Genomic DNA, 284,105 nt, shown 5'->3' with positions numbered 1-284,105 from the left:
TGTGGGAGGAAACCGGAGCACCTGGGGGAAACCCATGCACACTTGGAGAACGGGCAGACTCCGCACAGACAGTGACCCAAGCTAGGAATCAAACCTGGGTCCCTGGCACAGTGATGCAACAGTGTTAACCACTGTACTACCGTGCCACCCATTTACAGTTGTACATTTTTTTTTACATAGGAACCAGGAGTAGGAGTAGGCCATCTGGTCCTTCGAGCCTGCTCCGCCATTCACTAAGATCATAGCTGATGTTTTGGTGGACTCAGCTCCACTTACCTGCCCACTCACCATAACCCTTAATTCCTTTATTGTTCAAAAATCTATCTATCTTTGCCTGAAAAACAAGGTAGCCTCAACTGCTTCACTGGGCAGGGAAGTCCACTGATTCACGACCGTTTGGGTGAAGAAGTTCCTCCTCAACTCAGTCCTACATCTGCTCCCCCTTATTTTGAGGCTATGCCCCCTAGTTCTAGTTTCACCCACCATTGGAAACAACCTCCCTGCTTCTATCCTATCTATTCCCTTCATAATTTTATATGATTCTACAAGATCCCCTCTCATTCTTCCAAATTCCAATGAGTATAGTCCCAGTCTACTTAGTCTCTCATGAACTAATCCTCTCAACTCTGGAATAAACCCAGTGAATCTCCTCTGTACACACTCCAGTGCATGTAAGGAGACCAAATCTGTACACAGTGCTCCAGGTGTGGCCTCACTAGCACCCTATACAGCTGCAACATAACCTCCATGCTTTTAAACTCCACCCCTCTAGCCATGAAGGACAAAATTCCATTTGCCTTCTTAATTACTTATTGCACGTGCAAACCAACTTTTTGCAATTCATGCACATAGACACCCAGGTCCCTCTGCACACCAGCATGCTGCAATGTTTTACCATTTAAGTAATAGTCCAGTTTACTGTTATCCCTACCAAAATGAATGACCTCACATTCATCAACATTGAACCCCATCTGCTAGAACTTTGCCCACTCACTTAAACTCTCTATATCCCTCTGCAGACTTTCAGTGTCCTCTGCACACTTGGCTCTACCATTCATCTTAATATCATCTGCGAACTTTGACATATTACACTTGGTCCCCAACTCCAGATCATCTATGTAAATTGTAAACAATTGCAGACCCAACACTGAGCTCTGAGGCACACCACTGGCCACTGATCGCCAAACAGAAAACACCGATTTATCCCCACTCTTTGCTTTCTGTCAGTTAACCAATCCTCTATCCATGCTAATACATTACCCGTAATGCCGTGCGCCTTTATCTTATGCAGCATCTTGTAGAATGCTTTCTGGAAATCCCGATACACCGGTTCCCCGTTGTCCACCATGTTGTCTCTCTGTTATAACCTGCCTACGTACCATTGGCTGGGGACTAATGACAATCCCACAATCCTGTGGGAGTATGAGCTTCCCCAATGAGGGGGGCGGAGAAACCATTAGTAAACTCCTAGTATAAATAAAGCTGGCCAGTTCAGGAACCAGCAGGAAGGAGTATGCAGCAAGGGAAGTTACTGCTACTGTTATATATATATATATATATATATATATATTATTGTAAATAAATGTTATTACTTTGTATCCTTAAAGCTCGTGCTGGATTCTTCGTGGCCCTCACAAAACTCTCCATTTTCTTCCTATATATCCTGGGCTAAGGCGCGGTCAATTCTAGCACACCCTTGACCCGGAATCACAGCACAATTGAATTGACTAATAATTCTTAGAAAAATACTCAGTCTTTGGCTCTTGGCTGCCCAATAATTACAGTCACCAGGTTTGTAAATGTAAACACAAATGCTTTTTATTTAGAACAAGAAATATAATGAAATATGCAGCAAATACAACTGGTTAACTATTATCTAATTCCTAATCTCCCACTAGCTTGCCCCACCCTCTATACACACACACATAAGGCAGACAAACACATAGGAGAGAGGTGAAAATAATAAGTAAAACAAAAAAGATGCTTTGTTTCAGATGGTTATCTTTAAATAGACCTTCCTTCAAAGTAAGCTTTCAGACCTAGGTCTCTGATGAAGCCAGGAATGGTTTTCACTGGAGACTCATTCAGGTCTCTGCAGAAACTCACTGCCTTTCTGGAGAGAGAGGGAGAAAAAAAAGGCCCTCTCCCCTGATTCAGTATTCAAACTGAGCTCCTTGGGGCTCTGAAAATTATTCCACTCAAGTAGGATCCAATCACCATCTGTTATCGGGCGGAATATGGTCTTTTGCCAATTAATTGGCCACCAGCCAACCAATCAAACTGAGTCCCACCCCATCTCTCGGGTACTGAACAGTCTAAGTTTTCCTGTCCAAAGTCAGTGATGTTGCTGACTTATTGCAGGCAGTTGAAGAAAATGGTTGGTGCAACTTCAGTTATGAAATAGAGTAAGAGTCACTGCAACATAGAGGATTCACTCCCTAATGATTCTGTAGCTACTTAGAAAGGCTTGGAGTAATTGAGGGCAATCAGCATGGAAATGTTGAGGGATGATTTTGTCTGACTGACTAAATTGAATTTTTTGAGTAGGTAACAAGGAGGATTGATGAGGGTAGTGCAGTTGATGTGATTTTAACAAAGCTTTTCACAAAGTTCCACATGGCAGACTAGTTAAAAAAAATAAAAACCCATGGAATCCAGGGGAAAGTAGCGAGTTGGATACAAAAGTGGCTCAGTGGTTGGAAACAAAAGGTTATGGTTAATGGATGTCTTTGCAACTTAAAAGCTGTTTCCAGTGAGGGGTCTGCAGGACTCAGTACTAGGTCTCTGGCATTTTGTGACATAGATGTATGACTTGACTTAAATGTAGGGGGCATGATGAAGACGTTTTCAGATGACACAAAAATTGGCCATATGGTTGACGGTGAGGAGGGAAGCTGTAGACTCCAGGAAGTTATCAATGGGCTGGTCAGGTGGGCAAAAAAGTGGCAAATGGAATTCAACCCAGAGAAGTGTGAGGTGATGCATTTGGGCTGTCAAACAAAGCAAAGTATTACACAATAAATGGGATGATACTGAGAGGTGTAGAGGAAGTGAGGGTGCTTCGAGTGTAAGTCTATAGATCCCTGAAGGTAGTAGCACAGGTCAATAAGGTGGTTAAGAAAGCAAATGGAATATTTTCTTTTATTAGGCAAGACATCAAATATAAGAGCAGGGATGTTATGCTGGAGCTATATAAAACACCAGTTAGTCTACAACTTGAGTATTGCGTGCAATTCCATTTACCTCATGTCAGAAAGGATTCAATTGAACTAGAGAGGCTACAGGAGAGTTTACGAGTATGTTGCTAGGACTGGAAAATGGCAGCTGTGAGGAAAGATTGAATATGCTGAAGTTGTTTCCCTTGGAACAAGGTAAGCTGAGAGAAGAATTTATTGAGATGTACAAGGTTATGAGATGGGAAGGACCTCTTTCCGTTAGTAGAGAAGTCTGTGACTTGGGGCATGGATTTAAAATGATTGGTAGAAGGATAGGAGGGGAGGTGAGAAAAAGCTTTTTCACTCAGAGTGTGTTGGGCTCTGGAACTCACTGCTTGAAAGAATAGTAGAGGCAGAAACCTTCATCTCATTTAAAAGCTGTCTGGATATACACCTGGGGCGGGATTCTCCGACCCTCCCCCCGCCGGAGTGGAGAATCGCCGGGGGCTGGCGTGAATCCTGCCCCGCCGGTTGCCGAATTCTCTGGCATCGGATATTTGGCGGGTGCGGGAATCGCGCCGTGCCGGTTGGCGGGCCCCCCCCCGGCGATTCTCCGGCCCGGATGGGCCGAAGTCCCGCTGCTGGAATGCCTGTCCCGCCGGCGTGGATTAAACCACCTCTCTTACCAGCGGGACAAGGCGGCGCGAGTGGGCTCCGGGGTCCTGGGGGGGGCGTGGGGCGATCTGGCCCCGGGGGGTGCCCCCACGGTGGCCTGGCCCGCGATCGGGGCCCACCGATCCGTGGGCGGGCCTATGCCGTGGGGGCACTCTTTTCCTTCCGCCTTCGCCACGGTCTCCACCATGGCAGAGGCGGAAGAGACCCCCTCCACTGCGCATGCGTGGGGATGCCGTGACCAGCCGCTGACGCTCCCGCGCATGCGCCGCTCGGCAAAGTCATTTCCGCGCCAGCTGGCGGGACACCAAAGGCCTTTCCCGCCAGCTGGCGGGGCGGAAATCAGTCCGGTGCGGGCCTAGCCCCTCAAGGATAGGGCTCGGCCGCGCAAGATGCAGAGGATTCCGCACCTTTGGGGCGGCGTGATGCCGGACTGATTCGCGCCGTTTTGGCGCCGGTTGGCGGACATCGCGCCGATTGCGGAGAATTCCGCTCCTGAAGTCCCGTAGCCTCTGTAGCTACAGACCAAGTGCTAGAAAATGGGATTAGACCGACTGCTCTTTTTTTCACCTGGTTCAGACACAATGGGCAGAGTTGGCCACCCTTCTGCACTGGAAAGCTGTCTACATTTTCAAAATTTTTAAAATATCCAAAAATAAGGAATGCGCAGAGTTGTGGGGGGAGGGTGGGGAGTGGCAGTACATGAATTGCTCCTTGGGAGAGCCATCACAGATGCGGTGGGCTGAATGGCCTTCTCCTGTGCTGTAATGATTCTATGACTTATAGGCAACTGAGGTGCAACTTAATTGTTGTGAAATAGAGTCAAAGTCATCACAGCATAGAGGCACTCAACCCGCTGAATCCATGCTGGCCCTCCGTAAAACAATCCAATCAGTCCTGTTCCCTTGCTCTATCCCTGTAGTGCTGCAAGTTTATTTCCCTTAGGTGCTCATCTAGTTTCCTTTTGAAATCATTGATTTTCTTCATGTTTATCATCCTCATAGGCAGTGGGTTCCAGGTCATTACCATTTGCTGCATTAAAAAAGCTCTTCCTGTATCTCTTTCCCAAAACCCTAAATCTGTGGCTCCTAGTTGTTTTTATATGATGTATAGGTACCTTTAAGAACATATGTAAAACTGCTGTTAATCACTACCACCTCAACACAGGATGCGATTTAGTAGTTCCATGACTGTCAATCTACAGCAACAATTTGTAGAAGTCAGACATGTACACACATTCTCCCAGTTACCATTGTATGTATATCATCTTATCTTCATATAATAGAACCCACATTATTGTTCACCAATCCTTGTCATGTAATTGGTGCATTTATGTTGCAAAAAGTCCGAATCAGTAGTCACCCCTTTTCTTCCTTCTCTATCTTTCCTAATTACATCGTATCCAGGAATATAAAGTCCTTGGGTGGGATTCTCCCAGCCCTGTGCCGGGCCGGAGAATCCTCGCAACTGGGCCACACCACCCCGACGCCAGCACGCGATTCTCCACTCTGCGGAGAATCGGTGCCATTGGCGCCGGTGTATTTGGTGCGGCGCCGGTCGTGGGCTGCTGTACGCGGCCGGTCCGCCGATTCTGGGCCCGGGATGGGCCGAGCGGCCGCTCTAAAAAGGCAGAGTCCCACCGGCGTCGTCCACATCTGGTCGCAGCCGGTGGGAACTCTGCGCGCAAGGTCGGGGGGCGGCCTGTAAAGGGGGGGGGGGGCTCTGACCCCGGTGGGGGGGCTCCGATGAGGCCTGGCCTGCGATCGGGGCCCCACCGATTGGTGGGCCGGCCTCTCGCTCTCCGGGCCTATTTTTTTCCGCGCCGGCCCCTGAACTCCTGCACCATGTTGCGTCAGGGCCGGCGCGTTGAGGGAGGCCACCGGGCATGCGTGGGTGGGTGCCGGCGCCACTGCGCTTGCGTGGATCCCAAGGCGCACAGTTCACACCAGGATGGGAGGCTGGAGAGGCGTGGACCGCTCCAGTGTCCTGCTGGCCCCCTGTAGGGGCCAGAATCGGTACTCCCAGCGGCCCGTTTAGGCCGTCGTGAAACGCGACGGGTTTCCGACGGCGTGGACACTCTGCCGCCGAATGGGAGAATCACGCCCCAAATGTTCGCCTTGTTTAAGCGAGAGCACCATGTGACACTGGCAATAATCAAGACATTGCACTGTAAATTCCTCCCTAGCTTCTGAAACTCATTAACCCTTTTGCTATTTTATCTATATCAATGGTTTAAAGGTGGTGGGGGTTTAAAATGTTTAAAATGGAGACAGATTCTGTGGCGCACAAAGACTCCGTGAGACGAATAGAGTGAAGTCGATGAGGCTTTATTAAGCGTGTCTGTTCCCCAGCAGCCCGATAGTAAACTGGCCTGCGGGGGAAGGCACCGGCTTCTTATACTTCGCCTTCAGGGCGGAGCATGAGGTCAACGGCCAACCAGGACCCGGGATCTGTCAGCCAATGACATTAGGGCTTCCAGTCCCACATGACCCCCAATACATACTACCACAGATTCAATCGCAGGTTTTAAAAGGGAACTGCTCAATTATATGAAGAGAAAATATTTTACTGGGCTGTAGGAAAAGGCGGAGGACTAGCTGAGTGACTGTTGCAGAGAACTGACACCAAGAAAATGTGCTGAATGTCCTCCTTCAGTGTTGTAACCATTCTAGTACAGATACATCCAAGGAACGTTGGAAACACAAAAGGAAGAAAGAAGCTGAAGGTTACCCTGATGATGTGATCAAGGAGGGTAGGAGGAGACTTGTGTGGAACATAAACACCGACATAGAGGAAGTGGGTCAATGGCCTGTCTCTGTGCTGTAAGTCCTATGTAAAGCTTCCAGCAGGGAATACAAACACTGCTGTGTTTCACATCCTCAGGCCATCACAACCAAGGAATTAATGTTTAGTAGGCAAACTCAACGGGTGTTTGGGGATATTGAAGCTGCTTTAGATCCTGGGAACCTTGAGCTTCGAAGACCTTGAAATGCCTGTTTATGAGAAAGCTGTGTGCAGGGATGAGTGCGGTCTGTATTTGTTTACAGTCCGAGAGCTGTACCGGAGGGTTACTGCTTTTGCTGCTGCTGCACATTGACTCAGAGACATTCTCAGAGTCAGAGGCAGCAGCAGTATGAGGTCCTTGGCCCTGAGGCTGGCCTTTCCTCCGCCAGCCCTTAACCTCCTCAGGCTCCAGATTCACAACCACCTAGTGAGCTCCAGACATTCTGGTCAACTCTCACCGCCGGGCCTGAAACCAAATCCCAGGAGCTCATGGCCAAACTTGCCTTCTGTCCCACATAATAACGCAAGTGGGATTCACTCAACATGGTCCCTGCGCTGACTGCCTCGGCATCACAAGTCACATGCTCCAAGTGGTTGTGAGAGAATTTTCCTCCAGTTTTCATTGTTGCCATCAATAAGCCAAATCACCCAGCATGCTTTACCCCTGCAAATATGTAGCTTCAATATTGGAGGCAGTGAGGATTAAAATATTAAAATCAACACCGATTTCACGGATTGAAACCCAGTCGGACAATTAATGGAGTGGATTCCGATGGTTAGCACTGTTGCTTCACAGCGTCAAGGACCAGTGTTCGCTTCACTGTCTGTGCGGAGTCTGCATGTTCTCCTCATATCTGCGTGGGTTTCCTCCGGATGCTCCGGTTTCCTCCCACAAGTCCCGAAAGACGTGCTTGTTAGGTGAATTGAAATTCTCCCTCTGTGTACCCGAACAGGCGCCGGAGTGTGGCGACTTGGGGAATTTTACAGTAACTTCATTGCAGTGTTAATGTAACCCTACTTCTGACACTAATAAACATTATTATTATTTTTAAAATGGGGTGTATGATGGATGACCAATTCCCAGCAGCACTACACAACTTCCCTCCTCAACCTCGCTCTCTACCCAAACCCTCTACCCCAATCTCCTCCCTGCTGCCCTTCCCCCAACACCACCCCGGCTTCTCACTCCCCAACCCACTCAATCTCCGCAGCAGCAGCGCAGCAATGAGTGAAATTCACCTGACAGACCCGGTTCAAAAAAAATCACAAATCTTGGACTCAAAGTTCCATTTTGTTTTGGGTGCTCAGTGTGGAGGACGAGAACTCTTTGAAACACTAAGCATTGGCCCCCAGTCCTCCTGCCCTAGTGTTAGCAACCGTATGCACCCCACTCTCCTGGGACCTGGTTGGAGGTGCTGGAACGGTGCTGGAACGTTTGCTCTGACAGCACTACACCCCTGCTTGTGGGTCATCCTAAAACTCAGCTACCCGTATCTTAACTCGGTCATTTTCAAAGTCGGAGACGCGACCTGTAGGTGGGTCGCGGGCGAGTATCTCGAGGGTAGCGGGGCCAGGCGCCGCACCATTCCCGATTGCAGGAAGCAGTGCCCAACGGCCGCAGCCAGCTTTCAGAATGCCGGCCATGCCACACATGCGTGCCCGCTCATTAGTGCGCAGGCCCGGAGCTCAGTGGGAAACAGCGCCTCCTCCTGTCGTCAGCATTGCTGACAAAGGAGAAGATTTAAAAAAAAATTTGATGCAGACTTCCTGTCTGAAGCGAGGCAGAGAGCAGATCAGGCACCCGAACACTGATGTCACGTGCTCTGGGCACAATTGCGATTCTTCCATTTTGTTAGCAGCAAACAAGGAACAGGACTGAAAATTTTTTAATGGATTTTTTTGTAATAAGGAAGAGAGGGTCAGAGACACAAACAGGCCAGGATCTCACAACCAATCCTGCTGGAGAGAGTGGCTCAGGAGAATCCACAGCAGGACAAAGCAGTGCTGGGGTGATCTCCAGGATCTCTGATGAACAACCCATACAGAAATGTAACATTGATTGACAAAACAAGTGAGATAGTGAGTGTCATAATATACATCAGTATATCATGGTGCAGACACACACACACACACTGATGGACATGCAGTGGGACCAATCAGCATACACAACACCGCAGCCAATCACCAGTGAGAGCACACGCACTATAAAGACAGGGGACAGGAGAGTTCCTGCTCTTCTAGTAGCAGCCAGCTCGGAGCACAGAGCTCACATCCTGCAACACAGACATTCACCATGTGCTGAGTGCATCACCTGGTTAGGACTAGGCAAGGGTCAACAGTTAAAGCTGGTATTGCATATACCCACAGTTCAAGTATGTTAATATAGTTAACCTTATAATAAAATAGAGTTGCACCACTTCCAGCGTTGGTGACCTGTTTGTGATCCAGAACACCCAACACATCATGGTACAAGGAGTCGTTGCATACTAGCACTTCTGAGACCCACCTGCAACTAATCAGCATTCCGGCATCCTGAAGTATGGAGAACATCAACCCGCCGCCGCCGCTCCGCATCGCCGGCAATCTCGGGGTCAATTGGAAGATTTTTAAACAGCGCTTCCAGCTCTTCCTCGAAGCCACGGACAGGGAGAACGCCTCGGACACCAGGAAGATTGCTCTGCTCCTCTCCACGGCCCGGCAACACGTCATCCACATCTTCAACTCCCTCACATTCGCAGACGACGAGGACAAGACAAAGTACAAGACGGTTTTCCTCAAATTCGATACCCACTTCAGCATAGAGGTCAATGAAAGCTTTGAAAGATACCTGTTCCAGCAGCGCTTGCAGGGTAAGGACGAGCCTTTCCAATCCTCTTTAACACACCTCCGCATCCTTGCTCAGTCCTGCGGCTACGGGCCCACCTCCGACTCCATAATACGCGACCAGATCGTATTTGGTGTTCTGTCGGACCCCCTGCGTCAGCAGCTCCTCAAAATTACTCACCCTAGCGACTGCCATCGAGACCTGTGTCCTGCATGAAAATGCCACCAGCCGGTACTCCCACATACAGGCGGCTGAAACGGCACGGCAAGGTCCCCACGAGGCGGAACGGGTCCAAACAATTGAACACCTCCAAGGCTGCATCCTGGATGAGGGCGGCCATTTTGCGCACTTTTTGCGGCCTCCTGCGCCAAACGAGGGGATGGTGACGTGGAGGAACGTGATGCGCAGGCGCGCACCACGCAGGACTGCACCACACATGCGCGGTGGTGCAACGAGCGTACTGACATCACGACGTGCGGCAACTGTGGCTCCGCCCATTTAAAGCAGCAATGTCCTGCAAAATCGCGAAAATGCCTACGATGTGCCAGACGTGGCCACTATGCTGCCTTCTGCCGAGCAGCTCAGCCTGCCAATTCACATCGCTTCAGCCAGCATCGCAGGAACGGTCGGGCAATTCAACCCACGTTCACCGAGTCCGATTCCGACTTCCCGCAGATCAGTGACACTGAGGACCCGAGGGAGCCTTTTCGAGTCGCTGTTATAACAAAGAACAGGCTGTCCCTGAATCAAAACCACCAGCCGCTGTCGGTGCACAGCATTGATCCAGACGACGTGTGGTGTGCCACCCTGACAGTCAACCGATCCCAGATACGATTCCGCCTGGACACTGATGCTTCCGCTAATCTCCTAGCGTGGTCAGACTTTCAGACCCTTGGGGTTAAACCAACCATTCTTCCTTCGACCTGCCACTTAGTGAACTACAATGGCAACGTCATTCCTGCTACCGGTTCATGCCAACTCGAAGTGGCGCACAACTCGCGAAAAGCCATCCTTCCCTTCGAGATCGTGGGCTCCTCGAAGGACTCTCTGCGAGGCGCACAGGCGTGCAAACTCCTAGACCTCGTTCAATGAGTACACTCTCTCTCTCCAGAGGACACGTCTGCCTTCCAGGATGCGGACTTCAGGGCGCAACTCAATGCCATCATCGACCAGCACCGCGATGTTTTCGAAGGCATGGGCACGCTTTCATACACTTACAAAATCCTGCTCAAACAAGATGCTACGCCTGTGGCTCATGCACCTCGCAGAGTCCCAGCACCCCTCAAGGACCGCCTCAAGCAGCAGCTGCAGGACCTCCAGGACCAAGGAGTGCTCTCCAGAGTGACGGAACCAACCGACTGGGTCAGTTCCATGGTGTGCGTAAAGAAGCCTTCCGGCGAGCTCCGGATCTGCATTGACCCAAAGGATCTGAATCGCAACATAATGAGGGGGCATTACCCTATCCCCAAGCATGAGGAGATCACGTGCGAGATGGCTCGGGCCAACATCTTCACCAAACTTGGCGCCTCTAAAGGATTCTGGCAAATTCAACTAGACAGGTCCAGCACAAAGCTGTGTACCTTTAATACCCCGTTTGGCAGATACTGCTACAACAGGATGCCGTTTGGGATTGTATCGGCATCAAAAGTATTCCACCGGATCATGGAGCAAATGATGGAGGGCATTGAGGGTGTGCGCGTCTATGTTGACGACATCATCATTTGGTCCACGCGCTGGAGGTGACTGATATGCAGGAGCATATCAGTCGCCTCCAGCGCGTTTTCAAACGAATACGGGACCATGGCCTTCGCCTCAACAGAGCCAAATGTTCCTTCGGCCAGACAGAATTTAAGTTCCTGGGGGACCACATCTCCCGGTTGGGTGTACGGCTGGATGCGGACAAGGTGGCAGCCATCACGGCCATGCAGAAGCCAGCGGATAAGAAGGCGGTTCTTCGATTTTTGGGCATGGTCAACTTCTTGAGGAAGTTCATCCCCAACCTCGCCTTCGATACCACAGCTCTCCAGAACCTGGTCAGGAAGACGACAGACTTCCAATGGCTTCCCGCCCACGAGCGGGAATGGGAGGATTTAATACCAAGGTTACCACGGCCCCGGTATTGGCATTTTTTGATCCCACGAAGGAAACAAAAATTTCAACGGGTGCCAGCCAATCCGGCATTGGGGCGGTGCTCCTGCAACGCGATGAGGCCTCATCATGGGCCCCCGTTGCATATGCGTCACATGCCATGACCCCCACGGAACAGCGCTACACGCAGATCGAAAAGGAGTGCCTGGGCCTGTTGACTGGGGTCGACAAATTTCATGATTACATGTACGGCCTCCCCCAATTCACTGTTGAGACCGACCATTGCCCGCTGGTCAACATTATACAAAAAGACCTGAATGATATGACCCCTTGCCTCCAGCGCATTCTGCTTAAACTCCGGCAGTACGATTTCCAGCTCCTATACACCCCGGGCAAGGACCTGATCATAGCCGACGCTCTGTCCAGGGCAGTCAATACCCCGTGTGACCCAGAGGGGTTTGTCTGCCAGGTTGACGCCCATGTGGCCTTCACGGCCTCCAATCTGCCGGCCACGGATGAACGCCTTATCCACATTCGCCATGAGACTGCGGCTGACCCCCTACTACCGCGTGTCATGCGCCACATGACGGAGGGGTGGCTCAAGGGCCAATGCCCGCAGTACTACAATATCAGACACAATCTGGCAGTAGTCGATGGTGTCCTCCTGAAGCTGGACCGCATTGTGATCCTGCATAGCATGCGCCAGCTCGTTTTGGAACAGCTACACGAGGGCCATCTTGGCGTGGAGTAGTGCCAACGGTGGGCCTGAGAGACTGTGTACTGGCCCGGCATCAATGAGGACATCGCCAACACAGTGCTCAACTGCCCCACCTGTCAGCGGTTCCAGCCGGCCCAAGCACATGAGACCCTACAGCCCCATGAGTTGGTCACGTCCCCTTGGTCTAAGGTAGGCGTTGACCTGTTCCATGCGCTCGGCAGGGACTATGTTCAGCTTGTAGACTATTTTTCTAACTACCCGGAGGTCGTACGCCTGCACGACATCACATCATCGGCGGTCATCCGTGCCTGGAAGGAGACCTTTGCTCGTCACGGTATCCCACTCACTGTGATGTCAGACAATGGCCCCTGCTTCACGAGCCAGGAACGGTCCAACTTTGCCAGCAGGTACAACTTTGTGCATGTGACATCCAGTCCCCTGCACCCCCAATCCAATGGCAAAGCGGAAAAGGGCGTCCACATCGTCAAACGGCTCCTCTGCAAGGCTGCCGATGCGAAATCCGACTTCTACCTCGCCTTGCTGGCCTATCGTTCGGCCCCACTCTCCACGGTCCTGTCGCCAGCCCAGCTGCTCATGGGTCGCACCCTCAGGACCACGGTGCCGTCCATTCACGTCCCAGACCTCGACCATGTTCCGGTCCTTCAGCGGATGCAACAGTCTCGTGCACAACACAAGGCGGCGCATGACACTCAGGTGACTGATCTCCCTGCTCTGGTGCCGGATGACAACCTCCACATCCATCTTCCGGAGGGTGGCTGGTCTGCAACTGCTGTGGTTCTTCGGCAGGTGTCTCCACGCTCGTTCCTGGTTCGTCAGCCAGATGGTTCCATTTACCGCCGCAATCGGCATGCCCTTCGTCTCGTTCCACGCTTGCTACGTGATCCTCCACCGGTGCCACGCCCTCCTGTTGTCCCCAACCTGGACTATGTGGAGATTCCGAATACTCTGCATCCTCCTCACTCTGCCGTGGCCCAGCCCGTTCCTCAGCCGGTGGCTCCTGAGACGGTCAACCAGAATTCGTCGCCCACCTCAGAGACTTGACTTATGAGTTTTACAATGTTGGACTCTTTGATCTGTTCTGTTATCTTGTTTCATCGTTCCAGTAGTTTGTAAATAATGTTCATTTCATTGTTGGTGTGACACCCTATTTCTCGGCACCAGGCACCTTCCCGTGTATATAGATTAGCCTCATGTACATAGTCATGTAAATAACACGCACACACATAGTCAGGTACATTTACTACACGATATTTATTGTCACGCATGCACATGTTCTTTATATAAAAGGGGGGATGTCATAATATACACCAGTATATGATGGTGCAGACACACACACACACACTGATGGACATGCAGTGGGACCAATCAGCATACACAACACCATAGCCAATCACCAGTGAGAGCACACACACTATAAAGTCAGGGGGCATCAGAGTTCCCGCTCATTCTAGTAGCAGCCAGCTCGGAGCACAGAGCTCACAGCCTGCAACACAGACATTCACCATGTACTGAGTTCATCACCTGGTTAGGACTAGGCAAGGGTCAACAGTTAAAGCTGGTCTTGCATTTACCCACAGTTCAAGTATGTTAATATAGTGAACCTTATAATAAAATAGAGTTGCACCACTTCCAGTGTTGGTGACCTGTTTGTGATCCAGAACACCCAACACATCAGTGAAGACCAAGCAGGCTCACCTGTCGCATTAAAGGTAAGCGAAAATGGTGGGTCATGAAGTTCGGCCGGAGTGGGTCGTGACGGTCGGCTGGCATAGGTCATGAAGGTTGGCCAGTTGGTAAAAATAGGTCCCCGGATCAAACGTTTGAAAAACACTGTCTTAACTCACACCAAGTCGTGTTCACCTATCACTGACCTACACTGCTTCCTGGTTAAGTGACATCTTGATTTTAAAATTCTCATCCTTGGGTGGAACTTAGTGCCTGTCTCCCAACAGGATGGGGATTTTAATCTACATGTCGATTGTTTTAACCAGGTCGGTCAAGGCAGCCTTGAGGAGGGGTTTATAGAATGTATCCACGATAGTTTCCTAGAACAGTATGTAATGGAACCTATGAGGGAACAAGCGGTCCTAGATCTGGTCCTGTGTAATGAGACAGGATTGATTCAGGATCTCATAGTTAGGGATCCTCTCGGAAGGAGCGATCACAATATGGTGGAATTTAAAATACAGATGAAGGGTGAGAAGGTAAAATCAAGCACTAGTGTTTTGTGCTTAAACAAAGGAGATTACAATGGGATGAGAGAAGAACTAGCTAAGTGAGATTGGGAGCAAAGACTTTATGGTGAAACAGTTGAGGAACAGTGGAGAACCTTCCAAGTGATTTTTCACAGTGCTCAGCAAAGGTTTATACCAACAAAAAGGAAGAATGGTAGAAAGAGGGAAAATTGACCATGGATATCTAAGGAAATAAGGGAGAGTATCAAATTGAAGGAAAAAGCATACAAAGTAGCAAAGATTAGTGGGAGACTAGAGGACTGGGAAATCTTTAGCGGGCAACAGAAAGCTACTAAAAAGCTATATAGAAGAGTAGGATAGATTATGAGAGTAAACTTGCTCAGAATATAAAAACAGACAGTAAAAGTTTCTACAAATATATAAAACAAAAAAGAGTGGCTACGGTAAATATTGGTCCTTTAGAGGATGAGAAGGGAGATTTAATAATGGGAGATGAGGAAATGGTTGAGGAACTGAACAGGTTTTTTGCGTCGGTCTTCACAGTGGAAGACACAAATAACATGCCAGTGACTGATGGAAATGAGGACCTTGAGAGGATTGTTATCACCAAGGAGGTAGTGATGGGCAATCTAATGGGGCTAAAGGTAGACAAGTCTCCTGGCCCTGATGGAATGCATCCCAGAGTGCTAAAAGAGATGGCTAGGGAAATTACAAATGCACTAGTGATAATTTACCAAAATTCACTAGACTCTGGGGTGGTCCCGGCGGATTGGAAATTAGCAAACGTGACACCACTGTTTAAAAAAGGAGGTAATTATAGGCCAGTGAGCTTAACTTCGGTAGTAGGGGAAATGCTGGAATCTATCATCAAGGAAGAAATAGCGAGGCATCTGGATGGAAATTGTCCCATTGGGCAGACGCAGCATGGGTTCATAAAGGGCAGGTCGTGCCTAACTAATTTAGTGGAATATTTTGAGGACATTACTAGTGTGGTAGATAACGGGGAGCCAATGGATGTGGTATATCTGGATTTCCAGGAAGCCTTTGACAAGGTGCCACACAAAAGGTTGCTGCATAAGATAAAGATGCATGGCATTAAGGGGAAAGTAGTAACATGGAAAGAGGATTGGTTAATTAATAGAAAGCAAAGAGTGGGGATTAATGGGTGTTTCTCTGGTTGGCAATCAGTAGCTAGTGGTGTCCCTCAGGGATCAGTGTTGGGCCCACAATTTACATAGTTGATTTGGAGTTGGGGGCCAAGGGCAGTGTGTCCAAGTTTGCAGACGACACTAAGATGAGTGGTAAAGCAAAAAGTGCAGAGGATACTGGAAGTCTGCAGAGGGATTTGGATAGGTTAAGTGAATGGGCTAGGATCTGGCAGATGGAATACAATGTTGACAAATGTGAGGTTATGCATTTTGGTAGGAATAACAGCAAAAGGGATTATTATTTAAATGATAAAATATTAAAACATGCTGCTGTGCAGAGAGACCTGGGTGTGCTAGTGCATGAGTCGCAAAAAGTTGGTTTACAGGTGCTCAGGTAATTAAGAAGGCAAATGGAATTTTATCCTTCATTGCTAGAGGGATGGAGTTTAAGACTAGGGAGGTTATGCTGCAATTGTATAAGGTGTTAGTGAGGCTACACCTGGAGTATTGCGTTCAGTTTTGGTCTCCTTACTTGAGAAAGGACGTACTGGCACTGGAGGGTGTGCAGAGGAGATTCACTAGGTTAATCCCAGACCTGAAGGGGATGGATTACGAGGAGAGGTTGAGCAGACTGGGACTGTACTCGTTGGAATTTAGAAGGATGAGGGGGGATCTTATAGAAACATATAAAATTATGAAGGGAATAGCTAGGATAGATGCGGGCAGGTTGTTTCCACTGGCGGGTGAAAGCAGAACTAGGGGGCATAGCCTCAAAATAAGGGGAAGTAGATTTAGGACTGAGTTTAGGAGGAACTTCTTCACCCAAAGGGTTGTGAATCGATGGAATTCCTTGCCCAGTGAAGCAGTAGAGGCTCCTTCAGTAAATGTTTTTAAGATAAAGATAGATAGTCTTTGAAGAATAAAGGGATTAAGGGTTATGGTGTTCGGGCCGGAAAGTGGAGCTGAGTCCACAAAAGATCAGCCATGATCTCATTGAATGGTGGAGCAGGCTCGAGGGGCCAGATGGCCTACTCCTGCTTCTAGTTCTTATGTTCTTATGTTAACAACCCCCCCTCACCACCCCCTCTGAGAGGTGAGTTAAGAGGCAGGGGAGGGGAGGCACTTTATCATTGGCTATTAGGGTGTGGGGTAGCAATTCCATTGCCTTCCCATGTCCCTCCAATTAACTCGGAGGTGGAAGGGTTGCTGGCGACCTTACTGCCTGGATGCCAATTGAGGCCCTTAAGTGGGCAACTGATGTCCACCTAAGGTCTCATCCCACGGCTGCTGGTATTCACCCAGTGGCCGGTGGGGGACTCACCATGCAGAGCCATGTCGGTTTGCTTGCACCTAGTTGGGAGGTATTCATTCAAAGGTACTTCTTACCTGATTGAGAGACCCAGCATTGGGAAGATAGGGGTGCTGCTAAGAGCCATCCACTGCACTTTCCTCTGATCCCACTCCTCCCACCTCAATGACAAAGACATCCCCCAAACCCCAACCCTGACCTCACTTACCTTTCTCTTGGGAAACTTTTGAAGGCTGAAGTGAATCACCAGTGGCAGACCGTGTTCCCAATAATGCTGCTGGCCTCAATTTGGCTGGGAGTTCGCAGGGATATGATTTTTGCCCTACTTGGAGGCGTATTCAATATGCATTGCGCTTGTATTGTCCCAATGGAAATTCGCTGCAGTACACTTGTGAATGTATAACCAAAGGGAAAAAAAAGTATTAATTACAAATCAGCAATACCACAACCCATGTTGCTAAAGTGTAGAAAGAACATCACAGCCAAAATAGAATAAAGAGAGACGGTAAAATAGAGAAGAGACTCCATGGCAAAAATATAACCAATGGATATGAAAGGTGTTATTTCCCTATAGTTTTTCAAAGTGTTGGTCCCAGTGAGAATTTGCCGGCGTCGACAGTGGGGAAACTCCCCATATATTCAGCCTCTTTAACAATTTCTTTCCCCGTGTGATTCACGCTGCTCTCGTGGCTGCTTTCCTCTGATTCGCTCGCCCCGGAAAAACTTCATCTCTGCAATCAGTCAGGTGCTTCTTTTAAATACCTCCTTAGGACTCCCCTGCACTTGTTCCAAGTCCAGTCACGGGGAGGTGGTGGTGGTATTGTCACTAGACTACTTAACCAGAGACCCAGAGTAATGCTCTGGGGACCCGGGTTCAAATCCCACCACTGCAAATGGTGAAATTTGAATTCAATAAAAATCTGGAATTAAAAGTCCAATGATGACCATGAAACCATTGTCGATTGTCATAAAAACCCATCTATTCACTAATTTGCCATCCTTACCCGGTGTTGCCTACAAGTGACTCCAGACCCACAGCAATGTGGTAGACTCTGAACTGCCCCCTAACCAAACTTCTGGATGGTGTCGAGCAGAGGTGTGACATCCTCTACCTACGATCAGGCAGATGTCCAGCAAGCAAGGTCACCAGCCCCGCCTGGGAGGCTGTGGCTACGATAGTGAGTGCCAGTGCCGCTACAGTGCCGAAAGAAGATGAATAACCTTCTTCGTGCAGCCAGGGTTAATCCGCCTCCTCGTGTCTCCTGCTGCACCCCTTAACACACCCTTCACACTTGTACAGTGATCTCTATCCCAGCAACTTCATGGGCTCCCAACAATTATCATGGCATCCTCCCTCACCCCCCCCCCCCCCCTCCCCTCCACTCCCCATGGTCCCCCCAGTAGATATCTGCTCCTCACATTGCTGGTGCCACTCATCTCCATGAATGCCAGACATCATCACCATCTGACCTGGCAGCACTCCCCACTTTACTCTCCCTCTCTATCTCATTACAGGACAAACTCGAGCACACCAGTGTGAGTGGGCACCGCCTGCCAGAGTCATGCCTTGTAGTGATCTCTATGTGTGCATGTGCATGTGTAATCAGTAGCAACACATGATCACTAGAGGGGCAGATCAACAGGGGTATAAAAGGCAGCCACATTGGGTCTCTCCCTCTCTCTTGGGTGCACTGTGATCAAAGCAACAGCAGACTAGTTTAGATGGCCAGTGGAGTTACGTATAGTTACCATAGTTTGATCTTGTTAACCTTATCACTAGTATCAAAGTTAAAGTAAAGAACTCATGTAAATATTGTTGTAGTTACTCAATAAACCTTTTGTTACTACTGGAAGAGTTCGAATCTTCTTCATCAGGATTCAGAATACCTCATCACTAATCAAGGATTGAGTTGCACATGTTACCTACCACACAGGTAACAAAACATGCCTGAGCTGAGAATCCTAACGCCCTTTGATCCTTGTGCCGACTGGTGTCTGTGCTGAGGGTGAAGTGAGGGCACCAGGCAAAAGTGAAAACCCTCAATACACGCAGCCAAGGAGCAAGCCTCACGTGAGTTAACTTTCCCCATTGGTCTGCGCCTGTGATGCACTAATGACATCTCACTTCCCTTGCAGGTCAATTAGTCACCCAGCCGGACCACCCTCCCGCCCTCTGGAGACCACAGACACGAGCAGCCCTGAGGGAGACATCTCAGACAAGTATCAAGTGTCACAGCTGCCAACTGCATTCTCCACCAGCGCTGCTACTCACACCTCGGTTGGACTAACTAGTAGGTAGGCTTCTGGGTCACTCACTGGTGAACATCTCATAGCTGAGCCCCAGGTCGATGATGTGGCTAGTCATCTCAGAGCTGCTGGATTTGGAAAGGCAGAGCCACAAGCACTGCAGCACCTGTGCAGCCCAACAATAGGCCAAGACCCTCAAGGTCCAGGGCCAAGGTCATTTTTGGAAAATGGGTCAACAGACCGCTTGACCTCAGCTGTGTATCCTGGGGATACACCTAAACATAATGGGATGGTGAGGAAGAGTAAGAAATGACAGGCACCTAATGGGCATGGGTAAACCTAGGCACTGGTAGAGATACCGCAAACCGCTTGCAAACTATTTGCCTCATCCCTGTGCAGTGTGAGAATGGCAGCTTTGTCTCTCCTACCTTCCACACTGACAACGCAGTAAAGCCACGTCACCGCCAACCCGGGCACCCCAGTTCCACCCCCCCTCCCACAACATCAATGCTCAGGCCTCTCATGTCTGCTAATATTCTCTGGTTAAGAGGATGCCAGGGGCTGAAAACATGTGGAGAGTCTATCCACGTTGTCAGAAAGTAGAGAAAAACACCGGGACCCCTGACCTCGGAGGATGCAGTAGCAATCCCTCTGGGCCCCTAGATCACCTCATTCATTGACAGCTCTCTGTCAAGCAGGAGCCAGACATTTCACAGAGGATAAGAGGAGCGTCGCTCTGTCCTCACTGCAAGTTATCATCATTCTCCTGCAGCGTCCGGCCAATCGCTTTGGATCCCTGCCCATGATTCTAGCCACCATCACGATGACCTCTCATAGGCACCACTTTAGTGAACAAATGTCAAGCCCCATGGTAGGAGAAGTCTTCACACCCTAGTCCTGCTCGTCACCAAACCGAGAGGCATTGAGGGCAATCCTAAACTTGCGCCTCAAATGAGCCCTGACCATCGCCTGAGGTCCTTCCTGCTCCGTGGGTTGCCCCTTGCTTCGCTCCTTGACATCCTCTTCACCTGGGGAGATGTGGCACTTCTCCATTTCCTGCTGGTCCAAACTAGCAGACTAATATGATGCAGGACACCCTGTGGGGGCTGTATTGGAGGCCTCACCCAACCGGTCCAGGCAACTGAACCTCATCTTGAGTAGTCCAATTGGCTGCTCGACAACCAAGCGGGTCGACGCATGAGCCTCGTTGTAGCGAGTCTCAGTGCACTGGCATCTACAGCCAGCTCCTGAGGGGGCACCCTTTGTCCCCGAGGAGCCATCCCTCCTGCCGCTGGAAACGGGCACACACCCGCATGATGCTCATCGCGTGGTCACGGATGATCTGGACATCGAGGGAGTGTGTATCCTTTGCGGTTCACAAATGGGCCTCATGCCGCCATGGGGAACGCAAAGCCATGTGGGTGAAATCGATAACACCCTGCACCTAGGGCATACCTGCTATGTTGGTGAAACCCATGGCCCTGGCATACTGGCTTGTATGGCGTGCCAGTCCAAGTTGATTTTCATGTGGGCCCTTGCAAATAGCACATCCATGACTTCCCTTATGTACATGTGTGCTGCTGACTGGGATATGCTACATAGATCACCTGCGCAGCCCTGAAACGAACCACTGGTATAGAAGTTCAAAGTGGCAGTAACTTTCAGGGTCACAGGCCAGTGCATGTGGTGCCAACATCTGGCACAGGTTGTCCACCAGCCCCCAGACAGATGCAGTCGTCTCCGGCACTGGACCTCTGGCACCTGGAGATAAGAAGTTCCAAGTTGGAGTGACCAGTAATGTCTCCTCTCAGACTCCACCATCTGTGGCTCCAGGAAGATCAGTGGGCCCTGCACCCGCCATCCTTGCTGGGTTCTGTTCCTGGCCACGTGCAGCAGCGCATTGATGTCGCTGCTGCTGCTCAATTGCAATCAAGATAATTACCAGCTCAACTGACTACATGATTTTCCCGAATCACAAACTTGAAGGAAGGGAGCAGCAAAGTGGGCGATGAGGAGTCCTGATAATGTCCTGACCCACAGCCCACTCAGGATCTGGGACATCTATCCATGCACATCTACCTCTGTGAGCACCTTTCCAATGAGCCTCACTCCCTCTCCTGTCTCACAATTGCTTCTTCACAGTTGCCCCTCTCAAATTCACCTGAATGAAGCGCCTTGCCTCTTCGGACCCCATGACTCTGGCAAGGTTGAGCAGTTAGGGCAATCGTGTGCATTCAATGGACCTGCGTTCTAACCACATGGGGGAAAGAGATGCTGTCACCCATTAACTCCTGAATGGGTGACTGATAAGCAACTTCACCATAGCACTTTGCATTGGGGGCCACGTCTGTGTCACCTCTTTGTTATGGCAACTGGGCTTCCAATATTTTGTATAAAACCAATTAAACGAAACCAGATGAATTGAGGGACAAAGTAAAAGTGGCAGCCCCTTGAAGGGAAACTGCCTTAAACAAAAACAAATCACAAAGGGCAGCATGGTAGCACAGTGGCTAGCACAGTTGCTTCACAGCTCCAGGGTCCCAGGTTCCTAGGTTCAATTCCCAGCTTGGGTCACTGTCTTCGTGAATTTCCTCCGGGTGCTCCGGTTTCCTCCCACAGTCCAAAGATGTGCAGGTTAGGTGGATTGGTCATGCTAAATTGCCCTTAGTGTCCAAAAAGGTTAGGTGGGGTTACTGGGTTATGGGGATAAGTTGGAAATGTGGGCTTAAATTGGGTGCTCTTTCCAAGGGCTGGTGCAGACTCGATGGGCCAAATGGCCTCCTTCTGCACTGTAAATTCTATGAATCTATGAAATGAAACCTAAAATATCAAACTAAAATGTAATTAAGGGGGTTGATAAGGCACCCCAGTCCCTGCATGCTCACCTGGCACAGGTGGCCACGACGGAGCTGGTGGACGCTGCATGCTCGCTCTCCAGGGACACCTGTCCATGAATGTAGCCGCAGTAGAGGGGCAGACAGTCGGTTTGGATGACCTCATTGGTCACCCACTGTTTGCATCTGGTGATGGTGATTTTGGCCAGGCCCAGGAGCAGGTTCACAGGGAGGTTCTCTTCCTTCCCTGCTCCTCCCTGCACCGAGTGCTTTTAGATCAGGAGCGTGGGGCTGAAGTGCAAAGAAAACTGCAACAAAAGGTTTTTAAAATAGCTGAAAAGGGGGTGCAGTCTAAAACAGTCTATATAGGCATGGTTCACGGATTCCACCAGGTTGCAAAAAAGGATAAACAATTGGACGTCAATCAATGCCACACTCATGTATTGCAATGCTGACTAAATTGGTATAATAGACTCATCAATGACGGGTCAGGGAGGTGATTAGGCAACTTGCTACCTCATGTGGCAGGTGATGCACACCTAATGCAAATAAATACTGCACTTTGCAGTCAACTTCATCCTTAGTGGGCATCCTCATTCCCTCAGTTCTCATCATCTCTGGATTAAATTAGCCTTCCAAGTTGAACAGCCACCCATACACTAATTACTGACAGCCTCACCTCCATAACCGGTGACCTTGAACTTACAGACCTGTCATGCTCTCTGGCTTCAAACTGTAGCCTGAATGTGGGAGCTCATTCTCACTGCAGTCATCCTCGCCTGTACGAGGGTCTTAAGGCCTGATGAGGATGGAAACCATCCCTTGTCAGAGTCGTCCACTCTGCCCATGCACCCTGCCTTCTCATGGGACCCCACCCAGGAACCTCCTATACTGACCCTGTGGATTCACCTGCCCCTATCCATTTTCCAGCTGCCACTCAGGAATGGCAATTCCTCAGCGGCGATATGAAATGAAAATCGCTTATTGTCACAAGTAGGCTTCAAATGAAGTTACTGTGAAAAGCCCCTAGTCGCCACATTCCGGCGCCTGTTCGGGGAGGCTGGTACTGGAATTGAACCGTGCTGCTGGCCTGCCTTGGTCTGCTTTCAAAGCCAGCGATTTAGCCCTGTGCTAAACAGCCCAGCCCAGTAAGCCCAGCAAAGAGGACACAGGAAGCGATGTCTGAAGGGTCGCTAAGGCCTGTGAGCAACCCCACCCCTCAAGATGCTGATACTGGGTCCCACCCCTCCTGGCCCCAAGTTGAACTTATCTGGTTCCCCCCCCCCCCCCCCTCTACCCGTCCTCTCTGCTGCCCACTTTGCAGCTGGCACCATGGAGGGTGATGGTGATCCAAGGACTCCCCATCGATATCCCCTTCAGAGGTGAGGTCGCTAGGTTCTCGTTTTTACACAGCTGTTGTAAGTTGTGACACCATGACGTCACGCTGGCACCCGATGAATATTCAGTGAGGGGGGGGAATGCTGGTGGGAGGGCTTGGTAATGATATTGTAATGTAATTAAATGAGGTTCCCAAACTTTCGTGGTGGGATTCTTGTCACTCCACTGGCGAGGGACGTGGAAAATCAGAAAATGCAATCTCGCCAGCAAGAATCGCCTTTCCCGAATTTCATCGTATTTTGAACCTGCGTCGCCGTCCTCGCCAATGTCCAACGCAGGCTGAAAACCGCTCCCGTAATGTCACTGGGGCCCCCAAAATGTCTCCTCTATAAGGTGTGGTGGTGTATTGAAGAGAATGGAGATAGACAAAATATAGAATTTTGACAAACTTTCCTATCCTGGGTAGATACAGTCCACCAGCAAATACTTGGCCATCTTTGAAATTTTGCTGTTCCTCTACTACAGAGAGCTCCAGGCCAGGGAGGCCGCTCTTGCTGACCTAGCCTGAGGTATTCTATCCCAAAAGCCGCCTGCTAACCAACAGCGGCTCCAATACAGTCTCTTGGGCCACACGGTCGCAGGAACAATGCTGAAAAGCTTTGGAGTGGGGGTTAGGGAGATGACCGATGCACTTGGCATGATCAACTCTCAGTTGGTGTAGAAAAGCTGAAGCCAAGCTGCTACCACAGATCTAATAGCTGCTCCGGAACCTTCATCTCCCTGTCTACGTGAAGCATTCTTTCAAACCACCACCTTATGAAAACGTCCTAATATTAAATTACCCCGTGAAGACAGTAGTCCCGGATGCAGGGTTCCCGCTGCCAATTAGGGACTTAATACTCCCGGAGTTCCCAGAGATGAGTTCAGCGGGGGTGCAGCCAGTTTTGGTGGTGGATGTTAGGCCTCCCATGACCCTCATTAAATTCCACCTCTAGTTTTTAAATCCCTCCATGGCCCTCCCCATGTGTGTAATCTACTCCTACAACACAAGGATGCTACTAGGCCATGGTCTGAGCTATAAGTAGAGGCTGGATAGGCTGGGACTTTCCCCCTGGAGTGTAGGAGGCTTCGGGCTGATCTTATAGAGGTCTATAAAATAATGAGGAGCATAGATAAGGTAGATAGTCAACATCTTTTCCCAAAGGTAGAGGAGAGCATAGGTTTAAGGTGAGAGGGGAGAGATACAAAAGAGACCAGGCGGGACAGGTATATCCCACTGGCGGCCTGCCTCCACCGCCAAAAAGCACCTGGGTGGCTGGTGGGAAAATCCTCCTCAATGTTCCTGTGATGCAGCTTGGGATGTTTCATTACATTAACGCTGCTTTATAAAAATAGGATGCGATTTAACGGGACCAAAACAGATTCCCGTTTGGCGCTGACAAAGACCCTGCTATTTATGGCAATTTGTCATTTATTTTGGCCTCGGTGGGGAAGGTCCCATCGTGGGCTACTTGCATCATTTCCTGTACTGACTGAGCTCAGCTTGTCAGTGCAGGAAGAGTATTCGCGGATCAGGGCACTAGGTCTAAATACCGCCTCGATCATTCAATCCGCCTCATGCACCCCACCGCGGCCTCCAGACACGCCCCGCTCCCCCCACTCCACTGCACTCAAACTACCTCTGATTGGATCCTTGCAAACCCCCTCGCCCCACTTTTTAATGGTAAGATACCCCTCCAGGCCCGATCACCGGTAACTTGGCACCCAGGCACTACCAGCCTGCCACCCTGACAGTGCCCTTGCTAGCATAGCATGGCCACCCAGGCACCCTGGCAATGCTAGGCTGCCCAGGTGGCAATGCCACTGTGTCCAGGTGCCAGTGGGAGCGCTAGGGTACTACCCTGTCCATAGCCCGACCACTCGTAGTTTCTAATGGCCTGAGAGCCCCCCCCCCTCCACCAGGTGCCATTATGCCTGGTCCACGTTTGTGGAAACCAGTGCTAAACGGTGCCCTGGTGAGGTCTCTCAGGCATGGCTGTTAGCTGCCGGGCAGCAGGAGTGCTGGCGAGATCCTGATCGCGACATTTTGTGAGATTCCGTTGAATCTCACTAGATGGTTGGAGCATCGTGAATCTCGCAAGGGGCCCCATTGCGTCACCAAGTCGGGGGCGACGAGGATATTAAATTGCACCCATAAGTTTTTGTAGTAGGAGCCCAATTCTGCTGGAAATCTATCCCGTTTGCACTTTAAATTCCAGTGGAAAGGACATGGGAGAATCTTGTCAGCCAATCCCATGTCAAGAGGGTGGGCACGATTCTCTGCTCTGTTTCAGAGAATCGCCTGGGTCGCCAAATTTTCCCGCGACGCCGGTCCGATGCCCTCCCGCGATTCACGGAAGCGGCCAGATTGGCACAATCGCGTTTTGTGCGACGCGGTCCAGTGAATCGCCCGAGACAGCCAAAATGCGATTCACCGGTACCCCCGCAATTCTCAGTGCCAGATGGGCCAAGCGGCCTGCCCAAAATGGCGGGTTACCCCGGCGCCGTCCACACCTGGTCGCTGCCGGCGGGAACAGCGCGGGAACGCTGGGGGCGGGCGGCCTGTGGGGGGGGGGGAATCCTGCACCGGGGGGGGGCCTCAAATGGGGTCTGGCCCGCGATCGGTGCCCACCGATCGTCGGGCCGACCTCTCTGAAGGAGGACCTCCTTTCTTCTGCAGCCCCGCAAGATCCGTCGGACATCTTCTTGCGGGGCGGACTCGGGGAGGACGGCAACCACGCATGCGCGGGTGACGCCAGTTATGCGGCGCCGGCCGCGTCATGTATGCGGTGCCGCCTTTACGCGGCGCCAAGGCCTGGCGCACGTAAATGACGCGGCGCCTCTCCTAGCCCATTATCGGGCCCTGAATAGGTGGGGATAGCTGCCGTTTTGCGCCATCGTGAACCTCGACGGTGTTCACAACGGCGCAAACACTCTGTCTCCATTTCAGAGAATCGCGCGCGGTGTGTTTGGGGAATCCCTGTCCTCAGGAATTTCAAGTCTTAAGACTTTTCCCAGAAACTAAACTATCATAGAATATCCAGTGCAGAAGGAGGCCATTCGGCCCATCGAGTCTGCATCGTCCCTGGAAAGAGTACCCCACCTAAGCCCACACCTCCACCCATCCTATAAAGAGGAGTGGTGTTAAAACTACATGCTGAGTCCCAAGCCATTAATGTACCTGAGTGGATCCTGTGATATGGTTAATGATCTCCGCTTTATTGATGACAATGTCTCCAAACCAAACCCTTGCATAGGGCCTCTACAAAGAAATTATCACTTGTGTGTTGTAAGAGGCCTGCTTGGGTCAGGCCCATATGTGGGCAAGGTGCATGTTATGAGTTGAACTTTACTCAATGTCAGATTGTTCAGTCTAAGGCCTGTTTTGAATTATTTAAACAAGATTTCCCAGAAGGAAAAAACAGTAAAATGGAAAAATAGGAGCACCGGTCCAAACTTTTTCCACCTGGGTTATGCATTTCAACAACATGGCCTCATTTTTTGATCCTAAATTGTCCACCTGGAAATAGTCTGCAACACATTTGTGGGACATGAGATTGGGCCTGGATTTTCTAATTTCTGTCTGCTACCAGTGAGGTGCACAGAGACAGAGAATTGGAACAATAGAACCTTAATTTTTGCAATTAATGATTAACAGGAAAGTTTTGAAATTGCAGCAGTTGACCTGGCCCCTGGCCAGATGATTGTAATCAGAGATTAGTTGACATTATGTCAATTTACTATTTTTATATACTACGTGCTATATCTGCTGCAGCTGCTCATAGAGATGGTACGGATACAGACTGATTGCTATTAAGTTCTTGTTGCTTTTCAGCTCCCAGATGTTGTTAATAATCACAATTTCAGTTTGTAAAGATCATTTAATTTGCCATGCTGTCTGGATCAAAATTGAAACCAAATTTAAATGCCTCTTTTTTAAAATAATCTTTATTGTCACAAGTAGGCTTCCATTAACACTGCAATGAAGTTACTGTGCAAAGCCCCTAGTTGCCACATTCCGGCCCCTGTTCGGGTACACAAAGGGAGAATTCAGAATGTCCAAATTACCTAACAGCATGTCTTTCGGGACTTGTGGAGAGTATTCCATTACACTCTTGACTTGTTTGTGCCTTGTAGATGGTGGACATGCTTTGGGTGGGATCAGGAGGTGAGTTACTCAGTGTAGGATTCCTAGCTTTTGACCTGCCCTGGTAGCCACAGTATTAATGTGGCTAGTCCAGTTCAGTTTCTGGTAACCCCCAGGATGTTGATTGTGGGGAGATTCAGCAATGGTAATGCCAGTGAATGTCAAGGGACGGTGGTTAGATCCTCTGTTGTAGGAGATGGTCATTGCCTGGCACTTGTGTGGTGTGAATGTAACTTGCCACTTGTCAGCCGAAGCCTGGATATTGTCCAGGTCTTTCTGCATTTGGACACGGACTGCTTCGTTATCAGAGGAGTCACGAATGGTGCTGAACATTGTGTAGTCATCCACAAACATCCTCATTTCTGACCTTATGATGGAAGGGAGGTCATTGATGAAGCAGCTGAAGATGGTTGGGACCAGGACACTTCCCTGAGGAACTCCAACAATAATGTCCTGGAGTTGAGATGATTGACCTCCAACCACCACAACCATCTTCCTTTGTGCCAGGTATGACTCCAACCAGCGGAGAGTTTTCGCCCTGATTCCCATTGACTCCAGTTTAGTTCGGGCTCCTTGATGCCATACTCGGTCAAATGCTGCCTTGATGTCAAGGGCAGTCACTCTCACCTCACCTCTGGCATTCAGCTCTTTGGTCCATGTTTCAACCAAAGCTGCAATGAGGTCAGGAGCTGAGTGATCCTGGCGGAATCCAAACTGAGCGTCCGTGAGCAGGTTATTGCTGAATAAGTGACACTTGAAAGCACTGTTGATGACTCTTTCCATCACTTTGCTGATGATGGAGAGTAGACTGATAGGGCGGTAATTGGCTGGGCTGGATTTGTCCTGTTTCTTATGAACAGGATGTCATAATATCCACTCATGTATATAATGAGATGCAGACAGGCAGTGATTGACACACAGGACGACCAATGAACACACACGACACATAACAACCAATTACCAGACAGGACACCACCACTATAAAGCACACAGGGCATTAAGACTCTCCCTCTCTTTCCAGGACACAGCTACTGAGATAGTAAGAGTGCACAAGCCAGTGAGCACTATCACCATGAGGTAGAGAGTTATTCTGGTCAAGCCAGTAGGAGTTATCAATTAGATTGATAGAGTGTGAACTCACAGCAGACTATGTACAGCAATAAGGAAGTTCAATAAAACAATGTTGGACCATTTCCTGTGTCAGAAGCCTGTTTCTAGTTTCACCGCATCCAGTTGCAGTCAACATTGAACCAACTTCAACTGGGTTGCTGCTGCGGAAATCCAAAAGGAAATGACTAAAGAGTGGGTGGGCGGGGATGGTGTGCGACGCTGGGGGAGCGAGCGGGAGCGCGGAGGCGGGATATGGGACTGGCCTAGAGAAGGTAATGGCTAGTCAACACGGGAGGGGGGCAGTTAGCCCCCTAGTGAGGCTGATCACGTGGAACGTGAGAGGCCTGAACGGACCGATAAAAAGGGCCCGAGTGCTCGCGCATTTGAAAGGACTAAGGGCAGACGTGGTTATGCTCCAAGAGACGCACCTAAAGGTGGCGGACCAAGTTAGGCTAAGGAAAGGATGGGTGGGACAGGTGTTCCACTCAGGACTGGACGCAAAGAACAGAGGGGTGGCCATTTTGGTGGGGAAACGGGTAACATTTGAAGCAAAGAACATCGTAGCAGATAGCGGAGGTAGAGATGTAATGGTGAGTGGTAGGCTGGAGGGAATGGAGGTCGTGTTGGTTAATGTGTATGCCCCAAATTGGGACGATGCGGGATTCATGAGACGGATGCTGGGGCATATACCGGACCTGGAGGCAGGAAACTTGATTTTAGGAGGGAACTTTAATACGGTGCTGGACCCGGGACTAGATAGATCCAGCTCAAGGACCGGAAGAAGGCCGGCAGCGGCCAAGGCACTTAAGAGGTTTATGGACCAAATGGGGGGAGTGGATCCATGGCGATTTCTTAGACCTAGGGCTAGGGAGTTTTCCTTCTTCTCCCATGTCCATAAAGTGTACTCCCGGATAGATTTTTTTGTGTTGGGAAGGTCGTTGATCTCTAGGGTGGAAGAAGCTGAGTACTCAGCCATAGCGGTTTCGGATCACGCCCCACATTGGGTGGACCTGGAAGTAGGAGAGGACAGGGAGCAGAGAACACTCTGGCGATTAGATGTGGGACTGATGGCGGATGAGGGAGTGTGTGCAAGAGTGCGGGGGTGTATTGAGAGATACCTGGAGGTCAATGACGACGGCGAGGTCCCTGTGGGAGTGGTCTGGGAAGCATTAAAAGCGGTGGTCAGAGGAGAGCTGATCTCTATTGGGGCCCACAAAAGGAAAACAGAGGCCAAGGAAAGGAAAAGATTACTGGGGGAGATTTTAAGGGTGGACAGGGAATTTGCAGAGACCCCGGAGGAGGAATTGTACAGGGAGAGGAGACGACTCCAGACGGAGTTTGACCTTCTGACCACCAGAAAGGCGGAGGTACTGTGGAGGAAGGCACAGGGGAGGAGGTATGAATATGGGGAAAAGGCTAGTCGCCTGTTGGCACATCAATTGCGAAAGAGGGCAGCAGCGAGGGAGATAGGAGGAATTAGAGATGAAAGTGGAGACACGGTGCGAAGGGCAAGAAAGATAAATGAGGTGTTCAAGAACTTCTATGAGGAACTGTCTAGGTCTCAACCCCCAGAGGGAGAGGAGGGGATGCGGCAGTTCCTGGACCAATTGAGGTTCCCGAAAGTGGAGGAGCAGGAGGTGGCAGGCCTGGGGGCGCCGATTGAGGTGGACTAGGTTATTAAGGGACTGGGAAGCAGGGAAGGCCCCGGGGCCAGACGGGTTCCCGGTGGAATATTACAGAAAATATGTGGACTTGTTGGCCCCGTTGATGGCGAGGACGTTCAATGAGGCCAGGGAAGGGGGGACTCTACCCCCGACGATGTCGGAGGCGACGATATCGCTAATTTTGAAGAGAGACAAAGATCCGTTGCAGTGCGGGTCCTATAGACCTATTTCACTATTGAACGTGGACGCCAAATTGCTGGCAAAGGTACTGGCATCGAGGATAGAGGACTGTGTCCCGGGGGTGGTGCACGAAGACCAGACAGGGTTCGTAAAAGGGAGACAACTGAATGTTAACGTGCGACGACTATTAGGGGTGATAATGATGCCCCCAGTGGAGGGGGAGGCAGAGATAGTGGCGGCAATGGACGCAGAGAAGGCATTTGATAGGGTGGAGTGGGAGTATTTATGGGAAGTGTTAAGGAGGTTTGGGTTTGGGAACGGGTTTATTAGCTGGGTTAGACTTCTTTATGGGGCTCCAACGGCAAGCGTAGTTACAGGTCGACATAGATCGGAGTGTTTCCGATTATATAGGGGAACAAGACAGGGATGCCTGCTGTCTCCATTGTTGTTCGCGTTGTCAATTGAACTTCTGGCCATGGCGTTGAGAGACTCCAGGAAATGGAGAGGGGTGATTAGAGGGGGAGAAGAATATCGAGTCTCGTTATACGCAGATGACCTATTGTTATACGTGTCGGACCCAGCGGGGGGGATGATAGAGGTTAGGCGAATGATACGTAGATGGATGATGGAGGGTGAGGGAGCGGCGTGGAAAAGACTGGAGAGAAAGTCCTGTAAAGGGACGAGTTTAGAGGCGCTGGTGACGGCGCCGCTACCATTCTCACCTAAAAAGTTTACCACGAACCCGGTGGTGGCGGCAACATTGAACATATGGGGACAGTGGAGGCGACAGATAGGGGTGCGGGGAGCCCTGGTGGGGTCCCCTATCAGGAACAACCATAGGTTCGCCCCAGGAAGAATGGATGGAGGATTTCAGAGCTGGTACCAGTTGGGAATTAGGAAGGTGGGAGATTTATTTATAGATGGGACTTGTGCGAGCTTGGGAGCATTGGAGGAAAAGTATAAGTTGCCCCGGGGAAATTTCTTGCGATATATGCAGGTGAGGGCGTTTACTAGACAACAGGTGAGGGAAATTCCGTTGCTCCCGACACAGGGGATACAGGACAGGGTGCTTTCAGGGTTGTGGGTCGGAGAGGGCAAGGTGTCAGAGATTTATAGAGAGATGAGGGAAGAGGGGGAGGAGTCGGTGGGCGAACTAAAAGGAAAGTGGGAAGAAGAATTAGGGGAGGAGATAGAGGAGGGTATGTGGGCTGATGCCCTAAGCAGGGTAAATTCCTCTTCCTCATGCGCCAGGCTTAGCTTGATTCAATTTAAGGTGCTACATAGAGCACACATAACGGGAGCAAGATTGAGCAGGTTCTTTGGAGTGGAGGACAAATGTGGGAGGTGTGGCGGGAGCCCGGCAAACCACGCACATATGTTTTGGGCGTGTCCGGCACTGGAAGGGTATTGGAAGGGAGTGACGGGAGTGATTTTGAAGGTGGTGAAGGCCCGGGTCAAACCAGGCTGGGGGTTAGCTCTATTTGGAGTTGCGGATGAGCCGGGAGTGCAGGAGGCGAAAGAGGCCGATGTTGTGGCCTTTGCGTCCCTAGTAGACCGGCGCAGGATCCTACTCATGTGGAAGGAGGCGAAACCCCCCGGACTGAAGGCCTGGGTAAATGATATGGCGGGGTTCATTAAACTGGAGCAGATAAAGTTTGCCCTGAGAGATCGGCTCAAGGGTTCACCAGGCGGTGGCAGCCATTTCTCGACTACCTAGGGGAACGTTAGAGGGAAGACAGATGACCAGCAGCAGCAACCCAGGGGGAGGGGGGCGGGGGGTTTAGTTTAGTTTAGGTCAATAGACAATGGGATTTTGTTACCTGTGTATTGTTAAAAATTTCTGTTTTGTTATTGTTTCATTTGCTTTGTAAGAGGGAAAAATTGTCGCTTGGAAAAAATTTTCAATAAAATATATTAAAAAAAAAAAAAATTGAACCAACTTACTAAACACATCATGGTTCCAGGGTGCTATTAATCCTAACGAACCTACCTCAAGTGCATCTGTAACGACCAGCAAGCAGCCATCCAGCGGCATGGAAAACATCTAGCCTCCTTCGCAACTCCGGATCTCCGGCAACCTCGGCGCCAACTGGAAAGTCTTCAAACAAAAGTTCCTCCTGTACATCGAGGCCTCCGACCTCGAGGCAGCATCGGATGCCAGAAAGATCGCGCTGTTCCTGTCGACTGCGGGGGATCATGCCATCTACATCTATAACTCGCTTATGTTTGCCGATGGTGACGACAAGACAAAGTTCAAGACAGTTCTGCTGAAATTCGACAGCCACTGCGACATTGAGGTGAATGAGAGCTTTGAACGGTACATCTTCTAACAGAGGCTTCAGGTTAAGGATGAACCTTTTCAGTCCTTTTTGACTCATCTCCGCATCCTAGCACAGTCATGTAATTATGACTTGACGACTGATTCCATGATCCGGTATCAGATCGTTTTCGGGGTCCAGTCTGACGCCCTGAGGGAGCAGCTCCTCAAAATCAAACAGTTGACCCTCTCCGTTACCATCGAAACGTGCGTTGTCCATGAGCATGTCAGAAATCGTTACTCCCACATCAGGGCGGCAGAAACTGCAAAACTGGCCTCCACGAGGCAGAAAGGGTGCAGGCCATAGCGAAAATACAAGGCCTGAGCATTGAGGAGAGTGGCCGCTTCGCACGCTTTTCTCAGGTCCCCACGCATGCGCGCCACGATCGGGTGGACGATGAGGCCGAAGACCCTGAGGTGCATGCACGAACGTCGGTCGACCGTGATGGCGCACAGAACGTGCTGACGTCAGCGTCATGACATGTCCAAATTGTGGCTCCGCCCATTTAAAGCGGCAATGTCCAGCCAAAGGCAGGTGATGTCTACAGGGTGGAAAGCTTGGCCACTACGCGGCCTTCTGCACGTCGGCTCCACCAAACAACAGCCAGCGATCCCAGCTGCAGTGCAGATTGTCCACTGCGTACAACAAGGCATGCAGGATTCTGATCCAGACAGCCCAACGGACCCCGATGCTGACTGCCTCGAGTCTCCATATCGGGTGGGCATCATCACCACACGCGAGTTGGTCTCAACCGTGCCTGCCAACCGCCTTTCGATCCTCAGTGTGGATCCTGACGATGAGTGGTGTGCTGTCATCACGGTCAACCAGTCTCTCATCCGATTTAAATTGGACACTGGCGTGTCTGCGAACCTCACATCACAGTCGGACCTCGACAGCATCCGACACCAACCTAGCATTCTTCCACCAGCTTGCCAGCTCCTTGACTACAATGGTAATGCCACAGCTGCTGGGGGGCGAGTCAGATAGGTGTCTCTCACAAGGAAATCAAGGCGACGTTGAGATTCAAGATCATCCAGCCTGACAAGGCATCCCTGCTCGATGCTCGCACATGCAAACTCCTAAATCTGGTATAGCGAGTTCATGCCATGTCCTCGACACCGGCGACGGCCTCGCCCAATGCGAATCTCCAGGCTGAGATGGACGATATTCTCACACAATACCACGGTGTGTTTGATGGGATGGGCACGCTCCCATATCGCTACAAGGTATTGCTCAAGCCGAATGCCACCCCAGTCATCCATGCACCACGCCAGGTGCCGGCTCCTCTCAAGGATCGTCTGAAAACGCAGCTACGAGAGCTCCAAGATCAGGGCATCATCCCAAAGGTCACGGAACCCACAGACTGGGTCAGCTCCATGGTCTGCATCAAGAAACCCTCTGGCGGGACTTCCGGGTGCGGCGATGACCAGCTAAGTCGCACGTTTCGGCAGCTCCCGGTGGAATGGACTTTTGGGCTCTTAATAGGAGCCCCATCGGCAATTTTAACGGCAAATAACACTGTGCGGTAATCCAGAAGGGAATCCCCCCCGGACACGGATGGAAAAAGGAGAGGAAAGTAGCCGGATTGTGGTGGATCCTCAAGAGCAGCGGCCAGGAAGGCAGGCACAAAGCAAGATGGCGTCGGAAGAAGGCAGTTTAATATGGGGCCCTGACCAACAAGAGTTCCTGCGGCGTTGCATAGATGAACTCAAAAAGGAGATGAAGAAGGAGCTGTTGGCCCCGATATTACAAGCGATTGAGGGGCTAAAGGAGGAGCAAAAGACCCAGGAACAGGAGCTTCGGGTCGTGAAGGCAAAGGCTGCTGAGAATGAGGATGACATACAGGGCCTGGTGGTGAAAACGGAGATCCACGAGGCACAACACAAAAGATGTGTGGAAAGGCTGGAGGTGCTGGAGAACAATGCGAGGAGGAAGAACTTAAGGATGCTTGGTCTTCCCGAAGGTGCAGAGGGGGCGGACGTCGGGGCATATGTGAGCACGATGCTGCATTCGTTAATGGGATCGGAGGCCCCGACGGGTCCGCTGGAGGTGGAGGGAGCCTATCGAGTTATGGCGTGAAGACCGAGGGCTGGAGAAACTCCTCTAGCAATAGTTGTGAGATTTCTCCGATACAAGGACAGAGAGATGGTCCTCAGATGGGTCAAGAAAACTCGGAACAGTAGGTGGGAGAATGCGGTGATCCGCGTGTATCAAAATTGGAGTGCGGAGGTGGCGAGAAGGAGGGAAAGCTTTAGTCGGGCCAAGGCGGTGTTGCATAAAAGGAAGGTCAAATTCGGAATGTTGCAGCCGGCGAGACTGTGGGTCACACATCTAGGGAAACACCACTATTTCGAAACGGCAGACGAAGCGTGGACATTTATTGTCGAGGAAAAGCTGGAGTGAGCGGGCCAGAAGAAAAAGAACATTTGGGACAAAAGGGGGGGGGGGTGGATTTGTGGGATGAAGGGGGAAAAGGGGGGGAAGAGAAGACTTCCCAGATTGTTAAACCTGCGACCCTGTAACTTCTCTCTCTTCCCCATGTCGTTGGGGAGGGGGTGAGGGAGGATGAGGAGCTGTGGGCGCCGGCCATTGGGGGCGGGGCCAAAAGTGGAAGCGCGGGCTTTGTTCCCGCGCTATGGTAATCATGGCGGGAACAGGGAAGCAGGAAGGAGGGGGCCTCGCACAGTGTGAGCCGAAGTCACGGGGGGAAGCCGAGGTCGGCCAGAGTTTGCTGACTTCTGGGAGCAACATGGGGGGTGCAATTACGCTAGCTTGGGATCTAGCGGGGGGGGGGGTTAACTGGGTTGCTGCTGCTGGGGAGAAGGGGGAGCTGGTATGGGAGGGGGGGGTTGGGGCGGGGGGGCGCCGCCTGGGGGGGATACAGCTACGTGGGAACCGGGTGAGGAGCTGGATTGAAAAAGGAAAAAGCCCCCCAACCCGGTTGATCACGTGGAATGTGAGAGGGCTGAACGGGCCGATAAAGAGGGCACGCACGGGTACTCGCACACCTAAAGAAACTTAAGGCAGATGTGGTTATGCTTCAGGAGGCGCATCTGAAGCTGACAGACCAGGTTAGACTTCGCAAAGGATGGGTGGGGCAGGTGTTTCATTCGGGGCTGGATGCAAAAAACAAGGGGGTGGCCATACTAGTGGAGAAGCGGGTAATGTTTGAGGCAAAGACTATAGTGGCGGATAGTGGGGGCAGATACGTGATGGTGAGTGGCAAACTGCAAGGGGAGGCGGTGGTATTGGTGAAAGTGTATGCCCCGAACTGGGATGATGCCAATTTAATGAGGCGTATGTTAGGACGCATCCCGGACCTAGAGGCGGGAAAGTTGGGAATGGGTGGAGACTTTAATACGGTGCTGGACCCAGGGCTGGACAGATCGAGGTCCAGGACCGGAAGGAGGCCGGCTGCAGCTAGGGTGCTTCAGGATTTTATGGTGCAGATGGGAGGAGTAGATCCTTGGAGATTTAGTAGACCTAGGAGGAAGGAGTTTTCGTTTTTCTCCTATGTACATGTGGTAGTATGTATTGGGGGTCATGTGGGACTGGAAGCCCTAATGTCATTGGCTGACAGATCCCGGGTCCTGGTTGGCCGTTGACCTCAAGCTCCGCCCTGAAGGCGGAGTATAAGAAGCCGGTGTCTTCCCCCGCAGGCCAGTTTACTATTGAGCTGCTGGGGAACAGACACGCTTAATAAAGCCTCATCGACTTCACTATATTCGTCTCATGGAGTCTTTGTGCGCTACAGTACATAAAGTATTTTCACGAATAGATTTTTTTGTTTTGGGAAGGGCACTGATCCCAAAGGTGACGGGGACGGAGTACACAGCTATAGCCATCTCGGATCATGCTCCACACTGGGTGGACCTGGAGATAGGGGAAGAAAAACAACAGCTTTCACCCTGGAGAATGGACATGGGATTATTGGCAGATGAGGGGGTGTGTTTAAGGGTGAGGGGGTGTATTGAAAGGTACTTGGAAATTAATGATAATGGGGAGGTACAGGTGGGAGTGGTCTGGGAGGCACTGAAGGCAGTGGTTAGAGGGGAGCTGATATCTATTAGGGCACATAAAGGAAAGCAGGAGGGTAGGGAAAGGGAGCGGTTGCTGAAAGAACTGCTGAGGGTGGACAGACAATACGCGGAGGCACTGGAGGAGGGACTATACAGGGAAAGGCAAAGGCTACATATAGAGTTTGACTTGTTGACTACGAGTAAGGCAGAGGCACAATGGAGGAAGGCACAGGGTGTACAGTACGAATATGGGGAGCAGGCGAGTAGGTTGTTGGCCCACCAACTGAGGAAAAGGGGAGCAGCGAGGGAGATAGGGGGGGGTGAGAGATGAGGAGGGGGAGATGGAGCGGGGAGCGGAGAGAGTGAATGGAGTGTTGAAGGCATTTTATGAAAGATTATATGAAGCGCAGCCTCCGGATGGGAAGGAGAGAATGATGTGCTTTCTGGATCAGCTGGAATTTCCTAAGGTGGAGGAACGGGAGAGAGTGGGGCTGGGAGCACAGATTGAGACGGAGGAAGTAGTGAGAGGGATTGGAAGCATGCAGGCGGGGAAGGCCCCGGGACCAGACGGCTTCCCAGTTGAATTCTATAAGAAATATTTGGACTTGCTGGCTCCGCTACTGATGAGAACCTTTAATGAGGCGAGGGAAAGGGGGCAGCTGCCCCCGACTATGTCAGAGGCAACGATATCGCTCCTCCTAAAGAAGGAAAAAGACCCGCTGCAATGCGGGTCATACAGGCCCATTTCCCTCCTGAATGTGGATGCTAAGATCCTGGCCAAGGTAATGGCAATGAGGATAGAGGATTGTGTCCCGGGGGTGGTCCATGAGGACCAAATTGGGTTTGTGAAGGGGAGACAGCTAAATACAAATATACGGAGGCTGCTAGGGGTAATGATGATGCCCCCACCAGAGGGGGAAGCGGAGATAGTGGTGGCGATGGATGCCGAGAAAGCATTTGATAGAGTGAGTGGGAGTATTTGTGGGAGGTGTTGAGGAGATTTGGCTTTGGGGACGGGTATATCAGGTGGGTACAGTTGCTGTATAGGGCCCCGATGGCGAGCATGGTCACGAATGGACGGGGGTCTGACTATTTTCGGCTCCATAGAGGGACGAGGCAGGGATGTCCTCTGTCCCCATTATTGTTTGCACTGGCGATTGAACCCCTGGCCATGGCACTGAGGGGTTCCAGGAAGTGGAGGGGAGTACTTAGGGGGGGAGAAGAACACCGGGTATCTCTATATGTGGATGATTTGTTGCTATATGTGGCGGACCCGGCGGAGGGGATGCCAGAGATAATGTGGATACTTGGGGAGTTTGGGGATTTTTCAGGGTATAAACTGAACATGGGGAAAAGTGAGTTATTTGTGGTGCATCTGGGGGAGCAGAGCAGAGAGATAGAGGATTTACCATTGAGGAAGGTAACAAGGGACATCCGGTACCTGGGGATCCAGATAGCCAAGAATTGGGGTACATTACATAGGCTTAATTTAACACGGTTGGTGGAACAGATGGAGGAGGATTTCAAGAGATGGGACATGGTGTCCTTGTCATTGGCAGGTAGGGTGCAGGCGGTTAAAATGGTGGTCCTCCCGAGATTCCTTTTTGTGTTCCAATGCCTCCCGGTGGTGATCACGAAGGCTTTTTTCAAAAGAATTGAGAAGAGCATTATGAGTTTTGTGTGGGCTGGGAAGACCCCGAGAGTGAGGCGGGGATTCTTGCAGCGTAGTAGGGACAGGGGGGGGCTGGCACTACCGAGCCTAAGTGAGTACTACTGGGCCGCCAATGTTTCAATGGTGTGTAAGTGGATGGGAGAAGGGGAGGGAGCGGCGTGGAAGAGAATGGAGAGGGCGTCCTGCAAGGGGACTAGCCTGCAAGCAATGGTGACGGCGCCGTTGCCGTTCTCACCAAAGAAATACACCACAAGCCCGGTGGTGGTGGCTACATTGAGAATTTGGAGGCAGTGGAGACGGCATAGGGGAGGGACGGGAGCTTCGGTACGGTTCCCGATAAGAAACAATCATAGGTTCGTTCCGGGGAGAATGGATGGGGGATTTGGAGCATGGCAAAGAGCTGGGGTAGTACAATTAAGAGATCTATTTGTAGATGAGACGTTTGCGAGTTTGGGAGCGCTGACGGAGAAATATGGATTGCCCCAAGGGAATGCATTTCGGTATATGCAATTGAGGGCTTTTGTGAGGCAACAGGTGAGGGAATTCCCGCAGCTCCCGACGCAGGAAGTGCAGGATAGAGTGATCTCAGGGACATGGGTGGGGGACGGTAAGGTAGCGGACATATACAGGGAGATGAGGGGCGAGGGGGAGATCATGGTAGATGAGCTGAAAGGGAAATGGGAAGAAGAACTGGGGGAGGAGATTGAGGAGGGGCTGTGGGCGGATGCCCTACGTAGGGTAAACTCACCGTCCTCGTGTGCCAGGCTAAGCCTGATACAATTTAAGGTGCTACACAGGGTGCATATGACTGGAGCACGGCTTAGTAAATTTTTTTGGGTAGAGGATAGGTGTGCGAGATGCTCGAGAGGCCCAGCGAATCACACCCACATGTTCTGGTCATGCCCGGTACTACAGGGGTTCTGGGTGGGGGTGGCAAAGGTGCTTTCGAAGGTGGTGGGGGTCCGGGTCGAACCAAGCTGGGGGTTGGCTATATTTGGGGTTGCAGAAGAGCCGGGAGTGCAGGAGGCGAGAGAGGCTGACGTGTTGACCTTTGCGTCCCTTGTAGCCCGGCGCAGGATATTGTTAATGTGGAAGGAAGCTAAGCCCCCGGGGGTGGAAACCTGGATAAACGATATGGCAGGGTTCATAAAGTTAGAACGGATTAAGTTCGTGTTAAGGGGTTCGGCTCAGGGGTTCACCAGGCGGTGGCAACCGTTCGTCGACTTCCTCACAGAAAGATAGAGGGAATGGAAAAGAAGTAGATAACAGCAGCAACCCAGGAGGGTAGAGGGGAGGGTTGGGGGGGACTAATCGGACGGTCTCTCAGGGATGTTATTGTACATGTATAGGTATTTGGTATATGTAATTGTATATTGGACTGTTGGACTGTAATTTTGGAGAGTATTTATTTTGGATAAGGCAGTTGCCATTTAGTTTTGTTTTTCTTTTGTTTTTGTTTATATATATTATTTATTTATTTGTTTAAAACTGGCCACGGCTATTTATATTGCTTTATTGTTGTGTAAAAGAAACACTACGTACTGTTATGTTTGGCCAAAAAACTCGAATAAAATATATTTTTAAAAAAAGAAACCCTCTGGCGAACTCCGCATTTGCATTGACCCCAAAGACCTGAATTGCAACATCATGCGAGAGCATTACCCGATCCCGAAGCGTGAAGAATTAACCTGTGATATGGCTCACGGCAAATTCTTTACCAAGCTGGACGCCTCCCGTGGCTTCTGGCAAATTCAGCTGGACGGGTCCAGTCGGAAGCTGTGCACGTTTACCACTCCGTTCGGCCGGTATTGCGGTATCATATCAGCTTCCGTAGTATTTCATCGTATAATGGAGCAAATGATGGAGGGCATCGAGGGGCTGCGAGTCTATGTGGACAACGTGATCATCTGGTCGGCTGGCGTGTCACATTAAATCTAGGCCACCGCCATCCTTTAAACCTATTCATATCGTATCCAGCTAATCTCCAATCGAACATATTCTGTGTATCTTCTCCACGTCCTGTACTATTTTGTCTTAGAGCCCATTCTGCTATCTCTTTACTGGCGAATGGGATAGGTCGCACAGGGAAGCCATCCTCCAAGCATCTGGGAATTTGTGTACAAACCCAACAACTGAATTTATTTACCCTCTCTGCGTATGAGTGAGACATGTATATTAAGGTGTCAGTATGCAATTTACCCTCTACGATGTTGGATTAATATGATAATATAAAAACATCAACGCCATCATTCTCTTCAGGTTAGCGTTTCGCTAGTACTCTCAAAGTTCCGTATGATGTAGTTTACACGAGTTGCGTGGATCCCATCTGGCTTTTCGTTTACTTTAACGGCTGTTCGGGTTGTGAGCAGCACTTGGTAGGGTCCATTCCACCTAGGAGAAAAATAATCTTTGTTTAGTGCTTTCACATATACTTGATCTCCAGGTTTAAAGGGTGTGTATTTCCCTCTTTTGGATGCATCTGAGCCTTTTGCACCTTTTCATGTTTTTGTTTTTTTCCATTTTTTTTTCCAGCGGTTTCACACATGGCCTGGGCATAGTTTAGTGATGCCTCATCTGCCCATATTATGGCTACTGCCGCTGGAGTCATTGGGGGTTTAGTTCCAGTTGTCATCGGACGTTCCAATTATTTTCTCATACGGGGTTAAACCCGTATTACGATTTCTCTGATTTCTCAGGGCATACATTACTATGGGTATGGCATCTGGCCACAGCAGCCCATTTTGTTGACACACTTTTGTAACTGCAGTTTTAATTATTCCATCCGCCCCTTCCACCATTCCTGAGGATTGTGGCTGATATGGGATATGAAACTTCCAATCAAATCCCGTGGCTTCTGTTCGGGCTTTGGTCAATTTGCTAGTGAAATCAGTACCCCTGTCACTGTTAATACCCATTGGTATCACAATCCCAGGATATTCGTCCTTCAACACTTCAGTTGTCTGATTTTCCACTGGCTTATCAACCACAGTAGGCATCACTCCCACCTGCGATCCAGCTATATAATTTCCCCAAGATAAACTGTATTCCTCGACAAGATAGTTTCTCTATTACTCCTACTACCACTTCACCACTCTTCACTGGACTTTCCAAACTTACCTTATATAATGGAACACTACTCCTCTCACTCTGAATTCCACATATTACCACCTTTTCTGGCAACATTCTTCCCAGACTACATAACTCCTCATCTCCAACCATCAAGGATTGACTAGCTCCCGTATCTCTTAAAATTGTGACTTCTTTACCTGCTCCTCCTGATTCACATGAGTAAACTTTACCCACACAAGTAAATTCTTTAAAGACATCTGGTATCTTCTTATCAATCACCTCTTGATCAGGCTGTACAATCTTTTGCACCTCCTTCGCTTCATCTGGGTTTTCCTTTACCACTTTAATAAACCCCACAGTCTTATCCTGTTTTACCACATCAGCCTTCCCAGTGCTTTTCTTCAACCACCAACACTGTGACTTTACATGGCCTAGTTTATTACACTGAAAACATTTGAAACTTTTGACACTCTCCTTATTATCTCCCATCAGATCACCTTTACCTTTGCCACTTGAGTATTTCTCATGTCCCCAGTTTCTATCCCTCACAAGCTGAAACTGATGTCGGAAACCAAGCTTTGATTTATGAACTAATTCATAATCATCTGCCATTTCTGCTGCTAATCTCGCAGTTTTAACCCTGGCTGTTCCCATATGAGTTCTCAATACATCAGAGAGCTTCATACGTTTGGTCTATTTTCAAAGCCCTTATCCATCTATCAAAATTGCCTTGATAACAACCTGCTTTTAGCCAAGAGCCATGCTCCTGTAGAGAGGCTTGCTCCTGTGCCTGTTTTAACTTTGGTTCTGTTATGGTGGACGGAAGTTCAACTGCAGCCGCTTGCAGTTTTGGCTGCTGTTTGAGAGCCCCTTCCTTTGCTATTTTATCAGCAAATCTATTGTCGCATGAGACTTCATCGTCTGCGGTAGTATGCACTTATCACTTTAAAACGGCTATCTTGCTGGGCTGAACAGCATCTAGTAAATTTAAAACCAATTTAGCATGCTTAATAGGTTGGCCTGAGGAAGTTATGAACCCCCTGTTTTTCCATAATTGGCCAAAATCGTGTACTACCCCAAAAGCGTATCGAGAATCAGTGTAAATATTGACTCTTTTATTTTCAGCTAGAAAGGGCAAACTATTCGGCCGCTTGAGCAGAAGTTCCCGAAGGCAGAGCAAAAGCTTCCACTATCTTGAACGGAGTTACTATTGCATCACCGGCCAGGAGGGTCATATCATTTTGTCGGTTTGCTGACCCATTGGTGAGAAAGATGTCTGGATTTTCAAGTGGGTGACTCAATAAATCAGGGCAAGGGGTTGTGGGGGCTTCAACCAATTGTACACAGTCATGATGAAACAAATGTTCTTCATCCGAGGGCGCGGGTAAGAGTGTAGCAGGGTTGACAGCTGGTGCTCGCTTGTCGACAAAGTTAGTCTTAGAGAGAAGGATTACCTCGTACCCAGTGCGTCGAGACACAGAAAAATGCTGCATTGCAGATGAATTAAGCAGGAGCAAAACTGATTTTTTTTTCTACTATGGCCGCTGTGGCTGCTACTGCTCTAAAGCAATTTGGCATACCCTTTACCACAGCACATAGGGCCACCGAGTAATAGGCAAGGGGTCTTTTCCCTCCTCAATGCTCTTGCACCAGGACCCCTGTTGCAAATCCCCCTGCTTCATTCACATAAAGAGTAAAGGGCTTGGTGTAATTAGGAAGTCCCAAGGCAGGGGCGCTAATCATGGCTTGTTTCAAATTCCGAAATGCTTGCTCCCTCTCTGGGGTCCAGGTAAAAACTGAAGGAGCATCCTGTAGGGTAGCCGTGCGCAGTACCGCGTCCATCTCCCTAAAGTCTGGTATCCACTGCCTGCAATAGCCCACCATACCGAGGAAGGTGAGGGTCTCCTTTTTTGTACGCGGAGTTGGAACCCTTGCTATAGTCTGTATTCTTTCAGACCCAAGCCTCCACTGTCCTTGCTGAAATCCCAAATACTGAACTGTCTCCTGACAGAATTGCAGCTTGTCCATTGAGACCCTATGCCCTCTTTCTGCCAGATGTGATAATAACAAAAGGGTATTCTGTTGACAAACTAGCCCTCCCTCTGAGGCTATCAATAAATTGTCATCATATTGAGGGAATGTTGAGCCTGCAGACAACTGGCACTCGTCCAAGTCTTTTTTAATACTGTTAATTCCGATATGTAAAGCAAATAGATGTTGACTTTCCGGGTGCAATGGTATGGAGAAAAAGGCTGAGAAAGTATCCGTTGTTGGTGGTATAGAAGACAAAATGACATTTGTGTCCGGCACCAATAGAGCAATAGTGATAACAGTTTTATTGATGGCTCTAAGATCTTGCACAAACCACCACTCGTTGGGTCTTCCTACTTTTGGAATGGGGAGTATAGGGGTGTTACAGGGGCTTTGTGTTCTCTTCAGCACCCCTTGCTGTAATAGTGCACTGATCACTCCCTCTATTCCTTTCTCTGCGTCTGACGCCAACCGGTATTGTTTCAAGCATGGCAGGGCAACGTTCTTCTGTAACTGTACCCTGTGCGCTGGGGCAGAATGTACCTTTCCAACATGATTTTTATGCTGCGCCCATAGATCTGCCGGTACCTGAGCCAGGATTGAAGGGAGTAAATGATGGTTCTCTCGGGGAGGTTGTTGTATTTCAAATGTAGCGGGCCATTGCTCCTCTTTCCAGGCCACTTTGCCCTCCTGTTTGCCATAAATTTCTATCAGGCAATTTCGTCCATCCATTTCAGTATACATCCCTTGTATTACTTTTTTCCTTTGGCCTCTTTGATCACTTCTCCTATTTGCTTTGCCTTAGTGGGATGTCTTACGGCCAATGTTAAATGGGGTTCTGAAGGTAAACCCATCCTAAAAAGGTCCCTCTGACTATAGGTCAACTGTACTAACATTCCTAATCCCACAACACCGAAAAATAAAAAGGAGTGACATGCAATGATGTCTGCTGTTCTAAGTGACTTTGTGTTTATAAATTGTATGCGTGCCTATCCTCACGAGCATACCAAGCCGTGCAGTGGGTCACGATGCTCTCTCGGCTGATCTCTATCAGGTGTTTTAATAACTGCGCCAAAGGGTCAGTAATCCTTTGCAATGCTTCCTGCAGTTGTTTAAGAATTGTGCTGTAAGGGTTAAAGTCAAGCTGCCAGCAATATAACACAGACACAGAGCGATCTGGCTCTTGGTCAAAAGCTATTAAATTCAACAACTGATGAGCGCGTATCTGAGGCAGTTCCATAAACATGCCTTTGTTAGTGTAATGAATTATTGCCCCTAATTTGCAGCGGGTCTGCCTGCCAAGAAGAGGGAGGGGCGTAGTTTTTGAAAGAATCATAGTATCGACCAAGGGGATATCGTCAATTTCCAGGTTAGTCGGGCGTGATAATGGCTCAGTCATGGGAATGCCGGCTACTCCCACAGTGACAATAGAGGACTCACCGGGGGTTAATTCCACGGAGGGGGGCACAGACGGCATAGTAGCGCCGGTATCAACCAGAAGGTCCACATGATGATCTCCTATTTTAACCGTTGTCATGGGTTCGTCTCTTACTGAGTTGGACCGTCTGATCATAGCCACCTGTATCACCTTTTCTCTGTGGCACCCCTATTGGTTTTGGCTAGGGTTCGGGTCAGTGTACGTAAATGGAGGCGGGGGAAGGGGCATGTCTCCGAGTGGGGCGCATCCTTCCTGGAGATTAAAGTTACAATCACGAGCCCAATGTCCCTTTGCCCCACATCTCCTACATTGATCCTGGGATCTATCTCTTCCTTGCCACCGTCCTCTGCTTCTACCCCTACCTCTCTGCCCCCTGCTGGCCTGCTGACCACGACCGTGCCCACCCTTTCCTTGGTAGAATTGCCCTGTGATTCTAGGCTTTTGATCTTTGGGGGCTATAAACAGTCCTTCCCGGTCCATGTTCACCAAGGAGGTAACCACTGCTGTCCATGGCTGTGTTTGCCAGGTGAGATTAATCAATTTGTAACTTTGTGCATGCTCTGGTAGCATGCAATTCAACAATGTCTGCACTGCTAAAGGACCATTGTTTTCCAATGCAACACCGGCATTTTCCTCCCAGCAGTTCTTAAATCTGGCCACAAATTCAGGCAGCCTCTCACCCTTTTTCTGCAAACACCATGCCACCTCACCTATGTCACTATGCTTCTTGGCCCCTTGCATGATAGCCTCTCTCCCCCTATTTGCTAACCAGTGTTCAAGGGACTCATTTCCTTCATTCAAATGATTATCATTATTGGGAACCCATCCCCCATTTATGCCGGGTGGGACTGCAATTCAAAGCTTCAAAGCTGACAAAGATGCATCATAAGAGTATTTTGGAAGCAGCAAAACATCTCCTGGGAGGAGGCTATACATAGCACACATTTAAGTCAATTTTCAATGATTGATTTTATAGGCATTAGCTATTCTTAGAGACGTATATTTTTTCTTTGTCAATTCAGAAAAGATCAACTGTCTGCTGAAATGGTTAATGTTTCCTGCAGAATCTAAGGGGCGGAGAACTTGGCATGATGCCATTTACGTTTTTTCACGTAATCTAAAAACTTATTCATATTCAATTACTTTTATTCGTAAAGGTACTTTCTTTCTTTTAAACTGATCGCAATTTCCAATGTTTCAGTGCATTAGAGATATCTCAACAAAAATCACTTAAGTTATAATCTCTGACTCACAAAGACAGACGATAAAAAATACAACCCACTTCATGCTTTGACTAAAATTAATCGGTTAAACAAAACACACAGATTCTCACAGCTCACAAATATCACATTTAACCGTTAGCCTTATCTCACGGCTACAGAAAATCTGAATTCCCTTTCTCTACAGGAACCCTACTGTTACGCTTTTACCTTAACCTTCCATTTACTTTTACTCCCCTGTTTTTTTTTTCCGAAAGGGGGTCAGCTTCATTCGATTACTATGCGGGACATATAGGTTTTCCTACCTCATTCCGTTGCTTTACGATTGTTTCTTTTCATTTTCTTACTCATTTTGACTCCCTTATCTGTCCTCTTTAAGGAGTTCACCTTCTTTCTCGCTCCGGATATCTTTACCGAGGCTTCGGGACGACCTGTGAGGGGGCGGCGAGTTTAGTGCTCATCGTTCCTTCTGCAAAATACTTTAGAACAAATATATAACAATAACAACAACCGCGGAAATCGGAAATCTACACACACACACACTCACTCACTCTCCCCAACACACACACTCACTCACTCTCCCCAACACACACACTCACTCACTCTCCCCAACACACACACTCACTCACTCTCCCCAACACACACACTCACTCACTCTCCCCAACACACACACTCACTCACTCTCCCCAACACACACACACTCACTCACTCTCCCCAACACACACACACTCACTCACTCTCCCCAACACACACACACTCACTCACTCTCCCCAACACACACACGCTCACTCACTCTCCCCAACACACACACTCACTCACTCTCCCCAACACACACACTCACTCACTCTCCCCAACACACACACTCACTCACTCTCCCCAACACACACACTCACTCACTCTCCCCAACACACACACACTCACTCACTCTCCCCAACACACACACACTCACTCACTCTCCCCAACACACACACGCTCACTCACTCTCCCCAACACACACACTCACTCACTCTCCCCAACACACTCACTCACTCACTCTCCCCAACACACACACACTCACTCACTCTCCCCAACACACACACTCACTCACTCTCCCCAACACACACACTCACTCACTCTCCCCAACACACACACTCACTCACTCTCCCCAACACACACACTCACTCACTCTCCCCAACACACACACTCACTCACTCTCCCCAACACACACACTCACTCACTCTCCCCAACACACACACTCACTCACTCTCCCCAACACACACACACTCACTCACTCTCCCCAACACACACACTCACTCACTCTCCCCAACACACACACTCACTCACTCTCCCCAACACACACACACTCACTCACTCTCCCCAACACACACACTCACTCACTCTCCCCAACACACACACTCACTCACTCTCCCCAACACACACTCACTCACTCTCCCCAACACACACACTCACTCACTCTCCCCAACACACACACGCTCACTCACTCTCCCCAACACACACACACTCACTCACTCTCCCCAACACACACACTCACTCACTCTCCCCAACACACACAGACAATCACTCACTCTCCCAAACACACACACTCACTCACTCTCCCCAACACACACACTCACTCACTCTCCCCAACACACACACTCACTCACTCTCCCCAACACACACACTCACTCACTCTCCCCAACACACACACTCACTCACTCTCCCCAACACACACACTCACTCACTCTCCCCAACACACGCTCACTCACTCACTCTCCCCAACACACACACTCACTCACTCTCCCCAACACACACACGCTCACTCACTCTCCCCAACACACACACACTCACTCACTCTCCCCAACACACACACTCACACACTCTCCCCAACACACACAGACAATCACTCACTCTCCCAAACACACACACTCACTCACTCTCCCCAACACACACACTCACTCACTCTCCCCAACACACACACTCACTCACTCTCCCCAACACACACACTCACTCACTCTCCCCAACACACACACTCACTCACTCTCCCCAACACACACACTCACTCACTCTCCCCAACACACGCTCACTCACTCACTCTCCCCAACACACACACTCACTCACTCTCCCCAACACACACACTCACTCACTCTCCCCAACACACACACTCACTCACTCTCCCCAACACACACTCACTCACTCACTCTCCCCAACACACACTCACTCACTCTCCCCAACACACAAACACTCACTCACTCTCCCCAACACACACACACTCACTCACTCTCCCCAACACACACACGCTCACTCACTCTCCCCAACACACACACTCACTCACTCTCCCCAACACACACACTCACTCACTCTCCCCAACACACACACACTCACTCACTCTCCCCAACACACACACTCACTCACTCTCCCCAACACACACACTCACTCACTCTCCCCAACACACACACTCACTCACTCTCCCCAACACACACACTCACTCACTCTCCCCAACACACACACTCACTCACTCTCCCCAACACACACACTCACTCACTCTCCCCAACACACACACTCACTCACTCTCCCCAACACACACACACTCACTCACTCTCCCCAACACACACACTCACTCACTCTCCCCAACACACACACTCACTCACTCTCCCCAACACACACACACTCAGTCACTCTCCCCAACACACACACTCACTCACTCTCCCCAACACACACACTCACTCACTCTCCCCAACACACACTCACTCACTCTCCCCAACACACACACTCACTCACTCTCCCCAACACACACACGCTCACTCACTCTCCCCAACACACACACACTCACTCACTCTCCCCAACACACACACTCACTCACTCTCCCCAACACACACAGACAATCACTCACTCTCCCAAACACACACACTCACTCACTCTCCCCAACACACACACTCACTCACTCTCCCCAACACACACACTCTCTCACTCTCCCCAACACACACACTCACTCACTCTCCCCAACACACACACTCACTCACTCTCCCCAACACACACACTCACTCACTCTCCCCAACACACGCTCCCTCACTCACTCTCCCCAACACACACACTCACTCACTCTCCCCAACACACACACGCTCACTCACTCTCCCCAACACACACACACTCACTCACTCTCCCCAACACACACACTCACTCACTCTCCCCAACACACACAGACAATCACTCACTCTCCCAAACACACACACTCACTCACTCTCCCCAACACACACACTCACTCACTCTCCCCAACACACACACTCACTCACTCTCCCCAACACACACACTCACTCACTCTCCCCAACACACGCTCACTCACTCACTCTCCCCAACACACACACTCACTCACTCTCCCCAACACACACACTCACTCACTCTCCCCAACACACACACTCACTCACTCTCCCCAACACACACTCACTCACTCACTCTCCCCAACACACACTCACTCACTCTCCCCAACACACACACTCACTCACTCTCCCCAACACACACACGCTCACTCACTCTCCCCAACACCCATGCTCACTCACTCTCCCCAACACTCACTCACTCTCCCCAACTCATACGCACACACTCACTCTCCCCAACACACACACTCACTCACTCTCCCCAACACACGCTCACTCACTCACTCTCCCCAACACACACACTCACTCACTCTCCCCAACACACACACTCACTCACTCTCCCCAACACACACACTCACTCACTCTCCCCAACACACACTCACTCACTCACTCTCCCCAACACACACTCACTCACTCTCCCCAACACACACACTCACTCACTCTCCCCAACACACACACGCTCACTCACTCTCCCCAACACCCATGCTCACTCACTCTCCCCAACACTCACTCACTCTCCCCAACTCATACGCACACACTCACTCTCCCCAACACACACACGCTCACTCTCCCCAACACACACACACTCACTCACTCTCCCCAACACACACTCACTCACTCTCCCCAACACACACACTCACTCACTCTCCCCAACACACACACACTCACTCACTCTCCCCAACATACACACACTCACTCACTCTCCCCAACACACACACGCTCACTCTCCCCAACACACACACACTCACTCTCCCGAACACGCACACACTCACTCTCCCCATCTCACACACACTCTCCCGAACTCTCACACACGCACTCGCTCACTCACTCTCCCCAACTCACACACATACTCACTCACTCTCCCCAACACACACACTCACTCATTCTCCCCAACTCACACACACTCACTCACACTCCCCAACACACACACACTCACTCACTCTCCCCAACTCACACACACACTCACTCGCTCTCCCCAACACACACACGCTCACTCACTCTCCCCAACACACACACTCTCTCACTCTCCCCAACACACACACGAGCACTCACTCTCCCCAACTCACACACACTCACTCACTCTCCCCAACACACACAGACACTCACACACTCTCTCCAACTCACACACACTCACTCACTCTCCCCAACACACACACTCACTCATTCTCGCAACTCACACACACTCACTCACACTCCCCAACACACACACACTCACTCACTCTCCCCAACTCACACACACACTCACTCACTCTTCCCAACACACACACTCACTCACTCTCCCCAACACTCAAGCTCACTCACTCTCCCCAACACACACACACACTCACTCTCCCCAACTCACACACGCTCACTCACTCTCCCCAACTCACACACTCTCACTCACTCTCCCCAACCCACACACACTCACTCACTCTCCCCAACACACACACACTCACTCACTCTTCCCAACACTCACAGACACTCACTCACTCTCCCCAACACACACACACTCACTCACTCTCCACAACACACACACTCACTCACTCTCCCCAACACACACACACTCACTCACTCTCCCCAACACACACACTCACTCACTCTCCCCAACACACACACTCACTCACTCTCCCCAACACACACACTCACTCACTCTCCCCAACACACACACTCACTCACTCTCCCCAACACACACACTCACTCACTCTCCCCAACACACACACTCACTCACTCTCCCCAACACACACACTCACTCACTCTCCCCAACACACACACTCACTCACTCTCCCCAACACACACACTCACTCACTCTCCCCAACACACACACACTCACTCACTCTCCCCAACACACACACACTCACTCACTCTCCCCAACACACACACGCTCACTCACTCTCCCCAACACACACACTCACTCACTCTCCCCAACACACACACTCACTCACTCTCCCCAACACACACACTCACTCACTCTCCCCAACACACACACTCACTCACTCTCCCCAACACACACACACTCACTCACTCTCCCCAACACACACACACTCACTCACTCTCCCCAACACACACACGCTCACTCACTCTCCCCAACACACACACTCACTCACTCTCCCCAACACACACACTCACTCACTCTCCCCAACACACACACACTCACTCACTCTCCCCAACACACACACTCACTCACTCTCCCCAACACACACACTCACTCACTCTCCCCAACACACACACTCACTCACTCTCCCCAACACACACACTCACTCACTCTCCCCAACACACACACTCACTCACTCTCCCCAACACACACACTCACTCACTCTCCCCAACACACACACTCACTCACTCTCCCCAACACACACACTCACTCACTCTCCCCAACACACACACTCACTCACTCTCCCCAACACACACACACTCACTCACTCTCCCCAACACACACACACTCACTCACTCTCCCCAACACACACACGCTCACTCACTCTCCCCAACACACACACTCACTCACTCTCCCCAACACACACACTCACTCACTCTCCCCAACACACACACTCACTCACTCTCCCCAACACACACACTCACTCACTCTCCCCAACACACACACACTCACTCACTCTCCCCAACACACACACACTCACTCACTCTCCCCAACACACACACGATCACTCACTCTCCCCAACACACACACTCACTCACTCTCCCCAACACACACACTCACTCACTCTCCCCAACACACACACACTCACTCACTCTCCCCAACACACACACTCACTCACTCTCCCCAACACACACACTCACTCACTCTCCCCAACACACACACTCACTCACTCTCCCCAACACACGCTCACTCACTCACTCTCCCCAACACACACACTCACTCACTCTCCCCAACACACACACGCTCACTCACTCTCCCCAACACACACACACTCACTCACTCTCCCCAACACACACACTCACTCACTCTCCCCAACACACACAGACAATCACTCACTCTCCCAAACACACACACTCACTCACTCTCCCCAACACACACACTCACTCACTCTCCCCAACACACACTCACTCACTCACTCTCCCCAACACACACTCACTCACTCTCCCCAACACACACACTCACTCACTCTCCCCAACACACACACGCTCACTCACTCTCCCCAACACCCATGCTCACTCACTCTCCCCAACACTCACTCACTCTCCCCAACTCATACGCACACACTCACTCTCCCCAACACACACACTCACTCACTCTCCCCAACACACGCTCACTCACTCACTCTCCCCAACACACACACTCACTCACTCTCCCCAACACACACACTCACTCACTCTCCCCAACACACACACTCACTCACTCTCCCCAACACACACTCACTCACTCACTCTCCCCAACACACACTCACTCACTCTCCCCAACACACACACTCACTCACTCTCCCCAACACACACACGCTCACTCACTCTCCCCAACACCCATGCTCACTCACTCTCCCCAACACTCACTCACTCTCCCCAACTCATTGCACACACTCACTCTCCCCAACACACACACGCTCACTCTCCCCAACACACACACACTCACTCACTCTCCCCAACACACACACTCACTCACTCTCCCCAACACACACACTCACTCACTCTCCCCAACACACACACACTCACTCACTCTCCCCAACATACACACACTCACTCACTCTCCCCAACACACACACGCTCACTCTCCCCAACACACACACACTCACTCTCCCGAACACGCACACACTCACTCTCCCCATCTCACACACACTCTCCCGAACTCTCACACACGCACTCGCTCACTCACTCTCCCCAACTCACACACATACTCACTCACTCTCCCCAACACACACACTCACTCATTCTCCCCAACTCACACACACTCACTCACACTCCCCAACACACACACACTCACTCACTCTCCCCAACTCACACACACACTCACTCGCTCTCCCCAACACACACACGCTCAGTCACTCTCCCCAACACACACACTCTCTCACTCTCCCCAACACACACACGCGCACTCACTCTCCCCAACTCACACACACTCACTCACTCTCCCCAACACACACAGACACTCACACACTCTCTCCAACTCACACACACTCACTCACTCTCCCCAACACACACACTCACTCATTCTCGCAACTCACACACACTCACTCACACTCCCCAACACACACACACTCACTCACTCTCCCCAACTCACACACACACTCACTCACTCTTCCCAACACACACACTCACTCACTCTCCCCAACACTCAAGCTCACTCACTCTCCCCAACACACACACACACTCACTCTCCCCAACTCACACACGCTCACTCACTCTCCCCAACTCACACACTCTCACTCACTCTCCCCAACCCACACACACTCACTCACTCTCCCCAACACACACACACTCACTCACTCTTCCCAACACTCACAGACACTCACTCACTCTCCCCAACACACACACACTCACTCACTCTCCACAACACACACACTCACTCACTCTCCCCAACACACACACACTCACTCACTCTCCCCAACACACACACTCACTCACTCTCCCCAACACACACACTCACTCACTCTCCCCAACACACACACTCACTCACTCTCCCCAACACACACACTCACTCACTCTCCCCAACACACACACTCACTCACTCTCCCCAACACACACACTCACTCACTCTCCCCAACACACACACTCACTCACTCTCCCCAACACACACACTCACTCACTCTCCCCAACACACACACTCACTCACTCTCCCCAACACACACACACTCACTCACTCTCCCCAACACACACACACTCACTCACTCTCCCCAACACACACACGCTCACTCACTCTCCCCAACACCCATGCTCACTCACTCTCCCCAACACTCACTCACTCTCCCCAACTCATACGCACACACTCACTCTCCCCAACACACACACTCACTCACTCTCCCCAACACACGCTCACTCACTCACTCTCCCCAACACACACACTCACTCACTCTCCCCAACACACACACTCACTCACTCTCCCCAACACACACACTCACTCACTCTCCCCAACACACACTCACTCACTCACTCTCCCCAACACACACTCACTCACTCTCCCCAACACACACACTCACTCACTCTCCCCAACACACACACGCTCACTCACTCTCCCCAACACCCATGCTCACTCACTCTCCCCAACACTCACTCACTCTCCCCAACTCATTGCACACACTCACTCTCCCCAACACACACACGCTCACTCTCCCCAACACACACACACTCACTCACTCTCCCCAACACACACACTCACTCACTCTCCCCAACACACACACTCACTCACTCTCCCCAACACACACACACTCACTCACTCTCCCCAACATACACACACTCACTCACTCTCCCCAACACACACACGCTCACTCTCCCCAACACACACACACTCACTCTCCCGAACACGCACACACTCACTCTCCCCATCTCACACACACTCTCCCGAACTCTCACACACGCACTCGCTCACTCACTCTCCCCAACTCACACACATACTCACTCACTCTCCCCAACACACACACTCACTCATTCTCCCCAACTCACACACACTCACTCACACTCCCCAACACACACACACTCACTCACTCTCCCCAACTCACACACACACTCACTCGCTCTCCCCAACACACACACGCTCAGTCACTCTCCCCAACACACACACTCTCTCACTCTCCCCAACACACACACGCGCACTCACTCTCCCCAACTCACACACACTCACTCACTCTCCCCAACACACACAGACACTCACACACTCTCTCCAACTCACACACACTCACTCACTCTCCCCAACACACACACTCACTCATTCTCGCAACTCACACACACTCACTCACACTCCCCAACACACACACACTCACTCACTCTCCCCAACTCACACACACACTCACTCACTCTTCCCAACACACACACTCACTCACTCTCCCCAACACTCAAGCTCACTCACTCTCCCCAACACACACACACACTCACTCTCCCCAACTCACACACGCTCACTCACTCTCCCCAACTCACACACTCTCACTCACTCTCCCCAACCCACACACACTCACTCACTCTCCCCAACACACACACACTCACTCACTCTTCCCAACACTCACAGACACTCACTCACTCTCCCCAACACACACACACTCACTCACTCTCCACAACACACACACTCACTCACTCTCCCCAACACACACACACTCACTCACTCTCCCCAACACACACACTCACTCACTCTCCCCAACACACACACTCACTCACTCTCCCCAACACACACACTCACTCACTCTCCCCAACACACACACTCACTCACTCTCCCCAACACACACACTCACTCACTCTCCCCAACACACACACTCACTCACTCTCCCCAACACACACACTCACTCACTCTCCCCAACACACACACTCACTCACTCTCCCCAACACACACACACTCACTCACTCTCCCCAACACACACACACTCACTCACTCTCCCCAACACACACACGCTCACTCACTCTCCCCAACACACACACTCACTCACTCTCCCCAACACACACACTCACTCACTCTCCCCAACACACACACTCACTCACTCTCCCCAACACACACACTCACTCACTCTCCCCAACACACACACACTCACTCACTCTCCCCAACACACACACACTCACTCACTCTCCCCAACACACACACGCTCACTCACTCTCCCCAACACACACACTCACTCACTCTCCCCAACACACACACTCACTCACTCTCCCCAACACACACACACTCACTCACTCTCCCCAACACACACACTCACTCACTCTCCCCAACACACACACTCACTCACTCTCCCCAACACACACACTCACTCACTCTCCCCAACACACACACTCACTCACTCTCCCCAACACACACACTCACTCACTCTCCCCAACACACACACTCACTCACTCTCCCCAACACACACACTCACTCACTCTCCCCAACACACACACTCACTCACTCTCCCCAACACACACACACTCACTCACTCTCCCCAACACACACACACTCACTCACTCTCCCCAACACACACACTCTCACTCACTCTCCCCAACACACACACTCACTCACTCTCCCCAACACACACACTCACTCACTCTCCCCAACACACACACTCACTCACTCTCCCCAACACACACACTCACTCACTCTCCCCAACACACACACACTCACTCACTCTCCCCAACACACACACACTCACTCACTCTCCCCAACACACACACGCTCACTCACTCTCCCCAACACACACACTCACTCACTCTCCCCAACACACACACTCACTCACTCTCCCCAACACACACACACTCACTCACTCTCCCCAACACACACACTCACTCACTCTCCCCAACACACACACTCACTCACTCTCCCCAACACACACACTCACTCACTCTCCCCAACACACACACTCACTCACTCTCCCCAACACACACACTCACTCACTCTCCCCAACACACACACTCACTCACTCTCCCCAACACACACACACTCACTCACTCTCCCCAACACACACACTCACTCACTCTCCCCAACACACACACTCACTCACTCTCCCCAACACACACACACTCACTCACTCTCCCCAACACACACACTCACTCACTCTCCCCAACACACACACTCACTCACTCTCCCCAACACACACTCACTCACTCTCCCCAACACACACACTCACTCACTCTCCCCAACACACACACGCTCACTCACTCTCCCCAACACACACACACTCACTCACTCTCCCCAACACACACACTCACTCACTCTCCCCAACACACACAGACAATCACTCACTCTCCCAAACACACACACTCACTCACTCTCCCCAACACACACACTCACTCACTCTCCCCAACACACACACTCACTCACTCTCCCCAACACACACACTCACTCACTCTCCCCAACACACACACTCACTCACTCTCCCCAACACACACACTCACTCACTCTCCCCAACACACGCTCACTCACTCACTCTCCCCAACACACACACTCACTCACTCTCCCCAACACACACACGCTCACTCACTCTCCCCAACACACACACACTCACTCACTCTCCCCAACACACACACTCACTCACTCTCCCCAACACACACAGACAATCACTCACTCTCCCAAAAACACACACTCACTCACTCTCCCCAACACACACACTCACTCACTCTCCCCAACACACACACTCACTCACTCTCCCCAACACACACACTCACTCACTCTCCCCAACACACACTCACTCACTCTCCCCAACACACACACTCACTCACTCTCCCCAACACACGCTCACTCACTCACTCTCCCCAACACACACACTCACTCACTCTCCCCAACACACACACTCACTCACTCTCCCCAACACACACACTCACTCACTCTCCCCAACACACACTCACTCACTCACTCTCCCCAACACACACTCACTCACTCTCCCCAACACACACACTCACTCACTCTCCCCAACACACACGCTCACTCACTCTCCCCAACACCCATGCTCACTCACTCTCCCCAACACTCACTCACTCTCCCCAACTCATACGCACACACTCACTCTCCCCAACACACACACGCTCACTCTCCCCAACACACACACACTCACTCACTCTCCCCAACACACACACTCACTCACTCTCCCCAACACACACACTCACTCACTCTCCCCAACACACACACACTCACTCACTCTCCCCAACATACACACACTCACTCACTCTCCCCAACACACACACGCTCACTCTCCCCAACACACACACACTCACTCTCCCGAACACGCACACACTCACTCTCCCCATCTCACACACACTCTCCCGAACTCTCACACACGCACTCGCTCACTCACTCTCCCCAACTCACACACATACTCACTCACTCTCCCCAACACACACACTCACTCATTCTCCCCAACTCACACACACTCACTCACACTCCCCAACACACACACACTCACTCACTCTCCCCAACTCACACACACACTCACTCACTCTCCCCAACACACACACGCTCACTCACTCTCCCCAACACACACACTCTCTCACTCTCCCCAACACACACACGCGCACTCACTCTCCCCAACTCACACACACTCACTCACTCTCCCCAACACACACAGACACTCACACACTCTCCCCAACTCACACACACTCACTCACTCTCCCCAACACACACACTCACTCATTCTCGCAACTCACACACACTCACTCACACTCCCCAACACACACACACTCACTCACTCTCCCCAACTCACACACACACTCACTCACTCTTCCCAACACACACACTCACTCACTCTCCCCAACACTCAAGCTCACTCACTCTCCCCAACACACACACACACTCACTCTCCCCAACTCACACACGCTCACTCACTCTCCCCAACTCACACACTCTCACTCACTCTCCCCAACCCACACACACTCACTCACTCTCCCCAACACACACACACTCACTCACTCTTCCCAACACTCACAGACACTCACTCACTCTCCCCAACACACACACACTCACTCACTCTCCACAACACACACACTCACTCACTCTCCCCAACACACACACACTCACTCACTCTCCCCAACACACACACTCACTCACTCTCCCCAACACACACACTCACTCACTCTCCCCAACACACACACTCACTCACTCTCCCCAACACACACACTCACTCACTCTCCCCAACACACACACTCACTCACTCTCCCCAACACTCAAGCTCACTCACTCTCCCCAACACACACACACACTCACTCTCCCCAACTCACACACGCTCACTCACTCTCCCCAACTCACACACTCTCACTCACTCTCCCCAACCCACACACACTCACTCACTCTCCCCAACACACACACACTCACTCACTACACACACTCACTCACTCTTCCCTACACTCACAGACACTCACTCCACTCTCCCCACAACACACACACACTCACTCACTCTCCACAACACACACACTCACTCACTCTCCCCAACAACACACACTCACTCACTCTCCGCAACACACACACTCACTCACTCTCCCCAACACACACACACTCACTCACTCTCCCCAACACACACACTCACTCACTCTCCCCAACACACACACACTCACTCACTCCCCAACACACACACTCACTCACTCCCAACACACACTCACTCACTCTCCCCAACACACACACTCACTCACTCTCCCCAACACACACACTCACTCACTCTCCCCAACACACACACTCACTCACTCTCCCCAACACACACACTCACTCACTCTCCCCAACACACACACTCTCACTCACTCTCCCCAACACACACACACTCACTCACTCTCCCAACACACACACTCACTCACTCTCCCCAACACACACACTCACTCACTCTCCCCAACACACACACTCACTCACTCTCCCCAACACACACACTCACTCACTCTCCCCAACACACACACTCACTCACTCTCCCCAACACACACACACTCACTCACTCTCCCCAACACACACACTCACTCACTCTCCCCAACACACACACTCACTCACTCTCCCAACACACACACTCACTCACTCTCCCCAACACACACACTCACTCACTCTCCCCAACACACACACTCACTCACTCTCCCCAACCTCACACTCACTCACTCTCCCCAACACACACACTCACTCACTCTCCCCAACACACACTCACTCACTCCTCCCCAACACACACACCTCACTCACTCTCCCCAACACACACTCACTCACTCTCCCCAACACACACACTCACTCACTCTCCCAACACACACTCACTCACTCTCCCAACACACACACACTCACTCACTCTCCCCAACACACACACACTCACTCACTCTCCCCAACACACACACGCTCACTCACTCTCCCCAACACACACACTCACTCACTCTCCCCAACACACACACTCACTCACTCTCCCCAACACACACACTCACTCACTCTCCCCAACACACACACTCACTCACTCTCCCCAACACACACACACTCACTCACTCTCCCCAACACACACACACTCACTCACTCTCCCCAACACACACACGCTCACTCACTCTCCCCAACACACACACTCACTCACTCTCCCCAACACACACACTCACTCACTCTCCCCAACACACACACACTCACTCACTCTCCCCAACACACACACTCACTCACTCTCCCCAACACACACACTCACTCACTCTCCCCAACACACACACTCACTCACTCTCCCCAACACACACACTCACTCACTCTCCCCAACACACACACTCACTCACTCTCCCCAACACACACACTCACTCACTCTCCCCAACACACACACACTCACTCACTCTCCCCAACACACACACTCACTCACTCTCCCCAACACACACACTCACTCACTCTCCCCAACACACACACACTCACTCACTCTCCCCAACACACACACTCACTCACTCTCCCCAACACACACACTCACTCACTCTCCCCAACACACACTCACTCACTCTCCCCAACACACACACTCACTCACTCTCCCCAACACACACACGCTCACTCACTCTCCCCAACACACACACACTCACTCACTCTCCCCAACACACACACTCACTCACTCTCCCCAACACACACAGACAATCACTCACTCTCCCAAACACACACACTCACTCACTCTCCCCAACACACACACTCACTCACTCTCCCCAACACACATACTCACTCACTCTCCCCAACACACACACTCACTCACTCTCCCCAACACACACACTCACTCACTCTCCCCAACACACACACTCACTCACTCTCCCCAACACACGCTCACTCACTCACTCTCCCCAACACACACACTCACTCACTCTCCCCAACACACACACGCTCACTCACTCTCCCCAACACACACACACTCACTCACTCTCCCCAACACACACACTCACTCACTCTCCCCAACACACACAGACAATCACTCACTCTCCCAAACACACACACTCACTCACTCTCCCCAACACACACACTCACTCACTCTCCCCAACACACACACTCACTCACTCTCCCCAACACACACACTCACTCACTCTCCCCAACACACACACTCACTCACTCTCCCCAACACACACACTCACTCACTCCCCCCAACACACGCTCACTCACTCACTCTCCCCAACACACACACTCACTCACTCTCCCCAACACACACACTCACTCACTCTCCCCAACACACACACTCACTCACTCTCCCCAACACACACTCACTCACTCACTCTCCCCAACACACACTCACTCACTCTCCCCAACACACACACTCACTCACTCTCCCCAACACACACGCTCACTCACTCTCCCCAACACCCATGCTCACTCACTCTCCCCAACACTCACTCACTCTCCCCAACTCATACGCACACACTCACTCTCCCCAACACACACACGCTCACTCTCCCCAACACACACACACTCACTCACTCTCCCCAACACACACACTCACTCACTCTCCCCAACACACACACTCACTCACTCTCCCCAACACACACACACTCACTCACTCTCCCCAACATACACACACTCACTCACTCTCCCCAACACACACACGCTCACTCTCCCCAACACACACACACTCACTCTCCCGAACACGCACACACTCACTCTCCCCATCTCACACACACTCTCCCGAACTCTCACACACGCACTCGCTCACTCACTCTCCCCAACTCACACACATACTCACTCACTCTCCCCAACACACACACTCACTCATTCTCCCCAACTCACACACACTCACTCACACTCCCCAACACACACACACTCACTCACTCTCCCCAACTCACACACACACTCACTCACTCTCCCCAACACACACACGCTCACTCACTCTCCCCAACACACACACTCTCTCACTCTCCCCAACACACACACGCGCACTCACTCTCCCCAACTCACACACACTCACTCACTCTCCCCAACACACACAGACACTCACACACTCTCCCCAACTCACACACACTCACTCACTCTCCCCAACACACACACTCACTCATTCTCGCAACTCACACACACTCACTCACACTCCCCAACACACACACACTCACTCACTCTCCCCAACTCACACACACACTCACTCACTCTTCCCAACACACACACTCACTCACTCTCCCCAACACTCAAGCTCACTCACTCTCCCCAACACACACACACACTCACTCTCCCCAACTCACACACGCTCACTCACTCTCCCCAACTCACACACTCTCACTCACTCTCCCCAACCCACACACACTCACTCACTCTCCCCAACACACACACACTCACTCACTCTTCCCAACACTCACAGACACTCACTCACTCTCCCCAACACACACACACTCACTCACTCTCCACAACACACACACTCACTCACTCTCCCCAACACACACACACTCACTCACTCTCCCCAACACACACACTCACTCACTCTCCCCAACACACACACTCACTCACTCTCCCCAACACACACACTCACTCACTCTCCCCAACACACACACTCACTCACTCTCCCCAACACACACACTCACTCACTCTCCCCAACACACACACTCACTCACTCTCCCCAACACACACACTCACTCACTCTCCCCAACACACACACTCACTCACTCTCCCCAACACACATACACTCACTCACTCTCCCCAACACACACACACTCACTCACTCTCCCCAACACACACACGCTCACTCACTCTCCCCAACACACACACTCACTCACTCTCCCCAACACACACACTCACTCACTCTCCCCAACACACACACTCACTCACTCTCCCCAACACACACACTCACTCACTCTCCCCAACACACACACACTCACTCACTCTCCCCAACACACACACACTCACTCACTCTCCCCAACACACACACGCTCACTCACTCTCCCCAACACACACACTCACTCACTCTCCCCAACACACACACTCACTCACTCTCCCCAACACACACACACTCACTCACTCTCCCCAACACACACACTCACTCACTCTCCCCAACACACACACTCACTCACTCTCCCCAACACACACACTCACTCACTCTCCCCAACACACACACTCACTCACTCTCCCCAACACACACACTCACTCACTCTCCCCAACACACACACTCACTCACTCTCCCCAACACACACACACTCACTCACTCTCCCCAACACACACACTCACTCACTCTCCCCAACACACACACTCACTCACTCTCCCCAACACACACACACTCACTCACTCTCCCCAACACACACACTCACTCACTCTCCCCAACACACACACTCACTCACTCTCCCCAACACACACACTCACTCACTCTCCCCAACACACACACTCACTCACTCTCCCCAACACACACACGCTCACTCACTCTCCCCAACACACACACACTCACTCACTCTCCCCAACACACACACTCACTCACTCTCCCCAACACACACAGACAATCACTCACTCTCCCAAACACACACACTCACTCACTCTCCCCAACACACACACTCACTCACTCTCCCCAACACACACACTCACTCACTCTCCCCAACACACACACTCACTCACTCTCCCCAACACACACACTCACTCACTCTCCCCAACACACACACACTCACTCACTCTCCCCAACACACACACACTCACTCACTCTCCCCAACACACACACGCTCACTCACTCTCCCCAACACACACACTCACTCACTCTCCCCAACACACACACTCACTCACTCTCCCCAACACACACACTCACTCACTCTCCCCAACACACACACTCACTCACTCTCCCCAACACACACACACTCACTCACTCTCCCCAACACACACACACTCACTCACTCTCCCCAACACACACACGCTCACTCACTCTCCCCAACACACACACTCACTCACTCTCCCCAACACACACACTCACTCACTCTCCCCAACACACACACACTCACTCACTCTCCCCAACACACACACTCACTCACTCTCCCCAACACACACACTCACTCACTCTCCCCAACACACACACTCACTCTCCCCAACACACGCTCACTCACTCACTCTCCCCAACACACACACTCACTCACTCTCCCCAACACACACACGCTCACTCACTCTCCCCAACACACACACACTCACTCACTCTCCCCAACACACACACTCACTCACTCTCCCCAACACACACAGACAATCACTCACTCTCCCAAACACACACACTCACTCACTCTCCCCAACACACACACTCACTCACTCTCCCCAACACACACACTCACTCACTCTCCCCAACACACACACTCACTCACTCTCCCCAACACACACTCACTCACTCACTCTCCCCAACACACACTCACTCACTCTCCCCAACACACACACTCACTCACTCTCCCCAACACACACACGCTCACTCACTCTCCCCAACACCCATGCTCACTCACTCTCCCCAACACTCACTCACTCTCCCCAACTCATACGCACACACTCACTCTCCCCAACACACACACTCACTCACTCTCCCCAACACACGCTCACTCACTCACTCTCCCCAACACACACACTCACTCACTCTCCCCAACACACACACTCACTCACTCTCCCCAACACACACACTCACTCACTCTCCCCAACACACACTCACTCACTCACTCTCCCCAACACACACTCACTCACTCTCCCCAACACACACACTCACTCACTCTCCCCAACACACACACGCTCACTCACTCTCCCCAACACCCATGCTCACTCACTCTCCCCAACACTCACTCACTCTCCCCAACTCATACGCACACACTCACTCTCCCCAACACACACACGCTCACTCTCCCCAACACACACACACTCACTCACTCTCCCCAACACACACACTCACTCACTCTCCCCAACACACACACTCACTCACTCTCCCCAACACACACACACTCACTCACTCTCCCCAACATACACACACTCACTCACTCTCCCCAACACACACACGCTCACTCTCCCCAACACACACACACTCACTCTCCCGAACACGCACACACTCACTCTCCCCATCTCACACACACTCTCCCGAACTCTCACACACGCACTCGCTCACTCACTCTCCCCAACTCACACACATACTCACTCACTCTCCCCAACACACACACTCACTCATTCTCCCCAACTCACACACACTCACTCACACTCCCCAACACACACACACTCACTCACTCTCCCCAACTCACACACACACTCACTCGCTCTCCCCAACACACACACGCTCAGTCACTCTCCCCAACACACACACTCTCTCACTCTCCCCAACACACACACGCGCACTCACTCTCCCCAACTCACACACACTCACTCACTCTCCCCAACACACACAGACACTCACACACTCTCTCCAACTCACACACACTCACTCACTCTCCCCAACACACACACTCACTCATTCTCGCAACTCACACACACTCACTCACACTCCCCAACACACACACACTCACTCACTCTCCCCAACTCACACACACACTCACTCACTCTTCCCAACACACACACTCACTCACTCTCCCCAACACTCAAGCTCACTCACTCTCCCCAACACACACACACACTCACTCTCCCCAACTCACACACGCTCACTCACTCTCCCCAACTCACACACTCTCACTCACTCTCCCCAACCCACACACACTCACTCACTCTCCCCAACACACACACACTCACTCACTCTTCCCAACACTCACAGACACTCACTCACTCTCCCCAACACACACACACTCACTCACTCTCCACAACACACACACTCACTCACTCTCCCCAACACACACACACTCACTCACTCTCCCCAACACACACACTCACTCACTCTCCCCAACACACACACTCACTCACTCTCCCCAACACACACACTCACTCACTCTCCCCAACACACACACTCACTCACTCTCCCCAACACACACACTCACTCACTCTCCCCAACACACACACTCACTCACTCTCCCCAACACACACACTCACTCACTCTCCCCAACACACACACTCACTCACTCTCACACTCACTCTCCCCAACACACACACTCACTCACTCTCCCCAACACACACACACTCACTCACTCTCCCCAACACACACACACTCACTCACTCTCCCAACACACACACCTCACTCACTCACACACACACACTCTCCCTCAACACACACACTCACTCACTCTCCCCAACACACACACTCACTCACTCTCCCCAACACACACACTCACTCACTCTCCCCAACACACACACACTCACTCACTCTCCCCAACACACACACACTCACTCACTCTCCCCAACACACACACACTCACTCACTCTCCCCAACACACACACTCACTCACTCTCCCCAACACACACACTCACTCACTCCCTCTCCCAACACACACACTCACTCACTCTCCCCAACACACACACTCACTCACTCTCCCCAACACACACACACTCACTCACTCTCCCCAACACACACACTCACTCACTCTCCCCAACACACACACTCACTCACTCTCCCCAACACACACACTCACTCACTCTCCCCAACACACACACTCACTCACTCTCCCCAACACACACACTCACTCACTCTCCCCAACACACACACTCACTCACTCTCCCCAACACACACACTCACTCACTCTCCCCAACACACACACACTCACTCACTCTCCCCAACACACACACGCTCACTCACTCTCCCCAACACACACACTCACTCACTCTCCCCAACACACACACTCACTCACTCTCCCCAACACACACACTCACTCACTCTCCCCAACACACACACTCACTCACTCTCCCCAACACACACACACTCACTCACTCTCCCCAACACACACACACTCACTCACTCTCCCCAACACACACACGCTCACTCACTCTCCCCAACACACACACTCACTCACTCTCCCCAACACACACACTCACTCACTCTCCCCAACACACACACACTCACTCACTCTCCCCAACACACACACTCACTCACTCTCCCCAACACACACACTCACTCACTCTCCCCAACACACACTCTCACTCACTCTCCCCAACACACACACTCACTCACTCTCCCCAACACACACACTCACTCACTCTCCCCAACACACACACTCACTCACTCTCCCCAACACACACACTCACTCACTCTCCCCAACACACACACACTCACTCACTCTCCCCAACACACACACTCACTCACTCTCCCCAACACACACACTCACTCACTCTCCCCAACACACACACACTCACTCACTCTCCCCAACACACACACTCACTCACTCTCCCCAACACACACACTCACTCACTCTCCCCAACACACACACTCACTCACTCTCCCCAACACACACACTCACTCACTCTCCCCAACACACACACGCTCACTCACTCTCCCCAACACACACACACTCACTCACTCTCCCCAACACACACACTCACTCACTCTCCCCAACACACACAGACAATCACTCACTCTCCCAAACACACACACTCACTCACTCTCCCCAACACACACACTCACTCACTCTCCCCAACACACACACTCACTCACTCTCCCCAACACACACACTCACTCACTCTCCCCAACACACACACTCACTCACTCTCCCCAACACACACACTCACTCACTCTCCCCAACACACGCTCACTCACTCACTCTCCCCAACACACACACTCACTCACTCTCCCCAACACACACACGCTCACTCACTCTCCCCAACACACACACACTCACTCACTCTCCCCAACACACACACTCACTCACTCTCCCCAACACACACAGACAATCACTCACTCTCCCAAACACACACACTCACTCACTCTCCCCAACACACACACTCACTCACTCTCCCCAACACACACACTCACTCACTCTCCCCAACACACACACTCACTCACTCTCCCCAACACACACACTCACTCACTCTCCCCAACACACACACTCACTCACTCTCCCCAACACACGCTCACTCACTCACTCTCCCCAACACACACACTCACTCACTCTCCCCAACACACACACTCACTCACTCTCCCCAACACACACACTCACTCACTCTCCCCAACACACACTCACTCACTCACTCTCCCCAACACACACTCACTCACTCTCCCCAACACACACACTCACTCACTCTCCCCAACACACACGCTCACTCACTCTCCCCAACACCCATGCTCACTCACTCTCCCCAACACTCACTCACTCTCCCCAACTCATACGCACACACTCACTCTCCCCAACACACACACGCTCACTCTCCCCAACACACACACACTCACTCACTCTCCCCAACACACACACTCACTCACTCTCCCCAACACACACACTCACTCACTCTCCCCAACACACACACACTCACTCACTCTCCCCAACATACACACACTCACTCACTCTCCCCAACACACACACGCTCACTCTCCCCAACACACACACACTCACTCTCCCGAACACGCACACACTCACTCTCCCAATCTCACACACACTCTCCCGAACTCTCACACACGCACTCGCTCACTCACTCTCCCCAACTCACACACATACTCACTCACTCTCCCCAACACACACACTCACTCATTCTCCCCAACTCACACACACTCACTCACACTCCCCAACACACACACACTCACTCACTCTCCCCAACTCACACACACACTCACTCACTCTCCCCAACACACACACGCTCACTCACTCTCCCCAACACACACACTCTCTCACTCTCCCCAACACACACACGCGCACTCACTCTCCCCAACTCACACACACTCACTCACTCTCCCCAACACACACAGACACTCACACACTCTCCCCAACTCACACACACTCACTCACTCTCCCCAACACACACACTCACTCATTCTCGCAACTCACACACACTCACTCACACTCCCCAACACACACACACTCACTCACTCTCCCCAACTCACACACACACTCACTCACTCTTCCCAACACACACACTCACTCACTCTCCCCAACACTCAAGCTCACTCACTCTCCCCAACACACACACACACACTCACTCTCCCCAACTCACACACGCTCACTCACTCTCCCCAACTCACACACTCTCACTCACTCTCCCCAACCCACACACACTCACTCACTCTCCCCAACACACACACACTCACTCACTCTTCCCAACACTCACAGACACTCACTCACTCTCCCCAACACACACACACTCACTCACTCTCCACAACACACACACTCACTCACTCTCCCCAACACACACTCACTCACTCACTCTCCCCAACACACACACTCACTCACTCTCCCCAACACACACACTCACTCACTCTCCCCAACACACACACTCACTCACTCTCCCCAACACACACACTCACTCACTCTCCCCAACACACACACTCACTCACTCTCCCCAACACACACACTCACTCACTCTCCCCAACACACACACTCACTCACTCTCCCCAACACACACACTCACTCACTCTCCCCAACACACATACACTCACTCACTCTCCCCAACACACACACTCTCACTCACTCTCCCCAACACACACACGCTCACTCACTCTCCCCAACACACACACTCACTCACTCTCCCCAACACACACACTCACTCACTCTCCCCAACACACACACTCACTCACTCTCCCCAACACACACACTCACTCACTCTCCCCAACACACACACACTCACTCACTCTCCCCAACACACACACACTCACTCACTCTCCCCAACACACACACGCTCACTCACTCTCCCCAACACACACACTCACTCACTCTCCCCAACACACACACTCACTCACTCTCCCCAACACACACACACTCACTCACTCTCCCCAACACACACACTCACTCACTCTCCCCAACACACACACTCACTCACTCTCCCCAACACACACACTCACTCACTCTCCCCAACACACACACTCACTCACTCTCCCCAACACACACACTCACTCACTCTCCCCAACACACACACTCACTCACTCTCCCCAACACACACCCTCACTCACTCTCCCCAACACACACACACTCACTCACTCTCCCCAACACACACACTCACTCACTCTCCCCAAAACACACACTCACTCACTCTCCCCAACACACACACACTCACTCACTCTCCCCAACACACACACTCACTCACTCTCCCCAACACACACACTCACTCACTCTCCCCAACACACACACTCACTCACTCTCCCCAACACACACACTCACTCACTCTCCCCAACACACACACGCTCACTCACTCTCCCCAACACACACACACTCACTCACTCTCCCCAACACACACACTCACTCACTCTCCCCAACACACACAGACAATCACTCACTCTCCCAAACACACACACTCACTCACTCTCCCCAACACACACACTCACTCACTCTCCCCAACACACACACTCACTCACTCTCCCCAACACACACACTCACTCACTCTCCCCAACACACACACTCACTCACTCTCCCCAACACACACACTCACTCACTCTCCCCAACACACGCTCACTCACTCACTCTCCCCAACACACACACTCACTCACTCTCCCCAACACACACACGCTCACTCACTCTCCCCAACACACACACACTCACTCACTCTCCCCAACACACACACTCACTCACTCTCCCCAACACACACAGACAATCACTCACTCTCCCAAACACACACACTCACTCCCTCTCCCCAACACACACACTCACTCACTCTCCCCAACACACACACTCACTCACTCTCCCCAACACACACACTCACTCACTCTCCCCAACACACACACTCACTCACTCTCCCCAACACACACACTCACTCACTCTCCCCAACACACGCTCACTCACTCACTCTCCCCAACACACACACTCACTCACTCTCCCCAACACACACACTCACTCACTCTCCCCAACACACACACTCACTCACTCTCCCCAACACACACTCACTCACTCACTCTCCCCAACACACACTCACTCACTCTCCCCAACACACACACTCACTCACTCTCCCCAACACACACACACTCACTCACTCTCCCCAACACCCATGCTCACTCACTCTCCCCAACACTCACTCACTCTCCCCAACTCATACGCACACACTCACTCTCCCCAACACACACACGCTCACTCTCCCCAACACACACACACTCACTCACTCTCCCCAACACACACACTCACTCACTCTCCCCAACACACACACTCACTCACTCTCCCCAACACACACACACTCACTCACTCTCCCCAACATACACACACTCACTCACTCTCCCCAACACACACACGCTCACTCTCCCCAACACACACATACTCACTCTCCCGAACACGCACACACTCACTCTCCCCATCTCACACACACTCTCCCGAACTCTCACACACGCACTCGCTCACTCACTCTCCCCAACTCACACACATACTCACTCACTCTCCCCAACACACACACTCACTCATTCTCCCCAACTCACACACACTCACTCACACTCCCCAACACACACACACTCACTCACTCTCCCCAACTCACACACACACTCACTCACTCTCCCCAACACACACACGCTCACTCACTCTCCCCAACACACACACTCTCTCACTCTACCCAACACACACACGCGCACTCACTCTCCCCAACTCACACACACTCACTCACTCTCCCCAACACACACAGACACTCACTCACTCTCCCCAACTCACACACACTCACTCACTCTCCCCAACACACACACTCACTCATTCTCGCAACTCACACACACTCACTCACACTCCCCAACACACACACACTCACTCACTCTCCCCAACTCACACACACACTCACTCACTCTTCCCAACACACACACTCACTCACTCTCCCCAACACTCAAGCTCACTCACTCTCCCCAACTCACACACACACTCACTCACTCTTCCCAACACACACACTCACTCACTCTCCCCAACACACAGAGACACACACTCACTCTCCCCAACACACACACACACTCACTCTCCCCAACTCACACACGCTCACTCACTCTCCCCAACTCACACACTCTCACTCACTCTCCCCAACCCACACACACTCACTCACTCTCCCCAACACACACACACTCACTCACTCTTCCCAACACTCACAGACACTCACTCACTCTCCCCAACACACACACACTCACTCACTCTCCACATCACACACACTCACTCACTCTCCCCAACACACACACACTCACTCACTCTCCCCAACACACACACTCACTCACTCTCCCCAACACACACACATTCACTCACTCTCCCCAACACACACACACTCACTCACTCTCCCCAACACACACACACTCACTCACTCTCCCTAGCTCACAGAGACACTCACTCACTCTCCCCAACTGACACACACACTCACTCACTCTCCCCAACACACACACACTCACTCACTCTCCCCAACACACACACACTCACTCACTCACCCCAACTCAGAGACACTCACTCACTGTCCCCAACACACACACACTCACTCACTCTCCCCAACACACACACACTCACTCACTCTCCCAAACACACACACACTCACTCACTCTCCCCAACTCACACAGACACTCACTCACTCTCCCCAACACACACACTCACTCACTCTCCCCAACACACACACGCTCACTCACTCTCCCCAACTCACACAGACACTCACTCACTCACCCCAATACACACACACTCCCTCACTCTCCCCAACTCACAGAGACACTCACTCACTCTCCCCAACACACACACACACACACTCACTCTCCCCAACACACACACACTCACTCACTCTCCCCAACACACACACACTCACTTACTCTCCCCAACACACACCGACACTCACTCACTCTGCCCAACACACACACACTCACTCACTCTCCCCAACACACACACGCTCACTGACTCTCCCCAACTCACACAGACACTCACTCTCCCCAACACACACACACTCACTCACTCTCCCCAACACACACACTCACTCACTCTCCCCAACACACACACGCTCACTCACTCTCCCCAACTCACTCACGCTCACTCACTCTCCCTAACACACACGCTCACTCACTCTCCCCATCACACACACACTCACTCACTCTCCCCAACACACACACACTCACTCACTCTCCCCAACACACACACACTCACTCACTCTCCCCAACTCACACACGTTCACTCACTCTCCCCAACACACACACTCACTCACTCTCCCCAACACACACACATTCACTCACTCTCCCCAACACACACACTCACTCATTCTCCCCAACACACACACACTCATTCACTCTCCCCAACACACACACTCACTCACTCTCCCCAACACACACACACTCACTCACTATCCCCAACACACACACACTCACTCACTCTCCCCAACTCACACACGCTCACTCACTCTCCCCAACACACACACGCTCACTCACTCTCCCCAACTCACACACGCTCACTCACTCTCCCCAACTCACACACGCTCACTCACACACCCCAACACACACACTCACTCACTCTCCCCAACACAGACACACTCACTCACTCTCCCCAACACACACACACTCACTCACTCTCCCCAACTCACACACACTCACTCACTCTCCCCAACACACACACACTCACTCACTCTCCCCAACACACAGACACTGACTCACTCTCCCCAACTCACACACACTCACTCACTCTCCCCAACACACACACACTCACTCACTCTCCCCAACACACACACAGACACTCACTCTCCCCAACACACACACACTCACTAACTCTCCCCAACACACACACACTCACTGACTCTCCCCAACACACACACACTCACTAACTCTCCCCATCACATACACACTCACTCACTCTCCCCAACACACAGACACTCACTCACTCTTCCCAACTCACACACACTCACTCACTCTCCCCAACACAGACACACTCACTCACTCTCCCCAACACACACACACTCACTCACTCTCCCCAACTCACACACACTCACTCACTCTCCCCAACACACACACACTCACTCACTCTCCCCAACACACAGACACTGACTCACTCTCCCCAACTCACACACACTCACTCACTATCCCCAACACACACACACTCACTCACTCTCCCCAACACACACACAGGCACTCACTCTCCCCAACACGCAGACACTCACTCACTCTCCCCAACTCACACACACTCACTCACTCTCCCCAACACACAGACACTCACTCACTCTCCCCAACACACACACAGACACTCACTCTCCCCAACACACACACACTCACTAACTCTCCCCAACACACACACACTCACTCACTCTCCCCAACAGACACACACTCACTCACTCTCCCCAACACACACACAGACACTCACTCTCCCCAACTCACACACACTCACTCACTCTCCCCAACACACACACACTCACTCACTCTCCCCAACACACAGACACTCACTCACTCTCCCCAACTCACACAGACACTCACTCACTCTCCCCAACACACAGACGCTCACTCACTCTCCCCAACACACACACGCTCACTCACTCTCCCCAACTCACTCAGACACTCATTCTCCCCAACACACACACACTCACTCACTCTCCCCAACACACACACACTCACTCACTCTCCCCAACACACACACTCACTCACTCTCCCCAACACACACACACTCATTCACTCTCCCCAACACACACACACTCACTCACTCTCCGCAACTCACACCGAAACTCACTCACTCTCCCCAACACACACACTCACTCAGTCTCCCCAACACACACATGCTCACTCACTCTCCCCAACTCACAGACACTCACTCTCCCCAACACACACACTCACTCACTCTCCCCAACACACACACTCATCCAATCTCCCCAACACACACACGCTCACTCACTCTCCCCAACTCACTCACGCTCACTCACTCTCCCAAACACACACTCACTCACTCTCCCCATCACACACACACTCACTCACTCTCCCCAACACACACACGCTCACTCACTCTCCCCAACACACACACTCACTCACTCTCCCCAACTCACACACGTTCACTCACTCTCCCCAACACACACACACTCACTCACTCTCCCCAACACACACACACTCACTCACTCTCCCCAACACACACACACTCACTCACTCTCCCCAACACACACACACTCACTCACTCTCCCCAACACACACACTCACTCACTCTCCCCAACACACACACACTCACTCACTCTCCCCAACACACACACTCACTCACTCTCCCCAACACACACACACTCACTCACTCTCCCCAACACACACACACTCACTCACTCTCCCCAGCTCACAGAGACACTCACTCACTATCCCCAACTGACACACACACTCACTCACTGTCCCCAACACACACACACTCACTCACTCTCCCCAACACACACACACTCACTCACTCTCCCAAACACACACACACTCACTCACTCTCCCCAACTCACACAGACACTCACTCACTCTCCCCAACACACACACTCACTCACTCTCCCCAACACACACACGCTCACTCAGTCTCCCCAACTCACACAGGCACTCACTCACTCTCCCCAATACACACACACTCACTCACTCTCCCCAACACACACACACTCATTCACTCTCCCCAACACACACACACTCACTCACTCTCCGCAACTCACACCGACACACACTCACTCTCCCCAACACACACACACTCACTCACTCTCCCCAACACACACACGCTCACTCACTCTCCCCAACTCACACAGACACTCACTCTCCCCAACACACACACATTCATTCACTCTCCCCAACACACTCACTCACTCACTCTCCCCAACACACACACGCTCACTCACTCTCCCCAACTCACACACACACTCACTCACTCTCCCCTACTCACACACGCTCACTCACTCTCCCCAACACACACACACTCACTCACTCTCCCCAACTCACACACGTTCACTCGCTCTCCCCAACACACACACTCACTCACTCTCCCGAACACACACACACTCACTCATTCTCCCCAACACACACACTCACTCACTCTCCCCGACACACACACACTCACTCACTCTCCCCAACACACACACTCACTCACTCTCCCCAACACACACACACTCACTCACTCTCCCCAACACACACACACTCACTCACTCTCCCCAACTCACACACGCTCACTCACTCTCCCCAACACACACACGCTCACTCACTCTCCCCAACACACACACGCTCACTCACTCTCCCCAACTCACACACGCTCACTCACTCTCCCCAACTCACACACGCTCACTCACTCACCCCAACACACACACTCACTCACTCTCCCCAACACAGTCACACTCACTCACTCTCCCCAACACACACACACTCACTCACTCTCCCCAAATCACATACACTCACTCACTCTCCCCAACACACACACACTCACTCACTCTCCCCAACACACAGACACTCACTCACTCTCCCCAACTCACACACACTCACTCACTCTCCCCAACACACACACACTCACTCACTCTCCCCAACACACACACAGACACTCACTCTCCCCAACACACACACACTCACTAACTCTCCCCAACACACACACACTCACTGACTCTCCCCAACACACACACACTCACTAACTCTCCCCATCACATACACACTCACTCACTCTCCCCAACACACAGACACTCACTCACTCTCCCGAACTCACACACACTCACTCACTCTCCCCAACACACACACACTCACTCACTCTCCCCAACACACACACATACACTCACTCTCCCCAACACACACACACTCACTAACTCTCCCCAACACACACACACTCACTCACTCTCCCCAACAGACACACACTCACTCACACTCCCCAACACACACACAGACACTCACTCTCCCCAACTCACACACACTCACTCACTCTCCCCAACACACACACACTCACTCAATCTCCCCAACACACAGACACTCACTCACTCTCCCCAACTCACACAGACACTCACTCACTCTCCCCAACACACACACGCTCACTCAATCTCCCCAACTCACACACGCTCACTCACTCTCCCCGACTCACACAGACACTCACTCTCCCCAACACACACACATTCACTCACTCTCCCCAACACACACACACTCACTCACTCTCCCCAACATACACACACTCACTCACTCTCCCCAACACACACACACTCATTCACTCTCCCCAACACACACACACTCACTCACTCTCCGCAACTCACACCGACACTCACTCACTCTCCCCAACACACACACACTCACTCACTCTCCCCAACACACACACGCTCACTCACTCTCCCCAACTCACACAGACACTCACTCTCCCCAACACACACACACTCACTCACTCTCCCCAACACACACACTCACTCACTCTCCGCAACACACACACGCTCACTCACTCTCCCCAACTCACACACACACTCACTCACTCTCCCAACACACACACGCTCACTCACTCTCCCCAACACACACACACTCACTCACTCTCCCCAACTCACACACGTTCACTCACTCTCCCCAACACACACACTCACTCACTCTCCCCAACACACACACACTCACTCACTCTCCCCAACACACACACTCACTCACTCTCCCCAACACACACACACTCACTCACTCTCCCCAACACACACACTCACTCACTCTCCCCAACACACACACACTCACTGACTCTCCCCAACACACACACACTCACTAACTCTCCCCATCACATACACACTCACTCACTCTCCCCAACATACAGACACTCACTCACTCTCCCCAACTCACACACACTCACTCACTCTCCCCAACACACACACACTCACTAACTCTCCCCAACACACACACACTCACTCACTCTCCCCAACAGACACACACTCACTCACTCTCCCCAACACACACACAGACACTCACTCTCCCCAACTCACACACACTCACTCACTCTCCCCAACACACACACACTCACTCACTCTCCCCAACACACAGACACTCACTCACTCTCCACAACTCACACAGACACTCACTCACTCTCCCCAACACACACACGCTCACTCACTCTCCCCAACACACACACGCTCACTCACTCTCCCCGACTCACACAGACACTCACTCTCCCCAACACACACACACTCACTCACTCTCCCCAACACACACACACTCACTCACTCTCCCCAACACACACACACTCACTCACTCTCCCCAACACACACACACTCATTCACTCTCCCCAACACACACACACTCACTCACTCTCCGCAACTCACACCGACACTCACTCACTCTCCCCAACACACACACACTCACTCACTCTCCCCAACACACACACGCTCACTCACTCTCCCCAACTCACACAGACACTCACTCTCCCCAACACACACACACTCACTCACTCTCCCCAACACACACACTCACTCACTCTCCCCAACACACACACGCTCACTCACTCTCCCCAACTCACTCACGCTCACTCACTCTCCCTAACACACACGCTCACTCACTCTCCCCATCACACACACACTCACTCACTCTCCCCAACACACACACGCTCACTCACTCTCGCCAACATACACACACTCACTCACTCTCCCCAACTCACACACGTTCACTCACTCTCCCCAACACACACACTCACTCACTCTCCCCAACACACACACACTCACTCACTCTCCCCAACACACACACTCACTCACTCTCCCCAACACACACACACTCACTCACTCTCCCCAACACACACACTCACTCTCCCCAACACACACACACTCACTCACTCTCCCCAACACACACACACTCACTCACTCTCCCCAACTCACACACGCTCACTCACTCTCCCCAACACACACACGCTCACTCACTCTCCCCAACACATACACGCTCACTCACTCTCCCCAACTCACACACGCTCACTCACTATCCCCAACTCACACACGCTCACTCACTCACCCCAACACACACACTCACTCACTCTCCCCAACACACACACACTCACTCACTCTCCCCAACTCACACACACTCACTCACTCTCCCCAACTCACACACACTCACTCACTCTCTCCAACACACAGACACTCACTCACTCTCCCCAACTCACACACACTCACTCACTCTCCCCAACACACACACACTCACTCACTCTCCCCAACACACACACAGACACTCACTCTCCCCAACACACACACACTCACTAACTCTCCCCAAAACACACACACTCACTGGCTCTCCCCAACACACACACACTCACTAACTCTCCCCATCACATACACACTCACTCACTCTCCCCAACACACAGACACTCACTCACTCTCCCCAACTCAAACACACTCACTCACTCTCCCCAACACACACACACACACTCACTCTCCCCAACACACACACAGACACTCACTCTCCCCAACACACCCACACTCACTAACTCTCCCCAACACACACACACTCACTCACTCTCCCCAACACACACACACTCACTCACTCTCCCCAACACACACACAGACACTCACTCTCCCCAACTCACACACACTCACTCACTCTCCCCAACACACACACACTCACTCACTCTCCCCAACACACAGACACTCACTCACTCTCCCCAACTCACACACACTCACTCACTCTCCCCAACACACACACACTCACTCACTCTCCCCAACACACACACGCTCACTATCTCTCCCCAACACACACACACTCACTCACTCTCCCCAACACACACACACTCACTCACTCTCCCCAACACACACACAGACACTCACTCTCCCCAACACACACACACTCACTAACTCTCCCCAACACACACACACTCACTCACTCTCCCCAACACACACACACTCACTCACTCTCCCCAACACACACACAGACACTCACTCTCCCCAACTCACACACACTCACTCACTCTCCCCAACACACACACACTCACTCACTCTCCCCAACACACAGACACTCACTCACTCTCCCCAACTCACACACACTCACACACTCTCCCCAACACACACACACTCACTCACTCTCCCCAACACACACACAGACACTCACTCTCCCCAACACACACACACTCACTCACTCTCCCCAACACACTCACACTCACTCACTCTCCCCAACACACACACACACTCACTCACTCTCCCCAACACACACACTCACTCACTCTCCCCCACACACACACACTCACTCACTCGCCCCAACTCACACACACACACTCACTCTCCCCAACACACAGACACACACACTCACTCACTCTCCTGAAAGTCACATGCACACACTCACTCACTCTCCTGAAACACACACACACTCACTCACTCTCCCCAACACACTCACACTCACTCACTCTCCCCAACACACACACACTCACTCACTCTCCCCAACACACACACACACTCACTCACTCTCCCCAACACACACACTCACTCACTCTCCCCAACACACACACACTCACTCACTCGCCCCAACTCACACACTCACTCACTCTCCCCAACACACACACACTCACTCACTCTCCCCAACACACAGACACTCACTCACTCTCCCCAACTCACACACACTCACACTCTCTCCCCAACACACACACACTCACTCACTCTCCCCAACACACACACAGACACTCACTCTCCCCAACACACACACACTCACTAACTCTCCCCAACACACACACACTCACTAACTCACCCCAACACACACACACTCACTCACTCTCCCCAACACACTCACACTCACTCACTCTCCCCAACACACACACACACTCACTCACTCTCCCCAACACACACACTCACTCACTCTCCCCCACACACACACACTCACTCACTCGCCCCAACTCACACACACACACTCACTCTCCCCAACACACAGACACACACACTCACTCACTCTCCTGAAAGTCACATACACACACTCACTCACTCTCCTGAAACACACACACACTCACTCACTCTCCCCAACACACTCACACTCACTCACTCTCCCCAACACACACACACTCACTCACTCTCCCCAACACACACACACACTCACTCACTCTCCCCAACACACACACTCACTCACTCTCCCCAACACACACACACTCACTCACTCTCCCCAACTCACACACACTCACTCACTCTCCCCAACTCACACACACTCACTCACTCTCCCCAACACACACACTCACTCACTCTCCCCAACACACACGCTCACTCACTCTCCCCAACTCACACACACACACTCACTCTCCCCAACACACAGACACACACACTCACTCACTCTCCTGAAAGTCACATACACGCACTCACGCACTCTCGTGAAACTCACACACACTCACTCACTCTCCCCAATTCACACACACACACTCACTCTCCCCAACACACAGACACACACACTCACTCACTCTCCTGAAACTCACATCCACACACTCATTCTCCTGAAACTCACATTCACTCACTCTCCTGAAAGTCACATACACGCACTCACTCACTCTCCTGAAACTCACATCCACACACTCACTCTCCTGAAACTCACACTCACTCACTCTCCTGAAACTCACATACACTCACTCACTCTCCTGAAACTCACATGCACTCACTCACTTTCCCTCCTTCAACTCACACACACACTCACTCTCCGCAACACACACACTCACTCTCCCCAATACACAGACACGCACACTCACCCACTCTCCTGAAACACACACACTCACTCACTCACTCTCCTGAAACTCACATAGACACACTCACTCACTCTCCTGAAACTCACATACCACACACTCACTCACTCCCCTGAAACTCACACACTCACTCACTCTCCCAGCACACACACTCACTCTCCCCAATACACAGACACACACACTCACTCTCTCTCCTGAAACTCACACACACTCACTCATTCTCCTGAAACTCACTCACTCACTCTCCTGAAACTCACATACACACACTCACTCTCCTGAAACTCACACTCACTCACTCTCCTGAAACTCACACTCACTCACTCTCCTGAAACTCACACACACTCACTCACTCTCCTGAAACTCACATTCACACACTCACTCACTCTCCTGAAACTCACATACCACACACTCACTCACTCCCCTGAAACTCACACATTCACTCACTCTCCCCAGCACACACACTCACTCTCCCCAACACACAGACAGACACACACACTCACTCACTCTCCTGAAACTCACACTCACTAACCTGAAACTCACACACACTCACTCACTCTCCTGAAACTCACTCACTCTCCTGAAATTCACATACATTCACACACTCTCCTGAAACTCACACTCACCCACTCTCCTGAAACTCACATTCACACACTCACTCACTCTCCTGAAACTCACACTCACTCACTCTCCTGAAACTCACACTCACTCACTCTCCTGAAACTCACACTCACTCACTCTCCTGAAACTCACACTCACTCACTCTCCTGAAACTCTCACACTTACTCTCCTGAAACTCACTGACTCACTCTCCTGAAACTCACATACACACACTCACTCACTCTCCTGAAACTCACACACAATCACTCACTCTCCTGAAACTCACACACACTCACTCACTTACTCCCCTTCAACTCACACACACACTCACTCACTCTCCCCAACACACACACTCACTCACTCTCCCCAACTCACAGACACACACTCACTCTCTCCAACACACAGACACACACTCACTCACTCTCCTGAAAGTCACATACACACACTCACTCACTCTCCTGAAACTCACATCCACACACTCACCCTCCTGAAACTCACACTCACTCACTCTCCTGAAACTCACATACACTCACTCACTCTCCTGAAACTCACATGCACTCACTCACTTACTCTCCTTCAACTCACACACACACTCACTCTCCGCAACACACATACTCACTCTCCCCAATACACAGACACGCACACTCACTCACTCTCCTGAAACTCACACACACTCACTCACTCACTCTCCTGAAACTCACATACCACACACTCACTCAGTCCCCTGAAACTCACATACCACACACTCACTCTCCCCAGCACACGCACTCACTCTTTCCAGCACACACACTCACTCTCCCCAACACACAGACACACACACTCACTCACTCTCCTGAAACTCACACACACTCACTCACTCTCCTGAAACTCACTCACTCACTCTCCTGAAACTCACATACACACACTCACTCACTCTCCTGAAACTCACACTCACTCACTCTCCTGAAACTCACATACACACACTCACTCTCCTGAAACTCACACTCACTCACTCTCCTGAAACTCACACTCACTCACTCTCCTGAAACTCACACACACTCACTCACTCTCCTGAAACTCACATACCACACACTCACTCACTCCTCTGAAACTCACATATTCACTCACTCTCCCCAGCACACACACTCACTCTCCCCAACACACAGACAGACACACACACTCACTCACTCTCCTGAAACTCACACTCACTAACCTGAAACTCACACACACTCACTCACTCTCCTGAAACTCACTCACTCTCCTGAAACTCACATACATTCACACACTCTCCTGAAACTCACACTCACTCACTCTCCTGAAACTCACATACACTCACTCACTCTCCTGAAACTCACATGCACTCACTCACTTACTCTCCTTCAACTCACACACACACTCACTCTCCGCAACACACACACTCACTCTCCCCAATACACAGACACGCACACTCACTCACTCTCCTGAAACTCACACACACTCACTCACTCACTCTCCTGAAACTCACATTCACACACTCACTCACTCTCCTGAAACTCACATACCACACACTCACTCACTCCCCTGAAACTCACACATTCACTCACTCTCCCCAGCACACACACTCACTCTCCCCAACACACAGACACACACACTCATTCACTCTCCTGAAACTCACACTCACTCACTCTCCTGAAACTCACACACACTCACTCACTCTCCTGAAACTCACTCACTCTCCTGAAACTCACATACAATCACACACTCTCCTGAAACTCACACTCACTCACTCTCCTGAAACTCACATACACACACTCACTCACTCTCCTGAAACTCACACTCACTCACTCTCCTGAAACTCACACTCACTCACTCTCCTGAAACTCACACTCACTCACTCTCCTGAAACTCACACTCACTCACTCTCCTGAAACTCACACTCACTCACTCTCCTGAAACTCACTCACTCACACTCCTGAAACTCACTCACTCACTCTCCTGAAACACACTCACTCACTCTCCTGAAACTCTCACACTCACTCTCCTGAAACTCACTCACTCTCCTGAAACTCACACTCACTCACTCTCCTGAAACTCACTCACTCACTCTCCTGAAACTCACACTCACTCACTCTCCTGAAAATCACTCACTCTCCTGAAACTCACATACATTCACACACTCTCCTGAAACTCACACGCACTCACTCTCCTGAAACTCACTTACACTCACTCACTCTCCTGAAACTCACACTCACTCACTCTCCTGAAACTCACACTCACTCACTCCCCTGAAACTCACACATTCACTCACTCTCCCCAGCACACACACTCACTCTCCCCAACACACAGACACACACACTCATTCACTCTCCTGAAACTCACACTCACTCACTCTCCTGAAACTCACACACACTCACTCACTCTCCTGAAACTCACTCACTCTCCTGAAACTCACATACATTCACACACTCTCCTGAAACTCACACTCACTCACTCTCCTGAAACTCACATACACACACTCACTCACTCTCCTGAAACTCACACTCACTCACTCTCCTGAAACTCACACTCACTCACTCTCCTGAAACTCACACTCACTCACTCTCCTGAAACTCACACTCACTCACTCTCCTGAAACTCACTCACTCACTCTCCTGAAACTCACACTCACTCACTCTCCTGAAACTCACTCACTCTCCTGAAACTCACATACATTCACACACTCTCCTGAAACTCACACTCACTCACTCTCCTGAAACTCACTTACACTCACTCATTCTCCTGAAACTCACACTCACTCACTCTCCTGAAACTCACACTCACTCACCCTCCTGAAACTCACACTCACTCACTCTCCTGAAACTCACACTCACTCACTCTCCTGAAACTCACTCACTCACACTCCTGAAACTCACTCACTCACTCTCCTGAAACACACTCACTCACTCTCCTGAAACTCTCACACTCACTCTCCTGAAACTCACTCACTCTCCTGATACTCACACTCACTCACTCTCCTGAAACTCACTCACTCACTCTCCTGAAACTCACACTCACTCACTCTCCTGAAACTCACTCACTCTCCTGAAACTCACATACATTCACACACTCTCCTGAAACTCACACTCACTCACTCTCCTGAAACTCACTTACACTCACTCACTCTCCTGAAACTCACACTCACTCACTCTCCTGAAACTCACTCACTCTCTCCTGAAACTCACTCACTCTCTCTCCTGAAACCCACATAGACACACTCTCTCTGCTGAAACTCACATACACTCACTCACTCTCCTGAAACTCACACAGACTCACTCACTCTCCTGAAACTCACACACACTCACTCCTTCTCCCCGAACACACACTCACATTCACACACTCTCACACCCACCCACACACTAACAGGGCGTGATTCTCCAGCCTCATTCCGCTCTCGCTCAAGTGAGACGAGACTGGTGAGTAGTGAGAGAAACCGAATACGAGAACTGCGCCAGGCACCAAACAGTTTGCAATCCAAGCAGCCCTCTCCCGTAGGCAAAATCTGGATCTTGCCGTAGTGTGGCCCAGTTCCAGGGGGAGATGGCCCAGTCACTGGCTGATGTGACACAGTCGCAGAAGGTTGTAGCACAGTCAATGTGTGATATGGCGCAGTCCCAGATGGCGATGGTCCACTCCTGTGCTCGCACCCCCATCCCATGGAGTAGCCCGGGGTCATCGTGCACCCAGAGGGAGGAGGTGGCGATGGGACCTGTGCCGTTGACACCCGCAGGGGAGGTGCTGGAACACTGCAGCACCTCAGACTCCTCCCCCCCCTCATGTCCCTGGTGCATCTAGTGGGCAGCGGCAGCACAGGTTGGCACCACGCTACCTGGGACACCCGAGCAGCAGCCGGGCCCTTCAGGCCCGGTCGCTGCAGAAGACACCCACCAACGGGGACCCAGGTCACAGGGCAGGAATCACAGCAGGCCCCTCCACTCCTGTTGTACCGTCAGGGGGTCCACAAAGACGTAGAGTTAGGGCCCATAAGGCCAGAAAGTTAGACACCAGGTAGGTTGGCACCTTTGCAGGGCACAGTTTAGTTAAAGGGGCTAGGGCACAAATCTGTAAATATTTGTTCATATTAAACACCTGTTCACACTGTCACAACCTGTCTCGGTGCTCTGTCAGATGGATGTAAGGGGTGGGCTGGTCTGGGCTGCCCGGGGTAGTGGTGGGGGGGAATGGGCAGGCGCAGAAATGGAAAATCCAGCCGATAGTTGTTTGGTGGTACAGAATATTGCTGAAAAAGAAGGGACATTTTAGATCAAACCTTTGCATCTTGTCCTCATCAGGACAATTCACAAGAATAGCAGTGCCGCCGAAAACAACAACATTCTAGTGTTTGAGAAGAGAATGTTGATTGGTTGGCAAGTGGACTTTGATTGGTGGAGGCATTGCCATGGAGAATGCATCAATTTATGGTGTCTGACAGTTAACTGTCAAATATTGTTTCAAATTTAAACCAGGCAGCTTGACTTTGATTAGTCAAGGTCCTTGAGGAATGAACCAACAAATGGCTGTCACTAATTTTGTTTAGCTAAATTTGTGATTTAAAAAAAATAGTTCCATGCATTATAAGACTGGCCTGATCAACAACCTCATAAATAGGACCCGAACCATTTACTCATCAGTAGAAATAGGGTGCATCTAAGGAATCCTATGGGAAAATGTCTACCCTGATCAGATCATTCCTTGCAGTATATTGCGCAAACTCTTGAACAGGCCTAAGGTTGTCACTTTCAGCCCTGAAAAGTGCCCAATTTACCTCAGATTAATCTGGAAGGACAAGGTATCTAACAACTTGAGCAACAGGTGAAGCTAGGTGTTACACACTGATACTATGCAGTACCAACATGAGTGGCATTCACCACTAACAGGATGCTTCCATCAAGCCAAAAAGACATGGGCCGGGATTCTTCGCCGGCATGATTCTCCGTTATGCCAGCGCCTGGGGGTTTCCCGAAGGCGTGGGGGTTTCCCGATGGCATGGGGCTGCCCGACGGCGTGGGGCTGCCCCACAATGGGAAACCCCATTGACCGGCTGGTGTAATGGAGAACCCCGCTGGCTGGTCGGAGCAGAAATGTGGCGCAGTGGGGTGGAGAATCCCGGCCATTCCGTCTGTCATACAAATGAGTAATCCTGGTATCTGAATTTAAGTGCGATGCTAGGTGTGTTGGCCAGTCATCCTAAAGACTGGCAGATTGCAACAAACAGCATGTCCCTTCTGCTGTTTGCAACGGGCAAGGTACAGACCATACCCAACCTTGCTTGCAAAACTCAAAAGCAGTGCCCAATATTAGATGTGATTCCACAATTGGACAACATTTGCTGAATAATCCTCAGTGTGCTAAGAATTACGTTGACAACCAATTTAAGGGTGGCAATTGGGCTCTTATTGTGGTGCATTTCTGTGTGCTGGAAGCTACATATTAATACATAGGTCCATGTTCTTTGCAAACAGAAAGAGCATGGACCTTGTGCTGTTTCAGCAAAACAAAGTGAATGACTGCCATTCATTGGTTCATTCCTCAGGGCAATGCCTTGACGAATCTGAATCAAACTGCCTGATTAAATTGCGAACAGTGCTTAGACCATAAGACATAGGAGCAGAATTAGGCCACTTGGCCCATCGAGTCTGCTCCGCCATTCAATCATGGCTGATATTTTCTCATCCCCATTCTCCTGCCTTCTCCCCATAACCCCTGATCCCCTCATGAATCAAGAACCTATCTATCTCTGTCTTAAAGACACTCAATGATTTGGCCTCCACAGCCTTCTGCGGCAAAGAGTTCCACAGATTCACCACCCTCTGGCTGAAGGAATTCCTCCTCTTTTCTTTTTTAAAGGATCGTCCCTTTAGTCTGAGATGGTGTTCTCTGGTTCTAGTTTTTCCTACAAGTGGAAACATCCTCTCCACGTCCACTTTATCCACGCCTCACAGTATCCTGTAAGTTTCAATAAGATACCCTCTCATCCTTCTGAACTCCAACGAGTACAGACCCAGAGTCCTCAACCGTTCCTCATATGACAAGTTCTTCATTCCAGGGATCATTCTTGTGAACCTCCTTTGGACTCTTTCCAAGGCCAGCATGTCCTTCCTTAGATACGGAGCCCAAAACTGCTCACCATATCCAAATAGGGTCTGACCAGAGCCTTATACAGCCTCAGAAGTACATCCCTGGTCTTGTATTCCAGCCCTCTTGATATGAATGCTAACATTGCATTTGCCTTCTTAACTGCCGACTGAACCTGCACGTTAACCTTAAGAGAATCGTGAACAAGGACTCCTAAGTCCCTTTGTGCTTCTGATTTCCTAAACATTTCCCCATTGGAAAATAGTCTATGTCTAAATTCCTCCTTCTAAAGTGCATAACCTCACACTTTTCCACATTGTATTTAATTTGCCACTTCATTGCCCACTCTCCTAGCTTGCCCAAATCCTTCTGCAGCCCCCTTGCTTCCTCAATACTACTTCACCCTCTCCAGATCTTTGTATCATCTGCAAACTTAGCAACAGTGCCTTCAGTTCCTTCTTCCAGATCATTAATGTATATGTGAAAAGTTGTGGTCCCAGCACAGACCCCTGAGGCACACCACTAGTCATCGGCTGCCATCCTGAAAAAGACCCCTTTATCCCCACTCTCTGCCTTCTGCCAGTCAGCCAATCCTCTATCCATGCCAGGATCTTACCCTTAACACCATGGGCTCTTAACTTATTTAACAGTCTCTTATACAGCATCTTGTCATCGGCCCTTTGGAAATCTAAATTAATCACGTCCACTGGTTCTCCTTTGTCTAACTTCTTGGATGTTAATTGTCAGTCACCGTCAACTGGTGCATTCTCCATGGCAACATATCCTACCACTCAAAGTCCACCTACCAATCAATCAACACTCTTTTCTTTAATAATGTAAATTTGTGTTTCCCCTGACACTGGTATTCTTGAAAAATGTCCTGATGAACGTAGATCAAAAAGCTTTGACAAAAGAAGTCTATTTTTTCAGCAAAAGGATGATATTCAGCTGTTTGAAGAAAACAAGTGGTGTGCTATTGCAGTTATTTTCTAAGAGAGAAGCCATCATTTCCCGAATCACATTAGTTAGGTAAATGTATTGTTCTGTGAAACAATCACCTAGTTCAATAAAAAATCAGTGAAATAATTGTTACACATATCTTAAGAAGAAAGTGAATTTGCAGCACTCCAGTACATAGTCTGTACACAGAAAATCAATTGTAAATATTTCAGAGTAGCACTTCACATGCATAATTACTATGCACCTTTTATTGTGTTTGCAACCGCCAGGCACCATTCATAGTCCTTCAGTGCCGATCATATGGGGACAAGAGAAGGGAACTGAATAATAATAATAATAATAATAATAGCTTATTGTCACAAGTAGGCTTTAATGAAGTTACTGTGAAAAGCCCCTAGTCGCCACATTCCGGCGCCTGTTCCTCTCAACTGTCCCAAGATGCTACCAGCAAATGTTAAATCCTGAACAGTTTCCCAGGCCTCCTGCTGCATTCTTGATTTTTCTGGCTCATTGTGCCTAAACATTCATACTGCCTATCTCAGTCTCCAAAACAAGGATGTGTTCCCTTAGCTCTGTTGTATCCATTCATATATATCCCACAAGACTGTTTTGAGGAAGAAATAAAATCAATTCAGTTCATGCAGAAATTGTTAAGAAAAAGCAATGAAAATCTTTAGAAAATGGGTTTGTGGGGCATCATTCTCCGCCGGCGGGAGTCTCTGTTTTGCCGGCGCCCGGGGGTTTCCCGACGGCGTGGGGCTGCCCCACAATGGGAAACCCCATTGACAGGCCGGTGTTACGGAGACTCCCGCCGGCGGGTCGGGGCAGAAATGTGGCGGGGCGGGTAGGAGAATTTCGCTCGTGATTTTAAACAAACAAAACTGATACTGTGAGCTTCAGGTGAACAGCTTCAAAAGGGTTTTGCAATGCAACTGTTCCACAAAGAAAGTGTGCAGTACACTCTCAAAAGCTGATGACAGTCTGTTAAATAGGGCTGGTTTAGCACAGTGGCTAAATAGCTGGCTTGTAATGCAGAACAATGCCAGCAGCGCGGGTTCAGTTCCCGTACCGGCCTCCCCGAACAGGCGCCGGAATGTGGCGACCAGGGGCTTTTTACAGCAATTCATTGAAGCCTACTTGTGACAATAAGCAATTATTATATTACTTAAGTGCTCCGTTTCGCCCGTGTGTGGCCAGTTTATTTATAAAATCATCTCTGCAAGAGTAGCTATCTCTATTTTATTTGAGTTGATAGATTAGAGACTTGGGAGGGAAAATAATTGACAATCTACATATTGCTTTCTGTGCTCTGTCGCCAGCTTTACTTCCTTATTTTGCCTGCTATTTCTGGACACAGGGTCCAGACATTTAATAGACGTTTGGCTCATGCCCAACCTCTTGTAATGTCTCCTTTAATGCCCATACCATTCTCAGGACTGATATTATCATGCATGCCGCCTTATTTTAGTGGGGTCTACCTGGCAGAGGCTCAACACAATATTGTCCCATTGTTATTTGAACGATCATGCCGTATGCTTATTGGCTCCGGCATTTCCTAGAATAGTTAATACATTTCAAAAATGCTTCATGGCTGTAAAACACTTTAGGAAGGCCGGAGGTCAGTCGTGAAAGACACCACATCAATGCAAGTTCTTTCTTTAAATCTAGCAAACAGTGGAGTGCAACCTGATTTTAAAAAAACTCTCATGGGATGTGGGCTTCGCTGGCAAGGCTAGATTTGTTGCCCACCCCTAATTGCCCTAGAAAGGTTGGTGGTGAGGTACCTTCTTGCACTGCCTTGGTCCATTTGACTTTTCTTTAGCGAAAAGGCTAAAGGGCAGTGAAGAGGCAAACCACATTGCTGTGGGTCTGGAGCCACCTGTAGGCCAGATCAGGTATAACAACAGATTTCCTTCCCTCAAGTCCTATAGGGCAGGAGAGTGGGCCTAAGTAGGGTGCTCATTTGGAGCTTTGTGCAGACTCGATGGGATGAATGGCTTCCTTTTGCACTGTAGGAATTCAATTCTAAGTACATTAGTGAATCAGATGGATTTTGATGACAATCAATGTTACTTCATGGTTACCGTGACAGAGGTTAACTTTCAGTGGGAAATTTCCTGTGTGTTATATGTAACAAAATAGGAAACTGTTTAAAAACTTGGTGTATGTAAAGCACATAGAAATCTATCCCGGTGTGTTCTTCAAGGTACATAAGACTGCAAGCATAACATTGAGTCAAATTCTAACCTTACCTGCTTTCAAAATATATAGTTACCTGCTCTGAATCAATAACAATCTGAAGCAGTATTGTTCTTGATAAATGTTCCCACTGAATTCAGAACACAGAATCATAGAGTTGTAACAGCATGGACGTTGGCCGTTCATTCCATTGTATCCATGCTGGCGCTCTGTAAGACCGATTCAGCTAGTTCCACTCCCCTGCCTTTTCCCTGTAGTCCTGGAATTTAAATTCCAGGTAGCTATCCAGTTCTTTTTGGAAGCCATTATCCGAACAATTCGCAGCATGAAATTTTTTTTCCATTTGCCATTCACCTTAAATCCGAGTCTTCTGGTTTTCGACCCTTCGGCCAATGGGAACAGTTTCTTTCTCCAGCGAAAACATAGCGGGAGCAGAGAGAGCCGGGACAGCGAAAACAGCGCTGGAGGAGAGAGCCGGGAGATTTAAAAAGCGCACAAGAGGTGTGGCAGGAGTGCCTTTAGTCACGGAGTGCTGATTGGAACAGAGTGCATCTGAGTTTAGGTGAGTGACTGCGTGCTGATTGGAACAGAGTGCACCTGAGTTTAGGTGAGTGACTGAGTTCGGGTGAGTGGCGAGAGAGGGCTGTGTTTTTGTTGGTGTTCGGGTTTATCCTTGAGGTTCAATAAAGAAAATATAAAAAAATATTTAAATTAATTAACTAGTTGAATATGGCTGGACAGGTGATGTGCTGTTGCTGTATGATGATGGAACTGGTGGATCCCATTGAGACCGTCAGTGACCACATCTGCAGCAAGTGTTGGCTGCTCGAGGAACTTCGGCTCAGAATTGATGAGCTGAAGACCGAGCTGCACACACTGCGGCACATCAGGGAGGGGGAACATTACCTGGACGCTTTGTTTCAGGAGGCAGTCACACCCGGTAGAATAAGTTCTATTAATTCGGACAGTGGTCAGGGACAGAGTGGTGTGACTGCAAGGGAGGCAGATAGGGGGATCCTGAGTTGAGGAGCCTCAGCCCTTGACCTTGTCCAACAGGTATGAGGTACTTGCTCCCTGTGTGGATGAGGAAGAGGACTGTAGGGAGGATGCGTTGACTGACTACTGCATCGTGGTACAGGAAGCCATTCAAGAGGGGGGAGCAAAAAGACAAGTGGTAGTTGTAGGGGATTCTATAATTAGGGGGATTGATGGCCTCCTTTGTAAGCCAGATCGAGAGTCTCGCATGGTATGTTGCCTGCCTGGTACCAGGGTGAGGGACATCTCTGATCGGCTTGAAAGGATTTTGGAGAGGGAGGGGGAGGATCCAGTTGTTGTGGTCCACGTTGGGACTAACAACATAGGTAAGATTAGGAAAGAGGACCTGTTTGGGGATTATCAAACACTAGGGACTAAATTAAAGAGCAGGTCCTCCAGGGTTATAATCTCTGGATTACTACCTGAGCCACGTGCCAATTGGCATAGGGTTGAGAAAATTAGAGAAGTTAACACGTGGCTAAAGGAGTGGTGCGGGAAAGAGGGATTCCATTTCATGGGGCACTGGCATCAGTACTGGGGCAGGACGGACCTGTACCGTTGGGACGGTCTTCACCTGAACCATTCTGGGACCAGCGTTCTAGCGAATAGGATAAATAGGTTGGTCACAAGGACTTTAAACTAGCAAGTTGGGGGGAAGGGAAGTGTAAAGCTATGGACAGTATAATGGTTAATGGAGATCAAGGCAGCAGGTTACGTGACAGGTTATGATGTAGAGATATGGGTTCAAAGACAAGGAAAATTAGGAGAAAGGGTAAGAGGAAAAATAAATTGCGAAAAGTTACTGATCAAGGTGTTAGGATTCATAACAAAGACATAAAAAACAGCATAAGTGTACTTTACCTGAATGCTCGTAGTATACGAAATAAGGTAAATGAGTTGATGGTGCAAATCATCGTGAATGACTATGATTTAGTGGCCATTATTGAAACATGGTTAAAAGATGGTCACGACTGGGAGTTAAATATCCAAGGGTATCAGACTGTACGAAAGGATAGAATGGACGGTAAGGGCGGTGGTGTAGCTTTGTTGTTTAAGGATGGCATCCGGGCAATAGTAAGGGATGATATTGGTGCTATGGAAGCAAGGTTGAATCAATTTGGGTGGAAATCAGGAATAGTAAGGCGAAAAGGTCACTGATAGGAGTAGTCTATAGGCCACCAAATAGTAACAGGATGGTAGGGCAGGCAATAAGCAAAGAAATAACGGATGCATGTAGAAATGGTACAGCGGTTATCATGGGAGATTTTAATCTGCATATCGATTGGTTTAACCAGGTTGGTAAAGGCAGCCTCGAGGAGGAGTTTATAGAATGTGCCCGGGATAATTTCCTGGAACAGTATGTAATGGAACCTACAAGGTAACAAGCGGTCCTAGATCTGGTCCTGTGTAATGAGGCAGGATTGATTAATGATCTCAAAGTTCGGGATCCTCTTGGAAGGAGCAACCACAATATGGTGGAATTTAAAATACAGTTGGAGGATGACAATTAAAATCAAACACTAGTGTTTTGTGCTTAAACAAAGGCGATTACAATGGGATGAGAGAAGAACTAGCTAAGGTAGACTGGGAGCAAAGACTTCATGGTGAAGCAGTTGAGGAACAGTGGAGAACCTTCCGAGCGATCTTACACAGTGTTCAGAAAAGGTTCATACCGACAAAAAAGAAAGACGGTAGAAAGGGGAAAAATCGACCGTGGATATCTAAGGAGGTGAGGGAGAGAATCAAATTGAAGGAAAAAACATACAAAGTGGCAAAAATTAGTGGGAGACTAGAGGACTGGGAAGTCTTTAGAGGACAATAGAAAGCTACTAAAAAAGCCATAAAGAAGAGTAAGGTAGACTATGAAAGTAAACTGGCTCAGACCATAAAAGCAGATAGTAAAAGCTTCTACAAATATATAAGACAAAAAAGAGGGGCTAAGGTAAATATTGGTCCTTTGGAAGATGAGAAGGGAGATTTAATAATAGGAGACGGGGAAATGGCTGAGGAGCTGAACAGGTTTTTTGGGTCAGTCTTCACAGTGGAGGACACAAATAACATGCCAGTGACTCATGGAAATAAGGATATGATAGGTGAGGACCTTGAGATGATTGTAATCACTAAGGAGGCAGTATTGGGCAAGCTAATGGGGCTAAAGGTAGACAAGTCTCCTGGCCCTGATGGGATGCATCCCAGAGTGTTAAAAGAGATGGCTAGGGAAATTGTAAACGCACTAGTGATAATTTATCAAAATTCACTAGACTCTGGGGTGGTCCCAGAGGATTGGAAAGTAGCAAACGTGACACCACTGTTTAAAAAAGGTCGGCAGAAAGCGGGTAATTATAGGCCGTTAAGCTTAACTTCGGTTGTAGGGAAAATGCTGGAATCTATCATTAAGGAGGAAATAGCGGGGCACCTGGAGGGAAATTGTCCCATTGGGCAGACGCAGCATGGGTTCACAAAGGGTAGGTCGTGTCTGACTAATTTGGTAGAATTTTCTGAGGCCATTACCAGTGCAGTAGATAACGGGGAGCCAATGGATGTATCTGGATATATCTGGATTTCCAGAAAGCTTTTGACAAGGTGCCACACAAAAGGTTGCTGCATAAAGCAATTAGCTCGGAACCTTAAAGGCACAAGCAATGTCAGGAAGCCCTTTTGCTTGCATTAGCAGGACTTTCATGCTTATTAAAAGACCAGTTCGCCAAAATGAAGTGCTCGCTCCAAATTAAGTTCTTTGCTAGCGCAAAATTTGTACGTTTTGACTTACAACTGCATATCGGGCAGCACGGTAGCACAGTGGTTAGCACAGTTGCTTCACAGCTCCAGGGTCCCAGGTTCAATTCCTGGCTTGGGTCACTCTCTGTGCGGAGTCTGCACGTTCTCCTTGTGTCTGCGTGGGTTTCCTCCATGTGCTCCGGTTTCCTCCCACAGTCCAAAGATGTGCAGGTCAGGTGCATTGGCCATGATAAATTGTCCTTCGCGTCCAAAAAGGTTAAGTGAGGTAACTGGGTTACGGGGATAGGGTGGAGGCGTGGCTTAGGTGCTCTTTCCAAGAGCCGGTGCAGACTCGATGGGCCGAATGGTCTCCTTCTGCACTGTAAATTCTATGATGATAAACTAAAGATGCATGGCATTGAGAGTAAAGTGGTAGCATGGGTCGAGGATTGGTTAACTAACAGAAAGCAGAGAGTGGGGATAAATGGGTGTTTCTCTGGTTGGCAACCTGTAACTAGTGGGGTCCCTCAAGGATCAGTGTTGGGCCTGCAGTTGTTCACAATTTACATGGACGATTTGGAGTTGGGGACCAAGTGCAATGTGTCAAAGTTTGCAGACGACACTAAGATGAGTGGTAAAGCAAAAAGGGCAGAGGATACCGGAAGTCTGCAGAAGGATTTGGATAGGTTAGGTGAATGGGCTAGGGTCTGGCAGATGGAATTCAATGTTGCCAAGTGTGAGGCAATCCATTTTGGGAGGAATAACAGCAGAATGGATTATTATTTAAACGGTAAGATGTTAAAACATGCTGCTGTGCAGAGGGACCTGGGTGTGCTGGTGCACGAGTCGCAAAAAGTTGGTGTGCAGGTGCAACAGGTGATTAAGAAGGCTAATCGAGTTTTGTCTTTCATTGCTAGAGGGATGAAGTTCAAGACTAGTGAGGTTAAAAGCACTTGTCTTTGCAGAGGCAGGCCAGTCGATTTCGGCGGGAGAACAGCTGGTGAGTCAGTTTCAGCGGGAGCAGTGCGGAAGTGGCTGCTGGGAGGTAAGTCTGTCCTTTAAAAGCACTTGTCTTTGCAGGGGCAGGCCAGTCGATTTCGGTGGGAGTGGAGCTGGCTGGTTAGTCAATTTCAGCAGGAGCTGAGAATTTTTAAAAAAAATTAGTGTTTTAGTCGGGAACAGGAAGTCAACCCGCGGACGTCTGGGAAGACCCTCACCAATAAATTCTGGTGGAGAGGAAACCCGAGACACTACACGTGTAGTGTCTCCCACCCGCCCTCCTCCTCTAACCTAATAATAAAACCCATTGGTCTGAGGTAAGTACCATATTTTATTATATTATTATTATTTTTTATAAAAAATTTAATTTAGTTTTTAGCCAGATCTTGGTAGAAAGTTAGAGGAATGGCAGGGAAGGGAGTGCAATGTTCCTCCTGCAGGATGTTTGAGGTGAGGGATGCAGTTAGTGTCCCTGCTGATTTTACCTGCAGGAAGTGCTGCCATCTCCAGCTCCTCCAAGACCGAGTTAGGGAACTGGAGCTGGAGTTGGAAGAACTTCGGATCATTCGGGAGGCAGAAGGGGTCATAGATAGCAGCTTCAGGGAATTAGTTGCACCAAAGATTGGAGATAGGTGGGTAACTGTAAGAGGGACTGGGAAAAAGCAGTCAGTGCAGGGATCCCCTGCGGTCGTTCCCCTGAGAAACAAGTATACCACTTTGGATACTTGTGGGGGGGGGGGACTTACCAGAGGTAAGCCATGGGGTACGGGCCTCTGGCACGGAGTCTGTCCCTGTTGCTCAGAAGGTAAGGGGGGAGAGGAGCAGAGCATTAGTAATTGGGGACTCTATAGTCAGGGGCACAGATAGGAGATTTTGTGGGAGCGTGAGAGACTCACGTTTGGTATGTTGCCTCCCAGGTGCAAGGGTAGGTGATGTCTCGGATCGTGTTTTCCGGGTCCTTAGGGGGGAGGGGGAGCAGCCCCAAGTCGTGGTCCACATTGGCACTAACGACATAGGTAGGAAAGGGGACAAGGATGTCAGGCAGGCTTTCAGGGAGCTAGGATGGAAGCTCAGAACTAGAACAAACAGAGTTGTTATCTCTGGGTTGTTGCCCATGCCACGTGATAGTGAGATGAGGAATAGGGAGAGAGAGCATTTAAACACGTGGCTACAGGGATGGTGCAGGCGGGAGGGATTCAGATTTCTGGATAACTGGGGCTCTTTCTGGGGAAGGTGGGACCTCTACAGACAGGATGGTCTACATCTGAACCTGAGGGGCACAAATATCCTGGGGGGGAGATTTGTTAGTGCTCTTTGGCGGGGTTTAAACTAATGCAGCAGGGGCATGGGAACCTGGATTGTAGTTTTACGGTAAGGGAGAATGAGAGTATAGAGGTCAGGAGCACAGATTTGACGTCGCAGGAGGGGGCCAGTGTTCAGGTAGGTGGTTTGAAGTGTGTCTACTTCAATGCCAGGAGTATACAAAACAAGGTAGGGGAACTGGCAGCATGGGTTGGTACCTGGGACTTCGATGTTGTGGCCATTTCGGAGACATGGATAGAGCAGGGACAGGAATGGATGTTGCAGGTTCCGGGGTTTAGGTGTTTTAGTAAGCTCAGAGAAGGAGGCAAAAGAGGGGGAGGTGTGGCGCTGCTAGTCAAGAGCAGTATTACGGTGGCGGAGAGGATGCTAGATGGGGACTCTTCTTCCGAGGTAGTATGGGCTGAAGTTAGAAACAGGAAAGGAGAGGTCACCCTGTTGGGAGTTTTTTATAGGCCTCCTAATAGTTCTAGGGATGTAGAGGAAAGGATGGCGAAGATGATTCTGGATAAGAGCGAAAGTAACAGGGTAGTTATTATGGGAGACTTTAACTTTCCAAATATTGACTGGAAAAGATATAGTTCGAGTACAGTGTGTGCAGGAGGGTTTCCTGAAACAATATGTTGACAGGCCAACAAGAGGCGAGGCCACGTTGGATTTGGTTTTGGGTAATGAAACAGGCCAGGTGTTGGATTTGGAGGTAGGAGAGCACTTTGGGGACAGTGACCACAATTCGGTGACGTTTACGTTAATGATGGAAAGGGATAAGTATACACCGCAGGGCAAGAGTTATAGCTGGGGGAAGGGAAATTATGATGCCATTAGACGTGACTTGGGGGGGATAAGGTGGAGAAGTAGGCTGCAAGTGTTGGGCACACTGGATAAGTGGGGCTTGTTCAAGGATCAGCTACTGCGTGTTCTTGATAAGTATGTACCGGTCAGGCATGGAGAAAGGCGTCGAGCGAGGGAACCGTGGTTTACCAAGGAAGTGGAATCTCTTGTTAAGAGGAAGAAGGAGGCCTATGTGAAGATGAGGTGTGAAGTTTCGGTTGGGGCGATGGATAGTTACAAGGTAGCGAGGAAGGATCTAAAGAGAGAGCTAAGACGAGCAAGGAGGGGACATGAGAAGTATTTGGCAGGAAGGATCATGGAAAACCCAAAAGCTTTCTATAGGTATGTCAGGAATAAGCGAATGACTAGGGAAAGAGTAGGACCAGTCAAGGACAGGGATGGGAAATTGTGTGTCGAGTCTGAAGAGATAGGCGAGATACTAAATGAATATTTTTCGTCAGTATTCACTCAGGAAAAAGATAATGTTGTGGAGGAGAATGCTGAGCCCCAGGCTAATAGAATAGATGGCATTGAGGTACGTAGGGAAGAGGTGTTGGCAATTCTGGACAGGCTGAAAATAGATAAGTCCCCGGGACCTGATGGGATTTATCCTAGGATTCTCTGGGAGGCCAGGGAAGAGATTGCTGGACCTTTGGCTTTGATTTTTATGTCATCATTGGCTACAGGAATAGTGCCAGAGGACTGGAGGACAGCAAATGTGGTCCCTTTGTTCAAAAAGGGGAGCAGAGACAACCCCGGCAACTATAGACCGGTGAGCCTCACGTCTGTAGTGGGTAAAGTCTTGGAGGGGATTATAAGAGACTTATAATCATCTAGATAGGAATAATATGATCAGGGATAGTCAGCATGGCTTTGTGAAGGGTAGGTCATGCCTCACAAACCTTATTGAGTTCTTTGAGAAGGTGACTGAACAGGTAGATGAGGGTAGAGCAGTTGATGTGGTGTATATGGATTTCAGCAAAGCGGTTGATAAGGTTCCCCACGGTAGGCTATTGCAGAAAATACGGAGGCTGGGGATTGAGGGTGATTTAGAGATGTGGATCAGAAATTGGCTAGCTGAAAGAAGACAGAGGGTGGTGGTTGATGGGAAATGTTCAGAATGAAGTACAGTCACAAGTGGAGTGCCACAAGGATCTGTTCTGGGGCCGTTGCTGGTTTGTCATTTTTATCAATGACCTAGAGGAAGGCGCAGAAGGGTGGGTGAGTAAATTTGCAGATGATACTAAAGTCGGTGGTGTTGTCGATAGTGTAGAAGGATGTAGCAGGTTACAGAGGGATATAGATAAGCTGCAGAGCTGGGCTGAAAGGTGGCAAATGGAGTTTAATGTAGAGAAGTGTGAGGTGATTCACTTTGGAAGGAATAACAGGAATGCGGAATATTTGGCTAATGGTAAAGTTCTTGAAAGTGTGGATGAGCAGAGGGATCTAGGTGTCCATGTACATAGATCGCTGAAAGTTGCCACCCAGGTTGATAGGGTTGTGAAGAAGGCCTATGGAGTGTTGGCCTTTATTGGTAGAGGGATTGAGTTCTGGAGTCGGGAGGTCATGTTGCAGCTGTACAGAACTCTGGTACGGCCGCATTTGGAGTATTGCGTACAGTTCTGGTCACCGCATTATAGGAAGGACGTGGAGGTTTTGGAGCGGGTGCAGAGGAGATTTACCAGGATGTTGCCTGGTATGGAGGGGAAATCTTATGAGGAAAGGCTGATGGACTTGAGGTTGTTTTCGTTGGAGAGAAGAAGGTTAAGAGGAGACTTAATAGAGGCATACAAAATGATCAGGGGGTTAGATAGGGTGGACAGTGAGAGCCTTCTCCCGTGGATGGAAATGGCTGGCACGAGGGGACATAACTTTAAAATGAGGGGTAATAGATATAGGACAGAGGTCAGAGGTAGGTTCTTTACGCAAAGAGTAGTGAGGCCGTGGAATGCCCTACCAGCTACAGTAGTGAACTCGCCAACATTGAGGGCATTTAAAAGTTTATTGGATAAACATATGGATGATAATGGCATAGTGTAGGTTAGATGGCTTTTGTTTCGGTGCAACATCGTGGGCCGAAGGGCCTGTACTGCGCTGTATTGTTCTATGTTCTATGTTCTATGTTATGCTGCAATTGTATAGGGTGTTGGTGAGGCCGCATCTGGAGTATTGTGTTCAGTTTTGGTCTCCTTACCTGAGAAAGGACATATTGGCACTGGAGGGAGTGCAGAGGAGATTCACTAGGTTGATCCCAGAGTTGAGGGGATTAGATTATGACGAGAGGTTGAGTAGACTGGGACTGTACTCATTGGAGTTTAGAAGGATGCGGGGGGATCTTATTGAGACACATAACATTATGAAGGGAATAGATAGGATAGATGCGGGCAGGTTGTTTCCACTGGTCGGGGAAAGCAGAACTAGGGGGCATAGCCTCAAAATAAGAGGAGGTAGATTTAGGACGGAGTGTAGGAGGAACTTCTTCACCCAAAGGGTTTTGAATCTCTGGAATTCCTTGCCCAGTGAAGTAGTTGAGGCTCCTTCTTTAAACGTTTTTAAGAAAAAGATAGATGCCTTTCTAAAGAATAAAGGGATTCGGGGATATGGTGTACGGGCCGGAGAGTGGAGCTGAGTCCACAAAGATCAGCCATGATCTCATTAAATGGCGGAGCAGGCTCGAGGGGCCAGATGGCCTACTCCTGTTCCTAGTTCTTATGTTCTTATGTTCCTCTGTATAGCCTGCTCATGATTTTGAACACCTTTATCAAATCTCCATTCAACCTTCTCTTCTCGGAGAACAACCCCAGCTCCACCAATCCAGCCATGTAAATGAAGCCTCTCAGTCCCAGAAACATTCCAGTATACCTGTACTCCATCCTCTCTAATGTCTTATCATCCCTTCCTAAAATGTATGCCCAGAATTGGACATAATACTCCAGATGAGGTCAAAGCAGTATGTTATAAAGATTCACCATAACTTCCTTGCTTTTATACTCCATACCTTTACATATAAAGCCAAGAATCCCCTAAACCTTATTAACTGCTTTCTCAACCTGCAATGTCACCTTCAGTGATTTGTGCATAAATACTCTTGGGACCTTCTGCTCTTACACACCCTTTAGATTTGTATCTTTTACTTTGTATTAAAATGTATCACTTCATATTTCTCTGTATTAAGTTTCATCTGCCACAAGTCCAACCATTCCACCAGCCTCTAAGCCTACCATTATCCTACTAGTTCACAATACTTGAAAGTTTTGTATCATCTGCAAATTTTGAAATTAATAATAATTATCTTTATTATTGTCACAAGTAGGCTAACATTAACACTGCAATGAAGTTACTGTGAAAAGCCCCTAGTCACCACATTCCGGCTCCTGTTCGGGTTCACAGAGAGAGAGTTCAGAATGTCCAATTCACCGAACAAGCATGTCTTTCGGGGCTTGTGGAAGGAAACTGGAGCAACAGGAGGAAACCCACGCAGACACGGGGAGAACGTGCTGACTCCTCACAGACAGTGACCCAAGCCGCATAGGAGACTGTTAAATAAGTTAAGAGCCCATGGTGTTAAGGGTATGATCCTGGCATGGATAGAGGATTGGCTGACTGGCAGAAGGCAGAGAGTGGGGATAAAGGGATCTTTTTCAGGATGCCAGCCGGTGACTAGTGGTGTGCCTCAGGGGTCTGTGCTGGGACCACAACTTTTCACAATATACATTAATGATCTGGAAGAAGGAACTGAAGGCACTTTTTGCTAAGTTTGCAAAGATCTGTAGAGGGACAGGTAGTATTGAGGAAGCAAGGCAGCTGCAGAAGGACTTCGACAAGCTGGGAGAGTGGGCAATGAAGTGGAAAATAAAATACAATGTGGAAAAGTGTGAGGTTATGCACTTTGGAAGGAGGAATTTAGGCATAGACTATTTTCTAAATGGGGAAATGCTCAGGAAATCAGAAGCACAAAGAGACTTGGGAGTCTTTGTTCACGATTCTCTTAAGGTTAATGTGCAGGTTCAGTCGGCAGTTAGGAAGGCAAATACAATGTTAGCATTCATGTTAAGAGGGCAAGACCAGGGATGTACTTCTGAGGCTGTATAAGGCTCTGGTCAGACCCCATTTGGAGTATTGTGAGCAGTTTTGGGCTCTGTATCTATGGAAGGATGTGCTAGCCTTGGAAAGGGTCCAGAGGAGGTTCACAAGAATGATCCCTGGAATGAAGAATTTGTCGTATGAGGAATTGTTGAGGACTCTGTGTCTGTACTCATTGGAGTTTAGAAGAATGAGGGGGGGATCTTATTGAAACTTACAGGATACTGCGAGGCCTGGATAGAGTGGACGTGGAGAGGATGTTTCCACTTGTAAGAAAACTAGAACCAGAGGACACCATCTCAGACTAAAGGCATGATCCTTTAGATGAGGAGGAATTTCTTCAGCCAGAGGGTGGTGAATCTGTGGAACTCTTTACCGCTCAAGGCTTTGGAGGCCAAATCATTGAGTGTCTTTAAGACAGAGTTAGGTAGCTTCTTGATTATTAAGGGGATTAGGGGTTATGGGGAGAAGGCAGGAGAATGGAGATGAGAAACTATCAGCCATGATTGAATGGCGGAGCAGACTCAATGGGCCGAGTGGCCTAATTCTGCTCCTATGTCTTATGGTCTAAGCCGGGAATCGAACCCGGGTCCCTGGCGCTTTGAAGCAACACTGCTTATCACTATGCTACCGTGCCAGCCTAAGTTAAGAATATAGGTCCAGAAATGCAGTGGTCCTAATACTGACATCTGGGGAACATCATCTGGAGAACCTTCCTCCAGTCCAAAAATCAACCATTCACCATTGCAGTTTTTTGTCACTCAGTCAACTTCGTATCCCTGCTGCCACTGCCCCTTTTATTTCATTGGTTTCAACATTGCCAAAAAGCTTGTTATGTGGCACGTTATCAAATTCATTTTGGAAGTCCATGTACACCACATCAACCACATTACCCTCATCAACTCGCTCTGTTACTTTATCGAAAAGCTCAATCAAATGAGTTAAACTTGATTTGCTCTTAACAAATCTATGCTGGCTTTCCTTCATTAATCCACATTTATCCAAATAACTGTTAATTTATGGTTTTCCCATCACCAAGGGTAATCTATCCTGTAGTTGCTGGGCTCATCCTTACGCCCATTTTTGAACAGCTGTGTAATATTTGCAATTCTTCCGTCATCTTGGTGACTTTAAGTGTAGCCATTTTGTAATTAATTTTAAGTGTTTCTATTTCTCTCTGCAGTTATCGCAGTAAATTCAAGTTGTTTCTTTGAATCCACGAAACATAGAAAGAGGCCTTTCAAAACAGTTCCACTTCTCTTCTCTTTCCCCATTGCTCAGCAATTTCTTTCCCTTCAAGTCTACACCCAATTCCCTTTTGAAAGTTATTATTGAATCTGCTTAGGCCCAATGTTCTCTCCATGCCAAGCAACAACCCAGAGGAATCCACATATGCTGAGCACAACTCCGCCGCTTTAAATGACCACTCGTGCACAGCCATGCAAAAAGCATTACAGGACCTATTTAAAAAATGTAAAGTACCCAATTCTTTTTTTCTAATTAAGGTGGCCAATCCACCCACCCTGCACATCTTTAGGTTGTGGGGGTGAGACCCACACAGATATTGGGAGAATGTGCAAATTCCACATGGAAAGTGACCCAGGACCAGGATCAAACCCGGGTCCTCGGCGCCGTGAGTCAGCAATGCTAACCACTGTGCCACCGTGCCGCCCTGGCATTACAGGACCTGCATATCTAAACAAATAGACCATGCACAACTAAAGAAAATTCAGATCATAACAACTCGTGCTTTAACTCGTTTCACTAACTATATAACTTTTTAATAGCAAAAGTCGCAAAAAGACTTTATCATCAGATTTCTGTGAGCATAGGAGTGAAATTAATTCATCTGTGATATTACTATAACTAAGTATTCTTATCGAGTATTAAACAAATCTAGACTAAACGTAAGCTTTATTGGTTTCTCAATAATGTAAATAATGCACAATTTAAACCACTAGACCAGTTTTAAAAAAGTAAACCTTTTTATTTATATATATATATAAAAGAAATACAAAATTTCAACAATTAAAATGAAATTATGGCATTTCAGTTTTTTCTGAACCTTCGCCCTGTGCCACTGCTTCAGGTACATTGGAAGTTAGTAATGTCCTTCTGTTGTAGTGTCCTTTGATTATGCCAGAGTTGTTGTTTTCATTTAGAATTTGTTTTTGTTTTTGTCTGTTTAAACTCTGTACAAGTCCGAGAACAACAGCAGCCAATGAGTATTGACCGGTTAGCTTTCTTGGCTGCATTATAAGTGGATTTGGCTGAACTCTTCCCAGAAGAAAATATGTTTTGATCTTCCCTTCTTGCTCACTTATCCCTTTGACATATATTTCACCTCTGTACTCAAAGGCAAATCCTTTGTCCTTCAGGATTAGGTATGTGTCTTCAGGCACTTGAATTTTGCCACTAATGCCTGTGCTATCCATGCGGCTTGCTAAGTTTACAGTTTTACCCCAGATATCGTATTGAGGTTTTTTAGCGCCAATAACTCCTGCAACGACTGAGCCATGGCTAATACCTGGAAACAAATGTGCATTATTGAGTCAATCATTTATATACTTAAATGCATTAATTCCTGGAGAGGTGCTGTTTCCGGTCATGGCAACATAATTACATTCATCACTCACCCACCACCCAATCGTCACACCTTTTCTCCTGATGGAATAAAACTTCACAGAAACTAGTAGTCCTTCAATAGCTTTCTCCAAATGTCTACTCTTCATGATGAAAGATAATGAACATTGGAAGGTTGATGACCATGGAACATATTAGATAGAGCTGAGCTCTGCATAGTCCTGGCCTGATGCCGAAGCACACCTACTTTCCAGCAGAGGTCAATGAACAGCAATCGTGAGTCAGAAACTTGGATGATTGTTAAACCCCTTGTAAAGTCAGAGACTGCGTCCCCTGAGATCAGTAAATTCAGTACAGACCAGGGATTGAACAGGGAACGTTCTTGGTCTGTATTGCTCAATATCCGAGTATGATACTGGGGTAATACCTGCACTTAGCCATCAGGGAAACTTATGAATTACTACTTAAAGAGAAAAGGGAAAATGGAAAAAAAACATCATCTACACATTTCTAACTCCGTAACATTCACAAGGCACTAACATGTTTAAACTTAGTGTGAAAACAAATAGGTGCTTGACAAAATAGAACCATTTCACCAAGAAACAACGGTTAAATCTTTGCTCTAAATCATATCATAAACGTGTATATCAATGTAAATGCCAACAGAGCATAGAAATAAATTAATTAAAATTTATAATACAGTATATCCATTCATTTGAATTGATATTGTATTGGAAACTAGTCCAGTAATTAAAGGAAAAACCTTCTTTATTCTGACAAAAAAATCAAAAGGACAATTTGCTTTGGAGGAATATGTTATTACTAGCAGTCAATCTCAAAATATTTGCAGTCAAATTAGTATCTTTACTGCAATCGTATTTTTTTTAAATACAGGATTTCTAGTTATTCTTTCAGCAGACGTCAGTGGAATCTCACTCTGGAAAAAGCGACATAGTGTTGATGTGTAAAAGCAGGCCAAAGAATAATAAAAACCCAAACGTTGTCAAGAGTCCAGCCTTGCGTGACTTGTTTATATCATTGAATATGAAAGTCTAATTAGGAACCCTTACTCCTGAGTTGAAAAAGGCAGGTTTATATCTGATGGGCTCAATATAAATCTTGGAATAAACACCCCATTTCCTTGAAATCTGCCTGCTATAATTTCAGCAATTATCATTGAAGAAACCAGCTTCCTAACTACCAACCTTGTTCCATTTCAATCTTCTTGCTTAGTATTCAAGTTCTGTTATAAGCAACATTATAACTGCTTCTTTCTTGAGTCTAAGTTTGTACAGTTGTACAATGGCATGCCCACTGGCATTAGACAGTGCAGGAATTCTGGAGGATATACAAAGCAATCATGGGCTGTGTCCATGAATCAACACTGATATATATTTTTAAAATTCACCTGACAGCTTTAGAACTTTTTCATTCAAATCTAGTGAATCTTCAAAGAAAAGCTTTCAAATAATAAATTGTGTTAAATAATTCAATCCTCCCATGTGGCCCCTCCCATTCCAGTCCTTCCTCATTCCATACCACTCTATCCTTCCCATGCTATCCCTTTCAGGCAATCCTCATCCCAATCCCTCCCGTCAATCCCATCCCATCCCTCATGGAGGCAATCTTTGTTGTTGGGCTCCTGTCACCTTCCCATCTTTTAGTTCAGGGGCAGCACGGTAGCCTTGTGGATAGCACAATTGCTTCACAGCGCCAGGGTCCCAGGTTCGATTCTGGCTTGGGTCACTGTCTGTGCGGAGTCTGCACATCCTCCCCGTGTGTGCGTGGGTTTCCTCCGGGTGCTCCGGTTTCCTCCCACAGTCCAAAGATGTGCAGGTTAGGTGGATTGGCCATGATAAATTGCCCTTAGTGGTGGGTGGGGTTACTGGGTTATGGGGATAGGGTGGCGGTGTTGACCTTGGGTAGGGTGCTCTTTCCGAGAGCCGGTGCAGACTCGATGGGCCGAATGGCCTCCTTCTGCACTGTAAATTATGTTCTATGTTCTCAACCAAACCCACGCCATTGCCACCAACCTTTGGCAGCTGCACATGCATCACAAACTCCGCCCCTCCACATAACCCATGTGCCTCCACATGAACCAGGCACTGCCAATCAAATAAACCCATTGACAGACATGCCCTTAAAACTGACCAATCAAAACAGTTCAGATTGTAATCACCCCTGAGGAAGTAGTGGAGTGTGTACCATCCGGTTCACATTAACTCACAACGAGTATGAACTTCCCTGGTAATTGGGGGCGGAGCTTCCCCCTTAACAGGGAAGGCTCCACAGTATACAAACCTCGGCCTGGGTGTAGGTCGGGGAGGGTGACCTTTCAGGGTGTGGGAGTTTAGTAGTGTATCTTAATTAATCTCTTCCCTTGTATCCTACTATGCATCCTACGAGTGTTCCTCGCCAGTCAGATTCTACACTGGCAACGAGGCTGAAGTGGAGTTACCACTGTTACTGCATGTTCCACACCCGGACCATTTCGTCGAGACCACAAGAGGCATGACCTAAACTGACCGAGATGCCTCATTTACGCTCCAACTCGATTTTCAAATTTGCTGATGGGTAATGAGTCGGATTTCAAGCAATGACGAGACAGAGTACAGGAATGAGATGGAGAATCTGGTGAACTGGTGCGACGACAATAATCTCTCCCTCAATGTCAACAAAACAAAGGAGATTGTCATCGACTTCAGGAAGCATAGAGGCGAACATGCCCCAATCTACATCAATGGGAACGAAGTAGAAAGGGTCGAGAGTTTCAAGTTTTTAGGTGTCCAGATTACCAACAATCTGTCGTGGTCTCCCCATGCCGACATTATAGTTAAGAAAGCCCACTAATGACTCTACTTTCTCAGAAGACTAAGGAAATTTGGTATGTCAGCTACGACTCTCACCAACTTCTACAGATGCACCATAGAAAGCATTCTTTCTGGTTGTATCACAGCCTGGTATGGATCCTGCTCTGCCCAAGACCGCAGGAAATTACAAAAGGTTGTGAATGTAGCCCAGTCCATCACACAAACCAGCCTCCCATCCATTGACTCTGAATACGATTCCCGCTGCCTCGGAAAGGCAACCAGCAAAATTAAGGACCCCACACACCCCAGACATACTCTCTTCCATCTTCTTGGGTCAAGAAAAAGATACAAAAGTTTGAGGTTACGTACCAACTGAATCAAGAACAGCTTCTTCCCTACTGCCATCAGACTTTTGAATGGACCTACCCTTAGTTGATCTTTTCTCTACATCCTAGTTATGACTGTATCATTACATTCTGTAGTCTCTCCTTCCTTTCCTATGTACTGTATGCATTGTCTGTACAGCCTGCAAGAAACAACACTTTTCACTGTATACTGATACATGTGACAATAATAAATCAAATCAAATAAATCAAATCAAATAATTTCAAAAGCTGGAGGCCGTTGATGTGAATAACGTTGGTTGGGCTCAATATGTAGAGTGTATGCAATTTTTTTCAGACCAATGCCATGATTGGAGATGAACTGCAGACCGTAACTCTACTAATGGTGGTTGGCGGGCCAATATATGCACTCATCAAAAGCTTGGCACATCCGGATGTGCCCGAGTCCTGATCTTTTGCAGCTTTGGAAGCCTTGGTAGAAAACTACTTTAAATCCAAAACGGCCATTCATCATTCCACTTCCACACAGCCACCCAAGCCCAAGATGAATCAAACAGCGATTTTTCGGCGTGTTTAAGGAAGCTGGCTGGGACTTGCCGGCAAGCAGAGAACGTTGCTGACTGGAACCCAGCTGACTGCAGCGGGCAATTGAGATTGCCGTCTCCCATGAGAGTGCGGAGCTGGGAGTCCCTGGGCTGCAAGGGATGGCGGCATTGAATCTAGGGCACTCCGGAAAAGCCGCCAAGATCCATCCCAGCCGGAGGACAGGGAGACCTGGCAGTGGGGTGCCTGCCCAAAAGATGGCAGCAAGGGAGGCAGAGCCACTGTAGAGCATAGGGATGAATTCGTGGAGCTGGGGTAGAATTTCATAGAATTTACAGTGCAGAAGGAGGCCATTCGGCCCATTGAGTCTGCACCAGCCCTTGGAAAGAGCACCCTACCTAAGCCCACACTCCCACCCTCCCCGTAACCTGGTAACCCCACCCAACCTTTTTGAACACCAAGGACAATTTATCATGGCCAATCCACCTAACCTGCACATCTTTGGACTGTGGGAGGAAACCGGAGCACCCGGAGGAAACCCACGCAGACAGTGAGAGAATGTGCAGGCTCCGCACAGACAGTCACCCAAGCCGGGAACCTGGGACCCTGGAGCTGTGAAGCAACTGTGCTAACCACTATGCTACCGTGCTGCCCAGACAGACATCCACGTCCAAGGCCCAGTGGCCCACGCGATGACCAGCCTGCTTGCTGCCTCTCCAGGTGGTCCGCCCCTCTTGTGACAGGGCGTATTATGTCAATGACCGCAAGGAGGACCCTTACCAACTACTCCACAGCTTTAGGCACCCCAAGTCACCCCAATTCGAGTCAATAGCCCATCGACATGGAGCTGGATACCGGAGCTGCTATATCCGTGATCAGCCGCTGTACATTTGACGGCAACTTCATCGGCCTCCACACATTGACTCTCCACCACACCAAGGCCAGGTTGGTCACCTACACTGGAGAACCGGTTTGAGGGCACCGCCCAGGTACCGGTGACCTATAGACACAAATCCGTTAATCTAACATTTCTGGTCGTCCTTGGTGGGAGACTGCTGAGTCAGGCCTGGCTACACCATTTGAAACCCGACTGGTGGAGTATGCCGTTTGAACCCGCACAGTCACGAGGTGGTCCTGACCAGATTCCCCAAGGTCTTTGCTGGGGATAACCAAAGGGGCTGTGGCCCGAATCAGTGTAGACCCGCAGGCACAGCCTCGTTATTTCTGAATTCTGCTGGTCCCCTATACATTGCTGCCAAAAGTCGATGTCGAATTGGACCGACTCAAAACATTTAGGCATCATCTGCCCCATACAATTCAGCAATTGGGCTGCCCCGGCTGTGCCAGTACTCAAACCAGATAGTTCCGTGAGTCACTGCGGGGACTATAAGATGACGGTGAACCACGTTACCCATTTGGACCGAAAGCCGGTGCCCCGCATCGGGGACCTCTATGCAAAGCTGAGGAGGACAAACATTCACAAAACTGGACATGAGTCATGCATATCCACTGTTAATACTGGACCCAGATTCCCACCGGTCCGTCACCGTTAACACCCACAGGGATTTATACAAAAATATACCTGGTTGCCGTTTGGGGCCTCGTCCGCATGCGCTATTTTTCAGCATGTGATGGAGACCATCCTGTGGGGATTACCCTGGGTGGCTGTCTACTAGGACGATGTCCTCATCACCGAGGTGCCCGACCAGGAACCCTTAACAGGGATGGCTCCACAGTATAAAATCCCTGGCCTGGGTGCAGGTAGGGGAGGGTGACCCTTTGAAGTGTGGGAGTTTAGTAGTGTATCTTAATAAATCTCTTTCATTGTATTCTACGGTGCGTCCAATGAGTGTCTCTCGCCCATCGGATTCTACACAGACAGCCAAAAACTGATTGTTATTACTATAGATTGTCAAAAAGATATTTCAGGGAGTACATATTATCTGCCACTATGTGTCCCTGTAATGCTTTATAAATGGCAGTGTAGATTAGTATGGGCATGAATGATTTAAGAAAACATTGTAATAATAAAATTAATGCTGCTAACATATTTATATCAATTACTAGTTTATTTACGTGGAAGATCTACAATCTGTGCAACCATTAATCCACTGAATAATGTGAAAAGGGAATTAAATGTTTATTTTAAATTATGGTGAATTGAGATTGCATTCTTAAAAACAATCAATGACAGTGGAAAGGATGGATACCAGTTCAAGTGGGCATTTAAGTGTATGAAGATGACTTTTCAAGTGGAATAATTAATTTGATCGTAATTGGTCAGGTCCTAGATGCTCTGTAAAGGTAATGTGGTTTTAGATGGCTAGATGAATGGAACTTCTGGTGCAAAAAATCATAATGAGCGCTTAATGGGCCAGAGTTTGCAGTCAGTGGTGAACAAATGCGCCAGAGCCATGTGTTAAACTTGCACTTGCCCAAAGACCTTTTATGAACTTTTATGAACTGGAGGTTCCTGCCATTGCACCAATTAAAATGCACAGTGCCTTCTACATCTACAGAGCATCTGGGACCTGTGCAAACAGGCCAAACAATGAAGTATCTCCTTAACCAATCAGATTGAAGAATGGTTCATGAGCAGCACAAGACTGTGAACCAGGAAGTGTCATTTAGAATATTTAACCAATTGGGAAATCAGGTACAGAAAGCAAAATAAAGAGAGGGAAGGAAATATAGCATTGAGAGAAAAATAGAAGAGAAAGAAAAAGTAATTAAAATAATTTTTGTTAACATTTTTTACTTTAAAAAAATATCCAACAATGAAATCTGAAGACTGCACATATTTTGAGATTTAGTTTTGGCAGCAGAGAGGTTTTCTCAGCACTAATTAAGACTTATGGTACCATAAAAAAATTATACTCGAATGGACAAGCACTACGTTTTCTGGTGAGTTTGGTGTATACGATGGGGGGGGGGGGGGATTTAACATCTAAGCATAAATGGGTTTTCAGTGGGTAAAGTAGTGGTGGGCAATTTGCAGCTCACCTGGGTTCTGAGTGCAGCTGACGAGAGATTTTGTTGATGTGACAAGCCTCACAAGGACCACGTGGGGCTCGTCGAGTACGAGTTCCCTTGGTAGTGGATGGAGGCCCGCCCAGCGGGGACTCATTAGCGAGCCCTTTAAATGCTGCTCCCAGACCCTTCCCAGGAGTCCCGGTCGTCCCGGGTTGGGACATTCGTATTGTATGCTGCAACAATGGCTCTATCTTTTGAGTTAAAATAGCCGCCTTCTTCGTGTCTCCTGGATTACTACATTGGTGATGAAAATAAAGCACAAGATTCTGGACAGCCTTTCTTGAAACTCCAGCAAGGAACAAAGTGCGAGGATAACCTGGAAATTCTTTTATTTGGAAAACTGGAGCTATATGATGTGGGCTTAGAGGACCGGCCCCAGTACTGCGTTTATTTCATGCTAACAGCATAGAAAGTGATGACCGACACAAGGTAATCCTTCTGAGTATTTGTGGAGCCTTGACGTTCGGCATCATCAAGAGTTTGACGTACTTGGAAGCCCCAGACTCAAAAACATCTAACGAGCTATATACTAATCTGTATTGTCACAAGTAGGCTTACATTAACACTGCAATGAAGATACTGTGAAAAGTCCCTAGTCGCCACATTCCGGCGCCTGTTCGGGTACATGGAGGGAGAATTCAGAATGTCCAATTCAATTAACAAGTACGTCTTTCGGGACTTGTGGGAGGAAACCAGAGCACCCGGAGTAAACCCACGCAGACACAAGGAGTCTGTGCAGACTCCGCACAGACAGTGACCCGAGCTGGGAATCAAACTCGTGTCCCTGGCGCTGTGAAGCAAAAGTGCTAAACACTATGCTAGTAGGGTTAGTGGAAACCACTGTGACCCAAGATCATTGATAATTCTCCAACATCACAACCACTCATCCACACATTGCACATCTGCACAGTAAGTTCCATTGTGTATTGATACTGATATTGCAGCAAGAGAAATGATGAGTTGGCACTTGGGGTGCAATAATATGCAAGATACAGAAATGGTGCTAATTAATACATATTATGTGGCAACTTAACAACATACTATTTGGTCAAACAGCTATGAGTCTACCTCTGGTGAATTAAAATTTCTTCAATTTACACTACCTTCTCCTTCTATGTGGTATATCCTTGTGTGACTTCAGCAGAAAGGCAGGCTGCTTAGATCCCTGCTCTAACTGCTGAGATACTTGTGGCCTATGCCCTCTGGGATTTGGAGCCTTTGTAGGCCATGGCAAAAATAGGAGAAGAGGTATCATGTCAGGTGCTGACTGGAGGATGAGAATTGGCAGCATTCCCATTTCCATGTCCCCTTTTCACTATCATCCCTTCCGTGGACTAGCACCACATCAGCCCTTCCACTCTGCTGCACACCAGCTTGGCAGAGATTAGCGACACATTATTAGATCAAGATATGTGTCATTTTGTTTAAGGCAGCAAACATATGCAAAGCCATGGTCATGCCATGCTCGAACTCATTTGAGAGCTGTCTATGAAGATCTGTGGCGATGGGCTGTCTCTGTGGCAGACATTTTCGCACTTCCCTGCACTAACAATCGAGTTGTACTCTCAGAATCACAGAATTGTTACAGCACATTTGGCCCATTGTGTCTGCACTGGCTCGCTAATGAACAATTCACCTAATGCCATTCCACTCCCTTATCCCCATGACCCTGCACATTCTTCTTTTTCAGATAACAGTCTAATTCCCTTTAGAATGCCTTGATTGAACCTGCCTTACCACACATTCAAGCAGTGATTGAGTTTACATTTCAAGCTGCACTTTGGTTTCAGGGTTTTTCCCAATCTGTTGTTTGAAAAATCTTCCAGTATTCATGTCAAACCACACGGTGGCTGCTGTAATACTTACCTTGCCGCTCCACTGTCCATTCATGGGAGGAGATCAGCTGTGCCTGTGTCTGGTTCCCACAGATCCAATAGCTGCAAGCCAATCATAGCTTTCCAGTAGAGGTCTGTGATTGACAGCTTCTACAAACCATCTGCTGCTTTGATTCATTCATCTCCCTTCACGGTTCAGTGGCCGAAGTGGTGAAACCCCAATGTTTGTAAACATCAACCACATCAAAGAGAGGTAAGTGCATTCCAATCTCTCAAGGTGTGATTTCACTGCACTTACTGTGAAAAAATATGAATGGATCAAAGCTGCAGATGGTTTTTACCAGCTGTCAATCACAGACCACTACTGGCTGGCTTTAAATGATTTGGGAACCAGAGGCAGGTGCAGCTGCTCTATTTCCAGGAATGGATAGGTCGAGAGGCAAGGTAAAATGTACAGCTATAATGCTTCCCACGCTCACTGTTTGGACTGCTGTCTTGCTTCCAGACAGGGGTCCCTTTGTGAGAGGGGGGGGGGGGTTGGATCTGATTCTGATGGGGAGGGCGGGATTTGCATAGAGGGGGATCCTTTAGGCAGGGGGTCCCTGAGGGTGTCCTGCTATTACAGGGGTCCTTGGAGATGTCCTTGTATCACAGGGCCCCTGGGGGTGTCCCCTTATTACAGGGGTTCCTGAGAGGGGCCCCCCCAATTACATGGGGTCCCGGAAGGGGGGGGTTGGGTCATCTCTGTACTTGGGGGTGGAGGGGGCACCCAGGCAATCTGAGAGTGGGGGTGGGCTGCTGTGTAGTGGGCGGGGGGGGGGGGGGCGTCAGGACTGATTTGTGGTGGGGGGGTGGGTGGCCGACTGCGGGACCTCACTATCGGGCCGCCCGCTCAAAACAACAGCCCAAAAGCAGGATTTCCTGGGAATATATTTGCATGGCGTGGAACACTGCATTGCATCTCGCTTTACTACCCCAAGGGAATCATAAAAACTGGTGCAATTCAGCTCCGGTGGGAGGACATGTCTCCCAAATGGAGAATCTAGCCCTTCATCTTAAACTTTACCTTCAGGATAACTGTTCTGGAGCTGACGATTCACATACTGTGAAATCTGCTATTTCATTAAAAACGGTTAAATCGAGGCATACAGAAGGGCATTAGATGATTATGTGAATAGAAACAATGTAGAGAAGTATGGGGAAAAAGTAGGGGAATGACACTAAGTCATGGTGCTCGTTTGGAGAGTTGGTGGAGACACGATGGGCCGAATGGGCTCCTTCTGCACCATTCTGTTAAATGTGGCTGGATTTAACAGGGAGCCTGATTCATGACCCTGCAGCTAAACTGTCAGGAGCGAGTTCTCCCCCATCCGGCACCTTGCCCTGTAGGCATTTGATGTTGAGGTGGCAATAATTGGTTTCAGGGACTTCTGGCCTGTGATAGCTGCAAGACATTCAAATGGCTAGCAGCCGTCTGATCCGATCAGTACAACGCGAGTGCCGGCCACTACTGGGGCTAAAGCAGTCTCAAACACGAAGGAGCTGGCGTTGGAGTGTAAAGTAAATGGAGTGGGGTTATCATCAGGACGAGACTAGAAGGGCAGGGAGTGGAGGGGGGGCGGGGGGGGGGGGGCGTTACAAAAACCAGGGTATGGAGTCGGGTGGAAAACGGTCGTGGGGGGGGAGTCACCTTTCCCAAGAGGGCAGTTTGCTCGCCACCAGCCAGCTCAATGAGAGCTGCCATTCTGCAAGTTTGGCGTCGGCCTTTCCTGCTGCTGGTTCAATTCCAGTGGCAGCAGGATGTAGTTCTCAAGTAGTTTATTAATTGGCCATTTAAGGGCCTCTATTGACCCATGGATGGGCAGACTACCTGAAACCACCCATCGCTGGTAAAACTGTACATGGGCAGGGGTGGTTGGGTAGGTAACGGGCACGGCACCCATGGCATTTTATGGGCCCCCTGCCTGCAAACTTGCTGGTGGAGATTTGTAAAATGCAGTCCATAAATTTAGCATGTACAGTTCAATCTCCCATGCCAAAGCTTAGAAAGGCAGGAGGATCATTACATCATGTAACGCACAATACATTACTGCTAAAGTGGAACTGCGTGCAATTTGAAGTTTCTTTTAAGGCCACAGTATTTAACTGCTGGTTTTATGAAGTAAATTAGACTAATTTGTCTCAGAACATCAGGTCAATTAAAAATCAGAAGGAATCAGCATGAAACAAGTAGTTTTTTCTGAACTTTCATTCAAGTGTGACACAAGATGTTCAGTTGACAGTGTGGTATCTTAAGCATGATTGATGTGTCTCAAAATATTTATATAATTAGATGTTATGATCTGAATATTAGATATCGGACAAGATCAAATTTTATTTATTGCTACTCAAACTTCCAAATTCCCCTGACTTGAATTCTAGTTTAACGTGTGCATAAGTAACATTCACCCTCTGTTAATACAGAGCATCAGAGCAGGACCCAGCCATACTCGCCATTCAGAGGCTCGGGTTTATAGCTCTATCATCTAGCAAGAGAGAATGAAACGTATTCGGCACTCTTGAAGCATCGATCCTCAGGGACCTCGGTTTTATGACTGGGTGAACTGGGAGATGTTGCAAATATTGCTTGTCCCTGCCTAATGGAGTCCGGTGGATAAAGGTTCACGGCCATGGTGACCTTCACAGCTGTTGGTTTGCTCTGAGAGTGCAGTTGTAGTTGCAGCAGCCGGAAGATTTCAGTGAGGACATGACATCAGAATGAAGTGGAGATATCTGACCCAATAGGCCGGCTTTTCATGTTAGAGGTGGGAGTCAGGATATTTCTTGATCAGCACATCCACCTTAGTAAAAGGTGCCTCGAAGGATGCAATATCATTCCGGGAGGGATGGGGGCGGGGTGCAGGAGGGATGGGGGCGGGGTTGCGGGGGGAGCGCAGGTGACACGAGGAGTGTCAGGTGCCTGCTTCAGTTGGGTCTGCTAACTGCGGAAGCAGTTTGGAGGTGGCCACAGGAGTACCAAGTGTCGAGTTGGGCTGGTTAAAGAGTCCGTCTGGTTCTCTGAAACTTCAAATTAGATGTTTTAGTCAAATGTAAGACCCCTAAGCTCTCATGTTCCCTCACTCCACACTTCATGCCCCATCCATGCCAACCTATGCCCCTTCAGTCACCCCCAATACACCTCATATCCTCCATGCCAACCCATGCCCCCTACCTACCTCCAATGGGCTTCTCATACTTCCAATGCCACCTCCCAGCACTTCCATGCCTATTCACCCAGTATATACTCTGTACAGAGCTAAGTAATCTTACAGTACCAAAGACATGCGTGGAAAAGCTTATAAAAGTCATTTGTAACTCACTTAAAAATCTGCTGTTATTTCAACCCGATCAAAATGTCAATCAACCAGATACTTAAGTATCAATAGAAAAAGCTACAAACACTTGGCATTTTTCATCTTATGTAAATTAATGGATGTCTGGGTTCTCAGTCAAGCCTCATTCTGGACTGAGAGCCCACACTTCCATTAATCTGTTGAAAAAGATCTCATTTGGCGATAGCTCAATGTTCTTTGCATAAGATGAAGCGGTGTCAAAGGCTTGTAGTTTCTGCCATTGGTACTTTTAAAGGTCTGGCTGATTGACAGCAGTTTTTTAAGGAAGTTCTGAATGCATTTTGTAAAACCACCCCATGCTCTTGCTGCTGGCCCACTCCCCAACACCCCCAGTGATCCCATCGCTTGCCTGTTCTTGAGCCCCTACTTGATCCAAGGCCTCAGGTGGGTGCAGTACCAGCAGCAGCCACTATCTCCTCAGTGGCCCTGCTGAGAACATAAAGACTTGCTGGGCTTTGTCTGGCTGTCACCTCTTTGGGGGGGGGGGGGGGGGAGACTGCCTTCCCCAGGGCCCTTGATTCCAGGGAAAGGCCCAATGCTGACTTGTTAAGTGCCTAATTGGGAAAAGATGCAGTGGGCTTTCTCAAAAATAGACAGTTTGGGGCTCTTCAGCCAGCAGCTGAGACCCCAGATTGCCTCCTCAAGATTCTGCCCTGTAATTTAACATTGAAATTGTTGTGAAATATGTAGAATTTCCCAGAACAAATTCAAGTGAGAATTAACATCAATATTCAAGCTATACTTACCAACACGAAGTTCAAAGTTATTGAAAGAATGTTTGTTTATTTCCTGTATACTTTCATTCAAAGCAATTGTAAAGTCTGCCAGAGCACACAGATGGACCCATTTTTCTTCACATTGCTATATAAATAGGTGATAAAAGCAAAGTTTGTTTTCTTAATATTCATATTCATATACTGTATTTAAAATTCAATAAATTGTGCACATAGTTTAAACTGATTCTTTTTTACCTGCTTCTCAGGAGACAATCCAGAGACAGCCATGTAAGTACTCCCAATCGTCTTAATCTTTTCAATGTCCTGAAATCGCTCTTCAACCAGCAACTGAAAGAATTATCAAGAAAGAAAAACAATTAAAAATGGGCAGGTGTATCATCCCAAGAATTATATTTACACTGTTCTCAATAACTTCCTATCCGTGTAGCCTCCTCCAGCCCTACCATCTTCTGAGATCTTTGCATTCCTCTAACTTGGGCCTCTTGTTCTTCTGCACCACTTGCAACCATCCATCAGCTGAAGCAGATACTGGAGTAAATTGCCCGAAGAGTGGTGGATGCAGGTTCAATAATAATTTTCAAAAGGGAATTAGATACTTGAAAAGAAAAAACTTGCTGGGATCTGGGGAAGAGCTCTTTAAAAAAAACAGCACAGGTACCATAGGCCAAATGGCCTCTTTCTTTGCTGTATCGTTCTCTGATTCTGTGTGAAACACCCTGGGCTGTAAGGTACTACATAAATGCAAGTTGTTATTTATTTTGTATTATATTAGTTCATGTATATCCAAACTGCAGCCAAAAGGTCACTCGTAGCTCCCAACCGTTCCTGGATTGCCACCTTGCCGTGGTGGAGAGGCTTGAACATTCATTCCATTGATTCCCCAGAGCAATGCTGTTGGGAGTCTTCAACTCCTGGCAGGGTCACCCACGCTGGTAAGGTCGGAGGGGAGGAACCAGACAAAGCGCAATCCAAAACAAGTCCTCAACGCCAGATCAGGTGGAAGATACTCGGATGGTATCAATGGCTGTGATGGCGGATGAAGGCTGCTGCAGTAGGGAGATTACCAGTTGTCGAGGTTCCCTTGTCACTGCAACTGGACCTACCCTCTGTCAAGAAACATGTGGTTGCTGATGTGCAATGGCATATCCATGTTAAAAGATGTCCCGCATCAGGCATCTACCTAAAGGAAATCAGAACACCCCAGCAGAGACAGGCTCTGTGGCGATCAACAGTGACTGGACAGAACCATGAGATTTTGGCCAGCACATAGGCGGTGGGAGTTTGATTTGGTCATCTCACTCTTGGAATAGCAACAGGAGAGCGTATCGGCAGCTTTCTTCAGGGCTGAGATGGTGAAAAGGGCCTAAAACTCAGGACTCTGGCGGGAGCAACCCAACATGCAATCTCCTTCTACTGGAAGTCCGAACAGACTATTGTTAGGGCACCTATTCTAGCCCCTTTCCCATCCAAGGTGAGCAGAGTGGATGGGGCGGAGTGGGAGGAGGGGCTGCGGATTGCTGAACCCGTACAGGCAGGTTTCAATGAGCTTAGAAGGTGTGAATAGTAGGGGGATGGGTAGAGTGGGGAATTAGGTGGTTTCGAGAGGGGGGAGAAGGTATGGGCGGCGTTTCTGACAGAGATGGGGGGTGGCAGACCCTTGGCGATTTTTGCATCCAGGGGAGAGGGAATTTTCCTTCTCACTGGTGCATAAGGTCTACTCGCGGATCAACGTTTTTATAATGGGGACGGCTCTGCTGCCGGGGGTAAGGGAAGTGGAGGGTAATTGTAATTTCTGACCATGCCCCGCACTCAGTGGATGTGGTTTTGGGGAGGGGGCCAGCTCAAAAGCCAGCATGGAGTTTGGATGTGGGGCTGTTAGTGAACCTGGGTTTTGTAAAGATGACCAAGGTGTTGGCTGATTATGTAGAGTTCAACAGGAATGATGTTGTGGGAAGCTCTAAAGACAATGTTGAGAGGGGAGGCGATTGCATATAAGGCGTAGGTGGATAGAGAAGCAAGGGAGGAACGGTAGCGGCTGGTGGATAAGATATTGGAGGTGGATGGGAAGTATTTGGAGAGCCTACCCCAGAGCCTTTAGCAAACAGGAAGCTGTTGCAGGCAGAGTTTGACCTGCTGTCCACAGATAAGATGGCGCGGCAGCTGAGATGGACAAGGGGGGAAGTCTGAGTATGGGGAGAAGGCCAGCAGACCGCTGGTGTACCAGTTGAGGAGGTAGGCGGTGTCCCGGGAAATCATTCAGATACGGGAGAGAGGAGGTGGGGTGGGCGGGGTGGGGGGGTGGGTGGGTGGGGGGGTTGGTTTTGGCCCCGGAGAAGGCAAATACAATGTTTGAGGAGTTTTACGAAAGGTCGGAACTTCCGGTACAGCTCGGAACTTCCGGAGAACGTTTCGGACATGGTTGAATTTCTGGAGGGATTGGAGTGTCCAAGGGTGGAGGAGGAGGACCAAGAGGTAATGGAGGAGCCGCTGGGGGCAGAGGAAGTCAGGAAGGCAATTGAGAATATGCAGAGGGGGAAAGCACCGGGGCAGGATGAGTTCCCGGTGGTGTTTTCTAAACAGTTTTCGATAGGTCAGTCCCGCTGCTGTTGGAAGCATTTGAGGATGCAGTTGCTCAGGGAGTGCTACCAGAAACAATGTGTCAGGTCTCCATTTCACCCCTTTTGAAGAAGGATAGGGACCTGGTGGAAGATGGGTCATACCAACCAATCTCGTTGAATGTGGACACAAAAGATTTTAGCGAAGGTGTTGGCGCTCAGGTTGGAGGGGTGTCTCCTGCAGGTCATTGGGGAGGATCAAACGGGATTTGTGAAGAGTAGGCGATTGCCTTCCAATGTGCGGCGCCTGTTGAAAGTGGTGTTGTTTCAGGCAGAAGGAGATGAGCAGGAAGTGATTGTGACGCTGAATGCAGAGTAGGCCTTTGATAGGATGGAGTGGAGGTGTCTGTTTGCAGTGCTGGAGTGATTCGGGATAGGATTGAAGTTTGTGTTGTGGGTTAAGTTGTTGTACAAGTAGCCAAAGGCTAGTGTTCGAACAAATAATGTAAGTTCGGGCTACTTCCGATTGCATAGGGGAACGAGGCCTATGTCCCCTCCCCTATTCGAATCGGTGATTGAGCCTTTGGCCATCATGTCGAGGAGCTCGGATAATTGGAAGGGGATAATTGGGCAGGGTAGGAGCATAAGGTGTCTCTGTATGCCGACTACCTGTTGGGTGTACGACACAGATATAGTCCCGACGATGGGGGGACATAATGGTGATACTAAAGTGGTTTGGTGTTTTTTTCAGATATAAACTGAATTGGGAGAAAAGTGAGTGTTTTCCAGTCACCCCGCCAGGGAGGGGAACTAATTTGGGGGTGTTGCCATTCAGGCTGACAAACTCGCATTTCAGGTACCTGGGGTTCAGGTGGCAAGGGATTGGATGCAGCTTCGGAAGCTTGGTTAGCAATTACGGCAGCACTTTAAAGTGGGGAGGGGGTCGAAGATGATATCAATCCGGGGCAACCATATGGTTGAGCCGGCTAGAGTTTAGGGAGGATAAGGGGGTGGCCTTAATGGTGGGTCGGTTTGCGAGTTTTGGGGGAGTTAGTGGAGAAGTATGGACTTGTGCAGTCAGAGGCGTTCAGGTACTTGCAAGTCCGGAATTTTGCGAGGAAGGTTTATTCGAGTTTTCCGGTTGCGCCACCCAAGTCTTAGGTGGAGAGGGTGCTGTCGTTGGCCGGGTTGGAGGAGGGTAAAACTTCAGGTATTCCTGGGAGGCTGCTGGCGAAGGATGGTGCCTTGCTTGAAGGGATTACGGTGAAATGCGAGGAGGAGCTAGGGGGTGAAGTGGAGGAGGGGTGTGGTGTGAGGTCTTACGGAGGGTGAATGCCACATCATCGTGTGCGAGGCTTGGGCTCATAGAACAGAAGGTGGTGCACTGGGCACACTTAACGAGGGCAAGGATGAGTCGGGTGTTTGATGGGGTAGAAGATGGTGCGAGCAGTGTGGGAGGGGTCCATTGAATCACATACATATGTTCTGGGCATGTCCTAAGCTAGTAAACCTTTGGGGCTCTTTCTTCAGCACCACGTCGGCAATCTTAGGCAGGGAGCTGGAGCCGGGTCCCCGAGAGGCCATATTCGGGGTGTTAGAGCTGCCGGAGCTCCAGTCGGCTGCGGGGGCAGATGTTTTGCCTTCGCCTCGCTGATTGTTTATAGGCAGGATCTATTGGAGTGAAGGTCACCTTCTCCACCCAGTGCCTCAGTGTGGCTGGGGGGCCTCCTGGAATTTTTGTACTTGGAGAAAGTTAAATACACACTGAGGGGGTCGATTAGGAGATTTTATATAAGATGGCAACTGTTTGTTATGTATTTTAAAGAGCTGGTCACTGTCAGCTATTGGGGGAGGGCAGGGGGTTTCGGGGGCTATTCTTGTTTTTGTGTTATGTTTTTGTATCTGTATATAAATTTTTTAAGTGTTCAATAAAAATATCTACAAAAGAAAAAACAATAATCTGTTCCATCCCCAAGCTGGCTGGAAACTGCATCCAGCAGGCTCATCTACCAGTCATCAGAAAATCAAAGTTAAACTCAATTTCAGAACCTGGGATGTACGAACCCTCTGCATAATGAGCTAAACAATTGGTCGGAACAGAGAACTGCCCTTATTGTCTGTGAACCCAGGCACTTCAACATTGACGTCTCTGCCCTGCAAGACACCCGAAGGGCAGGCAAGGCCAGCTGAGGGAAGGCGGTGGTTACACATTCTTCTGGAGAGGAAAATCTGAGGATCAGCCCAGGATGCATGGAATTGGTTTTGCCACTAAGAACAAATTCGTCAACAGTCTCGGAGCTCCCTGTCTGCATCAATGAACGCCTCATGACCCTCCATCTACAATTCGTCAAGAACCAGCAAGCAACGGTTCGTGAATGCCTCCGCCCCAACCCTTGATGCCAATGATGAGTCCAAAGAAGGCTTCTACTCCACCCTGGACACCATCCTCTCCAACGTTCCTAAGAAAGATAAGATCATCCTCCTTGGGGTCTTCAATGCCAGGGTTGGAAATGACTCCCAAATTTGAATAGGAACCAATGGAAAGGAAGGAGTTGGGATTTGCAACTCCAATAGGGTTCTCCTGCTCACCAAATGCGTGGAATACCAGCTTGCCATCACTAACACATTGTTCTGCTAAAAAGACAAGTTCACAACTTCTTGGAGACACTCACGATCAAAGCACTGGCACATGATCGACTTAGTCATCGTCCGACCCCGAAACCAAAAGGATGCCCTCATCACCAAAATGATCACCGTGCAGACTGCTGGATAGACTACTGGCTCATCCCCCCCTCTTCTATGTCTACAAACTCCACCAGAAGCAGCGGAAGATGAAGAAACTGCTCAGAAAAAAGATCAATGTTGAGCGGTTTCAAGAGTCAAGCATGCTAGTGAATTTCCAACAATGTCTTGTCCAAAATCTTAAAAGTGTCCATTCTAATGGAGTGGTTGAAAACTGGAAAGAGCTGAAGACAGCCATGAACTCAAGCTGTGAAGAAACAATTGGTTACAAGACCAGAAAACACCAAGACTGGTTCGCCAAGGATGACAACACCATCCGAGACCTCATTGACAAGAAGAGAAAATCTCTCTGCACCTGGCAAGATAACATAACCAGCAAAGCAAAGAGCTAAAGCGGAGGTACAAAGAAGAACTGGGGAAATCAAGAACCAATGGTGGACTGAGAAAGTGAAGGAGCTGTAACTCCTCGCTGACGAGCACGACACCCGGGGCTTCTCCAGTGCCAGCAGGGCAATATATGGACGCAATACCCTAGGCCTCAAACCTCTGTGGAGTCAGGACAGAACCCTTTTGAGAGTCAGAAAAAACATCAGTCTTCGATGGACGGAACACTTCCACAAACTCCTAAAGCGTGATATAACCATAGACGCTGACAGGTTGAGGAAATTCCCTAACTCCCCATCATAAATGATCTTGGATTCCCACCAAGCATGGATTAAGACAAGGCCACCATTAAACAGTGAAGAATGGAAAACTGCAGGAGTGGACGAGATTCCAGTGGAGATTTTCAAATAATAAGGAACAATCAGAATAATAAACCCCTTTTGCTACTACTAGAAGCATCCTGAGTGTTTCTTGACCTACCACTGTGGGGTTACATTTGTCACTCTCCCATCTGTAGGAACTGCTCCAGAGTCTATCGAGGTTTGGAAGATGATGACCACTGTATCCAATATTTCCAGGGCCACTTCCTTTAATACTCTGGGATGCATTGTGCATCTAGATTTAAACGTTCTGGTGGCTACTGAGATTTTAATTTAGGTGATTTGTGTGCCTCACAAAAGCAAAAAGGCTGGGCACTCTGAACTAACTTTATTTTGAGCACCTGGAGTACTATAGTAGAATCCCAGTACTAAAAGAAAATTGGACTGGATTTTACTAACGCTCAGGAGATGGGCTGGGAGGTGGAAGGCCTGGTATAATGGAGGCGGAAGGCTTCAGGGAGTAAACCTGATGCTTTCCAATCAGCAGGGGATATTACCAGTGGTGGAGACTCAGTGCCCTATTAATACAGTAAGTGCCCAGTTAGGAACCACTTCCTGTCCTCGCCAGCATATTACCCGTATTGGGTGGTACCTCTGACAGATGGAGAAACTGCAACGCAAATCCTGATGGCCTCCTAGTAGGTTCCCGGGGTGCAGGACAGCTCTCCTTCATGGTCTCTTAATGGCCCACTCAAGAGTCCCCAGGTTTCAATGGCCACCCTCCAGAGCAAAGAAATACTGCTGGAGGTATTACCCCATTAATTGCCAGGCCCTGCCACCTGGCCCCAGAACAGTGCATAAATTATCTTACCTTGTCTTTGATGATACCTCAACACCTCAACATGCAGGTACCCTCTACTTCTTCCTACATCCTCAGCCATGGCTATAGGGACTACTGCTGAGGCTGCTGATCATCTGACTGGGCCGGCAGAGGTTGGTGGCCCTGGCGGAGGCCAAATGTCACCCAGGGCTCCACCATCGACCAATCTACCTACTTAGGAGTGCATCCTGCTTTTGGTTCCAACAGCAGGACTATTTAACTGTTGAGAAAGCTCCGGCAAATGACTTGGACCTACGCAGCAGATGGACAATCTTCTCCCATTGTTTCACCAGTTCCACTCTGGGCAGTAATTAAAGAGAGATATCCTGCATTTCTATAGTGCCTTTCTCAACCTCAGGACATCATAAAATGCTGACAGCATTTGAAGCCCTTTTGTATTTAGTCACTTGCAACACAGGAAATTCAGTTGGAACAGCAAATTAGGGGCAAACTCCCTCTGACCTTTCCTCCATTGGGCTGTGATGTTGCGTCATTCAAAAAGTATAGTGCCGATGTAAAACTGGGACAACCCTCAACATGAACATGACAAAAATGATGCTAGCCATTATTGTCCTTTGTCAGAGCAACGAAAGCTTTGCCAAATGCTTTGTTAAGAAGACAATGAAACCTTTTACTTCAAAAACCCAACAGACGAAACAAAAGCACATGTCTTTAAATTGTATCGCTATGACTTTAAAGTTACCTCATCAAAATCTGCAATAATTTCATTCAGCAAGCGTAAACATTCTACTCCCTGGTTATTCATCTCAGTTTGAGAATAGAAATCCGCAAATCCTGGAATTGAGGCGAACATCACAGCAACTGAATCGTAAGACTGTGAATAAAGTTCCTGATGACAACAGAACAGTAACAGTAATAAAGTGCCAATCAATCAGCAACAGGTCAGAGTTAACAGTTTGCTTCTGGTAAGTCAAAGTCGTTTTGCGTTAAATTATCCAATAATTTAATATCGGGAAGTTAGTGCAAAAAATGTAATTATCAAAAAATTTGAATCGATCAGTTTTGAATGAAGAAAAGTATATTAATTATTACATTTTCAAAAAGCATTTCCAGACTTGCTTATTATTTGTCAAATCAATGTGAAGGAAAACAAAATCGAGCCACAGCAGATTCCATAATGATTATCTCACAGCATTGACCAGCTTCGATTTTCTCACCAAGCCAAGGCATCAGTCTACTCAGTGGAGATAGTATTGGCTACAATAGCACAGCTTCCAGTTTTGACCTATTGTCTTACATCATGGTTGATATTTAATTGCCCTTGGCCAATCTGTGGCAGGCGGGAGGAGTGAGGTGGTGACCACAGATCTCCTGCAGAGCGCCCACGCGGAACCTTTTCCTTACATTTACAAACATTGCAAATATTTATATATTGTTCCAGGCAATCCTTAACAAATATCCTTCCATGCTGTGACAGTGTGGAAGTATTCAATTGCATGCTCAAACCAGTTTCAATCTCCTTCAGTATATCATCCACTGTAAGGAGAGACCATTACATAACCATGGAATCAGTGATGACAAGCTCTTCTGGAAACAAACAATTTTCAATTGGCAAAGATAGTTTCCAGAATCTTCATCGCTAATCTTAATTAATCCCATTCTCTTTCCGTATCAAGAATCCACAAGAGGTGGAAGACCGGGGAGGGGGAGTGGAGATGGATTAACTTCTGGGCAGTCACCCAAAAGCTGCACCGGGAAACCCAGTCCCTTTTAATGTCTTCAGCATCCATGTGGCGAGCCCCCAACCCTGAAGAGAGATCTCTATGCAGCAAGCTGACTCTGAACCAGCCCAGAGCTGATCCAGCAGCTAGATTATAGATCCAAGGCAGCAATGGGAGTTGGAGGGAATGTCGGCAGGAGACTGGGATGGAAACTGCCCATATCATTCTTGTGGGGCATTCTTGCCACGTGGAGATCATTCGATCTCTTTGCACTTCTTTGTCTTTCCTCCAGGTTTTACTGAGATGCTCCATCCTGCAGTTTCTATTTATGAGATTAGACCCCAGTTTGTGTTAATTCATGGAGCTCCCACCTGATTTGCCTTGAAAACATCACAAGGAATGTAACTGCAGAAGATGAGAAGTGAGATGGTGGGCAGAATCTTGTGCCCTCTCCCATGGTGAGTTTGGTGGTGGGGGAGCATCTAATTGGAAGGGTGGGTGATGGGTGAGGACACTGTGGCCTTCTCACTTCCACCTCAAGTCTGCAGCAGGGAGGCCCATGGAAGATTATCCCTCTCCGCCACCAATGGAGGCCCTTAAGCGGCCAATTAATGCCCACTTACGGGCCTCATATCCACCACTGGTATTAACCCGGCTATGGGAAGGGGGCTCGATATGCGAGGCATATGACAAACAAACCCTTTCCGGGGGTTGGGGAGGTGTCCCTTATTCAAAGGCATTCACCTGATCAAAAAACCCATGCATTAGTAATGGGGTGGCCTGCTAAGAGCCAATCCTTCCCTTGCTCCTATCCCAAACCCTCTCTCCCCCCCCGACCTCCAACCCATGAACCTCCTCCCGCCATCACTCACCTATGCCTCGGTTCCTCCCTACCCTGAGGCCTTTGGTGGGTGTAGTACTGGGAACAGCCACTGCCTCCCCAGTGGCGGTGGGGGCAGGAGAGCGGACTGCCCTCGATTGGCTGGCAGCTCTTGGCGGGCATGACTTTCGCCTTTGGATCCTTGTTCACAGGGAAGGCCAGCCACTGACTTGTCAAGTGCCTGAGTGGCACAAGGTGTGGCGGGTCTTTTGAAACGAGGTAACACTGGCGTTCCACCCACTCAGCCAGAAGTCAAGATGCCCGTCAACTTCATGAGATTCTATCTTTTAAGTCCAATGCTACAATTTTAATTCTATTGCGTGAATTCCATCGAGTGGAGGGAATTAAAATTCCTCCAACAAAATTCACCCTCGATGGTTAATGATGTGGATACTTTTGGAATTGTAAAGGATTCTGATTTTTATTGTAAGGAAGGGTTTGTCACTGACATGTGTGGTGGCTCTGTAGATATTTATAACAAGTGAGAAGCAGGACATCATGGACTTGTGAATACAAAAGTGGAAAACGTTGACTATAGATTCAATTTGTTTTAAATTTAATGTAATTTAGTGAACTTACATCATTGTCTCTATCCTTTTCCAGGAAATGGCGAGCAACATGGCTTGGTAGAATATTTCGAAGCATATTTTCATTATGCTCTCGTAACTCCCTCATTTCATTAACTTCCTCTTTTGCCTGCACACGCCACAGAAAATCCAGTCTTGCAGTATATTCCAGCTGAACGGTTTGATTAAACAGAAATACCGCATTTTCATGTAAAAATAATTTCTTGAGAAATCAAATTTCCCTCATGCTTTGTCCAATTCAATTTATACATTTTTGTTTGACAGAATCAGCCCTTCAGCCACATTGCAGCATCCAGGAGAGCTCAATGCCATCATAGGCAAAATATTGCAGATGCTGGAAGCTGAAATTAGAACGGAGGACACTTAGCAGGCCTGCCAGCAACAATCAGGAGAGAAACAAGTTTAACGTTTCAACCCCATAGAGTCCTCGTCAGAACTGAAGGGAGGGAGACGTTTGAACAAAGAGTGTAAGGACCCAAAATGTTAACTCTGGTCGCGATTCTCTGGCTGCGTTGCACTCAAGCAGAGCCTCCGGGAGGTTGGGGGGTGGGGGGGGGGGGTGGGGGGGGGGGGGGGTGACGGGGGAGGGTCCTGGAAGAGAGGGTGGATGCTGTAATGGGGCTCGAGGGGTCCTGAAGATGGGAGGCCCCCAGAGACCCCATAACGGGGTGTCGTCACTCAGGGGTGTGAAGCACTGCCCATGTATGTGGGAGTGACATATCCCATGGGTGGGGGGATCCACAAGCTCACTTAATAGCGGCCTGATTTCGGAGTTCAGCACCTCTGTGCTGAAAATAATTCTGGACGTGATTTTCTGGAAAGGTTTCCATAAGTGATAGCGAGCGGGAACTGCCGCGAGCTTCCCATTACTCGGCCTGGTGAGGCCGGCAACGCTATTCAACGTTAATTGGTCCACTTGGTGATACTCCACAGGCTTCTCGCCGCATATGAAAGCTCACCAGCCAGTTCGCTGGGGCCGCACTCACCAGCCCCCCCTGCTAAAAAGATCGAGCAGCAGTTAAACATAAAAGCAGTTGCACTGCCAACCCCACTCAGCTTGCAACTATGGCGCCGAGACAACCGGCCCCAAGATTCGGGGATACAGACCTGGGGAGGCTCCTCGATGCGGTGGAGGCCAAGAGGGATGTCCTGTCCCCCGAGGTCCCGGAGGGTGAGCCACCGGGCTCAACGCCCCCTCCCCCCCACCGCTCGTTGAGACCTTTCCACACCATGTGAGCATCCACCTCCCTCCGAACGTCCATGCAGCCCCCAACCCTTCCTTCGCACAATCCCCTCCCACCACTGTGAACCAGCTGTCCCTCTGCCATGAGGTGAATCTGGGGACCTATGGCCACCGACCGGAAGGAGAGGACGCTGGGTGCCAACCGGGACCCGTCCCACGGAGTGAGGATGGTGGCTACCAGCTCCCTCGAGTTCCACCCCTCTGATTAGGCCACGTTTCAAAGTCAGCACAGAAACAGGGCAGCACGGCTGTGCAGGTGCTGTCGACTAGTACCCCGGCGCCCTCTGGCCCCAGAGGAACCCGCTGGCGGGTTCAAAGGCCATGGGACGTGGTACGCAGCTGGCTGCCTCAACCTCAGGTGTGCATCGTAGAGACACACCTAGATGTAGCGGTAGAGCAAGCAAGGCGAAGCACGTTGAGGATCACTGAGGGCACCAGGGAAGAGGGGGGCAGAGGGCAGTTAAGAGGTGAGGGGGCATGAGGGATGGTAGGGAGAGTGGGGTGGGGCAGCACCATCGTGAGAGTGGGACATTGTTGGACACTTGTAACACATAAAAAACCCTTGACCACAAGCAGTATGACACCTCTGTTCACTTTGATCCACAATGCGGGCCGACCTTGGCGCATCTCTCCAGGCATCTCCCCTCTCCGTAACACTCACCCACCCTCTGGCCCTGGACATGTCCCCGGAGCTGTGCCCCATCCCCTGGTGTTTAGATGTTGGCTGCTGCGAGTGTGGTGTTGCCTCCCGCAGTGTTCTAGCACAGTGTCCATGTATCAAGGTGTGATTGGGATGCTAGGCAATGACTCCCACATGATACACGGCCCGCCCACCCTCGGGAATTCACTTGGGTTGTGTGAAGTGCTCATTTAACCACGATTGCCAATTCCCTACTAGCAATAGCCTTCAGTCGCACGACCAGAGGCCTCAGCAGTCGGTGGGAGTTATGGGTGGTCAGTGGGGCGGACAGGCAGGGGCTAGGGTTACCCCCGGAATGGGTACACACGATAAAGGGGTTGGAATGCTGGTGCCATGAGAGTGTCCCCTACCCTCTGCCGTGCACTGGGGCAGGTGCGCCCCGGGCTCTTTACCTGTGAGCAAAGATGGCTACTCGCCTCCTCAGTTCGCCACAGAAGCCCTTCCGCCAGGTTCACGTTTTTCAAAAGGAGTATTAATCAGCACCAGCACGACCACTTGCTAGGCAGGCTGCTGAGTTACTGGAGGCCATTGGACATGGGGTCGCTCCCATTAATTGTATGGAAATAGGGCTTAAGGTTTTGTGCCGTGCTCTGGCGGGATCCCGATTTTGCCGACGGTTGCATCGCAAACTGTTTGCCGCCTGGCGAGGTTCTCGTTTTCAGCCTCTCCCGCTATTCACCGGCTTCGTTTTGATCGCGCTCGAGCGCAACGAGGCCTGAGAATCATGCGCAATAAGCGTGGGCTAAACCAGTGAGAAAATTCCCAGGGCCCAAAAAAGTGACTGGAAGGGCTGGATTCTTCGGTTGCGCCCTCTGCAAGATCGCCACGGCCGGGACACGGACCATGTAAAGGTTCATTGACATTGAGCGGGAATTTCCGATCACCTGGCGGGTGCGGTCGGAGAATCCTGCCGTAAGTGTCATTGAATAGCAGGGGGGATCCCGCCGGCAGGGCAGGCGGGAGCTCCCTGAAAAACCCACCTCAAATGAACTGAGAAATGTTTCTGGAGAATCGCACCCCCAGTTTCTCTGCTAAAAGATGCTGGCAGACCTGCTCAGTTCTTCAAGTGTCCTCTGTTCAGTGTCATCATGTTTGTTTTCTGTCTTTTTATACTGTTCAACACAATAGAATTGTAGAAATGTACATCACAAAAGAAATCTAAAGACAGCGGGGGCAACTGAGCGACCGTGTTGCGCCCAGCATGGATCCGGACACAACGGGTGAATCGCGTGACAGCTCCAAATCAGGCTTCACGCTGGACACGAGTCACCCGACTCACTCTGCCTGCCGTGATTTGGATCTCACCCTCACTGGGCGTCATCCTGATCACCATATTTAAATAAGTCATTAGACTTATTTAAATACCCGGACACCACTTTCACCTGGCGCCCAGGAGTCAACGGCTGCGTCTGAGAGACGGCACCAGGATGCCATTCGGTACTGGTTTCCAAAAACATGGGCCAGGTGTGCCGGCACCTTGGAGGGGGAGGTCTTGCAGGCCATTGGAGACCCCCAGTGGTCAGGGACAGGGCTAAGGTAGTACCCTGGCACTCCCCTGGCTCCCTGGCACCTTAGCACAGCCAGGGTGCCTAGGTGCCAGGTTGGCCTTGCCAGCAGTTACGCCTGAGGGTACCTTGCCCATTGTGTGGTGAGGGGGATTCCCAGGGGCCTCAACAAGGTTGTGCGGGTGAAGGGGGGCGGGGTTCTGGGGGGGGGGGGCCTGAAACGGGGAAGGGGCGTGTAGACATCAGGGCTGCCATTAAAAATTGACTAAAATGTGGACTCAACAGGGAGAAACTCCCAAAGGCCCCAAAAAACGGCAGTGAAAAGCGGGGTGAATCTTTTCGCTGCAGCCTCTGAGAAACACCCCGTCAAAGCGCCCAAAAGCGGACTTCAACCTTTTTTCCACTGAATCGTGCCCATCATCTCTTGAAAATAACAAACTGAACACAAATATTTCCCTTACAGGTAGCCCAGTCCTTTATTATATGGGACATTAGTTTTATTTGTTCGCAAAGCCAGCATTTATTGTTAAACTCTACATGCAGACTTTGGGAAGATGTTGGGGAACTACTTGAACAGAACTGAGTGGCTTGTTGGGCCATTGCAGAGGGCAGTTAACCCCATTTCTGTGGGTCTGGTCACAGAGCCATAAAGGTCAACAGCATAGAAAAGGCACTTCGGCCCTCGCCTCTATGCCAGTCAAAAACAACCACCAGTACTCTAATCCCATCCATCATTTCGTCCATAACCTTGTATGCCTTGGTATTGCAAGTGCCCATCTAAATACTCCTTCAATGTTATGCGGGTCTCTGCTCCAACCATCCTTTCAGGCAGTGGGTTCCAGACTCCCTCTGGGTGAAAATGTTTTTCCTCCTATCCCCTCTGAACCTCCTTACCTTAAATCTATGTCCTGGTCATTGACCCCTCCACCAAGAGGAAAGGTTTGTTCCTGTCTACTGTATCTATGCCCCTCATAATTTTATACATCTCAATAATGTCCCCCCCTTAGTCTCCACTGCTCCAAGGAAAACAACCCCAGTCTAGTCAATCTCTCCTCATTACTAAAACTCTCCAGCCCAGCAACATCCTGGTAAATCTCCTCTGCATCCTTTCCAGTGCTATCATATGCCTCCTGTAATGTGGATTCCAGAACGGCACACAATACTCTTGCTGTGGCCTAACCACCATTTTATACAGCTCCAGCATAGCCTCCCTGCCTCAGCTAATTAAGGCAAGTATACCATATGCCTTCTTAACCACTGTATCCAGCTTTCCTGCTACCTTAAGGGACCGGTGTACATGCACACTGAGGTCCCTCTGATCCTTGGTGCTTCCCAGGGTCCTGCCATTTCCCACGTATTCCTTTGTCTTGTTTGTCCTACCCAAGTGCATCACCTCACACTTATCCGGATTGAATTTGATTTGCTATTGACCAGCCCATCGATACCTTCCTGTTTTCGAAAGCTATCCTCTTCACTATTTACCACCCCACCAATTTTTGTATCATCCACCAACTTACTGATCAACCCTCTTACATTCATGTCTAAATCATTTTTTAAACCACAAACAGCAAGGGGCCCAACACTGATCCCTGTGGGGCCCCACTGGACGCAGGCTTCCAGTCAGAGAAACACCCCTCGACCATCACTCTCTACTTTCTGCCACTCAGCCAATTCTGGATCCAATTTGCCAAATTTCCTTGGATCCCTTCTCTATCAGTCTCCCATGTGGGACCTTATCAAAAGTCTTGCTGAGGTCCAAGTAGGCTACGTCAAATGTATTGTCCTTATCTATGCACCTGGTCACCTCTTCCAAAAATTCAATCAAGCTGGTCAGACATGACCTCCCCGTAACAAAACCACAGAATGAGGACACTCAGCCCATACGTCTGTGTTGTCTCTCAGCCAGAGCAATTTAACTAGTGCCACTAACCTGTCCATTCCCCGTAACCCTAAAAGTGTTCTCTCTTCAGGGGTTTATCCAATTCCCTTTAGAAAGCCACAATTGAATCTGCCTCCACAGCCCTTGCAGGTAGGTCAGGCCAGATCTTAACTCGCTGTGTAATAGGTTTTTCCTCATGTCGCCTTTGGTTCTCTTGCCAATCATCTTAAATTGCTCTCCTCTGCTTCCAGATCCTTGCACCAATGAAAACAGTTTCACTCTATCTTACAATGCCTAGGCCCCAAGCTGCCAGATGGTTCCCTTGCCCAGAGGCTAACTGAGTAATTTAAGTGGCCAATTATGGGCCTCTTCTCACCACTATTGGTAATTTAATAATGATGTAGGGCACCTTTTGCCATATGGGGAAATCACCAGGTAAACCGTAGAGACCACCCAGTGGATTCATGTGGGGGGGGGGGGGGGGGGCGGGAGGGGGGGGATCTGATTTAGACACTCTTTTTCCTTTGGAGGATCCACTGGTAGGAATGGCCTCCTATCATGCCAAAGGCGCTGCCTACCCTGACCAAACCCTCACCCCTTCTTGGGAACTGCCTGACTCACACCGGCACCTCCACACCCCACTTGGCAGGATACCATTCTTTAATGCCGTCCTCTTCTTCCAGGGGCAGTCAAAGCAATGGCCATTGCTCCTGGTGGTGCTGATGAGCTGCCTGTTGATTGGCTGGCAGCTCCTGGCGCATGCGCCTGTCCCTACCAATTAGTTGCCTGCCACCCATGAAATGTGTCCGGGATACCACAGAAGTTGGGTTGACCTTGCTTGCTTCTGGCCTGTCTGGACCCCAGGTGAGAGAATACATTTGTGGCCTCTGTTTCCAATGGCCCTAATGTATCCTTTTACAAGTAACATAAACCCTCTATAGTTTAATTAGCCAGCGTAGAAAACCAAGAATAGACATGACATATACGCCAACTATACACACAGAAACACAAACAGCTGTCACACACATACATACACAAGCGATATACAAATGGTAGAGCAGACACAGAACATTGTGTTGGATAATTCCACTTTCATGCTTGCTAAATTGTCCTTTTCTCATACTTAGCAATAAATTTAAGGCAGTCCTACTAGCACATTTTTCTCCCTGTCTCACCAACATTTAAAATACCTGATAAATATCCTCAATGCATCTCAGTGAAATTAGCAGTGTCCCTAAGCAATGCAACAAATCTCCTGAAGAATGGCAGTAACTTATACGTTTTATTTAATAGCATAAACTGCACAAACCATTAAATAAGGTTGACTTATTTTTCTGCCTTGTATGTCTGATTTGTACACTGCATTCTGTGTCTTGTCGTTCTACCTGCAAGGTGACGATTGCAAATTCCATGAAGCATATTTCTTCTACAAACTCAACATGTCCCCAAGCATATTCTAAATATGGTAATTGCTAAGTATCAGGGTGAAAAGGTGAAACAGACAAACACACACACTCACTCTTTCAGTGGCAACTGGAAACTCCCAGAACTAAGGTAAAGGAGAAATTTCGAACTCACGTCACAGCTATGAGTCAGAGGGGTATAATTAAGAGAAAGAAACGCCTTGAATGAAATTTTAATATCACATAACCAATTGGTTGTCTGCTGATGGTTAGGCCTTTGTTACCAGATTGGAGATTGGACAGCTGTCAGGTGGAGCTCAGAGGCATTGGGAATGGGCAGGGAGGGGGGGGGGGGGGGGGAGGGCAGGGAGGGGGGGGGGGGGGGGGAGGGCAGGGAGGGGGGGGGGGGGAGGGCGGGGATGTAAATCAAAACGGCTAAGGGAGAGTCATCCAAACGCAGGGCAGGATGTTGGATGAAGCAGATAAACTGGTTCCAGCAGGTGTGGAAAGACGTTTAACTTCTAGGATCCCAATGGCCATTGTGGCTGGCCAGGGTTAAATTTAAAATGGTGGTGAATTCTGTGGCATGCTGCAACATTATAATATCTGAATGGCCAGTTCACCTGCTTTGAGTAGGTTGGTTGCCCATGGATGTCTACGGCATGGAAACAGGCCCTTTGGCCCATCTACTATCCCACCTCCATTACTGGAAGCTTGTCGGAGGGTCAAGATTTCAGATTTATTTCAACTTTCAATGCCAAAGAATCATAGAATTTACAGTGCAGAAGGAGGCCATTCCGGCCCATCGAGTCTGCTCTGGCCCTTGGAAAGAGCACCCCACCCAAGCCCACACCTCCACCCCATCCCCTTAACCCAGTAACCCCACCTACCTTTGTTGGACACCAAGGGCAATTTATCATGGCCAATCCAACTAACCTGCACATCTTTGGACTGTGGGAGGAAACCGGAGTACCCGGAGGAAACCCACGCACACACGGGGAGAACGTGCAGACTCCGCACAGACAGTGACCCAAGCCGGAATCGAACCTGGGAACTGGGAATCTGGAGCTGTGCAGCAACTGTGCTAACCACTGTGCTACCGTGCTGCCATCCTCCCCAAACCCACTCATATTTGTGATTTAAAATTTGCCCCATTGTATATGTGACAGCACACTGGACTGTTCCACTCGGATACTGGAGGTAGGATACCTTCCTGCTATCCACAGTCACCCCTGGTCTGATCACAAAGAAGCATTGACATGGTCGAAAGTACAGTGTGCTTCTATCATTGTCAGGTAAATTATAAAGAAGAAAATATAGATAAGGAATAATTGCACAATTCTTTTGATGATTATTTATTTATAAATTAATTCACTGTGATCTCAACAGTTAATGAACCTTTAGAGCTAGTCATTCATTACCTGTTGTCCATGATAAAAAACAGCTAAAAGAAACATTGCCATTAGCAACAAGGAGGTCTCCTTCGTGCTTAGGAAGTCTCTCCTACAAAAGAACAAATTGGAGCACTCATTAACATTACAGACAACACACTGCAGCGATCTTAGTGTTACAGCTATTGACTCTGAGAGCCATGTAAATTCAGACTGCAGCAAATGAAGGCAACAAAAACAACCTTTTAAGAATCAAGCCTGAGGAAATTCTTTCCTTCTCTTGCCGTAACTCCATGGGAGGCTGAGAGGGAAGCGGTGAAGACCCATTTACTTGCCACGTGAAGGTCTGAACGCCAACTGCCCCCGACATGGAAGGAGCTAGGAGACGTGGCTCACAATGCTGAGTTTAAGCTCCACTGGCTCAATCAAGGCCTCCCATATCCGAGTAGGCCGGTACCTTCATTAAGATGAATTATATGTGGGAAACATGAGTACCAGGATTGTGAGAAAAGGAATTTTGGTCTTTATTTCTTTAGAACCAAGTGGCCAATCCATTACTACACCACCATTTTTGGATTTTAAAAAATCTCTTCTTTTATGGGATTTTGGCATCACAGGCACGGTCAGCATTAATATTCCTTGACCTGAGTCAACAACATTGCTGTCGTTCTGGAGTCACATGTCGGCCAAACCAGGTAAGGGTGGCATATCTCCTTCCCTAAAGGGCATTAGCAAACCAAATGGGTGTTTACAACAATTGTTCAGTGGTCACCATGAATGAGTTTACATATTAATTGAATTTAAATTATTTTAACTGCGGTAGTGGGATTTGAACCCTTGCCCCCAGAGGATTAGATTGGGATCTCTGGAGTACAGATACATTGACACCACCATTTCCCCCTTGACACAGTGTACCCATTTGTACTGAAAATAGAAAACAAGGTCCCACAATTGGTGACACACCCAGTTTCCCAGGAAGTCTGCTTGCCTATTTACATGCCGGCCTGACAACTAGCTCAGGCATGCCTCAAGTGTTAACATCCATTAACACCCCCTATATCTTCCAACAACCCAACACCTGTTTTCAGGTGTGAAGCGGAGAGTAAGCTGTTGAAAATAAACCCTTTTACAGATATTCCGGAATATCTGCATTCAATCATTATTACTTAGATGCACATAGAATTAGAAAACAGTTGATTCCTCTTAATATTTTAAACTATGGGTGGGGTTCTCCGGTGCTCCAGCTGCGTGTTTCTCGGTGGCCCACCATTCCCAGGTGGCGAGATTCTCTACTCCCACTGCTTGTCAATGCGATTTCCCATTGAAGCCACCCTAAGCCGCCGGCAAATCTGTGGGCGGGAGTACGGTGCCCACGGGAAAAGTGAATCCCAACGTCCGGTGACTGTTGCTTTATATATTGTAGGGCCCCTGAAAGGTCTGATTCTGTAACCACAGAACTTGTTTCCTGTAGAAACTTTGCACCAGATAAGGTAAATTCTAGACTTTAGGACCTGAGAACAAAGGTAGCTGGGCAACAGTTAGAGGTGGGAAGAGGAGGAAGCAGTCAGTGCAGGGATCCCCTGTGGTCGTTCCTCTCAACAATAAGTATACCGCTTTGGATACTGTTGGGGGGGTTTACCTAGCAGGGGTAGGCTGCAGTGACCAGGTCTCTGGAACGAGGTCAGGCTCTGGGGCTCAGAAGGGAAGGGGGGAGATTAAGAGAGCACTAGTTATAGGGGACTCAATAGTTAGAGGTACAGACAGACAGTTCTGTGGGCACGGGCGAGACTCTCGGATGGTTTGTTGCCTCCCGGGTGCCAGGGTCCATGACGTCTCGGATCGTGTCTTCAGGATCCTTAAGGGGGAGCAGCCAGAAGTCGTGGTGCACATTGGTCCCAACGATGTAGGTGGAAAAGGGGGGTGGATGTAATAAACAAGTTTAAGGAGTTAGGCTGGAAGTTAAAAGCCAGGACAGACAGAGTTGTCATTTCTAGCTTGTTGCCGGTGCCACGTGATAGCGAGGCGAGGAATAGGGAGAGAGTGCAGCTGAATACGTGGCTGCAGGAATGGTGTAGGAGGGAGGGCTTCAGGTATTTGGATAATTGGAGCGCATTCTGGGGAAGGTGGGACCTATACAAGCAGGACGGGTTGCATCTGAACCAGAGGGGCACCAATATCTTGGGAGGGAGGTTTTCTAGTACTCTTCGGGAGGGTTTAAACTAATTTGGCAGGGGAATGGGAACCGGATTTGTAGTCCAGCAACTAAGGTAGCCGATGTTCAGGATGTCAAAGCGTGTAGTGAGGCAGTGGGGAAGGTAACACTGACAAAGGAGAGTACTTGCAGGCACGGAGATGGGTTGAAGTGTGTACATCAACGCAAGAAGCATCAGGAATAAGGTGGGTGAACTTAAGGCATGGATTGGTACTTGGGACTGCGATGTGGTGGCCATCACGGAAACCTGGATAGAAATGGGGCAGAAATGGTTGTTGGAGGTTCCTGGTTATAGGTGTTTCAATAAGATTAGGGAGGGTGGTAACAGAGGTGGGAGGGTGGTAACAGAGGTGAAGGGGGGGGGGGTGGCATTGTTAATTAGAGATAGTATAACAGCTGCAGAAAGGCAGTTCGAGGAGGATCTGCCTACTGAGGTAGTATGGGTTAAAGTTAGAAATAGGAAAGGAGCAGTCACCTTGTTAGGAGTTTTCTATAGGCACCCCAATAGTAGCAGCGATGTGGAGGAACAGATTGGGAAACAGATTTTGGAAAGGTGCAGAAGTCACAGGGTAGTAGTCATGGGTGACTTCAACTTCCCAAATATTGAGTGGAAACTTTTTAGATCAAATAGTTTGGATGGGGTGGTGTTTGTGCAGTGTGTCCAGGAAGCTTTTCTAACACAGTATGTAGATTATCTGACCAGAGGGGAGGCCATATTGGATTCGGTACTTGGTAATGAACCAGGGCAAGTGATAGATTTGTTAGTGGGGGAGCATTTTGGAGATAGTGACCACAATTCTGTGACTTTCACTTTAGTAATGGACAGGGGTAGGTGCGTACAACAGGGCAAGGTTTACAATTGGGGGAAGGGTAAATACGATGCTGTCAGACAAGAACTGAAGTGCATAAGTTGGGAACATAGGCTGTCAGGGAAGGACACAATTGAAATGTGGAACTTGGAAGGAACAGATACTACGTGTCCTTGACATGTATGTCCCGGTCAGGCAGGGAAGAGATGGTCGGGTGAGGGAACCATGATTGACAAGAGAGGTTGAATGTCTTGTTAAGAGGACGAAGGAGACTTATGTAAGGCTGAGGGAACAGACAGGGCGCTGGAGGGATACAAGATAGCCAGGAGGGAACTGAAGAAAGGGATTAGGAGAGCGAAGAGAGGGCATGAAAAATCTTTGGCGGGTAGGATCAAGGAAAACCCAAGGCCTTTTACACATATGTGAGAAATATGAGAATGACTAGAGTGAGGGTAGGTCCGATCAAGGACAGTAGCGGGAGATTGTGTACTGAGTCTGAAGAGATAGGAGAGGTCTTGACCGAGTACTTTACTTCAGTATTTACAAATGAGAGGGGCCATATTGTTGGAGAGGACAGTGTGAAACAGACTGGTAAGCTCGAGGAGATACTTGTTAGGAAGGAAGATGTGTTGGGCATTTTGAAAAACTTGAGGATAGACAAGTCCCCTGGGCCTGACGGGATATATCCAAGGATTCTATGGGAAGCAAGAGATGAAATTGCAGAGACGCTGGCAATGATTCTTTCGTCCTCACTGTCAACAGGGGTGGTACCAGGGGATTGGAGAGTGGTGAATGTCGTGCCCCTGTTCAAAAAAGGGAATAGGGATAACCCTGGGAATTACAGGCCAGTTAGTCTTACTTCGGTGGTAGGCAAAGTAATGGAAAGGGTGCTGAGGGATAAGATTTCTGAGCATCTGGAAAGACACTGCTTGATTAGGGATAGTCAGTACGGATTTGTGAGGGGTAGGTCTTGCCTTACAAGTCTTATTGAATTCTTTGAGGAGGTGACCAAGCATGTGGATGAAGGTAAAGCAGTGGGTGTAGTGTACATGGATTTTAGTAAGGCATTTGATAATGTTCCCCATGGTCGGCTTATGCAGAAAGTAAGGAGGCATGGGATAGCGGGAAATTTGGCCAGTTGGATAACGAACTGGCTAACCGATAGAAGTCAGAGAGTGGTGGTGGATGGCAAATATTCAGCCTGGAGCCCAGTTACCAGTGGCGTACCGTAGGGATCAGTTCTGGGTCCTCTGCTGTTTGTGATTTTCATTAATGACTTGGATGAGGGAGTTGAAGGGTGGGTCAGTAAATTTGCAGACGATACGAAGATTGGTGGAGTTGTGGATAGTGAGGAGGGCTGTTGTCGGCTGCAAAGAGACATAGATAGGATGCAGAGCTGGGCTGAGAAGTGGCAGATGGAGTTTAACCCTGAAAAGTGTGAGGTTGTCCATTTTGGAAGGACAAATATGAATACGGAATACAGGGTTAACGGTAGAGTTCTTGGCAATGTGGAGGAGCAGAGAGATCTTGGGGTCTATGTTCATACATCTTTGAAAGTTGCCACTCAAGTGGATAGAGCTGTGAAGAAGGCCTATGGTGTGCTAGCGTTCATTAACAGAGGGGTTGAATTTAAGAGCCGTGAGGTGATGATGCAGTTGTACAAAATCTTGGTAAGGCCACATTTGGAGTACTGTGTACAGTTTTGGTTGCCTCATTTTAGGGAGGATGTGGAAGCTTTGGAAAAGGTGCAAAGGAGATTTACCAGGATGTTGCCTGGAATGGAGAGTCGGTCTTACGAGGAAAGGTTGAGGGTGCTAGGCCTTTTCTCATTAGAACGGAGCAGGATGAGGGGCGACTTGATAGAGGTTTATAAGATGATCAGAGGAATTGATAGAGTAGACAGTCAGAGAATTTTCCCCCAGGTGGAACAAACCATTAGAAGGGGACATAAATTTAAGGTGAATGGTGGAAGATATAGGGGGGAATGTCAGAGGTAGGTTCTTTACCCAGAGAGTAGTGGGGGCATGGAATGCACTGCCTGTGGAAGTAGTTGAGTTGGAAACATTAGGGACCTTCAAGCAGCTATTGGATAGATACATGGATTACGGTAGAATGATGGGGTGTAGATTAATTTGTTCTTAATCTAGGACAAAAGTTCGGCACGACATCGTGGGCCGAAGGGCCTATTCTGTGCTGTATTTTCTATGTTCTATAAAAATCAGTCACTTCTCACTATGCACTGAAGGGTCAGGGGAGTTGGATTCAAACCACATCTCCTCCTGCTCCTGGTTCTGAACATTACCGTGCTCGAGGGAAATACTACATGCTACCACAAGTAATGCTATTAGTACTGAGTGAGGTAGAATATTAAACTTACAATCCATTTTGATGGAAGCTGTCGAATCTAACAAAGAGTGAGCTGTAGATTGTTTCAGTCAGCAGTGAGTAAATTGCAATCATTATCAGCAGCACGGCAAGTTTCAAGATGGAGTTCAGACGGAGAAACACTGCACAAGTCACCATCGCTAGCACCCCGGTAAACACAAAATACTGGACAGAGAACACACAAGGATTAGGTTACAGTTTCAACTCCACAGTGGGCAGAGGTTTAGGCTTTCTGTGAATTTATTACAAGACTGTTAAATACTTGATTAATATGGCAACTACTCATGTGAATTTAGAAGAATGAGGGGGGATCTTATAGAAATATATAAACTTATGAAGGGATTAGATAGGTTAGAAGCAGGGAGGTTGTTTCCACTGGTGGTGAAACTAGAACCAGGGGGCATAGCCTCAAAATAAGGGGAAGCAGATTCAGGACTGAGTTGAGGAAGAACTTCTTCACCCAAAGGGCTGTGAATCTATGGAATTCCTTGCCCAGTGAAGCAGTTGAGGCTACCTCATTGAATATTTTTAAGGCAAAGATAGACTTTTGAACAGTAAAGGAATTAAGGGTTATGGTGAGTGGGCGGGTAAGTGGAGCTGAGTCCACAAAAAGATCAGCCATGATCTCATTGAATGGTGGGGCAGGATCGAGGGGCCAGATGGCCTACTCCTGCTCCTAGTTCTTATGTTCTTACTCTCTTCATTTTTACTTTTCTCCTTTCTTTTATCTCTCGCTACACAAAACGAGGTTCTGTTTAAAACAGCTGACATGCCACCTCGCGCTTTGCCATGGCCATGCACCTGACCTCAATTAGCTGCTGAAGTTCCCTGGGATGATTCAGTGCAATTTGCTTTCATTCCTATTGATGAGCAGCCAATCTCATCTCTGCACTTGCTCCCTTAATGTACCACTGAGATAGCGGTGTGGTTGTATGAGGGACCAGGGCATCGTGAGTATTTGCCATGATTCCTAACGTTAGTGCAACAATGCATTAGGCACCAGTCTGCCAGTCATGCAGTACAAATTAACAGAATTGTGCATCCTATTTAATTTTAGTGTTGAAGGAGTTCAATAGCAATCTCAAAACTACCACGTACAGTCTTGTTTGAAATCTCATGTAATACAACTAAAATCAGTGAGTCTGGGGAAGCATGTTTGAGATATCCGTCCCTGGCACACTGAGCACAGAACCTGAAAACAGCTCACATTCATTCATAAGGACAAGGTGAGTTTTCTTAAATCTTAAACGTCTTTTTCCTTTCCTCAAAAAGAAACAATTCAAATATTTGAGAGAGGCACAATAGAAACCCATCGAACTAAAAGAACAACCTTGCATTTATAGAAAGAAAAGGAAGGCTTGTATTCACACAGAATTAGAACACAAAATGTTGGAAGCACTCAGCAGGTCAGGCAACATCTGCAGAGAAAAAACAGAGTTAACATTTCAGGTAAATGATCTTTCATCATTGGCTTTGTATTCATACAAAACCTTTCACAACCGCAGGACATACCAAAGCACTTGACAGCCAACAAAGTACTTTTGAGGAGCACTGTTGCACTATTGCAAATGATCACACGCAGTATACTCAAAAGCATTTCACAATTAGTTCCTTGGCTGTTCCTGGGCCTTTCTCTTCTCCTCCCTTAAACTAGGCTATGCCATCTTCCATTTCTTCTCTCTCAGGTATTTAGATTTTTCTCTCCCCCACCAATCTCAACCGATTGCTACTCCTCCGCCTTCCAATTGTTCCTGCGTTACCCACGGTTTGAATTCCTTGAATAAGCCTACAGCTTCCCTCTGTACCTCTCTCAATATTCCTTGTAGAGTCTATTGAAGCTGCACCATGCCTCCGTTCTCTTTCTGAACCTCCTGCCAACTATATTCAATGGGGTTAACCTCACAACCCCCTTCCCATTCCATCTACCCATCCACCACCTCCTACTGAGCTCTGCCACACCCCTTTACATTTTCCTTCAGAACGTTTACTTACTCATGAACAAAGTGCTTGTGATCCAGGAACTGGCTTTGACGCAAAGTTGGCTCTCAACATTCTCCATTACTATTCTTCTTTAAGCAACTATGGTGGTGGCGTGATATGTTGTCTGCCCACACCTCTAGAACATTCTTCTCCTTTGATCATTTCACCTTGTACAACCTTGAGCATTAATCATCTTTCAACTTCTGTACCAAACGATTCATCATCCTTGATTGTTTCAATCTCTCTCCCAGCAAACCCCTGCTCTCTTTGAACTCAATGTCCGTGTATTCCTTTTGAACCTTTCCCTTAAACATGAAGTCCCCTACTCGTAATCTGGCCATCTCCAGCAGCCTCTCTACTCCCATAACCTCCCTACTCCTGGGTTCTCTATGGATAACAAAGCCATTTACAACCCAAATCCCCCCACCCCTTTCGCTTCTGGTTTTATCCATAGAATAAGCTATCTCCCAAACTGTTTACAACTAAACCCGTGGTCTTCTATTCACTACTACTCTGAAACTGGTGGTTTTCACACCTTTCTTTTTTTTTGCATTTCTTTTTAAAAATTGAGAGTACCCAATTATTATTTTTCCAATTAAGGGGCAATTTAGCGTGGCCAATCCATCTAACCAGCACATCTTTGGGTTGTGGGGGTGAAACCCACGCAGACATGGGGAGTATGTGCAAACTCCACACGGACAGTGACCCACGGCCGGGATTCGAACCCGGGTCCTCAGCGCTGTAGTCCCAGTGCTAACCACTGCGTCACTTGCCGCCCCCATCTCACCTCTTTCACTTTTGATGCTCTTGTTCTCAGTGAAACTTCAGCACATAGGCTTACAATTCAATGCAACACTGATGGAATTCTGCAACTTTGCAGGTGCTGATGTTTGGATGAATTGTCAAACCAAGGCCTCATCTGTCCATTAAAGTAGACATAAAAGTTCCCTTGGCAATACTCAAATTTATTCTTCTGGGAATCCTGCATTCCAACGCCTACCCCTAAACCCCCCCCCCCCCCCCCCCCCCCCCCCACCACCACCAACCCACAGCAAAATATTAAAACTCCCCTTTAGACTCTAGGCTCTTGATTTCCTTCCCAACTCTCTCCTTATTTAGCATCTTCCTTAAAACCCACCTCTTTGATCGAGCTTTTCGTTATCTCCTTCTTTGGCTCAAGATCCATTTTTTCCACCTTAGGGCACTGTAGAGTTCTTTGGAATGAATTTTGACATTAAAGGTACCTTATCAATTTAAACTGCTGTTTTATTTTTTAGTTCGCGTCCAAGTGTAGTCACTGTGGCTATATCGCCCAAAATGGCAGAAAATTTGCCCAAAGCAAAATCCTTCAGTGAATGAGAAGACTAACCAACTCTTCTTTTTTCAAACAACAACTTGGATTTACATAACCTCTTTAAATGTAGTAAAATGTCCTAAAATACATCACAGGAACAAGGTCAAACGATATTAGACAGGTAAACTAACGTTTGGTCAACAGGTAGGTTGTAAGGACAGCCTTGCAGCAGCAGAGAGATAGAGAGTTTACGGAAGGAATCCCAGAATTTAGGACATAGGCAGCTGAAGTGATCATAGCCAATGTTGGAATGATGTGAAGCAGGCATAAACAAGAGACCAGAATTGGAGGAACACAGATATCTTAGAAGGATGCAGGGATGAAAGAGGTTACAAAGATACAAGGCCCTGGAGGGAATGTTGGCCAATACACCTGGAGATTACCGTGCCTTTTAGAACATAGAACAATACAGCGCAGTACAGGCCCTTCGGCCCACGATGTTGCACCGAAACAAAAGCCATCTAACCTACACTATGCCATTATCATCCATATGTTTATCCAATAAACTTTTAAATGCCCTCAATGTTGGCGAGTTCACTACTGTAGCAGGTAGGGCATTCCACGGCCTCACTACTCTTTGCGTAAAGAACCTACCTCTGACCTCTGTCCTATATCTATTACCCCTCAGTTTAAAGTTATGTCCCCTCGTGCCAGCCATATCCATCCGCGGGAGAAGGCTCTCACTGTCCACCCTATCCAACCCCCTGATCATTTTGTATGCCTCTATTAAGTCTCCTCTTAACCTTCTTCTCTCCAACGAAAACAACCTCAAGTCCATCAGCCTTTCCTTATAAGATTTTCCCTCCATACCAGGCAACATCCTGGTAAATCTCCTCTGCACCAGCTCCAAAGCCTCCACGTCCTTCCTATAATGCGGTGACCAGAACTGTACGCAATACTCCAAATGCGGCCGTACCAGAGTTCTGTACAGCTGCAACATGACCTCCCGACTCCGAAACTCAATCCCTCTACCAATAAAGGCCAACACTCCATAGGCCTTCTTCACAACCCTATCAACCTGGGTGGCAACTTTCATGGATCTATGTACATGGACACCTAGATCCCTCTGCTCATCCACACTTTCAAGAACTTTACCATTAGCCAAATATTCCGCATTCCTGTTATTCCTTCCAAAGTGAATCACCTCACACTTCTCTATATTAAACTCCATTTGCCACCTCTCAGCCCAGCTCTGCAGCTTATCTATATCCCTCTGTAACCTGCTACATCCTTCCACACTATCGACAACACCACCGACTTTAGTATCGTCTGCAAATTTACTCACCCACCCTTCTGCGCCTTCCTCTAGGTCATTGATAAAAATGACAAACAGCAACGGCCCCAGAACAGATCCTTGTGGTACTCCACTTGTGACTGTACTCCATTCTTAACATATCCCATCAACCACCACCCTCTGTCTTCTTTCAGCTAGCCAATTTCTGATCCACATCTCTAAATCACCCTCAATCCCCAGCCTCCGTATTTTCTGCAATAGCCTACCGTGGGGAACCTTATCAAACGCTTTGCTGAAATCCATATACACCACATCAACTGCTCTACCCTCATCTACCTGTTCAGTCACCTTCTCAAAGAACTCAATAAGGTTTGTGAGGCATGACCTACCCTTCACAAAGCCATGCTGACTATCCCTGATCATATTATTCCTATCTAGATGATTATAAATCTTGTCTCTTATAATCCCCTCCAAGACTTTACCCACTACAGACGTGAGGCTCACCGGTCTATAGTTGCCGGGGTTGTCTCTGCTCCCCTTTTTGAACAAAGGGACCACATTTGCTGTCCTCCAGTCCTCTGGCACTATTCCTGTAGCCAATGATGACATAAAAATCAAAGCCAAAGGTCCAGCAATCTCTTCCCTGGCCTCCCAGAGAATCCTAGGATAAATCCCATCAGGTCCCGGGGACTTATCTATTTTCAGCCTGTCCAGAATTGCCAACACCTCTTCCCTACGTACCTCAATGCCATCTATTCTATTAGCCTGGGGCTCAGCATTCTCCTCCATAACATTATCTTTTTCCTGAGTGAATACTGACGAAAAATATTCATTTAGTATCTCGCCTATCTCATCAGACTCCACACACAATTTCCCATCCCTGTCCTTGACTGGTCCTACTCTTTCCCTAGTCATTCGCTTATTCCTGACATACCTATAGAAAGCTTTTGGGTTTTCCTTGATCCTTCCTGCCAAATACTTCTCATGTCCCCTCCTTGCTCGTCTTAGCTCTCTCTTTAGATCCTTCCTCGCTACCTTGTAACTATCCATCGCCCCAACCGAAACTTCACACTTAATCTTCACATAGGCCTCCTTCTTCCTCTTAACAAGAGATTCCACTTCCTTGGTAAACCACGGTTCCCTCGCTCGACGCCTTCCTCCCTGTCTGACCGGTACATACTTATCAAGAACACGCAGTAGCTGATCCTTGAACAAGCCCCACTTATCCAGTGTGCCCAACACTTGCAGCCTACTTCTCCATCTTATCCCCCCCAAGTCACGTCTAATGGCATCATAATTGCCCTTCCCCCAGCTATAACTCTTGCCCTGCGGTGTATACTTATCCCTTTCCATCATTAACGTAAACGTCACCGAATTGTGGTCACTGTCCCCAAAGTGCTCTCCTACCTCCAAATCCAACACCTGGCCTGGTTCATTACCCAAAACCAAATCCAACGTCGCCTCGCCTCTTGTTAGCCTGTCAACATATTGTTTCAGGAAACCCTCCTGCACACACTGTACAAAAAACGACCCATCTATTGTACTCGAACTATATCTTTTCCAGTCAATATTTGGAAAGTTAAAGTCTCCCATAATAACTATCCTGTTACTTTCACTCATATCCAGAATCATCTTCGCCATCCTTTCCTCTACATCCCTAGAACTATTAGGAGGCCTATAAAAAAACTCCCAACAGGGTGACCTCTCCTTTCCTGTTTCTAACTTCAGCCCATACTACCTCGGAAGAAGAGTCGCCATCTAGCATCCTCTCCGCCACCGTAATACTGCTCTTGACTAGCAGCGCCACACCTCCCCCTCTTTTGCCTCCTTCTCTGAGCTTACTAAAACACCTAAACCCCGGAACCTGCAACATCCATTCCTGTCCCTGCTCTATCCATGTCTCCGAAATGGCCACAACATCGAAGTTCCAGGTACCAACCCATGCTGCCAGTTCCCCTACCTTGTTTCGTATACTCCTGGCATTGAAGTAGACACACTTCAAACCACCTACCTGAACACTGACCCCCTCCTGCGACGTCAAATCTGTGCTCCTGACCTCTATACTCTCATTCTCCCTTACCCTAAAACTACAATCCAGGTTCCCATGCCCCTGCTGCATTAGTTTAAACCCCCCCAAAGAGCACTAACAAATCTCCCCCCCAGGATATTTGTGCCCCTCAGGTTCAGATGTAGACCATCCTGTCTGTAGAGGTCCCACCTTCCCCAGAAAGAGCCCCAGTTATCCAAAAATCTGAATCCCTCCCGCCTGCACCATTCCTTTTCTTTTGATTATTGCTGTGCGTTTATTATGCCAAGAAGGCAGAGAACTTTTAATATCTTATCTGTCTGATGGCATCTCTGTCATTGCAGCACTTTTTTAGTACAGCCTAAATCATCTGCTTTAGCCTTGCAATTGGCCTTAAAACCAAATCGTTTTGTAACTGATTATGATTCGTTTTCAGACATATATGGTGGAATGTAATGCAGATTTGGAGGCAATGGGGCATTCAATCTGACAGGAGGGTGGCGGCTGGGGACCCTGTCATCTTCTTATCCCTGCCCGATTGAGTCCACGGAGAAGAGGCTCATGGGCAACCTTCCCACCCCCCGGATGCCAATTGAGACCCTTAAGTGGGCTATTACTCATCCTGCCGCCATTGATATTCAACCAGCGACAAGTGGGCAAGTTGCCATGAGGAGCCATTCCCTGCCTTTTCTTCCGACGCACTGATATCCCAGCCAGCAAAACCTGATTCTACGACCCTTATCCCATCCTCACTAATCTGCAGTCTAGGTCTGGGTCCCTCAGCAATTCTAGGCCTCGCCCTGGCACTTTACGGACAGCAGCTACCGCTTCTGTTGTCACTATGGACCCGACCTGCCAAATACGGCCCCCCTGGACACTCCTTCGCCATCCCCGGGCCACCCCCCATCAGCCCTCGCCGATGCCTCCACGGCCAACGGCACGGCTCCCACCCAACTGTGGCGGCGTTGGACACAGTCCACAGCCGCCAAACCGAGTTCCCAACAGCTGAGAGCACACGTGCCCCGCACAGTCGGGAACTCGGCCCATCGGGGGCGGAGCATCGGGTAATGTGCTGAGGCCGTCCCAACGGCATGCAGCGTACTCCTTGATGATGCTGCTTTGGAGGGTGTGCCGCCCCCGATTTCTCGTAAAAAGGGATTCTCCACCCGATCGTCGATTACAAAATCAGTGTCGACAAGCGGAGAACCCCGCCCCACATTTTTCCATGTGAAACTTCAGCACACGCAAAGGATGAAATGCTTCTATTAGCTGCAACAGGTTCCACTCGGATCAAAACATCTGCAAAGTGAATAGATTTATTGACATAGTTTGTAAGAATGAGGATTTCGATGGAAGTATTGCATTGGAAAGCTAACATGCTGTGCCAAGGTAAGGCACAGGTTTACTGCTAAAGTTACCCATTAATAAGTTAGCACTGAAGTAATACTGCTTTCTGAATCTTTTATTAACCAAAGAACTTGAAGTATATTGTTGTCATTTGTGACATGATGCACTCGGGTCTAAATAAACTACCCACACAGGTCTGCAGCGAATGGGTTCATTTCACTACCTCAGGAGTTGCTGCAGCAGTGACCTCTGTATTAAACCTGCATCACCACATCAGTGAACTGCATTAAAATACATATTTAAATTGGTTGAAAAGTGCTTTGAGATGTCCTGAGGGCACAATAAAGTGCTATATAAATACAATCTTTTTATTTTAATGTAATATGTTTTTGTTATGTCTCTCTACAGTTCCTCAGTTTACTTTAGGTGTAATTTTTTCAACATCTGAAGATAGAAAGAGCTCCTAATTTTGTAAAGAAAACTCAGTATTTGTGCAATGATCAAAAGCAATATTCAGCGATCATTGCATTGATTCATTATTCGATGGTATTGGATCAGTTTGATTGGTTTGGAATATTACAATCTGAAAAGGACTGGACATGAGATAGTTTGCTCGCTTAACACACTTACAGCAAATTCCTCGGTCCAATATTTCAATGGAGGGATTCACCAATTTATTTTAAATAATTAATACCTTATTAAAATACAGGAGAGAAGAATTTGATGTCCATGCTTTGACTGGAGAGTCATTTCCAGGTTTACCTAACGTTAAATAATCGATTCATGAGAAGAAAATGATTTGAAGTTTAATAATAATAATCTTTATTAGTGTCACAAGTAGGCTTACATTAACACTGCAATGAAGTTACTGCGAAAATCCCCGAGTCGCCACACTCCAGTGCCTGTTTGTGTACACCGAGGGAGAATTCTGAATGTCCTATTCACCTAACAAGCACGTTTTTTGGGACTTGTGGGAGGAAACCGGAGCACCCAGACGAAACCCACGCAGACACGGGGAGAACTTGCAGACTCCACACAGACAGTGACGCAAGCTGGGAATCGAACCCAGGTCCCTGGTACTGTGAAGCAACAGAGCTAACCATGCCACCCTACAGAGGTATACATCTGCTAGGCTGGCTGATTTTACTGAACAATTCAAACATTGACATCATAGTTTGCCATATCATCTGATCCTCAATCAGCTCTGAAGCACATTGCCCACTACATTGAGAATCTATACTTAGAATGGGTGGGGGTAATCAAAGTACCCTTCGTTGTGATAATTTACCCCTCCTGGATGCAAAGAATAATCATTTAAACAATGATCATTTAAATGACATGCCAACTATAATGGTCTGATTTGCATTAAATCAGTGTAGTCTCAATGGAGTTGCTACTGGATTCAAGTCTAAATCACATTGGCTGGACCAAGTCCCATGGCGGAAGCAGGAAGCAGTAGTGTTGTCTGCTGCGGAGCCAGGGGGGAATTGCACCAAATTGTGCGATGCTGAGCTAATTAATTATGCGGCCGGGGGTTTACCTACGTTGTTCGCAGCGGACGGGCAGGAAGCTACATGCCCGCTGCCATTTCCGGCTGCCTAATTACAGATACAGCTTTACCGAGCTGTACTACGGATCAGGACGTGGAACGTAGAACCCAAGGAACACCGACACCCAGATTCAGCAATGCTTCACTGGAAGTACTGTTGCATGCTGTGGAGGAGAGGATGGACATCCTCTACCTGAGAGATGGGAGGGTGAGGCCAATCCAACTCACCAATCCTGCATGGGTGGCAGTCGCCAGGGTAGTGAATGCCAATTGCTTTCACCAGAGGACAGCCCTGCTGTGCAGGAAAAGAATAAATTACTTCATCTGAGTCACCAGGATAAGTAGACCCACTACTCCACATAGTCACCTCATCGAATGGAAACTAGGGCTTGGCCCTCAGTGGTAAGGCCACCGTCTGTGTTACCCATGCGTAAAAGTACATCTCACTCTGATACAGTGATGCCTCATAGCCCCACTGCAGTCCATGCAACTCCATGTGGAGAGGTGACTGCAAGTCTTTGACTGTGCCACACAGAGAGCTCATATTGCATGTGTGTGTGTGAGTTGGGGGGGGGGGGGGAAGAGTTGGCATAGAGGGCTGGAAATGGTTTGAAGTTTATTTGTTCATCGGCCTTATCCTTCTATCTGCAGTGCATCCTTCACAGGCCACATGGTAGCCAGTGGCTTGTTGGTAAAGACTGGCATCATGCAAATGCAACCTGCTTCCTAATTGCTCTCAAATCATCTCCTCTCCTTGTGCAGAGCAAGTTAACACACAAGCGTGAGAGAGAGAGAGACGGGAGTTGGCATGGCTCCAGCACCTCATACCACTTCAAGAGCGGGCTGCCGAGCTGGCAGGGGAGTTTCAGGACCTTTCATGTGCAGACAGTGGAGTTGGCATCCAGCCTCCATCCGGTAAAGAACCAAGTTTACTGTCTTGACATAGGAACCTAAGGGACATGCTCTGTGCCATGTTGAAGACAGCCCATGCAGTCACTCATTCTCTCTTCTTTCAATTACAGGTGCCAGCAGGAAGAGGGTGAGGCCTGAACCCAAATCCGAGTCCAGCATCAGCTCCAGGTTGCAGAGGAGCAAGGAGGATGAGGCGGACGAAGACCTAGCCCCAGTAGAGCCGTCACAACACCCTCCACCAGCCCAGAGGCACACTTTGGTGAGTAGTAGATCCAGTTCAGGCAGAGTCTTACACTCTGGCGGTCACCTCACTGACGCTGTCTGCCACAGGAGAAGGCAGGGTCAGCCAAAGTCACCAACACTCAGAGGACTGCTAGGGAAGAAGCATCTGCTAAGTCAGAGTCGGATGGAAAGCCTCTCGAGTAGTCCTAGACAAGACGCTGAAGAGGCAGGGAGAGGTGGGGAACGTCAGACAGAGGTGTTGGAGCCATCAACTGAGTGGCATGAGAGTCGGAGGGGTCCATCCGCAGCTGGCTGACGAAGTGGTGCCGACATATGCGCGGAAGGGATGGTGGATGACAGGGAGAACCTGGTCGAGCAGAATGCCCAGTTCCTGCCAGCGGTGTGCGCAGGCCTGCCCTCCATCACCATGGTCATGAGCGAGGTTTTGCAGTGGCTAAGCGAGAGGGCAACAGGGCACCTCAACCTCCCTTCAGGCGCCTCTTTCCTTCAAGGTGTTAGAGAGGGACCCTCAGGCACCTGAAGAGAGGAGGATCATTGGGCAGACACTCCTGGGGCCCACATAAAAGGACTTGCCTGGCAGTTCCGACTCCCCTTTGTCTGCGACCCCATCAGCACCGGCCTCTGGGACTGCAGAGGGTGCACTTGCCCCAGAGCAGGAGATCCAGAGTAAGCTGGGACCCTCCAGACCACGAAACGGGGACCCAGGTCGCAGGGCAGGAATCACAGCAGGTCGCCTCCATTGCTGCTGTACATTCTGGGGATCCACCTAGCGGTAGCTTTAAGGTCCGTAAGGCCAGAAGGTTAGACACCAATTAAGTCGGCACGAGTGCAGGGTACAATTTAGTTGTTGGGGCTAAGGCACAGATCTGTAAATATTTGTGCACATTAAACATCTGTTAACAGTGTTACAAAGTACTTGCCAGATGGGTGTGAGGGGTGGACTCGTGTGGGCTGGCCAGAGAGAAGGTGCAGGAAGTGGGGAAATGGCCAGACATTTTGGTCGGCCTCGGCTCCCCGCCTCGACCATGCCACCACCATAACCCCAGGGATCCGATGGGACTGTGTGATGGAATGACCAGCTCGCATACAGGGATCATTGCCTAGGGTTTTGACAAAGGGTCATCTGGATGAAAACGTTAGCTCTTTTCTCTCCCTACAGATGCTGCCAGACCTGCTGAGATTTCCCAGCATTTTCTCTTTTGGTTTCAGATTCCAGCATCCGCAGTAATTTACTTTCATTTATAAAGGTGGCCATGCCTTCAGCCCAATGATGTTCTGGAGTTCCCTCCCTAAACCTTTACATCTCTCTAGCACCCTCTCCTCCTTTAAGATACTCCTTAATATCCACCTCTTAGATAAGGCTGAGTCACCACAATTAATATCTCCTGTGCTTCTGTATTCATTTTATCTGATTACACTTCCATGGGTACTTGGCATGTTTTTCAACATAAAAGTGACTATGTAAATTTAATTTATTATTATTGTTAATCTGGACGTTCTGAAGGCAAAATTGGCAAACAAGTGTTCCATCTCCTGGTATTCACTTTGATGGAAGCAAAAAGTAATCCAAAATGGTCTAGGTGGAGTTAATTCAAGCCAAAAGGTCAGAACAGAAGACTACTTTCAATCCTCATGAGAAAGATTTTGACCATCATATGATCACTGGTATCAGTGAGTTGTTGCTTGTGTCTGTGGGTTCAAATGGTGCATGTGCGATTTCATTTATACTATATTTAGTCAGACTGGTGATACTTATCAAAAATATATCCGTCATACTTAAATAAAGACACACATGCTGAAAACAGAGTTTTTAAATACCTCTGGATAGAAGCATATATCTGTACACACCGCAGTGGAGTTGAAGGTCTGATTCTTTACAGTTGTCGATTTATCTGAATCACACCAAAACTGAAAAAGAAGCTCAAGTGTTAGGTTGGATATATTTAATAGTTAAATTCACAACTCCCACATCTAGTAATTTTAAAATTGATCTGATCTAAATATTTAGGGAAGATATACAGCAGTCAAAACATGCCTTTAAATAGCAGTCCACTAAATTACAGGTGTGCATTTTAACCTCTCAAATAGGCATTATTCAGTGATTATCTGCTAACTGTACAGATAAAAGTAATGCCTACCGAATATCTAAAGCAGCACTCTTCAGTACAAACATTAACTTTTAAATTTCCACATAATAATGACCAAATGGAAGAATTTGGAATACACGGTCTGAAATTTTCCAAATAAACAATCGGAGGGTGGAGTTAACAATATAGAATGATGGGGCCGGAATTTTTTCTAACGGCTCCATCTATGCAACTGTGAATTTTGCTGGAATTGCAACTTAAAACCTGTTTACATAGAGTTTGCATCCCATTTCCAACAGAGTTACAACAGTGGAGCAGGAGCCATTCTGAGGAAATTCCCATCCATAATCTTACTGGTCTTTGGTAGCAGGTCAGGCTCAAGGAAACGGAGCATTTTGTAATTGGAAAAGTATGGACAATGAGGGGAAATAACAGCTCTTTAAAATGATGACAGGAATATACTGTTCAGATTGTTATGTTGTTTGAGCTACGTAGCGAAGAGAAAATTAGGGGTCATAAGAATATAGTGTAGGTTAGCTGCCGGTAAGTGCTTTTTCTTGATCTCCAGAATAAGTTGCCACTATCTGCGGTGGGTGTGGATTGCTACAGATCGTCAAAAAGATTCTGGATACATGTGGAAAACATTCTGAGCTGTAGAAGATAAGTGGGGGGAGAAGTCACTAACGATATTAGTTACTACAATATCCTGGAGAGCTGCTTCGTCACCTTGGTGGTCAGAGAGGAATTTTTCAGATTATTTTTCCCCCTAAATTCTCCTCAGATTTTCATTCTCATTTTTTTTTATCTTGTCTCCCAGCAGAGGACATGGCTTTGTGGATGGTATGTTTGAGATTTTTTTTCTCATGAAAGTCTCATGGAGTCTACAAGTCTAACCTCAAAGTTTATTCTAATGACATATAGTTGGAATTAATTAGTAGGAATACTGGTATATTTACTAATGAAAAAGTTGGTTTTAAGTCTTATTTTGTTGTTTGTGACTAATAGCTTAATGTTCTTTGGAAATTTTGATGGTAAGCTTTAATTTTTCTGCCTTTGTAAGCGTGTATTTTAGTTTTCTGAACGTTAACGTATATAATTAGGGAATCATTGGACCTGTATTTCTATGAAGTTTGAGAACTAGATTGCAGTATGTTCAATAGGACTTTCAATACATAAAAAGATATGCCCAATAGCCTTCAACTTAATCCTGTATTAAAGTCACTTTAGACATACCTCAACAAAAACAGCACAATAACAACTAAATACGTACTATATTTATTATAGCACCAAGAAAGTTTATCATAATGGAGGCAAATATGATGACGTTCCTTGCGAAATGCGTTTCGTTGATCCAGCAGCATGATTTCCGAAGCACTAAAGGCAGGCATTTATAATCCTCTGCAGTAGTGAATAGTACCAGTGCAGCATGCAACATGATCAGAATGGTAAACTGGATCACCATTGGCACTGTTCTAAAGAGAAAACATAGTAAGGTGATTTTGCTTAACCATATACACCCAACTCGATATAACATTGCATTTGAAAAAACATAAGGATCAAAGCTATTTGAAGTGTATTTGTCTGGCCAGACACTGAAACAGGATAGGCTGAATTTTCACTACATGGGTTTTTAAAAAATATATTTATATTCTCCTCCTTTTTCACATTTGCAGCAAATTTACACCCACCAACAAATAATCAACAGTAATGAATACAATGGAAATCCCCTGCACGACACGGGTTTTTCACTGGTGGAAAGAAAGTGAAATACTGGGGGCAGTTTTCACATCCTCACCAGGTGGTAAAGGCTACTAGAGTCCAAAACTCAGGAGGTTGATTTTACCATTCTTGTTTTTGATCATTGGTTGTTATTTTGTTTATGGGCTTCACGTAGATGATCCTAGATTCTTGCCTGTTTAAGGCAAGAATATACTTGTAACTTGTAATTCCTGATACCATATGATGTTGCTGTTCCAGAACCTCCTCCTACAATTTTCGCCCCCACCCCACCCACTTTAAGCTATTCCTTCAGCCTCAACTCTACGTTGGAATCACAATCTACCCCTACCCCAGTTATTGAGTTACCTTTGAGCACTAGTTCAGTGCTTGCAACAAACCATGCATATTCAAATGAGGTCTAACCACAGGATGGCTTCAGGTTCTTGACAAAGACACTAGTCTGCTGTTGTCCACCAAAAGTTAAAATTGGCCTTACCATTTTCATCTTTCAATAATAACAACACAATTACAATACTCAAATGGCTACTGAACAGACCATGCATTCAGATTGCTAGTTCACATTGAGTATTGGATGAGCTGGATACTTGAGCAATCAATAATTTGATTCATCAAATTATTAGATGAATCAATAATTTGAAAATCAGATGGTTTCTGTAACACGTGGGCAAGCTGATCAGTCAAATTAGTACCCATTTGATGAAGATAAAAATTTACCCCATTTGTAGCCCTCTTACTGTTCGTGCAGACTCTTACTGTTGGTGCACTCTTACTGTTAGTGCAGACTCTTACAATGTGCTCAGCTCCCTTTCCTTGATACAGAACCAAATGCTATCACCAAATATTTGAACTATTTTTACGTCATTGTCCGCCAATGTTTCAAGATAATTGACAAGCTGCCAGTTAGCAGAATACGAATAATGCGGAAGGGAACAAGTGTACTCAAATGAAAACCAATGCTCAGCTATTATTCCTGCTTCTCCAGAGACCTGAGATTTAGCTTGTGTCAATGAATCTTTGGTGTGTGCTTTATTTACGGTTATTATTGTCTTGCAAGCTCTATGTCCTCTTCATAGTGTTTGCATCATCCTTTTAATATGAGGGAGGCATCCCATTGAAACTTACAGGATACCGTGAGGCCTAAATAGAATGGACATGGAGAGGATGTTTCCACTAGTAGGAAAAACTGTAATCCAAGGCCATAGTCTCAGACTGAAGGGACGATTCTTTAAAACAGAGATGAGGAGGAATTTCTTCAGCTAGAGGGTGGTGAATCTGTGGAACAATTTGCCGCAAAAGGCTGTGGAGGCCAAATCACTAAATCTCTTTCAGGCAGAGATAGATAAGTTCTTGATTAATAAGGGGTTATGGGGAGAAGGCAGGAGAATAGGGATGAGAAACATATCAGCCATGATTAAAGGGCGGAGCAGACTCAATGGGCTGAATGGTGTAATTCTGCTCCTATGTCTTATGGTCTTAATGTAGCATTCAAATATATCATAATACAGCCAGTGGTTTAAGATGGTGGATAATGAGTCCTGTAGCAAGTGTGCCAATCAAGAAAACCACTCTATCTTGGATGGTATACAAAATAGGTCTACAAAATTATGAGAGGCATAGACAGGGTGGATAGTCAGAGGCTTTTTCCAAGGGTGGAAGTGTCAATTACAGGAGAGCACAGGTTCAAGGTGAAAGGGGAAAGTTTAAGAGAGATGTGCGGGGTACGTTTTTCACGCAGAGTGGTGGGTGCCTGGAGCGCGCTGCCAGAGAATGCGGTGGAAGCAGGCACATTAGCAACATTTCAGAGGCATCTGGATGGTACATGAATAGGGAGGAAATAGAGGGATACTGACCGAGTAAGGGCAGGAGGTTTTATTTTTAGATAGGGCATCATGATCGGCACAGGTTTGGAGGGCCGAAGGGCCTGTTCCTGTGCTGTACTGCTCTTTGTTGGTACTGAGCAAATCTCGTTGCAGTTTCAACCATCAAAGACAAGTGATGGGTATTCCATCATACTTCTGACTGCAGCCTTGTGTTAGTGAAGAGACTAAGGAAATGAGACAGTGTGGCAATCGCTGGGCAGAATCTTCCATTCTGGAGTGTAAGTTGGGTGTCAGGAGCAGAAATAAGTGACGGCTGGCCCCCTGTGATTGCACACTGTTCAGCACATTACAAATACACTCACAGGAAGCAGGGAAAGTGCTGTAGCCAGGGTGGGCAGGGACTTGCCGTCCCTTCCTTAGCTCAGGGGTTCGATGGTGTTTGAAGGGTATCCAGACACGGAAGATAAAGGGCGCGATGCAACGGCCACGCTGTTCCCGAAAAACAGCTCGCCGCGGCATTCAATCCTGCTTTCTGTCTGCAGGACAAGAACACTCACAATAGGAGGGGGCAGAGTGCCCAGACCAACAGTGGGCATGCAGATAATGGGCTGGATTTTCCAGTCCCCAGCCATATGTTTCTTGGAGGCACGGCGTTCACTGGGGCCGGGATTCTATTCTGTCATGTGAGAGTACCTTTAAGAAATGGATGTTTATACATGGGTTTGTATGTAAATATCTGTAGTGAGAGTACCTTTAAGAAATGGGTGTTTCTTACTGCAGTGATGTCAGAGAGTGGGTGGAGCTGGGCTGTCTGTCAGCTTTTTACTTTCGTTTTAGGCTGTTTGCTGCAGGGTGTGTTTTAGTTTCGTTTTCAGAGCGGGATAGCTGGAGTCACAGCCAGAAGTTGTATGAGTCTCTCTCTGTAATCTAAAGATTGTAAATTGATCCTTTGGTGATTTAAAACTAATAACTGCTCTCAGTAGTGACTTTAACCTGATGTGCTTCTGTTTAAAGTTTTTTTTAAAGTCTTATGGATTTTAAAAGGACAGCTGAAGGATTGCTTAGTGTTGTATTCTTTGGGGGTTATATTTGAATTGATGGTTGCTCAGGTGTTCACTGTATGTTTTAAAAAGGTTAACTTGAATTCATAGAATAAACATTGTTTTGCTTTAAAAAATACTTTTCCATTTCTGCTGTACCACACCTGTAGAGTGGGCCGTGTGCTCCCCATACCACAATCTATTAAAAGTTGTGGGTCAGGTGAACTCCATGATACACTTTGGGGTTCTCTAAACCCTGGCCCATAACAATTCTCCCACCGCTTGTCATTGTGATTTCCCATTGAAGCCACCCCACGCCGCCGGAAAACCCACGGACAGAGGTGGGCTGCCAGTGGGAAAAGAGAATCCCAAAGGCTGGGATTTTGCCACTTTAAGGAGGAGAACATGCAACTAGCTGGGGGAGGACAGGGACCATGTCTGCATTAAACGCAAGACAGAATTCCCTAGGAAGTCTGCAGTTACCCTACGTGTCGACAGAATTTGACACTGTTTTAGTAAAGGAGCTTGCTTCAGCATTTACTAAACCTTTTCCTTCTCCACTCCAGGTACCAGCAAGAAAAGAGGGAGGAAAATAAGCCAGCCAACCCAGAGCTCCAGATCCACTATACTTAGGATGATAACTCAGAATGCACTGTCACAGCCTTCACCTGCATCCTCTACTCTACCTGCACAGGTACACTCACCGAGGTGAGTCCAAGTGCTACAGTAGACTGGGGTCATAATCTTGGGAGCACAGCACTGATACTGGCCCACAGTTTGCAGAAGAACTGACAGGCAAAGGCTCTAACCCTTGGAGGACAGCTGGAGACCAGGCCCCTGCTCAGCCCCATGCAGATGATAAGCCTCTGGACTTGGCCCAAAGAGTCATGTTGAAGATGTAGAGACCGGCAGGATGTCGTTGCTATCATAAAATCATAACATTTACAGTGCAGAAGGAGGCCATTCGACCCATCGGGTCTGCACCGGCCCTTGGAAAGAGCACCCTATCCAAGCCCTCACTTCCACCCTATCCCCGTAATCCCATTTAACCTTTTTGGACACAAAGGGCAAATTATCATGGCCAATCCACCTAACCTGCACATCTTTGGTCTATGGGAGGAAACCGGAGCACCCGGAGGAAACCCATGCACACACGGTGAGAAAGTGCAGACTCCACACAGACAGGGACCGAAGCCGGGAATCGAACCTGGGACCCTGGAGCTGTGAAGCAACTTTGCGAACCACTATGCTGCCCGTGCTGCCCTATGATGTAAACCTGGCAAAAGGAGGGGCAACATTGGCAGCTCAATATCCCTGGACACAGAATTTTCAGGCAGGATAGAGTGAAAGATTAAAAAGGAAGGGGGAGTATCACTAATGGTTGAAGAATCAATTCCAGTTGTGGGAAGGGATGATATACTAAACGGGTCAACAAAAGAGGCTTTATGGGTTAAGCTCAGAAAGAAAAAAGGGGCAGTCGCACTGCTGTGAGTACACTACAGGGAGATAGAAGATCAAATAAGAAGGCAAATTTCTGCCTACAAGATCAAGACGGCAATAATAGTAGAGGACTTTAACTATCCCAAAATCAACTGAGATTCAAACAATATAACGGGAACTGAGGGAGAAAAATTAATGCAGTGTGTCCAGGAACACAGTCTCTCCAGGTGCCCCTACTCCTCAACATGTCAGTGAGGTGCCATCGCATACCGACGAGGAGGAGATGGGCCAACCAGGAATCCCGGGGGCTTCTTCCCAGAAAATCCCAAGAGTGCACTGCCACTTTACCTCCCCTCTGCCAGTGACCTCATTGCTTCGGCAGGTGAGGCCGAGGAGGATGCACCTGAACAGGAGACCTTTAGCAGGCCGGAGCCCTCTAGGTCCCGGGCCACCAGAGGACACAAGCCAAAGTTATCACAGTGAATAGGGCATAGCAGTCATCAGGCTGCCTCCACCTCAGCTGCGGTTGTTGGGGCTGCACCTGGGCGTAGCAGTAGAGAAAGAAAGATAAAGGAGTTTTAAAAGCACATAGGTGGCACCAGTCTATAATATTTTAGCACTTGTAAAGACGTGTTCGCTTGCCCTCCTTGGAAGTTTTCTTGATTCTCATCTTGCTGCTATTTGCTTCAGTGATTGTGGGTATTTAAGGGCTTGGAACCTGGTCTCCCAGAAGATGGTGATAATGTTCGCCAAGAGTCACTTCTCTCACATCATCAGCACTGTGATTACTGAATATTCCAACATGTGGATGCTTAAGCACTGTCCATCAGTTTCTGAGTTTATAGCCTGTGTCTACATCTTGCATGCTGGAGCTCATAAGGTTAAGAGCTCTGAAATGTCTGCATAGAGTGTGCAGCATGGCTAGTACATCTCCTGCTGCTGTTGCACTGATGTGGGTGGACGTAAAGAATCCTCAAGGGAAGTTAAACAGGAGAGTTAAACAGGTTATATGAGTGGCAAGGAACACTGTAAATGTAATGTGAGGGTTATAAGAAAGAAGCTCTGTACTGTTGTCTGAAGAATAGAAAACGAGGGCAGCACGGTAGCCTTGTGGATAGCACAATTGCTTCACAGCTCCAGAGTCCCAAGTTTGATTCCGGCTTGGGTCACTGTCTGTGTGGAGTCTGCACATCCTCCCCATGTGTGCGTGGGTTTCCTCCGGGTGCTCTGGGTTTCCTCCCACAGTCCAAAGATGTGCAGGTTAGGTGCATTGGCCATGGTAAATTGCCCTTAGTGTCCAAAATTGCCCTTAATGTTGGGTGGGGTTACTGGATTATGGTGATAGGGTGGCGGTGTTGACCTTGGGTAGGGTGCTCTTTCCAAGAGCCGGTGCAGACTCGATGGGCCGAATGGCCTCCTTCTGCACTGTAAATTCTATGATAATCTCTAGATGTTAGGATGTCCCGTCTGTCCCTGTTCAAATGTAAAATTGCACTACCATGCAGGCGAAGGCTGAAAGAAAGGAACAACAGGAAAGCTGGCTTTGAATGCAAGAGGAATTGAGTATTGGACTAAAGAGTTGTGTGTGCAGTTGACTGCAGCCATTGTGAGACCTCACATGGAAAATTGTTTGCTCTGCTCGTTTTCTTATTAAGTGTAGGAACAGTACCTACACATAAAAGTTTGCAACCTCAGTGCATCGGACTTCATTAAAGGACAAGGGTATTAACCCATGAGGTGAGATCGAGTAGAATGTGTAAGGGAGGTATAGGACTGAGAGATGTTCCATGTGAAGCATCAAGAGGTTTCACAGAGATCTGCAGAGCCCATGCAGGGAAGATGTTTAACTTGACTCGGGTGTTCAGAATAACAGAACAGTCTCTCAGCAATACCAAGGCCATCTAGGACTGGGATAACAACAGAATGTGCTGGATAAACTCAGCAGGTCTGGCAGTTCTGTGGAGAGAGAAACAGAGTTAACATTTTTGACTAATATATTGGACTCAAAATGTTAACTCTACTTCTCTCCACAGATATTACCAAACCTATTGAGTTTTCCAGCACTTTCTATTTTTATTTCATATCTCCAGTATCTTCAGTATTTTAAATTAATTGTAATATAGGACTGAGATTTGTAGGACTCTATACAATTGGAGGGCAGTGAGTGGTTGGACCTCCACACTCCATAGTGCAGTTGAGGTACTAGCTTTGAGTGGATTCCAACGTTACTTTGATACTTTTCAGGATGATGAAGATGTCAAGGGATATGGGATTACTGAGGTGTTTAGTGACCGGGGACCAGTTATGAGAACATCAGTGATCCAGATGCATGGGTGAGCTATTCAAGGGGCCATAATGTCTCCCAATATTGTTGTTCCCTGTGCACCCATGTTTCTGATTCTGCCTCAAAGAGTCCACTGCAAGGTTCACAACGCATTGGGAGCAGGTGTGAGGGTAACGTGAGCACCTTTGCCAAGACAAGAAGTCAGCTGGCTTTCAATGTGCCCATGCATTCAGGCTTTGTGAGGGCATGGGCAAAAAATCATTTCTACATACAGGTGCCCGAGGTGGCAGGAGAGCAGAGTTGTGTGCTGGTTCTAATGTGCAGATTTAGTGCAAGGGGTCTGTTTATCAGCACAGTTTGGCACATGGAAAGCATCACACCACCAGCAGGGCTGAAGTTAAGTGGTGCAACTTATTTCAGTTGTCATAGATCAAGATACTCGAGTAAACTTTAATGTGTGTTACAAACAAGGTTTAGCACAGTGGGCTAAATAGCTGATTTGCAATGCAGAACAATGCCAGCAGCGGGGGTTCAATTCCCGTACCGGCCTCCCCGAACAGGCACTGGAATGTGGCGACTAGGGGCTTTTCACAGTAACTTCATTGAAGCCTACTTTTGACAATAAGCGATTATTATTATTATTATGTAACTGGCTATTGCCAGGGAGCTCTCAAGGCCACATTCGTACAGTCAATAGCCCCTTGCACTTATGGGAATCCCGCGATTGTTGCAAGTCCCTGGCTTGGGCACAGAAGGCAGAGGGTAGCAGTAGAAGGGTGCTTTTCTGAATGGAAGGCTGTGACTCGCGGTGATCCACAGGGCTCAGTTCTGGGGCCTTTGTTGTTCGTGGTGTATATAAATGATTTGGAAAATAATGTTGCCTGTCTGATTAGTAAGTTCGCAGACGACACTAAAATTGGTGGAGTTGCGGATAGTGAAGAGGATTGTCAGAGGATACCGCAGGATATAAACTGGTTGGAGTCTTGGGCGGAGAAATGGCAGATGGAGTTCAATCCGGACAGGTGTGAGGTAATGCACTTTGTACTTTGGAAGGTCCAATGCATGTAGGAATTACACAATATATGGTAGAACTCTTGTGAGTACTGACAGTCAGAGAGATCTGGGCGTGCATATCCACTGATCACTGAAAGTGGCAACGCATGTGGATAAGGTGGTCAAGAAGGCATGCAGCATGCTGGCCTTCATTGGTCGGGGCATTGAATATAAAAATTAGCAAGTCATGTTGCAGCTGTACAGGACCTTAGTTAGGCCTCATTTGGAATGTTGCGCACAATTCTGGTCGCCACACTACCAGAAGGATGTGGATGCTTTGGAGAGGGTACAGAAGCAGTTTACTAGGATGTTGCCTGATATGAAAGGCATTATCTATGAGGAGAGGTTAGATAAACTCAGTCTGTTCTCACTGGAATGACGGAGGTTGAGAGGCGACCTGATAGAGGTCTACAAGATTATGAGTGGCAAGGACAGAGTGGATAATCAAATGCTCTTTCCTAGGGTCGGAGAGTCAAGTACTAACGACATAGGTTTAAAGTGCGTGGGGAAAAGTTTAGAACATATGTGCGAGGTAAGATTTTTACAAAGAGGGTGTTAAATATATGGAATGCTCTGGCTGGGGGAGGTGGTGGGAGCAGATATGATAGTGTCATTTAAGGGGCATCGAGACAAAAATATGAAGAGGATGGGAATGGAAGGATATGGACTCCGTAAGAGCAGATGGTTTTAATTTAGGCAGGTACCATGGTCTGCGCAGGCTTGGAGGGCCGAAGGGCCTGTTCCAGTGCTGTATTGTTCTTTGTTCTTTGTCCCAACTCTTGCAACTTTGGGATCCAAACAGAATTGAACAAATTGGTGCACTCTCCTGAAGAGGGCATCTGTCACCTCCTGGACTCACTTGTTTGTCACTGACTGTGAGTTGCCGCACAGGTTCCCAGTGGAGCTCTGGAAGGAGCTACTGGCAAAGACGTTTAGGGCAACAGTGACCCTCTATGCCACGAGCCTGGGATTGGCTCCAAGTCCTTGTGAACCTAGCTCTTCACGGAGCAGCTGGTGGTCAGGGACAGGGCCATTGAATAGCGGTGTCAATTTCAACACTGCAGCCGCCAAGAAACACCCTGCCAAACATGCACGACTTAGAAATTCTTCGGCTGAATCACGCCCAGTGTGCATTGACCAGGGTGATGACAGCTATGTATGAGAACCCTCCCTCAGACAACAACCAGCTTGCCTCAACTACCGTCGAGACTCTATAGAGAGATTATTGCTGTGGCATCACAGAAAAACTTACTACATAAGCTCTTGTCAACCATGACCATTTACCTGGGAAGAAGGGGTTTAGAGTCAGGACCTTACTGCCGTCCATCACCTGTGCGCCTCAGAGGCATCCACCTTCCCCTTTGAACCCTCTCTCTGACAGCAGCACACAGTCTATGACAGCTCCACACCTTGGTGTTCTCAAAGGAATGTGATCCATTGCTCATGGAGCTATGCTGGTTTATTGGGCCATGGAACCTCGAGAGGTGAACTAATCTGAACCTGGTTTTCCATGAAGTGCACTTTGAGTTAGGCCAAAAAATTAAACATTAACTCTTCCCTAAAAAAAGACTTCTCCCGAGAAACTTCTACCCTCCCACCAAGATCCCCCCATCCCACTTACACAATTATTGCATTGTCATTTCTCTCCCTGCTGTAACTCTTCAAACTCCCGCGTAGTTTAGGCCTTATTGTTATCTATGGAGACATTCCTGCTCTCTCCCCGAACCCATAACTGATGACGTGCCCATGCCCTCCCTGATTCCCGTTTTCAAGGCTAGTTATACCCTAGTCTTTCTACGATCCTCCCTATGAGACCATCTACTCCTACCTGCACATGACCCTAGCATTTCCACCCTACCTTATCCAACTTGCACCTCTGACTGTGACTGCACTCTCTGCCTCCCAGTATTCTAGGACCAAACAGTTGAGATCATCGACCCTGCCCTTTACACCCATCTCTCCACGACATTCAATGCCCAGAGGGACCATCCATTGCCTTACAACGGGATGTGTAACATGCCTAACCTCCTAACAAGCCCCAGGCAGTCTGGCTTCCTTCACTGAACACTCTCCAAAAAATTCCCGGATAGTCTGACTTCATTCCCCAGATACTCTCCACCTTTTCCCACTGATTTTGCCTCCCCTGTCCAGCCTCCACTCCACCCATCCCCACTTACCCTGCTTCTCTTATCCAACCTCCACTCTAATCTTTAGGGGGTTGGTTAGATTAGTTGCCTGGATGGCTGGGTCATGTTGCGGAGTGACACCAACAGCGCGGGTTCAATTCCTGGCTGAGGTTAGCCATGATGGCGCCGCCTCCTTCTCAAACTTTCCCTCGCCTGAGATGTGGTCTTCAGGTTAAATCACCACCAGTCAGCTCTCTCCCAAAAGAGAAGAGCAGCCTCAAGTCCTTAGAGACTATGGCGACTTTAACTCACTCCAAAGTCCAGAAGTCGACCTCGCCAAGCGCACTCCTTTTATCATAGAATTTACAGTGCAGAAGGAGACCATTCGGCCCATCGAGTCTGCACCGGCTCTTGGAAAGAGCACCTAAGCCACGCCTCCACCCTATCCCCGTAACCCAGTTACCTCACTTAACCTTTTTGGACGCGAAGGACAATTTATCATGGCCAATGCACCTGACCTGCACATCTTTGGACTGTGGGAGGAAACCGGAGCACATGGAGGAAACCCACGCAGACACAAGGAGAACGTGCAGACTCTGCACAGAGAGTGACCCAAGCCAGGAATTGAACCTGGGACCCTGGAGCTGCGAAGCAACTGTGCTAACCACTGTGCTACCGTGCTGCCCGATATGCAGTTGTAAGTCGAAACGTACAAATTTTGCGCTAGCAAAGAACTTAATTTGGAGCGAGCACTTCATTTTGGCGAACTGGTCTTTTAATAAGCATGAAAGTCCTGCTAATGCAAGCAAAAGGGCTTCCTGACATTGCTTGTGCCTTTAAGGTTCCGAGCTAATTGCGAAAAGTTAATCCAGCTGTTGGGAAACTGATTTTTGGCCACCTGCTAAATTAAGTTCCTACACCTGCCAAGCTTACTGCTGCAGGCGGGACTGGGGGATCCCACTCAGTGATGATATAACTGATGCATTATGATTTTGGTTAATGGTGACAGTGAACATGTAGCTCAATGGTCATTGGCAATGATAGTATGATTGAAGGTCAGAGGGAGGGGATTAGGCTCTCTCTTGCTTGAGAAGTTGGGCACTGTGATGTGAATGCTGTCTGCCATGTCAGCCCACGGCTGAATGCTACCCTACTCCCATTCTAGGTTGGAAAGCAATGCTTGATTATTGGAGGAATTATGAATGCAACTGAAAATTGTGGAATCGGTGATCAATCTGAATGTTGGTCAGGGTTGAGGATGCTTCCCGAGGTACACCTGCAGTATTTATCACGAGCTATGATGATTACTTTAGGAGAATTATGACTTTATGAAATATGTGACTCCAGAAGCGGAAGCATTTTCCCTTTGAACTCAGTTCCGTTGGGCATTGTGGTTCTTCACATGGTTGAATGTTACTTTCCTGTTGAGGGCATCTCTCTTACGGTATTCAGCTCTTGTATTCACTTCTGGATTAGGCCGGGATGAGACCTAGACATAAGTAGCCACCAGTGTCATAGCTCAACTGTAACAGATTAATTCGGGGACTTGCTTGCAGCCTAGCACAGCTCCTCGGCGGCATCACTGGAATGTTATTGGGAATCATTGCTTTTTAATGTCACATGGAATAGACCAAATTGACAAAACACTAGCACCTCCGATGGAAAGGAGCTCAAGAGAAAATTGAATTGGATTGTTCACTGGACAAATTGACTGAACATACTTGTAAATACTTTAGCTTGGTCTTTAACACTCACATGTTGGGCTTCACGTGCAGTTGAGAAAGGTGGTGAACATGAAGCCTTCTCCTCCTGTTATTTAATGAGTTCTCCACCAGCATTCTTGCCTGGATATGGTAGAGCTACTGAGCTTTGTTATGATCTGTTGGTTCTATAGCCGTACCACATTGTATCAAGGATAAGGGGTATTTAACCCAGGTTTTGCCTCGTGCTTTGCCCATGGTATATTTATGTCATATTATTATTTAAATAAATATGTTGGGAACAGGCATTTCATTATATATTTTTTAGACACATGTAAACCAGAATAATGTGCACTCTATTACTGGTTTTGCCCAAATTCTTTACATTTATGCTTACAGGCCTGATCAGAATTGCAGTTTTGTTTTTTGTTTTGTTGTCTGAATGCTTTGGAACAGAATTGTTTTGTCATAGTTTTACTAGACTGATGCCCCATTCTAAGGTGTATCTGGTGCCCTTTCAGAGTTCCCATTGAACCAGACTCCTGGTTAAGTGCTAATGGGTGTGAGAGTGTTACAAATTATGGTATACAAGTCCGCTGCTGGTGATCACCCATAGCATCTTACAAATGGCCATTTTTGGTTGTTAGATTTGTCCTTTTTTTTTCATGGAACATCGCCTGCGATGCCCATCCCTAATTGCTCTTGAGGGGAAATTAAGAGTCAACCACATTGCCATGGGTCTGGAATCACATATAGGCCAGACCGGGTAAAGATGGCAGATTCCCTTCCCTAAAGGGCATCAGTGAACCAAATGGGTTTTTGCGACAGTCGACAACGGGTACCCAGTCGATCGGAGGCTCCTGGGTGGTCGGCCTCTGGGCAGGGTGGTACCTTGGCACTGCTGATGCTACCTCGGCACCTTGGCACTGCCAGCCTGGCATCCTGGAAGTGCCATCTGGGCACCCTGGCAGTGTCATCTAGATATCACTCTGGCACTACCAGAGTGCTCAGGTGGTACTGCCAGGCAGTGCCAGAGCCAAGGTGCCCCACTGCCGGGGATCGGTCCCGGGGATGTCCTGCCCTTATGAGCTGGGGTGCAATGGCTAGCTGAGCTCCTCAGTACAGGAAATGAAGTTAAGTGAGGCCTTGGTGGGGCTGTCCTCCCTGAGGCCCGAAAAAAAGAACAGAGACTCGTTTAATATCGGGGTCATTTTCGGCGCTGCAGGACACCTCACTAAACGCGCTCACAACAGGACTTTTTTTTCCCTCCGTTAAATCACACCGCTTATCAATATACAAGGCTTGGCTTGAAAAAAATGTCAAATATATTTTGGCTACTGAATAACAGGAAGGTCACTGAATAACAATGCTACCTCCCAAAAGCTATGGAATCTAAAATAAAAAGTTTCATGTTACACCATACCAAGCAGGAAGAAAACACACAATTCATGATTCAAGAGGGGATAGTAAGGTATATTTACCTTGATGTAGGAAGTAAACTTTGTATTGCTGTGATAAATATAAGAACAATAAAAGCACACACCAGATTTGACTTGAAAACTTCATCTCGCGTCTGTGAATACTGGAAGAAAGAAGCACAAGACATTAACAGACTATGTGTTGCAGCTTCCACAGTGCGTTGCAGTGATTTATCTGTCTCGATGGGGGTTCTGGGAAATTAGCAAGATTATATCCAACCGGGAGGATGGGCTGCGTCAGTTTAAAAAAGAACAATACTAAATTTCTAATGATATTGTCAGGGTACTTTACAGAGAGTTTTAAAAATGATCTGATAAGTAACCAACTCCAATAGAAGAACTATTAAAATAACCAGTCTTGATTAACACATTAAAATTACCTTTCTCTTGTAACTATCTTTTCGTTACAGTTTTAATCATGTCTCTATTCATTTTATTAACCACTTTAAAACTTTCTAGTGTGAAAGGTATGCAATAATAGAAATGTTTACTTTTCAAATTTTAAATTTTGTGATGGAATCTTTTTCCCTTAAAGCTTTTACATCTTTGCGTCCACTTAATGTGTCCTCTTTGCTAAGGCTGCCAAAATGTGTATTTGTGGGCTAGCTACCTTTTCCTCCAGGCTGGAGTCTTTAAACATCAGTGAGAAAGGCTTGATATGCTCTCTTCTTAATTTATCCCCACTCCTTAAGTCGATGATATGTTCTATTCGCTTGTTAATTTCCTCAGGCCCAGACTGGACATGCAAAGCTTGTGCAAGGTGGTTTGGAAGCAGATTTATTGAATTTCTTGTTAGGGCAGCCAGAGTCTAGGGAAAGCACATGCAAACAGAATAAACCCCGCTAGACCTCTGTTCAATTGCATTAGAGTGAATAGTTAAAGGACATGTGACAAGGTGGAGATGATCTCTTACTAAAACAAGAATTTCTTTTCACTACCAGCTCCCTGTTCTACAGGTATTGCATCCTTAACATTTTTGGATTAACCATTTTCACAGCTTGTCTGCAATTTATCCTCCAAATCACAGAAACAACATACAATTTTGTCAAAGCTGCCTTTAGTGGGTTACGTTAATATTTCAGAGCTACTGCAAGAATTCAATGCCACTAATTTTATTTTCAAATATTTATTGTCCAAATTTACAGACATCATTTATGCCAAATCTTTAATGGCCAAATGAATACATTATGTTGCTTTGAAATGGTGAATAGTCTATCAGAACTCAAAAGCATTAACGGTTAAAAGGCCAAGTTCGAATGTGGGGTGGGTGGCAGGGGTTTATATAGTCTTACTGAAAAAGTAAAAATAAGTTAAAACGAAGGACCATTATACATTTGTTTAAAATTGTAGTTTGATTTGATGAAAACTACATATATATCAATCAATCAGATGGATTCAATGTTTTTTTCTGCAGCTTACCAACCGAAGAAGGCAGTGACTAAAACACTGTAAAATATTGTAACAGTGGTCATTAACTATTTGCATCTGTGTTGCTCAATATATTCATAGAGGGTGAAATTAATCTTTGGTGAAAGTACATAATGGCCCTCCGTTTGACACCGCCTTCCATTCTCGTTTCCATATTGAAGTCATTTTGTACTCTCTGGTTTGATTTCTTACACATTGCTTTGCATTATTTGCAAAAAGGATGGTAAAGCAGACAGAGAGTACATTCACAATTCCAGATTAGAAAGGGAAATTAATGTCTGGCCCTCCGATCAAGCAATGTGAAGCACACTTCTCCCCCTCCCCACCCCTGCCTTGATTCTTAAAGGTACTTTAATATCTTAATTAACTACCCAATTTTTCAGTCAATATTAACTTTGCTTTTTGAGTGGTGAAGAACAGTGGCTTTAATTTTTTTACAATGAATAAATCTAAATGGTTACTACTCCATATTTTTACCAACAAGGAGTTAAAGCTTTGGGAATATACAGCCAATAGTCATGACCTCAATGGAGCATCAGGGAAAACAGATGTAACTAAAGGTATTAACAATTTAGCCTGCTTTAGATGGAAGTTTTGTTTATTTCATGGCTGAGAGGATAAAATGGACAAACCAGTCGTTTAAATTAACTAGTAGAAAACCTTGTCAAATGACCTTTAAGCATGTTACAATGCTTAGCAAACGTGCACTTTACAAAGTCAGTCAATGTCTTCAAACTGTAATCTGTGAAACATACACTAAAGAGTGATGCTGCAATATCCCTTTTCATAGGTTTGTAGAAATGGTTTGTTGCTGAAATGTTTTTCAGTACCCAGGATATCTACAATATATATAAATGTTGTTGCCATTTCAAAAGGCTAACATCTCAGTACATAATCATTTCATCTCTAGACCTTGTGTTTGAACCCAGTTCCACTGGAGGTTATAGAAAGACCGTTGCCTTTGACTGCTGTGGGTAGTCCCTAAACAAATCAAATTGAGACCCCAGTAGCCATAAACTCACAGTATGGAAATAGTTTTAAATCTGCCATTGATTTACTTTGATTTAGTAATCTTGCTCAGAAGCTGTAAGAACAGTGAGAGAGCATGGGAATGGAAATGTGACAATCCTGAAGCAAAAGACTGTCTGAATTTGAGACTGTGGCACAATACTAAATGGAAGGAGGAAGCTATGCAATGTAGCCATTTAGCCTGTGGCCTTGCAGCATGATGTATCAAGTGCAAAGTTTCAGTCCCAAGCCACTAGATTGGGGAGCACAGAAATCAAAAAGAGAATTAAAGCAACAGAAAACTTACCAAAGTGGAATAAAGCTCCAGTAGTGAAATTATTCGCGTTGCTCTCCATTTGATTATTGTGAATGTTTCTCAGCTGGTTCTTATCCTTCAGACAGATGCATTGTGTGACCACTTATTTAGGTTACCTGCATTTCTAGGATATTGCTTTCCTGCTATGGACTATGGTTAAGTGACACAACAGCTCCTGTGTAAAGTCAGAACGACATCACTTTAATCACTTAAATAAGAATAAATCCATGGGGCAGGGATTCCACAGGAGATAGAAGTCCACTGTGTTATAAAATGCCAGTAACAGGCAATTCACAGTTCAGAAGTAGGACAATTTCTCATGTCAAACCCAAATCAGTAAGATGAAAGGAAAATGTGATCTGGCAGTCCCAACTATCAGTTTATTTTAATAAACAAGAAAGAATGAGAATAATTTCCAGTGTGTATGGAATACCGTGACCAAAAGAGTACTACATAGCTGAGAAATATTCACAGCAATTGTAAAGGAGAGAACTACTTCACCCCAGGGATGCAAGTTTTTTTTCCAAAAAATGTATGAGCAAGAAATCCACGTAATCAAATAAAGGTTTTATACAGTGATTTTCGTAAACCACTTTGCAAACAGCAACAAAATGAGATAATGCAGTTGTTTACATTGTTAAAGAACATTTTAAAAAGAAATATAATGCCTGTAATAACAAGCCAACTTCAAATTTGGAGCGAATATCATTACGTCAGTTATAGCTATTATATAATGTGACTTTTTTTAGGGAAAGCCTTTAAATATGCATCACTAAATGGCTATTCTTACTTTTGTAATAATTGATTGCAAAATTGAACATTGTCAGGCACTCTAATTGAAATAATAAACTGAAAGGCATGCAGATTTTAGAAATGATGCAGATATTTAATTCTTTGTTGTGTGGTTAAGCATGATCATTAGGTGATTATTGACCAACTATATCTACTGAAAATGTTGCATGCATGGTTCGATGTTACAGATGCAGGAGCTGCTTATTGAGCTCTATCCCTTCACCGCTGGATAACAATATCATTAATATCCAGGGTGATTGTCAGAGCCCAACTTGCAGATACAATAGACGATCCCAGCGGTGGCGATTATCTCAACAGGCATTATCAACACTTCTTTTGATCAAGCTGCCATGAGCAGTAGCGTAAGAAATTCTACTTCCTTATCAATTTTCACACCCTTTCCTCTCTTATTCTCAAATTAACCAGCCACCACGAACGGGATTGTCCTTTTCTTTCAGAAGAAGCTCACAAAACATCACTCTCTAATATACATTTTAAGATCATATATGACTTTCTCCCTCCGATTAATAAAAGCAGTTTGCGCTGTCACAATTCCTTGCATCATTCTGTAACATGCTTTTTAAAAATAATCCGTAAAGGCAACCCTACAGCAAGGTTTTACTAGATCAGATTAAGACCAGCTTTTCAAAATGTTATAATCTGTTTATCCCTCTTTTAGATGCTGACTATTCCATGCACTTCCATACTTTCTAGTTATAGTTCAGACTTCTGGAATTTTCAGTTTTCCTTTCTATTTTGCCACACCATGATACTTTAGATTACAAACCAGAAATTAATGCGAATTTGAATGAATTTATCTATAACAGCAACTCAATAGTGAGTGAGTAACTGGGCCCATGAGCAATAATCAAATCATTATTAAAATAGCTTTCAGAAAGAGTACACCAGGATAGAACAATAAAAACCTCTTATCCTTTGATGCCATGCATCGAAGACAGTTCTCTCTGGCCTGCTTATGGAATGCCGACATTATAATTGACTTGATGACATGCAGACAAACAACATGGTCAATGGAATAAATAAGCCACGGATTAGAGTTTTCAACAAAAGGTGAAATCACTTCCCGCCCCCCTAATTTCCTGGTTTGCACACACAACTGTCAGTGTAAAACATTTCTCTAAATCGATCTGGCAGAAGAAACAAAACACCATCAGTAATTATCAAAACATTTTATCCTAATAGCATCTGGATCCCTCAGATTCTGCAGTACTCTCAATGCTGAAGCTTGCTGCAGAATGTAGGCCTGAAGTTTCACTGGGAAGGAAGGACTCCACCCTTAGCCAAGACAGCACGGAGGCCCCAAATCTAAAAGTCATACCCCCATATCCAGCACTTCCCTTTTTCACCGGTGGGGAAGAGTGGAGGTGGGGAGCGAGGGCATATCTGCGGTTCATGGAGACAATGTCAAACTTAAAAGTATAGCTTCACTCAGAAGCAATCATTTGTCACCCAGGTTTCTGAAGCATGACTGAATGGGCTTTGGGCATTTGAGGAAAATGCCTAAAGCTACTGGAGTACTTTGGAGAGGTCAGGTACCCTTTTGAGATTGCGAAGAGCAGGCATTAATGTGTGTAAAAGATGAATAGGCGCCGTAACCCCCCCTGGTATTCTCCGGTCCACGTGAAAGTGAATGGAGTTTTGGCTGGAACACCACATTCTCCATTCTCACTTGCAGCGGGGTGACAACGGACAAGATTGGAGAATCCACCAAGAGTTTGTGGAGCTGTCAAGTTGCCAAGTTACTTAAATTCCCTGCCCTTTAGTTTTTGAACAAAAAAGCCTGCTGTGTCGCTCAGTTGAAAAAAATGTGCTTGCAATTTCAAAAGCTGTTTGCTGACATAAGCTTGAGGGTTATCATTACAGTATTGCTAATGTTCGACAGCTTACACAACCCATCATTATAACAGTGGGGTACCTGTAACCTGTTAGGATATTGTCTGTCTGTCCTGTGTTCCTTTTAATGCCCGTTCTTCTCCCTGTTCTGATCTACATTCTTTGGGTTAGCTGCTACAACGTTAATGCACCCTTTGGGATTTCTGTTTAAATTGTAGTCTTTAGACACTGGAATCCCCCCTGTTCTGATGGGCTGGTCCACAAACATCCCCTTTAGGTTCTGCGGCAGAATCTGCGATGTTGTTTGATCGACTTGTCAAGCAGCCAACCGGTGGATGCCTTCTCATATCGTGGCCTGTGGTTGGTGAAGCCAGTCAGAAAGTTTCAGGAAAGAAGGCGGGCCTTCTGGAAAGTGCCATCTTTCGTTCAGTTCTGTGTGAAAAACCAGCGACTAAGGGCCCTGAAGTCTCTCTCCTTCTGTCTTTCTGCTGGACGATTTTAAGAGGCATTCTAAATCTGTGAAGACTTTCTTGTTTAAAGGGGCACAGACAGCCATCAGAACCGGGCAAGAGATCTTGAATGTAAACGTGCAAATCATTTTCCCAAAGGCCAGTAACTTTCAAACTGTGTGTATCAGGGGCTGGGAAGAGCTGACGAATTGAAGTTTATAGTGGGAGCATTTGTGATAAAGCCGCCAGAGTCTTGTACAGGAATGAGGGCAGTAAAAACTGCTAAATTCCAAGATCAGAGCTGGGTTGTTCTCAGAGGGAGGTGAAAGCTTCACCTGGTGGTTAAAAGGCAGAAGTGTACAGATCTGAACACCTCGGACATAGCTCCATCTGGTAAAACTAGCGGAAGAGATGAATAGTGGAATCCTTACAAACAAGAGAGAAAGAACTCTGGAAGTGGAAGTGTCAGACAGGGGTCTGGATTGTCATTAAGTCGGGATGACCCTGGAACTCTTTAAAAAGGGTATAGAGATTGTGATTCCCGACCTCATTCCTGGGTTTTCCAAATTTCACCAGGGACTTTTACGGGTGTGGGCTGGTTCGGGTTGCAACCTGACATAACGGGTGGTCGTACACATGGCAGCTCAGGGGTATTGTGAACCATAGTCTGCATGAGTGAATCTTTTGAATGGTAAGTTCAAAAAACCCTTGTTATGCTCCTATGCCAAGCTATGCCCCTCCACCCACATATCTCATTCCCCTAATTCCTCCTATGCCAAACCATGGCACTTGCATGCCCACTGACCAATGAACCTTACAGTGACAATAAAAAGTCATTTTCATAACTTTCCATTGTCATTTTACTACAGGGCAATGAAATTAGCAAGAATCCAGACTCTTTAAATGATCAATATCAGAAATTGCAAGCACTTGAAACCTCTTAACCTTATGTAAATAAACAATGTGCAATTGATAGCAGAGATCAGAGAGCCAGAGCTCTAAACTGCAATTTGTCCTTGGGGCTCAAGTGTTTCACCAAACTAATTCTACAATTTTATGATTCTAATGAATTTCTACCACTAGAAAAAAAAGCCAAGAAAACAGCTCCGGATGAAGCATTGGCAGACAATGAACCCAGGATCTGCTTCAGACAGAATACATATAATATAATAAACCAAACGTATCCTGTGAATCATTGCTGGATCGCAGATAAGTACAACGAATCATTTGTTACAATAAAAATCCTAATTTAACAGGTTATTGAGATCGTGAAATCCTGCTTCAGGTGATAGATTTTGAGATGCATTGCAGTATAGCCCAGCCAGCATTAAAGAATCTTAGTGGCAAGGGACCTGCTGAGTGATTTTGCAGTTTGCAAAAGTTTTACATTTTCCTTGTTGAATGAGGAAGAGAAAAAAAAAATAATAAGGAGGAGGCACTGATTACTGCCTCTTTCCATATGGCTCCATTATCTTCTCTGTGTCCAATAGCCAGTCATCCCTTATATCTGCCAAATGAATTACCAAATAGACATCAATATTTTTTAGTCCACCAGAAACATCTCCTTCTTCAGACAATCCAATCCCCTGACTCCATTTCCACCCAACTCCATTTTGTGTAGCACAGATGGAAACCAGCCCCACCCCCAACTTAATAATCAACTTAACACTGCTGTGGGCCCATTCAGGGCGTTCTGTAGATAAGTACTGATACTTTAATGAGGCTACTGCACAAAAGCACTCGGGAATCATGTTGCCAGATGGAGGTAGGGGGCGCAAACTAATGGCCGCGTTGTGTCCGCCGCGGATGCTTGCAAGCCGGTTAGAGGAGGCCGAAATTGGGATCCGTGCCGGGCACCGATCGGTTTCCGATCTAACCAGGGGCTGGTTTAGCACAGTGGGCTAAACAGTTGGCTTGTAACGCAGAACAAGGCCAGCAGCGCGGGTTCAATTCCCGTACCGGCCACCCCGAACAGGTGCCGGAATGTGGCGACTAGGGGCTTTTCACAGTAACTTCATTGAAGCCTACTTATGACAATAAGCGATTATTATTATTAACCGGCCCACTCACTGGGGGGGGGGGGGGAGAAGAGGGGTGGTGGTGAGGGGCTCAGTGCGTGTAGGTCCAACATACCGCCCCCCGGATACTGTATACCGATAAAAGCTACTGCATATCCGTCCCACGGAACACCCCCTCTGACGTTGGTGGCCTCTGGCTACACAGCTAAAGGCTTTTGCTAAGAGGGAATTGGCATTGTTAGTTACATGAACGCTTCACAGCTCCCGAGTGGATTCCCATGATAGACATGCCATGTTGCAGGCGAGTACTACTGACGAGCATTCCACACAAACTGTGAGGCCGGGACGCTTTGTTCAAACACTGGAGGCATCAACACCACAGAGGCAGCAGCCAACAATCAAACACCCAAGAGCTGGGCCTCAGCACTGGAGATATCCCTGTGAGCGGAGTGTGGATCAGGGAGGGAACCTGAGTCCGGTCCCAGTAATGTTTCTGGCGGGGATCTGGTGTCCGGGGTCCAGTGACCAGAGGCCCCTGCTGTGGCTGGTGGTGCATTTGCAGGGCAGTCTGTCATTGAACAGTGCATCAGACTGCTGAAAATGCAGTTCCAATGCCTCAACAGCTCTGGTGGTGCACTGCAGGATAACCCCCGGACAGTTGCTCACTTTGTTGTTGTCTGCTGTGCCCTCCACAACCTGGCACAGCAGTGTCACGATGTGCTGGAGATGGAGGAGGAGGAACATGCGACCTCGTCTGAGGAGGAGCTGGCCAGGAGGGACTGGAGGACGATCCTGGGGAGGATCCGTGGGAGTAGCCGGAGGATGGAGGACAGGCGGCAGCGGTGAGGGTCCGGCATGTCTGTAGGACCAGGGAGGCCCTCATCCTCGGCCACTTCTCATGGGATGGGACTTTGTCCATCATCTCAGGCCCTTTCCTCAGTAACTAATTGCCCACTTAAGTGCCTCAATTGGGGAAAGGATGGGCAGGTCAGCCGAGGCCTCGCTCATCCCTTGTAAAATTGTAGACAGGTCAGGTGGGTGGGGAAGCAATGGGGAAGCCATCTGGTGAATTTTACACAGCCATTGTTGCAAACCCGCCAGCAGAGGACTATAAAGTTCTGCTTATCTCTCGGTCTCCTAAACCCCAATGAGGCTAAACATGCTCAACTATTCTTCATAAGACAAACTCCTGTCCCAGTGTGAATCAGCTTTTGAACTTTCTCTGAACTTCTTCCAATGCAAGTATATCCTGCCTTAAGTAAGGTGACTATAGCCTTACATAGTACTCGAGCAGTGGTGACACCAATATGATGTACGGCTTCAGCAAGACTATCCTACTTCTATACTCCACCACTTGCAATAAAGGCCAACATTCCATTTGTCTTCCTAATCACTTGCTGTACCTGAATGCTGACGTTTTGTGATTATGTACAAGAACAACCAGAATCCTCTATTCTGCAACATTCTACAATCTCTGAATTTAAACAACATAGTATTTGCATTCTCTTCAGATCTTGCTTTCCTACCAATCTTCATATTCTCAGTAAATATGGCTGCAAATAATTTGGTTCCTTCATGCAAGATCATTAATATCGATCGTAAATAGTTGAGGCCCTAGCATTGATCTCTGTGGCACTCTACTAGTTACACTTTACCATCCAGAAAATGACCAATTGATTCCAGGTCACAGTTACATGTTAGTTAGCCAGTCCTTTATCCATGCTAATATTCATCCCCGAACCATAGGCTTTTATCAAATGCCATTTTAAAATCCAAATAGACCTTTGTCCACCTTGTTTGTTATATCCCCAAAGAACTCCAATAGATTTGTCAAATATAATTTCCCATTCACAAAGCCATGTTGACTCAACCTGATAGTATTATGATTGTCTAAATTACTTCCTATTACCTCTTTAATAACGGATTCTAGCATTTGTATAATGACAGATGTTGGGTTAATTGGCCTATAGTTTCCTGTCTTCCACCTTCTTTCTTTCTTGGTCAGAGGTGTTAAATTAGCGGCTGTACAATCTGTTTAAACTTTGCTAGAATCTAAGGAATGTTGGTCGATTACAACCAATGTGTCCATAATCCCCAAGAGCCACTTCTTGTAAGACCCTATGATGCAGGCCAATGGGTCCAGTGGACTTGTTAGCCTTTCATCCCATTACGTTTTCTTTAGTGATTGTTTCAACTTCCTCCTTTCCTTTTGCCTCTTGATTTCCCACTATTATTGGGATGGTTTTTGTGTTTTCAATCTGAAAACTAGATACAAAATATTTACTCAAAGCTTCTGCCTTTTCTTCATTTCTCATTACTAATTCTCTCGTTTCACCCTCGAAGGGACCAATGCTTACTTTAGCCACTCTTTTCTTTCCTTTTTATTTATATACTTGTGGAAGCTTTTACTGTTTTTATTTTTTAGCCCATCCTTAAAGTTACAAAGCAAACCCTTAATCCATCTCAATGCTTGCTACAAAACCCAATTATCCTCAAGCTAATGGTGAAGGTGAGAGAGCTGTACGAACCATCAAAATTTGCTGAAGAAGAATGAAGACCTTAAGCTCTTCTGAGTTACCGAAACTCACCATGCCAAAATGGATTCTCAGCATGTGAGTTATTGATGGTAAAGAGGTTGAGAACCCAACTTCCATTTCTGACACACAATCCTAAACCCAATATTGCCACAAACAACCAGGAGAGGAAAGTGTGCTTTATTTCCTATGGCCTACATATTGAATTATCTCACTCAATGTTCTCCACAGGACCTCTCCCTCTCCAGGAACAAACGCCCTACTTTGTTCTCTGAGATTAGTTTGCCTCGCAATTTGTACTGCTTTAGTCAATGTTAAATCCTCTCTTGCCTGTCAGAGATACCATAATGCTGCATCGACAACCCCTACGATGATTCAGTCATGAATCCACTCGTCCCTTATGAGTCCATAAATGCTGTTTCTTGCTTGCCTATATAGGTTGTTAATAACTAATCCATGTTTTTGCATGGTCTTTGTCTTCTCTTGTTAAATTTAGCTTTCAATTATTAGAATCCGATGGATGCTGAATTATGAATCGAAAGCTTGCAGGACTTCTTCTAAGAAGTCTCATCAACCTTCTGCTATTTTTATTACATCATCAGCAATAGATCCCACTACATAAAGGGATGCACTGACCTAGAAGTTTGATATTTTTTGTGTAAGTCAGAAGCGGTTCTGTACCTTTCTCTCCGGTTGTCCCATTTCTGGGTCTGCTGGGTACCTTCAGAGCTCCAAAATGCTTCTGAAACTCGTAATGTGGAGTCCAAATTTCTACAGAGCTCTGGGATTCTTCCTGCTTCTATGTTGCTGGTTGCTGCTTTGGGCCCATGCTCACTGCCGTCTGGACTTGGGATCTGTGTCTCAGCTCTTATCTGCTGCACCTGCAATGTTCTGATTCCGGGGTAACAAACGTGTTTCTTTTTTCCTTCCATCAAGGATCTCTTGATTTGCAAAGTCTACAGCTTCTTCTTAAGGTTCACTGAATCATTTGCTCGTTGTCCGCTGCCACAATGTTTTGTCATACGTTTGGGTTCTGGACTTGATTCTTTGCAGCTTGTCTATTCACCCAAAGTAAGTTGCTCCAGATTGTAGTTTGTTCAAACTTTTATTCGGGTAGCACGGTGGTGCAGTGGTTAGCACTGCTACCTCTGGAGTTTGTACGTTCTCCCCGTATCTGCGTGGGTTTCCTCCAGGTACTCCAGTTTCCTCCCACAGTCTAAAGATGTACAGGTTAGGTGGATTGGCCATGATAAATTGCCCCTCAGTGTTCAAAAAGGTTAGGTTACTGGGTTCAAGGAATAGGGTGGGGCGTGGGTCTAGATAGGATGCTCTTTCAGAGGGTCGGTGCAGACTTGCTGGGCCAAATGGTCTTCTTCTGCACTGTAGGGATTCTATGATTTACAACTCCTATGTACGTTTTGGGAACTCTAGATGAGGTTGGAGCTCCTGCCTGGTCTCTATCTCTCAGCCACGTCATGTTACATTATCATTACACCAGTATCATGTGCTTCTGATATTAATCCATGTTTTTATACTCAATGCACCTAGATATTTTAGAATTGTGCCATTAAGTCTACATTGCCTCTCTCTATTCCTTCTGCATAAATGTATCACCTCACATTTCTCTGTTTTAAATTCCGCCTGCAACTTGTCTGCTCATTCTGCCAGCCTACTTGTGTCCAATTGCAGTAATTTGATATCATCCTCATACTTCCAAGACTTCTCCAGCCAATTTTTGTATTCCAATATCCAAGTCATGTATATATCAAAAAAAACAATGCTCCTGTCACTGATGGGAACACCAGTCTATCATCCTCCAGTCTGAAAAACAACCACTTTCTGCCCTTAAGCCATTTTTTTTAACCCAAACTGACACTGATCCTCTTACTCTCCATGAGCCTCTAATTTCTTAACCAGCCTTTCATGTAGTACTTTATCAAACACTTTCTTAAAATCAATTTGGACATCTATTTTCTCTCCTTAATTAACTCGAACCTAAGTGATTATTGACTTTTCCCCCTCTGATTATTGTTTCTCAAACTTTACACACCACTGATAATAAACTGACCAGCCTGCAGTTACTAAGAACTTCCTTACACCTTTTCGTGAATAGGAGTATCACATTTGCTACTCTCCCATCCTCTGACACCTTCCCCGTAACTAGAGAATATTGGAAGATTACAACAAGCCTTTTCGTTTACTTCACTTTCGTTTACTCTAACCATCTGGATCAGGTAATTTATACATTTCCCAGCACCTCAGCCAGCAATGTCACCTTCCCAATTGCACCAAACGTGACAAAAGAGAGATATAATTAGGTGGAATACAGATAATTGGGTAGAATTCATATATAATTAGGATGTTACATTTTAGTTAACACAAATGAGTTGAATATGCTGTCACTCATTTTTAAGAAATAGAAAAGAGTTAACGTTTTCACCCAGACATCTTTGCACACACAAGGATATCTCTGATTCTTGACTTATGGTCATTTCTTAATGATCTCAGAATTCATAGAATCATAGAGAAGTTACAGCACAGAAGGAGGCCATTCAGCCCATCTTGTCTATGCCAGCCTGAGGACACCCAGGTGCCCATTCTAATCACACCTTCCTGCAGCGGGTCCACAGCCGTGTAGTTTAAAGCACTTAAGGTGCAGATCCAGGTACCTTTTAAAAGAGTTTAGAGTCTCTGCCTCCACCACCAACTCGGGCAGCTAATTCCAGAGACCCATTATCCTCTGCGTAAAAATGTTTTTCTTCATGTCTCCTCTCCACCTTCTGCCTTTTATCTTGAATCTATGTCTCCTGGTTCTAGAATTCGCCACTAAGGGAACCAATTTTATCCTGTCCACCATATCTCTTCCCCTCATAATTTAGTACACCTCAATTAAGTCACCCCTCAGCCTTATTTGTTCCAATGAAAATAACCCCAACCTGTCCAATGTCTCCTCATAGCTACACTTTTCCAGCCGTGGCAACATTCTTGAAACCTCCTCTGCACTCCCGCCAGAGCAATAACATGTCCTTTCTGTAATGTGGTGACCAGAACTGCACACAATATTTACTGGCATTTCATGAAAAGCCTTTTTCAAATTGTAGCCACCTAAAATGGCTGATTCCCTATTAATTTGGCCAAAACCCGATTTAAAATGGCTAACCGAAAAGGCTGATGGGAAAAGCAGCCAACAGGACACAAACGGACAGCTGCAGACAGAATAGCGTATTCGGCTCTGGGGAAGTCGGCCCAGATCGATACTCAAGACTATTAGCAGCACATCAACCCAGACATCTGCAGTTTAACCGGCTATCCCGGGGAACAATTGCAACATATTAGCAACTGAATGCCGGGCCAGACCTGTCGGCACCTGCAGTGGCCGAAACAAAGACAGGTGAACGACCGCCGCCCCGAGAGGCGGGAAGCCCCTGGGCCCTATAAAGTGAGGGGCCAAGTTCAGATCTCTCTCTCTCCCTTCTTCTCCTGCTCACAACCTTTGCAAGAACATCGACCAGAAACTGTAAGTTTGACTCCAGCGATCGCTACCCGATAAAGACTCCTAGCCATCGACCCGTATCAGCCTTTTGAATCGCGCAGGCCAGACCCAATTTGATAAACCATTCGTTTCCCTGACCTGGTGGGGCCTTCCTAAAGTTAAGTATTGGCCAGTAGTGGTAGGTTTCGATATAGATAGTAGGATTATTGTGTAAGCATTAATTGTTGTATATAATAAATGACCGTTGATTTCAATCTTACTGAGCGGTGTGCTGACGTATTAATCATAACTCGACCTTGAACCACGTGGCGGTATCAGACAGATACCTGGCGACTCGTGAGCAAAGGTGACATAATCAGAGCTAATAAAACTAAGGCTAATAAGAGCAACAGAATACAGGTACCAGATTCAGGCTATTACAAGAAAAATAAAAGTTCTGTCTATTTCATAATACTAATGAGAACGCTTTTAGCAAAAGAAATGTGGAAAGAGTACTAACAGTCATCAATGTCAATTTTGTTTGGAATATAGAATCATTAATGTTGAAGTTTAAAGAAGGAATTCTTCTAAAAGAACTAGGACTAGGTATCACCAATACCTTATGGACCCTTATTAATCAATTTAAACACAGAAAAAGATTATATATCATCCTTACAAGAAAACAGATGCTATGGGGTTGTAGCCTTTGGATGACTTGACAGAAAAAAAAGTAGGAATCTTTTTTACACATTCTTTGAAAAAGTTTAAAAACCGGTTTAAAAAACACAATTCTAATTTTAAGTAACAATTAAACAGAAGCATAGAATCATAGAATCTCCACAGCGTAGAAGGAAGCCATTCGACCCATCAAGTCTACACCAACCCTCTGAAAGAGCATCCCACCTATGCCCACTTCCTCACCCTATCCCTGTAGCCCCATATCCCCACCTAACCGTTAGACGCTAAGGGACAATTTAGAATGGCCAATCCACTTAGCCTGTACATCTTTGAATTGCGGGAGGAAACAGGAGCACCTGGAGGAAACCCACGCAGACACGGGAAGAATGTGCAAACTCTGGTTTTATCTAAAATGGTACTACTTCCTTCTTCAGAATTATCCAAGACTCTCACCCCTTTACCCATCTTATTCCTCTTTTCTACTTCTTTATGTTTTTTTCGGTAAAAATATGCTTAATAATTCTGATATCAGTAGTGGTTGTGTTTATGTTTCAACCATGCAGATGCCTCATGACTCGTGGGCGGTCGCACAACTACTCCATAAAACAAATAAGATCTTAAAGTAACAACATAAGGAAGACCAGACATCCTGTGACGAAACAACTACATGTAAGAGAGTCACGTGAGAAGACAAACTATATGCACCAGCATGGGGTGTTACAGCACTTCCACTGGCTGGAAAGCATAATTACAGCATAACATATTTATGTGGGCAATTTCCATTCGGAATGTGGGCATAGGAATTTAAACAGGAAATCACAATAGGAAGTGGTGATTTTTGAAAAATACATATTTGGAAAATAAAACAGATCTCCCATTGCGCACAGTTAGATCTGGATAATGATTGTGTCCTGTAAATTGGTGTAAATTTTAGGTTCCGGGTCAGAGGCTGGTTTTATTTTCGTAAGGAGTATTTTGCAACTGCAACAAAGTGTGATGCTTTGAAGTGCATTTCTGGTGTGTACTATCTGGAGTGGAGGGACACTGCCGAGCTCTATGGCATAATTCACGAAAGGCCTTGTTGAAACACACTGCAATGCCAAAAACAAAGCTGCGCTTTTGGAATAAAAACCCATTTTCAAGGCCATATCATCCATTGTGATATGTCAAGTTAAACCTCTGTTGGTAAATCATTGGTAAACGATGAACTCTTAGCACAGCAGCTGCACTGTCACAGTACTGCGGATGGTGTAATAATTAAAGTCTTATCAGAATTGATCCAAGTGAGGGCAGCATGGTGTCTCAGTGGTTAGTACTGCTGCCTCGTGGCGCCGAGGTCCCAGGTTCGATCCTGGCTCTGGGTCACTGTCTGTGTGGCGTTTGCACATTCTCCCCGTGTTTGCATGGGTTTCGCCCCCACAAACCAAAAGATGTGCAGGGTAGGTGGATTGACCATGCTAAATTGCCACTTAATTGGAAAAAATGAATTGGCTACTCTAAATATATTTAAAAAAACGAATTGATCCAAGTACCAGTGAAGTTTACTGAACTGGATCTGATCCTTTAAAAAGATTTAATTTGAGCAAGTTTATTAATATGAAACATTTGATTCCTAATGCTACTATTCATAGAATCAGAGTCATAGAATGGTGACTGCACAGGAGGCCATTCGGCCTCTTATGTCAATTCTGGCTCTTTGCATGAGCAATTCACCTCGAATCACTCCCTTGCCTTTCCCCCCTTAGCCCTGTCAGTATTTCCTTTTCAGATGATGATCCAATTCCCTTTTGAATGACAGGATGCAGCATTCTTCAGCAAGTGTACCAACAGCAGTAAATCAATGGAGCCTTTCTTATATTATTATGAAATGGAGGTATTCCAGGGCATGGGGAAAAGGCAGAAAAATGGCACTAGGTCATGTTGCTCATTTGGAGAGCCGGTGCAGACAGGATGGGCCAAATGACCGTAACAATTCTGTGATTCTGTGAAGTCAGAATTCCCGACATTAAAATGTAGCATGTGAACAAAGAGCTGATTTCCCGATCTATTTTAATCTTTGAAAGATTGATTTGCAAATTTGGCAAACTTGAAAGCAATCATGTTTGTGAAGCGAACTTCACACCAGCTGTAACTACACCACAACACAAGAGGTGAAGCAAGACTGTCTGTTAGATAGATCCCAAACCACTTTGTCATAATATACACCAGTATATCATGGTGCAGACACACACTGATGGACACACAGTGGGACCAATCAACACACACAACACCGCAGCCAATCACCAGTGAGAGCACATGCACTATAAAGACAGGGGGAATCAGAGTTCCCACTCATTCGAGTTGCAGCTAGCTAGGAGGACAGAGCTCACAGCCTGTAACACAGACATTCACCATGTGCTGAGTGCATCGACTGGTTAGGACAAGGCAAAGGTCTTTAGTTAAAGCTAGTATCGTATTAACCCACAGTCTGAGTATGTTTAAACAGTTAATGATTCAATAAAATAGTTTTGCACTATTTCAAGTGTTGGTGACCTGTATGTGATCCAGAACACCCAACACATCACACTTGTTTACTGATTTGTTGGCACCAGCAGTGAAAATGCTGACATCTGCCAGATAATGGCAGAACAAATTTTAACTCGTACTGTAAAAGCAGAAGAGTTTGTATTTCATCGCTCACTCTGACCATCTAAATATCAGAAGTTTAAATCCTTAAAGATCACAGGGATACTTCCCTATGATCCCACAAGGATTAGACCATTTTAAACTTAGCTTCTTGAGTTTTTACATGGTTGTTTACTTGTCATTGTCATACAACAAACTTGACCAAAAATACTGCAAATGTCTTGGATGTAATTAGATATTGGGCCGGACCCACCCTCATTGACCAACGGGCTCGATCTCTGACCGCCCCCCCCCCCCCCCCCCCCCAACCTCCCAAATCCCTAAATTCCGATCTACTTACCTTCTCCCTGTCCTGTCAATTTCACTGGGCCGTTTAAACTTATTTACTTTACGGCAGCTAGTGCAGTAAAAAAGGGGCATAGGTTCCTTGATTCCAATGTAGCTGGTACTACACTGGGGCCTGCACGGAATCTTTCAATGCAGACCCTGAGCAGCTCCAGCATTGGAAGGGCCAGCACAATTTTCAAGGGCAGGTTAAGTATGTATTTTATTCCTTCTCATTCCTGCAGGCCATCTCTTTCTGTCCTGAGTTATGGCCCAATGATTATGCTGTTAGAGGGAGCAGGGAGAGATTCGGGTGACATTTTACGGCTACGCTGCGCCCCAGTGTGGCCGATAGAAGTCAGAAGACCCTGCTCCCGCAATCTACGTGGTTCACAATGCCTCACGAGTTCTAATGCGAGCTCACGAGACGTTGCAATGTAAATCGTGCCATTTGTGGGCGGGATCACATTTTAGCAAATCACATTTTGGCAAATCTGCATTAGCGAGACAGCTAATCTCACTTTGATGTGCAGATTCCTGAGGCACACGAGACGTGGGATTTAACTCCTTCACCTCGGAGACCTCAGGCGAGCTCTGTTCAGTACTGGTCTCCACAAAGAGGAACCAGACAGAATGACACTTGTGGGGTTTTCCCAGGGGATCGGAGGTCCCCAGGTGCATGCCCTTTGGGCAGGCTGGTCGTCTGGTACTGTCAATGTACCCAGGTGGCACTGGCAGGAGCACTGCCAAGGGGGCAAGCTGGCATTTTTGCATGGTGGCGATCTGGCCAGGTGTGCCCTGCGCAGGTTTTGGAAGGGCGTGGGGGGCCTGGGGACCCTTCCATAGCGCGTTGGGCTTCGGGGGCTCCAGAGCTGGTACACCATTTAAAATGGTGTCTCGATCTCTCGCTACACTGAGGAGTTCCGGCAAGTTGATCTCCTCAGTGCACAAAATGGGTCTATGTGCAGCCTCGGCCACGTGTTCTCCACTGAGGCCTCCTATTTAGCCTGTGCATTTTTTTGTACTGTTGTGTTTCTTGGCACTGTGAGCGCCGGGCAACAGGCGGCTAAACATGCTCGCTGTGGGACTTGGTTCCCATTTAGTTAAATCCCGCCCTCAATTTCTGTGAAAGAATGAGCTCGACGGAGCAAAACAAACCCCAGATCTGTACAAATTTTTGAATCAGTTTATTACCTGAATGTAATCTTTGTAATAGAATTACATAATTTAGACCCTTACAGTTTGTGCATCTCTTACGTTAATATTAATGTTGTATCTGCAAAAATCCTTCAGAGCTTTCAATTCAGTTGTAATTAGATAAAAACTGTCTTTAATGCGGTTACTCTGGCTTTGTTGAAATAATTTCTGTTCTATTGCAGGTGCTATATTCAGACTCTACAAGTATTGAGTGAGCCTCCATTTTATTTCAAATTAAAGAATCTCCCTGGAAATATCAACCTAAATGTGAATTACTCTCAGGCCATTCTGCTAACTCCATTTTTGGTCTTTTTGTGTAAATTCCTTCTGAAAGGAATACAGGACAGGCATGTTCCTGTGAGGAAGAAAGATAAATACGGCAATTTTCGGGAACCTTGGATGACGAGTGATATTGTAGGCCTCGTCAAAAAGAAAAAGGAGGCATTTGTCAGGGCTAAAAGGCTGGGAACAGACGAAGCCTGTGTGGCATATAAGGAAAGTAGGAAGGAACTTAAGCAAGGAGTCAGGAGGGCTAGAAGGGGTCATGAAAAGGCATTGGCAAATAGGGTTAAGGAAAATCCCAAGGCTTTTTACACTTACATAAAAAGTAAGAGGGTAGCCAGGGAAAGGGTTGGCCCACTGAAGGATAGGCAAGGGAATCTATGTGTGGAGCCAGAGGAAATGGGCGAGGTACTAAATGAATACTTTGCATCAGTATTCACCAAAGAGAAGGAATTGGTAGATGTTGAGTCTGGAGAAGGGGGTGTAGATAGCCTGGGTCACATTGTGATCCAAAAAGACGAGGTGTTGGGTGTCTTAAAAAATATTAAGGTAGATAAGTCCCCAGGGCCGGATGGGATCTACCCCAGAATACTGAAGGAGGCTGGAGAGGAAATTGCTGAGGCCTTGACAGAAATCTTTGGATCCTCGCTGTCTTCAGGGGATGTCCCGGAGGACTGGAGAATAGCCAATGTTGTTCCTCTGTTTAAGAAGGGTGGCAGGGATAATCCCGGGAACTACAGGCCGGTGAGCCTTACTTCAGTGGTAGGGAAATTACTGGAGAGAATTCTTCGAGACAGGATCTACTCCCATTTGGAAGCAAATGGACGTATTAGTGAGAGGCAGCACGGTTTTGTGAAGGGGAGGTCGTGTCTCACTAACTTGATAGAGTTTTTCGAGGAGGTCACTAAGATGATTGATGCAGGTAGGGCAGTAGATGTTGTCTATATGGACTTCAGTAAGGCCTTTGACAAGGTCCCTCATGGTAGACTAGTACAAAAGGTGAAGTCACACGGGATCAGGGGTGAACTGGCAAGGTGGATACAGAACTGGCTAGGCCATAGAAGGCAGAGGGTAGCAATGGAGGGATGCTTTTCTAATTGGAGGGCTGTGACCAGTGGTGTTCCACAGGGATCAGTGCTGGGACCTTTGCTCTTTGTAGTATATATAAATGATTTGGAGGAAAATGTAACTGGTCTGATTAGTAAGTTTGCAGACGACACAAAGGTTGGTGGAATTGCGGATAGCGATGAGGACTGTCTGAGGATACAGCAGGATTTAGATTGTCTGGAGACTTGGGCGGAGAGATGGCAGATGGAGTTTAACCTGGACAAATGTGAGGTAATGCATTTTGGAAGGGCTAATGCAGGTAGGGAATATACAGTGAATGGTAGAACCCTCAAGAGTATTGAAAGTCAAAGAGATCTAGGAGTACAGGTCCACAGATCACTGAAAGGGACTACACAGGTGGAGAAGGTAGTCAAGAAGGCATACGGCATGCTTGCCTTCATTGGCCGGGGCATTGAGTATAAGAATTGGCAAGTCATGTTGCAGCTGTATAGAACCTTAGTTAGGCCACACTTGGAGTATAGTGTTCAATTCTGGTCGCCACACTACCAGAAGGATGTGGAGGCTTTAGAGAGGGTGCAGAAGAGATTTACCAGAATGTTGCCTGGTATGGAGGGCATAAGCTATGAGGAGCGATTGAATAAACTCGGTTTGTTCTCACTGGAACGAAGGAGGTTGAGGGGCGACCTGATAGAGGTATACAAAATTATGAGGGGCATAGACAGAGTGGATAGTCAGAGGCTTTTCCCCAGGGTAGAGGGGTCAATTACTAGGGGGCATAGGTTTAAGGTGAGAGGGGCAAAGTTTAGAGTAGATGTACGAGGCAAGTTTTTTACGCAGAGGGTAGTGGGTGCCTGGAACTCACTACCGGAGGAGGTAGTGGAGGCAGGGACGATAGGGACATTTAAGGGGCATCTTGACAAATATATGAATAGGATGGGAATAGAAGGATACGGAACCAGGAAGTGTAGAAGATTGTAGTTTAGTCGGGCAGTATGGTCGGCACGGGCTTGGAGGGCCGAAGGGCCTGTTCCTGTGCTGTACATTTCTTTGTTCTTTGTTCTTTGTTCTTTGTTCTTTGTGCACCAACGTAGCCCCTAAGACCATAAGACATAGGAGCGGAAGTGAGGCCATTCGGCCCATCGAGTCCACTCCACCATTCAATCATGGCTGATTTCAACTCCATTTACCCACTCTCCATAGCCCTTAATTCCTCGAGAAATCAAGAATTTATCAACTTCTGTCTTAAAGACACTCAACGTCCCGGCCTCCACCGCCCTCTGTAGCAATGAATTCCACAGACCCACCACTCTCTGGCTGAAGAAATTTCTCCTCATCTCTGTTCTAAAGTGACTCCCTTTTATTCTAAGGCTGTGCCCCCGGGTCCTAGTCTCCCCTGCTAATGGAAACAACTTCCCTACGTCCACCCTATCTAAGCCATTCATTATCTTGTAAGTTTCTATTAGATCTCTGTAGCACCGTCAATATGACGCGAGGCAGGTTGAGGTAATGTCAATTGAAGGCTTTATTAAGCAGAACTTTATCCCCAGTGTGGTTACAGAATGCAACTGCTGAGGGAAATGGAGGGAAAAACCGGGTTCTTATACCGGCATTTCTGGGTGGAGTCCAGTAGGTGGCAGATCCTATCAGGACCTGGCATCCCTCCACCAATAGCCTGTCGACACGTGGTGTACCGTAGTACCCCTAATACATACCATCACAATCTCCCCTCAACCTCCTAAACTCCAATGAATATAATCCCAGGACCCTCAGACGTTCATCGTATGTTAGGCCTACCATTCCTGGGATCATCCGTGTGAATTTCCGCTGGACCCGCTCCAGTGTCAGTATGTCCTTCCTGAGGTGTGGGGCCCAAAATTGCTCACAGTATTCTAAATGGGGCCTAACTAGTGCTTTATAAAGCTTCAGAAGTACATCCCTGCTTTTATATTCCAAGCCTCTTGAGATGAATGACAACATTGCATTTGTTTTCTTAATTACAGACTCAACCTGCAAGTTTACCTTTAGAGAATCCTGGACTAGGACTCCCAAGTCCCTTTGCACTTCAGCATTATGAATTTTGTCACCGTTAGAAAATAGTCCATGCCTCTATTCTTTTTTCCAAAGTGCAAGACCTCGCACTTGCCCACGTTGAATTTCATCAGCCATTTCTTGGACCACTCTCCTAAACTGTCTCAATCTTTCTGCAGCCTCCCCACCTCAATACTACCTGCCCCTCCACCTATCTTTGTATCATCGGCAAACTTAGCCAGAATGCCCCCAGTCCCGTCATCTAGATCGTTAATATATAAAGAGAACAGCTGTGGCCCCAACACTGAACCCTGCGGGACACCACTCGTCACCGGTTGCCATTCGAAAAATAACTTTTTATCCCAACTCTCTGCCTTCTGCCTGACAGCCAATCGTCAATCCATGTTAGTACCTTGCCTCGAATACCATGGGCCCTTATTTTACTCAGCAGTCTCCAGTGAGGCACCTTATCAAAGGCCTTTTGGAAGTCAAGATAGATGTGACCATCTTAGCTTCTTTGCATTAAAAGTGTATTTCCAAGAAATGGGCATCATAGTTCCTCCATTGTTAATCTGCCTGGAGGCATAATGAGGTGTCGGAAAGGACCCATTGTGCCTCTCACCCCCAAGAAATTTGGCTGAGAACAACTGACTCTCTCAGGGGAACCTAAGAATTGGATTTAAAACTTAGTCTCCTCACTAATATGGCAATGCACTTCTGGGTCGAAATTCTCCCGAAACGGCGCGATGTCCGCCGACTGGCGCCCAAAACGGCGCCAAACAGACGGGCATCGCACCACCCCAAAGGTGCGGAATGCTCCGCATTTTTGGGGGCCAAGCCCCAACATTGAGGGGCTAGGCCGACGCCGGAGGAATTTCCGCCCCGCCAGCTGGCAGAAACGGCCTTTGTTGCCCTGCCAGCTGGCGCGGAAATGACATCTCCGGGCGGTGCATGCGCGGGAGCATCAGCGGCCGCTGACAGTTTCCCACGCATGCGCAGTGGAGGGAGTCTCTTCTGCCTCCGCCATGGTGGAGACCGTGGCGGAGGCGGAAGGGAAAAAGTGCCCCCACGGCACAGGCCCGCCCGCGGATCGGTTGGCCCCGATTGCGGGCCAGGCCACCGTGGGGGCACCCCCCGGGGCCAGATCGCCCCGCGCCCCCCCCCCCAGGACCTCGGAGCCCGCCCGCGCCGCCTTGTCCCGCCATTCAAAAGGTGGTTTAATCCACGCCGGCGGGACAGGCAATTTATCGGCGGGACTTCGGCCCATCCGGGCCGGAGAATCGAGCGGGGGGGGGCCCGCCAACCGGCGCGGCCCGATTCCCACCCCCGCCGAATATCCGGTGCCGGAGACTTCGGCAACCGGCGGGGGTGGGATTCACGGCAGCCCCCGGCGATTCTCCAACCCGGCGGGGGGTCGGAGAATGACGCCCAATATCACTACTGAAGTAAACTGGACACATCCCAGTTATTGGGAATAAATGATTAATTTTGACTTACTATATAGCCTTCAGAAAGCTGTATATGGTTTAACCACAATTATCAAGCATTTCTGCAACAAATCCATACATTATACAGCAATATTGAGGGGAATATTAACCAGATCTCGGGAAAGCCAACAGCTAAAGGGAGATGAGGACTAGTGTGTGGAAGGGTAAGGTGCTTGTGAGGAAGCAAGAGCTGGAGTGCTTCCCCTCAGTTTGCCAAGCTGACCTACTGCCACCCTGACCTGGCCTTTTTGATTCTATCCCTATTCTCCCTGTTTTACCAATCCCTATTCTTCCTTCCTCTTAGCTAACCTACCATTAATCACTCCTGTCCTTGACACCAACTTCCAATCTTCTGACACTGGCTACTGATCACCCTGTCAACTCCCCCCTCCAAACACTGGACACCAGCCTCCAATCTCCTCCCCCCACTCCCTCCACCCCCCCCCCCCCCCAACACATGGCCTCCAATCTCACCCACACAAATCTCAGATCTCCCCGCCATGACACCACCCCTCCTTCATTTTTGGCGTTCCCTATTCTTTGCTCTCTTCTTTTAAGTCCATGGGTGCAGCATTATGTTGTAGGCCCACAAGCAGACAGCCTTTTAATTTGGATAACAAAGGCAAAAAATATTAACCAGATCGTGCACTGAATTTGGCTGGATCTGAAGGAAACCCGTTTATCCAGATTGCCCCTATGGAAAACCGCCGCTACTGACCCCTTCCCCACTACTCCTCCCTCTAAATCTCAGAACCACAAGCTGGAATGGAAAGTAAATTTGCTAATCTGGACATTCAGTGGAGTCCTTTCCTGTGTTCTAATGTCTCTGATAACAAAATTGCAAGATTATGGGCACGATTCTCCCCAAAACCTCGAAATTAATTTGTGGAAGGTTTTTCAGGGAGTTTCCCACTGGTTCTGTCGGTGAGTTCCCCACCGCTATTCAATGACACTTAGTCACTTTTTTGTGTCCTGGGGTGTTTCTCACCGGATTAGCCCACACTTCGATTTTTTTTAGCATCGGGGAGCTGAACTCAAGAGTTCGGCCCGCCATTTTGAAAGGGTGCCCTGATCTTTAAGTAAGCTTGTGGGTCCCCCAGACCCATGGGCAATGTCACCCCCCCCCCCACACACACATGGACATTACTCCACCCCCCCCCAAGTGAGGACACCCTGCTATGGGGTCACTGGGGCCCCCCTCTCTTCAGGCCCCCCCCCCCTGCAAGCCCCTCTACAGCACCCCCTCACGTCTGGGACTCCCACCCAACCTCCCGGAGGCCCCTACTTACCTGCCCTGCACCCCCCACCCTTTAAACCGTCCTTCCACCATAATGTCATGTGCATGCCACCATGGCACCTGGGCACCCTTGCACTGTCACCCTGACACCCAGGCAGTGCTCCTGCTGGCTTGGTAGTGCTATCCAGGGTAGCAGTGCCAAGGTGCCAGCTGGGCATTGCCAAAGTGCCCACAATCCAGGGGAGCAGGGGGCCACCCTGCACATATCCTGACCAGCCTGGGGTCTCCGATGGCCTGGCAAAACCTCGGATGCCATTCTGCCTGGTCCACATTTGTGTAGACCAGCACTAATTGGTGCCTGGCTGCAGCCTCCATGAGAGGCCGGAGAATCGAGGGCGCTTGATCCTGCACGAGTAGGTTTACGACCTACTTCCGTGAGCATTATTTGGTCCCGCCCGTTGGGGCGGGTTTCCAACTTTGAAGTCTCGTTGGACTTCGGAGAATCCCGGGAGGCGCGGAGCCTGTCAGGAGACGCGATGCAGGCCTCTTCCGGAATTCTCCGGCGCTTTGCACTCAAGCGGGAGCACAACATGGTCGGAGAATCGTGCCCTATATTTTCATAGAAACGAGAAAAATATTTCAGTTAGTTTATCATTTTCATGGGAGGTACTGCTGCCTCACAGCGCCGTGGACCTCGGTTCGATCCCGGCCCCGGGTCACAGTCTATGTGAGGTTTGGACATTCGCCCCGTATCTGCGTGGGTCTTACCCCCACAACTCAAAGATGTGCAGGATAGGTGGATTGACCACGCTAAATTGCCCCTTAATTGTAAAAGAAGAATTGGGTACTCTAAATTGATATATTTTTTCAAAGTTTATCATTTTTTTGCCATAGACCACCAATGTACCATAGAAGGGGGCCCTTTTTACATTGTTGTGATATTTGCAAGCTTTCCAGGGCACATAGGGAGAATTGAGCCTGGCAATGTATAAGGTGGTTTCATTTTCATAGAGATGCCTCAGTGCTGGGGTCCCCAGCGAAATCCTGCACTATAAGCCGAGCTTGAGCTGTAAGGAGAAAATTACATACAGTCAAGAAGGCATACGGCATGCTTGCCTTCATTGGCCGGGGCATTGAGTATAAGAATTGGCAAGTCATGTTGCAGCTGTATAGAACCTTAGTTAGGCCACACTTGGAGTATAATGTTCAATTCTGGTCGCCACACTACCAGAAGGATGTGGAGGCTTTAGAGAGGGTGCAGAAGAGATTTACCAGAATGTTGCCTGGTATGGAGGGCATAAGCTATGAGGAGCGATTGAATAAACTCGGTTTGTTCTCTCTGGAACGAAGGAGGTTGAGGGGCGACCTGATAGAGGTATACAAAATTATGAGGGGCATAGACAGAGTGGATAGTCAGAGGCTTTTCCCCAGGGTAGAGGGGTCAATTACTAGGGGGCATAGGTTTAAGGTGAGAGGGGCAAGGTTTAGAGTAGATGTACGAGGCAATTTTTTTACGCAGAGGGTAGTGGGTGCCTGGAACTCGCTACAGGAGGAGGTAGTGGAAGCAGGGACGATAGGGACATTTAAGGGGCATCTTGACAAATATATGAATAGGATGGGAATAGAAGGATACGGACCCAGGAAGTGTAGAAGATTGTAGTTTAGTCGGGCAGTATGGTCGGCGCGGGCTTGGAGGGCCGAAGGGCCTGTTCCTGTGCTGTACATTTCTTTGTTCTTGTTCTTTGTTGTCAGGACGAGACATATTGGCCCATCCAACCCGTCCCACATAACTACAATGTTTTGTGCATCATAACAGATCCACTCAATAGCATGGTATCCAAATGCCATGTCATAAAATGTTTACAGAAAGTGCACAAGGACAAACTGCTTTGTACTGGTAAAGCCTGATGACTACCTGAAAGCATTGAGACTTACTGGGGAAACAATCATTGTACCATTGTATGAACTGTTACATATATGCAAGATTTGAAGGGTATGTTTTTAGAAAGTGAATGCATGATGATAGTAGCAGGATTGCACAGCGAGACTATCACTTCTAATGATCAGTAAACAACTCCTTTATATGAATGACACTAATTCATGAACACCTGAGAAGGTAGATCAGATAAAAGTTGTCTTACGTTCTGTTTTCCAACAATATTATCAAATGGAAGCTCAGGACTCCAGGAACCTTCAGTGAATGTTGTGGCGCTATTTCTTCTGTCAGAACTTGTACTGGATTCTTTCATAATGTCTTCGGGCAAAGTCAAAAGGCTTTCCTCAGGTTGCTTTATCAGATATGTCTCAATGTTGTGTTTTCTCAGAAACTGATTTCTCTCTTTACCGTGCCCTTCTTCAACCTCATAATCACCATTTAGACAATCCAGCGTCGCCTTAGAAATGTGAATCCTCCTGCAAATAAACAGGTGAGAGAAAAAACATTCAAATCCCACCAAGAAACCAGCCCTCCCGCAAACCTTAATAACAAGAGCATTTGTTTTAAATGTATTATTAAAGGAAGAATAAATTGCTTATGGCTTGTGTAAAGGTCATGATATCTACCCAGGGATTCCGCCAGACTCCAATTTGTTTGCAATGTCAACATCCCAGGACCAGACATCAAATTGCCATTTCCGGAGCCCAAGCACTCCACAAAGCACAGATCCGGAGTGTATTCCTATGCGCATATCAATCTCATGTTTCGTGTGAACTCTCACATATCTACCCAGACAAAAAGAATAAAAGAATTACAGAAATTTTCAAACATTAAGACAAGCAAGCTGCTGCAACTTTAAAAATTGTGTTGTGCAAAACAAATGGGGATAACATCTTCATTAAAACAGCAGTCAGAGCAATATGTTAAACTGTTCTGTGCTAAGAATATGTGATAAGAATTTTAATTTTTTTGAAATCTCTTTATTGGCATTTTTCAAATTTATAAACAGTTATATACATTGTTTGCTGCGTTAGTTTATTGTATTGTACAGAAAAGATTATCCTGCCCTTCCCTTAATTTACCCTATACACATTTTGCCACCCTCTGACTCGGCTTGTGGTTTCTCCCACCCAACCCTCCCGCCCCCTTGTGCCCGTCCCTTCCTGCCCCCTCCCGCCCCCTTCTGCCCACCCCTTCCTGCCCCCTGCCCCTTGTGCCCACCCCTTCCTATCCCCTCTTGCACCCTTGTGCCCGCCCCTTCCTGCCCCCCTCCCGCCCCCCTTGTTCCCTCCCCTTTCTGTCCCCCCCGCCCCATGTGCCCACCCCTTCCTACCCCCCTCCCATCCCCTTGTGCCCGCCCCTTCCTGCCCCCCTCCCGCCCCCTTGTGCCCTCCCCTTTCTGCCCCCCCTCTCTTTTCTTCCCCCGTTAACTTCGGCTGTGCTTCCCCTGTGATTGAGGGGGGAGGGGAGGGGGGGGCGTTGCCCCATCCCTCCCACGTTGTTCCCTTTTTGTGACTTTCCAGCCTTTCCTCTTCCTCCCACCATCCTCCCACCAGGTTGCACATTCCTTTGGTTCCCTCCTTATCCTTATTTTCCCATTGTCCTTCCTCTTTTTCTTCCTATCTCTCCCGTTTCCCCATCTTACTCATCGTTTTTGGCCTCGAACGGGTTTTGGAACAGGCTGACGAACTGCCCCCAAGTATCTAGGAAGCCTTCCTCTGACCCTCGGATAGCAAAGTTCTCCAGGTGGAGAAATTCCGAATGATCAGCGAGCCAGTCCGTAGCTGTGGGTGGTGCTGCTGAATGCCAGCCGAGCAGGATTCTCCGGCATGTGATTAGGGAAGCGAAAGCAAGGGTGACTGCCCTCTTCTCCATGTGTAGCTCTGGCTGCTCCGATACCCCGTAGATTGCCACTCTCGGGCACGACTCCACCCTCAACCCCACAACCTTGCCTCGGAGAAGGCTGTCCAGAACCCAGCAAGTTCGGGACAAGCCCAAAACATGTGTGTGTGGTTGGCTTGGCCCCTCTGGCACCGTTCACATTTGTCCTCCACCTCCAGGAAGAACCTGCTCATTCGTGTCCTGGTTAGGTGTGCTCTGTGCACCACTTTAAACTGCATGAGGCTGAGCCTTGCGCAGCAGGTGGAGTTGGCCCTGCTCAGTGCCTCGCTCCAGAGTCCCCACCCCACTTCTGTCCCCAGTTCGTCCTCCCATTCACGCCTGGTCTCGTCCAGTGGTGTTCAAGCTCCGTCCAGTAGCTGTCCATACATTTTCCCACATAGACCCCCTTCTTTGCTGCCTATGTTTCCCTTCTTTGCTGCCTATGTTTATCAGGTCCTCTAATAGTGTGGTCTCCAGGGCCCAGGTGTATCCTACTGTCTCTTTGCGGAGGAAGTGCTTTATTTGCAGGTGTCTCATTTCCTGTCCTGTCAGCAGTTCCACTCCTCTGTCAGTTTGTCCAGTGTCGCCAGTCTGCGCTATATGTAGACGTCCCTGACTGTCAGTGTGCATCCATCCTATCTCCATTTCCTAAAGGTAGTGTCTAGCATGGCTGGGGGAATCTGTGATTGCCGCAGATGGGAGCCATGTGGGACACCCTAGTTAGCTCGAAGTGCTGTCTCAATTGGGCCCACGTTCTCAGCGTGGCCACTACTACTGGGCTCGGTGTATTTTGTCAAGGCGGATGGGAGCACTGCTGCAGCCAGGGCCTGGAGGGCCATTCCCTTACAGGAGGCCTCCTCCATCCGTACCCACTCTGAGTCGGGTTCATGTACCCATCCCCTCACTCTTTCCGCCGTTGCCCCCAGTGGTAGCACTGCAGGTTTGGTAATGCCAAGCCACCTTTGATTTTCCTTCTTTGCAGTGCCGGTTTGGGACTTCTTGTGTTCTCCCCCCCCCCCCCCCCCCCCCTTACTTTTGTTTTCGGCTGTTTGCTGCAGGGTGTGTTTTAGTTTCGTTTTCAGTTTTGGAGCTGAAGCCAGACAGAGCAGGTGTACTGTTGATCTCTCTGCCATGAAAAGACTATCTCTTGATCATTTAGTGAATTCAGAATTATAAATGTTCTCAGCAGTGAATGTAAACCTAATGTGCTTCTGTTAAAAGGTGTTTCTTTTGTCTTCTGGATGTTGTTTGGGAAGTTATTAATGATTACTGATTCAAACAAAGCTGGTAGGTAGGGTTAGTGAAGTGTTTGCATCACTACCGGAGGAGGTATCTGGGACGTATGAGGAGGTGAAAAAATCCATCTTAGGTGCATGTGAACTAGTGCCTGAAGCCTACAGACAAAGGTTTAGAAATTTAAGGAAAGAATTTGGTCAAACATACATGGAGTTTGAAAGAATCAAACAGATTAATTTTGCTAGGTGGACAAGGGCTTTGAAAATAGACCAAACATTTGAAGCTCTCAGAGAAATTATACTTTTGGAGGAGTTTAAAAATTCAATTCCTGATGTAGTGAGATCTCATGTGGAAGAGCAGAGGGTTAAAACTGCGAGATTAGCAGCATAAATGGCAGATGATTATGAATTAGTTCATAAATCAAAGCTTGGTTTCCGACATCAGTTTCAGCTTGTGAGGGATAGAAACTGGGGACATGAGAAATACTCAAGTGGTAAAAGTAAAGAGGGGGTTTGTGAAAGTGGAAAAGGAAAGCCCAAGTGAAGTGAAAGAGGTGCAAAAGATTGTACAGCCTGATCAAGAGATGATTGATAAGAAGGTGCCAGATCTCTTTTAAGAATTTACTTGCGTGGGTAAAGTTTACTCATGTGTATCAGAAGGAGCAGGTAAAGAAGTCACAATTTTAAGAGATACAGGAGCTAGTCAATCTTTAATGGTAAGAGATGAGGAGTTATGTAGTTTGGGAAGAATGTTGCCAGAAAAGGTGGTGATATGTGGAATTTAGGGTGAGAGGAGTAGCGTTCCATTATATAAGGTAAGTTTGGAAAGTCCAGTGAAGAGTGGTGAAGTGGTAGTAGGAGTAATAGAGAAACTATCTTGTCCAGGAATACAGTTTATCTTGGGTAATGATATAGCTGGATCGCAGGTGGGAGTGATGCCTACTGTGGTTGATAAGCCAGTGCAAAATCAGACAACTGAAGTGTTGAAGGACGAATATCCTGGGATTTTTCCAGATTGTGTAGTAATAAGGTCGCAAAGTCACAGGTTAAGACAAGAGGAGAAATCAAAGAGTGAAGATGAAGTTGAAGTGCAATTATCAGAAACGATTTTTGATCAGATGATTCAAAAAGAACAAGAACAGGTGGAAGATGAGGCGGATATTTTTAGTTCAGAAAAACTGGCGGAGTTACAACAGAAGCAAATAGAAATAAAACAGATGTATCAGAAAGCATACACGGAAGAGGAATCTTAAGTGTATACCAGTGTTATTACTGTAAAAGTGATGTCTTGATGAGAAAATGGAGACCTTTACATAAGCAGGTGGATGAAAAGTGGGCAGAAGTTCATCAAGTAGTGTTGCCGGTAGGGTATAGAAAGGAGGTGTTGCGAGTTGCACATGAGGTACCAGTGGGAGATCATTTGAGAATAAGGAGAACTCAAGCTAAAATACAAAAACATTTTTATTGGCCTGGACTACATAAAGATGTAGTTAAATTTTGTCAATCATGTCACACATGTCAAGTGATAGGGAAACCTCAAGCAGTGATAAAACCAGCACCCTTAATACCCATTCCAGCATTTGAAGAACCTTTTACAAGGGTCCTAATTGATTGCGTAGGACTGCTTCCTAAAACGAAAAGTGGGAATCAATATCTTTTGACTATAATTGATGTGTCTACTAGGTTTCCAGAGACCATTCCAGTACGTAATATTACAGCTAAAAAGATTGTGGAGGAATTACTTAAATTCTTTACTAGATATGGACTACCCACAGAAATACAATCGGATCAAGGGTCAAATTTTACCTCGAGGTTATTCAAAGAAGTTATGGATAGTTTAGGAATAAAACAATTTAAATCAACTGTGTACCATCCAGAATCGCAGGGAGAGTTAGAAAGGTGGCATCAGACATTAAAGACATTGTTGAGGGCTTATTGTCACGATTATCCAGAGGATTGGGATAAAGGAATTCCATTCGTACTGTTCGCAATTAGGGATGCACCAAATGCGTCAACCAAATTCAGTCCTTTTGAACTAATTTTTGGTCATGAAGTAAGAGGACCACTTAAATTGATGAAGGAAAAATTGGTGAGTGAGAAATCAGAAATTACATTATTGGATTATGTGTCAAATTTTAGGAAATGATTAAATAGAGCAAGTGAATTTGCTAGACAACATTTAAAAGTTGCACAAAATGTGATGAAACGGGTAGTGGACAAGAAATCCAAAGTTCGTAGATTTTCCAGTGGAGATAAAGTTTTAGTATTGTTACCAGTGGTAGGTGAACCTTTAAAAGCAAAGTTTTGTGGACCTTATCAGATTGAAAGGAAATTAAGTGAGGTGAATTATGTGGTAAAAACGCCGGATAGAAGGAAAACTCACCGAGTGTGCCAAAGTGACGAACCAAATCCAGATGACTGTGAATTTGACATACCTCAAATTAAATTGGAAAACGAGGATGTTCTTAAAAATTGGGATAAATTGTTGAGTTACCTTCCAGAGGAAAAACGGACTGACCTGAAAGAGTTATTGATATCACATGGGCAAGTTTGTGGAGATAAATTGGGAAGTACTAAAATGGCTATACATGATGTAGATGTTCGAAATGCTGTTCCAATCAAACAACATTCATATAGACGTAACCCTTTAAAATTGGCACAGGCTAACAAAGAGATTGAGAGTATGCTTAAAAATGGCATAATTGAAGGGAGTTCCAGCCAATGGAGCTCACCCAGAGTGATGGTACCAAAACCAGACGGTACCCAAAGGTTGTGTGTGGACTGTAGAAAGGTTAATGCAGGTACAAGAACGGACTCTTATCCTATCCCACGTTTGGAGGATTGCATTGAGAAAGTGGGACAATCGGCTTTTATTTCCAAACTGGATTTACTTAAAGGTTACTGGCAGGAACCTTTATCCGAAAGGGAGAAGGAGATTTCAGCTATTGTGACTCCAGATGGTATATACCAATTCAAAGTTATGCCATTTGGCATGAAAAACGCCCCAGCCACATTTCAACGGTTAACTAACAAAGTTGTTTCAGAATTACCCTATTGTGCGGTACTGATGGATTTGCTGAAAAAACATCAAAAATTTCAGTGGACAGCGGACTTTCAACAGGCATTTGACGGCCTGAAAGCTGTGATAACCAATGCACATGTGTTGAAGAATTACAAGAGACTCTGTGATCAAATTGAACTAAAGTATCTGACTTTAAAGAGAAATGCTGAAGCAAAGAGAAATGGACGGATCGTGCAGAGACCTTCTTGTTCAATGAGACTGTCAATCGAGAAGGATTTCAGTTGGAGGTAGACAAACGCAAAAAAAGGACTATATTATTATACCTGTTTGCGTGTGTTGTTTTTTGAAACGAGAAAGTATATTTACTGTGTGCATTTGTTAAAGTAGAGTGAAAAGGTGAAAAATGAAACCATCTTGAAGTTGATGGTTTATTTTTTTTCTTGGGGGGAGGTGACATGTGAGAGTACCTTTAAGAAATGGGGGTTTAAGAAATGTACCTTTAAGAAATGGGTATTTATCAGGGATGTCAGAGTGTGGGTGGATCTGGGCTGTCTGTCAGCTTTTTACTTTCGTTTTAGGCTGTTTGCTGCAGGGTGTTTTTTAGTTTCGTTTTCAGTGTTGGAGCTGAAGCTAGACAGAGCAGGTGTACTGTTGATCTCTCTGCCATGAATAGACTATCTCTTGATCATTTGGTGAATTCAGAATTTATAAATGTTCTCAGTAGTGAATGTAAACTTTAAAAAAAAAATTTAGAGTACCCAATTCATTTTTTCCAATTAAGGGGCAATTTAGCGTGGCCAATCCACCTTGCCTGCACATCTTTTGGGTTGTGGGGGAGAAACCCACGCAAACACAGGGAGAATGTGCAAACTTCACACGGACAGTGACCCAGAGCCGGGATCAAACCTGAGGCCTCGGGGCCGTGAGGCAGCAGTGTGAACCCACTGCGCCACCGTGCTGCCCGTGAATGTAAACCTAATGTGCTTCTGTTAAAAGGTGTTTCTTTTGTCTTCTGGATGTCGTTTGGGAAGTTATTAAGGATTACTTAGTGTTGTATTCTTTGGGGGTTGTATTTGAATTGATGGTTGCAATGATGTTCACTGTATGTTTTAAAAAGGTTCACGTGAGTTCATGGAATAAACATTGTTTTGCTTTAAAAAATACTTTTCCATTTCTGCTGTACACCTGTAGAATGGGCCGTGTGCTCCCCATACCACAATCTATTAAAGGTTGTGGGTCAGGTGAACTCCATGATACACTTTGGGGTTCTCTAAACCCTGGCCCATAACAACAGGAAGAGGAACCTTGGCAGTACGTACATCTTGATCGTCTGCACTCTCCCCGCCAGGGAGGGTAGGAATGTGTAGGTTCTCCGTAGGTTCTTTTTTACTTCCTCCATCAGGCTGGTCAGGTTCCACTTGTGGATCTGTGTCCAGTCCCTGGCTATTTGGATCCCCAGGTGTTGGAATTTGTTCTGGGCCGTTTTAAATGGGAGCTCCTCCAGCTCTGCCCCTCCCCCATTTGGGTTCACTGGGAATGCCTCACTTTTGCCCAGGTTAAGTTTGTAGCCCGAGAAGGTTCCAGACACTTTCAGGATCTGCATGATTGCCTTCAGTCCTTCCTGCGGCTTCGAGAGTAAAACTCTGTGCTCTCTGTCTCCGCTCTGGATGCCCTTCCACCTTTTCGCAGGGCTATCGCGAACAAGAGTGGGGACAAGGGGCAGCCCTGTCTTGTGCCTCTTTGCAGCTGGAAGTATTCAGAGCTGGTGGTATTGGTTAGAACACTCACCTTAGGAGTCTCACCCAGGCGGTGAACCCTGCCCCTAGCCCAAACCGTTCCAGTACCTCGAGGAGGTACTTCCATTCGACCCTGTCGAAGGCCTTTTCTGCATCCAGGAAGATGATCACCTCTGGTGCTCTCTCCCCGGGGTGGGGGTCACTATTACATTCAGCAGCCATCTGATGTTTGCAGGGAATTGCCTACCCTTGACAAAGCCTGTTTGGTCCTTTGCGACCACCTCTGGTATGCAGCCTTCCAGCCTTTTGGCCAGGACCTTTGCGAGCATTTTTCCATCTACATTCAGCAATGAAATGGGTCTATATGATCTGCATTCCGTCGGGTCTTTATCCTGTCTGGGTATAAGTGAGCCCTTGCTTGCGAATCCGTGAACATGTCCTTTAGGTGTGGAGCCAGGCCTGGCACAAATTTTTTATAGAAGGCCGCCGGGAACCCTTTGGGTCCCAGTGCCTTGTGCTAAGAATTTTAACACCATCTCATTGAGGTTCCATTTTGCATTTGTGCACAGCACACCTGCTTTAAAATCTTACACTGCACACATGCAGAAAATGTACCTTGTAATCTCTCTCAATCTTCTGTAGAGGGCTATAGAGGCTGGCTTGTTCAGTATGCTCAAGGCTGAGATAGACAGATTTTTAATCTCTAAGGGAATCAAGGGTTTTGGGAATAAGGCAGGAAAGTGGAGTTGAGGATTATCGCATCAGATCCGTCATGATCTAATTGAATGTCAGAGCTGACCGAATGGCCTGCTTCTGCTTCTACATCTTGTGGCCTTATGGTCCATGGATGCGGCCTAGCCTGCTGAGAACTTCCAGCATTTTCTGTTTTTATTTCTGATTATCAACATTCACAGTGTTCTACTTTTTCTTCTAATCTCAGTTATTTGGAATTTAGGCTTGTCTTTCATAATTTTCCTTTAACAAATGCAGTTAACAAAGTGCAGAATATTTACTGCAGAAAATGTAATAATGTATTTCAACATTGAGTGTCCTCTTCCTACAGTAATCTGCCGTACCATTCCAGACAGCAAAACCTCTTCAATTTATTTTGAAAACACAAGGGATTTTGAACCAGCCAATTATGGCAATAAAACAATTGCTTTAACAAGTTGCATCTAACATATAATGGTGACATTTTGTTTCTGTTGAGCATCACTTCCTTTCTAAAGAGCATGTTTAAATCTCAGTAAATATTACAGACAGTTTTTGAGGCAACTGTCTTCCTCTAATCTAACAACCATGGGTGTGAGCAGCAGCACTATCTGTGCAGAACAGGATATGCAGGCCTCAGTAAGGTGTCTCAACTTGATGGAAGCTAGCAGTCACATAGCTCAGCTCTGCAAACACATTCAGTTGCCTGATCCTGAAAAGCTTTTAACAACAATTTTTGCAATATTTTGAGACTGCACTTCAGCTGAATAGTACAAATCACATAAATAAGGCTTTAGCATATAGAACATTGTAGTCATCTCACGCCACTGGGATATCCGTTGGTGGGTGTGCGCTGCTGGCAGATTGGAGAATCCCGCCGGCAGAGAATTCACCCCATATCAGCAGTGAGGTCTCCTTCAGGGACTTCCCTCTCAATGAATACTGATCGGTCGCCAGTGTGACGCAATTTACAACAGGTGTAAGTAAACAATAACCTGGCAACCTTACCTCCAAAGGGGTTTTAAGAGGTGAGCACTCAGGTCACCATTACCTTCCAGGTTGCCAGTCGCAGTGGGGGCAATGGATACGGCGTGGGGGACCGTATACTTATACTAATATACTTAAGCCCATGCCTCCACTCTATCCCCATAACCCAGTAACCCCACCTAACCTTTTGGACAGTAAGGGGCAATTTAACATGGCCAATCCACCTAGCCTGCACATCTTTGGACTGTGGGAGGAAACCGGAGCACCTGGAGGAAACCCACGCACATACTGGGACTCCGCATAGACAGTGACCCAGCGGGGAATCGAACCTGGAACCCTGGCGCTGTGAAGCCACAGTGCTAGTCACTTGTGCTACCTGTGCTACCGTAGTCAGCATTGCAATGCGTGAGTTTGCCACCAATTTACAATCCTTGGAAGCCTAGCCCCCAAGCATTGAACTCCAAGGTTCATACTCATGTCTACATAACAGAAAGGTGCCACAGATGTGGCCCCTAATGCAAGGCATTATTGTGAAGCCGCTCGTCAATCACCCTGTTCAAGGGATGACGAGGGACAGCATCCTCTTCCCCCATGAGGTTAGAATGCAGGTCCATTGAATGCGTTCAATTACCCTCACTCTACACCCTTGGGGATGCTATGCGACCTGCTGAGGCTCTTAAGGATTGACGCGCTTCATTCAGGTTGAGCTGAGAGGGGCTACTGAAGGGAAGAGGCTATTGTGTGACAGGGGAGGGAGTGAGGCTCAGTGGAAAGTCACAGAGGGGGATGCACATGGGTGGATGTCCCAGATGCTGACAGGGCTGTGGGTCAGGACTCCTCATCGCTCACTTTGATATTCTCTTCCTCTCAGTTTTTGATTCGAGACAATCATGGAGCTAGTTGAGCCAGAAAATCTTTTGATTGCAATTGAGGAGCAACAGCGTGTATTGCTGCGTGCCACCTGGATCAGTGCCCTGAGGAGGAGGGAGAGGCAGAGCCCACTGATCCTCTGGGAGCCAGATGGCGGAGCTTCGGAGGAGACACTATCAGCCAGAGGTATTCTAACATAGAATGTAGTGGCATGGGGCACCATTTGTGAACCGCAAAGGATACCACTCCCCCAATGTCCAGACCGCCTGTGACCACACAATGCACATTATGCAGGGATGTGCCTATTTCCCGGGGAACATTGGAGGATAATTACATCTTGGGACACTCGCAGATCCCAGCCGTTTTGGAGGGGGAGCAGTGGCTGGAGGGGTGGTTCCTCGGGGACAAAGGGAACCCACTCAGGAGGTGGCTGATGACACCAATGCAGTGACTCCAAACACACGCATGGACTCGCTATAACGAGGCTCATGTGTCAATGCGTGCGCTGATCAAGCAGCTGATTGGACTGCCCAAGTGCCTGGAATGGTCGGGGGGAGCCCTTCAATACAGCCCCAGAGAGTGTCCCGCGTCACAGTGGTCTGCTGCGCTCTGCACAACCTGGCACTGCAAATGGTTGAGGAGATGGACCAGGAGGACATGGAGGAGCGCTACTTCTCCTGGGATGAACAGGATGTTGAGGGGGACAGCGAGGTGGACACCTGTGAAGGTGAAGGCCCTCCTCATGTGATGGCCAGTGCCTGCATGGGTCACAGGGTTAGGGACACCCTCATTGACTCTCAATTCGGTGACGTCCAGGACTAGATTATGGTGCCCTCTCTCACTATTAGGTTGGACATTCACTCATTACTGACTGAGGTGCATGCAGGAGGTCATTGAGATGATGGCTCCATTGATGGACAGAGCACTAAAGCATTTGGCCAGACACTGCGGGAGATTGATGATGCTGGCTTGCATTGAGGACAGAGCGATGCTCCTCACATCCCCAGCGATGTGTCTGACTCCTGGCTGAAAGAGAGCTGAACGTGAGCTGCCAATGAACGGGCTTATCATGGGGCTCAGAGGCGCTGGATGACAAATCTCAGTTACTACTGCCTCTCTGAGGTAAAGGGTCCTGCTGTATTCAGCCCTTGGCATCCTCATCACTAAATAATACTGCCGGACATGAGAGAGACCTGCGTGTTGATGTGGTTTAACCTTCCATGAATGGGGGTTGGGGTGTGTGGTGGTGCTGGGGGGCCCATGCCAGCAGTGGAGCATCGTCAGTGTGAGAAGTGGGAGAGACATAGCACTGCAATTCTCACTCTACAGGGATCTAGCACTGAATGTGCATGGGGGGTTTTCAGAGTATGGCGCCGTGACATGTCAGCGTGGAGGATCTATATGGGTGAACAAGGTGATTTTTGATACAGGTGCATTATTAGAATGGTGATTTATCTCTCCTAGTGCCTAGGTACACTCAGGCCCACTAGGTGGCACTAGTTTCTTACTCTTCCTCACCAACCCCCCCCCCCCCCCCCCCCCCCAGTCTAGGTTTATCCCCAGGATCCTGATGTCAAGGCGGCACTCTGTTACCTGAGATGGTCTTGGCAGGTGTCTTGTGGGGGGCCTGGATCTTGAGGCCTACTTTTGTGCGACACGGATGTTGCAGTGCTACCCCCCGTGGTGTGTGGGGCTGGAGGTGGGATTGGGATGTCATAAGGGCTGGACACCCCAAGGTCTCCTGGGTGGAAGGCACCAGACTACGCTCCTGCCGATCCCAGGGGACCCTGTGCTCCTCCATGGAATAGAAGGCAGCTGGAGTGAGATCCAGGAGCCCCACCATCCTCTTGCACTGGCACTCATTGATTACCACCAGTGCCTGCAGCATGGAGCTCATGCCCTCAGCCATGGTGAGCATAAGCTGAACCATGGAACGGACATCCACTGCAATAGAGTCTACATCCTGCGCCAAGGTCCCCACTGCGGATGCCACCCTCGCAGTGCTGGCCTTGTTGTGTTGGAGTGATGGCACCATCTCCACAGACAGAAGGGATGGGACTCCTCCAATCAGCCTTACAGCCCGAGGAGGGATGCTGTCATCCCTTCCTGATGCTCGTGACTCTGCCTTTGTAGCTCCAGCAGCTCTGGGTCGACTGGACCAAGGGGCACGTCATCAACCAGGGGCTCAGCAGAATCTTGGTCTTCGGCATCCCTCCGAGTGTCGGACCCCTGGGAAGCCCCTGCCTCTGCCAGCTGTAGATCATCAGCTGTGTGGTGCCCACCAATGAGTGACCCAGAAGCCTGCCTACTACTTAATCCCAAGTATCTGCGCTGGTAGAGAGTGTGGGTGACATCTGTAATGTCTTCTCGATCTGGGCCTCTAGTCTCTGGTCTCCAGAGGGTGTGAGGATGGTCTGGCCTGGTCGCTTGACTGACCTGCAAGGGAAGCAGGATGACATCAGTGCATCACGGGGGGGGGGGGTGAATGATGGGAAAACATTAACTCATGTGAGACTTGCACCATGGTTACGTGTGTTGAAGGTTCTCATTTTTGTCTGCTGCCCTCACCTCACCCTCTGCCAACTTACGGTCCTGCTTCTCAAGGGGTCTCTCCACAAAGAGCATTAGGCATCTCAGTTCGGGCTTATGGGGCTGGTTTAGCACCGGGCTAAATCGCTGGCTTTGAAAGCAGACCAAGGCAGGTCAGCAGCACGGTTCAATTCCCGTACCAGCCTCCCCGAACAGGCGCCGGAATGTGGCGACTAGGGGCTTTTCACAGTAACTTCATTTGAAGCCTACTTGTGACAATAAGCGATTTTCATGACTCTGGCAGGCTGTGCCCACTCACACTGGTTGTGCTCGCATTTGTCTTGCAATGTGACAAATAGGGTGAGTGAAGGCGGAGGTCCTGCTGGGTCAGATGGTGATGTAGGCTGGCATGCATGGGACATGAGCGGGAGTGGGGTTGTGAGGAACAGATTATCTACAGGGTTACCATGGGGAGCTGGGGTAGTGGGTGCGCAGGGCCCATAACAAGGTTTGGGCATTTGCGAGGTGGCTGGGAGAGAGTTCACTCTGGAGGTGGGATGGGTGTGTGAAGGGGTGCAGTGGAAGACATTAGGAAGCAGACTTAACCTGGCTGCATCGGGAAAGTCATTCATCTTTATCTGGCACTGTTTCCCTGTCCTCTTATGGAGTGTGCTGGCACGCACTATCGCAGCCACTGCCTCCCAGGCGGAGGTGGCGACCTTGTTTGATGGACATCTGTATGATAATGGGTAGAGAATGTCAAGCCTTTGCTCCACACCATCCATGGATTTGGTGAGGGCTCCCTCCGTGAAATGTGGTGCTATCTTCCTGGCAGCCATCCCTCCAACTGGACTTGCAACAAGGTCTGGGGAGGCGTTTGAAAGGAGCGCCTCACTGATTAGAGATTACGTTTTCCCGGAGCAGAGCAAGTCACGTGAATGATGAGGAAAAAAAAACATTTTGTCAGAGGCTCAATATCCTCCGGGTTTTTTCTCACTGGAACCAACACTTTGAAAAAAAGATTTAAAGCACATTATAAAAATGATAGTATTTTATAAACTTATATTTTTGAGCCAAGCTCTCCATATTCCCTGCTGACAGAAGAATTAGTGAAGTCCTCCTTGCCCCACCATTCCCCACTCACAGATTGTAATCGACCCCACTCCGCCCAACACATACACATATATGTGCGCACATGCACCTCACTGTCCCCTCAACCCCACTCACTCACTCACCAGCCCCTCTTTCCCATGTAGGTGTTTGTATTTGTGTCTGCTTTGAAGTAGTGCTTCCACAGTGTAATCTTTGGGCTGGTGAAAGCTGGCTTTTTGGATCACTTCCAATGGGCTAGATGCTATCAGAAGTACAACTATTGTCGGCTAGTTCTACTGCTACAAAGCCACAATCTCTGCAACTATTTACGAGTTGGGGGTCAATGATCTCTGTTAGCTGTTGCCAAAGGACATGAATTCTATACAGTGTATTCTGAAGTTAAGCCTCACTCGTAATTGATCTTCTTGGTCGCAAGATGGTCATTGGACAGAACGGATTCATTTGTCTGTGGAGGCCTTTATTGCCTGGAGCAATTTTAATTTTAACGGCGTGTTTATCTGGTTTGGCAATACTGAGGTCCAGAAAATATAACTTGATGCGTTTCTGGAACAAAGTAAACATAGATAGAAGATCAGTTGCCTTCTAATTGAGTGTTGGAAATTCTGTGCTAATCTTTTAGAATTTTGAAGGATTTGTAATGCTTTTGGAACTTTTGACAACTATGCAAGTTTCTTCTGTCTCTTTTTGAGTTTAAGGCAGTGCCTTTAGTGGCCACAGCTTTAGCTACTTACAGGCTACTGCCCGACTGCAATGGTGGCACAGTTGAGCTCTTCCTGTTTTTCCGCAGTTTTTGTTCTAAGCTTCACCCACAAAGCAATCATTTCAGGGGGGGAAAATGGCTACAACTTCACAAGCGAAAACGACCAATGAAAAATGCTTTTGAATGGGTTTGTTTTAGCTGTTAGAAGCGGTTACTGGGTAGATTCCTTTTCCCAATCCAGTCTGCAGTATTTAGCTTCAACAGTATTGAATTCTCCTGTCTGTGGAGTTATACTTCAGATGAGACCACCTGCAGTCTGCTGTTGAATTTTTATCCATGCTTAAACTTGCAGCAGTTAGACTTCTACCATTGAAACTCTCCCAAATTTGAGCAATCGTTATAGGTCCCAATACCTGCTGCCTGGAGCGAGGTACAATCCCAGAAAAAAAGGCAGGGTGTGCTGTGTGTAGAATTCCTACAAAGTTGCAGAATCCTTACACACAGTGAGTTATGATAGTCATGCTATGTCTAGTATATTGCAAGTTTTAAAGCTATATTTTTAAAAGTAGGTACCAAAAGCTGCTTAAGGTGGCTGTACGTATCATGTGACTTGTAGGTATCCAGCTGCAGACAGTCCCGAGATTCAAGCAAATATCTGGTTAAAATATGGACAATCACAGCCCACTTGTGACGCACGGGACTTACAAGGTGGGAATGATAGTCTTCTCCATGGTTCTCATGGAGTACAAGCTCCCCTGCTGGAGGGCGGGGGGAACTCCATTCAGCTATGCATAGAAGCCAGTAAGGCACCGACCTTGAAGAGACCTGGTCGGAATCTAGCAGGAGTTGTATCTAATGTAACTGTAAAGAAAAAAACCCAGAGTTCTTTATTCTTACTTGGACTGCACACCCCGTGTCCTTATTAAAGTGAGATCCACATACATCATTGTTTAAAGGATGGACTAAAACCTACAGATGATTAAGTTTACAGACATGTGGGGCGGGATTCTCTGTCCCCACGCTGGGTCGGAGAATCGCCGGGGGCTGGCGTGAATCCCACCCCCGCCGTGTCCTGAAGTCTCCGCCACCAGAGATTCGGCGGGGGCGGGAATCGCGCCACGCCGGTTGGCGGCCCCGCCACCCCGCCCCCGCGATTCTGCGGCCCGGATGGGCCGAAGTCCCGCTGCTAGAATGCCTGTCCCACCGACGTGGATGAAACCACCTCACTTACCGGCGGGACAAGGCAGCGCGGGCGGGCTCCGGGGTCCTGGCGGGGGCCACCCAGAGGAAACCCACGCACACACGGGGAGGATGTGCAGACTCCGCACTGACAGTGACCCAAGCCGGAATCAAACCTGGGACCCTGGAGCTGTGAAGCAATTGTGCTATCCACAATGCTACCGTGCTGCCCGTGCTCCCGCTGTCACTGGCGGGGAGGGTACAGACCGTGGAAATGACGGTCCTCCCCAGATTTCTGTTTGTTTTCCAGTGCCTCCCCTTCTTTATCCCAAGGGCCTTTTTTAAATGGGTAAACAAGGTGATTTTGGGTTTTGTGTGGGCGGGTAAAACCCCGCGAGTGAAGAAAATGTTGCTGGAACGTAGTCGAGGGGAGGGTGGGCTGGCACTGCCGAACTTTAGCAACTATTACTGGGTGGCAAATAAAGCCATGATTAGGAAGTGGGTAGTGGGGGGTTCGGTGTAGGAATGGATAGAAGCGGCATTGTGTAAGGACACAAGTCTGGGGGCATTGATAACGGCACCTCTGCCTTTCTCGCCAGCCCGGTACTCCACAAGCCCGGTGGTGATGGCGCCCTGAGAGTCTACCGCCACGGGGGATACAGGACAGGGTAGTTTCTAGAACGGGGTGGGAGAGGGGAAAGTATCGGATATCTACAAAGAACTTATGGAGGCGGAGGTAACTCAGATAGAGGAGCTAAAGGGCAAACGAGAAGATGAGCTAGGGGGAGAGATAGAGGCAGGTCTGTGGGTGGATGCCTTGAGAAGAGTCAATACATCCTCATCATGTGCCAGGCTCTGCCTGATACAATTTAAGGTGGTTCACCGGGCACAAATTATGGTGGACCGGATGAGCAAGTGTTTTGGGGTAGAGGACAGGTGTGCGGGGGGGCCAGCAAATCATGTCCATATGTTTTGGGCATGCCCGAAGCTTAGGGGATTCTGGCAGGGTTTTGCAGCTGTCATGTCCACGGTACTAAAAACATGGGTGGTGCCGAGTCCAGAGATGGCGATTTTTGGAGCGTCGGAAGATCCGGGAGTCCAGAGGGCGAGAGAGGCTGACATCTTGGCCTTTGCCCCCCTGGTAGCCCGGTGACGGATATTGCTAGCATGGAGGGACTCGAAGCCCCCGAAATTGGAGACCTGGGTTAGCGACATGGCTGGGTTTCTCAGTCTTGAGAAAATCAAGTTCACTCTGAGAGGGTCAATGTTCGGGTTCGTCCGGAGGTGGCAGCCGTTTGTCAACTTTTTCGGGGAAAATTAACTATCAGCAGAGGCAAAAAATTTAAAGGGGGTGGGAGGTTGCAGGGGGGTTGGGGGGGGGGGGTAGTTAGGCTATTTTCTGTTTAGGGTAGGAGGGACTTGTTAGGGATGGAGGTGACTTATGCAATATGTTTATATTTGGATTTACATTGTTTACTGTTGTTGTTACTATTATAATTATAAAATTACAAATACCTTAATAAATAATCCTCATTATTTTTAAATCCACAATATCTGGAAATCATTGGGACAAATCACCTTGAGGTAAGAAAATATACTAACCTCACATATTAAAACACTTTGATCATGTCCAGCGAAAAAATACATAAACACTGCCCATGAAAGTCATTTCACTTTCACACCGTTTGTTTTCTATTGCTGAATGCAAAGGGGTTGATGTTTGCATTCTGCTCAGTCAATTATTCAAAATCATGCTGCCACTATGTTATGTTCTTCTTCAGTTCAATGTAAAGGTACCAACCATACACAAAGATTGGTGAAACAATAACATGGTTTTTTATTTGAAATCTATATATATATAGATTTACTAGTATAGTACATCTGGGGCGAGATTCTCCGACCCCCCACCGGGTCGGAGAATCACCGGGGGCTGGCGTGAATCCCGCCCCCGCCAGTTGCCGAATTCTCCGGCACCGGATATTCGGCGGGGGCGGGAATCACGCCGCGCCGGTTGGCGGCCCCCCCCCCGCGATTCTCCGGCCCGGGTGGGCCGAAGTCCCACTGCTGGAATGCCTGTCCCACCTGCGTGGATTGAACCACCTCTCTTACCGGCGGGACAAGGTGGCGCGAGCGGGCTCCGGGGTGCTGGGCCGGGGCGATCTGGCCCCGGGGGGTGCCCCCACGGTGGCCTGGCCTGTGATCGGGGCCCACCGATCCGCAGGTGGGCCTGTGTCGTGGGGGCACTCTTTTCCTTCCGCCTTCGCCATGGTCTCCACCATGGCGGAGGCGGAAGAGACTCCCTCCACAGCGCATGCACAGGGATGCCGTGAGCGGCTGCTAATGCTCCCGCGCATGCGCCGCCCGGAGATGTCATTTCCGCGCCAGCTGGCGGGGCAACAAAGGCCTTTTCCGCCAGCTGGCTGGGCGGGAATTAGTCCGGCGCGGGCCTAGCCCCTCAAGGTTGGGGCTCGGCCCCCCAAGATGGGAGGATTCCGCACCTTTGGGGCGGCGCGATGCCCGACTGATTTGCGCCGTTGTTGCCGCCGGTCGGCGGACATCACGCCGATACCGGAGAATTTCGCCCCTGATCTCTACCTTGCTGCTTGTAGACAGCCTGTAAGTCATTGAGTAATACATCAATCCTGTGTCAATGTGGTAGTGATTGACAGTAGTTTAAGATATTCACCCTTAAAGCTACATGCACATAATTTCACAATAGTAATCTGAAATCGAAAACAGAAAACACTGGAAATACTCAGCAGGTATATGGCAGCTCTCTCACTACTGCTGGGTTCAGGGGATGCATGGAAGGTAACAGGGAAGTTTACATACATGGAATAGCAAATTTGTTTGAATTAACAATAAGCTCTGTCTATTTGATTAATACATTTTTAAACATGCATTTGTGAACAGGGATAGCTGCATTGTGATTCATTCTGAAAGCTCAGCCAAAGCATCTAATCCTCAAAGTTATTTCTTTTTTGTTGATGCTTATACTTTCAAATAATTCAATGTTATTTAGTGGCAGAACTGAAATGGTTTGTTCCACTGCAAAAATGTTGGCTTTATGCATAAATCAATAGGCAGAACAAACAGTTTAAAAAAAAAACTAACTTCACAACCAGCATTCAAAACCACTATACAATTGAAAAACGCTTTACATAAGCCAATAAAGCAAAACATGAAACCTTGCCTCTTTAGTTCGCATCTGCAAAATTATGAAGACATTAATATTAAATAAGAAAGAAATACAAATACAGTGCCTTTTGTGACCGTAGGATGTCGCAAAGTGTTTCACAGCCAATGGAGTTGATACCTTTAAAGTATCATCATCGAGATAATATATAGACATGTGGCAGCCAACCTGTGCTGAGCAAGACCCCACCAATAACAATGAGGTCAATGACCAGAGACTCTGTTATTAGTGATGCTGGTTGCGAGATCAATATTGGCTAGGATATCATAACTATTCTGCTCTTTTTCACACAGCACCATTTTATGTCAAGCTGAGGAGACAAATGGGGTCTCATTTAACATCTTGTCCAAAAGCCAGCAACTCTCGTGGCACCACCCAGTATTGCACTGATGTGAGTGTAGGTTATAGGCTCAAATTTCTGGAGTGGGGCTTGAATCGCAGATCTTTTCACTTAGAAGCAAAGGCATGAACACCTTTCCAAGAATGACACTTACTAATAGATCTGTTGCAAATATATCTAAATGAGAAGAATCACAGAATTGTTACAGTGCTTAAGGGAGGCTCTTTGGTCCATCATGCCTAAACTGGCTCGCCAAACAAACAATTTGCTTAGTGCCATGATAAGCAAAATAGATATTTTATTCATCGAATATGCTTGTGTAATGAAAAAATATCTCAATGTTGTTTGCATAATTTAACAAGGGAAATTGCCATGAAATCCGTAACTAGTGTTCTCTGGCTGGAACATGTAAACCAAAAGGACATTTGTTCTGCATTTTGTTGACTACACATTTAATCAGTATATCCTATCATCATTATTATTACAACCTTAATGAATTAAAATACCAAATTAATATTCAGTCCACTGAAAATCTAAAATCCATTTAAATCCCCAGTGAAACCCCATCTCCAGTGGGCTGAATCTTACCACAAAACGGCAACGCGTCAGTTCCGCTGAGGAAACTGGACCGTCAGCGGGATTTCCCACACAATCTTTCACCACTTTAAGAAAAGTTCTTCTCCCCACGAGAATGATGGTGCACTCAGGACACCCTCCCACTTATTCATTCACCATGGGGAAACTTAATCAGTGCAATCACTGGGAGTTCCTTATAAACGCCGCTCCAGCACCTATTCCAGAAACATTTGATGGGGACGACATCATGGAGCCTAACTTTGCGTTTTACTGAGGGAGCCCTGAACACACTCCTGAATGGGGTGCAGCAGAGGGGGGATGCACTTTACCCGCAAAGCAGGAGGCGATCCACCAGGAGGGTCACCACCCCAGCCTGGGAGGCAATAGCTGCCTTGGTCAGTGCCAGCACTCTGCAGAAGAGGACAGGGCAGCAGTTCATGTCTGCCTGCCACCTCCAGTCTCTGACTGAACCGCCTCACCTCCAAGGTGATCTCTCATACATTGACCTCACAGGTTGCCCAGCTGTCAAGAAGCCCGCTTCTCCTCCCCCTGCCACCCCTCATGGTGCTCTCTCCCCATCCCCATTGTGCGCCTCACCCCCATTGTACCGCCCCTTCCCACCCCTATGGTGCCACTTCACCCTCATGGTACTTCCCCATCTCCAGTTAGTTCTCACATTGCTGCTCCCATTCCAGTCCCACCGATGCCACTCCCTGACTATCTGAACTGGCAGTTATGCTGCCCACAATCTCGCCATCTGTGTCTGCGCAGGTCAAGCTGGAGCATAAGGGGCGTGAGATAGCACAGCCACCTGGAGTCGTGCAGGCATATAGAAACCTGACCCCACATGAGAAGAGCACTTGAACTGGCCAGGGAGGAGCATGACCTTGAGGGTGCTGATGGCAACGTGGGGGCAGAGGAAAAGTGAGAACCCTCAGGACACACAGTCATACCTAAAACCTCAGGTGAGTAAAAATCTTGCACCATTAATCCCCTGTGATGTACTAATGACAGCTCTCTTTCCTTGCAGGGCAAACAGTCGACCAGCCCGAACCATCCTCATACTCCCAGGAAGATCCAGAGCAGAGTAACTCAGTGAGACTTCTCCCATCTCACCCTCGAAGAGACGTCACAGCTGTCACCTGCACCCCCCGCAGATACTCACATATCAGTGGGTTTAACTAATAGTCAGGCTGCTGGGTCACTCACTGGTGGGCAGTGACATCCCAGGTATCCAGCACTCTGAGGGATACTGCAGCCCAGGACTTTGCTGAGCCCAACCCTGATGATGTGTCCCTGGGTCTGGTCGTCCTGAGCTGATGGAACGGCAAAGGCAGAGTCACAAGAGTTGGGAAGTGATGATAGGATCCCTGCTCAGACTGAAAGGCCAACTGGAAGAGTCCAACGCCTTCTGTCCGGGGAGTTGGTGCCATTACTCACTCGCACCTTCCCTGTGAGCGACACAACATCAGCCCTGCACACTGAGGAGGGCAGCACTGCCACACCCATGCTGCTTGGAGGTTCGCCCGGACGGTCGAGGATCAGGGATTAGACCCCCCAGCGGTTGCCTGCCAATCATCTCGGGCAACAGGGTACAGACTGCCTCAATCTATCTCGGCTGTGGATTCTGGGCATACACCTAGATGTAGTGTGAGAGTGAAGTAGAGTAGGAAACTAGGCAACCTCGTGAGCATAGCTGATCACAGGCACTATTAAGATAGGGCAACACTAATATAACACTTGGAATAAATTTCACTTTGTTCACCACCTGATTCTCCACCCTGTCATTTTGTGGGCCAAGATCAGCAAACACCCGCACACACTTAGTGCTTCGTCGATGTGCGGTGCGAGAGTGGCAGTGCTATGTCTCTCCCACACTGATGACTCATTGAATACGCACTGCTGGCACAGCAACTCCCCCCCCCTCCCCCCTCCCCCCACCCCCTCCCCCCTCCCCCCCAACCACCCCACCTCCACCCCGGACCATCTCCTCTCCTGGCATCAACCCTCGGGCCTCTCAAAGCAGACAGTCTTCTCCAGTGATGAAGGTGCCATGTGCTGACCAAGTGCTGAGAGGCTGCCCACCCCGAAGGTTAGTGAGAGGAACGCACCCACCGGGACCCCTGACATTGAATCGGGGCAGAAGCAGATGAGAGCATATCCCACGTCTCTGAACCCCACGAAAAGCCCATACCTTGGCTGGACGTGTTCTGTCCTATGTCAGGCAGGAATCAGACATATGTCTGAGGATGAAAGGAGCATGCCTCTGTCCACAAGGCAAGGCCAATGGCTTTAGCGCCCTGGCAATGGAATCGAGCACCACGCTAATGCTGGGATAGTAGTCTCCTGGTATGGAGATTTCCTCACCCCTAGCCCTGCTCATCCCCAAACCTAGAGGCTACAAAGGCATCCCTAGCCCAACGGCCCAAGTGGATCCTTGGCATTGGTGCGAGGTCCTTCTTCCTCCTTTTTCGTGGGTTGTCCCTCGCCATCGTCCTTGACCTTCTCCTCATCCGAGCTTCTCTATCTCCTCAGTGTCCAGGTGGCCTCCCCTCTGCAGCACTAAGTTATGGAGAGCGCAGCAGACCACAATAATGTGGGACACCCTGTGGGAGCTGCCCTGCGGATACTGCTCTCCCTCAAGACATATGGGATCTGTGAATGCCCCAAGATGTAACTGTCATGGATGCTCCTCGGAACACGGACACACACCTAAGTGATTCTCATCATCTGGTCACTGACAATCTGGCCGTTGAGGGAATGGGATACTTTTAGGTTTCATAAATGGTGCTGCATGATGCCATGTAAACGCAGTGCCACATGGGTCCAGTCTATCAAACCCTGCACTTGGGGCATGCTAGCCAAATGGGCACAATCTATGGCACTGGCATTTTGGCTCTTCTGGTATCGGTCCAAAGTTATGTACATGTGGGTCCTCGCATAGAGGGCATCTGTCACATTCCTATGCATTTGTATGCAGCTGACTGGGAGATGCCACACAGATTAACAGTGCTGCCCTGAAATGAGCCATTGGCATAGACGTTCAGAGTGGCGGTGACTTGAAAGGCCACGAGCAGTGGGTGTCCTCTCATCCCATGTGATGCCAGCTCTTGCAGGACTTGGCAAAAGTGGTCCACTATCCCCTGGGACAGTCACAGTCTTATCTCATGGCCATTTCTCAACACTAAGCCCAATGCAAACTCCCCCTTTCACTAAGAGACAGGGCTATTGGTGGATGCATGGGACCCATGGTTGAATCCTCATGGGGAACCTCAATGGAGCCCCCCACCATCATGACGTGATATCCCATCGAGGTGAGTGATTATAGACTTCACCATGAATCTTGACTTGAGGGTCACTTCAGTGTGTCCTGTGTAAACCCTTGATTGATCATTGGAGTTCAATGGTTGAGACTGAACTATATTGTGTGAAACCAAATGAGATAAATTAAAAGAACTGAGGGACAAAGTAAAAGGGACAGCCCTTAAACGGTCACTGTCTTAATCAAAAGCAAATCACAAATGATACTTGAAAATATCAAACGAAAATGTGATTAACAGGGTTAGTAAGGCACCCCATTCCCTGCGGTACCCAACGGGTATGAAAAGCTTTGATGGTGCTGGTGGACACCACATGACCCCTCTCTAGGAACACCTGGCTGCGAATGTAGTGGCAGTAAAGGGGCAGACAGTGGCTTCAGATGACCCCTTTGACTGCCACTGCCTGGACCTGTAGATGGCAGCTTTGGTGAGGCCCAGGAGCAGGTTTGGTTGGGACTGAAATCAGTGGCATTCCTCTTTAGCTTTGTATATTTCACTGGCACTGTTGAGTTGCCAATGAAGGGCTAAACTGCATTCCAATAGACTAAGTGTCTGCCGTGACAGATGTGGCACAGCTGTTTAGAGTAAAGCCTGCAATGGGCATGACATTCATACAACTAGAGTGCACCCACATTCTCCCATTTCACAAACCCTGCACACCTATTCCTGAGAGACAAGCTTCATAAACAAGTGCAATTGGTAGTCAACAGAGCTCAACAGCTTGGTGAGCAGAGATGTGCCTGAGTGTGGGGTTGTACTCACAGTTCAGTTGTGCTTCCCCAAGTGAAAGGGTCTTCATTACTCATGAGGCAGGGAAGAAAGCCATTCCTGAGTCACCCCGTCTGCCCTTGCAGCCTGGCCTCTCACAGGATCTCACCTAGTCACATCACAGTCACCCCCAGGGGGTGACCCTCAGTATTCACCTCCTGCCACCCACTTTCCAGTTCCCAGTAAGGACAGACACTCCCTCAGCAGTGATTTAAGCAAAGGCCCAGCAAGAACATTGGAAGCAGTGCCTCGTGCCAGTCTCCAGACTTCCTTAAACCAAGGGACGCCCCAAAGTGGATGGAAGGTAAGGCTTGCTGGCGCCCCTTCCCCATCCCCCGAGAATGAGTGACTAACCCCCAATCCTGGCCCCAAGTTGAACTTATCTGTGTCCTCCACGTGCTCTCCAGTGCACTCTTGAGCACTGAAAAGCCTGGGGAATCATGTCTGCCTCAGTGTTCACTTCCGATAACCCCTCGGAGGAGAAGTCGCCAGCTTCACATTTTCGCAGGCCTGTTGTGAATGACGCTGGCGTGACTTCACACTGGCGCCCGGTGAATATTCCGTTAGGGGTGAAGGTCTGGAGACAGTGCTCGCTAATGACATGCTAATGTATTAAAATTAGGTTCCCGGGCTCGCACGGCGCAATTCACAATACTCTAGCGAGGGTGGGGGGAGGATTCCAAAAGCCGATCATGTCGGACAAAATCACGTTTTCCGCTTCTCTCCAGATTTTAAGCCTGAGCTGACTTCTTTACAGACGGAGAGAGCGGACTCAAAATTTCACCCAGTGGTTTAACCATTTCAGTAATAATCGTTATTAAACTCACAACTTTCAATACATAACAACAAAATAAAAACTTAGACCTTAAGGCATAGGAGCAGAGTTAGGCCACTCAGCCCATTGAGTCTGCTCCACCATTCAATCATGGCTGATATGTTTCTCATCCCCATTCTCCTGCCTTCTCCCCATAAGCCCAGATCCCCTTCTTCATCAAGAACCTATCTATCTCTGTCTTAAAGACACTCGGTGACTTTGCCTCTACAGCCTTCTGCAGCAAAGAGTTCCACAGATTCACCACCCTCTGGCTGAAGAAATCCCACCTCATCTCTGGATTGTCCCTTCAGTCTGAGGCTGTGCCCTCTGGTTCTAGCTTCTCCTACGAGTTGAAACATCCTCTCCGTGTTCACTCTATCCAAGCCTCTCAGTATTCTGTAAGTTTCAATGAGATCCCCCCCTCATCCTCCAATGAGTACAGACCCAAAGTCCTCAACCGCTCTTGTATTTGTATAGCACTGTTCATGACCTCAGGAGGTCCCGAAGTGCTTTTCAGACACTCAGGTATTTTTGGAATTTAGTCATTGTTGCAATGTAGCAAGCAAAGCAACCAAATTACACAGAGTAAACACTCACAAGCAGCAATGAGATAACAACCTGATCATTTATTTTTGAGCATTAAATGTTGGCCAGAGACAACAGTGATGACGCCCTTGCTCTTCTGTGAAATAGTTCTTTGAAATGGGATCCTTTATGTCCACTGAGAGGGCAGTAGGATTTAAAATCTCATTTGAAAACAGCATCTCTGACAGTGCAGCACTCCCTCAGTCCTGCGCTGGATGTACCAAACCTTGATTTTGTGCTCAAGTCCTGGAGAAGGACTTGAACCAACAGCTTTCAGTTGTAGAGGTGAGATTGCTATCAACTGAGCCACGACAAACATTATTTAAGTGTTTTATTATTAAGTTTACTACCTTAAAACGATATTTTAATGAGCATAAGCATACTTGTATAATTGCGATGAAATTACCTTATTGTCTTGATCATGTTAAGACCCATTTCGACACAGCAGTGTGCGTGGTCATGACGTGGCTCAGGGAGTCCAGATACACAGTAATAGCAATCTCCAAGGATCTTAATTCTAAGGCAGTGATGCTCCTAAAATGTTATTAAAAATGCATTATTTTAATTAACATACTGCACTGCATAACTGTGTTAGTGGATCTCTTTGCATGCACAGTACAACAAAATAATATTCATTGTCTTGCAATATACTTGTCAAATTTGCTATCTGGTATGCATTTACTGTGAAGAGATTACTGTTGCACATTTTCATACTTCCACATTTATACAGCCTTCTAACAGCTATATTTGCTGAGGCTAGAAACAGAAAACAGTCATTTCTCTTCAGTGATCACACCTATCAGAAGAATAGGGGTCTCGGAAAACCAGGCACTTTAAAAAGAAAATCTCAAGCATCCTTTGAACCTTAGCTAGAATGACCAGGCTACGTATGAAGTTTCTAAAATCACACTTAAATTCAAATTTAAATAATTAAAATGTTTTCTTTTAGTAAACACTGTGACACAATGCCACAGCTCAGATAATAATAATGTATATTATGCCTAGAAAACGTCATTATAAATAGCAGGTAATGTAAATGACATTTTGAGCTAATTATTGAGTTCTGAGGGGTATGACCTATTCTAATTAGCATTACCTCTCCAGGGGTGCTATATTTCTGTGCTAATTTCATTATAAAACACAGTGTGGGGGTGGGGGGGGGGGGGGGGGGGGTGAAATTGGTCTTTCCAGTAACATAAGGTGGACTCAAAGCAAGTTGCCATCAAAGTAAGAGAAAATAGTGATTTGTAATCTGCTCGTCAGCTGAAAGATTTATAGATATCAGAAACAATTGTTTTCTTAAACAACATGTTAAGCATATTAAACAACATATTATGACCACCAATGGTCATAATATTATTACAATTAATTTGTTCAACCAAATGAAGAAAATGTACCAGATGACAAACAACACAAGTAAAATTCTTTGAGAGGTTATACTGAAGAAAGATTGAAAAGAAATTGAAAACCTTTAGGGCCATTCTTATGCTTAAGGAAGCACTGCAAGTTTCCAGGATTAAAAGAGAGGTCAAGGGAAAATTAAACTAAACTGATTAACTGGTAATGCCCAACGATGAATGAGAGCTTAAGGAAAATTACTCACAGGGGAACAGGAATAGATATCAAAGCCAGTTGAGGGCAACAGAAGTTGCTACCAGACCAACCACCAGGATGTTGGCAAAGAGGATAATATATAACAGGCTAGAAATAGCAACATTTTATCAACTATGTTAGCCAGAGAGCCATTCCAGTTTCTATAGGGCCACTGAAGGATTTCACAGGGCAAATTCAGGTGGACGTTTGAATATTGGCCTAGATTTTAACTGGCTGCTTTTCATCAGTCTACATTATTGAAGATAATACTGTGTTGTCGTTAATATAGAATAGGGCTGATGTTTTAATTGAATGCATGAAAGCAGATATGTATATAGCCCTGGCTAGAATTAGGTTTTCAAAATAGGTCAGGTTGCTGTCCCTGAGACCATTCACTGAGCGTACACAAAGAAATGAGAGATGCACTTGCTTATACTTTAACAGCTTTCTGAGGGGTCAGGGTATTGCTCCTGAGTGTTGTGTTTGGTCATCTATTCCTTACAAAGGATTCCACCAAAAACCTCACCTTGTCCAAAGTGAGGTGTTGGGTGCTCTGAGGTACAGACGAACCAACACGGTTGCGATTGGTACAACGCAGCTTTATTCCATCTAACTATTTATACATCAGACTTGGTACTCAGCACGTTGTGACGGTGTGAGTGTCTTGCTAATGAGGTCCTGGCCCTGTGCTGTCTCCAGATGGACTGCTCAGGAAGTGTCGTGTTTCTTGTCTTATACTGTGTCTGCTCCTGTCTGTGGTTGGCTGTCGTGTTATGTGTGCTAATTGGTCCGTTGGTCTGTCTATCATTATGTATGTGTTATGATGTATGTTTGAATATCATGACATCCCCCCTTTTTTACAAGATTATGTGCCTACGTGGTTATAAATATAAATGTGTCCTGAGTGCAGCTAAAGGTGTGTGTGTGTGCATAATATTTACATCATGTACATGGGGCTTAACTATATACAAGGGGCGATGTCAGGTGTGACATGCTAACGAGGTTGTACCATAACAAAAGAAGAACAACGTTGAAATTTGGAACGATCAAACGAGGCCTGTAACGATAAAACAGTGACATGTTATAAAACAGTAGTTGCTAAAGTTTGACGTGTGAACAGTCTCATAAGTCCAGTCTAGTAGGTGGGCGATGAATTCGGGTTGACCGCCTCAAGGGTGGGTCGAGAACCACCGGCTGAGGTGCGAGCATGGCCACGGGTGGCGACAGAAGGGGCATGGTATATGGCAGCTCCACGAAGTCGCTATCAGGAACCAGTGGAGGACACGGCGTCTCTGTAGGGTCCCATTGCGAGCGTGGAAGTAAGCGAAGGGCTCGGCGATTGCGCCTACACACGGATCCATCCGGCATGCGTACCAGGAATGAGCGGGGAGCCACGCGTCGGAGAACTTCGGCAGGTGCTGACCAGCCACCGTCTGGTAGGTGGATGCGGACGTTGTCTCCAGGGGCCAGGGAGGGAAGATCAGTTGCCCGTATGTCGTACGATCTCTTCTGGCGATCGCGCTGCAGTTGCATCCTATGCAGTACCGATACATGGTCTATTGTTGGTGCCAGGATGGAAGGCACAGTGGTTCTGAGGGCGTGACCCATCAGCAGCTGTGCTGGTGAGAGACCAGTGGCTAGTGGGGCCGAGCGATAGGCCAGCAGGGCGAGGTAGAAGTCCGACCCGGCAGCAGAAGCCTTGCAGAGGAGCCGCTTGGCAATGTGAACGCCCTTCTCCGCCTTTCCATTGGACTGGGGATGCAGAGGGCTGGACGTCACGTGTGTGAAGCCATACGAAGCAGCAAAGGACGACCATTCATGGCTGGCAAAACAGGGCCCATTGTCCGACATGACAGTCATCGGAATGCCGTGGTGAGTAAAGGTGTCTTTTCAGGCCCTGATGACAGCAGATGACGTGAGATCGTGCAGGCGTATGACTTCTGGGTAATTGGAGAAGTAGTCCACTATGATAACATAGTCCATGCCGAGCGCGTGAAATAGGTCGACACCCACCTTCACCCAGGGGGACGTCACCAGCTCATGGGGCAGAAGCGTCTCAGGAGGTTGCGCCGGCTGAAACCTTTGGCAGGTTGTACAGTTGATCACCATGTTGGCAATATCGTCACTGATGCCCGGCCAGTATACCGCCCCTCGGGCCCTCCGTCTGCACTTCTCGACCCCCAAGTGGCCTTCGTGTAGTTGGTCGAGAACCAGCTGGCGCATGCTGTGCGGAATCACAATCCGGTCCAGCTTCAGAAGGACACCATCAATGATGGCTAGGTCGTCTCGTACATTATAGAACTGCGGGCACTGCCCTTTGAGCCATCCTCCCGTCATGTGGCGCATCACTCGCTGTAAAAGGGGGTCGGCCGCTGTTTCTCGGCGGATATGGGCCAGACTGGAATCGTCAGCCGGCAGATTTGCCGCTGTAAAAGCCACCTGTGCCTCGACCTGACATACAAACCCCTCCGCATCTGGCGGCGTGCTCACTGCTCTGGATAGGGCATCCGCCATGATGAGGCCCTTCCCTGGAGTGCAGACCAGTTGGAAGTCGTACCTCCTGAGTTTAAGTAGGATGCGCTGGAGGCGAGGGGTCATCTCGTTCAGGTCCTTGTTTATTATGCTGACCAGGGGGCGGTAGTCAGTTTCGACCGTGAACCGTGGAAGACCATAGATGTAATTATGGAACTTGTCTAAACCGGTTAGCAAGCCCAGGCATTCTTTTTCGATTTGCGCGTAGCGCTGCTCTGTGGGGGTCATGGCCCGCGATGCATAGGCCACTGGGGCCCATGATGCCGTGTCATCCCTCTGCAGGAGCACTGCTCCAATGCCGGATTGGCTGGCATTAGTTGAGATTTTGGTGGCACGAGACGTGTCGAAAAACGCCAACACTGGTGCCGTAATGATTTTGCGTTTGAGATCCTCCCATTCCAGCTGGTGTGCGTGTTGCCACTGGAACTCTGTGGATTTTCTGACGAGGTGGCGCAGGGTCATCGTGTGGGAGGCAAGGTTGGGAATGAACTTCCCCAGGAAGTTGACCATGCCAAGGAAGCGTAGGACAGCCTTCTTGTCGGCCGGCTGCGGCATGGCTGTGATGGCGCTCACCTTGTCTGCATCCGGACGGACCCCTGACCGGGAGATATGGTCCCCCAGGAACTTCAACTCGGTCTGGCCAAAGGAGCACTTGGCTCGGTTGAGGCGTAGGCCGTTTTCCCGTATGCGGGCAAAAACGCGTTGGAGACGATGTATGTGCTCCTGCGGTGTGGTGGACCAGATGATGACATCGTCCACATATACACGCACCCCTTCGATGCCTTCCATCATCTGCTCCATGATTCTATGGAAGACCTCGGATGCCGAGATGATGCCAAATGGCATCCGGTTGTAGCATAATCTGCCGAAAGGGGTGTTGAAGGTACATAGCTTGCGGCTGGACGGGTCCAGTTGGATCTGCCAAAATCCTTTGGAAGCATCCAGTTTCGTGAATATCTTCGCCTGGGCCATTTCACTGGTGATCTCCTCCCGTTTGGGTATGGGATAATGTTCCCTCATAATATTATTATTGAGGTATTTGGGGTCAATACAGATGCGGAGCTCGCCAGAGGGCTTCTTGACACACACCATGGAGCTGACCCATGGCGTGGGCTCCGTGACCCTGAATAGGACCCCTTGGTCCTGGAGATCCTGCAGCTGCTGCTTGAGGCGGTCTTTAAGTGGCGCAGGAACCCTGCGAGGTGCGTGAACGACCGGGATGGCGTCCGGTTTGAGGCGAATTCGGTAGGTGTATGGCAGTGTTCCCATGCCTTCGAATGCCCCCTGATTGTGGGTGAGGAGCGATTGGAGCTGTGCGTAGAACTCTGCATCCGGGAAGTCAGACATGCCGTCTGGAGAGAGAGAGAGAGAGAATTTGTTGCACAAGGCGGAGAGCCTTACATGCCTGTGCACCCAGCAGGGAGTCCTTCGATGAGCCAACTATCTCGAACGAGAGTGTGGCCGTGTGTGTTTTGTGTGCCGCCTGGAGCTGGCAGGATCCCATGGCCAGGATAACGTTCCCGTTGTAGTCGACCATCTTGCACCAGGATGGCTGGATTGGTGGTCTGACCTTCATGGCGTAGAAGGCTGACCATGCTATGAGGTTGGCGGAGGCGCCAGCGTCCAGGCGGAAAGTGATCGGCGATCGGTTGACCGTTAGGGTGGCACTCCATTCATCACCCGGATTGATGGTGTTGACCCGGTTCGCATCAATGACCGCAACCCAGAAGGCGTCTTGGTCATCTGTGTCGTCGGTTTGGATGTCATGATGCGGAGGCTGAATGGTCACGTTCCTGCGAGATTGTCGGAGATTCGGAAGATCAACAGGTTGAGCCGCTCGACAGTAGGCAGCGTCGTGGCCCACCTTGCCACAGCGTAGGCATTGTCGGGTTTTTGCAGGACATTGCCCTTTTAAATGTGCAGCTCCACAGTTGCCGCACGTCATGACATCATGGCGTTCGGTACGCCACTGCGCATGCGCAGTTCAGTCTTGCGTCGGGCGCGCCTGCGCAGCACGTCCCTCAGTGTTGCCGTAGGTTTTGGCGCGCACAAACGCCTTAAAAAGGAGGCCTTAAAAAGCGCGCGAAACGGCCGCCCTCGTCCGGGCCGCGGGCCGGGAGAAACTCGATTGCCTGGACGCGTTCGGCCTCGTGAGCGGCCTGGCTTGCCGATTCGATCGCGTGGGACCCCCTCCGTGACGATTCAGTCGCCTGAAATTAGGCATAGCGGCTGGACGCATTCTCATGCAGGACACAGGCTTCAACTGCAGATGCTAAGGTTAGGCCTTTAATTTTTAGAAGCTGCTGGCGTAGGCCACTGGAGGCAACGCCAAAAACGATCTGGTCCCGGATCATGGACTCTGAGGTGGTGTCGTAACCGCAGGACTGCGTGAGTATGCGGAGGTGCGTCAGGAAGGACTGAAAGAGCTCATCCTTACCTTGCAGGCGCTGCTGAAAGACATACCTCTCAAAGCTTTTGTTGACCTCAACGTTGAAGTGCTTGTCGAGCTTGAGGAGGACCGTGTCATACTTAACTTTGTTCTCGCCTTCCGCGAACACCAAGGAGTTGTATACATCGATGGCGTGCTGACCTGCGGTAGTGAGGAGCATGGCAATCTTTGTTTCGTCCGAGGCGCCCTGTTTTTCATTGGCTTGCATGAAGTGTTCGAATCGTTGCTTGAAGACCTTGCAATTTGTGCCCAGGTTCCCAGCGACTTGCAACGGCTGCGGTTTGTTGCGGGTGTCCATGGCTCAGGATGGCAGATTTGCCGGTAGGTATCGATTCACTACTGGTATCATGAGGTGTTGGGTGCTCTGAGGTACAGACGAACCAACACGGTTGCGATTGGTACAATGCAGTTTTATTCCATCTAACTATTTATACATCAGACTTGGTACTCAGCACGTTGTGACTGTGTGAGTGTCTTGCTAATGAGGTCCTGGCCCTGTGCTGTCTCCAGATGGGCTGCTCAGGAAGTGTCGTGTTTCTTGTCTTATACTGTGTCTGCTCTTGTCTGTGATTGGCTGTCGTGTTGTGTGCTAATTGGTCCGTTGGTCTGTCTATCATTATGTATGTGTTATGATGTATGATTGAATATCATGACACAAAGGATCTTTACTGAGTCTTGTGTGGTAAAATAGCAATCTGTAACCGAGCAAGTTATCATGGAGTCTCCTTATTACACCTCTTGAACTACACCTAGCACCAAACATTCACTTGTATGTCTTAGTACCCTCTGCAACCTTCTGATCATGGCTGGATGTGTCTCCCCCTATATGGGAGCGCTGATCACATGACCTTGGTCTTGAGACTGTGATGTGTCTGCACTGCCACCTGCTGGTTGGAGGTCACACACCATCCATCTATGATATAACCCATAGGCATATCACCACCCTGAGGACTGGAAAAATGTCTACTTATGCCATTGTTTCAAAAAGGGCAGTTCGGGGAAACACGGGACCATTAGTTTGACTTTGTTCAGAGACATTGCTAGAGGGATTGCTAGAGTTGCTAAAATTACACTTTTGCCTTGACAGAGAAAGACTTATTTAAAGTCTGAACATGATTTGAAATGAAATGAAAATCACTTATTGTCACAAGTAGGCTTCAAATGAAGTTACTGTGAAAAGCCCCTAGTCACCACATTCCGGCGCCTGTTCGGGGAGCCTGTTACGGGAATTGAACCATGCTGCTGGCTTGCCTTGGTCTGCTTTAAAAGCCAGTGATTTAGCCCTGTGCTAAACAGCCCCTGATTTGTGGCAAAGGTCTCACACACATAGTTAAATATTTCTGAGAAATTCAAAAAGCTGGTGGAACAGAATTCAGCTTCATAGCACCAGTAGTTTCAGAAGATGGTTTGAGTTTAAAAACCCTCAGGGTCGGAGTTTTCAGTGATTTTCCGTCGCAGCTGTCTCCAACGCCCTACACCATCCAGAGACACTCGCCTCGGTTGGGCACTTTAGTGAAGAGGCTCCTGGGACACTCTCTGGTGCGCACCACACAGTTGACCCGATACAGCAGGTGGAGTTAGCAATACCCGAGGGGGCGGACGGTCAGAGGGCAGGCCGAACCCAGGGGACTAGCTGCCATCCAGATGGGTCCTGGGCTCTGGAACATACAGTCCCAACGAAAGTGTAGATGCAGTCGTAGAGCCAGGGACTGCATGAGGGATTGTCGGCGAGCATCCAGCACCTGCAGGAGCAGGAGGTGGTGCCGACCATGCTTGCCACCCAGGCCAACACCGCAGGGGTGACATCCGTTGTGGAGGCATTGGGGGCAACGGTTTCGGCTATGGATCAAGATGTCCAAGGCCTGGGGCATTCTGTGTAGGCACTGGCCAATGCCTAGGACAGGGCTGCCGCCTCACAGGCAGCCATGTGCCAGAGCCACCTGAACATTGCGGTGGCACTCCTGAGCATGGTCCAGTCACAGCAAGTCATGGGCCTGTTCCCCTCTCCCGGCAGGACCCCCCGACTCCCGCCAGCATGACCAGTGTTCAGCTCGGCAGCCTGCAATCGCTCCTCTCCATGTCCTATCTCCTCTCTCTTTCTCAGCAGCCACCATGCCAGGTTCTCTGTTTTTAATAGCACGGGAACTCGGCCCATTGGAAATGGAGAATCGCGGGTGAGCCCACTAATGATATGCAAATGGTGTTTAAACTACACGGGCCATGCGTCGCATTGACGCTATTTTCGAGGCGATGGAGAATCGTGATTTGGCGTCAAATCGACACCTGCCGCGATTTAAGCGTTTGAAGCTATTCTTCGCCCAATCGCCATTCCTGATTTTGCCGTCGGCCAACGGAGAATCCCGCCCCTAGTTCCAGAAGGCTGCAATTGTCAGCAATGACCCTCTGGTATAGCTTCCTGGAGTGACTAACATGTCTACACATGGATGGCATGTGGGCCTTTCGGGTTGTGTCTGAGCCTCCTGAGGCACTGGTGCTCACATATGTCAGCAGCAGCGCTAAATTTCTGGCTCTGGACCTGTGTTGGGGGTCTCTCCCTTCTATCCCCTGGAGGGGCATGTGGCAGGGAAGAAGGCTGCTCATCCTGCACCCAGTGTTGCTCTTGTTAATCCTGCTGATGTTGAGGTTGGTGTTGTTATTGGTGTTGCAAGGTGGAGCTGCAAAAGTTGTTCCATGTCATGGTGAACAGTGAGTGAAGAAGGCTCTTCATGGTGGCACAGTGGTAATGTCACTGGATTGGCAATACAGAAGTCCAGGCTGGGGACTTGGGTTCAAATCGCACCATGTCAACCGGTGTAATTTGAAATTCAATCTGGAATTGAAAGCTCGTTTCAGTAATGCTGACTATGAATCCATCCTGGAATGTTGTTACACCCACCTGCGTCACTAATGTCCTCTAGGGAAGGGCCTGGCCTATATGTGACTCCAGATCCACAGCAACGTGGTTGACTCTGAAATGGCCTATGCAACATGGCGCCGGCCGCGCGCGGACCTGGCCTGCCAAAAACTGCCCCCTTGTAACACCCACCAGTCCCTGCCGAAGCCCCCCTGCAGCAGAACGCCCCCCCCCCCCCCCGACTGTGGCAGCGCTGGACACAGTCCACAGCCGCCACGTGAGGCACTGAAAGTTGAGAGGACACGCGCCCCATGTCGTCGGGGACCCGGCCTATCAGGGGTGGAGCATCAGAGGAGGACCTCGGGTGATGTCCTGAGGCCGTCCATACGGCGTGCGGCGTACTCAGGGAGTAAGCCATTTTTGAGGGGCGAAGCATCGCAAAAAAGGCGCCGCCCTGATTCCAGCGTAAAAGTGGATTCCCCGCCTGATCACCGAACGCAGTTTCGGCGTCGGCAATCGCAGAATCCCGCACCATGTTTTTTATTTGCCTTTCCATTTGATCACATGATTGTGGTGGCAGGTGTTGGGATTGGAGTGGATGATGGGAGGAGCGGATAGTTTTCAGAAAATGCATCATGCCTTGATTGGACTTGCTTGGTGGACCAATTGGCTTTTGGTCATTTCTACTGTTATCTCCTTATGTGCCTGCTGTCAAATTTTCTTTGTGAAGCATTTTGAAGCATTTCACTACGTTAAAGGTGCTAAATGAATGCAAGTTGTTGTTTGCAAATACCCAGCATCTATTTTCTTTTATAGTACATGAATTAATATGCCCTTTTCATGCTCAGCTGTGTTAATTGAAAATAAGTACTTAAATTTAACAGCTTTCATCAATTTTCAAAGCAATTGTTACATTTTAGCCACATTCATTGGCTTTTAAGTCATCCACCTGGCTGTTTTGATGATAAATTCAGATTATTAGAGGACCCTGACTGATTCTGTGGAGGACCATGTAAACAGATCCTTCCAGATTATTGGGCCATGATCAACAGGTACCCTGATAATAATTTAACCCTTTAAGCACTGACATCAAAGTGCTAGTATTAATCTTGTAACCCTCTATTGAACCTCTTCCAATAACATATCACTTTGAAAATCGGGGCCTTAAAATGGATAGAAATTGTCAGACTTCCAATCTTGGTATGATCCAAGATGGCATCCAAGGAGCCGGCCATCCAACTGACTTCCCTTTCGATCACAGTCAGTGAAGAAATTGAGCTGGGTATATAGGGGATAGCCAATCAGAAGTCACCTGTTTTACAACGCATGGCAGGTAAATGTTCTACCAAATGTCAATGTCTTATCAATTGCATTGTTAGGGGGAAAGGTGATGGGTATTTATAGGGGCGGCACAGTGGCACAGTGGTTAGCACTGCTGCCTCACAGCTCCAGGGTCCTGGGTTCAAATCTGGCCTCGGGTGACTATCTGTGTGGAGTTAGCACTTTCTCCCCGTGTCTGCGTGGGTTTCCTCCGGGTGCTCCAGTTTCCTCCCACAGTCCAAAGATGTGCAGGCTAGGTGGATTGGCCATGTTAAATTGCCCCTTACTGTCCAAAAGGTTAGGTGGGGTTACTGGGTTATGGGGATAGGGTGGAGGCATGGGCTTAAGTAGGGTGCTCTGCTGGTGCAGACTCAACGGGCTGAATGGCACTATAAATTCTATGATACATAAATAAAGGATAGCTGGAACCTTAGTTGAAGAGTGTTGAAACTGAACAAAGTCAATAAACTCTGTCAGCAAGGCTCTATGTCTTGGTTTGGACATCCCCAACTGCCGTGGATCCTATTAACACCCAATACTCCAGATGCAGTTTCATCAAGATTTAAAAATGACCTGCTTCAATTTACATATGATATTGTTTGTTTTGCAGTCAAACATGTTATATATTTTCTTTGCAGTATGGGAATACTAGCTTGCAGATATTGCTGAGCTGTTCCAATACTCTGCAATGTCCTGGCTCTGGTCCCTCCACTGTGTTCCCACTAAGTATCTGTCTCGTATCTCATTTTTTGCCAGATTGGACCACTTTACACTTACCTACAGTAAATACAACTGCCATTTTTCTGCACATAATGAAAACATCACTCTGAATTTGTGAATGGTGATTCTTAATATTGACCACTGTTCTTGGTGTCATTCTCAAACATAGACAACTTTGAAATGATTCAAGTCTCTAGGCGATGTATGGAATTGATAAATAGCAGTGCTGAACCAATATGAAAAATATATTTGACTAATAAACAATGGTAAAAGCTGTGGCCCCCAGCCAAGCTGTTCTACAACACTGGCACCCATCTGGCAATGTGGAAAATTAGCCTGTCCACAAAAAGCAGGACAAATCCAACCCGGCCAATTACTGCCCCATCAATTTACTCTTGATCATCAGGAAAGTGATGGAAGGTGCCTTGACAGTGCTATCAAGAGACACTTACTCCATAATAACGTGTTCACTGGCACTCAGCTTGAGTTGTGCCAGGGCTACTCAGTTCCTGCCCTCATTACACTTAGGTCCAATCATGGGCATACAAACTGAAATCAAGAGGTGGGCTGAGAGTGGCTACCCTTGATATCAAGCAGCATTTGAACAAGTGTTGCATCAAGGAGCCCGAGCAAATCTGCAGACAATGGGAATCGGGGGGGGGGGCACTATCTGGGTAAAAGCAGTTGCTTGATTGGCACCTCATCCACTACCTTAACATTTACTCCCTCTGCCACCAATGCACAGTGGCAGCAGTATGTATGTAGCGTCTACAAGATGCACTGCAGTTACAAGGAACCTTCGACAGCACCTCCCAAACCTTATCATAGATTATCATAGAATTTACAGTGCAGAAGGAGGCCATTCGACCCATCGAGTCTGCACCGGCTCTTGGAAAGAGCACCCTACCCAAGGTCAACACCTCCACTCAATCCCCATAACCCAGTAACCCCACCCAACACTAAGGGCAATTTTGGACACTAAGGGCAATTTAACATGGCCAATGCACCTAACCTGCACATCTTTTGGACTGTGGGAGGAAACCAGAGCACCCGGAGGAAACCCACGCACACACGGGGAGGATGTGCAGACTCCGCACAGACATCTACCACTTAGAAGGACAAGGGCAGCAAATGCATGGGACCACCACCATTTGCAAGTTCCCCTCCAAACCATACATCATCCTGATTTGGAACTCTATTGCCGTCTTTTCCCCTGTTGCTGAGTCAAAATTCTGGAACTCCCTTAACACAGTCATGTGAGTCTACCTACACCACATGGTCTGCAGCGGCCTACTACCACCTTTTCAAGGATAATTAAGGATGGGCAATAAATGCTGACTGCTAGTGATGTTCACATCCCATGAAAGAATAAAAGAAAATACATTCTTCTTTGTAGATGGGTTGGTTGCCATTTGAAACAATCTTTTCTAATTTATCGTGTCAAATTTCCTTGAACATCTTTTATCACATCTCCTTGTTACCTTCTCTGTTCTGAGAAGAACAAACAACTCCAGTTTCCCTGTGTAACTGAAGTCTCTCATTCCTGGTCCCATTCTCCATTGCATGGTCTCTAAGGCGTTGACATTGCTCCCAAAGTATTGTCTGTAATGCCAATTGGCTGGGCATAACCAGTGCTTTATGAGGGTTTGGAATAACATCCCTTATTTTGCACTCTGTTCTTCTTTTATAAAGGCAGGGATCCCATATGCGTTTTAAACAAGCTTCAAAATTTGTTCTGCCATCTTTAAAGACTTATGTATGTATAAACCCAGGTTCCGCTGTTCATGCATTCTCTTTAAAATTGTATCATTTATCTCATGTTGCGAATCCTTTCTTCCTGCCAAAATGAATCACTTCACACTTCTCTGCATTAAATTTCATGTGCCATATGTCTGACCCTTTCACAGTGTTTATCTCCTCCCAAAGTTTGATACACGTCTCCTCAGTTTAATAAATTTCTTAGTTTTGCTGAAAAAGATACATTTCATCAAAGCTTTTTGTCTTGCATTCATCAGGACATTCACAAGAATACCAATGTAAGGGCAAATATTACATTTAAACTGTATGAGAAGAGTGCTGATTGATTGCCAAGTGGACTCAGATTGGTAGAGGTGTTGCCATGGAGAATGCACCAGTTGATGGTGACTAACATTTAACTGCCAAGAATTGTTTCCAATTTAAACCAGGCAGCTTGACTCTGATTGGCGAAGGCATTGCCTGGAGGAATGAACCAGCAATTGCTGTTACTTATTCAGCTAAAACAGGGGCGATTTGTGTACATGTTGTTCCTGTCTGCAAACAACAGGTCCCTTCCAGTACACACAACTGCGCCAAATTAACTAATCTTAATTATTAGCACGCTGAGAATTATTTAGCAAATGTTATCCATTTGCGGAAACACATTTAATGTTGGACACTGTGTTTTGAGTTCAGCAAGTGTGGGCTGGTTGGATACAGTCTACACCTTGCCCGTTTCAAAAAGCTGTGACAAAATGTCCTTTTCTTCAGCACCACTCAAGTCCTAGGGCACGATTTAATGAAAAAAAAGTCCAGTTGTGGGCTGATTTAGCGGGGTGTTTCCCAGCACATATAGCGCTGGGACCAATCCCGCTATCGAACAGGACTCTGTTACTTTTTCGGGCCTCGGCAGATGATAGAGTCCAGTCTTATTCATAGTTTTATTCATATAGGGGCTAGTTGAATGTATATAGCTAATAGGTAAAATATTAAAAGTGTCTTGACTGTGGAACTCAGTCATTTTCACATGTAATGAATTAACCATTGTATTCAGGACTGAGAATGGATTGTTCTCTGCATAATCAACTAATCAATTCTAGTTAGGTCTCCGCCAAGCTATGAAACATGGAAAGTGTGTGAAAACATATCCAGTATTTTCCCTAAGACTGTGCACGCAGATGCTAAGCTAGTTTTGATAGGCACCTGTCAATTTTAAGTAATATCCAGTGTTTGATTAACAAGTTATCCTCTAAGTAACAGACATTCATTTGAACAAACCAGGAGGTCTCAGCTGAGAATTAGAATCCAATGAATGTAAATGAGGGGTTAAACCAGGGATAAAAATTCCCTTAAAGATAGGCCTCATGGTTGAGATTTTGTTCCTGAATTCTTAAATCATCTGTTTGTGTTTAGTGATTTATTTTGTGCTTACGTTTTTGCCACGTGCTTTACTTTTTTATGTATTGTTTAGTATTTAATTTCTGAGTTTTTAGTCAGTTCTTATTCAAGTGTATACCAGTGAGTAACTAACAATAAAGTTGTGTGTTTGACATCACACACCAACCAGTCTACCGATTCTTAATGGAAGAGAAAAATATGAGTCCCAACTGCGGAAAAGGCCCCACTTACCTTCTTTTCCTGCACTGAGGAACTCCGCTGGTTAGCTCTTTCAGAGGTCTATTTAAGTGTGCCTAACTGCGCACCTAAATATGCACATTTAGCCCCCCCCTTTGTGGGCGGGATCCAGATCATGATGTCTCACGGGATACCATTAGATCTTGCGCGGCAAGTTGAGTAAATCTTGCATGAGGACTCTCGCGAGATTTGCCTGCCGCATTGCATGCCGAGTCGGATGTGATGCGGCTGTTAGATCGTGGCTCTATACTACCAAACAACTACTTCTGAGTTTCATGGCATCTGCAACATTCGAATTTATGTCCTCCATACCCAATCCAGGACATTTATATAAATATATACGGATAAAAAGCAGTGGTATAAAGCATATTTTTCCTCTTTCTGAAAAAACACTATTCACCACTACTCTCCATTTTCTGTCCCTCAGCTAATTTCAGAACCCCACAACCTTTAAACCCAGGACGTCAAAATTGTTAACAAGTGTATTATGTGGTATATGGGGAGGGAAGGTTGCCAGAATTAGAAAGGTGCTACTACAGAGAGGAAGGTAGGCAGGGGGTTGGATCTTCCGAACGTGATGTATTATTACTGGGCGGCGAATGTGGAGAAGATACGGAGCTGGGTCAGAGAGGTTGCCTCCCAATGGGTCAGAATGGAGGAGAGTTTGTGTAGGGGGTCGGGATTTAAGGCGCTAGCAACAACGCCGCTCCCAACAGCCCCAGGGAAATACTCAGGGAGTCCGGTAGTATTAGCTTTGTTGAGAATTTGGAGACAGTTTCGCCAGCGCTTCGGGTTGGGGGCAGGGTCAAGGGAAATGCCGATTCAGCAGACCCATAGATTTGAGCCAGGGAAGCGGGATGGAAATTTTCGGAGATGGGAGAATGGAATTAGGACGCTAAAAAATTTGTTTCTTGGGGGTTGGTTTGCAGGATTGAAGGAGCTGAAAGCGAAGTATGGACTGGAGCAGAGGGAAATATTTAGATACATGCAGGTTCGAGACTTTGCCAGAAAGGAGATACAGAGCTTCCCGGTGGAGCCGGCTTCCACATTGCTGGAGGAGATGCTGACGACAGGGGGACTGGAGAAGGGGGTACTGTCGGCAGTTTACAGGGCTATTTTGGAAGAGGAGAAGGCACCGTTGGAAGGGATCAAGGCAAAATGGGAGGAAGAGTTGGGAGAGGGTATGAAGGAGGGATTCTGTTGTGAGGTGTTCCAGAGGGTGAACGCCTCGTGCGCAAGGTTGGGGCTGATACAGCTGAAGATGATATATAGCGCACACCTTACAAGGGCGAGGATGATCTGGCTCTTTGAGAGGGTAGAAGATGTGTGTGAACGTTGCGAGGGTGGCCCCGCAAACCACGTTCATATGTTTTGGCCCTGTCCAAAGCTGGAGGATTACTGGAAGGAGGTTTTTAGGGTAATTACTAAAGTGGTGCATGTGAAACTGGACAGGGCCCTCAGGAAGCCATATTCGGGTTGACGGACCGGCTGGAGTTGGAAACGGGTGCGGAGCAGATGTTGCAGCCTTCGCCTCGTTGATCGCCCGAAGGCGGATCCTGTTAGGGTGGAGATCAACCTCTCCACCCTGTGCCCTGGCGTGGCGGGGGGACCTGCTGGAATTCTTGACTCTTGAGAAGGTCAAATTTGAATTGAGGGGAAGAATGGAGTGGTTCTACAATTCATGGGCGTTATTCATTATGCACTTTTGAGAATTGGATTACATTGAACGTTAGGGGGCGGGTTGGGAGAGTTGGGGGGAGGGGGACTGTATGTGTTAATGGTGACTGATTCCTGTTATTTGTTTATGTTAACATGCGGGCTAATGTTTGGGGGTTTGGTGGGAGGGTGGGATTGTTGTTATTGATATGGGGATTGACATTATATTCGTTACTGATTATTGTTAATTGTTTGTGTAAATTTGGGAGAAAATGTGAAAAAGGAGAATAAAAATATTTTATTTTAAAAAAAGTTTATTATGTGGTCTTTATCAAATGCCTTTTGAAAGTCAAAATGTGCATCATAACCACACTACCCTCATCTACCCTCACCCGCAATCTGTCAGAATAGGCAACGGCACCTCCTCCACAATAGTCCTCAACATCTGGGCCCCGCAAGGATGTGTGCTCAGTCCTCTACTGTACTCCCTATGCACACATGACTGTGTGGCAAGATTTAACTCCAACTCAATCTATAAGTTTGCGACTGATACGACTGTGGTGGGCCGTATCTCAAACAACGACGAATCAGACTACAGGAGGGAGATAAATCACTTACCGAACACAACTTCTCTCTAAATGTTGGAAAGACCAAGGAACTGATCATCGACTTCAGGAAGCATAGCACGACACACACTCCCATCTGCAACAATGGCTCCGAAGTGGAGGTGGTCAATAGCTTTAAGTTCCTGGGGGTCACCATCACCAACAGTCTGTCCTGGTCCACTCATGTTGATGCAACAGTCAAGAAAGACCAACAATGTCTCTACTCCCTACGGAAGCTAAAGAAATTTGGCATGTCTGCATCGACTCTCACAAACTTCTCCAGATGTGCGATAGAGAGCATCCTATCTGGCTGCATCACAGGCTGGTATGGCAACTGCTCGGTCCAAGATCGCAAGAAGCTGCAGAGTGTGGTGAACTCAGCCCAACGTATCACACAAGATTTCCACCCTCACATTGATTCTGTCTACACCTCCCGCTGCCTCAGGAAGGCAGACAGCATTATCAGAGACCCCTCCCACCCAGGCATTGCCTTCTTCCAGACCCTTCCATCAGGCAGATGATAGAGAAGTCTGAAGACCCGCACATCCAGATATAGGAACAGCTACTTCCCCACAGGTACAAGACTCCTCAACGGCTCCCCCTCGGACTGATCTGTTCTCTGTAAGAACACTATTCACTACCTGGGGGTGCAGGTTGCTTGGGATTCGGGGGGGGGGGGGCTCCGTAGATGCAACATTTCTAGTTTGGTGGGGAGAATGAAAGCTGATGTGGCAAGGTGGGATGGTCTCCCTCTGTCACTGGCGGGTCGGGTACAAGTGGTTAAAATGAATGGGTTGCCGCGATTCCTGTTTATTTTCCAATACCTGCCCATTTTCCTGCCAAAGGTCTTTTTTAGAGAGATTGAAGAGACGATTACCTCGTTCACATGGGGAGGAAAGGTGGTCAGAATTAAAAAGGTGCTACTACAGAGAGGAAGGCAGGCAGGGGGTTTGGGTCTTACGAACCTGATGTATTATTACTGGGTGGCAAATATGGAGAAGGTACGGAGCTGGGTCAGATGGAGGAGAGTTTGTGTAGGGGGTCAGGATTGAAGGCGCTAGTAACAGCGCCGCTCCCGACGGCCCCAGGGAGATATTCAGGGAGTCCTGTAGTAATAGCTTTGTTGAGAATTTAAGGCAGTTTCGCCAGCACTTCGGGTTGGGGTCAGGGTCAAGGGAAATGCCGATTCGGGGGAACCATAGATTTGAGCCAGGGAAGTGGGATGGAAATTTTCAGAGATGGGAGGAGAAAGAAATTAGGACACTAAAAGATTTGTTTCTTGGGGATGGTTAGCATGATTGAAGTAGCTGGGAGTAAAGTATGGGCTGGAGCAGGGGGAAATATTTAGATACATGCAGGTTCGAGACTTTGCCAGAAAGGAGATACAGAGCTTCCCAGTAGAGCCGGCTTCCACATTGCTGGAGGAGGTGCTGACGAGAAGGGGATTGGAGAAGGGGGTTGTATCGGCGGTTTACGGGGCTAATTTGGAAGAGGAGAAGGCGCCGCTAGAAGGGATCAAGTGTGAGGAAGAGTTGGGAGAGGATATGGAGGAGGGGTTCTGGTGTGAGGTGCTCCGGAGGGTCAGGCCTCCATCTCGTGTGCACTGTTGGGGCTGATACAGGTGAAGGTGGTGTATAGAGCACACCTTGCAAGGGCGAGGATGAGCCGGCTTTTTGAGGGGTAGAAGATGTGCGTGAACGTTGCGGGGGGTGGGGCCCGCTACCACGTTCATATGTTTTGGTCCTGTCCAAAGCTGGAGGATTACTGGAAGGAGGTTTTTAGGGTAATCTCTAAAGTGGTGCACGTGAAACTGGACCCGGGCCCACGGGAGGCCATATTCGGGGTGTCGGACCAGCCAGGGTTGGAAACGGGTGCGGAGGCAGATGTTGTAGCCTTCGCCTCATTGATCGCCCGAAGATGGATCCTGTTAGGGTGGAGATCAACCTCTCCACCCTGTGCCCTGGCGTGGCGGGAGGACCTGCTGCAATTCTTGACTCTTGAGAAGGTCAAATTTGAACTGAGGGGAAGGATGGAGTGGTTCTACAATTCATGGGCGTAATTCATTATGCGCTTTCGAGAATTGGATTACATCGGACATTAGGGGGGGGGGAGCTGGGAGGGTTGGGGGGAGGGGGACTGTACGTGTTAATGGTGACTATGGGTGATTCCTGATTCCTTTTTGTTATTTGATTATGTTAACATACGGATTAATGTTTTAGGGTTTGGTGGGAGGATGGGATCGTTGTTATTGATGTGGGGGTTGACATTGCATTCGTTACTGATTGTTGTTTATTGTTGGGCGTACATTTGGGAGAAAATGTGAAAAAGGAGAATAAAAATATATTTTTTAAAAAGAACACTATTCACGACGCCCTATGCTGCTCTTGCTCATGTATTTGCTTTGTTTGACCCCTTGTTCCGCACTGTAACCAATCACTGTTTGTCGATGTACCATTTGTCAATGTTCGCTGTTGATTATTCTTTTTGTCTGCTATGTACGGACTGTGTACGTTCCCTCGGCCGCAGAAAAATACTTTTCACTGTACATGTGACAATAAATCAAAGCAAATCAAATAAAAAATCAAATCTACCCTCTCTGCGACTTTATCATAAAGCCATTACAATAAAGCATAGCTGCATGGGTTCTAATGTGTAATATCGAGGGCTCTGTATTACATTCTACCTACCATAAGAGACCTCTGACTACACACATACTAACATGCAGGTACAAAATATAATGCTGCAGCATTTTCAACAACATTCATGTGATATCAATAAACGGCTGAAGGCACTGGATACTGCAAAGGCTATGGGTCCTAACAATATTCTGGCAATAGCCCTGAAGACTTGTGCTCCAGAAATTGCCACGCCTCTAGCCAAGCTGTTCCAGTACAGCTACAACACTGGCATCTACCCAACAATGTAGAAAATTGTCCAGGTATGTCTTGTATACAAGAAACAGGACAAACCCAACCCAGCCAATTACCGCCCTATCCGTCTACGCTCAATTATCAGTAAATTGATAGAAGGGATCACCAACAGTGCTATTGAGTGCCACCTACTTGGCAAAAACCTGGCTCATAGATGCTCAGTTTGAGTTCCAGCAGGGTCACTCAGCTCCTCATCTCATTACAGCCTGGGTTCAAACATGGACGGAAGAGCTGAACTCCAGAGCTGAGATGAGAGTGGCTGCTTTCAACATCAAGGCAGCATTTGAAAGAATATGGCATCAAGGATCCCTCGCAGAACTGCTGGTTGGAATCATACTTGGCACAAAGGAAGGTGGTTGTGGTGGTTGGAGGTCAATCATCTTAGTTCCAAACCATCATTGCAGGTGTTCCACAGGGTAGTTTTCTCGGCACAACCATTCTCAGCTTATCCTTATCAATGACCAAGTAACATTCATGCCACACGTATGTCAGGCAATGACAATTTCCAACAAGAGAAAATCTAACCATCGCCCCTTGACATTCAATGACATTACAATTATTGGATCCCCCCACAATCAACATCCTGGGGGTTACCATTGATCAGCAACCGAACCAGACTAGCCACATTAATACTGTGGCTACCAGGGCAGGTCAGAGGCTCGGAATCCTACGACGAGTAATCACCTCCTAACTCCCCAAAGCCTGTCCACCATCTATAAGGCACAAGTTAGGACTGTGATGGAATACTCTCCACTTGCCTGGATGAGTGCAGCTCCAAAAACACTCAAGAAGCTTGACACTATCCCTGACAAGGCAGCTCAATTGATATTTCCACAAATATTCTCAACCACCGACGCACAGTAGCAGCAGTGTGTACCATCCACAGGATGCACTGCAGAAACCTTAGGTTCCTTAGGCAGCACCTTCCAAACCCACGATAAGGACATCTATGACAAGGACAGCAGATACATGGGAACACCACCATCTGGAAGTTTCCCTCCCAAGCCACTCACCATCCTGACTTGGAAATATACTGCCGTTCCTTCACTGTCGCTGGGTCAAAATACTGGAACTCCCTCCCTAAAAGTACTGTCGGTGTACCTACACCTTGGGGATTGCAGGTGTTCAAGAAGGCACCGCCACCTTCTCAAGGGCAACTAGGAATGGGCAATGACTGCTGATCTAGCCACCGACACCCACATCCCATAAATTAATAAATAAAAGTTCCATCCTTGGCATGCTTTGAGTATGCAGATAGAAACATTTGCTTTCACATAATAATTAAATTAGTCTGCAGTTAGTTTAGAAAAGGCTCAATAAGTGCAGTAGATTGTCCAAACACTTTTCTGAATGCAGCTTTATGTCACATAGGAAAGCGATAGTTTTCTTGAGGGACTCTTCCCCCATGTCATTTTAGTGTGGCCCAGAGTAGGATCAGATTTTACTGGGTTATGCTGCTATTTTTACATCAATGAGCATTTGAAACCATTTAGCATCAATGTGAAAGTGGCAATGCACTGAATTTGAAGACACACAAACCCCATTAGCTCAAATATCATTGCCTGAAACACAACAGCAATCTGCATTGATATAGCACCTTTGTTGTAGAAAAATGTACCAAGATGCATAGGAATGTGGTCAAACAGAAATTGATGCTGTACCACATATAAAGAGATAGCAAGACAGGTTAGTCACAAAAGTAGGTTTCAAAGGAAGAGAAGAGATTTTTAGGGGGGGGGAATTTCAGAGTTAGGCAGTGAGGCAGCTGAAAGTGCCGCGTCAATGATTGTGTAATGGTAATGGGGGATGTAAAAAATGTCAGAATGGGAGCAGCATAAAGATTTTGGTATTTTGCAGGTCCGGAGTAGGTTACAGAGATAGGGTGGGAAGAAATCATGAAGGAATTTAATAATAAGGATTAGAATTTTTAATTTCTCATGTCTTTGGTCTGAGTCCCAATGTAGGTCATGACGCACATGGGCGATTGATGAATGGGACTTGGCACGGGTTAAGATTGGAGCAGTTGAATTTTGGATGAGCTCAGGTTTATGGAGGATGGTAGGTGAGAGACTGGCATGGAACTCACAAACACCTCAGAAATTGATACTCAAACGTTTCCAGAGGTCAGTTGCATTTTTATTGCACCTTTCGTTTCCCCAGGATGTTCTAAAACAATTCTCGACTAATTGCCTTTGAAACGTAGTTGCTTTTGTTAAATTGGCAAAATATGTTGGCAAACGGCAAGCACCCACAAACAGTACTGAGACAAATAACGGATGCTCTTATTTTGCTGATGTTTGTTTGTAGGTACGTTTTGACTTGGCCGCCAGGGGAAATCCCCTGCTCTCTCTTGAACATTACCATGGCATATGGGCGGGATTCTCCACCTCCCAGCGGCGAGGCGGCGTGCCGTTTGCTGGCGGCGGGATTCTTTGTTCCCGCTGCTGTCAATGGGAATTCCCTTTGAAGCCACTCCACGCCACCAGGAAACCCGCAGACTGGGATCTGTTGGCGGGACCAGAGAATCCCGCCACCAGCAAACGGCTGGAGAATTCCAGCCTTTATGTCTAGCCAAGCAGCCAGATGGATTCAATGGGTTGGATTCTCATCCGTCGAGGTTCTCCGTTGCGCAGACACCCAGGGATTTCCCGGCGGTATGGGGCTGCCCACAATCGGAAACTCCAGTGGCCGGCTAGCGAGACGGAGAATCCCGGGGGCGCGCTGACGGGGAATCCCGCCCAAAGTCTTTTATGAAAGACCATCTCTGAAAATACGGTATTCCCTCTGTAGTGCATTGAAGTGCAGGTCGAGATTCGATGTTCAGGTCTTGTAGTGAGGCCTGCACCGAGAGTCAAAAGTGCCATCACTTAGGATAGTCAACTATCAATATCCTGATGTACACATACACTTGAGGAAGTCAGATATATAATTTTTTTCTCCTTCAAAAGTAATTTCCATTTTTTTAATTTAACTCTTGCATAATACCCAAAATACTAAAATTTAAGAATTTATTAAGCCATTATCAGCGTACATTAAAAAGAAACAAAAATATAAGATAAAAGCAAATTACTGCGGATGTTGGAATCTGAAACAGAAATAGAAACTACTGGACAATCTCAGCAGGTCTGATAGCATTTGTGGAGAGAAAGGAGCTAACGTTTTGAGTCTGGATGACTCTGTCAAAGCTTTGTCAAAAATATAAGATGCTGGAAATAGACATTAGCACATGCACCTCGGAAGTCATGCTCAAAATGTTTGTCTGATTTCTCCTTTCATATGTTGGCTACATTGAGTATTTTCAGAATTTTCTATGATTGTTTCAGATTTCTGGCAGTCATTACTTTTCTTTTTATATGCACAAAAATAGTGTATATTAAATATGGAGGGTAGAGCCAATACTGGCATGAAGAGGCCTTGCCACCTGCCCAAAGATGGGAGGTTGTAACCATATTTCGGGAGGAGAAAAAAAATCAAACAGCTCCCACCAGTGAGCCATCCGGCTGGTCAGGTCTGGTAGGGTTGGGTGCTGGGAGGCAGGGGTTATGTATGTGTGAGGCTCACACTACAACCATTTGTACCTGAAAATTGTAATGAGGATCCTACAGTCAGAGTGGGGTGCTAACTTACATATTTAAACAGCTTTTTACCCATTTCAGGTAATGTAGGTCGCTTGTCCATGTAAAGGCCCATCTGAAAATTGCCTGAGGCAAATCTTGTATATGAGAGGGAAACATGGAACGAGACCTGGGTGCCCCAGTGCACCGGTCACTGAAGGTAAGCAACCAGGTACAGCAGGTGGTAAAGAAGGCAAATGGTATGCTGACCTTCATAGCGAGAGGATTTGAGTATAGGAGCAGGGTTGTCTTGCTGCAATTAAACAAGGCCTTGGTGAAGCCATCTGGAATATTGTGTGCAGTTTTGGTCTCCTTATCTGAGGAAGAATGTTCTAGCTATAGAGGGAGTGCAGCGAAGGTTTACCAGACTGATTCCTGGGATGGCGTACAAGGAGAGATCGAATCAGTTAGGATTGTATTCGCTGGTGTTCAGAAGAATGAGGGGGGAATCTCATAGAAACCTACAAAATTTTAACAGGACTGGACAGGGTTGATGCAGAAAGGATGTTCCTGATGATGGGTGTGTCCAGAACCAGGCGTCACAGTCTGAGGATACGAAGGAGACATTTAAGACAGAGATGAGGATAAATTTCTTCACCCAAGAGTGGTGAGCCTGTGGAATCATTACCACCGGAAGTAGTTGAGTCCAAAACATTGTATGATTTCAAGAATCAGTTAGATATAGCACTTAGAGGAAAAGGGGTCAAAGGATATTGGGGAAAGTGGGATTCGGCTATTGAGTTGGATGACCAGCCACGATCATAATGAATGGCGGAGCGGGCTTGAAGGGTCAAATAGCCTCTTCCTGTTCCTATTTTTGCTATGTTTCTATATCAATGGGACAGTCTAGTGCTCATAATTTACAACTGGTAGCACTTTTTGTTTTTTAGGTGAGGAACAGACAGCTGGTAGTTGAAAATTGCCCCCATATTCTTTATTTTCAGGCATGATGAATAAATGCTCATCATTATTTTGATAATTGTATTAGTAAATGGAACATTTTTATTTCTATCAAATGTGTGCAATGAATCCAAGCAGATTGTGGGCGTGACGTCCTTGTTATATTTAATTATCACTTTGAATTGTGAATTTATAAAACATTGGAGGCAGGTCAGCATGTTGAGTGAATTTATAAAGCAGCACAATTTATGGAAATTCCACAGCATTTATGCTTTTAAATTATCCATCAAATGAGAGTAATTTGTAACAAATTGAAGTCATAAAGTAACAAAAATAGAAGAAATAAAAGTTATTGAAATAATAATGAGAATTTAGTTTATTGCATCTGACAAAGTAAAATGACTTAACCCATCAAGATACCTTTTGGGACTTAGCATAGCACCAGATTTTGCATATCAAATTCAGTTATAAAGTCCATCCACTGCATTTATGTGTAATTGAACTTACATGTGCAAGTCGATCAAATCTCGCAAAAAGTTCATTCAGCATCCTCACCAGTTCCTGTGCAGACAGGGTTGTGGAGAGGTTGGTGAAACCTTTCACGTCTGCAAAGAGAATGCTAAATAAAACATGGAAAATATTGTATTAATATTCTCTTGTTTGACAAATAAGGAAACTATATTTCAGTGCTTAGTGCTGTCAATTCAAATGATTTTATTCCAATTTTGTTACCATCGGGTAGCTTTTCAGGTTACCGGAGCTCCATTTCAACATTTGCATCTATTTCAAAATTTGCTTCTTCCTTATTTCTGGAGCTTTCTATCTTCACTGCTGCGAACATGCAGCTGGGGGAGCAGATAATTGGGTTTGCACTCTTTATCATGGATTGCATAATTAAAATGCTGAGGACAAAGGCCAACCATCTCCAATCCTCACAGCCAGCCATCAACAGTGACAGGCCTACTTCACTGACTGGTTAAGCAAGTCTTGTCGCTGAAAAGACCATACAAGTCATGCAAAGCTTACCAATGTCATAGACAGATTTTAAGCATCTGACCATTTTGAATGCATTTTAACTCCTGTGTAACTAATATGCTGCATCATTTTAAAAAGAAAAAGGAAAACTGTTGATTACGATCCTGGATAGAAGATTTGAAAACTACTAATAGCAAATAGGTTTCTTACCTCACATTTTCATAGCGATGTATGTAGATTTTATGAAACTGGTGCTGTAAATGTTCATCTTCCACGGCTGACATGTCATTAATCATCTCCAATACAACAAATTGTGGCAAAACTGAAAGTACCAGCCTCTCCTTAATTATGTAAAAAAAATACGCACACATGGATATCATTAGCAATTATAGGTAATATATTCACAGTGCAGTCTTTAGATTTGGAATAAATGTAGTTAATACATTCACAACTATTCTTCTCCAGCCTCTCAATTCTGGTTGTAAAGATTAGACTACCTTTTATTTAACATCCATTCAATGGTTTGAATTCTGCTTTTCTTCGATACACATTGTAAAAATAATCAATATAATGGTCAACCCCTTTTAAATCTTCCCACACTTTAAAATATGTTGACTTCTCTTGCTCTCCTTTGGCATTCCAACATATGGGTTGCCCAGTGACAAAAGGTTATTTTTTCTCCCTTTTTATGGGGAACCTCTTAACATCCACTCCATATGTACATTTTGGATGATGGTATAAAATAGGAGTGATGGGGGATATAAAATTCGATGTCCATTATGCATTACACCATTGAAGTCAATTGAATGTCAGGTGGAGAATATAATGGGCAGCAGTTTCAGATTGTCCATTAAACACCAGTGTTTTCTTCTGACAATATGATCAAGATTACAAACTCAAGATCTGGGTGGAGGAATTAAGACTTTGGAGAAAATGGACATAATAGTCCTTCACTTATCACTTCTTGACTTTGAGTTGAAGGGAAATGAAAATGGAGAGAGCTGTATGGCATATTTATTTGCTTAAGAACCTTGTCACTAACTTCTTCCAGTTCTGTTGAAGGGTCATCACCCTGGAACATTAGACTGGGTTTTCCTGGCCCCATGGAGACAGGGTTGGAGATTTGGAGTGGGGTAGGAACAGAGGAGGGGGGCAGGGGTATTGGTGGTCAATGAAAATAAGGGGAAGACTTCCCCAGTTCATTCCTCGCTCCAGACTGGAAATGGGTGGACTGGAAAAAAGATCGGCGTCACCTTGCACATAGATAATTATGCTCTGTTTTGTCCTATTTGGGCTGTCTGGATCACTATTCTGTTTTGTTCTCATGAAGAATTGTTTGTAATTGATGTAGTTCAGGCTTCATAGTTCTTATCCAAGATTAGCACTGTCATTGACCTTTGTTGAATGTTATTGCTGAAGGCAAATAATATATATGTTATTGCTGAAGGCAAATAATATATATGGGTTAAGTTGTAATTGTTCAGTGATGTCACTTACTTAACATTCTCAAGATAAAGTAAAAATTGATTTAATGCAAATCTTGGCTGTCTAAATAATTGAGCAAAGAAGACTTAGCATGAACTAATAAGAAATAGATGAGGAATATTCATAATTAAAATGAAACGGTTATTAAAAATATAACAAAAGGAATGGAGTTGCCACTGAAATTTAGTTTCCCATTAATAACATTCTTAACACATAAAAATGCACATGAATTTACATTTCAAAGAAGGACAGTATTGATTGCCGTCAGCTAAATAATTCTTCCCTATTATAGATGAAATAAGAAGCAAAGCTGAGGTACACCTTTAATAAAAATTAGAATTCTTATCCTTAAAAATCTGCGATTTTAACTTAAGACAAAATAAATTGAGCAGAATACCTCATTAACCCTGATAGTGTAATACATTTACAACTAACATGATTAGAGAGGATACGTGAGCTATCAGTGATTTTATTTCCTCGGTCACAACGTGTTAACAAATACCCTTTTATATGACCCTCACCAATTACATATAGTTTTAAAGAGGCTTCTACCTGCACATGTTATCAGTGAATGAGAATTAACATACCAATTTTCCTCATTAGTTTGCAATTGAAATGATCAACTTTTGAGTAATGCTCTTGAATGTTCACCCTCCCAACACTTCATAGAATTGACATTTTAAAATTAGTTTGAACAAAAATTGTATCAGAAAATATTTGGAGTGTGGAACACCATGCTTTAGAAGACTTTGTCTTGAGTAATTGTACAAAACAGACAATTGCTAGTTTGCACACTGCTGGATGTGTTTCCAGTGATTTTAATGCAAATGATAATTCTACAAAATGCTAAATGGACTCCGCATTCGCTATCACCCATCTACACTACTACCAATATGTATCTATACAACCGATGTTCTAACATTTACTATTATATTTGGAACCTGGTTTTGAATCAAGATGAAACTCGTGATCAAAATCTTGCTTTCTAATATCAAAATAAAATGTAGTTTAAAATATAATAAAAATAAACTTGGAATCTCATCTCCAAAAACAAAACAATCTCCTCCTTGAATTTTTGTGGCATGTGTCATACTCTATGATAGAATTTTAGGAGATGTTGCGATCACAACTCCATACTCGCATGTTTCTGCACAAAGTAAAGCACACTTCATATTTGAGCCCCGGACTCATACCTTTGATAAAGTTGTAATCCTCAGAAGCCCGTAAGCAGTTTGTGTATTCACCCTTTCAGTCAGAGAGCAAGCAGTCCATGTTACAGGATAGGGATAAAATAAAAGTGACCAAAAAGTGTTTGAAAAGATTAAAAGAAAATAGGTTGGTCATCGTTACTTAAACAGGGATATACTGTGTTGTAATTGTACCACACTGGGGCAGCACGGTGGCACAGTAGTTAGCACCGCCACCACACAGCTCCAGAGACTCAGGTTCAATTCCGGCCTGTGTTGAGTTTGCATTTTCTTCCTGTGTCTGCGTGGGTTTCCTCCGGGTGTTCCGTTTCCTCCCACAGTCCAAAGATGTGCAGGTTAGGTGGATTGGCCATTCTAAATTGCCCATTAGTGTCCAAAAGGTTATGTGGAGTAACTGGATTACGGGGTTAGGGTGGAGGCGTGGGCTACAGTAGGGTGCTCTGTCCAAGGGCCGGTGCAGACTCGATGTGTCGAATGGCCTCCCCCTACACTGTAGGGATTCTATGATTCTAGTGTAGGAGTGATCGCAAACATGTACAAAGGAAGTAGAATGCAATATATGGGCACATACAATTAGCTGTAAGATTACAATGACATGTTCATGAATTCTTGCTTTTATCAGCACACAGAATGCAAACACACAGACAATATTGAAACCCCGTCGGGCATCATATCAAGACACCACTAACAGATTGTGAAAGTTTGTATTCCTTCAATACATCAATCATTTGGTTCAGAAAAGCACTAAATTATGCTCTGAAAGACAGCTTTCGCCAAAGAAGGAACAAACTGTAAACTGTTTGTGACACTAGACTTTTCAACAGAATCAGTATCCCATTATGCTCCATTATCATTTTGAAAGCAGATATTCTTTTTTTATACTGTGAAAGGTTTGTTAAAATACTTCCGGGAAGCACTGTATATCACTGGCATGCTGCATTTGCTAAATACGAAATGGATCCATTCCAAATGCTTGAAATGCTAAGCTAATTCTGTAAACAACAATATACCACTGAGGAAGTAGTCATGTAAACACTGTTAGTATTGGCATACAATAGCTGATTTCCCTACTTGTGGCATAAGGCCATAGTTTGACAGCACCTGACTTTTGGGAATGAATTCTGATCAACTCCAAATTCAGATCTTTTATCTTTACAGTGATAAAATTTATTTTTTGTGATAATATTTCCAAATAGCCAAATAGAAGGTTGAACCCAGCTGATGTTTGAAACCCCATCTCAGTAATACCATGTAGGTATCAGCTGAAGAAGATGTAAGTCAAGTAATAATGATTACATACATGATTTGTAATAGACACAGCCTTCCCACTTGAATGGTGAAAAATCATTAAGTCATTCAAATAAATAAGGTAATTACAGACAGGGTATAGAGAGATATGGGTCAAATGCGGGCAAGTGGGACTAGCTTAGTGATAGAAACTGGGCGACATGGACAAGCTGGGCCGAAGGGCCTGTTTCCATGCTGTAAACATCTATGACTCAATGACATCTACAGTCCAGAGAGAGTCCATTTGGTCCATCGATTCCCTGCTGAACAATAGCTAATAATAAATCTAGTCAAGTGTGTCCCAATTGTATATGATTAAAAGCTAATTTTAGAACAAATATCCACCTGGTGAAACTAATAGGTCCAGTAGGCTCTCATCCCAAACTATTTGGTGTGGTTTTGTTTCATGTCGATGCCTAAAACCAGCGTTAATTCACCATTTGATTTGCTGCTGACAAGAGCGCCACCAAACTAAACTTTGACTTGGTCATAATATTCTAATGGTGTCTTGTGCCTCGAGAGGGAGCTTTAACTCATAACAATTGTGAAATGACTACAGGTTAATCGGAGTGCACAAGTACTCGAGGTAGTTTTATGATCACTCTGGGCTGACCCTTCACTAAATCCACACATGTGTGTGATCTCTTCAAATTCCGCTGGAATTATCCATCACCGATGTGACAAATGGACTCGGAATTCCTTCTGCTGGAACGATTTAAGATTAAAGCATTGGTTATTGATATCGTGAACCTTAACCTATCAATTGCAAAGTAACCCGTCGCCGTGCAGCTAATTACATTTACTTATTTACTTGCTTCTACCGCAAACTTTTAACACATATTTGTCAGACATGACATTAAATCTTCGTGGTTACCACTGTAAGAAGCCAGGTTGCGCCGATATCCCAGGTCCCACTCTTACCTGTCTTTGATTCTCTGTTTCTAGTCGAAGTCTGGCTTCTATACATCGCCTGGTTTCCAGGAAAGCCTGGCGCTGAGCTCGGTCTGCCAGGTAACTGATAAATATCCCGGCCGTGTTCATACACATGAACAACACTGACTGGGCTATTATCTGAAACGGCAAAAAACCAAGGCACTTCATTCCTCCATTAAAAAAAACCTCAACTTCCCATCGGCGCCGTCTCGCCTCCTCAAAATAACAGCAAAGCACAGAGCTGGTCAATACCATGGCTCTGTTTTATTTGTAGTGGAGTGAATATTGATTCTCATTACTCTTATTGAAATATATCAAAACATGCCGCAGATAAACAGCAAGTCAGTCAGCATCTGTAAAGAGAAAGAACAAGTTAATATTTCGAGTTTAAGACCCTTCCTCAAAACTACAGCTGGTCCTGATAGGTACAAATGTCTTCTTAACATCTCTTAATTGATAATACCTCCACTAATTTATCGCATAACACTGATTGGCTTTTAAATGTTGCAATTATCCAAGCATTGGAAATAAAAAGCTGTAGAATCGCCCATCTCCATTTTTCATGCAAGGTGAATAACGTTAAGTATTTGATGGGGTTAAATGGCTTCAAGGTGAATATTTGCAGATGTTTTGTGCTGTTGATAGCCACCGTATTGTGTTCAGACCTGTCGAGGTGGTTTCTATCCCAATCCGTTTATAAAGAGCCCAATATTAATCTCGGAGAATGTTACCGCCAGTAATATCAGCAGAGAGAGAAATTTGGATTGGAACAATTTACTCTGGCAGGAAGGAACATGCAACCCCATTGTTTTGGGCGTTAGGGATTAAATCTAATCTCCAACAGTGTATCCACATCCAGAGAAAAGGTTGAACTGAATCTTGGATGGGTTATGGGAGATACATTTTTACAGGTATTTTACATACATTACAACATAACTCTCACTGATGACTCTACTTAACAATTCTTTATCTAAGCTGCATTCAACATTATTCCTCTAACTGATAAACATCTATTTTAGGCCGTTTGAAGTGCTGGAAGATTTGGAATGTAATATTGCCATCGCTAGAGGGAGTGTGGTCTGACATTTCTGATCAACAGGCTGAATGTGCAGAGATTGAGCGACAGCTCCCAAGTTGGTGAAGAACAAACGGGGGGGGGGGGGGGCAGAATGATTGCCTTTGCCTTTCCACGGATCCTTATTTATCTCCTTAAAAGCAACCCCGTTTTTTGACCTCAATGTATATTTTTCCAACAACGTGCAAAAGTCATGAAGATCCCATTTACAGACTGAGCAACTCTGACTGGACTGGGCAGCCAGCCCACCCGCATCCCGCAATCCTCATGTACAGAGTGAGGCAGCGGTGCCAAAAGAGACATGTCCTCTACTGCTAACAAAAGTTTTAGGGCAGCACGGTAGCATTGTGGATAGCACAATTGCTTCACAGCGCCAGGGTCCCAGGTTCGATTCCGGCTTGGGTCACTGTCTGTGCGGAGTCTGCACATCCTGCCCGTGTGTGCGTGGGTTTCCTCCGGGTGCTCCGGTTTCCTCCCACAGTCCAAAGCTGTGCAGGTTATGTGGATTCGCCATGATAAATTGCCCTTAGTGTCCAAAATTGCCCTTAGTGTTGGGTGGGGTTACTGGGTTATGGGGATAGGGTGGAGGTGTTGACCTTGGGCAGGGTGCTCTTTCCAATGGGTAGGGTGCTCTTTCCAAGAGCCGGTGCAGACTCGATGGGCCGAATGGCCTCCTTCTGCACTATAAATTCTATGAAAAAAATACTTTCTGTGCGCCTGTTGTGGACAGGTTATCATCTGATAGTTTGTAACATTTGTAAGTACATCTTTAACCTATCAGAGCTGGTGTGGCATGGAACACTACACAGAACCCTGACAACAAATCCAACCTCCAGGACACCAATATATTAACATTCAACAGACATAAACAGTCAGCTCTGAGCGCCGGTTTTGACAGTGGGTAGAAAGATGAGACAATGAGGGCAGTTTCATGTCATATCCCAATTACACAGATACAGCTGGATAAATATCCCAATTACAAAGACAGAAAAGGATCATGTCTGACGAATAGTAGAGTGATGAGCTAGGCCGGAGCTAAATAGATCATTTTCTGGCTACATTCATTCTACGTGTAAATTGCAAATCGCCCTGTTTAGTCCCCCTCCCACTGGGTCGTATTGCACGAGTATACACCGCTTGTATAAGACGCAAAGGAGTTTCTACAAACAGAAAATGCTGGAAATACTCAGCAGGTCTGGCAGAATGTGTGGAGAGAGGGGGACAGAGACAGACCACCACCTGAAAGGTGAACCTGCTTTCACTCTCCGCACCTGCCGAGTGATTCCAGGATTTCCTGGAAGCTCTGATTTCAGATTTGAAGCAGACATGATAAGTACCTGCTTCGTGGTTGGGAATACAGCTCGGGGGACGAGCAACTGGAGGACAAGGTGAAGTATACAGGTCAATAAGCCAGCCACGATGGCCCAGGTTAAGGGCAGAGGAAGCATGCTGTATGTGGCAAAGAGGGTAAAAAGCACATAGCCGATGGAGTCTCCCAACAGTCCGTAACCGAGGCCAGTGGCCAGAATTTGGGTGGTCATCACCACCCAGGTCACCAGGCCGCTGTACTGCAGGTAGCTGTGCGAAGTTGTGTCCTTCTTCACCACCACTAAGGCACAGATAACCACCTCGATGCCAGTGAAAAATCCCAGCAGGATGCCTTTGACTGGGCCCATGGGGGTGGAGGTCAGGGTGAGGTGAAGGATCAGGACGGTCAGTTTGGTCAACACATCCAAAATGTTCATCACCACCACTGACTTGCGCCTCTGGCCCAGGAAGTAGCGCTGGTAGAGTCTCTCCAGGTCCCGGGATTTGAAGGAGTTTCTCAGAGTTGGGAAGATGACTCCCCGGTAGGTGTAGCCCCAGTTGAAGAAGAAGTCGGAGTTACTGGGGGCGCTGTGCAGCTGCAGGAAGCCCAGCTCGTTGCCGGGGCGCTCGGGGAAAACCTTGGTGCTGCCGTTGTTGTGGCCGCTCAGGGACACCTTGCCCGCCGACTCCTTCCTCCGGCTGGGGCTCCAGGAGTCCTCGGAGGACGAGGCGGTCTTGGCTTTGCTTTGCTCGTGGATGAACCTCTGCTCGGTGATGTGGCGGACTGCATTCTGCCAGAGCAGCCTCCTGGGTCTGCTGCCCGCCGTGCGGTTGATGGTGTAGAGTTCCTCGCTGGGGCTGCAGCACCTCACATCGGATAGCTCCATGGTGCTGCCTGGTCCTGGGCGCCACTCTCTCTACACAGTGACCCGGAGCGTCCCTCCGCTGCCCCGATGCTGCCAGGTAGAGTTTGCCAGACGGATTAGCCGCTGCTGAGAATGTGCACTCGCAATGCTCATGGTGCCAGGAGCGCACACGCCCCGTCAGCAGGCAAGCCCAAAGATGCTGCAAGCCGCCGCGCTCTCATCCCGCCTTTTGCACATTAAAGAGGACAGTGTGTGCTGCGGGGAGCCTCTCTCGCACCCTCCCTCACTCCTCCCGCTGGAAGGCGGATCGCGGTTAGACGTGCCTGCAGGTGGGCAGGGTGCCCGGAGCCCGGGGGGTGTGCGGGGCAGCCATGGAGGGGAGCCCGGGCAATGGGGCAGCGCTCTGCCCCGCCGCTGCCCTCAGTGCCAGCACTGGCATGGGTGCCGCCGCCAGGGTGAGCGCCGGGCTGAGGAATGGATCCAAACACCAAGTCTCAAACACTCAGGGTGGGGGTGTTGACGTCAACCGCTCTCAGCAAATATGCAGGAGGGGGAGGGAAAAATCAGGAGAGACACAGCAAAGCAGACAAGTCCAGGGAGTCCCAGTGAAGACACACATCTATCTGGACCGGGACAGAATGCAGGAAGAGGGACGGATGCAGGTTGAGACAGATGCAGACAGAGTGGGTGGAAACAGTGAGAGAGAGGGACAGAGACCCAGAGGCAAGGTCCCCCTCCCCCAAGAGAGAGAGAGAGAAACAGCGGGAAGGACAGAGGGAATAACAGAAATCAAACGACTGGAAGTTGAAGAATGGTTAGAGAAGGGCAGAGACAGAGAAAGTCATCGCCAAACAATTCACAGCTCGGACTGTGAAACTGGAGGACACAGATCAGAGTGAAAGACGGGAGAGATGAAAGAGGCTGCAGGAAGAGCCAGGGTGAGAGTGTCGCGGGCACTGTGTGTGTGTGTGAGGCAGAGGGGGCACCAGCTAACCGCAGAGAGACTGCCCGTCACACTCGGGGGGCAGACGGAGAGATTGGGTGCTGGAGAAAAAGTGAGAGAAGGAACAGAACTGAGACATGAAAGAGTGAAAAGGCGGCAGACAGGTGGGAGGCAAAATAAAAGCTTGTGCACTAAAGCTCAAATCCGACGCAGAGGGATGGACACGGAAAGACATTGAGAAAAGAGGACACATGAAGAGGCTTGCACGTTAACTAGGTTAACCAGGTTAGCTAGGTTAACTAGCTTCCGTGTATATAGCGTGTATTTATTGATACGCACAATACCCACTTACTTGGAACAGAATATGTAATTATTGCAAATATAAAATCATTCTATATGTGTGTGCTCACGTCTGCTCTTTGACTCCTTTTACAAATGTGTGCATACACTACTTATGTAAAGACGGTTTTTGTACATTTCCATACAGAAATATTAATGCACCCCCCAGAACATTGTAGAGCAAGAGGACAGTGTGCGCATTACTTATTTATCGTAAATATATATTTGCATCAATCGCTGTTTGCAATTTCTATATGTATGTGTATTTGTGCATCTGCTCTGTATTGGTATGAAGTCAGCCTGGGTACTTATGCATTCTGGATCGGTAATTTATTCACACGGTTGCTTTTCCACTGTGTAAGTCATTAAGATTCTCCAATCCTCAGCTTTCATGAAGCAGCTCGTCACCCCCTTATTAATCGCAGTTTTTCAGGCTCGCTTGTTTCTCTATTTGTAATAAAATACTGGCCACCTCGTGCAGTGGGCACCATTTAACCAGGTTACTGCATCATTCTCACCAATGCGCACGAGGCGTCGTTACCTTTTAGTATTATCTCCATAAAGTATGACGACTGCGCGGGTTCATGCTTTACAGTCTATGAATTACATGCATGAACTAACCTATCAAGGAATGGGTAGCCATAAACGTTCTGTAAAATCCGCTATCTGATCCAGTAAATGGTTCAGCGCCTGTTCTGGGGTCACTGGAACAAAGAACAAAGAAAATTACAGCACAGGAACAGGCCCGACGGCCCTCCCAGCCTGCGCTGATCCAGATCCTTTATCTCAACCTGTCTTCTATTTTCCAAGGATCTACTTCCCTCCGTTCCCCGCCCGTTCATATATCTGTCTAGATGCATCTTAAATTATGCTATCGTGCCCGCCTCTACCACCTCCGCTGGCAAGGCGTTCCAGGCATCCACCATCCTCTGCGGAAAAAACTTTCCACGCACATCTCCCTTAAACTTTCCCCCTTTCACCTTGAAATTGTGACCCCTTGTAATTGACACCCCCACTCTTGGAAAAAGCTTGTTGCTATCCACCCTGTCCATACCTCTCATAATTTTGTAGACCTCAATCAGGTCCTCCCTCAACCTCCGTCTTTCCAACGAAAACAATCCTAATCTACTCAACCTTTCTTCATAGCTAGCACCCTCCATACCAGGCAACATCCTGGTGAACCTCCTCTGCACCCTCTCTAAAGCATCCACATCCTTCTGGTAATGTGGCGACCAGAACTGCATGCAGTATTCCAAATGTGGCCTAACCAAAGTCCTATACAACTGTAACATGACCTGCCGACTCTTGTACTCAATACCCCATCCGATGAAGGCAAGCATGCTGTATGCCTTCTTGACCACTCTATCGACCTGTGTTGCCACCTTCAGGGTACAGTGGACCTGAACTCCCAGATCTCTTGGTACATCAATTTTCCCCAGGACTCTTCCATTGACCGTATAGTCCGCTCTTGAATTAGATCTTCCAAAATGCATCACCTCGCATTTACCTGGATTGAACTCCATCTGCCATTTCTCTGCCCAACTCTCCAATCTATCTATATTTTGCTGTATTCTCTGACAGTCCTCCTCGCTATCTGCAACTCCACCAATCTTAGTATTATCTGCAAACTTGCTAATCAGACCACCTATACCTTCGTCCAGCTCATTTATGTATATCACAAACAACAGTGGTCAGAGCACGGATCCCTGTTTAACACCACTAGTCACCTTTCTCCATTTTGAGACACTCCCGTCCACCAATACTCTCTGTCTCCTGTTGCCCAGCCAGTTCTTTATCCATCTAGCTAGTACACCCTAAACCCCATTCAACTTCACTATTTCCATCAAACTGCCATGGGAAACTTTATCAAACGCCTTACTGAAGTCCATGTATATGACATCTACAGCCCTTCCCTCATCAATTAACTTTGTCACTTCCTCAAAGAATTCTATTAGGTTTGTAAGACATGACCTTCCCTGCACAAAACCATGCTGCCTATCACTGATAAGTCTATTTTCTTCCAAATGTGAATAGATCCTATCCCTCAGTATCTTCTCCAACAGTTAGCCTACCACTGACGTCAAGCTCACAGGTCTATAATTCCCTGGCTTATCCCTGCTACCCTTCTTAAACAAAGGGACAACATTAGCAATTCTCCAGTCCTCCGGGACCTCACCCGTGCTCAAGGATGCTGCAAAGATATCTTTAAGGCCCCAGATATTTCGTCCCTCGCTTCCCTCAGTAACCTGGGATAGATCCCATCCGGACCTGGGGACTTGTCCCCCTTAATGCCTTTTAGAATACCCATTTTCTTATGCCGACTTGACCTAGAGTATTTAAACATCCATCCCTTGCCTCAACATCCGTCATGTCCCTCTCCTTGGTGAATACCAATGCAAAGTACTCATTAAGAATCTCACCCATTTCCTCTGACTCCACACATAAATTCCCTCTTTTGTCTTTGAGTGGGCCAATCCTTTCTCTAGTTACCCTCTTGCTCCTTATATATGAATAAAAGGCTTTGGGATTTTCCTTAACCCTGTTAGCCAAAGATATTTCATGACCCCTTTTAGCTCTCTTTATTTCACGTTTGAGATTTGTCCTACTTTCCTGATATTCCTCCAAAGCTTCATCAGTTTTAAGTCGCCTAGATCTTATGTGTGCTTCCTTTTTCATCTTAGCTAGTCTCACAATTCCACCCATCATCCATGGTTCCCTAATCTTGCCATTTCTACCCCTCAATTTCACAGGGACATGTCTGTCCTGCACTCTAATCAACCTTTCCTTAAAAGACTCCCACATTTCAAATGTGGATTTACCCTTAAACAGCTGCTCCCAATCCACATTCCCTAGCTCCTGCCGAATTTTGTTATACTTGGCCTTTCCCCAATTTAGCACACTTCCTTTAGGACCACTCTCGTCTTTGTCCATGAGTATTCTAAAACTTACGGAATTGTGATCGCTATTCCCAAAGTAATCACCGACTGAAACTTCAACCACCTGGCCGGGATCATTCCCCAATACCAGGTCCAGTATGGCCCCTTCCCGAGTTGGACTATTTACATACTGCTCTGAAAAACTCTCCTGGATGCTCCTTACAAATTCTGCTCCATCTACATCTCCAACACTACATGAGTCCCATTCAATGTTGGGGAAGTTAAAATCTCCCATCACGACCACCCTAATGCTCCTACATTTTTCTATAATCTGTCAACATATTTGTACCTCTACTTCACACTCGCTTTTGGGAGGCCTGTAGTAAAGTCCCAACAATGTTACTGCACCCATCCTATTTCTTAGCTCTACCCATATTGCCTCAGTGCTCGAATCCTCCATCGTGCCCTCCTTAATCACAGCTGTGATATAATCTCTGACCAGTAATGCAACTCCTCCACCCCTTTTACCTCCCTCTCTATCCCTCCTGAAGCATCTATACCCTGGGATATTTAGTTGCCAGTCTTGCCCTTCCCTCAACCATGTCTCAGTAATATCAATAACATCATATTCCCAGGTACTAATCCAAGCCCTAAGTTCATCTGCCTTACCTGCTACACTTCTTGCATTGAAACAAATGCACCTAAGACTACCTGTCCCTTTGCGTTCATCATCTCTTCCCTGTCTACTCTTCCCCTTAGTCACATTGAATTTATTATCTAGTATCTTACTGGCTTTAGTTGTTGCCTCTTTACTGACCTCTAACTTCCTAATCTGGTTCCCAGCCCCCTGCCATATTAGTTTAAAATCTCCCCAACAGTGTTAGCAAATGCACCCCCTAGGACTTTGGTTCCAGTCCTGCCCAGGTGTAGACCATCTGATTTGTAATAGTCTCACCGCCCCCAGAACCGGTTCCAATGTCCCAAAAATCTGAACCCCTCCCTCCTGCACCATCTCTCAAGCCACGTATTCATTCTGACTATTCTTGAATTTCTACTCTGACTGTCTCGTGGCACTGGTAACAATTCTGAGATTACTACCTTTGAGGTCCTACTTTTTAACTTATTTCCTAACTCCCTAAATTCTGATTGTAGGACCTCATCCCGTTTTTTACCTATATCGTTGGTGCCTATATGCACTGGTCACTGGTTCTCTAACCGCCTCTGCAGCAAAGTCCAATAATATCTTCACAAATTCCAGCAAGTACTTGATCAGAAGGAGAAGCCCAGCTCGGAGAATGATGATGAATCGAAAGGTCTAATTAATGACTGTCTTCTGACCCTCCATCTCTTTGCACTTTAACTTCCAAAACTGACCCAGATTAACTCTGGTGGGTTGCAGTTTGCACTTTTATATTCATTGCCCTGTAGAGCGGCAGGATAGCACAGTGGTTATCGCTCTTGCTTCACAGCTCCAGGGTTCCAGATTCCATTCTGGCTTGGGTCACTGTCTGTGCGGATTCTGCGTGGGTTTCCTCCGGTTGCTCCAGTTTATTCCCACAAGTCCCGAAAGACGCGCTTTTTAAAAAATATATTTTTATTCTCCTTTTTCACATTTTCTCCCAAATTTACACCCACCAACAATAATCAATGCTCAGCAACGAATATAATGTCAATCCCCATATCAACACAACAATCCCATCCTCCCACCAATCCCCAAACAACTCCCCGCATGCTAACATAAACAAATAACAAAAAGGAATCAGGAATCACCCATAGTCACCATTAACACATACAGTCCCCCTCCCCCCAACCCTCCCAACCCCCCCAACTAATGTTCGATGTTATTCAATTCTTGAAAGTGCATATGAATAACGCCCATGAATTGTAGAACCCTTCCATCCTTACCCTCAGTTCAAACAACCTTCACAAGAGTCAAGAATTCCAACAGGTCCCCCCGCCACGCCAGGGCACAGGGTGGAGAGGTTGATCTCCATCCCAACAGGATCCACCTTTGAGCGATCAATGAGGCGAAGACTACAACATCTGCCTCCCCACCCGTTTCCAACCCCGGTTGGTCCAACTCCCCGATTATGGCTTCCCAAGGACTCGGGTCCAGTTTCACTTGCACCATTTTAGAGATTACCCGAAAAACCTCCTTCCAGTAACCCTCCAGCTTTCGACAGGACCAAAACATATGAACGTGATTTGCGCCCCCCCCCCCACCTCCCCCATAACATTCACACACATCTTCTACCCCCTCAAACAACCAGCTCATCTTCGCCCTTGTGATGTATGCTCTATATACCACCTTCAGCTGTATCAGCCTCAACCGAAAGACGTGCTTGTTCGGTGACTGGACATTCTGAATTCTCCCTTAGTGTACCCGAATAGGCGCCCGAATGTGGCGACTAGGGGATTGTCACAGTAACTTCATTGTAGTGATAATGTAAGCTTACTTGTGACACTAAGAAAGATAATTTATTTGATAGAGACTTAATATCGCTTATCATCGATTATTCTTTCTAATGAAGCTCATTTACAACTCTACAACAAGCCTGGTTCCACAACATGGTAGGCTAATGGCTATGTATGCTGTGAAACCTCAAATCACTATATATTCCTGCAGTTGGTTTAACCTTCAGTGGCTCTATATCTTTGCTATTTCCATATTGGTTGATGTTGTGTGTAACTGATATGCTAGCCACTTTCACGACCCCCCCCCCCTTCCCTCTTTGGGGCTTTCAGTCCCTCCATGCCAGCAGTATACGTCGCTGGGCTACTAGGGAAGCAAAGGCCAAGACGTCGGCGTTCCTCTCCTCCTGGACCCCCGGGTCTTCCGAGAGCCCAGAAATTGCCACCACTGGACTCATCACCACCCTAATTTTCAGTACCTGGGACATGACGTCCGCAAATCCCTCCCAGTATCTCCGAAGTTTTGGGCATGCCCAGAACACGTGGACGTGATTCATTAGCCCTTCCGCACACCTAGTGCATTTATCCTCCATGCCAAATAATTTACTCATCCGGGCCACCGTCATGTGGGCCCGGTGGACGACCTTGAATTGAATCAGGCTGAGCCTAGCACATGTTACAGTTGAATTTACCCTACTCAGGGCTTCCGCCCATACCCCCTCCTCCATCTCCTCGGCAAGTTCCTCCTCCCACTTGAGCTTCAGTTCCTCTGTCTGGAACTCCTCCCCTTTCATAAGTTCACGGTAAATATACGAGACTTTCCCCTCTCCTACCTCTCCCCTAGACACTACTCTGCCCTAGATCCCATTTGACGGGAGGCATGGGAAGGATGGGACCTGTCGATGTATGAAGTCACGCGCTTGCAAGTACCGAAAGTCATTCCCTCTGACTAGTCCGAATTTCTCCTCCAAGGCCCACATGCTCGAGAATCTCCCCCACAAGAACATATCGCCCATCCTTCCTACCCCCGCCCGTCGCCACGCTCGGAATCCACCATCCATACTCCCAGGGGCGAATCGGTGGTTGTCGCATATTAGAGACCAGACCGATGCTCCCACCTTCCCTACATGCTTCCTCCACTGGCCCCAGATCCGCAGGGCTGCCACCACTACCGGGCTGGTGGAGTACCTGGCCGGCGGGAGCGGTAGGGGGGCCGTGACCAGGGCTGCCAAACTCGTGCCCCTGCACGAAGCCGCCTCCACTCGCCCCCAAATAGACCCCGTACCCACCATCCAACTCCTTACTATGGTTATGTTGGCCGCCCAGTAGTAGTTGCTGAGGTTCGACAGCGCCAGCCCCCCTTCGCTACGATTCCTCTCAAGCATCGCTTTCTTCACCCGCGGGGACTTCCCCGCCCAGACAAAGCCCATAATAATCTAGTTGAGCCTTTTGAAGAAGGACCACGGGATGAAAATTGGGAGGCACTGAAAAATAAACAGGAATCTTGGGAGGATTGTCATCTTTACTGTCTGCACTCTCCCCGCAAGTGATAGTGGGAGTGCATCCCATCTCCTGAACTCGCTCTTCATTTGTTCCACCATTCTAGACAAATTTAGCTTATGCAGCCTGCCCCAGGCTCGTGCCACCTGTATCCATAGGTATCGGAAACTTTCTCCGACCATCCTAAATGGCAGCCCCTTCAACCTATTCTCCTGGCCCATCGCCTGCATTACAAACATCTCACTCTTAGCCATGTTCAGTTTCTACCCTGAAAACCTGCCAAATTCTCTCAACATTCCTAGTATACTGTCCATCCCAGCCAGCGGGTCTGATACATACAGGAGCAGGTCGTCTGCGTAGAGTGATACCCTGTGTTCCACCCCTCCTCTAATCATTCCCTTCCACCCCCTCGCCGCTCTCAGGGCAATCGCCAGCGGCTCTATGGCCAGTGCAAACAACAACGGGGAGAGTGGGCATTCCTGCCTGGTCCCCCGGTGTAGTCTAAAGTACTCTGATGTTGTCCTATTCGTCCTCACGCTAGCTTTTGGGGCCTGGTACAATAGTCTGACCCAGTCAACAAAGCCCTTCCCGAACCCAAACCGTCCGAGTACCTCCCACAAATAGTCCCACTCCACCCAGTCAAAGGCCTTCACATCCATTGCCACCGCTGCCTCCACCTCTCTGCCCTCCGGGGGCATCATGATCACATTGAGTCGTCTTCTCAAGTTGGCTACCAGCTGGCTGCCTTTCACAAACCCTGTTTGGTCTTCACCGATCACCTCCGGGACACAGTCCTCAATTCTGAACGCCAAGACCTTAGCCAGGAGCTTGGTGTCGAGGTTGATCAGGGAGATTGGTCGATATGACCTACATGCTTCCGGGTCTTTATCCCGTTTTAATATCAGCGAAATCGTAGCCTGTGACATCATCGGGGGTAGCGTGCCTCTGTCCCTCGCCTCGTTAAATACCCTAGTCAGCACCGGCCCCACTATCTCCGAGAACATTTTGTAGAACTCCACTGGATATCCATCCGACCCCGGGGATTTACCCGACTGCATGGCCATCAAGCCCCCAGTACTTCCTCAGCTCTGATCAGGGCCCCCAGTCCGTCTACCAGCCCCCTACCCACTTTTGGGAATGTCAGTCCGTCTAAGAAACGCTTCATCTCCTCCGGCTCCCCAGGAGGTTCCAAGGTATAGAGCTTGCTATGAAACTCCCAGAACACCCTGTTCAGTCCTGACGGATCATCCACTCTGTTCACCATACCGTCCACTACCCTGCCTATTTCTCTGGCCGCCTCCTTCCTCCTGAGTTGCTGCGCAAGCATTCTACTCGCTTTCTCCCCATACTCATAGACCACACCCTTTGCCTCCCTGAGTTGTTCCACTGCCTTGCTCGTGGACAACACTCCCAACTCGGCCTGCAGTCTCCGTCTATCTCTAAGTAGGTCCTCCCTCGAGGCCTCTGCGTATTCCCTATCTGTCCGGTGGATCTCCTTGACCAGTCTGTCCATCTCCGTTCTGTCCATTCTATCTCTGTGGGCCCGAATTGAAATCAGCTCCCCCTTACCACCACCTTCAGCGCCTCCCACCGGGTCGCTGCTGAGACTTCCTCTGTGTCATTAACCTGCAGGTAGTCCTGCATGCACTCCCGCAGTCTCTCGCACACCCTCTCCTCCGCTAGCAATCCTACGTCCAACCTCCATTGCGGACGCTGGTAGCTCCCTTTGCAGACCTACAGATCAACCCAGTGTGGGGCATGATCCGAGATGGCGATCGCCGAGTACTCCGTATTTTTTACCCCGCCTACACAGCCCCTACTCATGATGAAAAAATCGATTCCAGCGTATACTTTATGAACATGTGAGTAGAACAAATATTCCCTTCCCGTCGGCCGTCTGGCTCTCCTTGGGTCTACCTCCCCCCCCTGCTACATGAACCCCCTCAGTTCCCTTGCCATCGCTGGGAGCCTACCCGTTCTGGAGCATGACCTGTTTAGTCCGGGGTCGAGGACCGTGTTGAAGTCCCGACCCATGATCAGCTTGCGTGAATCTAAGTCTGGGATTTTCCCCAGCACCCTTTTAATGAAGTCTGCGTCGTTCCAATTTGGAGCATATACATTCACCAGGACTACCCTCACCCCCTCAAGCGTACCACGGACCATAAGAAATCTACCACCTCCGTCTGCAATTGTGCCGTCCGCCTCAAATTGAACCCGTTTATTGATCATGATTGCCACCCCCCTGGACTTAGAGTCCAAGCCCGAGTGGAAGACCTGGCTAATCCAGCCCTTCCTTAGTCTGGTCTAGTCAGTCACTTTCAGATGTGTCTCCTGCAGCATGATTACGTCCGCCTTTAGAGCCCCCAAATGCGCGAACACATGCGCCCTCTTGACTGGCCCGTTTAGTCCTCTGACATTCCAGGTGATCAGCCTGGTTGGAGGGCACCTGCCCCCCCCCCCTTTTGCCGATCAACCATCCCCCTTCTTGGGCCAGCCCCCAGCCCATGTGCCGCGCCCCTCCCAGTTCGCCTCCTGGCAGCTCCCACCCCCGACCTCCACTCTGTTACCTACTTTAGATCCCTCCCATGTCAGCAAAATAACCCTCCCTCCCCCAGCAACAACACCCCTCTGTAACCCGACCCCTGCCATGTACTGGCTGTATGCATCCCCCCCACCTGACTCCCTTGACTAGCTTCCCGCTAGCCCGGCGACTCATCCCTCCGGCGCCCACTTGTCTCGCTCCCATTGTTCCCCCGAGCTCATCCCCCCACCCATCTACACCCATCCACACCCATCCCCCTGATGTGTCCTGCTCGAGCAGTCTCCCTGCAGTAAGGGAGCTCAAACAAAAAACAAGGGCAATCAAACAAAGACCCGAGACCGCTCCAGCTGTAATGCTGTTCCAGTTGTGTAAACAGATGAGTGATACCGATCACCACTATCTACGCATTAATAAAAAAAACACACAGCAACACGGCACCCGCGTCACCCCCCTTCATCCAATACCTTTAACCCCCCATTGCTTCCCGGCCAAATTTCTGTTATGTTGGAAGCTCAAAAATGCGAAAAACACAAAGAAAAAGCAAAAAGACAACCCAAAAGAGCGAGGTGCCCCCCCCCTTGCCCATTGATCCCATAGGCAGCGAAAACGGAAAAAAGCAACTACAAAGTACCTGTGAAGCAACAAAAAATATAAAGTCAGTCCAAGAAAACTAGAAGTCCCACAGACAATAATACTCAGACTCTGACTTTGGTCCTTGGGCCTTCAGTTTGACACCAGTCCCTGATCCTTTGCGAACTCCATCGCCTCATCGGGGTCCATAAAGTAGTAATGCTGGCTCTGGTGCGTGACCCAAAGCCACGCCGGGAAAAGCAGGCCGAGCTTCACGTGCTTTTTGAACAAAATCTCTTTCATTCTTTTAAAAGCTGCTCGCCGCCTGGCCACCTCCTGACTCAGGTCTTGGTAAATGCACAGGACATTGTTGTTCCATGTACAGCTCTTCGTACTCTTTGCCCACTGAAGGACCCGCTCCTTGTCTGGGAACCTGTGGAACCTGACCGCCAGTGGTCGGGGGGGGGGGGGGGGGGGGGGGCCCGGTCGCGGCTGCCTCACCTGCACCCTGTTTGCCCCGTCCAGCTCCAGCGGTTGCAGAAAGGAGTGAGCCCCCATCAGCTGCTGCAACATGTCTGCCACAAACGTCGTGGCGTCCGCTCCTTCGGCCCTCTCTGGGAGGCCAATAATTCTCAAATTCTGTCTGCAGGCTGTTTTCCAGGTCTTCAATTCAGTCAAGCAGCCTCCTCTGTCGCTCCTTCAACCCATCTATCTCTATTGCAGCGATCGTTTGTGTGTCCACCTGTTCCTCCACTGCTTGCTCCAGCTCCTTGACCTTTTTGTCCTGGGCCTCTAGCCTTTGGTTCACTTGCTCCACCGCTTTCTGCAGCGGTTCTAAGTTATCCCGCTTCATATCTTCAAAACTTCCTTTTGTGACCTGCAGCATATTGTCCAGCGCTGCTTGGATCGTCTGGTCCGCGGTCCGGTCAGCCAACTTTGGCCCCGGGTCAGCTCCCACACCACTTTGTCTCTGCCCCTCCTTTTCCTGCTTTCGCTGCTTTCTGCTCTTCTTTGTTTCCATACAGCACCGCACACTTCAATCAGCAACTTTGCGGCCGTCTTTTCTAGCGCTCAAAAGTTCCGAAAAGTCGGGAAACCAGGTCCAAAAAGCCAGCCGGAGTGAGAGCCACCAAATGTGCGACTCACTCCCTCATAGCCGCCACCGGAAGTGAGGAATGTGATCTTGATCAGATCACTAATTCGAGGGAATTGAGCAGGATACAGGATCTTTCCAATTGGCCTCATGGGATCCTCTAAGCCTGAGAGGACAGATTCTGTTTTATATCAGATCTGACAGGGCAATGCACAGAAAGGCCTGCCTAGATTTTGTTCACCTGTTGTCATGCAAGAGCTTAGATTTATGGCATCACAAATGCTTCAACATTTCTTACTGTGATTATAGATACCACATCAATTAGTACCACTTGAAAATTCCAGGTATAAAATTGATTCTTTATTGAGATATCGCTATACTTTGCAACTAAATGTATTTGTAATGAGTATTTAGGTAAGATATGTTTAGTGGAACACCTCCATTTATCACTTCAAACGTTCACTAGTGTGACAATGTAAAGCAGGTCACTATTATTTTGCTACATTGTCGTTCAGAAGCATCACCCCCTGGTCCCAGATTATGCTAACTTTGCTCTCGTGCTTTTTCTGGGTGAGATTGTCAAATTAATGTCAATCTGCACCAAATTAGGAGGAGTTCAATACGCTGGAGCACGTCCATAAGGAACTAAATCAAGCATCTTTGTCACCCATTAAGCACTAAATGATATGCTAGAACACTTACTGTCAGACAACCTACATCAATCAGGCAATTATATTATACTCATCACTCTTCCCTCACCAATTCTATTGATGCTTTCTGCCTCTATTATCAAGTTCAACCGTCAGTGGCCGTATATCTTTGTTATTTACAGACTGCATTCAGCCCATCTGCTATAATACCAAAACCCTAGATATTGCAAACTTCATCAAATTTGAAGATCTGGTATCAGTAACACATTTCTCTGACATAGAAATACATTTATTGTCGAGGAGATGTATTTGCATTTTAACGACTTGATTTTGATAAAAATCCTAATTAATATAAGGTTACAGAGAGTATTAGCACAGGAGCGACTCTAGTTGTCTATATGGGCTTACAGAAGGCATTTGATAATGTTTCTGCACAATTAGCTAAAATCTGGAATTGGAGCTAACCTTGTGACATGAATTGGAAAATGATTGGGAGAATGAGACTTGGAGTATAAACGGTTCATTCTGAGTGTTGAGCTGTGGTAAATTGTTTTCCATAATAATATTGCTTCTCACCATATATATTAATGACTTGGATGAAGGAATAGAGAATTGTATATCCAGGTTGTGGCGGAACTAATGGGTTCCATGTAATCAACAAAAGTAATGGAATATTAGTCTCTATCTCAAGAGGGTTAGGATTCACAAGATGTGGACGTGATGTTTCAGTTATACAGAGTCTTAAACACCAGGCTGCCATGTGGAATTGTTTTTGTTATTATTCATTTAAGGGATGTGGGTGTTGCTGGCTACGCCAGCATTTATTGCCCATCTCTAACTGCCCTCGAGAAAGTGGTGATCAGCTATAAGGGTTTAAATTATGAGTGCAGCTAACATAAATTTAACCTGTGTTCCCTTGAGTTTAGAAGATGAAGGTGTGACCTAATCAAGATGTTTGAAATTATAAAACTAAAAACAATGGTAGGTGAATCCAGAACAAGGATCGATAAGCTTAAAATTAGAGCTAGGCCATTTAGGCGTGGAATCAGGAGACACATTTTTACAGTAACATTTTGAATACACTCTCACTAGATTATGGAGCCAAGTTAATTGAAATTGTCATGACTAGGATGGCTCAATTCCTTTTTGATGAGGATATTAAGGGATATGAATCAAAGATGGAGTTGAAGTACAGAGCAGCCTGAATTGACTGGCAGAGCAAGTTCAGGGGCCTTAATTATATTCGCTCCTGTTAGTTTGTGCCTACAGATCAGAGGAACATATATAAAAGCTTGAATCACAGCTCACAGCAAGCCAGCTTGAATTTTGACCATTGACACTTTCTTTTTATCTCAACAAATGTATCTGATGACACGTTGAACTGTAAAGACTAGGAAAATTGCAGGTTATTCAGATGTCTGAATTGGTTAGTTGATCTCAGTAAGAATGGCCGTAAAGGCACTCGCCAGCATTGGTGTTCCAAAGGGAAAGTAGCTGGTTAGAAACTGTACTCCAGGAAGAATGATCGAGAATCGGCGAGGGAAAGATATTTTTTAAATGCCAATGAACCCAAAAGTAAAATGCTGCAGATGATAGGTGAGGTACCCTCAATAACGACGCTTAGTGTGTAAACAGTAAAGAAGGCTTTAATAGACTAAGAACTATGCTAGAGCTGAGACATGTGCTAACTGCTGCACAGCCCACAAGGCAGCCCCTTATATATGGCTCACAGATGGGCGGAGCCAGAGGCGGAGTCCCCAGGGTTCCAAGCCCGGTCTTAAAGGGGACATCACCTTACATGATGACAAGGCAGTAACCGTTCACCACAATAGGAATCCAAAATTGAAACTGAAAAATGCTAGAAATAATGAGCAGTTTTGGAAACATCTGTGGAGAGAGAAACATTGATTTAAACTTTCAGGTCTGTGACCTTTCATTAGAACTCTGTGTTCCGAATACTGAGTTATGATGAAAGGTCATGACCTGAAACATTAACTCTGTTTCTCTGTGGACAAATGCTGCCAGAACTCTTGTATTTCGAGATTCTTATGTGTTTATTTGAACTCTTGTGTCTTAAAAATAGGAGTAGAATTGGAAACTCTTCCTACAATATAGTATTCAGGATAATTTTATAAATTTGTACTCTTGGGCTAAAATGTACCTTGTAAGGAGAAACTTGTGATCGAGTTACATGGAATTATTTAACTAAACTGTATCCACTAGAAATCGATAACTGATCCCACAATTTTCCATCTATTAAAGCTAATTTATTGGCAGTAGAGGGTTTGCATATCCAAACTCCTAATAGGTTCTCACACTGGATGAAGCTTTGTGATAGCTATCCCTGAAATGTTTGCATACATAGAACATAGAACAATACAGCGCAGTACAGGCCCTTCGGCCCACGATGTTGCACCGAAACAAAAGCCATCTAACCTACACTATGCCATTATCATCCATATGTTTATCCAATAAACTTTTAAATGCCCTCAATGTTGGCGAGTTCACTACTGTAGCAGGTAGGGCATTCCACGGCCTCACTACTCTTTGCATAAAGAACCTACCTCTGACCTCTGTCCTATATCTATTACCCCTCAGTTTAAAGTTATGTCCCCTCGTGCCAGCCATATCCATCCGCGGGAGAAGGCTCTCACTGTCCACCCTATCCAACCCCCTGATCATTTTGTATGCCATCAGCCTTTCCTCATAAGATTTTCCCTCCATACCAGGCAACATCCTGGTAAATCTCCTCTGCACCCGCTCCAAAGCCTCCACGTCCTTCCTATAATGCGGTGACCAGAACTGTACGCAATACTCCAAATGCGGCCGTACCAGAGTTCTGTACAGCTGCAACATGACCGCCCGACTCCGGAACTCAATCCCTCTACCAATAAAGGCCAACACTCCATAGGCCTTCTTCACAACCCTATCAACCTGGGTGGCAACTTTCAGGGATCTATGTACATGGACACCTAGATCCCTCTGCTCATCCACACTTTCAAGAACTTTACCATTAGCCAAATATTCCGCATTCCTGTTATTCCTTCCAAAGTGAATCACCTCACACTTCTCTACATTAAACTCCATTTGCCACCTCTCAGCCCAGTTCTGCAGCTTATCTATATCCCTCTGTAACCTGCTACATCCTTCCACACTATCGACAACACCACCGACTTTAGTATCGTCTGCAAATTTACTCACCCACCCTTCTGCGCCTTCCTCTAGGTCATTGATAAAAATGACAAACAGCAACGGCCCCAGAACAGATCCTTGTGGTACTCCACTTGTGACTGTACTCCATTCTGAACATTTCCCATCAACCACCACCCTCTGTACATAACAATGTTTCACAAGATGTTGTTAACAGTGAAAATACAAGACAAAATCATGTTCTCTGGATGATGGAATTGAAAAATTATAGTAGTTCTCTGGATGAGTGGCAAATTTACAGTCTATAGCAAATGGAGCAATAGTGTTCAAGTGACTTGGAGAGTATTGTCTATATTTTGATGATTAGACAGCAGACCACCTTCCAAAGTCAAACAGGAAAGTCAGTTTTATAGATGTAGCGCACAAAGACTCCGTGAGACGAATAGAGTGAAGTCGATGAGGCTTTATTAAGCGTGTCTGTTCCCCCGCAGCTCGATAGTAGAATGGCCTGCGGGGGAGGACTCCGGCTTCTTATACTCCGCCTTCAGGGCGGAGCTAGAGGTCAACGGCCAACCAGGACCCGGGATCTGTCAGCCAATGACATTAGGGCTTCCAGTCCCACATGACCCCTAATACATACTACCACATTCACCCCTTGTCAAAAATGAACCCGGCGGGGTGATGCTTCGTATGGTGGTAAGGGTTTACAGGGCTGGTCCTGGGAGGAAAAACATTCACATGGCAATACAGTATTGGACAATTTTGTCCTGTTTCAACTATTTACAGAAGGTATCGGGAGAAAAGCAAAATATTCTTGTGAAAAGTCCATATATTGATTTAGATCGACGCCACGAGTCGGTCGGGCGGTCTGGTCGTCCGTGTCGATCGCCTCGGCCCCGGTGGTGGTGGTGCTTGTACCGGTGTTGTCGTCTCCGGGAGCCTTACGGTTTCCGCTTGGGCTTTATTCTTGGTCGGGCCTGAGGGGAGGGGAACCGATCCTCCTGGGAAGGGGGCGGTCGCGGGGTGCGGCGGTGGCAGGAAGGGGGGGTTGGGTGAATGGTGTCGGGGGGGGTGTGTGTGTTGCCGGCGGGTGCCAGATCCCACAGGGAGACCGTGTCCTGTCGGCCGTCGGGGTACTCCACGTAAGCGTACTGCGGGTTCGCGTGGAGGAGTTGAACCCTTTCGACCAATGGGTCCGCCTTATGTGCCCGCACATGCTTTCGGAGCAAGATGGGTCCTGGGGCCGCCAGCCAGGTCGGCAGCGACGTTCCAGAGGAGGACCTCCTAGGGAAGACAAGGAGACGCTCATGAGGCGTTTGATTAGTGCTCGTACATAATAGCGACCGGATGGAGTGGAGAGCGTCCGGGAGGACCTCCTGCCACCGTGAAACGGGGAGGTCCCTGGACCGTAGGGCCAGTAGGACGGTCTTCCAGACTGTGCCGTTCTCCCTCTCTACTTGCCCGTTCCCCCGGGGGTTGTAGCTCGTCGTCCTGCTCGAGGCTATGCCCTTGCTGAGCAGGAACTGGCGCAGCTCGTCACTCATGAAAGAGGACCCCCTGTCGCTGTGGACGTATGCGGGGCAACCGAACAGTGTGAAGATGGTGTTCAGGGCTTTAATGACTGTGGCCGCGGTCATGTCAGAGCAGGGAATGGCGAATGGGAAGCGGGAGTATTCGTCCACCACATTAAGAAAGTATGTGTTGCGGTCGGTGGAGGGGAGGGGCCCTTTGAAATCGAGACTAAGGCGTTCAAAGGGGCGGGAAGCCTTAATCAGGTGCGCACCATCCGGCCTGAAAAAATGCGGTTTGCATTCCGCGCAGATGTGGCAGTCCCTTGTGACTGTACGGACCTCCTCTAAAGAGTATGGGAGGTTGCGGTACTTGATAAAGTGGAAAAACCGAGTGACCCCCGGGTGGCAGAGGTCCTCGTGGAGGGTTTGGAGGCGGTTAATTTGTGCGTTGGCACATGTGCTGCGGGATAGGGCATCGGACGGCTTGTTCAGCTTTCCGGGACGATACAAAATCTCGTAGTTGAAGGTGGAGAGCTCGATCCTCCACCTTAAGATCTTGTCGTTTTTGATTTTGCCCCGCAGTGCATTATCGAACATGAAGGCTACCAACCGTTGGTCAGTGAGGAGAGTGAATTTCCTGCCGGCCAGGTAATGCCTCCAATGTCGCACAGCTTCCACTATGGCTTGGGCTTCCTTTTCCACTGAGGAGTGGCGGATTTCTGAGGCGTGGAGGGTCCGGGAGAAAAAGGCCACGGGTCTGCCCGCTTGGTTAAGGGTGGCCGCTAGAGCTACGTCTGAGGCGTCGCTCTCGACCTGGAAGGGGAGGGACTCGTCGATGGCGCGCATCGTGGCCTTTGCGATATCCGCTTTGATGCGGCTGAAGGCCTGGCAAGCCTCTGTCGACAGAGGGAAGGTCGTGGTCTGTATTAGGGGGCGGGCCTTGTCTGCGTACTGGGGGACCCACTGGGCGTAGTATGAAAAAAACCCCAGGCAGCGTTTCAGGGCTTTGGAGCAGTGCAGGAGGGGAAATTCCATGAGGGCGCGCATACGTTCGGGGTCGGGGCCTATTATCCCATTGCGCACTACGTAGCCCAGAATGGCTAGCCGATTGGTGCTAAAAACGCACTTGTCCTTGTTGTACGTGAGGTTCAAGGCTTTGGCGGTCTGGAGGAATTTTTGGAGGTTGGCGTCGTGGTCCTGCTGGTCGTGGCTACAGATGGTTACATTGTCGAGATACGGGAACGTGGCCCGCAACCCATGTTGATCAACCATTCGGTCCATCTCCCGTTGGAAGACCGAGACCCCGTTTGTGACGCCAAATGGGACCCTTAGGAAATGGTATAATCGCCCGTCTGCCTCGAAGGCTGTGTACTTGCGGTCACTTGGGCGGATGGGGAGCTGGTGGTAGGCGGACTTGAGGTCCACGGTGGAGAAGACTTTATATTGGGCAATCCGATTGACCATGTCGGATATGCGGGGGAGAGGGTACGCGTCTAGTTGTGTGTACCTGTTGATGGTCTGGCTATAGTCTATGACCATCCTTTGTTTCTCCCCTGTCTTCACTACTACCACCTGCGCTCTCCAGTGACTATTGCTGGCCTGGATTATGCCTTCCTTTAGTAGCCGCTGGACTTCGGACCGAATGAAGGTCCGGTCCTGGGCGCTGTACCGTCTGCTCCTAGTGGCGACGGGTTTGCAATCCGGGGTGAGGTTCGCAAACAAGGACCGGGGTTGCACCTTGAGGGTTGCGAGGCCGCAGATAGTGAGTGGGGGTATTGGGCCGCCGAATTTGAACGTAAGGCTCTGTAGATTGCATTGGAAATCTAATCCCAGTAAGGTGGGGGCGCAGAGTTGGGGAAGGACGTTTAGTTTGTAGTTTTTGAACTCCCTCCCCTGCACCGTTAGGGTAACTATGCAGAATCTTTGGATCTGTACGGAGTGGGATCCTGCAGCTAGGGAAATCTTTTGTGCGCTGGGATAGGTGGTCAAGGAACAGCGTCTTACCGTGTCGGGGTGGATAAAGCTTTCCGTGCTCCCGGAGTCGACTAGGCATGGTGTCTCGTGGCCGTTTATTAGCACCGTTGTCGTCGTCGTCTGGAGTGTCCGGGGCCGAGCTTGATCGAGCGTAATTGAAGCGAGACGTGGTTGTAGTAGCGGAGTGGGGTCCGTTGTTGCCGTCCAAGATGGCGTCGGGGATGAACAAAATGGCCGCCCCCACACGTCGTACAGATTTGGGGTGGTCCTTCCACCCCTCGTGGTGGCCGGGACCCAAAATGGCGGCGTCTGCAGGTCGCACATGGGGCGCTGGGGGGGTTGGGGAGCGTTAGGACCGCGCGGGGCTCCCTCGTCTCCGGGGACAGCGGTGGTCGGGACCCAAGTTGGTAGCGCCGGCGGGTCAGACGTGGGGCGCGGGGGGGGGGTTAGAGACACCCAGAACTCCCTCTTCTCCGTGGGGAGTGGTGGTCGGGACCCAAAGTGGTAGCGCCGGCGGGTCATACATGGGGTGCGGGGGGGGGGGGGGGGGGGTTGGGGAGCGTAAGCGGCGTGCAGGGCTCCCTGTTCTCCCGGGACAGCGGCGACCTCGCAGGACCGGCACACTACCGCGAAATGGCCCTTTTTTCCGCAGCTCTTGCAGATCGCTGCGCGGGCCGGGCAGCGCTGCCGGGGGTGTTTCGCCTGGCCGCAGAAATAGCAGCGGGCGCCCCCGGTGCGACTTGGCGTTTGGACCGCGCAAGCCTGTGGGGTGTCCGGGGGGGGGTGGGTTTGTCGCGACGGGTAAGTACGGAGCCCAATGGGCTGCCGCACGGTCGGGGCCGTAGGCGCGGGTATTACGCGCGGCCACGTCTAGGGAGGCTGCTAGGGCCCGGGCCTCTGAGAGTCCTAGCGACTCTCTTTCTAGAAGTCTTTGGCGGATTTGGGAGGAATTCATACCTGCCACAAAAGCATTGCGCATTAACATGTCCGTATGTTCATTTGCGTTCACCGAAGGGCAGCTGCAGGCTCGTCCCAAAATCAGCAGCGTGGCGTAGAATTCGTCCATCGATTCTCCGGGACCTTGCCGTCTCGTCGCGAGCTGGTAGCGAGCGTAGATTTGGTTAACTGGGCGGACATAGAGACTTTTCAGTGCTGCGAACGCCGTCTGGAAATCCTCCGAGTCTTCGATGAGGGAGAAGATCTCCGTGCTTACCCTCGAGTGCAGGACCTGTAGTTTTTGGCCTTCTGTGACCCGGCCAGTGGCCGTTCTGAGGTAGGCCTCGAAACAAGTCTGCCAGTGCTTGAAGGCTGCTGCCGCGTTCACTGCGTGGGGGCTGATCCTCAGGCATTCCGGGATGATCCTGAGCTCCATAGTCCTTTTTAGGCACGCTTAATAAATTGTAGCGCACAAAGACTCCGTGAGACGAATAGAGTGAAGTCGATGAGGCTTTATTAAGCGTGTCTGTTCCCCCGCAGCTCGATAGTAGAATGGCCTGCGGGGGAGGACTCCGACTTCTTATACTCCGCCTTCAGGGCGGAGCTAGAGGTCAACGGCCAACCAGGACCCAGGATCTGTCAGCCAATGACATTAGGGCTTCCAGTCCCACATGACCCCTAATACATACTACCACAATAGACAAACATGAGAATACATTATTCTGCATTTTTCTGTTCCTGTTTTATAACAGTTATAGGTTGATTCAGATTGACAGCTTGAGTGCTATGGGATGTTGCTTTAACGTAGTCATGTACAAATCACTGCAAAATATAGGCTAATTTGCTTACAAATCCAAAAAATGAACATTATTTATGGCTGCAAAATCAAATTCATTCAAGTGCACAGGAAAGTATGCATGGGTGTTTTGTGACATCAATCAGAGTGTAATGTTGATTTGAAACGCATGCAGCCATTTTGAATCTGCACTCCAGCTAATGGGTTCTCTTAACCTTTGCATAGCTGTGATGCACGATCAACTGCACAAAGACTAAAGTTGGGTGCAACTGTGGCTTTATTACAGTCAGATGCGTGGCCTCCTGCTGCAGCTGGCGAAATGGCAGGGCACTGGAGGTCATGCATATTTATACAGTTCTCTGTGGGCGGAGCCAGCCGGCAGGAGGTACAGGCGAACCTGTAGCGCAGGTCCTACCTTACATCTCCTATTACAGTGGTTCACCACATTCACCCCCTGTTAAAAATGAGTCCAGCGGGGGTGACGTGAAACTATATACTATTAGTGCAATTATGTACAGTGGTAGGGAAAGAAAAGTCCGTAAAAGGTTCAGCCGGTCCGGTGCTTTGGTGCTTCGTTGGGAGCGGCGTAACGGTGGCGGCGAAGTCGGTGCTGGCGGTGGTGGAGGTGGCACCGATGGCGATGGTGGCGGTGCTGATGCTGGCCAGTCATCGGGGAACTCCGGGAGCGTGCAGAAGTCCTCTTCGTCCTCTTGTGCGGAAAAGGGGAGGGGGGGTGGTCTGGTGGGGTCAATATTGGCGGCGCGGTGGGAAGTTGGGGGGGGGCGCATTGGTTGGGGGTGTGTGTTGGGGTGGAACCTGATGGTGCCAGGTCTCTCAGTGAGACAGTATCTTGGCAGCCGTTAGGGAACTTAACGTAGGCATATTGAGGGTTGGCGTGGAGCAGGTGAACCCTGTCCACCGAGGGGTCCGCCTTGTGGAGTCGGACGTGCCTACGGAGAATGACCGGTCCTGGAGCAGCGAGCCAAGTCAGGAGCGACACCCCGGATGTGGACTTCCTGGGGAAGGTAAAAACACGTTCATGGGGTGTGTTATTAGCGGCGGTGCACAATAGTGACCGGATGGAGTGCAGAGCGTCAGGGAGGACCTCCTGCCAGCGAGAGGCTGGGAGGTTCCTGGACTGTAGGGCCAGCTGGACGGGCCTCCAAACCATCCCATTGTCCCGTTCTACTTGCCCGTTTCCCCGGGGGTTGTAGCTGGTCGTCCTGCTGGAGGCTATACCCCTGCAGAGCAGGAACTGATGCAGCTCATCGCTCATGAATGAGGATCCCCTGTCACTGTGGATGTAGACGGGGTGTTGCTAACATTTGGTTGGTTCAATTGGCTCTGTTTTATAACCTTTGCTCTTGAGTCGCCAGGTATCTTTATGATACCGCCACGAGGTTCAAGTTCAAGAACTGATCAATAACTCAATACACCAATTAGTAAGATTCAAATCAAAGCACATTTATTATACACAGTAATCGCTACTCATGCACAAATTCTACATCTAAGCTACTTCTACGACTAACAGGCCAATACTAAGCTTCGGACTGGCCCACCAGGTCAGGGGAACAAATGGCCTTTCGTTCGGGTTCTGAGTCTGTGGGATTCGAAGTTGGTACGGATTGGTAGCTAGGAGCGCCTATCTCGTAGCGAGCGTTGAATTAAGACTTACTTCTGTCGGCGGTCACTGCACCGGTCACGGTCAATGTTGGTTCGTGTTGCTGGGTGACCCGGGCAGGACGAAGAGATGAAGAGATGAAGAGAGCGATTTGAACTTGGGGGCTTAACTTTATAGTCCCCAGGGGCTTCCCACCTTTCGGGGCGGACCCTGTACCTGGTTCCAAGTGTTTGGACTTTGTTCCAATCGCTTGGTTCGATTTCTCCAATACTGGAGCGGTTCCCTGATCGATGGGCGGTCTTGAGGTGTTCGTTAACCTCTTTTGTGTTGGCTCCTGCTGACGCCGGGGAGTCTGGCTTGGCTTTGTTTGTCCCAAATGTTGCGATTGTTCCCGGGGATCGCGCATTAGTATGTAGATGGCTGCTACATTATTATGCAGATGGCTGCTTGTATCGATGCTGTCTGGGCTTTTGCAGAGTTTAATACACAGTAAACTTGCACCTGCTGGTTTCTGCCTGTGTTGGCTGAATTTCCCTGCAGCCTTTGCTGTTCTCCATTTTATATCGGGATTTGGCCAACCTAGGTGGCTACAGGGGAAACCGAACAGAGCGAAGATGGTGCTGAGGGCCTTGATGACGGTGGCAGACGTCATATCGGGGCATGGGATGGCGAAGGGGAATCTGGAGTACTCATCGACCACACTGAGAATGTACGTGTTACGGTCGGTGGAGGGGAAGGGCCCTTTGAAATTCACACTGAGGCGTTCAAAAGGTTGGGAAGCCTTCATCAGGTGCGCACGGTCCGGCCAGTAGAAGTGCGGCTTGCACTCAGCACAGACCTGGCAGTCCCTGGTGACTGTCCTTACTTCCTCGACGGAGTAGGGCAGATTGCTAGCTTTGACCAGATGGTACAATCGAGTGACCCCCGGGTGACAAAGGCTGTCGTGTAGGGCCCAGAGTTGGCCCACTTGTGCGCTGGCACATGTACCTCGGGAGAGGGCGCCTGGGGGCTCGTTGAGTTTACCGGGGCGATACAAGATCTCGTAATTATAGATGGAAAGCTCGATTCTCCACCGCAAGATTTTATCATTTTTGATCTTGCCCCGCTGTGTGTTATTGAACATGAAGGCTACCGACCGTTGGTCCGTAAGGAGAGTAAATCTCTTACCGGCCAGGTAATGCCTTCAATGCCGCACAGCTTCAACGATAGCTTGGGCCTCCTTTTCGACGGATGAGTGTCGAATTTCCGAGGCATGAAGGGTGCGGGAAAAGAATGCCACGGGTCTGCCTGCCTGGTTTAGAGTGGTGGCAAGGGCGACATCTGAAGCGTCGCTTTCTATTGGAAAGGCAGTGACTCGTCCACTGCGCGCATCCCAGCCTTGGCGATCTCTGCTCTGATGCGGGCTAAAGCATGTTGTGCCTCAGCCGCAAGGGGGAATTGGGTGGACTGAATGAGTGGGCGAGCCTTGTCCGCATAGTTTGGGACCCACTGAGCGTAGTAGGAAAAGAACACCAGGCAGCGTTTGAGGGCCTTGGGGCATTGGGGGAGGGGAAGCTCCATGAGGGGGCGCATGCAGTCGGGGTCGGGCCCGAGAAGTCCGTTTTGGACTACATAGCCAAGAATGGCTAACCGGGTCGTGCTGAACACACACTTCTCTTTGTTGTAGGTCAGGTTGAGAAGAGTGGCAGTGCGGAGGAATTTATCGAGGTTGGCATCGTGGTCCTGCTGGTCATGGCCGCAGATGGTGACATTATCTAAGTATGGAAAGGTGGCCCGCAAACCGTACTGGTCGACCATTCGGTCCATCTCTCTTTGGAAGACCGAGACCCCATTTGTGACACCGAAAGGGACCCTAAGGAAGTGGTTGAGGTGACTGTCCTCCACAAAGGCAGTGTCTGGCCGGTCAGACTTCCGGAAGGGGAGCTGGTGGTAGGCGGATTTCAGGTCAATTGTTGAGAAGTCCCGGTACTGTGCAATCTGATTGACCATATCAGATATGCGTGGGAGGGGGTGCGCGTCGAGCTGCAAGTACCGATTGATGGTCTGGCTGTAGTCCACGACCATCCTGTGTTTCTCCCCAGTTTTAACCACAACCACTTGGGCTCTCCAGGGGCTGTTGCTGGCCTCGATAATACCCTCCTTAAGCAGCCGCTGGACTTCGGACCTGATGAAGGTCTTGTCCTGGGTGCTGTACCGTCTGCTCCTCGTGGCAACGGGCTTGCAATCCACAGTTAGATTGTCAAAAAGGGAGGGGGGATCGACCTTGAGGGTTGCGAGGCCGCAAACGGTAAGGGGGGGGTAAGGGCCCGCCGAATTTGAGGGTGAGGCTCTGGAGGTTGCACTGGAAGTCCAGGCCCAACAGGAGTGCAGCGCAGAGATTAGGAAGGACATAGAGGCGGAAGTTACTAAATTCTACGCCCTGGACCGTGAGGGTGACTGTACAAAAGCCTCGGATCAGGACGGAGTGGGATCCGGAGGCTAGGGAGATCCTTTGATTGGCAGGGTGGACCGCGAGGGAGCAGCGCCTTACCGTATCTGGGTGAACAAAGCTTTTGGTGCTCCCGGAGTCCAGCAGGCACGAGGTCGCGTGGCCATTGATTTTAACTGTCGTCGACGCGGTGGCCAGGTTGTGCGGGCGAGATGGGTCCAGCGTCATCGAAGCGAGCTGCGGGTATCCATCGGATGCTTCAGGTGGCAAGCGTGTGCGGTTCCGATGTCGGGATGTCTGGAGACCCTGTGGGGGACAAGATGGCGGCGCCCATTGCGGGGTCGGCACAAGATGGCGGCGCCCATGGGGTGCACATGGCCGAAGGGGGACAAGATGGCGGCGCCCATTGGTCGCACATGGACCCGGGAGGAGAAGATGGCGGCTCCCATTGTGCGTCTGGCGTGGGGGAGGGGGCGATAGCGGGCACGATTGCAGCGACTGCGCGGGCCTGGCACACAGCCGCGAAGTGGCCCTTTTTACTGCAGGCTTTACAAACGGCAGTGCGGGCCGGGCAGTGTTGGCGGGGGTGCTTCTGCTGACTGCAGAAGTCACAGCGGGGACCCCCGGGGTGCGCGGATCGGCGTGCGGCGCAGGCTTATTGGGAAGGCAGGACCCCGGTTGAGGAGGTCGTCGGCGGGGCCCAGGAGGGTTAGGAAGGGGTAGAAGGGTGGGCATCGCGGCGGGAGGGGTACGATTGTACGTTACGGGATGCGACCGTCATGGAGAGCGCCAAGGTTTTCATCTCCGCCAGTCCGAGCGTGGCCCCAGTAATCATTCTCGGATGCGGTCCGATGCAATCCCCGTCACGAAGGCATCGCGCATGAGGAGATTCACGTGTTCGGCGGCCGTAACGGCCTGACAGTCACAGTCCCGGACAAGTGGAATTAGGGCCCGCCAGAAGTCTTCGATGGACTCACCAGGTAGTTGCGAGCGGTTGGCGAGTACATGCCTGGCGAAGAGCGTGTTTGCCTTCTGCGCGTAGTGTTCTTTGAGGAGTTCCATTGCTTTTGTGTAATTCGTGGTGTCTTGGATCAACGGCAACACACTGGAGCTCAGGCTGGAGTACAGGATATTTATCTTCTGAGCCTCCGTTGGTGCAGGGTCCGCAGCCTTGATGTAGGCCTCAAAACATGCTAGCCTGTGAGCAAAGTCTTTCCTGGCATCAGGCGAGTGCGGATCCAGCTGCAGGCGGACCCCAGGGGTGCGCGGATCGGCTTAATTTGGATATCCATTCTGTGGAAAATCTGACTGTAATAAATTGATGCACGATCAATTGCACAAAGACTAAAGTTGGGTACAACTGTGGCTTTATTACAGTCAGATGCGTGGCCTCCTGCTGCAGCTGGCGAAATGGCAGGGCACTGGAGGTCATGCATATTTATACAGTTCTCCGTGGGCGGAGCCAGCCGGCAGGAGCTAGCGGCGAACCTGTAGTGCAGGTCCTACCTTACATCTCCAATTACAGTGGTTCACCACAAGCTGAACATTAGATCAGCAGCAGGAAAGATTCCCCCACAGGCCCATCAACTACTTTCAGGTTTGTTGGTGATTGATGTCACTTGGCTCTGTTTGCAATTATTGAAGTGCTTGGCGAGGCGCGACCTGAAGGCCACGCAGGGTGCAAATACGACGGCGCGGTTAGATTGTAGGAGAGTCCGACAGCAGGAACTGCACCGGGAGCTGATCGATTTCTGATCTAAACATGCCCCTCCCGTTGGCGGGATCCGGATTCCACCACAGTGTGGCAAGAAACCAATAATAACAATTAAGGCCAATTCAATCCCATCGATGGGAAGAACCCCTTTGTAACGGCCTCCCATGATCTAACTGGCTCCTCAGCGAGCAGTCACACGGGTGCTGTTTAGTGCCCCTATTTAAAAACAAGATTGGCTGCTGTGGGGATCGGAGGAGATGAGTAGCCATCTTGGAAAATGGGCTGTTCAGCCCAGGGGCACTGGGGTTGCTGCTCCAGTGCTCGGGAGGGTGGGGGTGTGGGAGCCCCTGGAGCAGTGGGGGGGGGGGGGGGGGGTGCTACTGGCTGGGCCAGGTTGGGGGTAAGATTGGCTGCCATCGGTGGGAGGTCCTCTGGGCTGGGGGGTGGTGAGCGGCTCTGACATGTCACCCCCTGGATCGTGTATACCCACATCAGGCGAAATCCATGCTGCTCAGTGCCACCGAACACCCCCAGAACAGAGCCCTGGGAATGTAGAGCAATTCACCATAACCCCCACCCATTGTGCCGGCGTTTGGCCGCACAGCTGAAGGTTCTCACTAATGGGGAATTGGCAATGTTAGTAATGTGAGCATTTATTTCATAGCTCCCAAGTGGCTGTAGGTGATGTTTTCTGTGTGCTCCTGCTTTTGGCTGCAAAACCGCCTGAAGGCCTCGTTTCTGTTTTCTGCTGTTGTCCCTTCTGCTTCTTTGACCTGCAATGAGGCAAGGGAAGATGTAAGCAGGCCGACTACCAGTCTGAAGAAAAGGAAGAGGTGCCAGTTTAACTCTTCTGCAATGCCTTGTGTTAGTGTGGCCTTAAGGTAATGATTGTGCCTACCTTGAGAGTCTGCTGCTAAGAAGCTGCTAGGAAGGGGAGTGAGAGGTGGAGTGGCCAGATTGCTGTTGTTGCTACCTGGAGGCTGCTTGTCTGCTTGGCTGCTATCCCTTTCCCTTCTATTGCCTGGAGTGAGGAAAGGGAGAGAGTTGTAGTGTTACCTGCGTGGTCGATAACACGTGTTACTCAATCCTTGGCTGATAGTGAGGTCCTGTGAATCTTGTTGAAGAAGACTCAAACTCGTCCAGTAGCAACAAAGGTTTATTGAGTAACTATAACTATTAATGCGTGAGTTCTTTACATGGAAACTAGGAATTGGATAACAAGATTTAACAATTGTAACTAAATGTAACTCCACTAACTACCTATGTGATTCTGATGTTTCCCTGTTCACAGCACACCTGAGAGAGAGACAGAGACCCCGTGTGGCTGCCCTTTATACCTCTGTTGGTCCAGCCCTCTGGTGATCATGTGGTGCTGATATCTAAGAAAGATAAAGACCCAACGGAATGTGGGTCATACAGACCCATCTCACTGCTGAACGCAAATGTCAAAATACTGGCCAAAATCCGGGCCAAAAGGCTAGAAGACTGCGTACCAGAGATGGTCGCAGAGAACCAGATGGGCTTTGTCAAAGGGAGACAGCTTACCTCGAACCTCAGGCACCTGCTGAATGTGATAATGACCCGCTCTGGGGAGAGAGTACCAGAGGTGATCATCGCCCTCGACGCAGAAAAGGCCTTCGACCGAGTCGAATGGAAATACCTCATAGAGGTACTGGAGCGGTTTGGGCTTGGAACAGGGTTCACCACCTGGGTAAAACTCCTATACAACGTTCCCATGGTGAGCGTACAGACAAGCGACACCAACTCCCGATATTTCCAGCTGCACAGGGGCAGCAGACAAGGATGCCCACTGTCCCCGCTGCTGTTCGCTCTAGTGATCGAGACACTAGCAATTGCGCTCAGAGCAGCAAAAAGCTGGAGGGGGATCCGAAGGGGAGGCAGAGAGGACAGAGTCTCACTCTGTGCAGATGA

At 48.1% G+C, this 284,105-nt stretch overlaps 1 protein-coding gene and 1 long non-coding RNA gene across 8 annotated transcripts; one reads left to right on the top strand and one right to left on the bottom strand.

Annotated features, from left to right (window-relative positions):
- Positions 1–104,856: 104,856 nt before the first annotated feature.
- On the bottom strand, positions 104,857–255,566 carry adcy8 (adenylate cyclase 8 (brain)). Of its 3 annotated transcripts, none has more exons than XM_072467861.1 (18): positions 254,282–255,566; positions 251,858–252,007; positions 247,167–247,297; positions 246,489–246,600; positions 221,843–221,970; positions 196,501–196,659; positions 196,080–196,350; positions 169,752–169,949; positions 169,145–169,245; positions 155,731–155,932; positions 154,192–154,281; positions 141,721–141,893; positions 136,353–136,434; positions 128,194–128,352; positions 125,756–125,902; positions 118,406–118,498; positions 118,181–118,295; positions 104,857–105,421 (listed from the first exon to the last, which is right to left on the bottom strand). In XM_072467861.1, exons 1-18 carry the CDS (start codon positions 255,137–255,139, stop codon positions 104,934–104,936), a joined length of 3,657 nt encoding a protein of 1,218 aa, XP_072323962.1. In that variant the 5' UTR covers positions 255,140–255,566; the 3' UTR covers positions 104,857–104,933. The 3 variants fall into 3 exon arrangements, with proteins under 3 accessions (XP_072323962.1, XP_072323963.1, XP_072323964.1); XM_072467862.1 differs by having other exon boundaries at positions 128,194–128,310; XM_072467863.1 differs by lacking the exon at positions 169,752–169,949 and having other exon boundaries at positions 254,282–255,565.
- Positions 174,926–203,173, top strand: LOC140385571 (uncharacterized). 5 transcript variants are annotated; one of them, XR_011933404.1, is made up of 6 exons: positions 174,926–175,679; positions 176,072–176,201; positions 180,477–180,611; positions 184,254–184,359; positions 196,263–196,364; positions 201,653–203,173. It is a non-coding gene; the product is annotated as an uncharacterized lncRNA (long non-coding RNA). The 5 variants fall into 5 exon arrangements; XR_011933403.1 differs by having other exon boundaries at positions 174,929–175,120; XR_011933405.1 differs by lacking the exons at positions 174,926–175,679; positions 176,072–176,201 and having other exon boundaries at positions 177,107–180,611; positions 184,226–184,359.
- Positions 255,567–284,105: the final 28,539 nt, after the last annotated feature.

This window comes from Scyliorhinus torazame, chromosome 11, assembly GCF_047496885.1.
Source record: "Scyliorhinus torazame isolate Kashiwa2021f chromosome 11, sScyTor2.1, whole genome shotgun sequence".
NCBI lineage: Eukaryota > Metazoa > Chordata > Chondrichthyes > Carcharhiniformes > Scyliorhinidae > Scyliorhinus > Scyliorhinus torazame.
This window is presented reverse-complemented; position numbering and strand designations above follow the sequence as displayed.

What these genes read in the sequence shown, in the direction of transcription:
- adcy8 (XM_072467861.1), bottom strand. Translation starts at nt 255,139, where the DNA reads ATGGAGCTATCCGATGTGAGGTGCTGCAGCCCCAGCGAGGAACTCTAC. An exon ending in AACATGATCAAGACAATAAG is followed by an intron (nt 196,660 to 221,842) that starts GTAATTTCATCG and finishes TTGTCTGGGTAG; the next exon opens with ATATGTGAGAGTTCACACGA. An exon ending in TTTTTTATCATGGACAACAG is followed by an intron (nt 128,353 to 136,352) that starts GTAATGAATGAC and finishes CAAACCGTTCAG; the next exon opens with CTGGAATATACTGCAAGACT.